The sequence below is a fragment of the Phascolarctos cinereus genome, unplaced genomic scaffold (assembly GCF_003287225.1).
Source record: "Phascolarctos cinereus isolate Bilbo 61053 unplaced genomic scaffold, phaCin_HiC Scaffold_5;HRSCAF=322, whole genome shotgun sequence".
NCBI lineage: Eukaryota > Metazoa > Chordata > Mammalia > Diprotodontia > Phascolarctidae > Phascolarctos > Phascolarctos cinereus.
In genome coordinates this window covers 253,038,538-253,282,930 of record NW_027555958.1, presented here as the reverse complement: position 1 = coordinate 253,282,930, position 244,393 = coordinate 253,038,538, and the positions used below count along the sequence as shown (strand labels likewise).

Genomic DNA, 244,393 nt, shown 5'->3' with positions numbered 1-244,393 from the left:
GCTATTTCCCAACTGATGTGTACTGCCTTCATTTCCAGCTCTTTGCTATAACAAAAGTTTCCATAAATGTTATGTACATATGGGCCTCTATCTTCTTTTTTTGATCTCTTTAGGGTATAGGCACAATAATGGCATCATAGAGTCAAAGGATGGGAGCAGATTAATGACTTCTGGGACATAGTTCCATTTGCTTTTGGTTGGATCGTTTCAAACTTTCACCAACAATGCTTTTAGTATTCCAGTCCCTCTGAATTGCTATTTTTTTCCTTGTTAATGACTTGGAGCTTTTTTTTGTTGTTGTTAATTTGGTGGTTGAAAGCTTGCCTTATGCTTGAGAACTGCCCATTCATATTCTTTTACTATTGGGGAAGAATTGTTGTTCTTATATATTTGTATCAAGACTATGAGCTCTTTGAGATCAGGGACTTTTTTTTGAGGGGGGCTTTCTTTGTATCTCCAGCACTTAGCACAGTGTCTGGAACATGATAGATATTTGATAAATGCTTGTTGACTGACTAGCAATTCTCAGTTTATCTTGGATGTCAGATTTGTATCAGAGAAATTTGATGCAAATACTTTTTCTCACTTACCTTTCCCTCCTAACCTTGACTTAACTGATACTGTTGGTTCAAAAGATTTTCTATTTTATGTAATTAACACTGCCCATTTTGTCTCCTATGATGCACTCGTCTTGTTTGGTCAAGAATTCTTCCCTTATCCATAGTTGCAAAAGGTTATCTCCTTCCCTGCTAGCCCTCTAATTTGTTTATGATATGACCCTTTATATTTCCATTGTGTATCCATTTGAAATTTATTGTGGTATAATGTAGGGGATGCTAGTCTAAACCTAATTTCTTCCAGATTGCTTTTCCCATCAGTTTTTATCAAATAGTCTAACCTTAATAGACCTTAATAGTTGCTGTCCTTGAGTGTATACGGTTATGTTCAATTGCTGCTTTGGGAGCTTGTGTAATTAATCTGTTCCACTGATCAACTTCTAGTTTTTAAAACTACTTTAACTTTTTTTAAAATTATTGCCTTATAGTTTGAGATTTGTTACTGCAACATACCTTTCCTTTCCCACTCCTTTTCATTATTTCCAGTGAGATTCTTGACCTTTTGTTTCTCCAGATGAATATTGTTATTATTTTGTCTAGTAGTTCTTTTAAATAAAATTTTATGGATTTTTGTTTTTGCTAGAATTTTTTCCAGTGTTCCTTCCTCATTCTCCTCTCAGAGCTCTCCTATATAAAACAATATTTAAAAAATAAAAATTAAAGGAGGAAGAGACAAAAAGCAAAAGCAATCCGTACATTGAAAATGTCTGAAAATATGTGTAATGTGCCACACCCATAGACCTCCCATCTTTGCAAAGGAATGGGTTAGGACATATTTTCTCATATCTTTTCTTGGGAGCCATACTTATTGCTTGTAATTTTACAAATTAACTTTTCATTATTTTGAGGTTGTTCTTTCCATTTACATTGTAGTCATGTATAATATTGTCTTGGCTTTGCTTATTTTGTTCTTTTTATTAGCTTATCTCTTTTTATGTTGTGAATTTTTATTTTTGCTTTGTCTGATAGCGTGATTGTAATTTTTGCTTTATTTTTTTATTCACCTGATACACAGAAAATTTTGTTCCCATCCCTCACTTTTTGGTGTATATTTTTACTTTTGTGGTGTGTTTCTTGTAAGCCACAGATTATGGAGTCTGGTTTTTTTACCTAATCTGTCACTTGTCATTTAATGGATTGTTTAAAACAATTTACATTTTAAAGTTATGAATGTTAGATTTATATTTTCCTCCATGTGTTTCTCACAGTTTTCCCCCTGAATTAGGATTTTTTTGTTCTCTTCACTTTGTTCTCTTCAGTTATTTTTACTTAATATATTTTAAAGCAACCTTATTCCCACTGGCTCTCTTCTCTGAACCCTCAAGTACCCCCATTCCCATTTGAAACCTGCTTCCCTAATTTGGGGGTTTTATTGAATTTATTACCTTTTCTTTTTATCTAGTTTTTCTAATTTTTTTCCAGTTAAGTAAAATCCCATTTCCTAATTCTCCAACTTATTTTGTTACTTTTTAAATTTTTTTCTGTACCTTTTCCTAAAAAGTATTTCTTTCCCTTGTTCTCTTCTTTAATTTTCTTGTTTATTCTAGACTTTTATTCTTTGATTCATGATCTTTATACTTATTCTTTCTTTAGTCTATATTCCAAATGAAATTAAAGCTTCTAAGATGCCTATTTTGAGTTCCTTCTTCTAAACAACTTCTAGCCTTGTGTATCTTAATCCCTCTCCATTTTTTTATGTTGTGTTTCACTCTTAAAAGTATGAATTCTTCAGGATTTAGAGAGAAGTACTACTCTATGGTATTCTGTGTCCTCGATTATGTGGTTCATTACTACCTTCTGCCCTCCTTATGATCATTTTTTTCTATTTGCCATGAAATCTTTCTGGGTCCATGCCCTTTCACTCTTCTGGATGCTAGTCACCCCCAGAAGTTCCAATTTCCCTTCTCCATAGTCAGGTTGCTTTCTGTGGAGATAACAAACCTTTATCGGAGGAAGTCGTCTCTCTAAGCACCAACTCCGTACAGGTTATGCCTATTTCTCTATAGCTCTTTTTCTTCCTGAGAGATTATAGAAGTTATTTTCCCGTCCCTATTGATTTATCTCCCTGTTTTCATCATATTCCCTTAACTCTCCCTTTCTGTCTCTTTCCCCTTTGATGGCATGTACCCCAGAGACTGGTCTTATTAGTTTTCTTAGCCTCCACCCAGGGAGTTCACTTTTCACCAGTGTAAGTATCTGCCTCAAGTGACTTCTGAGGAGGTACAACTGGCCCCAGGTTTATGCCAACCTCCTTTCCCTTAGGCTGCTGGGGCCTCACAGACTTACTAGTGTCCTGCCCTGGATTTTTCTGTTCTCTGGCCAGACACTGCTGAAATATGCATACCGCTACCTAAAATTTAGCAGAGCTTGCTTCTACTTTCCTATACCTCCACCTCTGGGGAAGGGAGAGAAAAGGCAAGAATTGATTCTGTTACTTGTTGCCAACAGAATGGTGGGATGAGGGCAGGGATTAGGGGAGATTGCAGCAACAGCAGCAGAGAGGAAATTGCTAAGTAGAACCCAGAGCACAAATTTCTTTTGTGTAGCCATGCCAGAGAGTTGGGGATTGGTGGGGTTGAGGGTGCTGTTGTAATTAAGCATTGGTCTTTTCTGCTGTTAATTCAAGTTGTTACCTCCTTAGCGTTCCTGGTGTGGTAGCCTGTGGACACAGCTGTAATTCTTATTTTAAAGTGATTTGAGAGATCATAAGGATCAGAGAAAATGTCTAGTCCTCCTGCCATACATTGGTCATATGACACAGACATCCCTCTGACTAATTCTTTAAAATAATCTTTTTTTTTGGGGAAGCAGTTGGGGGGCGGAGTTAAGTGACTTGCCTGAGGTCACACAGTCAGTGGTTGAGGCCATATTTCAGTTCAGGTCCTTCTGACTCCATGGACAGTATTCTATCCACTGTGCCATCTAGCTGCCTCTAAAGTAATCTTTTGATAATTTAATTGATATGGCACTGAATTTGAAATTAATTCAGGTAGTATTGCCATTTTTATTATATTAGCAACACACACCTCTCCAATTATTTGTCTTTATTTCTATAAAGAGTATGTTGTAGTTGTAATCACATAAATCCATTGTTTGCTTTGATTGGTGGACTCCCAGATATTTTATACATTTTGTAGTAATTTAAATGGATTTTTTTTTGTTTTCTTCCGCTGGGATTTATATAAATAAATGCATAAAATGATTTTGTGGGGGTTATTTTAATTTTATATTCTTACTGTTTATATTAATTTTTAAAGTTGAGTTTCTAGAATTCCTATCACATCTGTAAAAGATATTTTTCTTTTTTGCCTATGATTATTCCCTGAATTTCTTTTTTTTCTTACTGCTATAGCTAGCTTTCCTATAACTATGTCAAATAGTGATGACAGTGAATATCTCTGCTTTACCTCTCATCTTATTTGAAAGCTTTCTATCATTTTTCCATTGCAGATAATGCCAGCTCTTTAGAAAAATACTACTGACTTTATCAAGGGAAAGTCCTTTTATTCCTATGTTTGTTAGTGGGGTTTTTTTTAAAACATAAAAGGATAGTATAATTGTCAAAAGCTTTTTCTGCATCTTTTGATATGATAAATATAATTTTTATTGGTTTTGTCATTGGCATACTCTGCTTATAGTGTTCCTAAAATTGAACCAGCCTACATTGCTGGTATAAATCCAACCTGGTCATAGTGTGTAATCTTTTTAATATGTTCCTGTAGTTTCTATACTAATGTTTCAAAATTTATTAATGGATATTTATTAGTGATATTGGTCTGTAGTTTTCATCCTCTAATCTCTCCCTGGTTTGGATGTCATGATCATATTTGCCTTATAGGAGTTTGAGAGGATACCAACTTTCTGTATTATTACTTAGTCAACAATTTTTGTTAAATTGAAGTTAATTGCACTTTAAATATTTAGGAGAACTTGCTTGTTAAGCCATCTGGTTCTGGAGATTTTTTTTTTGGTAGATCATTTATGGCTTCAATTTCTGAAGTTAGATTATTTAAAATTTCAGTTACTTGTTCTATTAATCTGGGTATTTTATAGTTTTGCAAATATTTATTTCATCTATGTTTTCAGTTTTGTTAGCATGCAGTTGGTCAGAAATTTCCAATTTCCTTGATTTCCTCATCATTTGTTATAAATTCTCCTTTTTCATCTTTGATTTTGCCTTTGATTAGCAGTCCTTTTTAAATAAAATTATCTAATAATTTGCCTATTTTTTAAGCTTTTCAAAACAACAACAGACAGTTCCAGTTATATTTATCCATTAATTGTGGAGGGGTTTTTTTTAATACCCAGTTTTGAAGATTTTTGTTTTTGTGTTTAGAGTTTTTTGATTTCTTTTCTAATTTTTTTTTAGTTAACATGCTCAATTAATTGATCAGTTCTTTCTCTGTTTTGTTAATGAAAGTGTTTAGAAATACAAATTTTCCCCTAAGAACTGCTTTGGCATCATCCCAAAAGTTTTGGTATGTAGTGCCATTATTTTTTAAATGAAATTTTCTATTGTTTCTATGTTTTTTCTTTGACGCACCAATTCTCTACATTGTTTATTGTCTATTTACATTTGAATTCTTTGTTCAGAGGCCCTTAACTGATAATAATTTTTTATTATGTTATGGTCATTAAAAGATGTGCCTAATTTTTCTTGTATTTGTTTATGAGGTTTTTATGCCCTAGCACATAGTCATTGCCTGTAAAGATATTATGCACATCTTAATATATGTAAACTTCCTTAGTTTCCCATTTAATAGTCACCAAAAATCTATCTTATTTAACTTTACTGAAACTCTATTTAAGTCTTTCTTTCATTTTTATCTTTCCATTACGTTTGTTTAGGTCTGAAAGGGGCAATGGGGTTCTCCAGCTCCTATAGTTTTACCTCCTTTCTCCCTGTAATTAGATTAGATTTTCCTAAAATTATTTAAGTGCTATGCTATTTAGTGTATGTGTGTGATATAGATATACATATATATGCAATTTCTCTGCATAGCTCTTTTAATCATGTCTACGTTTTACTGCTGCCACGTCTGATATTATGCTTGCCAACCTTGCTTTTTAAAATTTGCTTGAGGCAAATCAATTCTTCTCTAACTCTTCATTTTAATTCTGTGTGAATCTATGTTTCAGATATGTTTTTAGTACACAGCGTATTGTTGACTTCTGCTTTTTAACCCATTCTTGCTATGTTCCTCCATTTTAGAGGTGAGTTCAATTTATTCACATTCACAGCTATAATTGATAATTGTGTTTCCATTTTTTCCTCTTACATTTTCATAGTCTTTGTCCTCTACACCTTTTTATAGTGAAGAAGAAAGTGGTGAAAGAAAAATAATGTGATCAGATTTCCTATAAATTGAAGTGGTCAGATCCTATTTCTCTTCTCTTCCTCTTTTCTCTGAGTCCATTTCCTGATCACTGACTTATACTCCGAAGTTAAAGTCAATTTACTTTTGACTATTTCCTCCCTAATTCTGCTCTGCTTCTTAAAATTGTCTTTCCCTAGGGAAAAAGCAAAACCATGTTATTCAATAAGGTTAAACTGTTTATATCCCTACATAGGAAGATGATACTTGTAACTCTTGAAAACTGTATCTTTATTATGACATTTAAAAGGGGTATGCATAGAGGGTGTGGGTATAAGTTGACTTTGATGTAATGATAAAATAAAGGGGTGAAAATAAGGATGGTACTGGGAGAAGAGGAAAGGGGGAAGCAGAATAGGGTAAATTACATCACATGAAGAGGCGCAAAGACCTATTACAGTAGAGGGAGAAAAGGGAGAGGAGGCAAGCCTTATTTGAACCTTACTCTCATTGGATTTGGCTCAGAGAGGGAATAACATACACCTTCGATTGGTTATAGAAATCTATCTTACCCTATAGGGAAGTAAAAGGAGAAAGGGGAAAGAAAAGAGAGGGGGTGCTTAGAAGAGAGGGAGGAAGTAGGGGAAAGGGGAAAGAAAAGAGATGGGGGCTGATATAAGGAAGGGCAGATTAAGAGGGGTGGTGGTCAGAAGCAAAACACTGGCAAGGAGGGAGAGGGTGAAAGGAGAGAGAAAAAGTATAAATGAAGGAAAATAGGATGGAGAGAAAGACACAGTCATCATAACTGTGAATGTGAATGGGATGAACTCTCCCATAAAACGGGAGTGCATAGCAGAGTGGATTAAAAACTATGATCCTACAACATGTTGTTTATAGGAAACACATCTGAAACAGAGAGATTCACACAGAGTAAAGATAAAAGGCTGGAGGAGAATATATTATGCTTTAGCTGAAGTAAAAAAGGCAGGTGTAGCAATCTTGATCTCAGACAAAGCAAAAGCAAAAATAGATCTAATTGAAAGAGATAAGGAAGGAAACTACATCTTGCTAAAAGGTACCATAGACAATTAAGTAATATCAATACTAAACACATATGCACCAAGTGGTATAGCATTCACATTCTTAGAGGAGAAGTTAAGTGAGTTACAGAAAGAAATAGACAGTAAAACTATACTAGTGGTAGACCTTAATCTCCTCCTCTCAAAACTAGGTAAATCTAACCATAAAATAAGCAAGAAAGAAGTTAAGGCAGTGAATAGCATTTTAGAAAAGTTAGCTATGATATAGACTTCTGGAGAAAACAGAATGGAGACAGAAAAGAATATACCTTTTTCTCAGCAGTGCATGGCATCTACACAGAAATTGACCATGTATTAGGGCACAAAACCCCACAATCCAATGCAGAAAGACTAATATTAAATGCATTCTTTTCAGATCATGATGCAATAAAAATTGCGTGTAATAAAGGGCCATGGAAAGACAGACTAAAAATTAATTGAAAACTAGGTAATCTAATCCTGAAGAATGAGTCAAACAACAAATCATAGAAACAATAACTTCATGAAAGAGAATGATGATAATGAGACAACATACCAAAACTTATGGGATGCAGCCAAAGCAGTTCTTAGGGAAATTTTATATCTCTAAATGCTTACATGAATAAAATAGAGAAAGAGATCAATGAATTGGGCATACAACTAAAAAAGCTAGAAAAAGAACAAATTAAAAATCCCTAATTAAATACCAAATTAGAAATTATGAAAATCAGGGCAGCTAGGTGGCACAGTGGATAGAGCACTGGCCCTAAGTCAGGAGGACCTGAGTTCAAATGCGGCCTCAGACATTTGACACTAGCTGTGTGACCCTGGGCAAGTCACTTAACCCCAATTACCTAAAAAAAAAAATTCTGAAAATCAAAGGAGAGATTAAAAAAACTGAAATTAAGAAAACTGTTGAATTAATAAAATTCTCTTTCCCTTCTCTCTCCAACTCTATGCATTTTTACTGGCTATGGCCCATGCCTGGAATGCTCTCCCTCCTTATCTCTGTCTTCTGGCTTCCACTGACTCTTTGTGACCCCCTTTGAGATTTTCTTGGCAGAGATACTGGAGTGGCTTGCCATTTCTTTCTCCAGTTCATTTTACAGATAAGAAACTGAGGCAGATAGGGTTAAGTGGCTTGCCCAGGGTCACATAGCTAATAAAATGCCAGATTTGAACTCGGGAAGATGAGTTTTCCTAACCTAACTACCTTCCTTGACTGTCTTCAAGTCCCAGCTAAAATCTAACCTCCTACAAGAAACCTTTCCTGATCTTTCTTAATGCTAGTGCCTTCCCTATGTTGAATCATTTCAATTTAACCTGTATATATCTTATTTGTGCATAGTTGTTTGCATGTTGTCTTTGAGCTCCTAGAAAGCAGGAACTATCTTTTGCCTTTTATTTATATCCCCAGTACTTTGCACAGTGCCTGGCACATGGTGGGTGCTTAATAAATATTTGTTGACTGATTTACAGACTGAATTTAATCTATGTTTTTTCTAGAATATTTGCATTTATGTTCAGCCTTTTCCCAGGTCAGATAAAAATGAGGTTCATGAGATGCTCTCTTTCCCTACCCCTCTGCTCCATGTTTTTATAATGTCCTTCTCAAGAACCCTAATTAGGAAAAATATCAAGTTTCTGCTCTTTAATCCTCATTTCATTCCTACTATACCTTTTCTATCTTCTCTTAAAAAAATATGAAATCAGGCCATCCTAGACCATATTTTTGTTTTTCTTTATTTCCACTGTGACTGTAGAAGCCAGTAGGATTCTTATGGAGCACTTGTCTCTTCTCCCCATGTTAGGAGCACTATTTGCAAAGCACTTTGCCGTGTGCCTAGGCACTTAATAAAGGGATTTCCTTTTCCCTTTAGAATGTAAGCATTCTATCATTTAGTCCACCCCATTGTTCAAATATAATTTGCCTTTCTAGGTTTTTCTTGTCTCCAATGTTTGATAGATTTTATACAGCTCTGGTCTTTTAATTCAAAATGTTTGAAAATCTATTTTTTTTACAAGTTCATTTTTTTTTAAAGATTATAAGATTAAGCTCAGTTTTGCAGGGTAAGTTATTCTTGGTTGTAAGCCTTTATCTTTTGCCTTTGGGAATATTTTATTCCAAGACTTTTTTCTCTTTTTTAGTAGTAGGTGCCAAGTCTTTTGTGGTCTTGACTATGGTTCCTTGGTAATTGAACTTTTTCTTTGACCTAGAAGCTCTGACTTTTGGCTGTGACATTCCTGAGCATTTTCTGGAGTTTCTTGCAGGACCTGGATTATTTTTAGTTTTACTTTCCCCTATGTTTCTAATTGATCTGGATAGTTTTCTTTTATTATTTCCTAACATGTGATGCCCAAGTTTTCCTTTGTTCCTAATTTTCAGGGAATCCAGTGATTCTTACATTATCTCTTATTACCCTGTGTTTCAGATCAGTTGACTTTATTGTAGAAACCTTACATTTTATTCTTTTTTTTAGTCTTTTGACTTTGTTCTAATTTTTTTGATTGTCTCAGGAAGCTACTGTGTTCTAATTTCTTTCTTCTTTTTCTAGGGTGTTCCCTACTTCCATGTGGCTTCTCACCTGCTATTGGGTTCTGTCCTATTCTTTTCTTTTCCCTTACATAACTCATTTCATTTTTTATTTCTTGATTTATTTCTTCCAGGTGCTTTTGTGGTCAAACCATTTTTAAAAAATTTTGCTTCCAACTTCTAGGACCGTATCCCAAAGAGATCATAAAAATGGGAAAAGGACCCACATGTACAAAAATATTTATAGCAGCTCTTCATGTGGTGGCAAATAATTGGACACTGAGGGGATGCCCAACTAGGGAATGGCTGAATAAGTTGTGGTGTATGAATGTAATGGAATACTATTGTGCTATAAAAAATGATGAGCAAGTGAACTTTAGAAAAACCTGGAAAGACTTGTATGAACTGATGTTGAGTGAAGTGAGCAGAACCAGGAGAACATTGTACACAGTAACAGCCACGTTGTGTGATGACTAATCTTGATAGATTTAACTCTTCTCAGCAATGCAAACATCTAAGACATCTCCAAAAGTCTCATGACAGAAAATGCTATCCATATCCAGAGAAAGAACTATGGAGTTTGAATGCAGATGGAAGCACACTATTTGCTCTTTTTTTTTTCATTTTGTTTCTTTCTTGTGGTTCTTCCTGTTGGTTCTAATTCTTTACAACATGACTAATGTGCAAATATGTTTAATAGGAATGTATATGTAGAGCTCATATAAGATTGTAGGCTTTCTTGGGGAGGGAGGTAGAGAGGGAGGGGGAGAAAATTAAAAACTCAAAAGGTTATGGAGGGATAGCTAGGTGGCACAGTGGATAGACCACCAGCCCTGGAGTCAGAAGGACCTGAGTTCAAATCCGGCCTCAGACACTCACTAGCTAGCTGTGTGACCCTAGGCAAGTCACTTAACCCCACTGCCTTGAAAAAAAATTTCTTCTTTTGCTTGGTGTTTTCTTTGTATTTTTCTTTAGCCTCACTTTTTTGAATTGGGAGGTTTATGCTTGGTTCAGACTGTGTTCTATCCTATATGCTTGAAATGGGGTGTCAGCCTCTGCTTTGTCCTGTCCCTTCTGTAGTCTGGATGCTACTGGTGTTAGCTAAGATTAAATTTCATCCTCTGTAAGAATTTCTAGCATTTGGGTCAACTTGGGTTTTAGCTTCAACCCCTTCACAATCTCCTTTCCTTGTACAATCTCGAACTGGAAATTGGCTCCATCCTTTTCTGTGGTTCCAACAGGTCAACAGATTGGGTATTTTTAATTATTCTGGTTGCAGGTCTCCTACAATATCCTGTGCTGTGCTTCTGGCTTGAGCTGTTTGGACCTTGCACTGCCTACCATGGCTCCCCTGGCACAGGCTACCTGGCCATTCTTGGCCTTTCTCCACTTAAAAGTGTTCACAGGAGGGGGCAGCTAGGTGGCAGCTAGGTGGCGCAGTGGAAGAGCACCAGTGGATAGAGCACCGGCCCTGAAGTCAGGAGGACCTGAATTCAAATCCGGCCTCAGACCAAACACTACACACTTAACTGGCTGTGTGATCCTGGGCAAGTCTACTTAACCCCAATTGCCTAAAATAAAATTTTTTTAAAAAAGTGTTCACAGGCTTCTGGCAGTCTTCTTGTGTAGCCCCAAACTATATTGGAGGAGCATAGGTAGATATTTTTCTTTGATTTTCTTATTAATTGTTCCTTTTGGTAAATTTTTAGAATTTTGTTTTGGAGAGATCTGGGTTTCTCTAAGTCATCATTTTAAATCCGAAGTCTCAGTTGCAAACTAATAATAACCACATAAAACGTTTTAAATCAGGAGTTCTTAACTTCAGGTTCTGCAACTTGATTTTTTTTTTTTAGGCAATTGGAATTAAGTGACTTGCCCAGGGTCACACAGCTAGTAAGTGTCAAGTGTTTGGTCTGAGACTGGATTTGAACTCAGGTCCTCCTGACTGCAAGGCCGGTGCTCTATCTGCTGCCCCACCTAGCTGCCCCTGCAACTTGATTTTTTAAAAAATTGTTTTGATAACTATTTCAGTACAGTCAGTTTTCTTTGTAATCCTACTGTATATTACCATTTAAAAACATTCTGAGAAAGGGTTCATAGACTTCATCAGACTGCCATAAGGTGTCAATGACACAAAAAAGTTAAGAACCTCTGCTCTTAAGTCACTATTAATAGAAATGCAAATCAAAACAATCTTGATGTTGCACCTCAAACTCAAGATGACAGTGTTGGAGGGGCTGTGAAAAGACAGGTGCACTAATGCATTGTTGGGGAAACTGTGACTTGGTCCAACTGTTCTAGAAAGCAATTTGTAATAATGCAAAAAGAGGATGTCCATGCCCTTTGACCCAGAAATTTCCCTGCCAGCTAAATACCCTTAGGAAATCAGTGATGAAAGGCAGGACCCCATATACACCAAAATATAATGGCATTTTATAGTAGCAAAGAATTGGAAACAAGATGCTGGAACAAATTGTGGAAAATGAATGTAATAGAATATTACTGCACTATAAGAAAATGAATATGAGGAGTATAGGAAGTATGGCTAGACATATGAACTGATACAATGTGAATAACCAAAACCAGCAAAACAATGTATACAATGGCTACAACACTGCAAAAGGAAAGGGGGGGGGGGAAAGCAGAAACTTAATGCTACAAAATGATAATGGCCAAACTTAGCACAAAGAAGAGATGTGAGAAGACACTTCCCCACTGCTGCTTTGCAGAGATGGAGGACCATGGGTGTAGAACACTAAACATGTTAAACTTTTTTTAGAATGTTTTATTAATATTGTTGAACTTTTTTTTCAAAAAAGAATATTCTTATAATAAATGGCTCTCTTAGAGGAATAAGGGGAGAAATACAATGGCAAATCTTGGTGCTGATAAATAATGAGCTATCAATAAAAAAATTAAAGGGAAAGTTTAAAAAAAAGAGGCAGCTAGGTGGCGCAGTGGATAGAGCACCAGCCCTGTAGTCAGGAGGACCTGAGTTCAAATCCAGTCTCAGACCAAACCGTTGACACTTACTAGCTGTGTGACCCTGGGCAAGTCACTTAACCCCAACTGCCTTGGGGGGAAAAACCCAAATAACAATCCCCCCTACCCCCCCCCACACACACACTTCAAGCCAGAACAGTAATTGTGTTACCTGGATGATAAATCAGTAGATCACAGTGGATCCAGAGGTCAATTGAAGATAACACCAAGTAGCCAGAAATAGAAACCTTGACTATCAAAATCAGAAAGGTGTCTCTAAGATATCTGAAAAATGATACCTGGAAACAAAAGCTTGCGATTTGTCTCTCAGGCTGAGATAGTATTTACCCTCACCTTTACCGTGCATTCCATGTTTTCTGGGACATTTGCTACCACTTCTCACAGAGTGGGACCACACTTTTTGGCCCAGAATGTAATAATCTCCAGGTCTTATTTATCTCTTAATTTTTACCCATGGGTTGACAACATTTGGGGAACATCTCCATTATCTCCCCATTTTGCATCATTACTTAAAACTTTTCCTGTGTAGTCAAGGTCCACTATCCCTCCACTGTCAAGCCCTCCTCAGCTTTCATTATGATGATTTGCCCAGACCATTAGGGGAAAAGGCAAATGTGAGGTTAAAGGAAACATCTTTTTTCCCAGGGGTAAGATATCTATATCTAATGCTTTCAGCATTGGGCTTAAGTTCCCAATGAAGCCAGGCTTGGGGCAAAAAACATTTTGGGATTTCGGTGAGCAATAAAACTCTCATCTCCTCCCCTTCCCTTCATTGAAGAGCTATCTCCTTTAGTAACTTAGCAATGATAAAGACAGACCACCTCGAAAGGAAGTCAGTTCATTTATCAAAGGCAGGAGATATTTCAGAAACCCATTCAGGTATTCAGTGAGGCCTGCTGCTACAGGGTAATAGGCTAAATGAAAGCACCAGGTGATAAAAGATCTGACCTACTCCTGCCAAAGCAGGTAAAGTAGGTTTCTGAATCTAAGGAAATGGAGGCAGAGCAGAGGCAAAGAAGTATATGTTTATTCAGCATAATCAGGGTAGTGGCAGCTGTGGTATGCCAACCAGGCATGCCAATGCCATACCACAAAAGTATCAATAGCAATGAGGAGAAAAGGAGAACCTTATATTTGTTAATGGGCTAATATAATCCGTTTACCAGTCTTGGACTGCACAGTTCTACAGGGCATAATATTCTGGTAGTGGAACAGGGTCTCAGAAAACTGATACCGTGAAGTTAAGCACAGCAGTCCATATTTTCTTATGGGATATGGATGCCTGCCCCCCCCACAACTGAAGCAAAGCTGTACCTAGTAAGGAACGGCAATGGCCCAGGTGAGGCTGTACACAGAATTATTCTATTCAGCTGAAGGATTTATGAATATTAGTGATCACTAACATAGCCCACCAAAATATAAAAATGATTGGTTACATTCACAAAGTTATGCCAATGGTCCTGCCCATTTGAAAAGGCTGATTAAGCATTTTAGGCTTCCTTGTTGGTTAGGATAGCCAATATGGTTGGCATGGACTGGCACTAAGTCTAGCACAATATTTCATTTAATTTCACTTCAGCTTTTCAGGGCTAGTGGTAGGAAATGAAGGGGGTGGTGTTTTTCTCCTCTTATAGGCTAATTCCTTGGAGACTGGAGGCTCCAGATATCCTACTTCTATCATTCATTCCACATGATGCACAGATGATAGAGACCAATGTTGGACCACCTTGATGATCAGAGTACCCCCATTGTTCCCTTTCTTGCCATTGCCATCTTTCCGTTCAGTGAACCATTAGCCCATCACCAAATGTTTTAGGCTAAATGCATGTAGATTCTAAGTGCAATCTTTCCACATCTCCCTCTGTCTTCTTATACCAAACCGGGCTTTTCATTCATACAATCTCTTAGCCCCTCAGTTCTCTCCCATGCTGTCACCTCTGCATCAGCCACACTCCTTTCCCTATTTTTCACATGTAAATCAATTCCTTTTGAGTCTCTTACCCCTATATTATATTGCCAGTTGTTCCCTGACAAGCCCCAGCCTTGGATCACTCCCACTGAAGGTGGAGAAAAATCACAAAATAATTCTGACTAGGTTTACTACAAATTTGTTACATAATTTCAACTGGGCCTTCACAGCTGCTAGGCAATCCTATACACATCCCAGATTAGCTCATTATCCTACTTATCACAGTCTCTTCCAAACCTCTTAATCTCTTCTCAAACCCCCCATAGCTTAACCCCACCTTCTCAGCTGAGAACCTTGCCTCATGTTTCACTGAAAAAATTAAGGCCATTCACCAAGAGGTCCCTCTTCTGTCTTCTTCATGTATCACTGATGCCTTTTGCTATTACCTCCTCTTTCATCCCTGTCTCACATGAAGATGTAACCCCTCTCCCAGCCAAGGCAGACTCCTCTACCTGAACAAGTCATCCTATCCCCATTCCATCTCCTCCAGAAATGTGCCCCCTCCATCATCCCTATTCTCTCACTTATCTTAAATCTCTCTCTTTTACTGCTTCCATACTGTCTATTAATGTATACATTCTCCCCCATCCTCAATAAAAACCCTTGCTTGATCTTTCCATCCCTGCTAGCTTTTGTGGCTCAACTCCAGTCTACACAAGGTGTCTCAGCTAATTGAAGCCAGGATGTCATGCATTTCTCAGGATAAAAACCTCTTCCTGTTAGCACAGATATTAACTATACAAGGGTGTAGGCAGCTTCCAGATTTTATTTATAATCAAAGGACACACATGCTATGATGGGGGTGGTAAACAACAAAAATGGGCACTGGCCACTTTGCCTGGATGTGGGGGGACATCTCTGTCTTTCCTATCTATTCCTCCCCTAAATGGACTGGAATTAGGATGGGTCTGACAGCAAATCCTATTGGAAAAAAATGTTTCTCAAGTTTAAAAATAGTATGCAATGAACTGGTGAGGACTCTGAGCTCAGCTGATTAATATGGTGAAGTTTCATTACATAATAAGGAAATATAAAAACATACCCCCTGGATAAAGCTCAGTATGGTTAGGTCAACCTTGTTATACATGGAGGCTATCTTCTTGCCTTTTTATTTTGGAGGGATCATCTTCCCACCCTGACACATATATATTATGGTATATATTTATAGGAATTCTGATAACTATTGCCCAACAGCAAGTCATGAAGTCTCGGGCAGGGGGTCAGGCACCAAGAGATCACACACCTTTTGATCCTGCTTCCCACACTTCCTCCCACATATCCTGTGCACAAGATGAAATAGCTGTTTCTCTGTCCCACTAGTCTCAGAAAGGCAAATTCAGAAACAGTCACTAAACTGATGAGCTCTGGGATAGTGTCTTATTCATCAGTCATTTTGGGGATCTGGCATCTCTTATGGCAGCCCAGGAGCCAAGTATTACAATCCTACTGCAAGATTCTTGGATAAATATAATCACAGATGTAATCCTCCTGATTATTGTCAAACAAAGTATAAAACAAAATATATGCTCACGAAAGCTGTTTGCAAATGTCATAGACGAGGTCCATATAGCAATGGGATTCCCTATAGGTGGTAAAGGTCTTTTTGAAGATGATTGTACTGATTGCATTGTACATGTTGCAGAGCCCTTTTTTTTAATTAGTATTTTATTTTTCTTCAATTGCATGTAAAAATGTTCAACAGTCTTTTTTTTTTAATTTTGGGGTTCCAGATTCTCTCTCTCCCTCCCCCCACCACACTGAAAAGGCATGCAATATGATATAGGTTGCCCATGTTACAGAGCCTTCTTAAATGAGATCTGATTACTCAAAAAAGATCAGCCTAACAATCCATATAAGAAAAACTAAGTGGATGAAAAATGCTTATTATCTAGAGGTAGCATGATGTAGCAGTGTTTGATTTAGAGTCAGAAGTCCCAGGTTTAAACAGTGGCCGTACCTGTATGACTTTGGGAAATCATGTAATTTCTCTTGTCTTCATTTTACTCATCTGTAATATGAGGAGGGTTGATGTCTAAGGTACCTTAACAGTGCTAAATTTGTGGTTCTGTGTATGAGGTTGGATGGCCAATCTACTGAGTTAGTTCATCAGTACATATTAGTTCAGGCACTGCAGATGGGCAGTTGACTGAACCAGGAAAAAGTAAGTGAGCTAGATTGCATTTGGCAAATTGTGCAATGCTTTCAAGGCTCCCTAGTGTAGAAACCCACCTTTGAAAATTTTTATTGATATCTTTCACTTTTATGTCACTTCATTTCCAAATATGTCATTCCCTTTTCCCCTGCCCAGTGAATTACTAATCAAAACTAACACATCAATCAAATCTGGCAATGTTTCATATCCTAGTCTTCCACCTCTGCGAAGAAGAGAAAGAGGTACATTTTCTTGTCTTTTCTGGGGTCAGACTTGATATAATTACATAGCATTCAGTTTCATTGTGGGGAGAAGGTCTTTTCCATTTACATTGTCATAGGTATTATTTTCCTGGTTCTGCTTAATTCATTTGAATCAGCTATATAAAAGAACCATCTTTTTAGCACAGATATTCTCCCAGCAGTACTTGTGAATGGTTGTGAATCCTGGACCACCACTATTTCTGAAGAATCAAAATTGCAGTGATTCAAAGGGCAATGAAAAAATGCAAGTAGGCTAGAACTTATTTTCAATAATAACTTACATACCAGAAATAATAAGAGGAATATCATATAGGAAATGTATGAGTGGATAAGGAGATAGGCCTTTTAAGGCAGGGTAAGGTAGGTATACTGCTAGAGTTACTGATAACTGTTTTCACTTAAATATTTTCATTTTGTGATTTATTTTTCATACTAGGTGTACCCTTTTTTGTATTTAAAGGAGTGGACTAGAGTCACACAAGATATGTAGGCATGGTTGGGTTTTGATCTATGTAGGTGAAAGCACCCACACTGACGAAATTACAGCTTCATAGAAGTACCAACATTATTTTGAATAAACATTAATTTTCAAAAACTTGCCCCATTTTAACATTCTGAAGGTTATATTCTCTTGTTTTGGTTTTTTTTTTTTTGGTTGGACTTGCCCAGGGTCACACAGCTAGTAAGTGTTATGTGTCTGACTCCGCATTTGAACTCAGGTCCTCCTGACTCCAGGGCCAGTGCTGTATCCACTGCGCCACCTAGCTGCTCCCTTGAAGATTGTATTTTCCATTGAAGAAGGTATCTCATTTTATAATGGAGATCAATGGGAAAACTGAATTCTTTTAACAAAAATTCACAGAAAAATGCTATTATTTACCAATCCCCCTCACCCACAGGCATGATTACAAGAGAGGGAGGCTTCATCAGTATTTCTATACCAGTCTTTGTCTCTCTTCTCTTGGATCTTTGCCACTTACTACCTGTGATACCTTGGGCAAATTATTCAATTTCTGTGGGCCTCAGTTTTCTCAACTCTTATAAGAGATTGGACTAGATGACTTAAAAGGTACCTTCCAACTGCAAATCTATGCTCCCATAATATGCTAATGGATAACCAGTGTCATTTGGAAAGGAAAAAAAATACATTCTACAAAGGCTAAAGATCTGTAATTTAGGGTGGGGTTACCCCTGTAGCTCTACCTTAAACTTTCTTCCCATTCTTGTTTTTCCCTCAATTCAAAGGCTGTTATCCTTTAGGTTATTTCCCATGGTTGCAGAATCCATTCTTACAGCTTCATTGGGGTGCAAGGGACTTCCTCCTAAAATGTAAAAACCTATCAATCAGTTGGCAATCATTTATCAGATTACTACTCTGGACTTGGGCACTAGGGATGAATGAAACAATCCTTAAACACAAGGAGTTTGCCTTCTTTCCCAATGAGTACTCTCCAATACCTTGGTGCTGTTGGTGTGGACTTCCAAGGACCTCAATTTGTCTTCTCACTCATCTCCCTTCCTAGTGGTAGCTTCCCTGGGCCTGATACCACCTTCCGCCAGAGAATGATCTTTGCAGGAGGTATGACAACTAATTAAATTTGAAAACTCAGTTTGTACTGCTCATTTGTCATTTAACAACTTGTTGCCTCTTATTTCATTTCCCCACATGTGACAGATTTCATTTATTCGATATGCATTATTTATTGTTTTCCCACATCATGACAGATTTGCAGCTGGAAGAAAACTTAGATCATATAATTCAGCCCCCTCATTTTACATGACGAAACTGAGGCTAAAGAGGTTGTAACTTACTTAAGGTAACCCAAAGGCAGAAATTAAATCCAGTACCCTTTCCCATAGTACATATATCTTGTTTTTCACAATGAGACTGTTGGTTTTTAATCTTTTCATCTTCTATAACTCTTAGTATGGTGCCATGGGCATTCAATAATTTTTTTTAATTCATCCATTTTAGATTCTATTTCCCGTAAGCCTTAGTATCTTTCTGAACTATCCTCCCCCTTTTCCTCATCTTATGTCCAAACTTCCTCTTCTCTGAGCCCCCAATGTACACATTGATTTTGTTTTCCTGTCTCTGCATCCCACCTATAAAAGTTACCCTATTGAGCTATTGGTAGGATTCTTGTTTCGCCTTCTGCCAGCCCCAAAGGAGACAGTCTCCATCTGGTGGCCATAGAAAAGCAATGACATGCAGGTTAGCCCTAGAAGTTCACTGTAGGATTCGACCATGGTTTGTTTTGTTTTGGGGGAAGGATGGTGGTGACTGTGGTGAAGAAACATAAGCAGAAGAAATTAGAAGGTACGTTGGAAAAGAGGATCCATGTGTGTGCATTCCCCAATCTTACCTCCATTTCTCCAATTCCTAATTCATACAAAAATTCATTCATTAGAAAGTATTTATTTAGCACCATAGTAAGAGCAATATTCTAAGGCCTCCACTTCCTAGGCAAGTTAAGCTAGTTTTCATTAAAAGGTACTGAAACTGTCCTCTAGATTTGATTGACTCAGGGTACTAAGACATAAGGCAGCTAAGTGGTGAAGTAGCTAGAGCTCTGTGCCTGGAATCGGGAAGATTCAACTTCAAATCTGGCTTAACATTTACTAGCTCTGTGACCCTGGGCCAGTCACTTAACCCTGTTTGCCTCAGTTTTCTCATCTGTAAAATGTGCTGGAGATGGAAATGGCAAACCACACCAGTATCTTTGCCAAGAAAACCCTAAATAGGGTTATGCAGAGTTGACAACAATTGAACAACACTAAGACTTGATCTATTCCTATTCCCTGGAAACAAAACAGCCAGGACTGTAGAGGCTGGAGCTCCCCGCTCAGTTGTTTGACCAAAGGCTAGCAGGATAAACACTGACACAGAAAGGCTATGCTCAACTGCATCAATGCTATATCCTGAACATCCCTTCACTGCTTTAAATGTCCTTTCCCTACCATGGCTAAATAAATCTCCTTTTGTTAACTTTTAGATGGATTTCATGCATGTTTCATTTGTTCAGATTTCAGAACTAAACTACCTGCCCAGCCCACAATAGTTATTGTGTGTTCAGAACTGTTAGGTGGTATGGGGGGGTAGGTGGGATACAAAATGATAAATAATCTAGTCCAATCTAGTCTCTACCCTTGAGGATCCTACAGTTTAGTTAACAGCAGATATACATAAAATATGTAAGGAATATAGTATTTGATGAAGTGATGGAATGAGTAGCATAGATTAAGTGCTTCTGCTGAGCTGAGAATAGATTCTACAATATTGCTGAGTATGAAAGAGATTGCTGAGGACAATACAGACATCTTTATTTACTCTACCTCCCTGAACACAACCCCATCCCCTGGCCCAAAGGGAAAAAAAAAAATGTTTAAAACTCCTATCTAGCTCTGACATGAGCTGAACTAGCTCTCTTCATGCTTCTATACCAACCCATTCCTTGCCTGTCTCTCATATGGAGAGAAGATACTAATCTCCCACTCTGGGAAGAAGTCCACTCTATCTCATTTTACCTTGAAGCTCCTTTGGGTCAACTAGATACCCTCCACTCTTGACTTTTAGTTGGCCATGGGTTGAGTTGCCTTATCCCAATTACTTTGACTCACTCTTCGAAAGCTTACAAAGAAGACATTTCTGTACATTTTAGAACTACCTTTGGCTCTCCCTTAGCTTTCCCATCTCCTTCTAAATCAACTTTTGCTTCCCATGTGCCCCCTCCCCTACTGGCACATTCCCATTCTTAAACACATTCTCTAGTATTTCTCCTTCCCAGTAGCATGTTCCCCAGTCTGTAAGGCCTCACTCTCAACATTCATTCAACCCTTCTCCAAAATAGGAAAAATACCTACTTCACCATGTCCCTGGAGGAAAAGTCTAAATGAAAAGAGAGTAGAAAGTTGCTTGCAGGTTTTCTCCAGTGATTTCTGGGCTTGTTTCCTTTCTACATCCACTGCTTAGCTGAAACTTTTCCTTTCTCCAGCTCCCACTGGCTTCTGAATGGCATCTCTAATCTTTTTCCTGACAGTGACTCCCAAGTAAAACAGGTGGTTGACTACACTCAGGGCCTAACAGTTCCCAGTGCAAGACAGGCATAGCCCCAGAATGCATCCAAGATTTTGCTCAAAAGCCTGATCTCAGTGTATGAGACAGAAGGAATACAATATTTGATGTAGTGGTAGAATAAGTGGAATAGGTAAGTACTTCTGCATGACATTTAGCTGCACTGAGCACAAACCCAATCTCAATGGATGATGTCAGACACGTGGTTTTTCTTACACTCAGTAGAATGTAAGCTGCTCGAGAACAAGATGTTTCATTTTTGTCTCTGTGACCCATGTCAAACACAGAGACTTTCAAAAAGCAGGTGCTCAAGAAATATTTGTTGATTTCCCAGTTTCAATGTGCTTCAAGAACTTTCCCCAAACCCATGGTTATGTGTTTTCCCGCTATTATCCTGGGAAGAGATAGGCCAGTTATGGGCACAGATGATTAAATTCTTATTGTACCCTAGTCCTCCTAAAGTCCTCGCTCTGCCTCTGTGCTTCACTTTGAGGGAAGATTCTTATACCACTTCCCTAATGCTTGCTTCTGTACCTCTTCACAGGAGAGAAAAAAGAAGACCCCTGATCTTCCTGTGCTCTCACCTTATTAAAGAAGGTGCTTGGGTGAACTTAATCTTACTCTGGTCCTGACTAAAAAAAAAATCCCAATATCCTCAGTGTGTTATATAAAATGAAGGCTAAGTACTCCTGAGTTCCCACAGGATATGGGGCCTTGGTGGAAAGCAGGGGCTAAGAATTAAGAGTTCAAGAGTGGGATGAAGAACTAGATTTAGGCTTCCCCCTTTTCCCCAGGTCAGAGAGACTGAGCCATACACCCTGTTCTCTCTCTAGTCTACATATTATATGTGTATCTCCTTATAGTTCAGTGAGGTCATCATTGAAGTACAGTAACAAGGCAGGTGTGTACAGCTCTGGGTCCATGTTAAGTCGGTAGAACTCTTCATCCTCATCTGCAATCCCATTTTGCTCCAGGGTCTTGTCCATATCGAGGTTGACACCATTAAATTTCCAAGTATAGCTGGCAGCATGAGCATTGTAGGGGAGATATCGGTGTAGGATTTCCCACATGGTCTCCAGTGCCCCCACCTAGATAAAGAGCCAAAGTTCTGGAAGAATCCCATAAAGGCAACCCCACCACAGCTAAGGCAAAGAAAAGTCTGAGGAGATACGCTAGAATTCTTAATGTGCAACAGATTTAGTGGCCTACAAGTCCTAGAATGCTACAGTCAGTCTCAAGAGACACATTCCAGACTATAGAAGCTTTTAGGCTTTATCTTCACAACTAAAACTTCTCTAGCAAAAAACTAATTTGGTAAACTACAAAACTCAGAAGCATCATTCCCCATTCCCAGAATCAAAGGATCGAGTTCCTAAAAGATCATCATCTAGTAGCTCAAGACAACTTTCTTGTCTATAGCACGACTACAACTTCCAGCATGCAAATGGAACCACAGTTCTCAACATTCTATTGCCTGAGTGGCCACTGAAAAGACCAGTCCTAGTTACCTTCAGCATACTGGAAGAATCTTAGGAATGTTTTGGAGAAGGTACCCTGCCCCAAATTCCCTAACCTTGGAAGATATGCAAGGGGGAAAAGAGCTCCAGGACAGCTGGCACTCAGCCAGCCTAGGGGGTCTGATGGGAGGATTCGATTTCTCTTCCCTATTGGGGGTGGGGGCTTCCTCCCGATCATTCCCACCCTCCCACCCCCTGGCTTCTCACCTCCAGCGTCTGCTCCTGAGAAGTGAGCATGTTGATGATGCGAATGAGCCGGGTCTTGTAGGAGAGCAGCCCCACTTCATACTCGGTCCGCCTCCACCACGGCTGGCCAAAGTCATTGGCCCAGTCCGAGCGGGGCAGCTGCGGAGGGATGTGCACGAAGCGCCCCCTGGGGGTGTAATACTTCCGGCAGCCAGTCAGCGGGTCTATGTGCGTTCGGATCTTCGGGGAAGTAAAGGCTCTGATCAACCCCTCCACGCCCTGTTCGGGAGGCTCTAAACCTCTCCTCACGACCCCACTCTCCCCAGCCAGGGGACCCTGGCACTCACCTCTCCGGTACTGGGGTCAAACCAGTGGCTTATGTCCTGTCCTGCTGCCTCCAGAATGGGCTTCATCAGCACGCTCCCTGCGGGGAGGAAGGGGGGGGGAATAGTAGCCCGATATCCCCTCCTTCCCCCCCCCCCGCCCCAGGAACATCCTCTCCCCCCGACCTCTCCACGCCTCACCTTTGTACTCCTTGGCCAGGGAGGTGAGGTTGTACACACTGCCCAGGTAGGTTACCCACAGGTCGTCGGCCGTGTTGTGTTTGGCCACTTCGGCCATATTGAAATAGCGTCGCTGAAAATACCGCGTGTTCGGACCGGCCACAAGCCCCCGGGTCGGCTTTTCAAACATTTCATCATTTTCTATATCCAGCATTGCTCCCCACTCCTGTGACCACCCCTTTCTTGGAGTCGGAAAACTATCCTCTACCTCCAGCACCCTCCTCTTAGGTGCACCCTCGGTGCTTCCACTATCCACCTCACTCCACCCCAGGGCTCCCCTTTTTCTCCGCTCCTCCCTTGGGGGAGGGGGAATGCTTTTTCCTGCTGACATGGGAACCATTGTCCTTTGCAGGCCACCGTCCACGGGAGTGGCAGGCCAGAATGAAAGAAAGACTCTTTGCCTTTCCGAGAAAGCTGGGAGGATAGGAAATGTTGCTGTGCAACACCGCTTCATGGGAACCGTAGTCCGGCTCCCTAACCCAAAAAATGGAGCTCCTGATTAATGGGGATAGGAAACAAGAAACACGAAATGAGTGGGACATACAAACAGAAGCTGTTTGCCACAGCATGTCCGTAGTAGACAGCAAGCCTAGGGACTAAGTACAAATCTCACGAAGTGGAGCAACAGGAGGTGAGGCAATTCTTGAGATGGGTTGACAGACAGGTCAAGATTAGTGGTTTTCTCGCGATACTTTGGGAGTACAAGGAGGATGGGCCAAGGCTCTGATGCCTGATTTATTCAGGCAGGTGGAGCTCTAGAGAAGCGGGAAGTTGCCAAGGAGACGCGAGGACTCGAGCTATTGGTTTGCGTGGTATCGCGACAAAAAAGAGGGCATGGAACTAAATCCTCTTAGAGACACGCCCTTCCCCCTCCCCTCCGTTTGCTCTAGTTCCCGCGAGATTTCAGGCTGAGCGCATTAAGTGCTTCTGGAGAAAGCAAGGAGGGGCCCCAGAGGAAGAGCCGCTGCCGGAGTCCGATGGCAGGAGCTGGGACGACCGTACTGCTTCGAGAGGAGAACGGCTGCTGCAGCCGACGCCAGAGCAGCTCCAGCGCTGGGGTCAGCAGCGGGGCAACCAGAATCGGGAGAGGGGGCAAAGCGAGGGGAGGACAGGCGTAGGGAGGAGGATAGGGCAAGAACTACAATCTCCCAGCAGTCCTTGGTGCAGCTTTTCCTCATTCCAGTGCTCTTGGGCTGTGGGGACTCTTGGGAGATGTAGTTCTGCTGGATCTTCCGGCTAGCTGAACGCTATGTCCTCCCTCCCCCCGGGCTACAGGACTCTGACGGGGAGCACGAAGACTCGGCGGTGGCTGCTCGTGCGCGCAGGCGCTTGGAGGGCCTGCTCAACAAGAACATGCGCATTCGCATGACAGACGGGCGCACCCTCGTGGGCTGCTTCCTGTGCACGGATCGTGACTGCAATGTCATCCTGGGCTCCGCGCAGGAGTTCCTCAAGCCCACGGGTCAGATCTCGTGCTCGTGACCCCGTGCCTGGGTTTCTTCTGGGCCAGTCAATAGGGTGTCCCTGGTAAACCTCGGGTCTTAATCCGACCCTTTCCCTCGACTGCCTGCCCGAACCCGGGCTCTTCCTCTCCAGAAGAGCGGCTGAGGCAGCCTGGGTACGGGGGGCAGTACCCTGATTTGGGAGGCCTGAGGTCTGGGTTCTGGTCTTGATTTTGTCACTTGACCGACTTGAGAAAAGAAAATCACTTTTCTAAGCCCCAGTTTATCTCCAGAAATGGAGATAAATCTGCACTACCTCCCTTAGTTGTAAGAAAAGTGTTTGGTGAACTCTAGAGAAAATGTTGGCTATGACTTTTATATGGGGTAGGTTTTAACCACATTTTACCAAGACTATAGGTGATGCCTAAGTCACACCAAGTTTGTTTTAGAGTCGGGGCTAAAAACTGGGTCTCCTGATTGCCAGCTAGGTGTAGCTTTGCACATTCCCTGACACTCCCCTCACATCCCCCCAATTTCTCTTTCAGATTCCTTCTCAGCTGGGGAGCCTCGTGTCCTGGGCCTGGCCATGGTTCCTGGGCACCACATTGTTTCTGTTGAAGTACAAAGGGAGAGCCTGACCTGCCCTCCCTATCTGTGACTCTTGGCCCTCAGCACCCACTATGAAATGCCAGCGGGGAAGCTGTGATTATATGTCTTGCCTTCGTCTTCTTCCCTCATTCATCTTCTGATTAAAGCCTGTGATCTATTGACCTTGTGCTACTTGGGTGGGGAGGGTGGCTGGGAGGCCAGCAACTTCCTGACCCTGATTCTGGGCCATGGAGAAGAAAACCAACTTATAGTTTTGAAGGACCCATACAGAAATGCTCATTACAAAGAATACATAGTCCGGGGAAACCAGAGCAATGAGATAAGCCTTTTTCCGACTCCCTCCCTTTACCACCCAAGAGGAATTGGCTGGGAAGAATAGAGAAAGTACTATTATGTAGTCCTGACTCTGCCACTAATTTGGTGTGGGATCATGGACAAGCTACAGCTTTTCTGGGCCTTAGTTTCTTCTGTAAAATGATGGAATTAACAACTTTGACTTTATTTTGGGCTTGAGCACCTAGGAGATGTGGCTGTACCAAGCTTCTTAAGAAAGAAGGGGAATGAATTTCTACTCTTCATTACAGGACCCTAAGTGAAGCTGGTCTCTTCACTCACTGACTCCACATTGTCTCAGCAGGAAAAGGGTGGGTTGATGGGGAAGGATGTAGGACAGGATCCTTGGAAGGGAAATTTCAGACAGTATGGTTGCCAAAAAGCCAGGTTGTGGAAGTCAGTTTGTCTAGAATAAAACCCAGGAACACACACCTGCCTTCTGTGGCTGCTCTGTTTGTTCCATTCTCCCATATGCATACACACATACCCCAAGGCCTTAAGGTGACCCAAATGGGAGGGTGTGGGGACCCTCCATCCTGTTCTGGATGTCTCATTGTTTCTAGCTCCGGCCTTCCTGAGTGGGGTTAGAGAATAGACGACACTCTTGGCTGGGACACCTGGGTCCCAAGGGGAGCAAGGGTTGGGAGCCAGAGGTGGAGTTCCCATCTACTAAGCCAGCAGTAAGGGAGGAAGGTTGAACCCCAGGAACTGGCTTGGAGGATCTGGCCAGGAAAACCTTACTGATAAGGGTGGAAGGTCTGTTTGGTAGCCCTTGATTTTCCCAGCTTCTGCAAACAGTAAAGGGAGTGGTTACTTGTCCACAAAAGTTCTTCCAGAGATCGATTCACGCCTGCTCAGAGCTAAAGTTGCCCGGTTTTATAGACCTTTAAGAAAGAAAGTGATGTTCCTAACTAAAGACTTCAGACGGATTGATTCATTAATCTTTTATTCATGAACCACCTAATGGCTCATCCTTTGTAACATTCAGCTTTCCTGCCCCATAGAGTAACTTGAATATAGGATTAACATTTGGGAGATTCGGTCCAGATATTCCAAAACTCAGAGTAAGAGCCCTAGCCCCTATGTTCAAATGTGCCATAGGATAGTTCAGCTGTACACATGGGAAGGGAAAGAGGCTGTCCAGAGATGGGGTTTTTCGTGTTTAGTCTGTTTTCCATTGGGACCAATCCAAACATTCCCTATCTCCCTTTAAGTCTGGTTCAGATGTGGAATTTATCTCTAGAGTTTTTAGTCCAGATGTAGGGACTGGATATCTGCTGCTCCTTAGACAACACAGGCCCCTAGAGGTTTAAGTTGGGAGTTAGGGTGGACCCTACGTGAATTGGGGAAAGGAGAGCCCTTTCAGACCCAGACCTTGCCAATAGCAGTAGGAAGGGATTGGGATGCTTGTGGGGCTCCTAGAGTTGGGGGATGAGAGAGTCCCACATCCTGGTAGATGGCCCGGCTATAGGGTACCAGGCAGTCAGCAAGGCGGAGACGGCAGTAGAGGCGGCGGTAACCAGCTAAGGCGAGAATCAGCAAAGGCATCAGGAGCAGGAAACCCACTACCAGCAACACTGTGAATCCTGGGTCCTGAAAGTGGGCAGTACAGGGGGCCGCCTGAGAGCGCAGGAACTAGGAACGAGGAAAAGTGGAATAAGGTGGGGGACCCAGACACCAGGATCTCTAAAATGAAGAACCATGTATTGGATTTCAGTATCCAGGGATAGGGGGTGGGAGGCTGCAATAAGAGATCAGATTTCTAAGGTTGGGGGTGGGATCCCTAAGATTATTCAGATTGGGGATAAAAATCAGTAGGTGGGAATATGAACCCAAAAGAACCCTCATTCTCCTTAACAGATCTCTGTTCTGAACGTAGGCATCTAGCCCAAGATCAACTAGCCAGGTGCTTCTTTCTCTAGAGTTGGGGGTTTTCTGGCTCAATTCTGTACCTTACTCCCCTGCCCCACTAAGCAAATGAAAAGTAAGGCAGAATCCAGGGGAAGACGGGAAAGAGGCTACAAGGACAGAGCTTGCAATTACCTTTGAGTGGCAGAGGAAGCCAAAGCCCAACATGACGATGGCTGGCAGCAGTACCGTTCCTAACACCACGCCCAGCAGCAGGAGGTTGCAGACCGCCACAAGCAGATTCTGGGCTGTGACCAGAACAGCACAGGCCCAGCAGTCCAGCGGGTCTCGAGGTTCAATGCCCCCACCCCCACTGTAAGGTGGTGGCTGATGAGCCCTAGGGCCTTCTGCCATCGCACCCAGACCTTGGCTGGGTGACTTGTGTGTCCGACCATTATATAGCAGTCATCCTCCCTTTCCTGCCCTCCCCCTGGCCCAACCCTCTCCTCCCTCACACTCCCACCTTACTTATCCTGGAATGTGGCTCTGGGATCAGTCCCCTCCACCCCCTCATTTTTAGGTTGCAGTCTGGAGCCCTGGACATTCCACAAATGTTTCTGGAAGATGTATATGTAGCGACTATCTGCTCAACTCCATTCCCCCCTACTCCATCCAGATTTCCTTCCCCCCACCCCCATCTCTGTTCCTGCCATGCCTCTCCCATCCACTATGTTACCACAAGACTAGACCCACCCCCACGCCATCCCACCCGCCTGCTTAGATTGTACACGAACACAATCCCATTATCAAAACGGTTTTTTCTGCATTTATTTTTAATATTAATATTTTCACACAAATTCACCGAAAGTAGGGGGTGGGGGATAGAGGCCTCTGCCCTGGGGCAGAGCAGCAGTGCAGTGAGGGGGGGGGCAAGGAGGGGTGGGAGGGCCCCCCTCAGCCAGAGGAGAAAAAAAGAAACAGCCAACAAAACTAAAACAAAATTCCAGATAGACAATCGCACAGAGATCATCACCCTCACTCCCCCAAAGGCTGTTTCATTTTAATGTCCGTGTTTTAAAAACTGGTGCCAGAGGGGGCATGGCCCAGAGGTCTTCCTTTTCCTCCATTCTTGTTCATTACATGTACAATACCAAATTTCTGTTTCCACACCTACTCCTACAGTACAGGAGCCACTCACTTGCCCTCTTGAAGGTCCAGGGAGGGAAGGGGGATGGGGGAGAAGGGGCCTGGCCCAAGAAAGTGCAGGAATCTGGGATTGGTGGGGGAGGAGGATGGGATTTGAGCACCATGATAATAAGGCCAGAGCCTAGGGGAAGATGGAGCATTGGGAAAAGAGACACAGTGGAACAGCTGGACATGAGGGGGGGAGGGCGGGCGGGCAGAAATGGACACAGGGAGATGGGAACACAGAGGAAGAGTAGGGCAGAGAGCAGTCTACTAAAACCCACTGCCCAGGAAGAGGGAGGATGGCACTGAAGGTGGTAATAAAGGGGGATAAGGGGAAGATCCTGTTTCCCCAAAACTGAATAAATAGAGAGCAGGACTGTTATAAATTAAAAATGAAAATAGAAAATATAAATCATAACCAAGTGAACAAATAGAAGAGACAGACACGCATGGCTAGGGTGGGTCACAGGGAGCAACCGAAGTACAAAAGGGAAATCCTAGAAGATGTGGGATGGGGATAAAGCCCATACAAAGAGTCATGTTAAAAACCTCACCCACTCTTGCCCTGCACATCCCCCACCCCCACCCCAGAGGACCATGACAGGAGTGAGGGAATCGGAACCCGTATCTGACCCCTCCATCATCATCCTCCCCAGAGCCCCAACACTCCTTTTATCTGTTACTACAAAGGCCAATGTTGGTGGGGGAAAGCAGGGGTCTGGCCAAGGCTGGATGGAGGGGTGGGGCTGGTGAGAAGAATCCTCTGGCCCCCACCCCTATCTTTTTTTAGAATTCTTTTTTTCCCTCATTTTTTTTTAACAAAAACAAAACAAAAACAAAAAAGACCCCCCCCAAACCTTTTCTGAATAAATTAAGTAAGGGAGGGGGAGCTGCCTGTGGGAGAGGGGTTCAGCCCTGCCCCCTCCCTCTCCAGGCTCTGGCTCCTCCCTCTCCCTGGGAAGGCCCCTACCCCAACCCCCAGGGTGTGGGGTGTGGGCTGTGCTGTGATGGCAGAAACTGGGCTGTGACATTTTCTCAGCCCTAGGAAGGGGTGTCCTGCCTCATCGGGAGTTGCTGGATCCAGCCTGTAGTGAAACAAAGATGAGGCAGCTGTTAGTGGGGAAAGGGCTGGAGACTTGTTTGGGAAGCTCCAGCCCAAATACCCACCAGGGTGAAGGCGTCATAGGCCTGGGCCAGCTCCTCTGTCCTGTACTGCTCTAGCACTACGACCCCTTGTAGGCCTCCGCTGCGTCTTCGAGCACAGCTCTCGCAGTGCACCAGGTATGTGTTTCGGCTCCCATTCTCACTTGTCACAAACAGGATGTTGAACACTTCCACCTGTGTGTGCAAGGAGGTGTGACGTGACAGTAGCCATGAAGAAGTTAAGGGAGATGGGAGGGAGGGGACCGAGGAGAGGGAGGAGGATCTACTCACATCACACTCGTTGCAATAATAGGCAGGCTCATCCTTGACTCGGCCCTGGTAAGCAATCTTCTTTCCAGCCCTCACCAGGCTCTCCCGCTGCACCTGGCAATGCTTCATGGACTGCAGCAGACAGAATCTAGGGGTAGGGTGACAAGAGGCATAGAAACAAGTCCTTCTTCTCCTTCAAAGCCCAACTCCAGTGCAAACTACTACATGAAATCATCCTTCTCTGACATGTTCCAGTTGCTCTCTTTAGAACTCTCCATGTTACTGTGGCCTGGGCCTCTTTGATAATGTTTACCACACAGAAAGTCAACTAACTACTTGAGCACAGCAAGGGTATTTGATTTACCCACACATGCCCCTGACCATTCCCGGCACACAGTGAGAACTCAGTCTGTTTGACAGTCCAACAAATAAGGTACAGCCAAGCACCAGATCCCCATCACAGCAAATCTGTCCCCTCCTCACTTGATCATCTTGAACAGGTCCGGATCACTGACTTTGACGGTTCGGGCAACGTTCCAGGACACATGGATCATGGGCACAATGGATTTGACATTCTTCACCTCATTCCATTCATAGCGCTCCAAGGCCAGCTGGTACTGATAGGCTAGGAGAAGGGGAAGGGGGTGACCCAGGGAGCCAGGCCCACTGAACTCCAGTTCTTCAGCTCCCTGGCCCCCCAGCTCTCACCTGTGAGAGGCCCCACATTCCAAGCAATGTTGTTGCACCAGCCTGTGGCCTGCACCCAGTGCACAGTGCCAGCATTAATCCACACCAGGTCCCCAGGCCGCTGCACGAAACGGTACACGGGGATGTTGGAGGCATAGAGGTCATCCAGGATTGGCCACCATGAGCCTGTCAGGTAGTCCACCCCGTGCCTGCAAGAGATCACAGACTGTTGGAGGAAAAGAGGTCCATCCCATTGCTGGGAATGGTAGGGCAGGGAAAGCCAAGGGAAAGATGGATGGGAGGAGCCAGGAGAGAAAGAGGGGAAAAGAGGTAGGCTCTCTGGCCCCATACTGCACCTGTCACAGAAGGCACTGATGGTCTCCCAGTAGTGCTCATGAACTGCAAACCATTCACAGTCTCCAGGACCAATGTTGATGTTGACAGAGCAGAAATTGTTGTTTTCCTGGTGGCCTTTAGGGGGCAGCAGAGGACAACAGTCACCCTGCTGGCTGTGAGCCAGGGCAATGGTACAGCCTCCTTCACCCCTCACAGGAGGAAGGCTCATTATTTCTACTTGATCATTAAGGATATTAAGCCAAGAGGCCACAGTATTCTCAGATTTAGAGCCGGAAAGGGCCTTGGAAAGCACTTCATCCAAACTCCTCATTTTACCGAGAAAACAGCACTGGAAGGGTCATGCAGGCTCCTTATAACTCTTAATTTTTGCACAGGCCTGGTCTATTCCCAGAGTTTTATCTCTTCAGTGACCCTCCCAGCATTGCTTCTAGTGCAGGACATAGCTCCCAACATGATGGCCTCAATGATCCCATTCCTCACTCTGAAGGAGTAGGGGAGGGGTGCCTTTCTCATCACTGCCTTTCCCAGGGTCCCCCCAACTAAATAAAGCAACCGTATATCAAATTCATATGCCACAAAACTAAGAGGAGGAGTTAATATTCCGGATGGTAAGAGAAAGGATCCAAAAATATCTATTAACAGGCTAAAACAATGACACGACTCTAAGGAAATTTAATTCAATATAGAAATATGCAAAAGTCTGATAGCTGAGATAAAAAAAAAATTGATTTCATAAGCACAAGATGGGGAATCCATGGCTAGATGACAAATTATCTGAAAAACATCTGGGGATTTTAGTTCATCAAATCAAAACTTAGAGCTAGAATGGACCTCCCAAATTCACTGAATCCAGCCCCCTCATTTTATAGGAGGAAACCAAAGTCACAAAAAGCTCTGTGACATGCCCAGGGTCCCAAGTACCTGAGGCAAGATTTGAACAGAAGTCATCCTGTGTCTAGACCTCTCTCCAAGACAGGCTGACACCTGCCTCCAGTGCACCACAAGTGTAATACCTATCAGCAACATGAAATGGCATGCCAGACAAAGGGCCCATGCTGACCACGTCTGGAGACTGCCTTCACTTATGGGCGTCACGTTTTGAGAAGAATACTGACAAACCTGAAAGTTCATGCTACATGAGGTCAAAGTGAAGGAAATGGGAATGTCAGATGTAGGGGGTCATGATAGCTATCTTCAGGTCTCTATAAAACTTAATTGGGGTGGCCCAAGAAACTATAACAAGCAATATGAGGACATTTCAAAGGCAACTGTAAGATTACTATCAGAAAAAGCTTCTAATAATTAGAGCTATCCAAAAAGGAAACTGACGGCCATGGAAAGAAATATGTTTTCCCTTAACTGGACATCTTGCCAGTAAAAGCTAGATAGTATGTCAGATGAGGCATTTTTGTCCACAAACAGAGTAGACAGGCTCTCAGGGCCTTTCACTTTTCTTCTTCAAATCCTTCAAAGATCTTAGGTTAGCCAACCCCACAAAGAACAAGGACTCTGGTCCTCCTACTGACTTCCCCAGACCAGGTTACCTGGTGTTCGACTGCCTGGAACCTTCATGTACAACTGGACTGTGTTCATGCCCAGGATTGTATGGCCCACATGGCTCAGCATATTTCCTGTTGATGTGACCCGCATGAAGGCAGGCAGCTTCAGCAGCTCTTGCAACTGGGGCTTCCACCTAGGGTTACACAAGAGGAAGAGACCATAGATAAGGCCCAGAAAGAACTCTTCGTAATGCTGGGTCAACAGCGTCAGACTGCAAAAGACTTAGTGTTTAGGGACCTCCACATCTACTCTTAACCTACATAATACTTTTGTTTTATAACCCTCGAATACTAATTTAGCACATATTATCGTATATTACAGTTATCTACGTGTGTCTTATAATCCTATTGCACTGTGAGTTTCACGAAGAACAAGACTCATCTAAACTTTGGACGGTCAGTTTTGGGGAGCAAACTGCTCTACTTATGTGAGCATGTCCCAAACATCTTAGTGCAGTTTAAAGCTTTACAAGAAAGGGAGAGGGAGGAAAAGAGGAAGACAGAGAAAGAGTGGAGGGAAAGAAAGAGGAGGAAGGGAAGGAGGGAGATTCAGAGGTTTCTAGCCTACTAAATGATATTCTCAGATGGGGAAGTTAAAGGTCTATGAAGAAACCATATGACACTGACCCCAACCCACTGCACTGCCCAAGGTCTGAAAAAATGAGGGTACAGAAAGAATAACATCTCAAGGACTCTCACAGTATTCAGTTTTTTTAAAATTACCTTCCTCCAAATGCAAACACTTTGGTCTGCTGCAGGTATTACAGTAAAGACAAGGATATTTCTAACCAGTCTTTGAAACCTATCAGCACCACTCTTCAACCACATTCCTACTCACCGCTTAGCATCTGACAGATCAATGTTGGTGCCAAATTTGATGATGTGATGAGTTTTTTGATCCGGGTTGTTGCTAGTGCAAAGGAGGTGGGAAGAAAAGGGGGGTAAATACTGATTAGTGTGAAGGATCGGGGAGGAAAGAGAGGGGAAAAAAGTAAACCTATCTTACAGAGCAACTGTAAGGCTCAACTGAGATAATCCAAATAAAAGTACTTTAATATAACTGGGTTTTTTTTTTGTCCAAGATCAATAAAGAAGCTTGTCAGTACCTGGGGGGTGTCTCAGTGGTGCTGTCCGGCTCCTCTGTCTCGTCTTCACTCTCTTTTTCCTCCTGTTCCACCCCCCCACCAAGGATGACAATCAAGCTCAGATCAGGCACTCCTTAAATCCCAGCCTCCAACTTGTTCCTGACCCCTCAATTCAATGTTCACTCCCAGCTCCCAACCCCAAAATTTAGTTCTTCTTTTGTCTTACTTCAGCCTTCCTCTCCTCCCATCCTTTTTAGGACCCACTTCTTTATTCTCCTCAGCCCCTTCCCCATATCTCTCTCCTTCTCCCTCCAGGTATCTCTTACCTGTAATGACTCCTGGAAGGATGAGGCTTGGTACTGTGCATACTTGGCAATTGTAGTGTGAGAACGACTACTCTCACAAGGCCAGATCTGTCGTGTGCCTGAGAGATCCCAGTTCTCATCTGATGGCTGCTGCACTTGGGTCCTTACCTCCACAGCATGTTCACCACTTGCCTCCACTAGGGTCTTTGTGGAAAACAGGCCCAAATCTGCATTGGGAAGGAATAGGGAGGAAACCAAGATGATGAGGTGGTAGGAGCAGCACAATGAGCAGCAGACACCTATGGACTCTCCCAAATGAAAGTGGACAGACCCAAGAGCCTCTAAAAAATGCAAAAAAAGTAGAACTGACTTTCAGTGACTCTAAATCCCTCCCCACCCCCATTCCATGCCCAAGATGTAATAATCCATATAAGCAGTGTGGTTTTGTTTTCTGGTCTGATCTTCTGATTTCATGGAGGATGTTCCAACTTACCACCTAAGAAAATTATATGGAACGCTAAGACATTAAGTGACTGCCCAGGGGCACACAAGCAATATGCTGTCAGAGGCAACATTTAAACCCAGGTCTTCCTGATTCCAAAGCTGGCTTAGCTCTCTACTACACCACAGTGTTTCTCAATGAGTAGAGAAGTAAAAGATAAAAGTCAGATCAGAGTTCTTGTGAGAAGTCCTGGTGAAAAATTTGGTGGGGATACATCCAAAATGTTTTTGTACCCTTTGGGGAACTTCCACAATCTCTACTCAACTCACGTCTGATTATTAAGGAAAATTAAGCCGCCTGCAGAGACAAAGAGATTGCTTTTTCCACTATTTTAAGCTACTTGGACAGAGAGAGATGACAAAAAAACCTGACTGCCAATTGAATGGAATGCATAACCACACCCATGCCAAAAAAGACCTGGCTGTGCAAAATAAGTGCCATCTCCCCCAACAACCACAGCTTGGGCAAGCTCACCCATACTAAATATCCCCCAACTAAGGCACCAGCAAGCTCAGCTCAGATGTACACATCCTAGAGGGTAAGATGGCCATTAGCTTTCCCCAACTTCTTCAAAAATCCCTAAGACTCTGTTTTCTCTCCCCATCTCCTTGGCCTAGCCTAGATCCTGCAAGGAGGACTCACTGAGCCGAAGAGAGCCAGCCAGGCCCCGGATCACTGTGATGGGATTTCTAGGATCTGTGCAGAACTGAAGCAGTACTGGGGAGAAGGCGTCCCGTTTGCTCTCCAACTGAAGACAGAAAGGGGGTAAACAAGAAGAGAATCAATACAATATGACTGTTCACAGGAAGCACCAAACAGGGATCCCTTAAGTTTAAACTCTATACACCCCTACCCTACCCCAAGCAAACTTCCTATTCACAATATTGAAGCCCAGCTAAGGCTCCCACCTTCCCTTTCATCACCCTCTGAAAGGTAACCCACAGGAATAAGAGAAATTTTCCCATTTTGGGTATCTTCAACAAAAGAGAAAGCGAAACACTACGGATCCCAGTAATCCCTGGAATTATGAGCCCTCCCTTTAGTTCTAACAGCAATTCTAAGTGTAGGCCCCTCTCTACCCTTTCACTCCACAGACACTTTCACAAGCACAGGGAAAGACGGAAACATACGTAGATGCTGGGTGTAGGGGGGTTGAGTTTTTCCCTTGGCAGCTTCTCTTCAGAGTTGATCTGAGGCTTTACAGACTGGGTAGGTGACAGGTAGGACTCTCGAAACTTCCCCTTCACCTTTGCATTCCTGTGTTAAGACAAGCAAAAAAGTGGTATGGTGAAAGGGTAAACCCAAAGTTATAGAAGCATCTGTCTGACAGAACTCTTCCTGATGTAGCCATTGAAGGAGAGACCACAATCCCATTTACATGCTGAGGACGATATCATACATGGATCTGTTACACACCAAAACCAATTAATACCACAGTGTGATAAAGTGGGAAGAACTTGGTAGCTATGGAACCACCACTGGAGTCCAGTTCTGAAAAACTAGGATAACGTGCAAGTCACCTGAGCCTTTGTTTCCCCGTATGTATAATGAGGCAATAATACATGAGCTATCACCCTCAGTCTGTTGTAAAACAAGCACTCTTTAACGTAAGTTATTGCAATTTCATGTTGGTTTGCAAATCTATACATCTTCTATGGGACTACTTCCATGCATCATTTCATAACATCCTGATTTCTCAATGTGTCATTTTAGGGATGTGAGGTTGTCTCTAAAGCATCAGAGCTGGTAACAAATATGAGTGAGCTAGATAGAGCTTGCCTGTTTCATACAACTGTACCTGGCATAGCCTAAAAGGGCCATTAGTGATCTCTTTTGTTTCTTCAACCTTACAATGGCTTATCCTTTCCCAGAAAAGCAGAGAACCCTTTTCCTGAAACCTAATCCTGATACCTTAATGCAAAGAAACCTGTCCCCTTACTCCCCCCAGAGCAAATCAGCAACACAAGAAGTTATTCTGCTCCTTCTCTGAAAGACGGGGCCAGGGAGAGACTTACTTGCTGGCCCGTACCACATCGGCAGCACAGTGCCCAATGGTAAGGTCAGCCATACTCAGCCGCCGTTCTTCCACCTCAGAGGCCATGAATGTCTCCTTGTCACCACTCTCCACCTTGATAAGCCGAATCTTTAGCTCCTTGGGGGGTCCCTCACTCAGGGACCGGAGCTTCAGCATGTCGGCTGGACTCACACTGGGTGGGCCTGAAGTCTCTTCCCGGGCTTTATGCCTTGTCTCACCCCCAGCGGCTGGTGTTGGTGTAGGGGCAGGCGAGGGTTGGAGTGGAGGAGGAACAGTTGTAGCGGGCGGCATAGAAGTAGGCAGCTTGACTTTAGCGGCCCCACCAACCTCAGGTTTGGCTTTCTCCCGCCCTTGGATTTCCTTGCTCTGCAGGTCCAGGTTTCCTAGCACCTGTCGGTTCTTCTCCTTGTGTGCCTTACCCTCCCGATGCCGACGTCCACCATCCTTGCATGCTCGCCGGTGCCGCCGATGTTCCTTCTCCTTCCTCTTGCCACTCCCAGGCCCAGCACCACTTTCTTCCTTGGGCCGTGGTAGAGGAGGTCGCTCCCCTCCACTTTCCACTGGCTCCCCTGTGCCCCTACCCACCCTTTCCACCAGTGTCTCACAAGCCCGACTGATCTCTTCTAGTACCTCTGACTCAGAGCGGGGTGGGGGGAGTATAACTCCTAGCCGTGGTGGTGGTGGAAGTGACTGGGTTGGGGGAGGCCCGGATGGCTCCTCACCCCCTCCTTGCTCCTGGGCCCAGGGCCCGCTTGAGGTAGAAAATTGAGATGATGAAGAGACCTGCAGCTGCAGGGGGCACAGGAGGTTCGTGGCTGCCGTTGCAGGTGGGGTAGGGATAGCACCTGATTGGGGTGGGGGAGAATACTGAGAGGGAGAGGGCACAGCCTGGGCAACCCCTGCCCCAGCCCCCTGATAAGAGTATTTCTGCCCATCCAGCACATTGGCCAGAGATTTCAGCAAATTGGCTGGACTGGCTTGTGTTGATGGTGGTGGTGGAGGTGGTGGTGGTGGCAGCGACTGAAGGGGCGGGGGGAATTTTGCTAGCGGTGGAGGTGGGGGCAACGCTGGTGGTGGCGTCTTCTCTTCCTTGTGGGGGAAAGAGGGCTGCAGTGGGGCAAAGGGCTCCTTCAGGGGCGGTGGGGCCCCCCCTCTGGCCTCTCGCTGCTGCTGTTGCTCTTCCTCCTTTTGGATAGATTCATCTAGCATCTTCATGATGTTGGCCAGCCCATCAGGCAGGATCTTAAACTCCGCTGGCTCCTCAAATTGGTCCTCCAGGGGTGTTGAAGGAAAGTCAAACAGTCGAGGGCCCTGGCTGGGAAGCTCCCCACCACCTCCAGGGGGTTGGGGCTGCTGGGCATTGCTCAGGGGCCCAGGAGGTGGTCCCCGCCCCACCTCTGTGGTCTTTGGGAAGGAGACCCTGGGCCGGGGGCTCTCCGGGTGCCTGAAGCTTCCTGAGGTATTTTGGTGGCAGGGTGGGGTGGTAGCTTGCGGAATTGGGAGTGGTAAAGGAGTGACAGGAGGGGCTGGAGGGCTCAGGGAAGGGCTTGGGGGATGGGTATCTAGGCCCCTGGAAAGGAATGGGGGAGGGGGGAAGGGCACAGGCCCCACTTGGCTGCTGTTGCTGTTGCTGGTGGTGATGGTGGTGGGGGTGGTGGGGTTGGTGTGCGAATCCTGAGTGCCCACGGGGAAATGGGGTGACAGAGTCCCCAAGAAGCCCTCGTGGTGGGGGAGGGGGAGTGGTAGTGGAGGAGGAGGTAGGGGAGGTGGAGTGGGGCAAGGGCCCTTGGCTCCAAAGAGGAGCTCCTCCAAAGGATCCCCTTCTTCCCGACCCATAGCTCCAGCCCCTCTGCCTGCTTGGCAGGCAGGGCCCTCCAGCCATGAGGATGGGGGTGCTGGGTGGAGAAGACGGGGGCAGGGTGGTGGGGTGGTGGTGGGGCCGGGCAGGAGGGGGGGGCCCGGTGGGAGAGGCAGGGGTGGGGCAGCGGCGGTGGGGGCAGGGGGGAAAGATTTCCGACTGCTATGTGCCGATGGCCCCAGGCGGCTCTGGTGGGAAGTGGCCTCTAGCCCTGGAGTTTGATAACAGTCAGAGCCCTGCAGAAAGAGAATGGGAGGAGGATGAGAACCAGGCTCCTGACTCTCAGAGACTCCCAGAGGTCTCTGCTCCCTCTCCTGCCTGATCTCCCTGCTCTGAGCATCTCTCTCACTTTCTGTCTTTTCAGCTCTTATACCACCAGCTTCCTAGAAATGAAAATGCTTTATTCTGCTTTTCTATTTTCTTTTTCTTTGTTAGGCAGTTGGGGTTAAGTGACTTGCCCAGGGTCACACAGCTAGTAAGTGTCAAGTGTTTGCTCTGAGGCTGGATTTAAACTCAGGTACTCCTGACTTCAGGGCCGGTGCTCTATCCACTGTACCACCTAGCTGCCCCCTGTTTTTCTATTTTCTTTACATTCATTCAGAGTTTTACTCTTCCCCCAGGTTCCATTTCCCTTCAATTGTGTCACTCACAAGGCCTGGGCTCTGTTCTGTGCCCCGGAGGCCGGTGCTGCTGCTGCTGGTGGTAGTGGTGCCGGGGACGCCAGGGGGCCGGGAAGGGGCATAAGGCACGCAGGCGGTGGTTGCTGCTGGTGAAACGCTGGAGTCCATCCGCGACCTCTGAACTCTGCTCTCTCTAAGGTCACTTCCAGGGGAGTGGGGGACAGGTGGGCAGCCATGGCTCTCTGCTCCTGGGGGATGGGGGCCCAGAGGGGCCGTAGGGACTGACCGGTGGCCAGGGGGATGCGAAGCATAGGAAGGGGTTGGGTATGGAAATGGGAGGGGAACCGAGTGCCGCTGCTCCTGTTGAGAGTAAAAAAGCACAACTTGTGAGGAGACACAACTTAGGCAGGAATAGGGTCATGACTGGAGCCACTGAGCATGAAAAAGAACAAAGAAATCATCATGTCAGAGACCTACAGTTAGGTAAATGGGGTCTTAGAAATACAGAAACTCACAGGATATCCAGAAATGATGGGATGCTAAAACTCATAAAATTCACACTGAATTGAGCTCAAAGTGAGAGACCATATAGAATGGAGCCCCCAAGACCAGGGTCTGACAGAACTCCAGCTACTAAGAGTAGTTGTGGATCAGGACGGTGAACAGATCGTTTACCTGACGTTCTGGAGGGGCAGAGCCCTTGCACTCAGTGCCCCAGGCCTCTCCATGCAGTGGGCTCCATAGCCCTGGCTTGGATAGCTGGAAGGGGGAACTTGTAGCTAGGCCTGGCAGTGGAGGAGGCAGTGGTGGTAACCCTGGAGGAGGACCAGTCTGGAGAGAATGGGAAGGAAATCAGGAGATTTAAGGGCCCAGACCAGAGGCTTCCCCCTAAGGCCCTGTAGTGCTCTGGACTATGTTCCTGTAGTCTTAATACTAAGGTGCCAATACCTGATCAGGGCCACAGCCCCTCCTACGTTTGCCTCCAGGGCTAAGGCTCTCATCAGCAGGGCCAGGAGGAGCTACTGGGGGCACAGGCTGTACCACAGGAGTTTCTGCTGCTCGTTTCACTGGGGGACCCCCACGTTTTGTCCCATAGCTTCGCTTGTGCTAGGAGAAGGGGAAGAGATCTTTCACCCACAACACTGTACAACAGGTCTGTTTTGCTTACCTCTACTCCACATTCAGCCAGATCCCATCCATTCCCTAAACAAGCTGTTATCTGTCTCCTACCTCAAGGTGTAGAAGGTTCCACACTTGTTCAAGGGGCGGCAGAACCTTGGCCCGATGCTGAGAAGAGCCTGTGTGAAAGTTCCAGATCTGGGCCTAATCACAAGAGGAAACCAGACAATGGAAAGAGACCAAGAAGGCAGAACCATAAACTCAAACCCTTCCCTTCACAACACCCCTCCACACCTTTTTGTGACTTCTGTGCTAATTCCTCTCCTCTCCTACCCACTTCTTTATCCCAAAAGCAGGCAACCCAGACCTCTCAAGCAATGAAAAAAACTTTCCCAACATAATCCCGTTCCTTGCTTCCAAAATGGACAAAGTGCCAAATTCAGCTGTCCCTCTCTCAACCCAACATCTTCTCTATATTCCTATTCTTGCCCTCAGCCATCTTCTTCCAGGCTCCACAAAACCCTCACCTGCTGAAGCCGGCCAATACGGAGCCCTAGCTCCGCATAGCCACCCCCATATCGGGCTGCACTGTGGTAACACCGCATGGCCTCCTCGCCATCTTGTTCTGATTCATAAAGCTGCCCCAATTGTTCCCACAGCCCTGGCTGGGCTGGGTCTCGAAGCAAGGCCTGAACCCAACCATGTAGGGATTCCAGCTTCCCATGCAGGGGTCGAGGATTGGGAGTCCTTGAGGGATGAAGAGAATATAAGTATCACTGTAAACCTAGGCTAAGTCCAATTATGTTGAACAGTCACTTTTCCCTCCTCCAAACTTCAATACTCTCTAAATCCAAGTTTGTCTTTTTCTTATCCAGCAATTTCCTCTCCCTTCCAGAACCCAAACATTGATTGATCTCATCTCTCCCCTTCTAGCCCCCCCTTTTTCCCAAATTATTTTAAAATTAATAAACATTAATTTTCTTTCCCTAACACTTTCCACCTCACCCCCTTCTAGCCACTGACACACTAGCTCACATTCCAACCCTCCACCTCCTTCCAAAGAACAGGCTCCACTCTCCAAAATTTACTCCCTTCTACACTTACCCAGGTGGGTAGTAGGACTTGCTGGGGTACCCAATACTACTGCCATGGGCCGGGGGCAGGTGAGCTGGGAGTTGGGGCTGCCCAATGCTGGCAGAACACCTGGTGGGGTCACATAAGTCAAAGGTTGGGGGGTGGGGTGGCTGGGGTGTCCCTTGTTTGGGAGAGAAAAAAAGAGGTCAAGTAACAACTGAGGCTTATCAAGGACAGAAAAAAAATTAACGAGGAAAAGGACTCCAGCCAAAAAAAGATAGAAAGAAAAGGTTGGTAACTAAAACACAGGTTCAGGATTGGGAGAAATGAGGCAAAGAGCTATGACAAAAGGAGAACGGAAGAGGAAAGAAAGACAACAGGTCCAGGGTAGGCAAAGCTGAATAAGGAATGAGAAGCATAGGGTCTCAAGCTTCTCTCACCTGCCCCCTGGCAGCCATGCCCGGGGAGGAGGGTGGGGAGGACAAGAACTCCAGGTCCCAGCACAGCTCAGGCCCCCAAGGGTGAAGGGTTCCCGCGCAGCTCGGGCCCCCGGAGGGTCCACTGCCCGATGCATCCAGCCTAGGGGGGAGGAGAATATATTTCTATCTAAAACTACACATATTCTCTGGAGATCTAGGAACATCCCATAAACACCCAAACTCAGCCTTCTTAACACTCACTCACCAGGTCAGTGGTGGCCCCGGGAGCCCCTAAGATCAGGCTGGCCCCCCACCCTTGCCAGCCAGCTGAAGCTCCTCAGAGGCAGTGTTCTAGCTTCTGCCTCTGCAACCAGAGCCCTCTGTCTGTTCTCGGGGTTTGTCCCAGGTAACTCTGTAGAGAAAGGTCGAGGAAAAGAAAGAAAGGGGAAGAAAGATAGGAGGGAAAAAGGGAAGAAAAAGAAGAGGAAGAGCTCGTATCAGGGAGCAGGGACAAGCAAGACCTGACTGCTGCCCTAAGCCCCTCCCTCCTCCCGCCCTTCCTCCGCCTCCCTACTTACAGAGTATTCCGACTCCAGGAATCTATCCAATCACGGGGTGCACTCCCTCCCCTGAGAGCCAATCATCGCCTTGGTTGTCTGTCTGCCTCAGTAACAGCCTGTCAGGGACCAATGAAAAGAGGTTAGCTTGATAGGGGGCACACATTGCAGCCAATGGGACTTGGGTCAGAGCAGAAAGGGGGGATGAGGGAGAAGAGCAGGGAAGCTGGTCCGACAAGCTTAGCTGGGGGGGGTGTATGGTGACCCCTACATGACCCCGTTTCTCCCACGAAAGGGTCCCTACCATTCAACACCCCCAAGTGTCTCTATCCTCGTCCTGAACTCCCCATGATTCCTGTATGACCCCCTGTACTCTTATTCAGACATGCGGATACACCAGAACGGATCAGGCAAAGAGATCGGGGCAAACCAATTAGATCCTCAGAAAAGAGGAACACAAACACATCAACACGGCGGAGCAAACCCTGACACCAATGGCATTGGCAGCATGAACCGCTCCCCCCCCCCAACGGAGAGCAGCCGGCTACCAGACAGAAACCCAGAAACACTCAGTATGTAACTCAACCTCCAACAAAAACAACCTGCCCCCAGCATCACTCCCAGAGTAGCAACAGTCTGGGCCCCAGACTTTCAAAGACTGTACACAACTATAATTCAAACTCTGGTTCCCAGATGTTCTCACCTTAATAACTGCTCTCCTAAGCCTTCAGACCCATTTCAAAAGCAGCCCTAAAACAGAGCTTTCCAAGAACCCAAAAATCCACTCCTCTTAAGACAACCGTAATCCTTTGCCCACTGACAACTAACACCTTAACCTTTTCCTTCCCATTGTCTGACCCAGCAACACCACAGACATTGAATAGTCATTCTCCAAATTTCTCTCCTCAATCCCAGAAACTGTCTGTCCCATTCCAATTCCCACAGCCTATTTATAAACTCTTCTTCTAGTCTCTTACCTCCTGACTCCTTTGCAATAATCCCTTAACTGACCCGACTTCCTAAATCTTTTCTTTTCTGTCCAGTATTCCCTCTTAATGAGCACAGACCTTACCCCTATCCTCCAAATCTGCTTTCCAATTCCATCCTAGGATAGTCACGCACCCAAGTCCCGCGTGGCCCCTCTTTCACAGCTCGAATATCCTCTGTGCCCTTCCCCAGTAAGGTCCACGCGCTCCCCACGGCCCACGTGGCCCCCACCCCCCAACACGAGGGGAGGGGGGGATTTCGGGGGTTGCCCGTGACGTGGCTACTTGCGCAGCGGAAGGGGTGGGGGGGAGAAAAAAGGGGGGGGTGCAGAGGGTGGACCGGTACTCGGTGACATCATCCTCCTCCTCTCACTCATGCCCGCCTACTTCCTTAAAGAAGCCGAAGGCTTATTTTACTTCCTCCTTTAAATCGGAGCAGTCTCACTTGGGTCTCCCAAGCAACAACCACTCAGCTTGGGGGGTGGGAGGCAGGGAGGGATGGCCGTCCACCCGTCCAGGCTCCCCGCCTCCAGACCTTTCCGGTCTTGTCTCATCACCGCCTTCAAAGGCAGGAGTCACCAAAGGGAAGGAAAGGGGCAGAGTGAGCTAGTTACTGCTGGGCAGGAAGCTGTGGGAGAGTTCAGGGCAAAGGTCTGGGGGCGGCTGGAAAGTTCATCTTTATGCATATACCCGCACAGCAGGGAAATTTCCAACCCAGTCCAGAGACCAGCAGGGACTTCTGGTGAATTCAGCCTCCCCCTCCCCTCACACAGAGAAGGCAAAAGAGCCTTCTTTAACTCTGCACCACAGCACTAGAACCTTCATCTCTACAGAGTAAGGCAGCCCGAAGGAAGAGCAGACTTAATTCTAAGCGTGAGACGATATCCTTTATTTATCAGCTGAGACCCCGCTCAACATCTTAGTTTCTAAATCTAAGAGGATGCTCAGCCTTGGCCCAGTGGAATGAGTGAGAAAGACTTAGGGTCAAATTCCACTTCTGACTCCCATTTGTGGTGGGACCCTGGGCAAATCCCTTAACCTCGCTGAGCCCCAGTTTCCTCATCTGTAAAATGAGAATAATAATACCTTCCTACCAAAGCGATCATGGGGCTCAAATGTGATAATGTTTGAAAACCTTAAAAGCCCTCACTTTCCTTAACTTAAATGAAAGGATTAGACTAGACTGCCTCTTAAGGCTCCCTTCCAGCTCTAGTTTCTATTATATAAATGTAAGTAAGCTACTACTACTACAATCCACAAAACGAATTATAGCTCACTGAAGCCGATATATGCAAAAGGATTTATGTTAAAGAGCTAACTAAACATATGCAAAGTATTATAGACTCTTTCTGAGGCTCCTCCTTCCTTGAATAAACAGAAACTGGTAACTTTCTCTCCTACTTTCTCTCCCATCTGCTACATACACTTGAGTTAACCACTGGGGGAGTCCCAGGAGTAAGAGAACCAGGGAAAGGGAAGCAGAGCCCCTGCCTGGGAAGTGGGACCTAGAAATGCTATGCTAGCTACCAGGAAATGTAGCTTCCCCTTTTTTGATGATGACACTTCTCCTCAGCCACTTCCCCTTTCCCACTGGTGCCTGACTCAGCTCTCCCCTAATAGGCAACATGTTTCACCAGTCATCTCTCTCATACTCCCACACTGCTATTTCTCTCAGAGATTCAGCCCTATCGACTCAGGTCACAGATTTCCAGCTCCTCCTCTTTACCCCCACCTCGACTCCTATTCTTTTACTGGGACTTGGGCCCTGTTCTCCATTTCTTCCTCTCTTCAGATACCCTCCCTGCTATGTCTGATTCAAACTTAGGGTGGGGGGAGTCTGAGTCACTAAGAAAGCCTCCCCCACATTCCCACTGACTCAGCCCCCACACCTCCCCACAGACACACATACACAAAGTCAGAGACAGACACAACCTCTCTGCCTACACACTCTCTCACAACTTAGCACCATGGAAAATCCCCTTCTCTTACTCCTCACAGAAGATCCCTCCCACTCACCTGCTAGGCTAGCTGACATATACACCCAAACCATTTCCTTCACAAAAGCATACAACTGTGCCTCAACAATATACTTTCACCCCTACTTTCTCCTTTGGGACAAAGAAATGTCTTCCCTACTTCTTATTATACAAGTGTGATATACCTTGGAGTCTTGCCCCTCTCCCCATAATCAATCAGTTACCCCATCTTCTTGATGCTACCTCCACAATGTGTCTCACATCCATTACCTTAATTCTACATTCAGTCACCACCCTAGTTCAGGTCCTCAACACCTTTTTTAGATTATTTCAAAAGTCTTCTAATTGGCCTTCCTACTTTCAGTCTCAGCTGTAATCTAGACACAGTGACCAAATAATCTTCCTAAAAGTACAAATCTGACCATATTACTCTACCACTCAAATATCTTCCTACTAAGATAAAATACAAAGTTCTCATATTGGCCTTTAAAGGCCTCCCCAGCATGGCTATTAGCCATTATTTTCCAGTCTCATTTCATTACTTCCTTCCATATAACCTCTGGCCTTGCCTGTTAGCAAAAGCTATTTCCTGGGTCTGAAATGTACTCCCTTCAAACCTCCACCTAGAAGAATCTCTAACTTCCTTCAAAAATAGGCCCATGTTCCATCTCTTTCTACCACAAGACATTTCCTGATATCTGCTCCAAGCCCTTAGTTGCTAGTTGCTCTCTATTACTTTGTATATTGTATATTTTTTCCCAGGGGGATGTAAACTTCTTTTTTGTTGTTTGTATTGGTGTTGCCTAGTGTGCGCGCGCACGCGCACACACACACACACACACACACACACAGAGTAGGTCTTTTAATAAATGCTCGATGAACTGAATTTTGGGAGAAGAACCCGGCTACTACTGTGACTTTGATGAAAGCTACATACAGCCACTCTCTACAAGTCAATACTAGGTCTTCTAGAGTATCTAGAAAATATTTTATTCTGCCGCCAATTGGGTTATGACTATCTGAACCTAGCCAGGTAGCTTCTTGGGCCATAGACTCCAAGGTCCAACAGGTATATACTTCAGTTTGGTAATACCTAACATAACTAATAGTCATCTAAAACCTATGGCCACCTGCTCATCATAAGAAGATATGAGGCATATCTTTCAGGGATAAAGGCACTTATCTCTTTGTTGGGCACCCTAATAGTCAGGAGACTCCAGACCAAATTAAGAGAAAGTCACAAAGGGGCAGCTCTCAAAGAGTTAATTCTTTCCTAGGTTAGGCCCTGCCCTCTTCATCCGGGTTTTCCCAGCCTAGCCTGGCTCCACCCCTCCATCCGGGCATTGGACTTTAATACTTTAACTCCCCCCTCCCCGAATGGAGACAATATCAGACATGCCAATATAACCTCAACCACTCTGTTTATGCAGATTGAGAAAGAGTCCCCAACACTACAAGACTAACTCAACCCCACAGGGTGTACACACATACACACTCATTACCCAGAGCACACACATATACAAACTCATTCAGCACCCAGACAAGTAGAAACAGAACCCTATAAAGACAAGGTTTTATAGGACAGTATATACATACACATGTAAGCAAGTATAAAAACTCACCAAAGTACCTAATCTCAGGCCACCTGCCCCATCCAACTTGATTTGCTTTCATACTTTCTCAGCCTCTCATAGTCCCTCATTGCTATGTTAAAGCATGGTAAGGGTGGCAAGGGTTAAGCATTATGCCGGGGGGGTAGGGTGGGAGAGAAGGAAGACTGGATTGGGGGGGGGGTTATAGGAATGGCCCCTTAGGGCTCTTCTGTGACTCAACCCAACCAGACCAGGATTTATTTAAAGGGCTGGTCACCAAGATTCCCTTTCCAGTCTGCCCCACCCCTCATGATGTAGGGGGAGGGGGAACCTGAGTGACTGAATCTGGAGTATAAAACTGCGACCAAGTGCTGGCCCAGGCAAGCTGTGGGTGGCACAGTATGTCTCTGACTCTATCTGACTGGTATCTGTGTTGGCCCATGTTTCTAACACTGTCTGTCTCTGTTTCTACATGCACCTGCATATGTCAGGTGCTATGCTAGGAGTCAAGACTCCCTAAACACATTTGTTTTCTATTCATCACTCCCTCTTTCCCCCTTGTTTGTGGGATTGTCTCTGCCTGTCTTATTCTGTGTATTCTCTCACTTTCTCCTTCAATCTGCACATGCCTGACCTATTTTGCTGCACTCTCATCTCACATCCATTTGCATGTCAGTTTGTGGTAGAAGTACATTTATCTCTGTATGCAAGGCAAAGTATATGTCTGACACAAAGACTGCCTATTCTCATTTCTAGCCTGTATATTAATGATGACACCTTATGGGAATCATAGAAGGCTTGCTGCCTTACTGTATTTTAATTCGGGATGTCTATTTACCCCTACCATAAATCTCTAAAACTCAACCCAAGCCTCTACTCTCTTTTCCCACCACTGACTTCAGTTGGCTTAGGCCCCCACCACTGACCTCCATGCCCTAAGTCCATTTACTTTAGTAGTAAAGTCCAGTCTACTTTAGCTCTATCTCCCTCAAGCTGCTATGGTACAATGGAAAGAGTAGCTCTGGAGTCTGAAAACCTTACTACCTATGTGAACCTGGGAAAGCCACTCAACTAACTTGGCAGGGCCTGAGATTCCTTGATATAAAATGAGGGAGTTAGACTAGATGACCTCTAAACTTCCTGAATATACAGGATCTGTCTGTCCTCTATGTTTCACCCCACCTTACTGCTTCAGTACAATGTCAGCTCTGGAAAAGCAGATACTCTTTTCATTCTTGTCTTTATCCCCAGGGCTACCACAATACCTACAGGGCATATAGTGTGTGTTTTAAAAATGCTGGTTGAAATTTCATTGCCCCTCGTGCTAGCTCTCAGCTCTCCTTCACTCCTTCAAAACAGGAATATGGTTGTCTCAAGGATCAGAGGCAGAATTTGATGGGAAACTTTGGAGATGAAGCTGATACAGTTATCAAACAGAGCTAGATATGCTGTCTTTCCCTCCTTCCTACTCCTGAGGAAAAACAGAAGACTAGGAGCTGGTTTTTAAGTATTATAATAAGTGAGAAGAGAGAGGCAGGGACAATAAAATAAAGCCTCAAGACAGAGCTATGAGAGTGAGGAAGACGGTGATAGTATATTACCTTAACTTAAATGAAAGGAAGGGAAGACTTGGCTAAGGAAGTTCTAGGAGTAGGGTGGAGAAGGGAGTTCTTTAAAAAGAAAAGACAGGATAAATGAGAATGGAGGGAGGTATTCCTGAAGTTGTCAGAGTAACAGTAAAGTTGTTCATGGCAAGAATCCTATTATCTCCCCTCCTTGTCTACCCTAAATGTATCTACCTCTTTAAAACTCTATTCAGTCCTCTCCTCACCCAAAGTCAACTGGATAGAGCAAAAGGGTTAATATACTCCCCTCCCATGCACCTTCAGCTTTCACATCTTCCATATACCATCCATTTTGCCAGCTTTAACAGAATGGAGATTAAGCCATACCATTCAAGGGAAGTAGATGTGGAGGGTTATTCAATGTCTATGAGAGTAGGCTGAATTAGCTCAGGAGGCAAGCCAGGAAGTATACATATATACATCAAGTGAACCTCATAGGAGGGGATACAGGGAAGCAATAAACCAGAAAGACTGAACCATTCTTGTTATATATAGTGGAAGCCATCACAGGCAGGTGGACCTCCTGATTACATTGACCTCCAGATTACATCAACCTGAGGGAGAGCGGCAGAATTTTGGATTAAGGGATGGAGATAGTGCACATACACCGACATATATAAACAAATATATATATATATATATATTACACACACACACACACACACACACATATATATATAGATATGTGTGTGTATGATGTATGTATGTGTATATGAAGAAGAAACCCATGGGGGTAAGACTTACCAACTGGAGCTCAGCACACCCCTCTCTCATTGGCACCAGTGCCCCTGTAGATGGGATATAGCAGGCAGGGGAAGGGATGGGTAGCACTATGGAGCTGTCATGGTTTTTTTTTTTTGGGGGGGGGAACCTGTAGAAGAGAAAAAGATGTTAGGAATGGAAAGTCCCAACCAGAAAGCCTCCCTTTGTCCACTTTCCCCAACCACTCACAGAACCTGACTGGGGTGAACGAACAGGAAGAATCTGTTTCCATGGCAACTAGAAAAAGCCATTCCTCTGCTCACATACCCCCTCCCCCCACCAGGTCTGTCCTAGGTTGGTGGGGCCTCTTCCCATTTCCTAGGACCAGCCTGCTTATTCAGTCTGACATCCCTCCCTAAATAAGAATACTAGCTGACAGGGGAAGGGATGGGTGACAACAGGGCCCTGATTATAACGTCCTCAGATAGCACCTAGTTTCAGAGGAAAATCTAAGTCCAATTCCATCCCCAAGCCCTTCTTCCCAGGGCTCTATCCTCCTCTAATCAACCTAACTTCACACTCCAAGAAGCCCAAACTGGGATGCCCCTGGGTTTTGCCCCTCCCCCAGCTACTGCCTCCACCCAGTCTTATCTAGCAACCAGATGGCCAACTCCACCCTCTGGACTCTGCCCCCTCCCCTCCCCTCTTCTTCCCCCAAGGCCAGGCAGGTCCCAGCTAAAACAGAGGTGGCTGGACAGGCTGAACAGGACCAGAAGGGGAGGAGCCAAGGACTCCCCTTCCTGACTGGTATATAGAGGGGGGCCTCTGGCCCTATATAGGTCCCTGCTCAAGAATTGTAAGGGGAAAACAAGGGTGAAGGATTCCCCTTCAAGGTCATATGCTGTTTCTTCATCACTTCCTTCCTCTACTAAATGAACAGGAAAGGTGACAGAGGGCTCTCTTCTACAAAGTGTCTCATCCATCAGGGGTCCTATCCCTCCAACACTCATTCCCTTCCCAGGAATGATATTCAAGCCATGCTCCATCTCAACTCCTTCAAGAATTCAGATCTACAACCATCCCAAAGTCTCACAGGATCAGTTCTCTACACTTCTCGTATTAGAAACCTATCTCTATGTCCTGCCCATTCTTGCTCCTTCCTCCAGAGACCCAGGCCTCTGGCCCCCCCAGTCTCCATGATGCAATCTGTTGTAAACCACAGTGGCTGCTGATGACACTCCTTCCTAAGGAGTTGTTATTCCTAACCCACCAATAGTCCTTTCCATGATGAGTAGGCTGCGGATATAGGACAAGCAAACTTCTTTGCTGATAAAGGGGGTTTGTAGGGGCCCGGGCGGTCCCCCTCGAAGGGAGGTAGTGCCACTTAGAGGGGCAAACAGGATATAAGGAAGAGAGCAAAGCTAAGAGGGTCAGGTTGGAGTTGAAGTGAAAGTCTAGGAAAAGGGGAAGGGTCAGCAAATATTAATAACTCACAAAATTTGCAAAGGACTTTTCCTCAATCCTGTAAAGTTGGTAGTGCAAATATGACTATCCTCATGAGGAAACTGAGGCACTGAGAGGTTAAGCGATTTGCCTATGATCACACAGCAAGTGTTGGAAGGCAGGATTCAAACCCAGGTCTCCACATACCAAGTATTGCACTCTCAAACCTCTACCCCACTCCAGCCTTAATCCCTCATTAGCCCTGGCCCAGAGCTGGAGGCTGTAATTCATCTGCCCAACAGCTGGGTTGGGGGAGGGGGGGTAGCAGGGAATGGGTGGGGGGAGACAAGGGGGAGGGGCTGGCTCTCTAGTGCCTAGCCCCAGAACAACAAAAGGGGAAGGCAAGGAGCTCCTTTAACTTCCCTAGGTAGTGCCCCCAGGAGAGAAGCAGACTTTCTACTTTTTTCCTATGCTCTTTTCCTCAAACTCCTGCTCTCTGTCATTCAAGTTTCCAGTGATCATCACCAGGGGCCCTACACTCTGTCCCTGAAATGAGGGGAATACAGGATTAGGATACAGAGTACGGGAAGAAATCCCAAACTACCACCCCCCACTAGACTGGGCTTGCTGCCAGAGCTGCAGGGGGGCCCCCTTCCTCAGGCCCCTGTTTCTACCAAAGCATTCTTCTTCTCTACCTTGCTAGCCAATCTCCTTTCACCAGGTCCCCCAAATATAACCCCCCTTCAACCCCAGACTGACTCCCTTAGGACCATGATTACTGTATCCTACCACTGTTCCCTTCAATCAATGAAAGGTGGAAGTCACTAACTACACTGATGTCCCTTTTAAATCACCACTAACCCTAGACATTTGGGGCCATTCCCCTTCCTAGCGTATTTAAAAGGACATCGTAGTGCAACAACCTCCATACACATTCATGTTAACAGAGCCCCCCCACCCCCGGCCATGACTTTCTGAGAACCAGCCCCCAGAGCCACAGACAGCCCCCATCCACCCCCTCCCCGATTCCGGTTCCCTCCCCTCCCCCAGTGGCTGCCAGGAGAAAGGGGTTCAGGGTTGGAGGGGCTAGGAACTGGGGAAAATGAGGAAAGGGCTAAGGGCTTCTTCCACAGGGAGGACAGATGGACACCTGGGGGAACATCAGAGGTAGAGGAGGCAGAACCTAGAGAGGGAGGGAGATATTGGTAGAAGGAAGCTGGGGAAGAGACCGGGAACCTGGGCGACAGTCGGGTAGAGGTGAAGTGGGGGAGGGGGAGGTTTAAGCACAAGAAGATCAATGGGGGGGAGAGAAGGGGGAGTCTACACGGAGAGGCAGAGACACCAGAGGCAGACAAGAGGAAGACAGGGCAAAATAGAGAGATAAAAGGAGAGACTGGGGGGGGGAGACAGAAAAAGGTGGGGGAGGGAAAAAGGGTCAATGGGGAGAGAGAGAGAAATAAAGCAAGAATCCGATGGGAACCATAGGTGGTGGTTCGGGGAGCCGGGCCGGGGGTTACCTGCTGGGTGTCTGTCCCCCGGCGGTGCCCCCGAGTCCGGGAAGGGAGGGGGGAGCAGCGGAAGGGGGGGGAAGCGGGGACTGGGGGGGGGGGGAGACGATCCCTCCTCTGCCTCCTGGGCCTGTCCCCGGCTCTTGCGGCCTCTGCCTCCCTCCCTCCTCCTCCCAGTCCCTGAGTCCCGGAGTCAAACAAAGAACTGTAGCAGGCTCTCCCCAACCCCCTCCCTCCCTCCCTCCTCCTCCTCCTCCTCCTCCTCCTCCCCCCTCTCCCTCCCTCCCCACCAGGCTCCCTCCTCCTCCCTTCCGGTCTCTTCCTTCAGCAACCCGCCCCCCCCACGCCCCTTTAGCTGTTCCCTCTCCACCCACCCCCCAACCTTTTATACACCCTTCAGTCCCCGTCCCCCCCCCTAATGAAAAAATATGGAAGGAAGTCCCCTTGCAGAATTAAAAGGCTCTACAAAACAACATGGGCGAGAGATCCCCTGAAAAACTGAGAGCTACAATACAATTGCCTTCCCTTTCTAGTGAAATAGCCCGAGTTGTTTCTTCCCCAAGAGGGCAAAAGCCTAAAAAGGGGGAGCAGTAAGACTGTAACTAAACCTCCTATCAAATGAAGAGACCAGAGTTGTTGAAGCTTACCATCACCACCAAATTAACACAAGCTCTCCACCTCCCTCCTCCCACCCCGGCCCCCAATTCCCAAGCTGCCGGGGAATGGGAAGCTGGTCTGTCCACCAGAATAATGGCATGAGCCAATTTTAAACCTGCCCCTCCCCCACTTTTCAGCCCAGGATGCAAATAAATACCTGCCCAACAGCAGCCTCCAGCTGTCAAAGTCCTCTCAGTCCCTCTCCCCATAAAAGTGAAATGTGTAAACTGATCTCCTCTCAAAATTAAAGGCATGAGTTTTGGGTCTTATACATTATTCCTCCACCCACTCCCATAGAGACTATGGGGGGAGGTGTTGTTAGTGACGGGGAAGTAGAGGAGTATGTAACCCCCACAATTATCTTTTTTTTAAGGAGTAATCTCCCACCACCACACACAACTCATGCTGTCTCCCACGTCACTCCCTCAGGAGGCAACAGAAAGGGGAAAGAGGAGGGGAATGGCAGACTCGTGGGAGGAAAGAGTCTAGGTAAGTGGGGTAGAATTTCACATCCCATATGGATGAACCAAGGCTGGGGCTACTCACCACACCCTATACTTCCCCCCCCCAAAAAAAAATCCAGTCCAGGATTTCCCACCTGCAGGATAATAGGATAGGGAGGGGAAAGAGGTGGCAACGGATCTCAACTGGACTCTGGGTGGGGGAGGAGGCCACAGTGCCTAGCAACCACCCCCAGGCACGTGCACTAATGACGTCATCTCTGCCACCTCTGACACCAACCTCTGACCCCTAGCTACATGGGGGAAGAAGGGGGTGAGCAAGCATCAGGAGAAATAACCTTAGGAATTCTGGGAAGCCAAGCAGGCTTCATTCCTAGGTCTTAAACCTCAATTCCCCTTATTTCTCTGAAGGATCTTGGTTTTCCCGCTTTAGAAGCTGAATTTTCTCCCTAATCCCGCAGGAGATCTATCCCTGGCAGGAAACAGGTAGATGAGTGAAAAGCCGGGAGGAGGGGTCAGTCTGGCAGTGTGCACACACAGGGTCTCTTCCCCACCAGTGAAGGGCTTCCACAGCCCCATCACTGTCCTGGCTGTCCCCAGCATCCTAACACTCCCCCTCCTCCTCCATTCCAGGGCGGAGTCTCCAGAGTTGAAATCAGGACAAGGCAAGAGGGAGAGTTATATAATCAAGAGAGGCAGAGAAAAGAAAAGGGACAGACACCAAGAAACAAACAGAATGACACAGATTCAGAAAGCCAACTACTTGAAGAGGCATTAGAAAAGGAGAGCCTGAAATGTAAAAAAAAAAAGTATGGGGAAAAAAAACAAACTAAAGACTTTATACAAAGGAGTAAGATTGTAGGAAAGGGCAGGGACGATGGGGGGAGGGGTGCACAGACCAGACTGAGTATTCTTACAGGTTCTTGCCTTCCAAGTGGGCTACAGGAAATCTAGCTCACAGCTTCCAATCTGTATGTCCTACTTTCCAACTTCCTTTCCCTCAGACCTCATCCCCACTCCAGATTCTGCCAGTGAAAACCAGGGAGATTCTAATCGCCCCCGGGGAAGGAAGCCAAGGCTTCTTGAGGCCCAGAGGAAGGAATAGCCGCAAGACTCCTTACTTAACAGATGGAGCAGGAAACCACAGCTCCACCCAGTACCACCTGGGATCGGAGGGTGCCAGCTGGGGTGGGAACCCAGGTAGCCTAGCCTGTTCCTTCTCCCAATCCCGACAACTTCAGAGTAGGGATTACTGACTTGCAGCCAAAGTCTCCAGTAGACATTCCGAACTGGAGCCCCAGGGAGTGTTTGCTAGGAAGCCCAGTTCTTGCGGGGCATCAAACGGGAAAGAAGCGGTAGTAAAGCCCCAGAAGGTCTGCAAAGACACACAGCAGGGCCGGGATATCGGTCAATTCGCCGCGCAGGCGCAAGAGGGTAACGAGACGCGTGCGGGCGGGGGGGGGAGAGAAGATGTGAGCGTGTGGGAGTGCACGTGCAGGTCTGAAGCAGCTGCTCAGAGCTCCCTCTAATCCCCAGCCCCCTCAGCTCTTTCTCTACCCCATCCCTTCTTCCCCCACCCCCACATCCTCAGGCCGCAACCCCCTTTCAAGCCATTGGCGGCCTGCTGGTGACGTCATCAGCATGCCCTTAAGTGGATTGGGTGGCTGGGACAGTACGAGAATCCGGCTCCCGACTCTGCCTCCAGTTACTCTAGCAACAAGGCAAGCCGTAGTGGAGGAGGAGTAAGACGTGGGCACGGTCCAGAGACGGGAGTCCCGCCGTGGCCCCGCCCCCCAGGGAAGGGGTAGTTTGCTCCTCCTAACCAAAACACATGGGGACGTAGGCCTTTAGGAGGAGCACGTTAGTTTCTCCCAGTTTCCATGCCTTCGGTTCTCTCTATAGGGTCCTAGCCTCTACTCTTTCTCCCCTACCTCCAAACCACCTCCACCACAGGCCACCCTTGATCGGAAGCTGTTCCTGTTTGCTAGCAAGCAGCCTGCCTTTCGCACGCCCCGGCGCACAGCGCTCCTCGTTGTTACAAGTGGAGGACGGCGTTACGTCCCCTTTGACTCACTTCATCACCTCCACCCTCCCATCTTTTTACTGTTCAGGAGGGGCTCGGCTCGCACTGATGTGAAGTCCCCCGAGCGCCTTGAGCCCACACTTTTAGAGCCCAGAGAGCAGTCGGCAGCTGCCCCAGCCGCCAGCCAGCCCCACCTCCCAGAAACAGGAACGCGCACCGCCCTCGCCCCCTGGTGGCTGAACTGGGGAAGTTCCACCCCCGGCATGGGGCGGGGGCGAGAAGGCCAAGATGTAGGAGCTGGTTTAGAACAGGAGGGGGGGGCACTACCTCCTCCCGATCGGACCCCAAAGACTCCAACCGACACACCCTGACCAGTCCACTTTTTCCCTTTCATGACCTCCCCACAACCACTGCACTGAGGCCGCGCCCCGCCCCCTCTCCGGGACACGCACTCAAACACCGAGAACTAAGCGACTTTTCAGCCCTCTCCTTGGTGCGGCCTCCCTAGACCCCGGGAGACCGGCGCTGTGACCCGGCCACATGTCGTACTTGCCTGTACCCTCCCGAGGGGTACAGGTGCCCGGAGCCCCGCGGCTCCTTTCCCGGGATCCGGCAGTGCGGTCCGCCCCGCCCCCCTGCGTGGAGACGGTTTCCCGCTCTCTAGGCGCCCGCTAAGCTCCCCGTTACCTGGTTCTGGGGGTTCCAGGTGTCCCGGCTCCCCGTGGACCCCCAGGGGGTCGGGAGGCCCCCCCCACCCCGGCCCGGGCTGGGGGGGCCGCTCCGCCCCGTGGCGCAGTTGGATTTTCCAACACAAACACCCGCCCCTGCCCGCCCACGGCCCCGCCCCAGCCCCATCCCGGTCCCGGCCTGAGCCCCTATGCCCAGCGCTCCCGGCTCGGGCCCCGCCCCTTCCCTGCCTTGTGTCCGCCCCTCCCCTGCCTCGTACCTACCGCGTCCAAACTCGGTCTCCGCCTCCTCCACCTCAATCCCCGCCCCTTCCTGCTCTGGCCCCCCCTCCCACAGCCTCGCTATGGTTCTGGGCCCCGCCCCGCTCCTTTTAATCCTGTCTCCTCCTTTCTCCAAGTCTCGACTAGCTCACCTTCGCTTAACCCTAACCCGGCTATCTCTATGTATGTGTTAATACAATCCCTTCTTTTCCCCATGGCATTCCGTTACTGAAGGACCCAGAAACAAATTTAAAACATGTTTATTGAATAAAGAGATAACTTCAGCTCCTCCTCTCTTTCCATAAATAAGCCTCGTGCTCCAGAGTTTTCCGGGGCAAGGAAACCAAGGGAATGAGGCCCCACGCTATGCTGGGCTCTAGGCACACTAGCCCTGGAGGGTCTCTAGCCCCTCCTTTCCCAGATTCGGAAGTTAAGCTTCAGACACCCAAATTCCTCACTTCAGGTGATCAGGATTCCCAAGTGCTCTCAGAGTTTCCCCTTAGCTGTCTAAACTCATCAGCAGTGCAGTTCCTCTCTTGACCCAGTGGTCAGGTGGCATGCTTCCAGCTCGAAGGTCAATGCCAATTACAAAGGAAGCTCGGTCAGCACAGCCTGCCCGGTTGGGATAGTAATAGCAGGGGCAGGAATACATGCCTGGGGAAGAAAAGAAAGACCAAATAAGTGCCTTGGGACCTGTGTTGGGGGCAGAGTTAAGCCAATTTGGGGAGAACTGATGGTAGGGACAAAGGCCATTCATTATAGGAAATATTGGTGAGAGTAGTTGGCAGGAAAATTTAGTGGAAATTTACAAGAGAGCTTGCATTCATACCCTTGGCACTCTTCTTTCGGCTTTCAGTAGGTTTGAAGTGTATGGTAGGGATAGGACAGACAAGTTGCATGGGCTCTGCCTCTGCCAAGCATGAATTCTTCCGATCCCAACCTGCACCTTCCAAGAACAGGCCACGAACCCAAACACCATCCTAGATAGAAATCAGAGAAACTTCAGTACTGAAACCAGCCCTCTTAACCTCACTTGCCCAGCTCCCCACAATCCCCTTGGCAACTGATTTCTTCCTTCGCACCCTAATGAATTCTAATTCCAATTCCCTCTTCCCCTCAAACCCAAGGATATCTGGCACCTACCTTGGGTGGATACACTAAGTTGTTGTCATCCACAGTGGAAACAATGAACTCCCAAGAGAGGCTGTCAATGGAGACCTGGAGTTCAAAGAGAGGAGGATCCATGATCCCTGTACTCCCAGTAATTGAGTCTATATTCATTCCCAACTCTTCCCAACATGACCTCTCTCCTTCCCACACCCCTGACCCCACACTAACAGCCCCTTCTGATGGTGGGGAGCCCATGTCCCTGACCCCTTTAATGGATCTCACGTTATTCTGACGGGCAGCAGCTTGCAGTACAGCAGTCAGGAAGCCTGTGGGAAATGTAAACCCAGACAACCAGAAAAGCACGGGAGGTCGGGCTCTGCTAGCCCATGTTGCAAACTGTTCTACTCGAAGAGCAAGGTCCCGAGTCCAAGATGCTAGAGGCTTTTGAGAAGGATAGGCCTGTGGAAGAAGGCAAGTGGTTTAAACGCAGGCAGTCAATCCCAATCCAACTCTATTGCTCAACTATAATTGGGTGTAGAGCTCCTGGACACAAATTTCAACAAGTAGGGTGGACCTTCTCCTCACCTTCTCCCAGAGCTGGGGGACATGTGCATCAAAAATGCTATTGAAAATCTTCTCCAGGCTGGTGGACATGACAACAAGACCATGAATACCCTTTTCCAGCTCTGTCAGTGAGGTCCTGAGGAGAAGTGTTATTAGACAGTCAATGCAGAATAGGAGTTCTTAACCTGGAATCTGTGAACTTTTTAATATGTTGATAACTGTATTTCAATATAGTTTCCTTTGTAATCCTATGTATTTTATTTAATACATTTTTAAATTTTTTATTTATTTAGTTATCTTTTTGGTGAGGTGATCTGGGTTAAGCAACTTGCCCAGGGTCACACAGCTATTAAGCATTAAGTGTCTGAGGCTGGATTTGAAGTCAGGTCCTCCTAACTCCAAGGCCAGAGCTCTATTCACTGCACCACCTAGCTGCCCCTATTTAATACATTTTTTAAAAACCTGAAAACAGGTCCATAGGCTTTATATACATAACACACAAAAAAAGGTCCTATCCCTTTTATTCTCAAGGGTGCAAGAAATTTTTCTCTTCTTACAGAATGGTATCCATAAGCGTGTTGTATCTCTGGATCTCTTGTAGCAGGACCACATTGAGTGGGGAGGGGTCCAGTGCCAGAAGATTTCGGGTCCCTTCATAGTCAATTGTCTCAGGTATCTTCTGTTTCACATCAGCTGCCAGCTCAAGGACCTACAGGAGGCAGGAATTAGGTAGGGTTCAACAGACTTTTCCAATGCAAAGATAGAAAAGAAACGTCCTCAACCCCCACACACATATCACTTCTGTTGTCTATCCTTACCTTGTCCTCCCGGCTCTGGGCCCCAGTTCCAGTGGGTGTGATTTGGGGCTGCAGGGAGAGCAGGGTCTCAAAGAGAGTGCGTGCTTCAGTGATCTGAGATGCTACATCTGCATTAGGGTGCTGGCCAAAGGCTTCAGGAGGGTCCATGCTTGGAAGCATGCTGATGTATTCTTTATAAGAAGCCAGGTTCCCATCCTTAGGGATGCAATAGGTATCCAGTATGGAAAGTCTGGAGGGGGTGGGAGCAGCACAAGGATTACAACTCCATTTTTAGGCATATATGAGACTACTAAGCCTAAGTAAGCTTTTACCCTTTTTGCTCTCACAGCCCTCATTCCTCATTTCTTTGTTGTTCTTTGTGACCCCATTTGGGATTTTCTTGGCAAAAATCCTGGAGTGGTTTGCCATTTCCTTCCCCAACTCATTTTACAGAAAAGGAAAACTGAAGCAAACAGGGTTAAGGGACTTCCCCAAAGTCATATAGCTAGTCAGTATCTGAGGCCAGATTTGAACTCCAGAAGATATATCTTCCTGTCTCCAGCCCCAGCCCTCTATCTACTGTGCCAACTAGCTGTCCCATTTACATTTATTTACATAAATAAATCCTATTTACATTCATATCACTTATCATCCATACAATCTGACGCTTAGAATTATAGAAGTTAAGAACCAGAAGGCACCTCAGGTCACCTAACCCAGCCCCCTTCATTTTACAGAGGATGAAACCAGGGTCTAAGAGGCAACATGACTTTAAGGTCCCCACAGGTGGAATCAATTTGAACCTAGGTCTTCTAACTCCAAAATCAGCACTCTTTTCCCTTTCTCAGGGGACTACCAAAGTCTGCCCCTAATGCTCCATCTTGCATTCTGGTCAGACTCATCCTCTGGCCCTGTTCAAAACTTTGTGGTCTATCTTCAACACTGGCCCTGCATCAATATCTCTCTGCTCCCAATCTCTGTTCTCTCTGCCACAACCAAATCCTCACCGGAAGAAGGGAGTATTTAAGCTCTGTTCACAGAAATAATCATTGACATAGGTGGTGAGGAGGCGTCGGTCCCAGTCATCAGTAACATGTCCTCCATAGTTGACACCAGCAATCAGATACTTGAGGGCATCCCATGGTGTCTCCTCATACTCGTCAAGGTACAAGCTCAAAAGATTCTCAGATACCTGTAAGGTTGAAACCAACCACATCTCAACCCACAGTTATAGTGACAGAAAGGGATTTTATTATAGGGCCTTTGGCAACCAAAATTCTATTAGAGGAGGGAAGGTGTGGGGGATCTGAATGAGGGTGAGGAGTAGGGGAAGCAGGGGGCAGGGAGAGAGGTTGGCCCTGACCTCAAAATCAGAGTCGTTGAAGCCATAAATGATGTTCCAGCCAAGCTGCAGAAACTTCTTACGCTCGAGCAATACCGAGTGGAAGAAGCAAAGGGCAAACAGTAGCTTCTTATATTTGTTTGGCTTGCTGCATCGAGAAAACTGTGTTTCTGTCATCAATTGGTATAGCCGCTTCATGTTGGCTTTCAGGCCCTGAAAGGAAGCAAGGCCTAAGCTTGGGGTCAGAGTACAGGGAGTCCCAGAGTGAAGGGAAAGGTAGTTTGGAGCACCCTGGCTCTCTGTACTTCTTACATCCATTCTCACCAGGCCTCACACTTTGATGCTCTCTCTCATCCAGACAATAAGGACATGCCAGTGAACTGTTGTACCATTGTACCAGGTTCTGAGGGGTAAAACCCCCCAAGATAAATAAGAGGTTGTCTTTGACCTCAAAGTACTTACAATCTCCTGGGAGAAATAGGGCATGTACACAAATGATAATATGATAAATAAAGAGATCTACAAAGTGCTATGAGGCTTTTGCTTTCCCATGAAATCATTTATAGCTTAGTTCATATACCCAGATCTACTTCCTTGAACATGACTTTAAGAGGAAGATCCAATCCACACAGAAGGATTGGACAGAGAAAAATACTAATAAGTGAGAGGTCAGAAATAGGGCAGACTTGGTTCCCAGAGGTGCACGCTTGAGGTCCCTCTGAAGAACCATGTATATTGTGAAACCACCTTCATATGGAGAAAAAGACTGATGAAAAGTTAGAAACAGAGACCAGTGGGAAACAGACACATAATAAGCCTAGAGAAGCAAAGATGCTGACCTAAATGAAGATTAAAAATCTTAAGTAGGAGTGATGAGGAGCATGCTTCCAAATCCCTCGTGACTTTTTTTTTTTGGTGGGGGCGATGGCAGTGATCTTAAATGGAAGAGCTCAGATTGTCAAGGATGCAGAGGGCAGGGATCTTTTGAAATTCTCTGAGAAGTTGTATTTTTAGTCACTCCCTTGAGTTCACTCGATCAACAACCATTTGTTAAATGTCTGCTATGTGCTAGCCACTGTGATAAGAGCTGAGGACTGTGGTTCCATCATTTCAGTTGTGTCTGACTCTTCTTAACCCCATTTGGGGTTTTCTTGGCAAAGATACTGGTTGTCATTCCTTCTCCAGATCATTTTACAAATGAGGAAACTGAGGCAAGCAGGATTAAGTGACTTGCCCAGGGTCATACAGCTAGTAAGTGTCTGAGGCCAGATTTGAACTCTGGAAGATCGGTCTTCCTGACTTCAAGTCCAGCACTCCATCCACTGCACCACATAGCTGCCCAAGTGCTAAGGATACAAATAATAAAAAAAAAGAGAGAGAGAAACATTCCCTAATTTAAAGCAGCTTACATTTTATCTAGAATTGGATTGTAAAACACTAATTCCACTAGCTTCCAGAATTTAACAAATCAAACAAGATAAACAAGAAAATTATAGATTTTAACAAAATGTTTGAAAAACTAGATTTTTAAAAACCTATAGAGACTTTTGAATGGCAGACATTTTTGAGAACATATGCCTTCTCAGGCTGTCATGGAACTTGTACAAAAATTGTTAAGACACAAAAAACTGGATCAACAAATCCAGAAATATTTAAAACATCCTTTTCAGATTGAAAAAAAATCTAGAGTATAGAGAGTTCCCTCTATAGATACAGATTGGCAACTCTTCCCTAATTTACAGTCTTTGAGAGGTGGCTGAAGCCCTAAAAGGTTAGGGATTTGCCAGTTACACAGCACAGCAGTGCCAAAGGCAAGATCTGAACCCATGTGTTTTTGCCTACAAGACTGTCATTGACTGTGTCTCTTGACAATACTATAATGCAACCATAAATTATAGTCAATAAAGGAAATATGGAGAAAAAAAGATGCTACCTTAAATGGAGGCTAAAATTACCCCCCCCAACATCTCAGGTAATGAGTTGCTCAAAAACCAAATCATAGAAGCAATAAAAAATTACATTAAAAGAGAATAATAAGGCAACCAAGTAAAATATATGGGATGCATCCCAAAGCAGTCCTTAAAAGAAAGTGTGTATATACCTGAACACTTATGTCAACAGAATAAAAAAAGAAATTGATGAATGTGAATTGAGCATATGAAGTTTTAACAACAAATGAACAATCCTAAATCAACTGCAAAAAAGAGAATTTGAAAACTGAAGGTGTAATACACAGAATTTTATCTATTGATAAAAATCATGTCATTTTATTATTAATATGATTTAATATGCTAATTGTTTTCCCAATGTTGAACCATCCTGGCCTTCCTGATATAAATACAACTTAGATGTGGTGCTTCATCCCCCCTCCCCCATCTCATCCCCCCAAAGAAAAGTTCATTAGCAGGACACTGATCATCACTGAGATTTCAGCAGCTTTGGTACTCAGCTCTTTTTAGATGCTCAGTCAGTACCCTCTGCCCCTCTGACTGGAGTGCTGGAGGGCAGGGCAAAACATTCCTCTCAAAGCTCCCATTTAAAGAGGGCCTGAAAGTCTAGTTAACTTTTCATTTTGCACCATCTGTACTGCTTGGGCTCACTGCTGGCTTTTCATTTTCCTTTTACATGTTGTTTCCCTCTCTTAGATCAATAAGCTCCTTTGGGGCAGGGAAATTTCTTTTTACATGTTATTATCCCCTATGCTTAGCACAATGTCTGGCACTTATTAGGTACTTAAAGTTTTTTGAATTGTGCTGTAACTTTTTTGCCAGTGTTTAATATTTATGCAACCATGTTCATTAGCTATATTGACCTATATAGATACTTCTCTCTGCTTTTCTCCTTCCTGGTGTGGGAATTAGGACAAAATCTGTCTCATCGAGTTTCATAGAGTATCTTTGTTTCTGGAAATCATTTAGGAAATATAGAGATCACATGTTCTTTAAATGTTTCATAGAATTAATTTGTAAATCTGCTTGAATCTTGAGTTTTGGGGGTCTAAATTTCTTTTTTAAAAAGGACCTGTGATTTCATCGGTCTCCTGGTAAAGAAACTTTTTTTTTTAAACCAGTGAAGATTGGCAACTCCTTTGTAATTTATACAATATAGCCTTAGGTAATTTATATAGCCTTATGGGGGGAGTGGTCATCACTCCGTGGGACTGAGATGTGACATGATTTGCCTATGGTCACATAGCTTAGTATGTGTCAGAGGGACGAATCAAACCTAGATCTTCCTGACTCAAAAGCCAGCCCTTTCATTATCCCAGAGGTCTCTAAGGCAAAATGTTCAAGATGACAGAATCTTTGGTGTGTGGGAATAAAATATTATAACTTCTATTTCTAACCTAAAAATAAGCAAAAACAATTAAGTTTTACTAATATTTAACATATGAATTGACAATGGAGCCCTCATTCAGTCCATATGGCAGACAGCTCTACCTGTCCCATACTGTAGGCAAGGTATCCTAAAGGAGGAGTGGCAGTTCTACAAGGTAGCAGGGTTTAACAATGTCGCCTTTATTTGTTTTTTAGCTTTCAGTATCTTCTCTTGTACTACAACTTATATGTGCCCAGTTAAGTGGATTTACAGAATATGTTATCTAGTTTTAGCCAAACTAGCCCTCACAAAATGGACAAGTAGCCATAGACATATTCACACACAACCCATACCCTATACACACCTATACTAGTAGCTTCAAAAGATGAATGCAAAGAATTTGCCAATTGAAGATAATACTAATAATGAAGGCAAAAATGAACAAGAAAAATGATAGAATGGACCTTTCTTTTACTCCTTGTACCAGCTCTTTGTTAACCATTACAAAGTAAAAAAAAATGTCAGCTCTGACAAGTAGTCAGCTAAAAAATTTTTTAAAAATTATCAAAATGATTACTTGAAATATGGATTTATGTCCATATCATTAATGGTGAATCTTATCCTAAACATATCTTATGCCATGAGATATTAGCTAGTTAAGATCATATGACGCCATCGTGATTAGAGAGTCATTTTAAAATTAAGCAATAAATAAAAACTTCTACAGGTTTTGTTGTTGTGTTGTTGTTTTTGCTTTTTGGTGAGGCAATAGGGGTTAAGTGACTTGCCCAGGGTCACACAGCTTGTAAGTGTTAAGTGTCTGAGGCAGAATTTGGACTCAGGGCCTCCTGACTCCAAGTCCAGAGCTCTATTCACTGTGCTACCTAGCTACCCTTACAGTATTTTTTATAAGTAGTTTTATAAGTAGGATTCTCAATCCAGTACTTTACAAAATTTCACTGATCAATGATAAATATTTAGAGGCCTCTTTTGAGGTTTCTTACCTAAGAAGAGCAAACCCTCCCTCTTCCCTCCCTCTTTCCCTCCCCCCCCCAGCCCCTGCCCCGGTAAAAAAATCCACGTAGCATTGGAGAAATACTTGTCTTCCTACTGTGGTATGACAGCTGAAATAATATAAGGAAAAAATATGACAACAAACTAAAATGCATTTCTTTATCAGCCAAAACTGTTGAAAGAAGCAAAAAACAGCATTGCTGAAGCTCTGATGAAATAAGCATTAGAACAGATTATACCATGTGGGGTGGTTTCCTATGCAGTTGGATGAAAGTACAGATGTTTCTAACACTTTTCAAACTATAGCATTTGCTAGATTCTGTTTTAATAATGAAATAATAGTGTTGTTTAATTTTGTGACCATTAAAAGAAGGAATAATGTGCCATTCTCAACAGTAACTGACTTTAAAAAAAAAGTTTAGTGGGAAAATTGATGATAATGTAGACACTGATGGAGCAGCTACTATAGAATAAAAGGATACTCAAGTAAGGTCCAGAGAGCACCACATGTGAAATTCATTTACTGCATCATTTGTAGCCAAGCCATTGGAACAAAGAAGTTGGAGCCAGAGATGGAAAAAGTGTAACAGGATATCATTGATATGGTTAAGTTATAATAACAAGACCTTTAAATGGCAGAATATTTATAAGATGAGGAATGACCATGAAAATCTTTTGTACCACACAGAGGTTTCTGAGCTGGTTAGATTATGGCAAAGTACATTAACAGAAATGCTGATCCTTAAAGATGCTCTGCATTTTTCTTTACAAAGTTTTCCCACCAATTTTTGTCAAATAGTGAGTCCTTGGTTCCAGTAATTGGGGTCTTTGGTTTTATCAAACATTATGCTACTGTGTTAATTTGCTTCTGTATGCTGTGGACCTAATGTGTTCCACTGATCAACCTTTTCTTTTTAACCAGTAGTAAACTGATTTAGTGACTATACTTAGTTTAAGATCTGGTACTGATAGATACCTCCCACCTTCTTTCCATCTTTTTTTATTATTATTCTTGAGATTATTGATCATCCATTCCTCCTTTCAAATTTGTTTCTAACTGTATGCACTCAGTAAATAATTTAGGTAGTATTATAATTTTTATTACACTGATTTGACCTACACATGAGCAATTAATATTTCTTTAATTATTTAGGTCTGTAGACAATCTTTCTAATATGTTGTTGCAGCTGATTTACTAATATTTTATTCAAAATTCCTGTTTCAATGTTCTTTGTAGATACTGGTCTACAGTTTTCTTTATCTGTTTTTCTCCCCCAGCTTAGGTATTCAGACCATATTTATATCATAGAAATGTCCTATTATTGCAAAGAGCTTATGTAATATTGAAATTAATTGTTCTTTGGATATTTGATAGAATTCACTTATAAATCCATCTGATCCTGTTTTTTTTTTTAATTTTCCCTTTGGGTACCCATTTATGGCTTAGTCAATTTCTTTTTCTGATATTAGCTTATTTGAATGGTTTATTTCTTTTTTTTTGTTATTCTAGGTATTTTATATTTTCCCAAATATTCATCTAGTTCTTCTAAGTAATGAGTTTTGTTAGCACATAATCAGGCAAAATAGTTTCTGATAATTTCCTTTTCTTCTTTTTTCTTCAATTATTTTGAATTCTAGTTTTCCATTTGTATGTGAACAATTTGGTTTTCCCCTTTTTAAAAATTAGATTAGCTAACCATTTATATGTTTTGTTAGTTTTTTTTTAAAAAAAAGCTCCTAGTTTTATCAGCTCAATACTCTTTTGCTTCCACTTCTATTAATCTCTTCTTTAATTTCCATAACTTCAACTTCATACTTAGTTGGAGATTTTTGATTTGTTGCTATTCAAGTTCTTTTGATACATGCCAGATTCAAGGATTTGGCCTCTTTTTTGTTGATGAAATTATTTAGAGATAAACATTTTCCCTTCAGAACTTCTTTAGCTGCATCCCATAAATTTTGTTATGTTGCCTTATTGTCATTTTCTTTGATGAAATATTCTGTTGTTTCTATGCTTTATTCTCTGATTGGCTAGCTCTTTAGAATTGTTAATTAGCTTCCAATTACTTTTAAGTTCTTTAAAGGGCCTTCATTGAATATAATTTTATGCACCATAATCAGTAAATGATGTGCTAAATATTTCTGTATTTCTACATATTTTGGCGAGGTCTTTATGTTCTAAAACACGGTCAATTTTTGTGAAGGTATAGTTAAGAAATAAACTCCTTCCTATTCCTATTAGGTAATCACTAAAAAGATCTATTGTTGCTAATTTTTCAAAAATTCAGGCACTTCTTTCTTGTTTATATTTTGGTTAGATTTGTATGCATCCAAAAGGGATATATTGAGGTCATGCATAATTTTGTAGTTTTACTATTTCTCCTCCAATTAGATTAACTTTTCCTTTATGTATTTAGATGCTATGCTATTTGGTATTTGTATATTAAGTATTGATATAGATTGGTTTTTCCATACATAATCAATTTATGCATAATTCTAGCACTTAGCACAGTGCCTGAGACACAGTAGGCACTTAATAAAAATTTATTGAATTAAATGATGTAGTATCCCTGATTATCTTTTTTACCATGTCTATATTTACTTTAGCTTTATCTGAAATTATTATTCCTACCCTTTCTTTTTTTAAGTTCAGCTGAAGCATTTTTGCTCTAGACTCTCATTTTAATTTTAGGTGAATCTTTACGTTTCAAGTGTGTTTGTTGTAAGCAACATATTGTTGGATTCTATTCTCTAATCAATTCTGCTAGCCTCTTTTTTAAAAAGTGGGTGAGTTCATCACATTCACATTTGTGGTAATGATAGTTAACTTTCTATTTCTTTCCATTCTGCTCTCTTGTAATTTTTTTCTCTATTCCCCCCTTTTACAAATAAGAAGGTGGTAACGTTTGTGATCTATAAATGATGTAGTTCTTTCTGTTCTTTTCCCTTCTTCTCTTCCAAGTGACCTGCCTTAAGTCAAAATGCAGAATGGGAATGAGTTAGGCCTTCTGACCCATATAGTTCAGCATTCTTTCTTCCAACACCATGGTTCTCCCTCTATAGACTACACATTCTAAAAGTCTAGTAACAACATGGGAGACATCCCACCATGATATCCAATGGGAGTAGTGGAGTTAATTGAAGAGGGTTGTTTTGTTTGTTTGTTTGTCTGTTTAAGAGAAGGGAAACTTGTCCATGTTTTAAGCACAATGGGGAACTGGCCTAGGAGGACCCAGTTCTTGGAGCTTGTGCAGATTTGCCCTTCCTGATGGGTTATACAGGGAATGCACAATATTTCCGTTCCTCGTTTCAACCCAACACTTACAGGTCTTCCTCTGGCCATGAGTGACTGAGGGGCTGGTGTGGGGTAATGAGGAGTTTTCTTTTTTCTTTTTTTTTTCTTTCCTTTTTTTGCTGAGGCAATCAGGGTTAAGTGACTTGCCCAGGGTCACACAGCTAGTATGTGTCAAGTGTCTGAGGTCCTCCTGACTCCAAGGCCAGAGCTCTATCCACTGCGCCAGCTAGCTGCCCAATGAGGAGTTTTCTAATTGGTTCTTAGAGATAAGGACTGCTGCTGATGGAGGACCAATCTGGCCCTCCCTCAACCCCTCTGGCTGCTGTACTCCTTCTTGGCAGTTTTCTATAGAGCTAATGAGTGGGGAGATGGGGGTGGGTAGCTGTAGTTCTAGTGCCTTATCTCCCCACCCAGTCACCATGTGTCCCTGAGGACATGGTGCCCATTTCTATCGTATTTATTATTTGTTGATCTTAAGTGAATGAGTACCTGGACACAGAATGAACCATGTTACTATCTTGTGAGCTTGGAAAGGCCAAAAGAGCCATCTGAGGTCCTCTCAGCAACCAGAGTCAGGACAGCAGGAGCTGAGTCCAGTGAGAAGCCAGCCCTGAGGAGCAACCTGTTTGACCCAGCTCAGCAGTAGATTGACCCAGCTGCTGAGATGTTGAATCTTGTAAGAAGGTAGCTAGGTCAGTTGGACAAAGAGACACACTCTTCCACCTGCTATGCTATACCTACAAGTGAACCTGATATGGACTCTAAAAAGGGAAAAAAGGACTCCCAGGACCAGGAGGTACCCCTTGGTAACATGTGTTACCCACATAGGAGCCTCAGTATCTTTGTGCTTCAAATTTGAGCCCACTCTCCCCAGGGACTAAGTGGTCCAGAAGGGAGAGAGTGCCCCTAGCTTGGGGAAAGGGGATTTTTTTGTTTGTTATATTCTGTCCTTGTTTTACCTACTCGGTAAATCCCCTTGTAAAAGCTATCAACTAGTTAATTGATGTGGGGGAGGGGAAGTATGCCAGATGGGGGCTCACAGGCAACAAAAGAAACCCCTCGGGTTTACCCATATAACTCTTAGGAGAGAAGAAGCAGTCCTCTGCGGACCGAATCTAACTAAGGGAGCAGAAGAATGAGCCCAGAGGAAGTATTAGAAAGACAAAAAGGAAAAAAACATTGACAGTGTTTAAGATAAATAGGAATATGTTTGTGAATCATGGTCCCTTGGGAGGTGGGAAAAAGATTGGGTCAAAAGATTTTGAGAGCAAGGGACTGTCTAGCTTTGTCTATCTGTATCCCCAGAGCTTAGTATAGTGCTTAGCATATAGTAAGTACTTAAATGCTTTCCATTCATTCATTCATATTAGCTATAGGGGGAGGAAAAAGAATGCCTATTCTTCTGGAAAGGAAAGACAGTCAGTAGTCATGCAAATTCTGAACAACCCCTTCCGATCCCAACCCTCCCACCTCAGCCCCCACTCCCCAGCCTCCTCCAACACACACAAAACATACTTTGGGTGGCTCGGTGGTCATCTTGATGCTGACTTGCAGGATGGAGATAGGGAATTCAGGGTGGGGGCTGGAACTGAGCCACAAGCGAAAAGCTGAGTGAGGCTTCTCCACTTGCAGTTGTTCCACAAGTTTATCCAGCTGTGGCATCCAAGAAAGTGACAGGTGGCAGTTGGCCAGGAACACCCAGTGCCCTGTAGACCAGATCCCAGGTTCAGATCTCTCTTTCAGTGGATCCTCCCTCCTGTTTCTATATTTCCCACTTAGTAGAGTTAAAATACTTGGACCATCAGACCAGTTTCAGCCTAGGAGGGAAGGGTCTAAGGATGCTAATAACATGGGACATGACAGAGGTAAGGACTGGGTGTGGTTCAAGAATTCTGAGATGGAAAAGGCTAGAGGAGAGCTTGGCAACTAGAGGATATGGCACTGACCCAGTTGTACACCATCACGGATGAGTCGAGCAGCAATGGGAGCCTGGCCCTGACCCAGAGACAAGGCATGGAAACGCTGGCCCATGCCTATCTGCTCTGCCAGCTGTAGCAGAGCACTGGTAGGGTCCACTCCCGGGGACAGGATAAAGATGAGTGGCGTACGTGGTGTTGAATCCTCCATTACCTACCCAGAATACAAAGTGGAGCTTCAGGTAATGGTCAGGTTAAGGAGGGAATGCAGAGTACCATCTAATCCAGGAAGAGGAAAGGAGGGAGAGAGATTGGAACCACTGACCAACTTCATGTTTAACACCGGAGGCTCAACGAATCGAGAACCTAGGTTGGAGACGATGAAAGATGTAACACAGAAAGCCACTCGGTCCTGGCGAAGGGATCGAACGATCAGCATCCGCTGCATCTCGTTGCAGGCATTTTCCCACTCACCTGAGGGGATCAGGGGAGAACAGTGCAGAGCTTAGGAGGGTGAGAATGGGACAGCAGCTAAAGCAGGAATGTTCACACCAGAACCATGGGGCCAGACACACAAGAAATAAAGGTCAGGTGAGAAGAGAAGGAGGAGAGCAGGAAGGAGACCAAGGGTCATGCTTCCCTTACCAGGCAGCATCGCCTTCTCGGGTGCCGAATTGGTATACCACAGGTTCCAGTCACGAGGATACTGCTCAAAGGAGTTCATGAGCCCGTGGAAGTTAGCCAATTTGTCCAGCTCAGTGATGTTGTCCCAGTTGGCATCGGCCAACCAGCTGGTGCAAGGATTGTCCATCTGACCTTCCCTATCCAAGACCTGAGAGAAAGATGGAAAAGGAGAAAGACTGTGGAGACATAGTTAACAAAAAGTCAAGAAGGTAATTTCTCAGGGTTGGGATAAAATATCCCAGCATTTGTTGAAACATCTTCCCCTAGAATCCCTAAGGAGTTAACAGTTCTTTAGCTGGGGAATATAAGGTTCCAGAACCCTCTAGTGGTGCATGGGGACAGCACAGTTCAGAATAAGCACCAGAAGGCCAAGCACCCTCTGGTGGTCACCCAAGGACAGTTCCTGCTTTGTCTGGAGCCCTCAAGCCTTGGTCAAGGCTCTAAGTTCTATTAAGGGTAGACATTGTCACTTTTGTATTTGTATCCCCAGTAGACACTTAGTAACTACCTGGTCAACTGAACTGAATCAATTCTAGTAACTGACATTTAGGGGAGGAACTACCTCAAAGAAGTGGATGTCCTGGTTAAGTAAGTTGCTTAACCAACAATATCTAAGACCACGAGTTGTAGAGCTGGTAACTGATCTTCAGTAGACAGAGTCTGCTCGCCATCAGCTGCCTATACTAATGAGGCCACAAGTCCAGTCCAAACCCTGACCCTCACACACACAGACACACACACAAAACCAACAAGCATTTATATAGTGCCTTAAGGCTTACAAAACACCTTGCCCACATTACCTCATTTGAACTTCACAAAAATCCTATGAGGTAAGTTTACAGGTAGCTTTATTTTCATTTTTACTGATAAGGAAATGCAGGCTTAAATGGCTTGTCTAGGGTCACACAACTTGTTAGTGACAGAGTCAGGATTTGAACTCTGGTCTTTCCTGATTTCCAACATTAGCACTCTTTTCATTGCACTAAGCTACAACTAAAAGCTATGCAGATGAACAGGGTGTTGGGCCAGCATAGACACATGGGAATCCTTGAGTCTCAGCCCCACTTCTTATCTGGCTGGTTAAAACAGACAGAAGATATAAGCGAACAGAGGTGTATCCCAATCTCCCAATGACAAGATGAGGGTACCTGAGTTCCTGCCATGGCAGCCGCTGCCTAATGAATCTTGTGCCAAGTGTTCACTCGTTCTTCACCCACACAAAGCCCCACCACCCTCTGAGCATTTTCCCTCTAGCCAAGCCTCTAAGGCCGTGGCCCTAATACCTCCTACCCTAGATACCCTGCATTGGCCCCACACTCTGCCTACGTGTCTGTCATACTCACCACACCTCCTCGTAGAAAAAAGTTGTACTCATCCATGTTGAGCTTCCCAGAAGTCTCTAGGATTTTGGCACACATTTGAAAGCTGAAGAGCAACTTGTGACGCTCAAAGAGGGTCCGAGAGGTATATCTGTAGAGAAACAGGGAGGGGAGTTTGAAGCTGAAGATGGAGAGGAAAAGAGACTAAATCAGAATGGTGGGTGGGTGAAAGTTCAAAGTAAATACCTGTCCAAGTAAGATCTCGAAATTTCCAAGTGGGTTAGTACCTTTAAAACATCTAGTAGAGCCCTGTCATTTCACAGATGAGGACATTTGCCCAAGATCATTCCACTAGCTAATGGAAGTGTTGGGACTTAGAACCCAGTTTCCCTGACTCCCAATCCAGGGAGTAAGTATCCTTACAGGATATGTGTAATAAAACAGGTGTCAAGGGGCCGCTAGGTGGCGCAGTGGATAGAGCACTGGCCCTGGAGTCAGGAGGACCTGAGTTCAAATGCGGCCTCAGACACATAACACTCACTAGCTGTGTGATTCTGGGCAAGTCACTTAACCCCAATTGCCTCACCAAAAACAAGACAAAACAAAAAACAAACAAACAACAACAACAACAACAACAAAAAACCAACAGGTATCAGGGAGAGAGATCTAGCAGACCTATAGACAGCATAGGTGTGGTATTCATTAAGGTAGTCAATGCGGTCCTCAAGTTTGTTGCTTCTGTGGCTCTTGTCAATGCTGAGGATGAAAAGGCTGATGTAGGCATCCAAGGAGAACTGGTACATTGGGTCAATCCGACCCATGTCATTGAGCACAAAGAATAGCACTGAAGCACGCTGGGCACAGGGACGATATGCCTATAAAGAAGGAAGGGTCAAGGTCACAAAGGAAGGAGGTGAGAGAGAGGAAGTGCCCCTATAGGAGGGGGTGGCCGAAGTGGGAGGGGCAAGTACTGAAGGCAAATATGATCCTGATATGCAAGGGGTATGCCAGGGAGCCCTAGAATCATACAGTATTAAAGTTAGAAAAGATCCTCCTAGAGATCCTTTAAGATCCTCCAATCCAGCCCTCACATTTTACAGGTGGGAAACTTGAATCTGAGAGAAAGGAAGTGATTTGTGCAAGATCAGACAAATAGTTGTAAAGCCTGGCCTGGAGTCTTGGCCTCCTGCCTTTTCTCCTACCACTCTCTGGGCACTTGGCAAACCTCACGGGCGATGTCGATATTGATCTCTGTGGTCTCACTGGTATCTAGCTGCTCGGTCACTTCAATGGCCGTCATCTTAGAAGTCTGCAGAGTGTTGACCAGCTGTACGTCGTCCAACAGGGACCCTGTGGCTTCATTCAGCAGCCTGCAGAGGAGATCAAAGAGCACGTGGGAGAAGGCGGAGAAAGGACCTGACGGGCAGTGGTGATCTAGCCCTTTGGGCCCCACTCGCCTCCCTCAGCCACAGTCTCCCAACAGCCTCTGGAATGATCAGCTCTCCTCGCAGCAGGCAGCTAGCTCCTACCCCTGGAGCTGATGAGAGCTACCTTCTTCCTTTTTGTTTTTTAAAAAGGCAATTGGGTTTAAGTGACTTGCCCAGGGTCACACAGCTAGTAAATGTCAAGTATCTGGTCTGAGACCTGATTTGAACTCAGGTCCTCCTGGATCCAGGGCTGGTGCTCTATCCACTGTGCCCCCAGCTGCCCCAAGAGAGCTACCTTCTAGTAGGAATCTACAGTCAGGGACTGGAGAGAGGAAGAAGTGAGGGAGAAGAGACTGAAACACTCAGCCGTTCTGTGAGGTGTCTGGGTCATCCTTCTGGGGAGGGTCTCTTGCATCAGGATGGTTCTAGGAGTCTCACCTGAGGATCTCTCTCTTTCTCTCTCTTTTTTTTTTTTGCTAGGCAATGGGGTTAAGTGATGTGCCCAGAGTCACACAGCTAGTACGTGTTATGTGTCTGAGGTCAGATTTGAACTCGAGTCCTCCTGAATCCAGGGCCGGTGCTCTATTCACTGCACCACCTAGCTGCCCCTCACCTGAGGATCTCATCCTCCAGTTCTTTGATTTTCTTCTTGCCTGCAGCTATGTTGATAACCAAGGAATCCTTCTGCTCCTCAAGCTCAGGTCGCTCCTTCCGCACCACAATGCCCAGCAGCTGGGCTTCAAGGCCCTGAGGGCACATAGATTCAGGGCAGGTACCCCATTAAACCCCTTCCTCCATAGACTCTCCATTCCACTTTTCATCTCTTTATGGGTATCACCCCTAGTCTCCCACACTCTTCCCAAAAAATCCAGGCAAGACACTGCCTTCTTCTACACCCAACCCTTACCTGTTCCTTGACAGCAAAATTGACAATGGTAGTTTTGGCTGAGGTCTCTGGACTGTAGTGGGGGTTAGACATTTTGGTGGTGATATAGAAGCGAAAATCAGGGTTGTAGTCCACCTCTTTGTCTCCTAGGCGCATCAGCAGCCTGCCCCCTAAACCCGTAGCAAGGTTAAGCCTGGGCTCCAGCTTCCACTGTGACTGACCCTCTCCCCGATGGCCCACAAAAGAACAGGATAGAGAACCTCCTGCTTGAGGCTTCATATCCAGGCCCTAAACCCCAACCATGACCAACTAAAGAGATACAAGTTAAGTACAGAAGACAGTAAGGAAATCAGCTTCCTCTCCCTCTTGGTCCCAACCTCGCCACTCCACCCATTATCTTGGGCCTAACCAATTCGGGTGACAGACTTGTTGAGGACAGGAGAGAGTGTGGGATCCAGGTACTCCTGTACATTCTGCAAGAGAACTGGATTCCCATTCTGGATGGCCCCTTCTAGGACACGAAGGTAATCCCTCATCTGTAGGTCAATGATCTTCAAGCCCTGAAAATAAGGAAGAGGTGAGGGAAAGGTGCTCCATCACAAAAGGCAGAAGACAGACTAAGGGACAGGGCCACAGGAAAGGGAATGAAGTTTGGCCAAGTAGGAAATTATTTCATTTAGAGCAGAGATGTCGAATTCCCAAACCAGATTAAAATATAATTGGGAAATGTTTAACAAAATCAATAAAAATACTATACAAGATAGATAATGCTAATTTGTGGTGGAGGTTTTTTTTTCATTTCTATTTGAGTTTGACACCACTGATTTAGAGGGCTTAAATAGTTGAGGTCAGCCAGGAGGGGAAGGGACATGGGCAGGCCCTACCCATCTACCTGGTTGCCCTCCATGTTCTTGATCCACTTCAGGGCCTGACCCTGGGGGTCAATCATCAATGCCCACCTGGAGAAGGAAGACAGGCTCAATTTACCTGAGTTGAAGCAAGCCGGCCCCTGAAAGAGCTTCTGGAACTCCTCCTTACCTCGCCAATCCCCCTTACCTGTTGCCACGAGTGACAATAATGCCATTCTCAGTGGAGAAATTATCAGAAGGCAACCCTTGGATGTTCCAGTCTCGGACCTTGGTGGGGTTAGAGAGGAAGCTGTCGAAGGTAAATCCAGGTGAGCAGGGGACTTGCAGCTCTCGGATCTGTGCAAAGGAGACCCTGATATCTCAATTACTAGATCCAAATTCACGGCCCCCCATATTCTTCTCTGCCTCCTTATGTTCCCCATTCTCCCTTAAATTTATATCCCCGTCCTCAAAGTTGGAGCTCAAAAATGTCAATCAATCATGTTTAGAACCTATATTCCCCAAAACATCCTGCTCACCTTTCTGACCCAGATATGGGAAACAATCTCATCACGATAATTGGTCAGGAATGGACCCATGTAGGACAGGAAGGCAGCTGCCAAAAGACAGTCTCCTACAAGATAGCCCAGGTCCTCTTCAAGGCCCTTAGGAGAATATGGGAAAGCATTAAAGGCATGAAAGCATTCCGCTCTACAAACTGTCTAGTCAGAAGACTACAAGACCCTCCTCAACATTTTTTTTTAATAATAAAGTGTTTACTTGCAGAAAATGTTGTCAACTATTATTTCCCCACCCTGAGTTGTCAAAAAGAACAAGAAAAAAGATTATAATTATTTAGTGTTTCCCCATCTTCTCAAATCCTTGTGAATTGTAGCCTTTATTCAGTTACTCTAAAACTATTCAACTACACACAGTATTATATAATACTCACCAACACTAGTTTATAAATTCCCCTCCATATTTTTACATTTATATTCTGAAAGTTCTGTCTCTCTTACTAGACTGAAAGCCCCCTGAAGGCAAAGACAATAAGCTCTTCTTCCTTTCAAATTTTCTTAAGGTACTTTGGATCGCTCATCATATGATACTGTGTATCATAGTTATTAGTTTTAATTATTGGTATTATCCTCCTGTCTTAGATTTTAAGCTCCTTCAGAAGAGACATGTCTTGTCTGAACTTTGAATCTCCTTCACCACCAAGCCACAATGTTCTGCATTGAGTAGGTGCTTAATAAATGGGATTTTGCTGCCTTTCTACTTAAAAGCATTTGTTAAGCACCTACTGTGTGCCAGGTACTGAGTTAGGCACTATGAATAGGAAAGCCAAAACCAAACATTTCTCGCCCTTAAGGAACATACATTCTGTTTTATAGTTACATTTATTTTAGCATGCTTTATCCCCTCTAGAAAGCTTCTGGAGGGCAAGCATTATGTAATTTTTCATCTCTGTATCTCCAGAATCAAGAGCTTTGCAAAGAGTGGGTGTCCAATAAAGGTTTGTTGAAATGAATTGGATGGGATGTCTATTTTTTCTACTCATTTCAGCCGTTAGTCTAGAGTACTCTGTCCATGGAACGTGCTTTCGTACATCTTGATTAGCACATCCTTCCACAAACCTAAGACAGGTTTCTAAACGTGTGAGTGTTCTTGTCCAACTCTTCACCCAAGGGAAATGAGGGTTCTCCCTCCCTACTCCCATTTTCTTACTCCAACTTGAGGATTCTCCTAAGCTCAAAACTCCAGCCAGAGTCATGAGAGTCCCTGTGGTCACTGGTCAAGGACCACCTTACCTGTACAGTTTCCTCCCATCGGGCTTTCTCGCCTGCCAGCCCAGACACCAACATCCCGGCCCGTTCCAGTTTCACCTCCATCTCCTCTGACTTCTTCCGGAGCTCTTCTTTCTGCGTCAGTTTCTCATCATACTGTTTCTTTAGCATCTCCAGCTTTTCAGCCACCTGGGGGAGGCACAGCAGACATCTAAACATGAGCCATGATGATGTGAAGCATGATCCCAGATCCCTCAAGATTCTTTTCTTTGTGTGTGTGTGTGTGTGTGTGTGTGTGTATGTGTGCGTGTGTGTGTGTGTGTGTGTGTGTGTGTGTGTGTGTGAAGATGGGGAGATTAACCTTAAAGGGAAAAAGCCTCTAGTGATCCAGCTACTATCAACAGTCTTTTGAAGTTCTATGAGAAGTTGCATTGTGATTTGCACCCTTAAGTTCACTCATTCAGTCAATCAACAAACATAATTACCTATTATGTTTCAGACGAAGTACTAGGCAGTCGAGCTACATGTCAATATAAAAACATTTCTAGCCCTTAAGGAACTTACATTCTATTTATATCACATTCTGAATATTTTACTATATACTGAATATACAAAGTAATTAAAGGGGAAGGGGAAAGGAAGAGAATAAGCATTTATGTAGCATCAGCTATGTGCCAGGTACTATGCTAAGCCCTTTACAAATATTATCTTATTTGATAATGAGGTAGGTGCTATTACTATCCCCATTTTACAGGTGAGGAAATTGAAGCCAAAAGAGGTCAGATGATTTGCCCAGAGTCACATTCTGAGGCTGAATTTGCACTGAGATCTTCCTGACTCCAGGCCCAGTGCTCTAACCACTGTATCACTTAGAGCTGGAGTGAGGAGAAGGGAGGACTTGAGACTAACTCTGAGGTCACAAACCTGGGAGACTACAGGAATGGTTCAATAAGAAAGGTTGGGAGAGGAGTAATTTGGGGGAGGGAGAGTTAATGAGTTCTGTTTTAGACATGTTGAGTTTGAGATGTCTCTAGGACATCCAGTTTGAAATAAATGTTCAATAGGCACCTAGTGATGTGGAACTAAAGCTCAGGGTAGATACTGGGATTGGATACATAGATCTGTATGTGACTTTCATAGAGATGATAATTCAACCTGTGGGAGCTGATGAAGTCACCAAGAATGTACAGAGAGAAAAGTGAAAAGGGCCCAGGAAATAGGGCCTTAGTGGACATCTACAATTAAGGAGCATAATATGGATGATGAAGCAGCAAAGGAGAGTGAGAAGAAGTGGTGAGACAAGCAGGAAGAGAAACAGGAAACATAGGGTCACAAAAACATAGAGGAGAGAGAATCTACGAGAAGAGGTAGAGGGTGGTCAATAGTGTCAAATGCAGCAGAGAGGTCAAGAAAGATGAAGATTGAGAAAACACTGTCAGTTTTGTCCATTAAGAGATTGTTGGTGGGTTGCTTGCTGTGGGGGAGGAGATGGGATAGAATTTGAAACTCAAAACTTTAAAAAATGTTAAAAATTGTTTTAACATGTAATTGGGAAAAATATTACTTAAAATGTAAAAAAAAAAGATTGTTAGTGAGCAGTCTCAGCTGAGTGAGATTGTTGAGACAGTCTGAAAAGGTTTGGGGAGTATGAAGAGAGGAAGTGAAGGTAGTAAGTACAGAGAGCTTTCTCCAAGAGTTTGGTCAAAGGAGGAAAGATATGAGACAATGCCTTAAGTGGAGGGAGGGTGTTGTCTAGTGAAGATTTTTTTAGGATGGGAGAGACTGGCCATATTTAAATGCAGCAGGTAAGGAATGAATAGATCAAAAGAGATTTAAGATTAGAGGAGCAGGAGGGCATGTGATTGCAGAAGAAATTTGCTGGAGAAGGCAGCAAGGGATAGAATCAAAGGCACATGTTGATAGGCTGATCTTGACAAGGAGAAGGGCCACCTCAATATAAAAGACTGGGGAATGGAGAATACAAACGGAGATAATGTCAAGGGATTTAGAGATGAAGAAAAAAGGTGAAGGAGTTCATCATGAATGGCCTGAATTTTTTTCATCCTTTCTTTTCATTTCCACCTAAATGACCCAATTGAGCCCATCAGCAGAGACCGATCAGAATGCCAGGGGAGATCATCATACTCCCAGTAGTTCAGGTATCCAGGATAGGAAAGAAGACCTTTGAGACAGTGTGGTATCCTCAAAAATACAATGGCTTTGGATTCAGAATCACCAAGCCCATGAATAGCCCTGTGGCCTCTGGCAATCACTTCACCTCTGCGCTTTAATTTCATCATCTATAAAATGAGTTGTACTACATGAGGTCGAAGGTCCTTGCCAGTGCCAATCATTCCATGATCTACATTTGTCAAGATCAGAAGTCAATGCATCTGACTGCCAGCATTGGTTAGGAGTCTCCTAATTAAGTGTAAATAACTCCTAAGGCGGTTCCCAGCTCTTAGGTTCACATTTTGATGTAATTATAATTATCTATTGGATTACCCATGGGTAACTCCTGAATTAATCCCTGGAAACCCCACCAATGGAGATCCCTTCTTGACTCTCCTTAGCATCCCGATGCTCAGTGTGCTGGGACAACCTAGATCAGAGATGGATCCACACTAGGAATGTGGGGGCAGAGGCAGGGATAGAGCGTGGTAGGCCATGGGGCAAATGGGGATTAGATGGGGAGAAACAGACTTTGTGGGGTAAGGTGAGGAGAGGTGTAGTGAAAGCCTGACCTCCCGAAGCTTCTCCTGGGCTTCAGCTAGTGCTGCTTGCTTCTCCTGTAGCTGGGCCAGGGCGGCATTCATTCGTGCCCTCTTAGGTTCCACCACTCGATAGAGACGCCCATACAGCTGAGGGAAGCAAGCAGGTTGGAGAACATCCCTGCTTACATACCCACTGCTCATTCTTCTTCTTCCACTGTCTACTTCTCCCATTTCTCTCTTCCCCCAACCCTTTCCAACACTTTCTTCTCCTTCTAGCCTTTCTTTTTCCCCTCCTCTTCCCCAGCCTTGACTTTACCTCCATGGCTCGGACCCACATACAGAGAGATTTGGCAGCAAGAGAGACTCGGCCAATGATGTCAGGCTGAAAGTCAGGCTGGGCACAAAATGCTCCAATCTTCTTCAGCACTTTATCTGAGATGTTGTCTTTGTCAAAGTTGATCAACGACTTGATGAAATTCTGTTCCCCTTTGGGATGAAGGAATCTTGGCCAGAGGATCTGGTCCAATGCATTTTCCTCCTCTCACCCCTAAAGCCTGACATGGTGACCTTTGCCCTGGGATCAGTACCTCTATCACTCTCACTGCTCTTCTTCCTCTTCCCCCTGCCCCCACTCCATATCTAATCAGTTTTCTAGTCTCATAGTTTCTACCTTTGTAACATCTCTCCTATATGTTCCCTTCTCTCCAACACTGACACCACTCTGGTGCGGGCCCTGGTCACCTCACACCTGAACTACCCTAACAGCCTGCTGTTTTGTCTCTTTGCCTCAAATCTCTCTCCGCTATTTTCCGTCTTCTACTCAGATATCAAATTGATCTTCCTAAAGCACAATGATCATGTCATCTCCCTATTCAATCCATTCCAGTGGTTCCCCTACTTCTTCTGGTATCAAATATAGAATCCTCTGTTTGGTTATTAAAGCCCTCCATAATCTGGCCTTCTCCTACCTTTCCAATCTTCTTACACTTTTTTTACTCTACAATACTCTGCACTCTGGTGGCACTGGCCTCCTTGCTTCTCCTGGCACAAAACGCCCCATTTTCACTGGCTGTCCCCTATGCCTGGTACTCTTATCTTCATCATCTCTGCTTCCTAGCTTCCCTTCAAGTCTCAGCTAGCTAAAGTCCTACCTTTTCTAAGAAGCCTTTCCTGATCCCCCTTAATCCTAGGGCCTTCCCTCTGTTGATTATCTCCAATTTTTCCTATGTATAGCTTATTTGTACATAGCTGTTAACATGTTGTCTCCCATGCCTGGAGCATAGTAAGTAGACAATAAATGCTAGTTGACTGATAGACCTTTACCACGGGATCATCTTTCTGTTCTTACTCAGGCAACCCACACTCCAAACCATGCTTTCAGCAACCTTTGGCCTTCCCCTTTACCTAGCTGCCTTTTGGCCTCTGCCCAGGTAGGCTCATTTCCACGAAGGATCATAACAGCTTGCATCACTGTTTCCACTTGGGTGGGTGGCCGTCCATATGATTTGATCTCTCCAATGTCCTTCTTATTCAGGGATTCTAAAGCCTAAGAAATAAAGATCAGCTCATCAGGCAGGGTTTATTGGGTAGGACCTAGCTGAGGGCTCCACCACTCACACTCACTCAAGGACTAGACTTGGGGCAGTGCTGCTGAGGTCTGTAACAGGGAGTATTAGCAACAGCCACCCTTTGCCCCACCTCCACCCCAAGTTTTTTTTTTTCCCTCCCAAACACATTCCTGGGTACCCTCATGGCCTCCTCCAGTGCAGGCAATGCCTCTTCCAGGTCCTTCTGGGCATTTTCTGCCAGTGCTTTGCATTTGACTTCCTCCACTGCAATCTTCTCACTATTAGCTGTCACAGCCTAGGGGTAGGGTAAAAAGCAAGGCTCTTGGCTCTGTCCCCTTCTCCAAGCTGTTAAGGTAGTTAGGCAGGCAAAGAATTTGAGAGAATGTGCAACAAAGGAGGAATTGCCCTGTCTCCCACCTGGCCTCTTCCATGGACACAAACACATAGCTTGCCAAACACATAGCTTGCCTCTGTCTTCTTTGCATTTGTTCTTTCCTAAGGTACCCCAAACGGGTTGGAATTGGGATGCCATCCCAAGATGAAAGCATCCAGGCAACTCTGTGAGTTTCAAAAGGTATGAGGGAGGCCATCAAAGCAGATAGTAAGGGGACTCTCCATCACACGGTGCAGACCTTTAATTGATGAGTTCCCTTCCCACCTATCCCCACCAAACGTCCACAAGGACCATTAAAACCAGGCCCATGTTCCAAGGAATGGCTCCTATTATAGGCCAAGTCATCCATATTACAAATTCCTGAAGAGGATTCAAGAGCGAAGCCTATGCAAACCCAGGAAATAGTGTTCCTTTTCATCAGGATGCCCTAGGAATAAGACTTCTCCAACCAAAAGCAATACTTCCTTTCACTGGACTCTTATTGTACTCTACACCTCTCCTATGCACTTATAATATTAATTTGAATACGACTGATTATTTATTGGCTTATCCTACCTTTCCTACTTAAAGGAACTGAGATCATACCTTACTTATCTCCGCAGTCAGGTAAATAGCAGCTCTAAACATGCACACCTAGCACCCTAAGCTGAATTGGAGGGGCAGGGGCAGAGGCAATTGCCCCTTCCAAACCTTCTGCTGCTCATCAGCTTCTCGCTTCTGCTGTACAATGATAACCAGGTATTCTTCACACTGTTTCTGGAACTCTGCCACCTTTTGCTTGGCCTCTTCAAGCTCTAATGACATCACTTGCACCTTCTCCCGAGTTTCATCAATCTTAAACAGCCCAGTTCGAAGCTTATTAGCTTGGTCTAATAGTTCCCGCTTCTTCTCTGCCAGCAATCTAAGGAGCAGAGGAGGGTATGGTCTTAGGAGGGAGCTTGTGCCCCTGAAAGGATCTAGTGACAAGCTAAGGTTGGGATCCCAGAGAAAAAGGGACCAGGAAGCTGGTATTTCTTGCCCTCAGCCAATAGGAATTTCAGAGAGGTGGTTGGATCCAAAACACTATTTTCCCACCAGACCATCAAACCACTTTGGGGTATCCTAATGATACTCTTACTGTGTAATAATTTTCTGGGTTTCCTCAGTCCCCTCTACTAATTTTGGGATGCCAGGTGGCAAAAGCAGACATAGTATTAAATATGGTTAATAAAGGCATGAGATTGCCTGGGAGTGCATGTATCTATTTTATTCAATAGCATCCATCATTCATTCTCAAAACCTTCCTGTCCTGACTCTTCCTTCTCCATTTATAGCCAGCCATCAACTCCCATCAATTCTTTGTTGGGTATGTTGCTTGAATTTGTAACTTTCTTTCCATTCCTGTTGCCATCTCATCAATTCAGATTCATACCTGGATTATCATGTTATGACTGCATTACTACCACAGCCTCCCAATTTATGCTTTTCAGTCTATCCTGAGCACCACTGGATTAATTTTCTTAGAATACTATTTTCATCCTGAACATTCTTGCTCAAAATTTTTTTTTAAATCCCTCCATTAACTACAGCCTGAAATCCTTAGCATGATATTCCAAGGTCCTACACAATTGGAAACAGAATCATAGCGTATTAGAGATACTGGGACCTTATAGGTCTAAGGGTATTCTTAGGTCATCCAATCCAACTTTTACAGATGAAGAAACTGGGGCCAGAGTGGTGAAGTGACTACAGATAGCGCCATGAAGCTTCTGCTTTACCCCGGCTGTTCTAATCAACTCTCCCTTTGTTCATTCTATAGCCTTGCCCATAATACCCTTCCTTCTCCTTTCTACCTTCTAAGTCCTACCCATCCTACCCACTTCCTCTATGAAACCTACCTCCCATGACCACTCCAACCCACAGTGATCTCACCTTCTTCTGAACTCTTACAGCACACTTACCTGTCTGAATGAATTACTTGGCATTTAATTAGTTTTTCCAAGTCCATACCTAAGTCCAAAAGCCATGCCTTCTCTGAGAGGTGCATGAGGCTGTTTTATGAACAAAAGTACTAAAGCACCAAGAGTACTAAAACTAGAATTACATTTAGATATGTCTGGAATGGAATTTGTTAAGCTTTTTCTATGCTAAGTACTAGGAATATTAATAGAAAAGCAAGACAATCACTCTCAAGGAGTTTGGTCTAATTAGGGGAGACAACACATCTAGGAGGATTCAGCTGTAAGGTAGATGAAAAGGCCTGGAGGTCTTTAAGGTAAAGAGGCAAGGTGGATGACATGTATGTGTGTATGTATGTACCCGGAAAATGAGCAGCTGTTTCATTATTAGCCTGGGAATGTTTAGAGAAAGAAGGAGAAGGAAGAACTTTTTTTTTTTTTAGGATTTCCATCTTTTATTCAAAGGCCTCCTCCCTTCAGGCCTAAAGCTTCCTGTCTGGGTCAATGCAGGATGAGAAGGGGATGCTGTTCCCAGGCTATCCCATACTCACAACCATGGGGGGAGAGGAAGGTCAGGCCTTGGGACGACCTTTTCTTCAAAGGGAAGAATAAGGGCTATAGCCTGGGTCTCCTCTGAAACAAGCCACAACAGATGGACACAGGGATACGGCTCATTTCTACCCTTGGGGCTAGACAGGCCCACAACCCACAAACCCTGGACCATGCATGCTCTTGACCAGAGCAGTCCCACATATAGGCACAATGTACAATGTACACACATGTGTAAACAGGGACTTGAGAAGGAAAAACTTAAGGTATCATAAATTGTCTTCAAGTACTGGGATTTGTCCTTCTCCTTCACTGAACTGGGAACACTGGGGTAGAATTTGAAAAGAGGCAAATCTTAATTTCATGTAAGCAAAAAAACCTTAACAACTAGGGAGTCCAAGAATGGAATAGAGGGCCTCAGGAGGTGGTAGGCTTATGATTATTGAAGGTCTTCAAGTAGAGACTAGTAGGGAAGAAGCCAGGGTAGAGTCAGAAGGTGGGTAGGGCAGGCATCAAGGAAGCTGGGGGGAAATCAAGTTACCATCCCAGTGAGGCAGCTGGGGGGGAGGGGCTGAGAACATTGTTAATGTCCTATAACCTGTGAAGGTACAGATTGGACTAGGTGACCTCTAAGAGACTTCCTAGCTCTGTGAATCTGAAATACTATATACTATCTTTTATTCATTAAAAAAAAAACTTTTCACATTTATTAACTACCTCAAGTTCAGAGTCCTTATTTAATACTTTTCTCCATATCAAGCACAGTATTTACTGTCCTATCACTGATAGTACTGATCTAATAAATGTTAAATGAATGGGATAACAACTCATTTCTGTAGCACTTCATGGTTTAAAATATACTTTCCTCATGATGTAGGTAATGCAAACAGATTCTTCACTATATAGATAAGAAAACAGTTTCAGAGGGGTTAGGTGATTTGCCCAACGTCACATGGCTATTAAGTGTCAGAGCCGTTACATAACATAGATACAACATATTTAGCTGGAGATAAGAGTTAGATAGGCAGACAGTTGGATATGGAGGTGGAAAGCAGCTGGGTAAATTCTGACTTTCAAAGGTGTCTCATGGTCAGAAAGAGACTATGAAACATAGGTCTAGAGAATGGAAACAATGCTGGAGTGGGGTCAAGACTGAGGAACACATTAGAAGATTAGGAGGCTGACAAAAAATGCTATCCACTTCCAGAGAGAAAACTGATGAATTCTTTGAGTGCAGACTGAAGCATACTTTTTTCACTCTCTATTTTTCTTGTTTTTGTTTTTTTGGAATGTGGCTAATATGGAAACATGTTTCTCATGACTTCACTTGTATAATGAGTATCATATAATTTCTTTTTCAATGGGTAGGGGAGGTGCTGGAGGAAGGGGAGAGAATTTGGAACTCAAATTTTTTTAAATGAATGTTAAAAATAAATTGATAAACAAATGAATGAATGAATTTTTAAAAGATTATGAGTCTTGATCTCTTTCTTTCTGTCACGAGCTAAAGAACTGAACCACCCCCACCTCCTTCCTCAATTCACCGTGGTCCACCAAACCCCAAGCTCTCTGGCCCCTCTGTTCCTCAGTACTTTTCACATCTCTGACAATTTCCTGTCTCACATATACAGATCTTTTTAACTGCCCCATGTCTTCATACTTTTTGTATCCAGAAACGAGCTCCAGGTAGTTGGTGGGGGTGACATAGTTGTGTCTTCGAAGCTCCAACAGCATCTTCTGGGAGTAGCAGGCCACTGACCAGTGCATAGTAACGAAAATCTTGGCCACCTTCCTGTGGATCTAAGGGCAGTAGGGGCAAGATGTAAGGGGGGGACGGGAAGGACGGGAAGACTCAAGGAGGAAGGAAGAGCTCAGACAACAGGGGCTAGAATTGGAGGAAGGGACAGCGGTCAGGGATGCTATTGTAAGTAAAAGAGTTCTCACATTTTCCTCAGTCCCAAGGTCCACACCCATGAGGGACTTCTCAGCCACCTCCAGCAGGGCCTCACGGGGCCACTCAGAGAACCAGTTGATAGTTGTACAATTCACCAGGGCTGGGTATTGTCTGATCCAGTTCCTAGGGGTAAGGGGAAGTATAACCCAACTAAAAGGTCCAACCCTGGCTTCCCCAACCCCTGGTTATTCTCCTAGTCCCTGGCTTTACACATATACCTACATGTAGCCATTTCCCTGAGGTAACCAGGTATATATCCAATCTTTAGGCTTCTAGTTCTCTTTCCCAGTCTTTGCTTATTTCGGGGACCACGCTCTCTTAAGTCACCCCTCCCATGCCAACCTCAGCTCCAGACCTTCACTCAACTCTCTCCTTTCCAGCTTCTGGTGCTCCTAAGAATCTAATGATACTGAAAGGGGATGAAGCCTATTTGAGGGAAAGAGATGTGCCAGAAGAGTCAGGGACAAGACAAGCGGGTCTCAAGAGAAAGCAGGGAAAGTCCTCAAAGAGAGGATATGAGACTCACAGAAAGGACGTGAATGGGACTCACCTGAAGGGATCCCCCACAGGGCTGAGGCAAAGCACAATATGCAGATTATTCCTCACACGTTCAATGAGGTAGGCAAAGAGACTATCTGAGGTCTCAGGCACCTGATCCTGCTTTGCCTGGTCTATGATCTGTTTCTGGATCTAGGGGAGAAGCCATGATAGAGTCAGAAGGGCAGGCACCAAGGAAGCCGGGGAAGAAAGCAAAGTGGTGCAGACTCCAGTGAGGCAGCAGGGTAGCCCAGCAAAGTCTCTTTCAGGAAAAGGGTAGAGAAAGAACAGCCTGGCCACCTAACCGCACCAGGTAAAGAAATGATGGCCCTGCTGGGGCTTTATTTATTGTAGGGTCAGGCGTATGTGAGGGAGGTGGGTTTGGCTGGTAGGAAATGGGGAATAGGTTAACACCTCCTCAAACTCATCACTTTTGTAGAGGTTGGGGACCTCGCCCGAACTGAGAATGTTATTAATGTCCTCCAGGAATGACTCATCAGCAATTTGTGTGTCCACAAAAAGAAAGGAGGTGGCCTTCATTTCTACCCCAGCCTGGTAGTAGAGACGCTTGATATCTATGCATGGGAAGGAAGCAAAATGGAGAGATTACAACACACCATTCTCAGTCTTCCACCATGACCTACCTCTATGGTGACAGAGAATCTAGTAATAGAGAGGGCCCCAAATCACAGGTCAGTAGAGGACAGAAAAAGCGACAGATTTACCTTTATTTTTTTCTGGGACCCAGAATTGTAGCCACTCCTCCCAGCAGCTTCTGGTTCTCTTTACTCTGCCCTTACCTAACTCGGGTTTCCCCAGTTTCCAACAATGCTCACTCCAGCCCCTACTTCCCCTCAAGAAACCAGGCAACCTCAAGCTCAAGGTCTTTCTTATTCCCAAGACTCAACTCCCAAGCAGCCTCACCATCTCGGAACTCCTGCTTTCGGTAATACTTGGTAACTTCAATTTGGAAGGTAATGTAGTCGCAGATAGAGGATGCCAAACGGGCGAGGCTCTGGCGCCCACTGCCTCCAATTCCCACCAATAGCATGTTACCTCGAGGCTGTCCGATGACCCGCACGATCCGTGTGACTGTGAGGATGTTGAAAGAGATTTTACATAGCAGGACCACACATTCAATAACTGTTAAATTCTCAGTATCTCATCCTAGAAAAAGGGGTGCCTGAATCTGGTGTAGATACCACCAAGAGAATTAGGTAGGGCAAGACTTAAGCTCTCAGGGCAAAGAAGGTCACCTGCTTAAATATGAAAGGGCCCATTGTCCAGATGCCATATTACTGTGTGTATAATTTTCAGAGACTCAGGTTCCTACCATTCTCTCCTCATCCAGAGCAATACAGCAGCTAGTTTCCAGCCCCTTCAAAAATACTTTTTTGATCAGCTGGGGAGTTTACTATGATCACTAGTTCCCACAGAGCAACCCAGGGCAAGGAAGAGGTTAGAAGTTTATGGACTCTAGTTAGGGGGATGAAAAGAAGGAAACCCCCTTTCCCTTCACTGATAAGGATGGAAAGGGGGAAAGCTCACTGTGTTCAATGGCCTCGCGGAACAGCACCAGCTGTATTTGCACAACCCCAGGGGACAAGTTGTACTCATCCAATGCAGTCTCCATGGCTGTCTTTAGTAATGTCAGATCAAGTAGGTCTTCATATACCTTGGGCTCCCTCATGAAGTCCCCTAAGCAAAGGGAAAGCAGGACCTCAGTGCCTGGTCCTCCCCTCCTCCCCCCTCCCCTCAGCTACCACTCCAGGACTGAAGGGTATAGAATATAGTCCCTAGCTTTCACTCTGATCCTTGTGTCCCCTCAAAATTCCAGCACCCACAGACTTCAAACTCACCAAAGATGGGTGGGCGCTTGTTAGGACAAAGGTTATGGTAGGTGAGGTCAAAGAAAGTTCCAAGTTTTTCATTCAGGATGCTCACAAAGGCCTCAGTGTCTGTTGTATCCACCAGTCGGTCAGAGAACACTCTGTTGGGAAGGAGTCAGAAGATGGGGGGGTGGGTTAAGAATAAGATAGAAATGGGGGATAATTCAATTACAGGGCACTGTGCTAGGTGCTGCAGATACAAAAATTAAAAATATCCTTAAGGAGTTTATAATCTAGTAAGGAGAGATGAAATGTACATAAATAACTATTAGAAATTAAGTGCATGGAAAAGGCTGTGTGGCCTGAGAGATATAAAGAGGCATTACTTCTAACTAGGGGGGAGGATCAGGGGAGGCTTCCTAGAGGAAGTGGCACCTGACCTGAGCCTTGAAGGAAAGAAACAATTTCAATAGACAGAGATAGGACAGGGGTTTCCATTCCAGGCACTGGGGATGTCTTGTGCAAAAGCATAAAAGCAGAGGAGGGTGGAACAAAGACCAGGGAACAGTAAGATATGGAGAGTAGAGTAGGAATGGGGAAAGGTATAAGGGTGTAGACACATTAGGAAATAGGGATTTAGAGAAGGACACAGATGATGTGATAGAAAGAACAAGGCTAGAATTGGGGGCCAGGGCTAGAGCTGAGGAAGACTTGGGCTGGATTTAGGTATGGAATATCTCACCTGAAACACTCATGTATCCAGAGTCGGGTGATGCTGGCCTTGGTATCATGGAAGGCCTTGTCGGCTCTAAGCATGCCCTGGAATACCTATTGGGGGGATGGGGATATATGGATCAAACATTTACTAAGTGCTAGCTATATGCCAGTCATTGTGCTAAGCACTTTTAACATATTATTTCATTTGATCCTCACAATGACCCTGGGAGGTAGATCCTGTTATTATCCCCATTTTATAGTTGAGGGCAGACAAAGGTTAAATGACTTGACCAGGGTCACACAGCTAGTACGTGTCTGAGGCCAGGTTTGAGCTCAGGTCTTCCTGATCTGTGGACCAGTGCTCAATACACTGCACCACCTAGCTGCCTCAAAATGGCCAATTGGGATGGACAGGGAGTTGGTTTAAGATTTGCAAAGCATTTTACAAATATTATCTCACCTAGCTGCTTCTAGGGATAAATAGTGGATCAGGAAGGGAAAAGGGATGAGATAAACTGAGTTCAGTCCTCTAGAGCGCAGTGGAAGAGGAGATCTTTGGGTTGGGTTGGTCTACTTTAGTGGGTCTGATGCGAATGTTGAACAGGCAGAGCCACATTTTAAGAGGGGTAGGCTGATTTTCACCTTAGAAATATCTCGAAGGTTGAAGAGGTAGTGAATCTTAGCAGGCGTGGGAAGGAAACGTTGTACCACAGTGTTGTAAACTTCTAAGGTGGCTTCAGTCACCACATTTCCAATGGGCTTTACCTCTTCCTCAAAGTCCTGAAGCTTCTGATTGATCATGGCACCAAAGATATGGAGAATCTGGGATTCCTAAAGACACAGGATATTAATCCCTTGGGTCATCCTTTCCCCAGCTGTCTGATCTTGTTCCCAGTCTTTCTGTTCCTACCTTCCCCAGCCTTCCTAGGATCCCCCATCTCATCATCACAGAATAGTGGATTTACGCATTTTTGGATTTGGAGTGAGGAGACCTGGTTTCCAAAGCTGGCTCTGCTACATGTTACCTGGTGACCTTGGGCATATCGCTCAAAATGATGGGGTAACACCAGATGGCTTTTCCAATCCCTTCCAGCTCTCTATTTCTGAACCTATCTATGATCACTGGTGCTAAAGGGTGGTTCAAAGGGACCACTCCCTTCTCTTGGGACTACAAATCCCTGTCTACAACAGTTCCCAGCATGAAGCCCTTAAGGGTAGCTTCAGGGCACTATACAGTCCATCAGGCAAACAGTCCAAACCCTCCTATACTATAAGTCCCAGCCCGCAACTCATGCTTTCTCAGTTGCTTTTTGGCCTGGCTTTCATTCTCCACTAACAACAGGGCTCAAGGGTCTCCTCCTGCCAGCTGCTTCCAACAGGCTGTAACAATCTAGCACTTCATCTTTTCCTTCCCCCCTCAGGTCTGTTCCCCTCCCGTCCCTCATCCCACGACTCCAAAAACTCCCTCACTGTGGGGAAAGTCATGTTGATGAGATGGAATCTACTCTGAAGCCTTGAGGAGATGACTGTCCTTCCGCCCCCTGGAGGTCCCATGGCAGCCATCAGGAACATGTCCTGGTATAGGAAAGATGAAGGCAGAGGGAGGGTGTGTGAGAGAGACAGACTTTGGGAATGGGGAAGGAAGGAAAGAAGAAAAGGAAAGGGAAAAAAAGGGTGGTAGGGGAGGAGGTCAGAGAGGGACAGGAAGGGAAGAGACGGACTGGGAATGGGAAAGAGTAATGAAATATGAAGAGAGAACAAAATGAAGAAAGGGGAGCTAGTATATAAATATTTGAACCTGGATGCTAGAGAGAGCTAGGATGAAGACAATTTTCCTATGTTGAGTGAGGGAAGAAAAAGGAAGTTGATATGAAAATGTGTTTAATATGAGTGTATATGTAGAGCCTATATCAGATTGCATGCTGTCTTGGGGGGGGAGGAAAGGGAGAGGGAGAAAATTTAGAACTCAAAATCTTTTGGAAATGAATGTTGAAAACTAAAAATTAATTAATTAACTTCAAAAAATAAGAAAAAGGAAGTTGAATCTCAATACTATGGAAGAAAAGGAGGAATAGAAAGTCAGATGCCTGGGTTTTCGAATAGAAGGAGGTCCATTCTTCATTTGTGTTTAGTTAGCAAGTGGATAATTCTACCTGTTACCTTGGAGTTGACCACCCAGGTGATGGGAGGTAGCTAACAGGGCAAAAGAAGGGTCAAAGCAGGAGATAAAGGACCCTTGGATAACTGGCAGGAATAGGGAAGACAATTCTGGGAGGAGAATAGTGATTGGAGAAATAGATTAGAGTGACTGAACCGGGAAGACAGTGAAAGCTGATGATTAGGGTTCCTTGGTCTCTGAGGGGAGAAAGTTAATAGCTTAAGGGGCAGACACTTAGGTCCCAGAAAGGAATATTCTGACGGCAGGACACTCAGGCATGGGAGAGGAACAGGAGCTAAGGAGCTTAACAGTGGAGTTCTGGGGATGGAGCAGAGACTGGAGGGATGGGGGAGAGTGGGAGGCATCAGCATCAAGGTTCTAGGATACTCACTCTGATATGTTTAATGGTCTGTTTTCCCCGGTCATACCAGAAGCCATAATCAATCCAGAGACGTATTAGCTCCAAGGGTGGCTGAGAGCCAAATGTGTCCTTGGCTGGCATGTTCAGGTCATCCATGAAGGTGATCATGCTCTTGCCTCCAAATGGTACATATACACCCTTTGTTCGCTTCTCCACACGGCTTTCAATGATGCTTTGCACGTTGTTGGATGTGGTCTGTGGGAAAAGCTTGGGATAGAGGACTGGGGTGCCAAAGAGAAGAGAACTAGGGTATTGGTGCGGAGGAGATGCAAGGGCTGATAGGTCTAAGTGTCCAAGGAAAATAAGAGCTTGGAGATCTCGAGGACCTTTCTAACATGAATTCTTTTCTTAATTAGACTGTAAGTTTGAGGGCAGTGACTGTGTAATTTTTCATTTCTGTACTCCCAGTATTTAGCAGAATGGCTCAAATATACTAAGCAATTAGTAAATGTCTGTTGAATTAAATTGGATTGCCTGGGTTTTCCACTAACCTGAGCAGACATGTTGACAGTGAGCACAGCCCACTGGCTGGTGGGCAGGGCCTGCAGGACGCTTTGAGCGATGGATGTCTTGCCTGTGCCCACAGGACCAACTAGCAGGATCGGGTTTTGACTGGCTACGAGGGTACTCACCAAGTAGTTGTATCGGACAGTGTCCACAGTGGGCACCATGATCTTATAGAAGGGGGCACTGGAAAAGAGGAAATTAGTTTGAGACTCTGATTCCACTTCTCTCTTTGTTTTACTCATTTCCAGGCCCTAGACCCTACATCACTAATCTCACCCCCAAGCAGAGCCCCAGAATTATGTCTTCACTCTAGAGAGCCCATTTTGTGTTTTAAGATGTGCCTCCTTGGAACCACCACTCTTCCCTAGTCCTTGATCTTTGCTGTTAGTCAACACATTTTCTCTCTAGGTCTTGCCCTTCCCACCCTATCCCATAGCCTGCCCTTACTTTGGGGGATATCGCCAACTCTTGGGCAACTTTTCCTCAAATGTCATCCAATTCTTCATCTTGGGGTCCACAAAGTACTCAAACACTGTGTCCTAGTAACCAAAGAGAGGCTATCTGTCAGGTCTAAAACCCTTTCGCCAGCTTTCCCATGTTCAGTTTTAGGGCTCATATTCTAATTCAAAGACTATGGGATCAAAGAAAGACAAAGCTTAAAGTTAGGAACTGGGAGGTCAGACACTTGCTTCTCAAGCAGTCTTATAAGTGAGGCATATGTGAAGGGTCTAGGTGGGGTGCAGAGAAGGGAGAACCGAATGTTTTGAAACAGGCATTTGAGTCCTTGGGTTTGTTGACCTTGTTGGGAAAGGATCCCTCAAGCTCCCGAAGGAAACTGTCTATCTTCTTTCGGCTTTCCTCATCCACAGATGCACACACTGACCAAATAAGACTGAATATAAAGTTCATCTCCACCATTGCGGTATAGTTGTCACCATCAGCTGGGTTTACCTAGGAGGAAGGAAATGGTGTTTGAAACATGGGGGATTATCAGGTGACCTGCCTAACTTAACAACCTCTGAAAGAAGAGAATGTCACACAGATACAGAGGTTTACTTCCTTTCCAGGTTCTCTTTGTAAAACCATACAGCTGTGAGTTCAGACTGATGCATCTAACACTTCTTGCAACTGAGAAGATGCTCTGATACCAGGACCTTAGCCCTGAGTCCCTGTCCAATGAACATGCCGTGTCCTTTGTACGTAGATAGGATTCTTTTAACCCACAATAATACAATCCACATTTCTATGTTATTTTAAGGTTCACAAAGTGTTCTTCACAACAATCTTGTAAAGTAGGAAGTGTAAATAGTAATATTTCTATTTTATAAAGAGGAAACAGAGGATCAGAGTGGTGATTAGAACATGGTCAAGTAGCTATGAAGCCAGGTTTTGAACCCAGGTTTCCAGAGTCTCTTAACACTAAACCATTCAGCCACTAGAACAGTGTTTGTGTGATTTGCTGGAAAAGGAGAATGCGCTGTCATTCACACATTCTCACTCAGATTCCCTTTTAACCAACATTTGTGAGATAGCTAACCAGGCAGGACTGGGGGTATAGTCAATGGTCAAGGGACAGAACTAAGGTGATAAGAGGAAAATTCTCAACTTTGTCTTCTATGTACTGTTCTCTAGCCAACTAAGTAACCAGCCAGACAATGGATATGTAGAGATGTGTGTATATTTATATAGATATGCATGTATATCAATGTAGATATACATGTATATCTAAGCTAACCAAGCCAGAAAATGGATATGTATGTATATATATATAAGTAAGCTGTCTAGTGGATGGATGAGAGAAAATATTAGGCAGAATGGAGAACATATTGCTTCATCTATCTATAATCCTGGATTTATTTCATCTTGCCTGAAACTTTACTCATTCCCTAAAATACACTCACTTCCCTAGCTCAGGAAGCTCCAAATGACTCTTCATTATCCCGAGTATCTAGGGGCTCACGAAAGCATAGTAATGAGTAGAGCCTTCCACACAATTGACCCGAGTGAATTTCTCAGCCAATACTGGGAAGGTGGCAGCATAGGATTGGGGGAAATCATATGCCCACTTCCAATCTGTTGCCAAGGCCTGTCAATTCCATCTTTGCAACATCCCTCAAATACTCCTCCCTTCCCTCTGATACTGCTACCATCCTGACAATGGCCCTTATCACCTCAAAAGTGAGGTCAAGTCTTTTTTGGCCAGCAACCCTGAGGGTCTTCTCTCACAGTTTGATTTGATTTTTTTTTTTTATTAAAGGGGTCATCCCTTGACTCACTGAATGGGTGTTGCTTCACTCAAAATGAGAACCTGAAAAGACCTTAGCTTAAAGGACCAAGGTCTCCCACTGCATCCTGGGCCATCTCCAGTCCTCCTGACTGATATCTGGCCACTGGATCCAGATGGCTCTGGAGGAAAAAGTGAGGCTGGTGACTTTGCACAGCCCTTCTTCACTCAAATCAAAGTCAACTACAAGTCATGTCATCATCTCCGTGATGTCATGGTCCTCTTTGAGAACAAAGGAAAAACTACAACCTGTGAGTAGTCTGAGCTGCCTGAATGGGGACCCAGATGGCCAATTCCAGTTGGGAAACACAGCTCATCCTCTCCTTTCCTCTCCTCTCCCCTTACCTGAGGGTGTTCTGCCCAAAGGAAGGTAAATTTTGGTGGTAGAAAGCTACCTAGCTAACTTTGGGTTTACTGGCTAGATTTCTTTCCCAAAAAAACAAGCCTTAAACCCAATTCATATCTGATCTCCTAGTTTTGACAACAATAGGTCCCTGCCCAAGCACCACTTAATGGTTATTTTGGGGGCCCTCCAGGCCCAGAGTAAATGTAAACAGTAACTGTTTTTAGAACATACGTAGGTGCTTAATAAGTGATTACTGACTCACTGACTGAGTTCTCTGGAGGAATCCTTTGAGAAAGAATAACTGCTAACACCTTGCATACCATAGCCCGAGGGAACTGCAACACCCACTTGGGAATGTTTATGATATTTTTATATCATAATAATGTTTATGATATGAAAGGAAAAAGCTGCTGCCACTAAGGATCTTACTAAAATTCAGGAACTCCCAGAATATCCACTGTAGAGACTGGGGAAGGGGAGGAGTAGAAAATAACTAGCTTCCAAAGCTATGACTAATGAAACATATTGGCCTTGAGGGAAGCATGTGGTTAACGGCAGAAAGATTCCCTCCCCATCACGAACAACCACAGATCATATAGGGAGAGAGGCAAATGGGGACCATATATCCTGTGTAATGAGTGTCTGGTACATACTCAGATCACCTGAGATAGTGTCTGTCTGGCACATGTGCTGATATCGTTTGTCAAGATGGTACCGTCCATGTGGAAGACACTAGCGACCTGCTTTTGGGAGAAGCATGAGGACTAGAGAATGTAAAGACATTTTCTGTTGACCAACCATGTGGTTGAGAGGAACCATTTTCATTGGTTGTGTAGCTATAATTGTCAGTATCTTCAAAATGGCCAGCGAAGGAGTTAGCATCTTCCCTTTCAGTAGTACCCTTTTTTTTTGGGGGGGGGATGACACCAATATGGCCCTGCTGGGGAGGAGGAAGGAAGCCATAAGATCCTCCACCTAAACCATACAGTAGCACTATTACTGTGAGTAAAGGAGTCACCTCAATGTCTGAAACATGAATTTAGCAAAAACCCAAGCTGGTGCTAATTCAACTCAGACCATTTTGAAGATACAGACAGTTCTGGTTACACCACCAATGGAAATAAAGCTTCTCCCAACCAGGTGGTAGACAAATATAAAATGTTTAGACATGCTGCAGTCCACACAATTCTCTTGGAATTAGGCATCTTGGAATGGCATCTTCCTTATGGATGATACCATCTTAGCAAATCTGATGATATCTTGCATACATAAGATGGACACCCTCTCAAGTGGTCTTGGCAAGTGCCAGATCCTCATTAAACTGATACCCAAAGCCCAACAACATTCACAATAAATTCCTTAGTCTGGCTTCCTCATCTCCCATTACAGACTCTCCTTTTAACATCTTCCTTTCATGATTTCATTACTTCAGCCAAACAAATCTCACTATCCTCTATACTTGACTTTGTTCACTCCTGTCTTTCTGTTTTTATAAAGGCCATTTTTTTCCACCAGGAATGCCTTTCCCTCCTCTCTCTGTCTACCAAAGACCTCTCCCTTACCTTCCAAATTTAGCTCCAAACTAGACCTCCCCACCCAAGGAAACTTTCCCTGACAAACCTTTACTAGAGTAAGGCATGGTGGATAGGGGAATCTGCCTTCTTACCCCATTCTCTGGTGTGGCTAGAGCCGAGAAGAGTTTGCAGAGGGAAATGATGCTACTGTATTCAGGGACAGCAACCAATTCTTGGCAGTTTTCCTTCTTAAAGGTCAGCATTTTGTTGACAAATTTGTCAAACATCCGCTGGAGTGGCTCTACCTCACCCTAGAGGTGGAGGAAATAAGTAAGAGATTCTGGTTTTGCTCATTCCTACTTCTTTTGTATGACCCTTTCCACCTCCCAAGTCTTCTTTCTTTGCCTCAGTTTTTTCCATACCTTTGGTCTCTTCTCTAGCCAGGACTGAACATAAGGTTTCCATCCCAGGTCATGGTAATCAGTATATACCATTCCACAGCGAGACACAGTGGCTGGCGAGGCCACAGCCAAGTTCTCTACTTCAAACAGTAGAGACACCTAAGGGTGTAACAAATCATCATGATAGCCTATCCTCAGCTTTCTTGCCTCTAATATCAGGGTTCAATACATATTATTTTAAAATCTAAGTATCCTGCCTCTAAGTACAAGCCATTGTTTCTTGGGACCTATGGATTCTACCTCCAAGTTTCTACTTATTTCCATGAAATTTCTATTCCTGTGTCCTAAGCATTTCACCCCACCTACATACCTGCTCAGGCATGGAGATACGCTCTCCATTGATAAGGGTCAGCACCTTATTGTCATCCATTACAGAGTTCATGCTCTCAATCCATAATGTATCCACAGGACCATCAAAAAGGATCCACTTCTCATCTGGCTTTTCATCTTGGTATAAGAGAGAAGATGGGAATCTTTTACCTAGTATTCAACTCCCCTCAAGGGAGCATACAAGCATATGCTTCCCTGGCCCCAAGTATGTCCCTTCCATTCTGTTTCCAGATCCAGGTAGGAAGCCCCCAAACCACTCCCCTCTAGAGACTAGAGTACTGAGCTCCCAGCTTCCTCCATTACCAGCACAGGCAGTCCGCATAACGCTGGACAAGACACCATCTGTCCACTCATTACTGTTGAGGTCATATTCACCGTACAGCTCTCCTAGAGATACTGCCTTAGGGTTCAAAGGAAATTCCTAAAAAATCAGGAGGATTTGAGGGGAAAATAGAGTTGGTTTAAAGAGTAAATATTTTTTCAGGTATTCTTTCATTTTCAACTCACCTATTAGACATATTATCTCTGTCTCTTGGCTTCCTTGAAGTCCTATCTAAAATCCTAACATCTATAAGGAAACTTTTCCTGATCTCTTTTAATTCTGGTGCCTTCTTCCCTCTGTGGATTATTTCCACTTTATCCTGTATATAGCTTATTTGTACATCATTGTTTGCATGTTATCTCCCCTATTACATTGTGAGCTCCTTGATGGCACTGAATGTCTTTTGCCTTTCTTTGTGTCCCCGTTGTTTACCACAGTGCCTAATACATAGTAGGAACTTATTGACTTTTGTTTAAGTTTATTGACTGAATGACTGATCCCCAAGCATCCTAATTCCTAGCCCTCAGCTCTCCCTACATAGCCCTTGCTCCCATCCTGAGACCTGAGCATAGCTACTCCCCTCAAGGTTCCACTGTCCTAGATATCAGCCCTTCGTCCCACTCCCCCAGTTCCATACCCTAACAATGTTGAAGTTGGGTTCTCCAGCTCGGCAGAGGGAGGACAAAGATGCTTGCAGAACACGCCAGGTGACTGTCTTGGCACTGCCTGTGCAGCCCACAATCATGCAGGAATGACGTGAATTCTTGGTTTCATACAACTGGATAACCTTGGTCATTGTGAATGGTGTGTTCTGTAGCCCCATCTCCCAAAGTTCAAGCTCAATTGTCTCACGAAGCTGAGGAAAAGCAAAAAAAAATGAGATGTGTGGGAAATCAGGACTATGACCATTAAATCATGACAGGTCCACTAAGGCTTAGGCCACCATATCTTAGATACAAAGTGAAGCTATTGCCATCAGGAAAGTGTTTTCCTCTAGTTCTTGTTCAGGTGTGTGTGTGGGGGGGGCAGGGAGGGCTATTCATACCCAGGAAGGTGTGATAAGGCAGAATACCTTGCCATAGTCAATGACAGGAAGCTCAATGTTGGGGAAAAGGTCCTGCACAATTGCATTAAACAATGGCACATCCACTGAGGTTAGCTTGGCGATGTTCATGTCTCTCATGGAAAGCAGTAACACCTAGAGGAGGAGGGCAGATGGAGAATTATGCTTAGAAAGCAAAAACTTGAGATCTCATTAAATCCTACTATCTAAAGGTCAGGGTGATCTCTGTAATGAGTATGGACTCAGGGAACACCACAGAGATTGAGTAGAAGCCAAGTTAAGGTTGTTAGGGCAATAAGGAAGTAGAAGGTAGCCCATGGTCAGTGGAGCTAAAGAGAAGGATAGAGTGAGTAATCCTGCAGAGAGGAAGTCACAGATACTCCTGAGGGAGGGGTTAGGGTCAATACTGTGTAAGGTAACATTTAAGCGCCATCTGTATGCAGGGCTCACTTCTTCATCAGCTAGATCAGGCTGCAGTCGACGCTTCTTGCCAGCGAATCGCAAGAGAGAGGTGAGGGCTCGAAGACCAAAGTCATAGTGGTCCTGCTTGGAAAGCTGCTGCACAGCCAGTGAGTAAAGTGTATACACTTTCTTAGCCAGGGTCTGGATGGGGGAAGGGAGTGGAGAGAGACAGCCAGAAGATGTGACACATTGGTATGTTCCATCTCCTATGACACAAGGAGAGATAATGGTATAGGGGAGCAGGGGTGGGGAACCTGCGGCCTCGAGGCCACATGTGACCTTCTAGGTCCTCAAGGGTGGCCCTCTAACTGAATCCAAACTTGTGAAGTTCTCCAGTCCTGGAACTTTTAATTGAGGAGGAACTTATTGGCAGAGTACTGAGGGAAAGGGCCAGGTCAGGCCTGTTAAACATTCTTGGTATCACTAGGGGGTAGAGTTCTCCTCCTTGTTCCAAGTACATATAGTAGGCATGAGCCCCAAAACATCATGGGATGGGGTGACCACAAAGCCCAGACATCCTAGGGAGTGGTGCTGCCAGGGAATGAGAGTTGAAAGGGAGGTGAGGACCACAAGAGTACAAGATCAAGGGTGCTGTTAGAGGACAGATACCTTGCAGTTGCCAAAACCTTCCCCAAACAGAATGATCTCTGCAATGAGAGTGGAATCAGGCACCACCATGGATATGGGGCGGAACATGGATTTCAGGTTGTCAGGAAGCTCTGTACGACCCGCATAGCCTGAAACCGAGCAGGTCCCAGTCCAGCCTCAGCTATTACCCCAGTCCTAACCACATAACCACCCAAAATGTACTCCCTTCTCCAGCTCATACATGATTTCATCTGTTTCCATCCATCTTTTGTTCTCAGTATGATTTCTGTGCCTCCCATGTCCCTACTTCTTCCTCCACTTTTGCCAGTGACCCCTATCTTTAACCGTGATCCCAAGCCTTTATCTTATAATCCAGTTACTCATTTTTCATCTCTATCTACAATCCTAACCTCTTTTCAATCCCAACCATCTGTCTCTTCTAGTCCTTAAATCCTTTCCTATTTCTGCTCTTTCCCAGAGCCTTCTTCAAGAACTATCCCTAGTGTACACTTTTGATGGGCCCTGTGTTTTGGAGCACCCAATACGACCCAATATAACCACTGCAACATGGGTTGTGGTGGGGACAGCTAGGTGGCACACTGGATAAAGCACCAGCCCTGAAGTCAGGAGGACCTGAGTTCAAATCCAGCCTCAGACCAACCACTTGACACTTACTAGTTGTGTGACCCTGGGCAAGTCACTTAACCCCAATTGCCTAAAAAAAAAAATAATGCACACACACAAAACAAAACAAAACAAAAACAGATGGGTTGTGGCTTAGGAGAACAGCTACTGGTGGAAGGTATAGCTTGTTAGTTTGTACTAAAAACATCTGCGAATATATGTGTGTGTATACACACATGCATAATGTACACACATACATATACATGTACATGGGCATGTGTATATACACATGTACATCTTTAATTAAGCCAACAAACCCTTCACCACTACCAAGGCAAAATGAGACTATCCTCTTTCCCCAGCAGGTTGCATGTTTTCTCCTCTAAGGCTGCCTTTGATATTCCTTTAAACTGACTCCACCTGGACAGAAATGTTGGCTTGCTTATAAGACGGGGAGGGAGTGTGTGCTCAGAGATGGGGGAAATACAGTGTGCTTTGTCCAGGTCTTTGAATTTTTAGGGGGATAATCCTACCTTCTCTCTACCACTAAACCCTCTAAGAGAAGCACTGTGCAATTCCTAGCCCCCCTCTCCCCTTTTCTTGACCAGAATTCATAGTAATGAAGATCCCACAGGACCATATTGACTTCCCCTCTCACCAAGATTCATAGTAATGAAGATCCCACAGGACCAGATTGACTTCCCCTCTCACCAGGATTCATAGTAATGAAGATCCCACAGGACCAGATTGACTTCCCCTCTCCCCAAGATTCATAGTAATGAAGATCCCACAGGACCAGACTGACTTCCCCTCTCACCAGGATTCATAGTAATGAAGATCCCACAGGACCAGACGAGATTGATTTCGAAACCTTCAAAGAGGAATCGGGTGAGGCCTGCTGCCAAGGCCGAGAGGATGGAGAGGATCTGTTGGGCCACCACGGACAGCACCTCTATGTTTATTCGATTAAATTCATCAAAGCAGCCCCAAGCTCCTGTCTATAGGGAGGGAGAGGAATCAAGTGGATTAGGGAGTTTCAGAATCCTCAGAAACAAAGAGAAGCTAGTGGAGGAAAAAGAATTAAGATCAAGAGAACAGAAGTCCTATTCTGGGGGAGAAGAGCCTAAAAAAAGGATCAAGAGGGAGAAACAGTTAGAAAAAGAAGGACATAAGAAAAGGAAGTAATCAGAGTGGGACAAATCCTCCACTGGTTTAAAATATTCCCAGTTTATTATCCTCAGTGGATAGGGCTTCCTGGGGACCAGAGTCTTTGAGGACAAAACTTCTGAGTGAGAATCCAATCCTGGGAAACTCTAATACTGGAAATAACCCAAGAGATACATTCTGGGGCAGATGATATAACAAAGGAACATTTGAGAGTGAAGGGGAATTCTCTAGGGGAAAAAAGGGATTAGAAGCCTTCTGAGTAAGGAGTAGGACAGAACATAGAATGTGGGCATGGACTGATGTTCAGGACCAAACTAGGCAAAATGGTTAAGCTACTCTTTTTAGCTGAGAAGAAAAGAGTCAAAATCAGCAAGTGGAATGTTTAAAACCAGTTTTGCCTACATCACCATCTTTGCTTAGGGATGGCCCTGGACAGGAGATATCTGAGGATTGAGTTGAGGAGAGTTAAAGCTGAACAAAAGTCTGGGTAGATTTCCCAGCCCAGAAGGTTTCTGCAGCAGGTAACTCTAACCTGGGCCAGCCCTGAGTACATTCGACCCATGGACTTGTAGTCAAGACCTTCTGAACAGTTGACCACGATGACATACATGCCCAGGGCTTTGCCCAGGTCTTTGGTTGTCTCTGTCTTACCAGTGCCAGCTGGGCCTTTGGGCGAGCCCCCACGGTGCAGATGCAGGGCTGTTGTCAGAGTCATGTAGCACCTGTGGGTCAGGTTTGGGAATGAGATCAAGCCCTCTCTCACCACCCAGTGCCTTGCCCCATCCCCGATGGCATACCTGTCTGTCAGAGGAGTGATGACAAGCCGACCAGAGTTACCTAAGTACTCATAGCCATACTGGAACTGTGTATTGGTCTGTCGTATTATACAGTCATCAAGGTCCTGGGGGAGTAGGGATTGGTTTAAGAGGCAGTTATAAAATGAAGTGGAGGAAGAGGTTCAGAAGTGGGCTTAAAGGGGATTAGGAATAGGGTTAGACCGGGAGGAAGGGCTAAAGGTGAGAATACACGAGATGAGGAAGAGGTTATGATGAAAAGATTAGAGATTACAAATTACTTCTAAAGACTAGGGCTAATTTAGGAGATTTATGATAAAAGTTAAAGGGGAAATTTAAGTTAAGAATTGGGTTAGAGAACTAGAACATGATTATAATATAAAAAGTCAGTAAGAAATTTGGGGATGATGAAGTTGGAACCACAGCACCTTTTCCCAGTAGAAGCGGAGTTGACTGAGCCACTCAAAGGCATTGACATCCATAAGACCACTCTTATAAAGCTTCTCTATCACATCACGGGCATGAATCTCTATGGTTACCAAGGCCACAATCTTAAGTCGGAGGACCTTGGTCAAGTTTCCCCGGATAGCCTCTGAGTACTTGTTCAGTATTGATACCTGCAGGTATCAGGCAATGTGTTGGGACGAAGCAAGGGACAGGAAGGACAGGGCAACTAAATCTAAGCTGAAACACTCTTCCATGTAAATCCCACATCCATCTCAACTCCAATCTTGCTCAAGACCCCAGGACAAAGAGTTTGTGTATCCCAGGCAAAGTTTGAAAATACACCCCTCGGAAATCTAAGTAATATAGAAAAAATATATCTATATACAGATATATTGAGATATCTATATGCATACATATATTTCTAAAAAGAAAATGACATCCCTTTATGTGTTACTGTCTACTAGGGTAGTCTTTGAGCTCTTGTTATACATGACACATGCAACCTGACATCACAAAATGAATAACTATACACTGTGGCATTCAACTATGTGCATTTATAAAAGGCAATATTAAAAAGTACTTTTGCTTCCCTACTGCATCTTGCATCCTAAATAGTTACCTCTATTTCTAACTCTGATCATGAACCCAACCTCAATCTCAACTCTAATTTTTAACATCTGACTTTCAATTTCACTATCAAATACAATCCCAGCCCATCCTGAACTTTCATCAGCATTCTATCCACTAATCAAACTGCCAAATTCTAACCCACCCACCCCCAGCCAAATTCTTCTCTGATGCCAGTCCCAATTTCCCATTTCCCAATTCTAACTCCAGGTCCACTCTGTGCTTGGAAAGTTCCCTACCTGCTTCTTTCTCATGACTTTGAGGACTTTCTTGTCTGAGCGCTCTTTAGCTATCTGCAGACACTTGGTAACATCAGTGGTCCACTGGATCTGACTGGAAGTGATGACCATCTGGAAATCATTGGGACAGGAGGGAAGGGTCAGAAACCCTAAACTCCTGTTTCCTGACAACCCACCCAGCCTAGCTCTAAACCTATCTCTCTTATGGTATAGTGGGATTGTACTTGGGTCACTGAATCCCCACTAATAAATGCTAACTGATTAAATGGACTAAATTCTAATCCTGGCTCTATCACTGTCATAACCTTAGGCAAGCTATTTCTCCTTCCTGGGCCTCAGTTTTCTCCTATTTGGGATGAGGTCAGAGGCCTATCTCCTCATCTGAATTCTCACCCCTTCACCCCTCCATTCCCAGTGGGCCTGAATGTTAAACTGGATTCACCTGGCCAGGCCACTCTTTCACCCACTTGTCTCGCTTGGTAAGGAACTTTTTGAGGGCAATGCGGCTGTTCCGGAGCAGTTCCCTCAGGGTGTTTCGCATGGTACGTTCGACGTCACAGAGCCAAGCCTAGGCAAGGGAGTGAACAGAAGATGGGGTTCAGGTGCATAAGAAGGGGATGAGGAGGAGAAGGAGGGGAAAGTATGCCTAGGTCTTAGGAAGGCAATAGAAGCTGGGGGCAAGGGGAGGGGAGACAGAACCAGAGCTTGAAGACAAGGCCCCATGGGCAAGAGGAACCTGAACAGGAAGAGAAAACAGTATGCCTGGATCTGTGAGGGAAATGGAGGGTGGGAGAGAAGGGTGTTTATGTCTTGAAAAAACCCCAGGAACTGAAGTAGAGCCTAAGTGCTGGGGGACCCATGAAGAGAAGCCATCCATATCTTGTCCCAGTTGTTAGAATAATGCTACTTCCTTTTCCAGAGTTGCTCCGCCTCTAAAAAGCCAAGTGAAGGGCCGAGCAGGGGGGCAGCTGGATGGCGCAGTGGATAGAGCCCCAGCCCTGGATTCAGGAGGACCTGAGTTCAAATCCGACCTCAGACACATAACACATGCTAGCTGTGTGACCCTGGGCAAGTCACTTAACCCCATTGCCTAGCCAAAAGAAAAAAAAAGAATGGAAGGGCCGAGCAGGAAGAGGAATCAGATTGGTCTCAAGGCCTTTCCTTACTTACCTCAACAGGCCCTTCCAAAAGTATGCTGTGGAGAAAATCAATATATTCTCCATCACCTGAGAACATTCCTACGGCTTCCCACTTGCTGCTGACTCCACCCATCTGTGAAAAAGAGAGGCCATCATCTACATCTCCTTTACTCCTAAAACCAGGCTACCCTTGAGGGCATCTGGGCATCTGCAAGCTCTCTGCTGCCTCATCCCTAAGCCCCAAAGTGTCCTCATCCATCCTGGAAAGTCCCGTCCATCCATGTTAACAACATCATGAATATCTCCTATTCTTCCAGAAAGGAGTTGACTTTCTGCCTTGGTGCCTCCCTACCCCCATCGTCATTTGGCCACCAATGCTGACCTTCTGCATGCGTAGTGACTTAATATTGTCAAAGCATTTTTTGAGGTGAGGCTGCACAGCTTCAGGATTTCGGGACTGGCCCAATATCTCCAGCAGGTCATCATTGGACAAAAAGTAGAAGCGTGGGAAGACATGGCGCTTAGTCTCTAGGTACATGTCCAAAGACTTCTGGATATCTTCTAAGCCTGTGTTCATCTCCACCAGTTTGTCTAGCAGGCCTGGAGGGAGGATCAGTCAGTAGTCTCTGCTTTATATTGTGGATACAGACAGCCCTAACTCTTTCCACTTTGGCGAAGGCCTTCACTGTTGAGAGTTCAGGTGCTACCTCTCCCAAATCTTTGAAGACAATGGATGCCACGGTAATTGGAAGCTATAGCACCCACTCTCTAGGATACCACTTCTCACCCTTCCCTCTCCCCACCCTGCCCCAATTTCTTCAGGACTACATTAGTCCTTGGAATAACTCTCATTCAACCAAAACGCCTTGGGTCATCCCAAGGCCTGTCTTTCCCTAGGCCTACAAGGAGGAGTCTGTACCCTGCAATCTTCTTTTCCATCCTCATTCTCACACATCAGAGATGAAACAGGACTATAATCTGCATGGTCCCTTAAAGGTCCTCAAAACTGTAACAAATAAGCTGCTGAGATAGCAGAGCTGGTGTTAAAATGTCACCCTCAAATTGGTTGTTTCATCTCTTTTATCTTCCTTCATTGTCTGAAAAAGGTGCAGGTAGGTATGAGCTGGAATAAACTAACCCTGGGATTAAATTCTGAGATGTGTTGAGAGGCAGAATGTTCAATCAGCTACAGTCTCTGAGAGGCTGTTTGAATTGCTGAAGATTATAGAGAGATGGCTGAAGAATTTCATACATTCAACAAAAGAAATTATTTATAGGCCATGTACTTAAAAATACTAAAGCATATGTTGTTATTCAGACATTTTAGTCGTGTCTAACTCTTTGTGATCCTATTTGGAGTTTTCTTGGTAAAGTTAGTGGAGGAATAGTCATTTCCTTCTCCATTTTACAGATGAGAAAACTGAGGCAAACAGGGTTAAGTGACTTGCCCAGGGTTGGTGCCTGAGAAACTGCAAAGTATAGATGGCCACTACTCCACCTTTAAACATGGCATATCCGAATTGGGGGGTGGGGCAGCTAGGTGGCGCAGGAGATACAGCACTGGCCCTGGAGTCAGGAGGACTTGAGTTCAGATCTGGCCTCAGATGTATAACACACACTAGCTGTGTGACTCTGGGCAAGTCACTTAACCCCAACTGCCTCACCAAAAGAAAAAAAAGAATCAGGGACTGTCAACTACTGGTCCTGTGGAGACAGAAGGCCTATAGGGTCCATACCTGGATAGTGGGTGCTATGAAGGGCATTGTTGTCTTTGGTCATCCGGTCCATGATTGTTTTCCAACTTTGGTTGATTTGGTCAAAATCAGCTGATTCCTGGGGCAGTTGCTTACGGATGTCTTCTCCTAGAAAAATGTTCTAGGGGAACCAGGAATGGAATGAATCATATTCCCATCCCCATTGCTTCTTCTTTTCTTTTTTAAATTAATTTATTTTGAATTATCAACAATTGCTTCCATAAGCTTTTGAGTTTAAAATTTTTCTCCCCTTCCCTCCCCACCTCCCTCCCCAAGACAGTGCACAATCTGATATAGGCTACATATATACATTGCTACTAAACATTTTCACATTCGTGATGTTGTAAGTAAGAATTAGAACCAATAGGAGGAACCACCAGAAAGAGGGAGCAAAACACAACAGAAGAAAAAAAATAGCAAATAGTATGCTTTGATCTGCATTCAAACTCCATAGTTCTTTCTTTGGATGTGGATAGCATTTTCCATCATGAGGCCTTTGGAGATGTCTTAGATCCTTGCATTGCTGAGAAGGGCTAAGTCTATCAAAGTTAGTCATTGCACAACGTGGCTGTTATTATGTACAATGTTCTCTTGGCTCTGCTCACTTCACTCAACATCAGACCATATAAGCCTTTCCAGGTTTTTCTGAAGTCAGCCTGTCCATCATTTCTTATAACACAATAGTACTCATTACATTCATATGCCACAACTCGTTCAGCCATTCCCCAATTGATGGGCATACTCTCAACCCCAATGCTTCTTAAATCTCTGCTCAGGTTTGAAAGGGAGGGAAGAACAGAAGACAGTTGGGAGGGCTAAAGTCCATTTCTGTAAGGGGCAGAAAATCATGTATCTAAGCTTATGATTTGGCGCATGGAGGGGAATGAAAATAAGGAGGGGAATGGGAATGAGGATGATGAGGAGAGTCAGGGAGGGGACCTTGGGGAAATGCCAATGCTTAAGAATGGCTTGGGGATAGGAGTTCCAAGAGAGGAAAAGAAATGGGAATGAATGCTTGGTTTCTGACCTCTAGGTACAGCCACTGGCGCTGGACAGTGAGCACCATCTCAATGACCTCTAGGATGAGAGAAAGGCAACGTTCCCAGACATCCACTTCTTTTTCAAATGCTTTGACAAAACGTGATGCTTTCATGGTGGACAGAGACACCTGGTTATCCTCCAATGCCTGGAATACTTCTTCTGTGCCTCTGGGATGGAAAGAGACATATATGCCCCTTTTCTGTTTGTCACATCTTGGTCCCAACACACCAACCCTGGTCCCTGGTTGCTAGCTTTTAATACCTTCTTCTAAGGCCCTACTTTAGTCTCTAGCTTCTGGCACTACCCTACCTGAGCCTATGGTGGCCCTTGTCTTTGTAGGGCACTATGTCCAGCTGGATCACATCCCAGGTCTTGGCAATGTTTTGTAATGCCTACATGGAGAAAAATGGAAGACTTAAAAACTTAGTTTCCAAGTTGCTAAGAAGAACAATGACCGAGAGGACAAACCAAGGAATAAGAAACTAGATGCCTGGGTTTCTAGGAGGGGAAGGAGACAGAATAGCTGGGGAGGCAGTAGTAGGAAGTGAAGGGAGGGGGAGAGCTGTCAAATATCCAGGTTCCATACCACTTCTATAGCCAGCTCTTTGGTGGCTGAAGCAGAGATTTCCCCGATCTTTTCCACATGTTGATCCATCCCAAGCTCCATAATCTGTTCCAAGGTAAAGCTTTCTGATTCTTGATCAAACACCCTCTGTATCTCATCCTTCACCTGGTCCCAATGCCTACAGATACAGGTAGGGAGTTCTGAGCAAAGGGCTCAGAGCCACAGACAACAAAGCATTCCCCTGGGAAGTTTTTAGGATTGCTCACATTCCCACCTTCCAAGGGATAAAAAACTTTTTATTAATATATATATATATATACATATATATATATATATATACACATATATATATATATGTGTATATATATATATATATTCATTCAACAAATATTGATTCAACGGTGACCATATATACAGAACTATGTTAGGTTCTGTGAAAGACAGTAAGCTGGAGTAGACTCAGTTTCTGCCCTCAAGGAACTTACAGTCTAATGGAGGGGTTAAAAAAGGGGAAAAAACCACATAAGTACAATACAAGGCAGAATAAAGTGTCATTTTTTGTGATATAAGCAAAGTACTATGGGAATTTAGAAGAGAGAGAGGTTACTTCTGGCTGGAATGATTTTAGGGAGGTATCATAGAAGAGGCAGCATTAAATCTGGACCTTGAAGGCTGAAGAGGATTCCATGGCTAAAGGTGGGGACAGAGGACATTCCAAATAGAGAGAATAAAAATGTATGATATCAGGAGAGTAGAAGCTGTGTGACCTTGGGCAAGTCACTTAACCCCATTGCCTAACCAAAAAAAAAAAAAAAAGAAAAAAACCAGGAGAGTAGAAAAGCACATTTGAGAAATGATGAGTAGATCATCATTTGGCTGAACAAAACAGGGGAGTAGTGAGAAATATAGGAGCAGAAGCAGGCTGGGGACAGACAACAGAAGACTTTGGATGCCAAGCCAAGGAGTCTGGGTTTCATTCAGCAGATAACAGGGAACCACTAAACATTGTTGAGCAAGGGAGTGACATGACTTACATATTCATGGTATATTGGAAAGAACCTAAAAATTAGTATCAGAAGACCTAGTTCTAGGCTCAGTTCTACTCCTTAATGGTTGAGTGATCTTAGATGAGTCATTTAACTGCCCTAAGCCTCAGCATTCTCATCCATGAAATGGGAATGCCAATATTCCTACTTATCTCAAAGAACTTTTTTGAAGATAAAATGAGATGTTTGTGAAAGTGCTTTAAAAACTATAAAAGTGGCATACAAATACAACAATGGTATTATTCTTATTCATTTAAAAATGTGAACATTTAGTGAGTGCCCACTAGTCAGTCAGTACACTTATCATGTTCCAGGCACTATGCTAAGCAATGGGGATACAAAGAGGCAAAATACAGTGTCTGCCCTTGAGGAACTCACAGTCTAATAGAGGAGACAACATGCATAACAACTATGTACGAAAAAGCCATATATAGCTTAAAAGGGAAATAATCAATACAGGGGAGGTATTAGATACAAGGCACTGTGTACTAAATGCTGGGGATACAAAGACAGTCCCTACCAACATGGATATAGATAGATAAACAAAAGGCAATTGGAGAAGGGAGAAAGATTAATAACTAGGAAGATCAGGGAAGGCTTCCTGGATGAGAAGGAGGCTTCACCTTCCTTTAAGACTCAAGTCCCTAACCAGCCTTGAAGGACGCTAAGGCCGAGGTGAGAAGAGAGCATGTTCCAAGTGTAGCGGATGACAGCCTGTCCAAAGGCAGAAAGTTGGGAGATGGAAAATGCCAAATTCTGGAAACAGTGAGTAGACCAAAGTACCTAGAACATAGAATTAATGAAGGAGAGGAATGTGACATAATCTTGGGAGGGTAAATTGGGGCCTGATTACGGAGGGTTTAAGTGCCATAATGAGGATACTGTATTTCATTCTAGAGGTGATGAGGAGCCCCTAAAAGTTTTTGAGCAGAGAAGGGACATGGTCTCTTGCACCTTAGGGAGATCATTGTAGCAGCTATGTGGAAGATGGACTAGAGGAACGAGAAACAGAGAGATTAGGTGGCTATTGGAATAGTCCAGGCAAGAGGTAATGAAGGCTTATATAAGGGCAGAGGCCATGAGAATCAAGAGGAGACTGATGTGAGAGATGCTATGGACATGCTATCAACAAGACTTGGCAACTAACTGGATGGAGGTGAAGGAGAGGAAAGAGTCAAAGGTGTGAACCTGGGAAGGTGATGGTCCCCTCAAAAAAAATTGAGAAGTTTGGAGGAAAAGTGGATTTGGTGGGGAAGGTGATGAATATCATTTTTGGACATGTTTAATCTGAGATGCCAGTAGGACATCCAGCTAAAAATGTCTAGCAGGCAGTTGGTAATGCATAACTAGAATTCAGGGAAAAGATTGTGATTTAAGAGAGAGATCTGGGAGTCATCTCCTCGAAGATGATAATTGGGCCCATGAGAACAAATGAGCTAAGTGATGCTTTAGGAAGATTAATTTGGTGATAGCAGACAGAATGGACTGGTGAGGGGAAGAAAGTAGCAGCAGAGAGATCAATTAGGAGGCTACTATTTACTTTAAAATTACAATATAATAATAATAGCATCCTACATACCAGAGGTATCAAACATATCACCCACAACACTCCTAAGTGGGCCTGAACCAGATTACTTTGTCCATGAAACCTTTCCTGGTCCAAAGAAAGAAACTTTCCCTTCAGACCTCACTTTGTTTTGCAGCCTAGGTTCAATACTGAGGTCTTCTCAACTATCTAAGTAACTATATACTAATGCTCCCAATCCATGCTTTCAACCCAAATAGGGTTTCCTCTGGTAACATTAGAATTTGTCTTATATCTAGGTCAAGAAAGAAAGGATGGAGGAAGGGAAAGGGAAAGGGAAAGGGAAGGGAAAGGGAAAGGGAAAGGGGAAGGGAAAGGGAAAGGGAAAGGGAAAGGGAAAGGGGAAGGGGAAGGGAAAGGGAGAAGGAGAGGGAGAGGGAGAGGGAAAGGGAGAGGGAGAGGGAGAGGGAGAGGGAAAAGGAAAGGGAGAGGGAAAGGGAAGGGAAGGGAAGGGAAGGGAAGGGAAGGGAAGGGAAGGGAAGGGAAGGGAAGGGAAGGGAAGGGAAGGGGAAGGGGAAGGGAAGGGGAAGGGGAAGGGGAGGGGGAGGGGAGGGAAGAGAGGAAGGAAGGAAAGGAAAAGGAAGGAAAAAAAAGTGCCCTCAGCCACCTATGCAAGCACTCAAGATAACAAGACATCAAACGTAGGACAGGCTTTATTTAACCCAATGGCAAATGCAAAAGATTCATTTTGTTGTTGTACGGTCGTTTCAGTTGTGTCTGACTCTTCACGGCTCCACTTGGAGTTTTCTTGGCGCAGATACTACAGTGGTTTGCCATTTCCTTCTCCAGCTTATTTTACGGATGAGAAAACTGAGGCAAATGGGGTTGGGTAACTTGCCCTGGGTCACACAGCCAGTTTAAGTGTCTGAGGTCAAATTTAAACTCAGGAAAATGAGTCTTCTTGACTCCAGCCCAGTGTTCTACCCATTGCACCACCTAGCACTACCTATCTATAGTTTGCTTTGCATATATCTGTTTGCATGTTGTCTCCCCAATTAGACTGAAAGCTCTTTGAGTCCAGGGACTATCTTTTGCCTCTTTTTGTATCCCCAGAGCCTAACAGCCCAAAAGACTCATGCCTGAGCCCATAAACAGTCAAGAAAAATGTCTGTGTGGTGGGAAGGTCTGTGTTGCCCCCTGTTAGCTTTCTATATCTATAGAAAATGGGAAAGTTTTTCTATTTCTTGATGAGTTCTCCTGGTCTCCTTTTAAATGATGATCCAAGGGCCAGCCAAAATATATGAACTTCATCAACTTTTTGATCCAAGAATCAGTAATAAAACCCATGGCTTCAAATGTCTATTTTATCTCATACAAATCACTACAGATTGGTTGTAGGTGACGGGTATATGTTGGCATGATGCTTTGTGTATAAATTTGTGGTACCAGTGGGACCTTGGGTGAAAATATCCAATATATGGTTGGAAATAAGGTGCTAAAGCTCAATAGAGAGGTCTGGGCTAGAGAAATAGATTGGCAGTAAACTGCATAAGAGGTGACATTTGAAGTTAAGGTCCAGAGGACAAAAAACACCTACAGAGAGAGAGGACAGAAAGAGGGCCAATGACAACACACTGGAAAATGCCCATATTAAATGGCAGGGAAATAATCTAATAAAGAAGGATCACAAAGGTTGTGCCATGTATTAACATTTCCCTTGATATTTTTTCAAATAAAATTATTTCAATAAGAAAGGGAAAGAAAGTATGAAAGAAAAGAAGAAAATGAGAAAAGAAAAGAAAAGGATAGAGGACTCAAGAGTATCAAATGTTTCAGAAGTCAAAAGAATGAGGACTCAGAAATAGACACTGGAGGTGGTGATTAGGACATCATAAGTGATCTTTTAGAAAGCTCTTTTGTAACGCAGGCTGAAAAGGGGAGAAAAAGAAAAAGAAAGGATGGTAAGGAAGTGAAGACAGCATCTGTGGACCACTCCTCCAAATGTCCAAATTGTAAAAGGAAGCCTGAAAGAAACTGCCCCATCTTCCGATCCCTGTGGTGATCTGAGGAGCCATGGGAAATAATTTACAAGGGGAGGATGGCAGGGAAAATCCTGAGATACTGGCATAGCAATCTTTTTTTGGGGGGAGAGGTACAAAATCCTCACAAGAAGAATAAAAAGATATCTATTTTTTGCACTTTCTTTCTCTGTCTTCCTCTTTCATCTTTCTAATTCAGATCTCCAGAAGCAAGATGGCTGGCAGTGCAAGGAACAGAGACAAAACTGGGGCTTTGGGAGCCAACTGGGAACTGAAGAAAAAATGCTTTGCCACCAGCAATGTCAGTCAGAATCAGCTGCAGTGCCTGGGGGGACCTGCTGTGAATCTTGCAGTTGGTGAACTGCCGAAAATTTCCTTTTCCCCCACTTCCTTTTAATATATGAATCTGAAATAGGGAATAATAAAGACACCTCCCCAATTCCTTTTTATTAACCACAGTTGTACATACTCCATAAATGTTCCCATTGCACCAAAGACCTAGTAGAAAGTTGGCATGACAGAGAGAATTTATATTGTCTTTTGCATTTTAATTATAAGTTATTAAAGTTCTATGGTCACAGCCTACTAAGTATCTGAACCTATGGGTGCTGAAGGAAATACCTCTAAGGGGGTGAGGGAGGCACAGAAATAAGCTATAATTATAATAGCTAATGTCACATTTTCATATTTAACTAAATTGGAACATGAAAATCCAAGAAAAAATGCTGCATGCAGCACACAGAAAGCCACCTGAACTCATTCTGTCTGTCAGTGTCTGTCAAAAGACATTTAGCTAGTGAACAGGCATGGTGGACCTAGAGAAATAATCTGCTTAAGTATCCCCTAGCAGGTAACTTATTGCACTCAGAACTAATTCAAATCCCTCGACTAGATTCTTACCACAGACATGAAACAATACTTCAAGTGAATATCATACCACGCTGTATTTAATTTACCACTAGCCTCCTGGATATTCCACAAACAAGACACTGCAGTGTCTCAGCTCTGGGCATTATCTCTGGCTGTCTGCCATGCCTAAATACTCTCCCTCCTTTGCTCTAACTACTGACTTCCTTGGCTTCTTTTTTTTCCCCTTTGGCTTCTTTTAAGTCCCAACTAATATCACACCATCTACAGGAAGCCTTCTCTAATCCCTCTTAATTCCAATGCCTTCCTTGTTAATAATTCCATATTTATCCTGTAATATAGCTTGTTTTGAATATATGTTTGCAAGTTGTCTCCCCCATTTGACTGAAAGTTCCTTGAGGCCAGGGACCGTCTTTTGCCTCTTTTTGTATCCCCGGAGCCTACCATAGTATGTGGCACTTAATAAATATTCACTGATTGATGTCACCTGTTGGGGAAAAGTGATAAGAGAAAAAAAGCAGAGTAAATGGAATAGCAGGGTTAAGTGAAGGTTTTTATTCAATATGAGGAGACGAGCATATTTTTAGACAGAAGAAACAGAGAGAGTAGAGAGAAAGAACTATTAAGAGAGGGGAACTAGGTCCCAGAGGAGGCTGGGAAGGGCTAGGATCAGGGGCTCAGGTGGAAACAACCTTACCTTTCTCTGAGAGCTGGGTTGCGCAGGTCTGAAATGAGGGGCATTGCACGCTTGAACTGCTCAATTTTTGACCGAGTTGTCTCAATGATTTCCCAGTTTCGGTCCTGAGCAGAAACAAAAGTAATCAAGCATATAAGACTATCCTCTTGAGACAGGGGACCCAAGTCCTCTCTTTTATCTCATATTCTTCTTTATATCCCTTACAAAGGCAATCCTGCCTTTCTTCCACCACCTCTCCCCTCCACAAACCTTATACTCCTTGCCCAGCTTGGTGAGGCGGCGATACAGCCCATGAGCCATGCTTTCCATGGCCTCTGTCTGTAGTGTCAGGAACCGGCCCGTCTTCCACTGGTTCCAGTTTTCTTCCCAATCCCGAGTGATCTCCCAGACCTGCTGCAGCGCATCAAGCTCCTATTGGGGTAAAGAGAAAGAGAGATATAAGAAATGTAGCTTTCTCTGTGGTCCCCTTTTGCTCTTCCAATGACTTCCTTTTTCCCTTTCAAGTATAAGAACATCCTCTCCATTTCCCTTTCTCTCTTCCTGTTTTCTCATAAGCTCTTCTTTAACCCAGCCTTTCTCTACTTGGCCTCTCAAAATGAATTCTGTCCCTATTTCCACATTTCTTCTGCCTCATTTCCACAGTGGTCTCAGCTAGAATCCTACCTTTTCCAGACTCTGCAGGTCCTTGGAAGCAGGCTGTTCAATCTTGAAGATGCTCAGGTTGGAATGAAGGATGTCTTCTTCATTCCTCATGGAAGCCAATGTTGCCCGCACAGCTGCAATTTGTTCCAGGGCCACCGAAAAGCCCACATTGCTAGTAAATGGACCTGTGAGGAAGGGAGAGAGGTGCTAGGTTCAAGGATCTGCAGCCTTCCTCACCCAAATGATAGGCTCTCCTGAGAGCACAGTGGCTGTTTGTGAGAGAAGAAACCTCATACAACTGTCACCAAATGGAGAAGTGATTAAGAAATGTGTTTATACCTGCTTCAGTAAAGATGATGGTTAGAAAACAGGAAGAATCACCAGAGGAAATTATATAAGACAGGAACAGGTAGGATACAATATTTAGGCATGGGGGAGTGTGTGCAGAAAAAGACTGTAAGCTTTTCTCCTTTCTTTAAAGTTCTCCTTATTTTACCCTGCATCTCCAACAGAGTCTCAGATTTGAGCATCTCCCTCTCCCTCCACAATCCCCCTGCTCTTGCTTCATAATCTTGGATCCCCTTCTAGGACCCAAGTGTTCGATTTCTCAGTTTGATCTTCTTCCACTTCTCCCAGGGTTTGAACCAAAATTTCAGACTAAAACTGTGGATCCTCAGGACCCTGAGGCACCTTTGACATCGAAATCCTCCAGAAGGGACCGGGCTTTCTTTTTGAAGTCATCCGCCGAGTGAATGAGGCCTGTCTTGAACTTCTCTTTATGCCGTTTCAACATTTGCTCACTATCCAATAAGACTTGCTGGAAGGAAACCCATTTGCCATTCAAGCAATCCAGGCTTTCTAGCACCTGTGGACGATACAAAAGCAGGGATGACTCCTCATCAGTAAGCCTCTGTTTTGTTTTATTTAACCCACTCACTCAGTGCCACTAAATGCTCTTCCCATTTCAAAGACTCAAAGAATCTGAGAGTTGGGAGAGTACAACCTAATCCAATCTCCACCTGAAAAAGAATACTCTTTATATAGCATATCTAACAAAGGTGATTCAAACTTTGCTTGAAGGACTCCAGTAAGAGGGAACCCACTATTTCATGGCAGCCCATTCCGCTTTTGGAAAGCTCCAATTGTTAAGAAGTTTTTCCTTATATCAAGCCTAAATCTGTCTCTTTGTGACTTCTCATTGTTCTGCCCTGGGGCCAAGAACAGTGTAATTATTCTTCCATGTGACTACCTCAAAATACTTCAAAAGAGCCCTCTGCCCCTTCCCAAATCATCTTCTCAAAGCTAATCATTCCCAGTTCCTTAGGCCAAGCCTCACATGACATGGACTGTCACTGATATCATGAGAGACTGGACCAGAGCCAACACAAAGCTGAGAGCTTCATGTATGAGGGTAACAGAAGATTGTACAATGAATGAGCCTAGCTAGTCCTTATGAACATAAGCATGGAACTCAGCTGATGCAATTGCCATGTGGCCTTTGGAACATGTATTCAGTAGCTGGATTGAATCTGCAAACCACATGAATAAGGAACCCCTTTGGGCTGTGGCTAAGGGATGGGGTTGGCAAGGAGTACATTTGAAAGGGACTAGCTGACCTTGTACCTCCTCTTCAGGTGACTCCTTCCTGACTATTTGTGTTCCAGTGAGAGAAGAAAGACAATTGTATAAAAGGCAGAAATTGTGGGCCCTCCCCATCCAAGGGCAACATACAGTGAGTACTCTAGCCTCACTCTCCAGAGAAGGGCCAGCAACATCACCCTTGAAGGGTCCTAAGAGTACCCTTAGGTACCTCTTTTCTAATGCTTTCGGCTCAAGTTTCCATTCTGGTGTGGTTCCACCCCACTGTTAGCTACCAATGACTCCCAGCTCTATTTAACTAATTAACACCAATTAGCTTTCCTAAAAGAATATTTACTTCAAAGACATAGTGAGGACATGTAACCTTACTCCTAACCAAGCTGGGTGGGGGAGGATCAGCCTTGTGCTGCTTGCTGCCTGTGGAATATCATTCTGGGTTAGTGAACAAGAAAATTTCCCCAAATCTACAGAGAGGTAAGTTGGAAATCAGGGAAATACTAAAGTGCCTGTTCATATCCCTTGAATACTTATCTACTGGAGAGTGGATGGATAAATGGTCAAAGGATAAGAACAGGAAGCTTTCAAAGGAAGAAATTCAAGCTAACAACAACTATATAGGGAAAAAATGTCCTCAATCACCAACACCTTAGCTCAGAGAAATGCTAATTAAAGCAACTTTGAGGTTCCACCTCATACCTATAAGCTTGGAATAGATGACAAAAGAGTAAAATGACCATTGTTGGAAGTACTATGGGAAAACAGGCACACCAGGGCACTGTTGGTGGAGTCTAGCCATTCTGGAAAGTAATTTGAAACTCTGCCCAGAAAGTGACCAAACTGCCCATACCCTTTGATCTAACTATCCTACTAGGCCTGTACTCCCACCTGAATCAAAGAAAAAGGAAAAGGATCTATATATATATGTGTATATATGTGTGTATATATATATACACACACAAATATATTTATAGCAGCTCTTTCTGTGGTAGCCAAAAATTGGAAATTAAGTGGGTATCCTCCTATGGGGCAATGGCTAAACAAATTGTGACATATGAACGTAATGGAATGTTATTGTGCCATAAAGAAATGACTAAATGGACAATTTCAGAGGAAACCAGGAAGGTCTTTATGAACTGATGAAAGAGAAAAGTGAGCAGAACCTCAGAGAATGATTCATACAATGATAACATTACCAATCAACTTTAAAAGGGTCTAGAAATCTTCAAAACAATGACAAACCACAGGTCCAAAACAATGGAGATCAAACATCCTACTCACCTCCTGAGAGAGGTGATGAGCTTAAGATGCATAAAGAGACATAGATTTTCAGACACAGCTAATATGGACAGCTCGGTGGCATTGTAGATAGAATGTTGGGCCTGGAGTCAGGAAGACCTGAGTTAAAATGTGGCTTCAAACACTTACTAGCTGTGTGATCTTAGGCAAATAAATTAACCTCTTTTTTTCCCCTCAGTTTCTTCAACTGTAAAATGGGGATAATAATAGTGCATACCTCCTGGGGTTGTTGTGAGGATCAAATGAGATAATAATTATAACATAGTTGGTGCTATAAACATTAGCTATTATGATTATTATGTGAGATTTTGTTTTACTGGACAATGCAGCTATGGTATTAAAGAACTTGTTTTTTCAGGTTTATTTTTAAATTTGTTCAGTGGGTGGAGGGGAGTAGTGAGAGGGACAGATTAATTAAAAACTACTTGTTACTTGAAAGTTTAAAAAACAAACTATAAAAAGAGAAAGGCAATTAGGAAATTATTAAATAGATCCATTTTATGCTTCTGTTACGAGACTAATTTTCTATTTAAGCAACACTCCCTTTTCTGTTTAAAGCCATGAATGCCCTATTAGTATATGAAAATGTGTTAGAATTCTCATTTTATATCTGAATTCCACAGCAGGGATCCAAGTTCAGTCAAAACCAGTGTATATTAAAAACCAAAAATAAGGCCAAAAAAAAAAAAAGAGCTAACTAGGTGATCTGGGCCTGGGACACTGAGAGATACTCTTCATGAATCTTAAGGGAACACCACTGCTGGAAACTTACATTGTCTGGTACTTGAACCTCATATTTTTCCAAAATGGCGAACTGCTCATGAATGGGAGGTATCTGGCTTTCCATACTGGCCAAATCATGCTGAAGAGTCTCCAAGAGCTGAAGGCTAACCCCGAGTTCCTCCAGGGTCTGAGGTGGGCGGCTGATTCTGAGAAAGGTGGAGAGAAGAGACTGAGTAATTGGAATGCAGAGGGCCCTTCTAACCCCCCAGTCCTTTTCCATGAGGCTCCCTATCCATCCCGTCAGACTCGACTCTTACTTCTCAGAATTTTCACTCAGATAATTGTGCAGGTCCATAAGCCGCCCAGCAGCCATCTCTTTAAGCAGGGTGGTGAACTTGTTCTGCCATTCATTACAGTGTTGTACCAAAGAGAACTTGAGATGGGAACAGTCCAGAAGCACAAACTGGATGTTAAGGACTGTATCTTCCTTTTGCACATTATTGGCAACCTCCGTATATCTGTGGGAACCCAAAGCCACTGTTAGGGCCCTGCCTCCCAATGCCCCCCTCCCTTTTCTTTTTCCCCTTTTCTTTTCTCTGCTCTCACCTCTGCCTCTCTTCCTTTGGTTTCTCCTCACTGCCCTTCTCCAACTCTCTTCTTGCCCCTGCTAACTGTTATCCCCACTATGTTTCTTTTCCCAGTCCTGTTATCTTTCTAGTCCTCTCATTTATACTTTTTCTATATTTTTCCTCTGTCTTTCATTTCTTCTTGCTTTCCCTCGTTTTTTCTCACCTTTATTCTTCTGTTCCCTCTGAGTCTCTTTCTAGTCACTTTCTCCCACCTCCCCATCCCTTTCATTTTCCTCTCTCCATCCCCTTTCTTATTGTTCTCATTTGTTCTCTCTCTCTCTCTCTCTCTCTCTCTCTCTCTCTCTCTCTCTCTCTCTCTCTCTCTCTCTCTCTCTCTCTCTTTCTCTCTCCCTCCCTCCCTCCCTCTCTCTCTGCTTTTTAAGGCCTACGGTAAGAAGAAATGGGAAGGAGGTGGAGGCAAAGTGGCTGAGAAGATACTGTTATCATTTACCTAGGCTATAGCTTCATGCTCACCTACTTCCCACACCCTGGATCAGGCACTATCTCCCTTATCCTTTTCCTTCCTGCATGAAATTCAAAATGTATCTCCCAGGCCTCACTGCCACAATCACTATTGCAATGACAATGGCCCCCTCTAGGGTTTAGATTAGGGCTAAAGAACAGTTGCTGTCTCCAGGCAACCACAGACCTCTGCCAGGGAAATCAGAGTAACAGATTTCAAATGAGGTGTTTCTCTTCTGAGACAATGGAGACAGGGGCATCAGAGAGGAGGGAGTGGGGACAAGAGCAGAAACAGAGAAATATCAGGCAGAGAAAGACACACCGTGAGCTAGTAACAGAACTAGGAGTTTTTCTTATCTCTAATTTTTCTTCTCTGAAGCCAGTCCAGAAGTACTGTCCTATTTGGAACCCAAAGTTTTAAAAACAAATGTTAAAAAATTGTTTTCCAATGCAACTGGGAAATAAGATATACAGGCAATGCAGTATAGAAATCTATCCTGACCTACAGGAAAATAGAAGAGGAAGGGCATAAGAGAAGATGAGGGGGAGATAGAAGGGAGGGCAGATTAGGGGAAAGGGTATTCAGAATGCATGCTGTCTGGGGGTTGGGAGAGGGACAAGATGGGGAGAAAATTTGGAACTCAAAATCTTGTGGAAGTGAATGTTGAAAACTAAAAATAAATTAATTAATTAATTTTTTAAAAAAGCAAAATTTAAAAAGTTCTGTCTTTCAGACTTTCACCCATTAAACTTCAGTCACTTTACTCCTAAATTTGCAGGCCTTTGATCCAACCCTTCTCCTACATAATAGATTCTCTTCTGTCCAGATTCCCAATTCCCTGACAGAATACTATAGAAATCTTTATTACTATCTCCTCGTCCCCAAATCTTTCCAAGTCCTTACTCCTTTCTGGTAATTAAGGGATCCAATCCCCCACTTCCTTGTTCCCCTCTAAAGCTCTCCCCTATTTCAGAACTCATATCTTGGCCCCTGGGCTCTCTTCTCAAGCTCTGGCTCTTTTAAAGACTCAGGTATTTTCATACTCTACACTCACCGAGCAATGTCAGCATCAAAGGAGGAGACAGGTGGATTGAGGCGCTGGTAACGTCGGATGAAGGAGTCCTTGTTGATCTCCCAAATTTCCCTGTATGTGTCCCAGGTCTTGAGGTAGTTCTGGAGCAAGCTTGCATTGGTGGTCATTCCCCCACTGATTTGTGACTGAATCTTCTTGATGTCCTCATCTCGCTCTATTGAGGAAGAGGAGGAATGCTGAGGGCTAACAACGAACACTAGAGGTTACTTAGATTGAAACCGGGCAAATTAGGCCAGAAAGTTCCATTAGGCACATATGACTGGTTTGAGGATATCTTAGCTTAGATTCCGCCATCTGTAACAGTCAATTCTCTATCGGGTAAGTCAGTCTTATATTACCTCCTTTCTGTTAGCTCCTAGCAAAATCATTTAAAAAAATCAACCTCTGTCTCCTTGGAGAATTAAGGGGATGATCCTTCTATCCCCATAGGATGATAATCCTATATGTCTTCTGCTCTTTATGGCCAAATGCATTGAAAAGGCTATCTATAACAGGTGTCTCTGATTTCTCTCCTCTCATTCACTTCTTAACCCTTTGCATTCTGGTTTCTGCCCCCGTGATTTCACTTTCCAAAGTTATCAATGATCTCTTAATTGCCAAGTGTAATAGCTTTTTCTCAGTTGTCATTCTTCTTGACCTCTTGGTTGTCTTTGACACAATGAATCACCCTCTTCTCCTTTATATTCTCTTCTCTCTAGGTTTTCAGGACACCGCTCTCTCCTGATTCTCTTTCTGCCTATTTCCAGTCTCCTTTGCTGGATCTCCAGCAGCCAGTAGAGAATCGGATAGAGCGCCAGGCCTGCAGTCGGAAGACCTGAGTTCAAATCTGGCCACTTACTAGTTGTGTGACCCTGGGCAAGTCACTTAACCCTGTTTGCCTCAGTTTCTTCATCTGTTAAATGAGCTGGAGAAGAAAATGGCAAACCAGTCCAGTATTTTTGCCAAGAAACCCCCCAAATGAGGTAATGAAGAGCCAGATATGACTAAACAACAACACCCAGATCAGGCCCTCTAATCATAAAAGTACCATAGGGTTCTATCCTGGGCTTTCTTTTCTTCTCCCTATGTGCTGCTTCACTTGGAGATCTCATCCTCTCTCAGGCATTTAATGACTATCTCTATGCTAACGATTCTCAAATCTACCTATCCTACCCCAGTTTCTCTGCTGACCTCCAATCTCACATCTCAGCTGCCTTTCAGATATCTCAAACTAGATTTCCAGTAGACATCTTGAACTCAACATGTCCAAAATTTAACTAATCTTTCCCCCCAAACCCTTCCCCCCTCTTACCTTGCTTATTACTATATAGCGCAACACCATCCTCCCAGTTTCTGTGGCTCACAACCTAAGAGTCATCTTGGATTCCTCACTATCTCTTACCCCCTATATTCAATAGGCTGCCAAGCCTGAAATTTCACCCAAATACACCCCCATCTCTCCTCTGATTCTGTCACACTCTGGTGCCGGCCCTCATCACCTTGTGCCTTGATTATATTGCAATAGCCTGCTGGTGAATCTGCCTGCTTTGAGTATCTCTTGACTCCGATCCATTCTCCATTCAGCCACCAAAGTAATTTCCTAAAACACAGGTCCAACCATGTCACCCTCCCCCATTCAATAAACTCCAGTGTCTCCCTAATTGCCTCCAAATCAAATATAAAATAGCATTTGGCATCCAAAGCCCTTTAAAATCTAGCTCCCTCCTGCCTTTCCAGTTTTCTTACACTTTACTCTGTCACATACTCTTCAATCTGGTGACACTGGCAAACCATTTGCCCCTCAAATAAGATATTCCATCTCTTGGATCCAGACATTTTCTATAGCTGCCCCCATGCATGGAATGCTCTCTCTCCTCATCTCCACCTCCTGGCCTCCTGGGCTTCCTTTGAGTCCCAGCCAAAATCCCACCTTCTACAGGAAACCTTTCCCAACCTCCCTTAATTCTAATTAATTACTATTTTTCCTGTATATAGCTTGTTGGCACATTTTTGCTTATTATCTCCTCCATTAGACTGTGAGCTCCTTAAAAGCAGAGGCTGTCTTTGGCCTCTTTTTGTATTCTCAGTGCTTAGCACAATACCTGACATGTAGTAAGTGCATAATAAATGTTTATTCACTGACTAATTGGAAAAGGGTATTCCCATATCTAGGCTAGAAAAATCTGTAGACAGGTTCCAGCAGTCTCCAGGTAGTAGCAGCAGTAGGATGATGGGAGGGCCCATAATGCCTACAGCCAGCATTAAAGAATAAAGAAAAAACACAGGGGAGGCTGGATATGTGGTGCTGAACCACGGAAACAAATAACCTCAGAGCTGGAAGGCCCCTCAGAAGTTATCTAGTCCAACCCATACACGACCAAGAATTTCCTTAATAACATACCCCAAATGGTCATCTAGCTCGTGCTTGAAGATCTCCACTACCTCCTGAAGCAGGCCATTCCACTTTTGTATAGCCCTAATTGTTAGAAAGGTTTTCCTTTAAATCAAACTTAAATCTGCCTCTTTGCAACTTCTACCTATTATTACTGGTACATCAATCAACACAAGTATTTATCAAGTGTTTACCATGTGCTGGGCACTGGATACAAAGACATGAGTGGCTGGAAAGGGAGGATAGGACTTTGATAGAGAAGAGCTTTCTATGCCAAGCAGAAGAGATTATCTATAATCTGATTTGATTATCTATAGATTAGAGGAAGCCACGAGAGTTTACTAAGGAGAGTGACATGGCCACAGCTGCACTTAAGGATAATAATTTTGGAAGCTTCATGAAGGAGGAATTGCAGTGAGAACTAGTGAGTTGAGGTGGTGTGGTACCATGGAAAAATTGTCACTGCCTTTGATATTAGAGGATTTGGCTCAAATATTTCCTTTTGACCTTGTAAAGTCACTTCTCTGGCCCTTGGTTTCCTCATCCATAAAATAAAGGGGTTAAATATATGGCCTCTGAGGTCCCTTCCAGATCTAGCTCTATGGTCCTATTCCTCTGGACCCTCTCTAGCTGATCAATGGTCTTCCTCAAATGTGATGCCCCAAACCGAACATAATCATTCCACACGTGGTCTGACCCAAGCATACTACAAGCAAGACTAGTACCTCTCAAGTCCTGGATATGATTCCTCTAAATTTAGCCTACGATCACATGAACTTTTTTGACTGTTAAAACACATTGTTGATTCAAATTGAGCACCATGGCAGCAAGGTGATACGGTTAAGAGTGGCTGGACCTGGTGTCAATTGTCCCGAGTTCAAATCTGGCCTCAAACACTTACCAACTGTGTGACCTAATCACTTAACCTTGGTCTGCCTCACTTTCAGAAAAAATAAAAACAAAAACAGTACTTGCCCTCAAAGAACTCGCAGTCTAATGGGGAAAACAACAGGCAAACAACTATGTCCAAACTAGATAGATAAATAGATAGATAGATAGACAAATAGACAGATACAGACAGACACACAGACAGATAGCTAACTCTATAGATATAGATCCATTTCGCACAGCTAGGTGGCAAAGTGGATAGAGTACCAGGCCTGGAGTCAAGAGGATTCATCTTCCTGAGTTCAAATCTGGCCTCAGACACTTGCTACTGGGTAACCCTAGACAAGTCACTTCACCTTGTTCAAGTCAGTTTTCTCAGCTGGAGAAAAAAATGGCAAACCACTCCAGTACCTTTGCCAAGAAAACCCCAAATGGGGTCACAAAGAGTCAGACATAACTGAAACAACTGAGCAGCAACAAAAATAGATGTATTCATGTAATGTACGTATGGAAACCTTCCTACCAATTATATATTGTTTATATTCTTATTTATATAATTTATGATATAAACTATACAAAAGTGGAATGGCCTGCTTCATGAGGAAGAGGGACCAGTTCCCCCTCCCTGGAGATCTTCAAGCAAAAGCTAAATGGTCATTTAGGTACGTCCTTAAGGAGATTCTACATCTATTTACAGATTTATATCTATCTATATCTCTCTATATATCTTTACATGTATACAGAAGTGTATATGTATATACATATATATGTATATACACACACATACACATAGTTACAGGGTAAAATGGAAATAATTAACAGACGAAAGCTATTAGCATTTAAGGAAGATGGAGAAAAGCTTCTTGTAGAAGGTGGGGCTTTAGATGAGACTTAAAAGAAGTTAAGGAAGCCAGTAGTCAGGTGGAGAGATAAGGAGGAAGAGAATTTCAGGCATGGACAACGGTCAAAGAAAATGCCTGGAGTGGGGCGATGATGTGAGGAACAGCAGGGGAGCGTAAGGTGTAAGAAGCCTAAAAAGGTAAGAAGGGGCCAGATTATGAAGCTTTTTCTGTCCTCTACCACCAGTTCTAGAGTGGTCATGTTCCCTCAAGTTTCCATCATATCCATCCTCATAATCAGTTCGTCCTTGTTTGTGAGAATCAAGACCAGAAGGGCAATTCCCTTAATATCATCAAGGCAAGTCAAGAAATTATTAGCCACCTACTTCTGGATTATGGGTGGATATTTTCAATCCTCTATTAGTAGTCTATTATTCCATCATGCTACACTTGTGATCTGTTTCCTAAACTCCTCAACTATTTCCTCTTTGTGTCAAAGTATACAGTAGATCTATAGTATACACGGTAGGTCTATAGTAGATTCCACAGGAGATATGATATTATATTATGTCCCTCCCCTTCACTCCTTCCTTTTGCCAATCTTGCTTCTTTTGACCAAAGTGTACTGCTCTCTTAGAGAGCCTATGATTTTGTGATACCTATGAGATCACATTTGCCTTTACATTAAATTCAACATGTCCAGATCTGAATTCATTATTTTCCCTTTCCAACCTTCTCTCTTCCTAATTTCCCCATTAATGACAAGGGCATCACTTCCCAATGATCCAGGCTTGCAACCATGTGTCATCCTTTACTCTTCAGGCTCTCTCAGCCCCACCCACATCCCTTGCCAAGCCTTGTCGATTCCTTCTTTGAAACATCTCTCATATATGTCCCCTTCTCTCTTCAGACACTGCCACCAACCTAGTATAGGTCCTCATTCCCTCACACTTGGACAATTGCAATAGCCTGCTGGTTGGTCTCTCTGCCTTAAGTTTCTCCCCAGTCCATCCTCCATCTTCCTAAGTATGAGAGTAAACTACAGTGGCATGCTATTACCTCCAGGATTAAATATAAAATACCCTCCATAGATTTTAAAATGTTTCATAACCTGGCCCCTTCCTATCTATGCAGTCTTCCTACATCTTACTCCCTTCCAGTATGAGCCAATCACTCCATCTCTTCATTCTGTGAATTTTCCCTGGCTGTCCATCTATAATGCTGTCCTTCTTCATCTCTGCCACATGGCTTTCTTGGCTTCCTTCAAGTCCCAGCTAAAATCCCACCTTCTACAAAAAGCCTTTCCTAGTCTTCTTGAATTTCAATGCCTTCCCTCTGAGATTATCTCCAATTTACCGTGTTTATATCTGTTTGTATAAAGTTGTTTACATGCTGTCTCTTCCATTAGATTGTGAGCTCCTTGAGAGGAGGAACTATTTTTGCCTTTCTTTAGACTTCCAAGAACTTTACCACAGTGTCCAGCATGTGCTTAATAAATGCTTGCTATCTTGACTTTTTGTTAAGACCTTTATGTTATCTTGTTTATTATTCATACTTTGTGCATTTGTGAATAGGCTTTAACTGAACAGGATTTTGCTGTTGGCTTCTTTCTTGAATTCTGTCTCCTATTAATTCTGGGGTAGATCTACTTCTATTCTTCCTATATTATAGCTACTTTCTAAGGTATGTAACTTGGTGGATATATGACAATTTTTTCTCTCTTCTTTCCTTTTCAGGCTCCAAGAACATGAATTTTTATCAATCCTTTTGAAGTCTATTCTGTCCCTGGCCAGGAGCCCATCCTTCCTCTATTTTAAGTAGTGGTCAAGAAATCCAAGTCCCATTCTTAAACACTATATTTTTAAGTAGCAGTACATTTCCTACTATTTCAAGAGTTGGCCTCCTTCCCACCTGTAGTGCTATCTTTATACACATCTTTCTTCTTTTATAGGTCACCCTCCCCCCTCCACTCTATATCTTGCCCCCAGTGCATTTCTGGTATGGCTGACTCACCCACTACCACGTAGATGGGGTCATGATTGGACTTTCGATTGACAAGAATTTCAGGGAGGTGGTGGAAGACAGAGATCGTGTCAATGAGATGGCTGGCAATACTGTTGACCACACTGGACAGGGTTTGCAAAGTGGGTGAGAACTCCACCTATATTGGGCAGAGGATAGAAGATATTCAGCAACTGGTTGTAGTAGGAGGAAAGCATTTGGGAGAGAGGGAAAAGAGACAGAGAAGAAAGCCCATAAACCCTGAAATAACACCGCGGCTAGAGGGCAGTTGGGGTGTCAGGAGTTGAGAATAAGGTGTCAAAAGTGGGGGGAGGGAGGAAGAAGGAATGTCTCCCATCCTTGTGAAACCCCTACCTGAGCTACACCTCCAGGCCCATCATTCTGCAATATGACAAGGACTCGGAAAAGTGGGTTGGGGGTGGACTTGCCATCTCCATTGATAGCTTTAGACAATTCTAGCAGTGACCATTTGACATTGAGACGCAGAGCTTCTTCCATCATGCGATCCAACCGCATCGTGTACAGCAGCCACTGCTGCTGAATCTGGTAGAAAGAGGTTGGGCAAAGGGAACACCTCAAGAGGATGTAGCCAGAGTCCCAGGAGGAGAGAGCTAGGAGCTCAGCCCAAGAGGTTAACAATGTCTAGAATTGGGGAAGACACTCTTGAGATGCTGAGAGTGATGGAGCTAAGAGAGAAATGAGCCTGAGGCTATAAAAAGGATATTGGAATTGCAGGAATCGGAAAAGAAGGGGAGGTAATAACAGGAAAGGGCAGGGCTGAGTGTTAAGCAGCTCAAGGGGGCTGGGGTTTGCCCTGCTATAGAGCACTAGATCTCCTACCTCGGGGCCATCGTTCTTGAAGACCTCATAGGTTTCAGTCATGATATTCACCACCTCCTCATGTAGGGACATCAGTTTTTGCTTGACTACATTTCGGTGCTCCTTTTGATCCTCCTCAAACTCTAGATCCTGGTAAACCTTCTTGCCAGTAATTCGAACCAAGAGAGTCTCAGATATTTCCTGTGCCCTCCAGCCAATTGTCAGTGTGGCTGCTTTAAAATCATTCACAATCATCTGCACCTGGTTCACATGACCATGAGGGTTTGAGTTCTAGGTGAATGCTCCTAACCCTACCCACAACTTTAAGCTGACTTTTGTGACACAATTCTACCGAAAGGAAATGTACTCTATTTCTCAAGGGTGAAAATAACATTTCTCTAGGATTCAGGTGTCTGTCTTACCACCCAGTCCTATCCCATGACCAGGGCACTGATTCTCTCAGTCTCCCATCTCAACTGACAGTTCTTCTAGGACCCAGTCTCAACACCCTCTCTGGGTCTCCCTACTCCTGGACCAAGACCCACCTTGCTGGCATGTATACGACACTCATTGATGAATAAAGTGCTTGCTCCCTTCAGGATCCAATGTAGCTTCTTAAGTCCAGGATGGATCTTCTTGTCTAAGAAACGGATTCGTTCTTTGAACAGGGCCCTCTCATCTGGGGACAGCATTGCGATAATCCTGTTTTTGGGAACAGGGGCCAGGGAACAAACAGAGAAAATGAATCAGGAGGAACAGAGTTCTAGAGATTTCCCAGGGTACTTTAAGGTGGGAATCAAGAGTGTTTGTGAAACAACAAACACTCCAATGAAGTCTCTACTCTCCCAGCTCCCCTCAACCTAGCTAGGTAAAGAAAAGCCTTCAAAAACAGGGAAGGGGTTCAGCTCTGCCATGATGCCCTCATTCTAAAGATTATGAAGGAATTCAGGATCAATATGAAAACAAAATCGGTCCACTTAATGCCATTTTACTCATTGAGAGACTGACCCCTATGCCAAGTCCCAGTCGGGAGTCTTGTCTAGCTTTGCCCTCCATGTGAACTGAGTTTTCTCCAGGATTGATCTCAAAAAGTTATAGCCTAGCCCCATGGCATTCAGTGAGTCAGTTTGATTTTGCCCTTCAACCAAAGCTCGTGGGACCAAATTTCAAGGACAGAATTTGAGAGTTCTGGACCCTAGGGAAGAACTAAGGTTTTGGAAGGACAAAGTATCAGGAATGAACATAATTAATCCAGGGCAGAACAAAGAGTCAAAGAGACAGAATGAGGATTGGAGACCAACCTGTTGTAATCTCGGGCAACAAGCAACAAATTTTCACGCAGGATTCGCAAGTCCTCAGCACGCTCAGCTACATTCACCACATAATGAGGAGTCTCAAACAGCAGCCGCTCCCAAAAATGAATCTCCACAAAGAGTTTCAGCAGGGTCCTAAAGTGAGAGGATGATAGGAACAGGGAGAGAGGAGACCCAGAGTTGACAAGACTCCCTAAGTGGGTTGGGATCAAGAATGAGGCAAAAAGTACAGAACTAAAGGGAAGGAAGAAGGGCAGTTAGGTGGTGCTGTGGATAGAGCACCAGCCCTGGAGTCGAGAGGCCCTGAGTTCAGATCTGACCTCAGGCACATAACACTCACTAGCTGTGTGACCCTGGGCAAGTCGCTTACCCCCAACTGCCTCACTAAAAAGCAAAAAAAAAAAAAAATTTTTTTTAAAGAGTGGGAAGAAACATGGAGGCAAGACCAGTTTAATGAAGCCTGTTTAAATTTATGTTCAAAAACCTTGTTTAAATATTTTCTAAAATATCCCATTCTGTTATAAAGGTCTTTTAAGAAAACAGTTCTGGAAACTGCATTTGAGACAAAAATTGCTGATGAGAAAGAAGAACTAAAATTTAAAGTTATCTTCTGACTAGGGAAAAAAAACCCCACGGAATAGTTTAGGTTTTTTGCAGCATGACATCGCACATAACTATTTCTTTCTCTTTTTCTTCAACCACATATGGAGAAGGGAAACAGGAATCTTAAGTGTCAGGAAGACAGACTAAAGCTTTTCTATAACCAGCCTAGGTGGAATGAATGACACACCTGTGCTGTGACAGAGAATGAATGGCCAGTCACTGATAAATGAGAAGTTCAGAAGAGGACAATATACCATGAGAGGTTTTGGATTAATAATCCAAGAGTTGCTTAAAGACAAAGATTTATAAGAAATATACTAAATTGCACCTAAATATTTATTTCTTTAAAAATTTTTTATCTTTGGGGCAGCTAGGTGGCGCAGTGGATAGAGTACCTGCCCTGAGGTCAGGAGGACCTGAGTTCAAATCTGGCCTCAGACCAAACACTTGACACTTACTAGCTGTGTGACCCTGGGCAACTCACTTAACCCCAGTTGCCTAAAAAAAAAAAAGTTTTAAAAAAATTTCTGATCTTTGAAATGGCAACTAACAGCTGGTTATTGTTATTTAAATTACCTGCTTTAATAAAGTACTATTATTTATACTTGCAGTGGATGCTGAATTGGCCTATAGGCGTCATCCCCATGGTGCATCCTTAGAATTAACATCCTGATTCCTCTGGACCAGGTGGGAGCTTTGGGCCCTGCTTCTGGTCATGCAGAAGCACCCAGCCAAAAGGATTCTGCATTTTGGTAAGGGGTGGGGGGTACTTTTTAAGTTAAAAGAACAGACAAGTTCTGGTTTAGGAGCTTTTCTTTTAACCCACCAGTTGAATCATGTCTAATTTCAAGACTTCCAGTGAAGGAGTGGGAAGGACTGACCATTCTCAACTCCAACATGATGACGATTTCACCCCTTAATGGCAAAGAAAATGGTGCAATACTCTAACCTCTCTGGGCCTGTCAGCAGTTTCTCAAGGTTAAATAATTAAAGCATAGAGAACTCATGGTCAGAAACATAAAGTATGTGGTGGGATGAGGTATTTATCATAGAGCCTCATCTAAATCCAAAGTAAATATGTGAATTACATTTTAGATCATTCATGTGACGAAATCAGTTTTGTGTGCTTGACAAGAGGTGAAAAACTCATTAAAACTTGAACTGGTAAAGTTAAAAGTCTGAAGTCAAAGCAAATGTTATATGTGGTAAATAGATGAAGAAAATCACGGAAACAAATACCACAAGTATAGCTATGAAATTTCCAAATTAAAAAAAATTACTAGATCGCATATACCTTTCACAGCTACGGGTAGAAGATGAATCCCTATTTATTACAAGAGATAGAGGCAATTAAAAAAGATAAAACAGATAGTTTTGATTACACGAAGTTAAAAAGTTTGTGACAAATATGGATAAGAAAGAAAGCAGATGACTGGGAAAAAAAATGTCTGCGTATCTAAGGAGGGTTTGACATCCAAGATATAGACAACTAACAGAAATACATAAGAACGAAATCTATTCCCCAAAAGCAAAATGGTTAAAAGATATGAACAGTTTTCCAAAGAAGAACGGCAAACTATTAACAACCATATGAAAGACTGTTCCAAATCACTAGCAATAAGAGAAATTAAAATCAAAATAACTAAATATAATTAATAACAATAATAATAAAAACTCTAAAATCACCTCACACTCAACAAACTGGCAAAGCTAACAAAAGAGAGGAATATTGTTGGAGAGTGTTATTGAGAAACAGGTATACTAATGCATTGTTGGTAGATCTGTACTTAGTATAATGATTCCTGCAAGTCATTTAGAATGATGCCATTAAAATAACTAAAAGGTCCAAAATCCTTGACTCCGAGATTCTACTGCTAGGGTTATACCCCAAGAAAGTCACTGACAGAAAGGTTCCATACACACCAAAATATTTATAGCAGCACTTTTTGTGGTAGCAAAAAAAAAAATGGAAACAAAGTGAATGACTACCAAATGGAGACTGGCTAAACCTCCGTAATTAATTCACTTTCCCACTCATCACAGAGACTCTTCTAAACTTTTTCATCCCCCCTCAAATGTCTTATCACCTTCCCCCCTTCCCTATCCTCTCAGCTAAGAACCTCCATATTTCACTGGAAAAAATTGAGGCCATTTTCCAAGAGCTCCCTCTTTTCCCATCCTCATCTCACATCTTGATGCCTTTTGCCACAATCTCCTTCTCCACCCGTTTCATGTGATGATGGCCTTTCTTCTTGCCAAGGCAAACCCCTCTACCTGCCCAAGTTATTCCATTCCATCTCATCTCCTCCAGCAGACTGGCTCCTTTTATCTTCATACTCTCATTTATCTTTGGTCTCCCCATGTCTACTGGCTGCTTCCTCACTGTCTACACACATGCCCACGGCTCATCTCTCTTGTCCTCATAAAATCTTCACTTGATTCATCCATCCAAGCTATCATCCCCCATCTGTCCTCCCTTTTGTGTTTAAACTCTTTGGGGCCATCTACAGACACGAAGTACCTCCATTTCCTTTCCTCTTGCTCTCTTCTTGATGCTTCTAGCCTGGCTTCCAACCTCGTCATGCGGGTGAATTGCTCTCTCCAAAGTTACTAACAAGTTCCTAATTGCCAAATCTAATGGCCTCGTCCTTCTTGACTTCTCTGCGTTTTTTGACACTGTTGACCATCCTCTTCTCCTTAATATTCTCTTCTAGGTTTTCAGGCCACTATTCTCTCCTGGTTCTTCTATCTATCTGATCACTCTTTTTCAAGTCTCTTTCGCTGGATCTTCCCTTAGGTCAAGTCCGCTAACCATGGTTCTCTCCTGGGTCCTCTTCTCTTCTCCCTCTACTATTTTGCTTGGTGATCTCATTGGCTCTCATGGATTCAATTATCACCTATATGCTGATGATTCTCAAACCTACTTATCCAGCCCTAACCTTTCTGCTGACCTCCAGTCTCACATCACCAACTGTCTACTGGATGCCTTGAAATGGATGTCCTATAGAGAGACACCAATCTCTCCAAAAGTGAACTCTTTATTTTTCCTCCCAAAACCTTCCATTCTGACTCTCCCCTATTACTGTTGAAGGTACCACCATCTTCCCAATCCCTCAGGCTCACAATATAGTGTCATCCTTGACTCCTCACTCTCTTTCATCCCTCATATCCTATCCATTGCCAAGGTCTGTTCATTTTAATATCTCTTCCCTATGCCCCTTTCTCTCCTCTAACACAGCTATCACTCTGATACAGGCCCTCAGCACCTGACATGTGAACTATTGCATTAACCTACTGGTCTTCCTGCCACAAGAAGTCTCATCCCTCTTCAGTTCATCCTCTACTTCTCTGTTAAAGGAATTTTTGCCTTCCTCCTTCCCCTATCTTTCCAATATTCTTATACCTTATAAGTCACACATGCTCTGAAATCCAGTTGCAATGGCCTCTTTGCTGTTTCTTGTCCAAGACACTCCATTAATTGGTTCCAGGCATTTTCACTGGCTGTCTCTTATGCCTGAAATGCTCTGCCTACTCCTCTCTACTTCCTGGCTTCCCTGGCTTGCTTCAAATCCCAGCTAAAATCTCACCTTCTACAGGAAGCCCTTCCTGCTCCCTCTTAATGATAATGCCTTCAGTCTGTTGATTATTTCCAATATATCCTGTACATAGCTTGTTTGCATGCTGTCTCCCCCATTAGACCATGAGTTCCTTAAAAGCAAGGATATCTTTCACATTTCTTCTTTTTCCCAACTTAGCACACATCATGGGTGCTTAATAAATGTTCACTGACTGAGGAACTGACTATAAGCATGTAATGCTTATTTTTTCGTACAGCATAATAAACACAGACAATCATGAACAGACACAAAGTGAAAGTCGCAGAGCCAGGAAAACAGCATACACAATAACTACAACTATGTAAATGCAAAGAACAATCACAAACGAAATAATTGAAATGGAACATTGAGAAATTATAAAGAGCAAGATTGTCCCCAAAGAAAAGATATAAGAAAAGACATCTCCCATCTCCCCCTATCCTTTGCAGATGTCAAAATCCATAGGTGTGTAATACTGCTTACAATATCAGATATTTTTTATGTATTGATCAGTTTTGCTGATTTTTTCCCCTTTTCTTTCCTTAAAAAAATAATTTGTTATAAGGGAGTCAGGAGAACCTGAGTTCAAATCCAGCCTCAGACACATAGCACTTACTAGCTGTGTGAAACCTGGGCAAGTCACTTAACCCCTATTGCCCAACACCCCCCCAAAAAAAAAATGAAAAAAAAAGAAAAAATTAATAGATCAAACCATAATGCTAACAAAAACAACAAAAACACAACAGATGAAAGAAAAACTTTTGATGAAATACACATATTTCTATTAAAACATTAAAAACCACAGATATAAACAAACATTTTCTTAGTAATACAGTCAATAGTATCCATCTAAAACCAAAAATTAGCGCCATTTGTAATGAAGAAACACCAGAGACCTCTCCAGTGAGATCCAGGGTAAAGTAAACATATCCATTGTCACCACTATAGCTAATACAGTTCTAAAACTGAGAGCTTTTGTAGCAAAAATTTGAAATTGAAATAGAAAGAACAAGCATAGGCTTTCTTTAAGAAACAAAAGTATTACTTTTTGCTGATAGGATGGTTTACTTAGAAAACCTCAGAGATTCTAATAGAAACAAATTGTGACTTTAGTTAAATAAAAAATAGTTAAAATAGGATATAAAAATAAAACCACAAAAATTACCACCTTTTTTGTATATTGCCAACAAAACCTAGCAGGCAGAGATGGAAAAAAATTTCCATTCAAAATAACCAAGGAATATATAAAATACCTGCAAATCCACCTATGAATACAAATATAAACTACTTTACAAAAATGAAGTTAGATATATGAAATGGAAGGACTGGCCAATAAGGGCCTACTCTTCAGAGCACGCTCAGATTTGCTCTTCCTCGTGGTTTATAGTTCATGTGCATGCAATTCCCAGCTTGCTTCCAATCCAACCACATAGGGAGGCTTGGTGATCTTACTTCAGACCACGAGTCCCTGGGTGAGGCTAGTCCTGTACGGTGACAAGGAGACTTCTGATGACTGATGAAACTGAGTTTCCATAAAAAAAAGGATCAACAGGCCCCTCCTTCAGCTCTTTTTACTCTTTTTTTTTTTTCCCTAATGGTGAATGAGGCAAGAATCGCTCTGAGCTGCTGGGTGGGGAAGTTAAGGAGGGAAGAAAGGAAGAAGCAGCTTCGCTGTCTCCCACCTAGCTGCCATGTGTCCATGAACGCATCTCATTTGTTTGTTTTGTGTGTAATCTTTCCTGATCTTAGGTATTCAGAGGTATTAGGTATTCACGTATTCAGAGATAGAACTGACCCTGTAAACCCTGAATGGTTGGAAAAACCATCTGAGATCCCTCAGCAACTAGAGTCAGAAACTGAGTCCAGAGGCCAACAACAGAGGAAGCTCCCACAAACGGATGGGTATGGAAAGTCAGTCTTCTGAGGACAGTGGCAGCTTTAGAGTATGTGACTCCTCATAACAAAGAGAAATCCTGGCTATGGACTAATAAAGTCACTTATCCACCAAGGCCAGAGAGTGAAACCTAAGGGAAACCTCACGAGGATTCCATTGAAAGAAAAAAGGACTTGTAGGTTCAGGATTTGGGAGGTACACCTTGGTCATACATGCTCTTGACACATGCACCTCATACTCTTCCCAGGGATCTTGGGTTTGCAAGGGCAGGATGTGCCCCCAAGGTTGGGGGGAATGTTTTATAACTACTATTGTTTAAACTTTCTCAGTAAAAACCTTTTTCTAGCAGCTATTAGAGTTCTACTGCTTGAATGATATTGGAGGCCACATAAGATAAGGGTGCATGAGTGTCACTACTAGAAACAGCCTTCAAAGTCATTCCTAGAACCTTGAGGGGAGAAGTAGTCAACTAACTGCCTTCTAGACAATCGCAGTGGCAGTTAGGGAAATAGCCCTAGAGTGGATGTCACATTGGGAGTTTCAAAAAGGATCATTTCAGTCCCCCGCCTAGAAACTAGAATCCAGATCAGGGGACACAGCCACCTAAGATGCACAATAGAAGTGTGCAAAGAGGAACACTTTTATGAAGCAGTGTATTGCTAAATGTTTAACAACTGACTCTTAAAAAAAAAAGATGCATAACATACTTCTAAGTTTAATATGCATTACAAACATTTTGTCCATCATTTCTAAGTCTAGACAATCTACAAAGCAATAAATCGAGCCCTGATTTGTAGGTCTTGCCAGTTTCCGAGATGTGATTGCTCACACTGAAAAAATTAATCATTGAAGCTGGTAAGATCTTGGCTCCAGCATATCCCTGCTTTATAAGTTACTTTTTTGTAACTACACATATTTTTTAATGCCAGAAAATTTTACTCTCCACAGTATATCAGCATTTATTTTATGATAAGTCAAGCTGCATGTGTTACAGTGAAGAATCAAAGCATCTGGTGATCATTAACATGAAGGAAATAAATTTCAGATTTTGCTTCATGCACAGAGTCTTGACCTGACTCTGTGAAAAGGCTTCCTCCTCTGAGGTAAAGAATATCTCTAAAGGATTCACACTTCTCTGTGAACTAAATGAGACTAAACTAGAAACAACAGCTCCCTCTAGTGCTCAGAAGAAAAAAAAAAGGTAGACAGGGCAGACAAAGATAAATCTTCTGATAGTGTTTTCTAAAATAACAGCACATTGCTATGGTGCTTTATGTATTCTAAAAGGCTTTCCTCACAACAGCTCACAAAAGCCCCTGTGAAGTAGGCTTGTGCAAGTATTATCATCAGCAGGAAACCATATCTTCCCCTAATAAGTGTCAGAGCTGAGACCCAAAGTCGGCACTCTTCTCATTCTATATCATGTATTTCTGATGTAGGATACCCTAAGCAATTTTAAACAATAACTCCCAAAGAATTCAGGAATAGAATACTTAAGGGGAGAGGCAGCTAAGGGGTGCAGTGGGTGGAGCACCAGACCTAGAGTCAGGAGGACCTGAATCCAAATCCAGCCTCAGACACTTGATATATACTAGCTGTGTGACCCTGGGCAAGTCACTTAACCCCAACTGTCTCACTAAAAAAAAAAAAAAGAATACTTAAGGGGAATAATAACAGGTCCCCTTCATCATATAGGAAAGGAAATAAGCAGATTGGAGAAGGAATATGTTGTGTAGAAAATGGGTTATTATCTATAATAGATATCTGGGGAAAAAGTGGTATCGTGGGAACCTTACGAAATTAATTGTCCTGTAACTTACAGCCCAGTACCTCATATTCTATGCTTTCATGGCCTGGATTCAATCTTGAAGGCTTCTCAAAAGTCACCCTCTGACTCATGCCCCCACCCAGCTTTCTCCCATAGGAATATAAAAATATAGCTCATGTTTAGGGCTTGACAGATATAGGTAAAATGGCCCCAAGCTCTCATGTACTCAATCTAATAAGACAACCTTTATTCTATCCCACAGGCAATACAAAACGTACAAAGGACTCACAGGTGACCACAGTCTAATAACTCTCCTCTCTCCAGTGAATCTCACCTTCCCTCCAGGAACCTGTAAAGTACTCTAGACTCAGTCCTGGTTTGGGTTTCTCCTAGGAAAGAAATGAACTCGGGGTTGCAAAGGAGTCAACACCTCCAGTTCTAATGAATACCACACTTCTTCTAGGGACCTCTAGAGTATTAGCCTAAGGTCTTGGGAGGTCTCCTAAAATGGAATCTTATACTGAGGGTTTCTTGAGAGACAAGCCCTTCCCCATCAATCTTGCACAGTTCGGTTAACTCATTGGTGAGTTAAGGAGGTGGAGAGCAAGGCAGGAAACAAAGGTGAGGTTTGCTTCTCCGAACTGTGGGTCAGTCCCTTGTGTGTCCTCTAGTCCTAAGCTACATACTGACTTCTCTTCTCACTAAGAGGCTTGATTCAGGAACAGAGCACTGTCTAAATTTCTCCCTCCTCTCTCTAGGAGGCTGCGTCCAGTCATTGCTGGTGTCACTGCCCAGAACCATGTGTTTCCTTCTCTAAGGAAGGCTTGTCTACCCTACTGGATTGCAGTCTTCACTTGGGTTATGTGGTTCCCTCTGCTCCTGGGGCCATGTGGGTGAAAGGCTCTGCCTATCATTAGCTCTCCATAGCTACGCATTCTACAACCTCTGGCTTCTTTCTTTTCTTATTCCTTGACCATGTTTTCCAATATATGTTTCGCCATCTCCCTCTCCACCTATCTTTGCATTGAAATCACTGAGTATTAAGGTATTTAACGGTATGTATAGTACCAATTTTTTCACTGAAATTATTTACCTCCTACAAATGACATTAGCACATAAGTTGCAATTATCTCCATGGCACTCTTTTTTCACTTATGCTCACAATGAATATAAGGTAAAATATTCAAGTGTCCCATGAAATGTTTCTTGTTTTTGACCTCTCCTGTTTTATTGTTGGGGCAGCTAGGTGGAACCACTGAAGATAGAGTGTTGGGCCTGAAGTCAGGAAGGAACATCTTCCTGAGTTCAAATATGATCTCAGAAACTTACTAGCTGCATGACCCTGAACAAGTCACTTAACCCTGTTTAATTCTGTTTCTTCCTCTATAAAAATAAGCTGGAGAAGGAAATGGCAAACCACTTTAAGTATCTTTGCCAAGAAAATCCCAGATAGGGTCATGAAAAGTCACACATGACTGAAAAGACTGAACAACAACACAGCTCTATTGTTAACAAACTTTCCTTCATACTAGGCATCTTCTTTTGACACTCCCTCTTGAACTCCCAGAAACCTGATTTTCTCCAAATGATACCTCATACCTGGCCATCCTCTACCATGCTAATTGCTCCTTTTCTCATGCCCATGCCACACCAGACCAGTAGGAGAAGTCAGTATACTGTTTACTTTCCACTTCCATTTTCTAGACTGTTCATGTGTCATCATCAGCAAACTCTTCTCTCATCTATACTATTCTATTTACTTTGGCCCATAATTTTGTTGCCATGGTCTACCCCCTTCCTGTCCTTCCAATCTTGTCACACTATACCATGCAGCTCAGAGAAGATTTACAAGAATACACATTACTCCCCTCCATGCACTTTCAAGTCCAGTCACATTGGTCTACAATGGTGAGCAAATTATATGGACCAAGAAATCATTTTGATATGGTTTTATTTCATGGCAGGGTTATGTGAGTATTCTTGCTGATATTAGGCTAACTCAGAACATGTGACTTTGACCAGATGAAACCAGATTCAACAGGTTTCCCCATCTGGAATTAGTTCTCCGTGGACTGTGCCCTGGATTTCAAACCACACAGATGTATTTTATTGCTCACTTTTCTTGCATTTTTAATTCAATGATTCAATTGGGAAATGGCTGAACTAGTTGTGATTGGGATGGAATACTGTGTTATAAGAAATGATGAGCAGGATGCTCTCAGAAAAATCTGGAAAGACTTATACGAACTAATGCATGGTTAAGTGGACAGAACCAGGAGAACATTGTACACAGTAACAGCAACATTGTTCCACGAAGAACTATGAATAACTTAGCTATTCTCAGAAATACAACGATCCCAGATAATTCCAAAAGACTCACAAATGAAAAATGTTATCCACCTCCAGAGAAAAAACTGATGGAATCTGAGTGCAGACTGAAGCATACATTTTTTTTAAACTTTATTTTTCTTGTTTGGGTTTTTTGGGTCTGTTTGCTTTCACAACATATATGAAAATGTTTTGCATGACTGCACATGTATAACCTGTATCAAATTACTTGCCATCTCAGGGAGGGACCAGGGAAGGGGGGAAGGGGGAAAATTTGGAACTCAAAATTTTGAAAAACAAATGTTAAAAATTGTTTTTACATGTAATTAGGAAAAAATAAAATATTAAAAATGTTTTTAAAAGATATAAGAAGTCATAAGGTTTGCTGCATGTCAATAAATTTAATTATTTTACTTTGTTCTAGTTAATTTAAATACCACAGTACTTTCTGTCTCTCACACACAATACTTAATCTCCCATCTCTGTGTCTTTGCACATTCCCCATGCCTGGAATTCATTTTTCCCTCACCTTTGATCCTTAGAATTCATTTTTTCCTTCAAGATTCAGTTCGATTACCATCTTCTCCATGAAACTTTTCCTGATCCCCACAGCTGCTCACACCCCACTCTGAAATTACCTGGTATTTATTGTGTACATATTGTGAATATACTTACTGTATATACATATCTCCCACAATTTTGTTTTTGGCTTTGTATTCACAGCATCTAGCCCAGCACCTGGTACAGAGTAGGCATTTAATAAATACTTGTTTTTCACTGACTGATTGGGCAGGTAGGTTTATAGGAAAAATTAGACTATCATCAAAGCGTATAATGACATTGGCCGATGAGATCCCGGGACATATTCTTTAGGAAGATGATAATGCTTGTCTCACGTATAGCAAAAAAGATACATCCTCACTGAAAATATGTTCACATTAGAATTTAGGTAGAAGAAACCAAAAGACAATAATGGGTCACAGTATTGAGACTCTCATGTACCACTCACTGATCTGATTTAAAAAAAAAATGATCAGCCATCCAACAGGTTATAGATTCCTCCCCCTAATATTATAGTCAGAGATAGAAAAAAGTCTCACCTATGGCTCCACTCTAGTTTTCATGAATGTGCCTAACAATCTCTAACAGAACCTACATGACTCTGGAATCCTCCTGAGTCTGTTTGGAAAGCTCCTGCCGGAGACACACTGTTTCTGTCCTCTCCTTTTCTCCTCTGGCTACCTTCAGACACAGATACCCACCGAACTCCTAGCGGTCTTGCCTTTCACCCTATGGATGCCTGAAAGGGGATCAGAAGTCAACTACCATTCAAAATGAACCCCATTCGTGACATGCTCTGCTATAGGGAGGCCTGGCTGTTCCTTAGCAGTGCCATGGGGTTCTCTCTGTCCCTACATCTCCAGGTGAAACAGTAGCCAAAGCATCATGAGCTATGACACAGTCCATCATTTAAAGTACCACATTCAGCATAATATGTTACAGTAACCCCCTGTAATTTTAGCTCTGGGTTACTTCTTCTCAATTCTCTCTATAGCTTAGCTGTAGGCAAAAAAGGAAAACTGCAAAGGAAGAGTCCATCCTTGCATTAAGCACCACAATACTAAAAATGCCCAAAGGGCATTTGGAAAGCGGTCCTCCATTTATTATCTCCTTAATAAAATCAGATTGCAGGTCCCAAAGAGCTTAAGATTGGTATTGATTATATGACCACCTGAAATTTAGAGATCAGCACTAAAAGTGATTGTATTAAATACGTAGTAGTCATGACATAGATCAAAACCAATAGTTGTGGAGATGGCCAACCAAATTAACTCATCTCCAGTTTCGATCTAGGAACCCTCAAGAGGGCCACCATCCACCATCCAGAATGAATATCCTACATATAATATTTCATTTGAATATTAACACAATTCTTGTGAGGTAGATAGGTATTATTATCAATATTCCACAGGAGAGGTCTCCATCTCTATTCCTATTTTATGGAATAGGAAACTGAACTTCTAAAAAGTTACAAGATTTGGTCAAGGCACTTAACTAGCAAAAGACAAGAGCCTTTTAAAACTTTAAGTCTAGAAATCTAGAAGTACAATCATCTTTGGATGCATTTCCTGAAACCAGCTGTTTACTTAATTAGTGGTCCATCTCTACAGGAATAAACTCTACATTTCTGAAAGAAGGGGTACTCTGGTGAGACTCTAACAAAAGCAGAAGGTCTGCTGGGACTAAAAGATGGACACACTGAAGTAACACTTCTTACTAATATCTTATCATACATCTGCACCTCTAATTGGAGGGTGGAGCCATAAACTTCTCCATTTAAAGAGAGGAGAATAGGATAGACCTCTCATTTCCCTCCCAGCAGCCCTCACTTTGGATTTCTTTGGCTTCTCCACCATACCCCACTTTCCCCAATTCCCTTCAGAGCTTTCTTTTGTGTGTGGTCTTCCTCCATTAGATTGTAAGCTCCCTGAGGACAAGGACTATCTTTCCTATTTGTATCCCCAGTTCTAAGTACAGTGCCTGGCATACAGTAAATACTTAACAAATGTTTATTGACTGAATTATTGACACTGAAATGTAAGGGAGAAAGCCTTCAAACACAAAATAGACATTTCCAGTCTGGAAGATAAACCAGATCTTCCAAAATGAATTTGCTCCCTAAGCATAGATCACATTCAAACCTTAAGATTACCTAAGGAGAGAGGCAGCTAGGTGGTACAGTGGATAGAGTTCTAGCCTTGGAGTCAGGAGGACCTGAGTTCAAATCCAGTCTCAGACACACAACACTTACTAGCTGTGTGACCCTGGACAAGTCACTTAACCCTGACTGCCTCACCAAAAAAAAAAAAAAGAAGAAGAAGAAGAGAGATTACCAAAGGAGTAAGGGAGGTGAAATTGACTGAACTGAACCCTAAGGCAACAAAGATTGGGTAACTTGTTAAAATAAGCTTTTTAGCTGGAAAAATTGTCTAGTAAGAGAGTTAGGACTTCCACCCCATCTCTAGCCTGGAGGTGGAAGGAGAAGCTTTGTAGTGCTAAAAAGAGTATGGCAGCAAACAGAGTGAGGTCCTGGGCATCCAAACTGCTGATTCCCACAGAAGAGCAAGGCCAGCAGATTGACCACTTCCAGGATTGGCTTGGCCTCTCCCTTTACCACATCTGCACATAAAAGTCAAGGCAGGACAACTCAAAGCCATGAAGGGATTTGTGGTAGCTCCACTACCAAAGACCAAATGCCCAAGACCACCACCACCATGGGTTTCTGAGCGTCTTGGTTTACTGACCTGACAACCCTCAGTTGCCTCTGCCACCAATGGATGTCCCTATGCCACCTGATATAGAAGATGTAGAATGTGATTGCGTTTGATTCCCAGCTAACAAGCTATGTGACTGTGGACAAGTTATTTTTTTCCAAATCTTAGTTTACTCACCTGTAAAATGGTATTGAGGATACTGATATGACCTCAAAGACCCAGGAATCAGGGTTGTTATTTAATAAACCATAAAGTACTATACATAAACGTGGACATTTTCTCAATCATTCACACTTTTCCAAAATAAGAATTATACATAAGAAATAAAGCTACAAAAGCTGTCTCCATAGGCTAAGACTTAGACTAAGAAACCTAAAGCAGGAGTGCTGAGGGAACCAGAGTGAAATGTAATTTGCGGTCATGAAGAGCTGGACATGACTGAAAAATGACTAAATAATAATAATAAAAAGTTGGTTTTTTTAATGGAGAGAGAAAATTCTGGAAAGATGGCAGAGTAGTTCAGAAAATTCCAAGTTCTCCAGATTTCCTCCACAAACAAGACAAAATAGCACCTCAGGAAAAACAGAGAGGGGCAAAAAAAGAGTAGGGGCAGAACAGTGGTCCTCCTGGGACAACCAGAGAAGATCCCAGGATGGAGGTTCAGCAGAATGAAATTTAAATACCTCCAGGCTAGCTCCACTGAACCAGCAAGTGGCAAGTCCTGGGGGCAGCTGGACTGGGAAGTAGCCTTGACCTCAGCCATAGGAATTTTCACCTTCCAGACAGTGTGAGAAGTTGGGCTCTGAACGGGGAAAGACTGAGGAAGCCTCTGCTAACAAGGGACCCAGGATTAGCTGTGCTGCCGAGCTGCCGCCCTGTGTGATAAAGAACCAGCACACACCTGGTAAGTGCAGAAGCTGTGGGGCAGGGATGCTGCTGGCTGTGGGCACTTACAGGAGAGTTGGGTTCTTGGTCTCAGTTCCAAGCCAAAGGGTAGAACTGAAGGTTATAGCCACTGGAGGGTCCTCAGGGAGCAAGAGCATTGCCAGCATAGTGTGCCATAGGGGCCTACTAGCTGTAGCTTGGAAGGGGAAAGGAATACAGAAGTTGGGTCCAGGACAAAGCTCAAAAATAACAGTAAGAAGGACCTGAGCCCAGAGGCGCCATCCCCCATACCCCGGGATTAGAGGTGATTATAATAACAAGCTGCTAAAAATTAATAAAAAAAAAAAAAGAGCAGGCAAAGGAGAAAGAACCCAACCACAGACAGTTACTATGGCAATTGAGAAGACAGGGGTTTGTCTTCAAAGGAGGATACTGAAATAAAAAAAGCCTCTTCTACCCCAAAGAGTCACATGAAGTGGTCACCTGCCCAAAAAGATTTCATAGAAGAACTTTAAGAAGACTTTAAAAATCAAATAAGAGAGATTGAAGAAATAAAACTTTTAAAAAGTAAGAACAATCCAAGAAAAACAAGAAGACTATGAAAAGAAAGCCAACCAACTGGAAAAGGAGATCCAGAATCTTAAGAAAGAAAACAACTCCTTGAAAATTAGAATTGCAAGGGGTAGCTAGGTGGTGCACTGGATAGAGCACCGGCCCTGAAGCCAGGAGGACCTGAGTTCAAATCCAGCCTCAGACCAAACACTTGACACTTACTAGCTGTGTGACCCTGGGCAAATCACTTAACCCCGATTGCCTAAAAATAAATAAATATACATACACACACACACACACACACACACACACATATATATATAATATATATATATATATATATATATATATATAATATATATATGTAAGAAAATTAGAATTGCACAAGAGGAAGCCAGCAAAGTTATAAGAGACCAAGAAATAACAAAACAAAATATAAAGAATGAAAAAAAAGAAGAAAATGTGAAACATAAACAACTTCTCTGGACAACAGATCAAGAAAAGAAAACCTAAGAATAATTGGACTATCTGAAAGCTATGATCAAAAAAGAATCTTGATACAATAATACAAGAAATAATTAAAGAAAATTGTCCCAAAGCGTTAGAACAAGAAGTGAAAGTAGAAACACAAAAAAATTCACTAATCACCACCTGAAAGAGATCTTAGGAGGAAAACTTACAGGAATATCAATGTCAAATTCTGAAACCCCTAGGTTATGGAGAAAATATTACAAGTAACAAGAAGTAACAAGAAAAAAATAATTCAAATACGATGGAGCTGCAATTAGAATTACATAAGATCTAGCAACAGCTACACTAAAAAAACCCACAAATCTTAGAACACTATACCTATCGAAGAGCCAAAGAACTGGGGTTGTGGCCAAAAATATCATACCCAGAAAAGTTAAGTATAATCCTGAATGAAAAAAAAATGGACATTCAATGAACTGACAGGATTTCAGTATTTTGTTGCAGAAAGACCAGAACTTAATAGAAGATTTGACATACAAGATCCAGGAGAAATATAAGGTAAACATCAAAGACTAATTACAAGGGATTCAATAAGACAAATTGTTTACTTTTTATGCATGGAAATGTAAACCATATGTCTAAGATTGTTATTAGTAATTGGGTAGATTCTTTCCAAAGAAAGAGTGGGGTAGAGATAAGTGTGATGTGAAATCTGAAAAGCCAAAAAAAAAATGTAAGAAAAGGTAAAAAAGAGTAATTATTTCATACAAATGAGGTACAAGAGGAAGAGCGGATACAGAGTAATTAGATGGTGGAGGAAGGCTGATAGTTCTGGAAACCTACTCTCATTGGGAATGAGTTAAAGAGGGAACAGCATATGTATCTAGAATGGTATAAAAGTCTTCTAAATTCAGAAAGAAACAAGAGGGCAAGGGGATAGGTGGGGGAAAGGAGAAGGGGGAGAGTCTTGGGGGGTGGTAAGTCAAGCAATACAAGGTCAAGGTAGTGGGTGGAAGTAAAGCAGAAGAGGGAGGAGGGATAGGAATAGGGTAAGGAGGATAGTGAGTGAAAATAGAAAGGAAGAAGGGGCAGCTAGATGGCACAGTGAATAGAGCACTGGCCCCTGAAGTCAGGAGGACCTGAGTTCAAATCCAGCCTCAGACCAAACACTTCATACTTACTAGCTGTGTGACCCTGGGCAAGTCACTTAACCCCAATTGCCAAAAAGGACAAAAAAGAAAACAGGAAGGAGGAAAATATATAAGTAATTATAGCTTAGAATGTGAATGGGATGAATTTACCCATAAGATGGAAACTGATAGCAGATTAAAAATTTGAATCCAACAATATGTTGCTTTCAGAAAATGCTATAAAATGAGAGATACATACAAACATAAAATAAAGGTCAGGAGTAGAATTTATTATGTAAAAAGCAAGGATAGTAATTATGATCTCAAAGTTAAAGCTAAAATAGATTTAATCAAAAGAAAAAAATAGGAAACTACACTATGTCTCAACCATATTAACCAATAATTTTAGACCATATAAAATAACTAGACAGTATAAAAAAAATGAGAGTATACCTGCCAAAACAGATACAGAAATATAAACACAAAACATCTAAACAAAGTTAGATCTAAATAATTGACGTAATATTTATTGCGCATGGGTAGGTAAAGCTAATATAATTTTTTAAATGACAATTTAACCTAATTAATCTATTTATGCAATGCCATCCCAATTAAATTACTTAAAAAAATTATCTTAGTCAGAAAAATATCACAGGGTTCATTTGGAAGAGCAGAGAGTCAGGAACTTCAAGGAAACCATGGGAAAAAGACCTGAAGGAACTAGATTCAGTAGTATCAGACCTCAAACCATATTACAAGGTAAGAGCAGTGTTGAAGCGCTAAAATGGATAAAATTTAAATTAAAATTTTCCTGTATAAATAAAACCTAAGTAGCCAAGAATAGAGGCAATGCAAAAAAAAAATCGGTTAAAAACCTCTCCTAGACAATCTCTCATATAGAATGTGATTGGGTTGGAAATTTGGACTTATGAAGGAAGATGCCACCTATCTTCAAAGAAACAGATGACAAATGGAACTAAGCATAATATGGTCTTACATGTATGCATTTGAGGGTATATGTGTATATATGTGTGTTTATGGACATCTATGTTATATGTACACATATACATATATATAAATATAAACATATCTTACACTTAATTGTAGCCTTCTTGGTGGGGGTGGGGGGAGGAAGGAGAAAAAAATAAAGTAAAAAGTAAACAGCAGAGGACAAAAGAATACCTACAAGGAAGCAAAGAAAACATGGATAGCTTTGAAAATAATGTATAGTATTTATTATACAGGTTTTCTTGAAATGGAAATTTATTGCTTTGTATTGAATCCTTTCATGTTCTGCTGTGTACATAGCAATTTTTTTTTTGCTTTTCTTATTTTGTATTTAAATTTAAAATAAATTTAAAAACTAAAAAAAAAATGGGGCAGCAAGGTGGCACAGTGGATAAAACCCTGGCCCTAGAGTTAGGAGGACCTGAGTTCAAATCTGGCCCAAGACACTTACTAGCTATATGACTCCTGGGCAGGGGTTTCAAGCTTGTTCCTCCATCATCACTTATATTTAAGTTCCGCTTTTACCCTTTTCTCCTTATGAACTTTTAGAAGGAAATCTCGTAACAGTCCTTCCATTATTGTTGTTCTTAACCCCATAAATGTCCTTTTCTTTCTAGTTTTTTCCCTTCTTTTTCCTGGGGTCATTATTTCATTATCTATGTCTTCCTCAGCACCCATATTTGTTTACCTTTCTTATGATTCTCCTATCTGTGGTGTTTGAAGAACAAATACTAAATTCACATCTTGATTTTTTTTTTTAGGCAATTAGGAAACTGAAAAACAACAACTTAAAAAAAAAACTCTGCTCTTCTAAGAAGATGAGACAGAAGAATTCATGATCAAACAGGAGATAGAGAACATTATGAAAAGCAAAATGGATCATTTTGATTACATTAAATTGAAAAGTTTTTGCACAAACAAAGCCAATGCAACTAAGATTAGAAGGAAGATAGAAAATTGGGAAAGAATTTTTACAACCAGTCTCTCTGATAAAGGCCTCATTTCTAAAATATATAGAGAATTAAGATAAATTTATAAGAACACAAGCCATTCCCCAATTGATAAATGGTCAAAGGATATGAACAGACAGTTCTCAGATGAAGAAATTAAAGCCATCTATAGTCATATGAAAAAATGTTCTAAATCATTATTGATTAGAGAAATGCAAATCAAAACAACTCTGAGGTACCACATCACACCTATCAGATTGGCCAACATGACAAAACAGGAAAATGATAAATGTTGGAGAAGATGTGGGAAAATTGGAACACTAATGCATTGTTGGTGGAGTTGTGAAATGATCCAACCATTTTGGAGAACAATTTGGAACTATGCCCAAAGGGCTATAAAAATGTGCATACCCTTTAGCAATAGCACTTCTAGGGCTATATCCCAAAGAGATCAAACAAATGGGAAAAGGACCCACATGTACAAAAACATTTATAGCAGCTCTTTTTGTGGTGGCAAAGAATTGGAAATTGAGAGGATGCCCATCAATTGGGGAATGGCTGAGCAAGTTGTGGTATACAAATGTAATGGAATACTACTGTGCTATAAGAAATGATGAACAGGTTGACTTCAGAAAAACCTGGAAAGACTTATATGGTCTGATGCTGAGTGAAGTGAGCAGAACCAAGAGGACTTCGTACACAATAGCAGCCACATTATGCAATGACTAAGATTGTTAAACTGAACCTTTCTCAACATTATGAGGACCTAAGACATCTCCAGAGGCCTCGGGATGGAAAATGCTGTCCACATCCAAAGAAAGAACTATGGAAGTTGAATCGCTATCATTTTTTTTCCTTTCTGTTGAGTTTTGTTTCCTTTTTCTGATGGTTCCTCCTATTGGTTTTAATTTTTACTTACAACTTCACTAATGTGAAAATATGTTTAATAGGAATGTAAACGTATAGCCTATATCAGATTGTGTGCCATCTTAGGGAGGGTAGAGGGGAGGAAGGGGGAGAAAAATTTTAAACTCAAAAGCATATGGAAGTGATTGTTGATAAATCAAAATAAATTAATAAAATTTAAAAAATTTTAAAAAAAGAAGATAAGACAGAGGTATAGGAAAGCTTAAGTTCGCTCTGCCTGAGGCAGCAGCTCAGTGAGAAAACTAAGGAACTGAGGGAGCTACCACAGAGCACTAGTAGGTATGAGGGGCTCTGCTAGACCTGAGGGAAAGAGGACTGGCATTAATGTAAGGTCCATTGGGTCTCCCTAGAAGTCATTTGGATCAAACACTTAGGCTGGTGAAATGCTTCTTTACAGCAAGGAAGTAGCTGAGAAAGCTCTGAGGTTCCGCCTTCAGGGAATTTACCACCAAAGGGAGTCAGAAAGTGAAAGACAGAGGAAAATAAGGAAAAAAGACTGGAATTGCCAAAGATCTCAGAAGAAAGAAAACTCCATTAAAAATGAGCACCAGCTGATACACCAACAGGAAAGGCATTAATAACAGAAGGGAAGATAGCCTCCAGGAGTCCAAACATCTCTGAATAAATACTAGAAGAAAAGGAAAATGAATCAGCACCTGATGAGGTACAGGACCCTATGGAAAGAGCTTGACAATCACAGCAGGTTGTTCCTGGATGGTTAGGGAGAAAAACAAGGATGGTAAAAGCAGAATTTATAGCCTGAACAGTAGAAATAACTGGCAAAATAGAAATTCCTGAATATAAGGTGTAAGTCTCTTCAAAGAAGCAAAAGTAAGAACTAACTAGATTTGCAGATACACAGAAGTGAAAGACAGTCTAGAAAAAGAAGCAAAAAACCCCCCCAAAACCAACCATTAATATTAAAAGAACACGTGATCTCTATATAAGCAAAACATATTGATCCAGAAGACAAGATGCACAGAGACAATTTAAGGATTATTGGGCTTCTAGAAGAACATGGCAAGTCTTGGATTAACACCATAATCCAAGAACTGCCCAGGTCTGCTGAACAGAAAGCAAAGTGAGCTAGATGGTAACAATCAAAGAATCTACAGACAGCCTCCAGGAAAAAAACAAAAACAAAAAACCCTATGCTATAAACTCCAAGATACATACTAGTTAAATTTAACAATTCTAATGACAAACAACAAATTCTGAAAATGATCAGGAGAAAGACCTTCAAATATGAAGGGGAAAAAAAATCTGAAAAACACAAGACTATTCTGCACTCACCAGAAACCCAAGGGAGGAATGGAATAACATGTTCTAAAAAGCAAAGGAAATCAAGATGCAACCTCAGGTGATACATCCTGCAAACTTGAGCCTAGCCATCAATGAAAAAAGATGGATATTTGATAAAAGAGAAGCATTTGAAGCATTCCTATTTAAAAAGAAAATCAAGAAGTTGGGGCAGCTAGGTGGCGCAATGGATAGAGGACTAGTCCTGAAGTCAAGAGGACCTGAGTTCAGATCTGGCCTCAGATCAAACAGTTGGCACTTACTAGCTGTGTGACCCTGGGCAAATCACTTAATCCCAATTGCCTAAAAAAAAAAAATCAAGATGTGAATTTAGTATTTGTTTTTCAAACACCACAGACAGAAGAAGCATAAGAAAGATAAACAAATATGGGTGCTGAGGAAGACAGAGATCATGAAATAAATGACCCCAGGAAAAAAAGGGAAAAAACTAGAAAGAAAAGGACATTTATGGGGTTAAGAACAACAATGGAAGGACTGTTAAGAGATTTCTTTCTAAAAGTTCATAAGGAGAAAAGGGTAAAAGCAGAACTTAAATATAAGCTTGAAAAATCATGTAATAAACCCTCACAGCCCCCTACCTACAGGTGAATCAATGTTTTTGGTAGGACTAACCTATACAAAAGAAGAGAAAGGAGGGAGAAGATGGAGGGGAATGTATGATGTACCCTAATCAAGTCAATGGTAAACAATGATAACCCCTGTCATCTCTCAGGAAGAAGAGGGGCTACAAGAAAAGAGGCATGATGGCAAAGAGGGAGATTGAAATGAGGAAAGAAAGATAGAAATCTCAATTCAGTAGTGGGAGGGGATCTCACTGAAATATGTTTCCAGAGTTGGGGAGGAGGGTGGTGTGCAGAAAACAGGAGATGGGGACATTACAATGGGTATAATCTTCAGGACTTTGGTGCTTAGACAGACCACTATATCTGAAAGAGTCTTAAGCTTCCATGGATAGCATTACACCTGAGGAGAAGGGTAATTAAGAGTTTCTTGGAGGAACAAACATCTAGGGACATCTAGGTGGCGCAGTAGGTAGAGCACCAGCCCTGGAGTCAGAAGGATATGAGTTTAAATCTGATGTCAGACACATAACACTTACTAACTGTGTGACCCTGGCCAGGCAAGTCTCTTAACCCCATTGCCTAGATTAAAGACAGAGAGAGAGAGAGAGAGAGAGAGAGAGAGAGAGAGAGAGAGAGAGAGAGAGAGAAACAAAATCTAGATGGGCAAAAGAGCATGGACAAAGAGTGAAGATTTCTCCCCAAAAGTACATTTCAGTGTCTTTAAACAGTTATAACTAAAAATGAGATAGGGTCTTTTTAAAAGAAGGCAGTCTATATCAAAGAACAGATGGATCTGAAATGTTTTCTATGGAAACAGCTGAAAATAAATTTTATTTTTCACAATACCCAGCTAAATTATTGATTCACCTAGAAAGGTGAAACTCCATATAGATGTAGCTAAATCCAAGGCAACTAGTTCAGTTCAAGCAACTGACTAGTTCTGGATGGCCTGCAGATGCTGTGGGGCTATGGGGTTTTAAAAATGAGTTAGGAAAAGGGAACTAGATGGTAACAATTCAGAGTGAGCAAACCCCAGTCATTTTTGGATGTTCCAATTATGAGGTTAGACAAATCTAAACACAGGGACTGGCAGAATTCTTTTGGAGTCAAGCTGCACTGATGGATTTATTATCAATCACTCTATATCTGTCTCTCTCTCTCTCTCCTGAGCATCACCAGTTGCCATGTGGGTATTTCAAACTGGAGGTCTTGGAATCACCTCTAACTCAACATGTCCAAGACAGAATTCATTACATTTCCCCCCAAACACGCTCCTCTTTCCAGCTTCCCTATTACTGGTTAGGACACTATCATCCTCCCATTCACCCACGACCTCCATCTCAATGTTATCCCCAACTGACTCTCACTCAGCCCAGGCAGCTGCCAAATCTTACTTCTTTCTCCACAGCATCTCTCATTTATGTCTCCTTCTCTCTATTCACACAACCTAGTTCAGGCCTTCGTCCTATCTTGCAGGACAACTGCAATAGCCTTTAACTGTTGATCTCACCTCTCCCTTCCCCAGTCCAGCTCCAATCCACAGCTGCCAAAGTGATTTTCCTAAAGCATGGTCCCAACTATGTGACTCTCTTTCGATAAACTCCAGCAGCTCACTATTACATCTAGGAACAAACCCAGCCCTTTTCTATCTTCATAGTCTTCTCAAGTTTACTCCCCTACATACATTCAATGCTAGCCCTACTGACCTACTGGCCATTCCTTATGCATACTGCTCCATCTCTCATCGCTGTGACTTTGCACTGGTTGCCACTCAGACCTGGAATGCTCTTCCTCCAGACCTTCACTTCTTAGAATCCCTGACTTCCTTTAAGAATCAGCTCAAGGGGGCAGCTGGGTGGTACAGTGGATAGAGCACTGGCCCTGCAGTCAGGAAGACCTGAGTTCAAATCCAGCCTCAGACATATAGGGCTTACTAGCTGTGTGACTCTACACAAGTCACTTAGCCCCAATTGCTTCACCAAAAAAAAAAAAAAATCAGCTCAAATCCCACTTTCCACAAGAGGCCTTTCCCAAGCCCCCTGGATGTTAATGCCTTCTCCTCTAAGCTCACCTTCCATCCACTCTGTATGTACTTTGTATGTTCCATACACATTGTTTTTCTTTTATATGTAAGCTCTTTGAGGTTGGGGACTAGTTTTGCTTTTTTTCTTTGTTTCCTTAGGGTTTAGCACAGTGCCTGGCACATAGTAAGGGCTTACTAAATGCTTGCTTGATTGGATAAAGGGGACACAAGCCTGGAAAGAGACACAGAACAAAAGCATTTTATTCGCTTGCTGACTTTGTCAGTTCTTTTGGTTCTAAATCCTGGTGGGTTTATATAAAATGTCCCTTATGTCGTATATTTATTTGACTGTTATTGTTCACAGTTTTTTAAAACCAAGAAAAACAATGATTATAAATCGACAAGGAGGGGTTTGTTCAGAGACTTCCATTCAGAAGTCTCAGGGGAAGCATGCACCACGTGGTTTAGACCAGGGAACAGAAACACAAGGTGGCAGTAATATCTTAAGCATCAGCTCTTTTTTGAGGGAGTTGATATAATCCTTTTAAAAAGTGAAAGAGTAAAATTTGAGTTATAAAGGTAAAAGCAAATATCGTAGAGCATGGAGTATAGAACCACAGATACAGATGCGAATGGGGACCAACGCACAAACGACAGAACTGTGAGAAGGGTCAGGGAAGAGGGGTAGAGAGGATGGACCCCATACTTGTCAAAGTTGACATCCAGCATTCCTGGCTTCTCTGTGCTGATCCCTAGCAGCGGGGTGTCCAGCCGTCGAATGCTGTCTTTTTCCACAGTCTGTGTCCAGTCTTGAAAAGTCTTTCGAACCAGTTCATCCATGGCTTGGGTCAGCTGCTGGTACATGTGGACACTTTCCTCCCCAGTACCGATATGGGGCAGGAAATGGGCAGATGAGAGGCACTAAACAGAGGGGTGGGGAAAAGCTTATAAGTAGGACATATTTGTCACATCTTCTAGTGCCTAATCTGGCCCAACCTGGGGGTTGGAAAGCTTAGTTGAAAGACTGAAAATGCTATCTACCTCCAGAGAAAATACGATATAACTTCAGAACTGATGAATACTTGAGTGCAACTAAAGTATAATTTTCTCACTTTATTCTTCTTGCCTTTTTTTTTTGCAACATGGTTAATATGGAAATATGTTTTGCATGATTTCACATGTATAATGGGTGTCATATTGTTTATCTTCTTAGTGGGTAGAAGAGGGGCTAGAGGAAAGGACAGAATTTGGAATTCAAAATTTTTTTAAAAGCATGTTAAAAATAAAAACTAATTTTTTATAAATGAAAATGTACAATAAAGAAAGAAATGATCTGATCAGTAGAGTGTAAAAAAAAAAAGATAAGAGGGCAGCTAGGTGGCACAGTGGATAGAACACCAGCCCTTAAGTCAGGAGGACCTGAGTTCAAATCCGGCCTCAGACCAAACACTTGACACTTACTAGCTGTGTGACCCTGGGCAAGTCACTTAACCCCAACTGCCTAAAAAAAGGAGAAAGATCAGAGAAGATGTTACAGAGAAGAGAAAACATTACATTGAAAGAAAAGTAGATAACAAAAAAAAAAAAGACAGCGAGATTAAGGGGCCTACTAGAAGAGAAATACAGAAGGTATGGAATGGGAGCCAAGCACAGAAGTTGAGGGATGGAAGGGTAAGACCAGCAGACACTAAGCGGACACTAGAACACTTACATTCATGGCACGATCAAGGCGACGACGCAGGGTGCGCACCCAAAAGGCATAACCAGAATACTGGCCCATATATGGAGGTATATAAGGCAATTTCTTGCTCAGTTCCTGGTTCACCAGAGCCAGCTCCCCATTGAACATCATGTACAGGTCCACTGCCTTCTTGTCAAATGTTCGCTTTATAGCCTAAGAAAGAGATAGAAGGAGCTTCCTCCTGGGTGCTGATGTCCGGGGAGGGCTCCCCCACCTTTGGCAATTCCAGAGTGGGGGAGTCACGCTATGGAGGATGTTGCTAGATGTTTACACCCTTCTTGGGGGATCCTGAGAGCAGTGCTGAGGTGTTGGTGATTTGGTGTGAGGTGGACATGAGATAAAAATGGGTTGGGGTAGTCCCTGGGTGAAGGAGGGAACAAGTGGATTTAAAGACATAGTGGGGGCCCTCAAGGATTCAGGAAGCAGTAGGCACCTCACGCCTTGCAAGCCTATGAAAGGTGTCCAGCAGCAATACTCCATGTTCCACATCTCGAACTGTCTCGAAGGCTGTGGAAATCAGATTCTGGGTCATCACCTCCAGATCTTTGATTCCTGCCCGGAACCTATACCAGTTGAAAATGATACATGTTGAGATGAATAAGCCCTCATTCCTGGGCTCAGCCCAACCCCACCTCAGATCCTTGAACTCTCCCTACAAAATCATAGAATCTTAAGAGTTAGAAGGGACCTCAGAGGCTGCATCATCCTACCCCTATTCTTTACTAAAAAATTGATTCTTTCTAGCTTGCCCAGACTGGACATGCAGGGACTACCCATGGCCCTGGTCCCACATTGATTGGCATGGTGGCTCTGACCTATTTTTTAAGGAGTTCATCACTCCTTGGGCAATCTGGTGCATCTACCTAACGAATTCTCACCCACACTTCTTGGAGCTCATTAGACAGATAGATAGGTAGACAGACAGACAGACAGATGTTTTGGTGAGGGAATTGGGGTTAAGTGACTTGCCCAGAGTCACACAGCTAGTGAGTGTTATGTGTCTGAGGTCAGATTTGAACTCAGGTCCTCCTGACTCCAAGGCCGATGCTCTATCTACTGCGCCACCTCGCTGCCCCCAAGGAGCTCATTATATTAATGCCAGACTTTGTACAGATACCCAGTTGGCTTAGTCAATCACAGTTAGGAACTCCTAGACTCAAAGAGATCTGCCAGGTTCCATCAGCCTTCCTGACAGCAGGCATCACAGGCATAAGTCACCACACCCGGCCCAACCCATTCCTGCCCAAGAATCTCTTCTACAATAACTCTTGTCTAGCTTTTGATGAAAAGTAAAGCAGAAACCCACTACCTACCAAAGTAGCCATTCCACTTTTGGACAGCTCTTTCCATTACAAAGTTGTTTTTGTTTTGGCTCCTACAAGAAGCCTACATCTGCCTAAAACTTCAACTCATTGCTCCTAGAAGGGTTGGGCACCTCTGGAACTAAAGAGAATAAATCAAATTCCTTTTTCACATGACAAGGCTATAAGTTCTTGAAGATAGCAATCACATTCCCCTACAAAGTTTTCTCTTCCGGGCCAAATACTGCAGTTCTTTCAATCAATTCTCATATGACAAGTTTCTCCAGTCTTAACACTATTCCCCTCTTCTATACACACTATAGTTTGTCTATTTCCTTCCTAAAATGCGGTGCCCCAAACTTAACAGAGTTCAGTTATATGTGACAGTCTAACCATTGCAGAGGATGGTGAAATCATTATTTCCCTATCTCTGGACGCTACACCTCCTTTAATGCAGTCTAGAATGGCATTAGGTTATTTCATTGCCATGTCACACTATTGCTTTGAAGTGACCCCATAACGCTGCCATATCCTTCTCACCAGAACTATTAAACAGTCATATCTTCCTTATCTTGTACTTGTGAAACTGACTTTTTGAACCCAAGAATAGGATTTTGTGTTTCTCATTAAATTAAATTTCATCTTATTCAATTCAGGCCATCAATCTAACTATCAAGATCTTGATGGGGGCAGCTAGGTGGTGCAGTGGATAGAGCACCAGCCCTGAAGTCAGGAGGACCTGAGTTCAAATCCCATCTCAGACCAGCCACTTGCCACTTACTAGCTGTGTGACCCTGGGCAAGTCACTTAACCCCAATTGCCTCGCCAAAAAAAAATATATATATATATCTTGATGATTCTGACTCTGGCAACTACCTCATCCTCCCAGTTCTATACTACTTGGAAAGTTGACAAGCCATTGATTAAAAAGTTGAGTTAACATAGGACCAAGGACACATTCCTTAGAACACCCCACTAGAGATGTCATGACAAGTAACATCAGCCTAGAATGACTACTCTTAGTTGGATCCAGCCCAAACCAGTTCCAATCTCACCTATCACCTAGCCAATAGCTAACATGAGAAACTCTGGCAAATGCTTTATTGAAACATAAAATATACTATAACATGTTCCTAATCTAATGGTCTTGTTATCCTGAGGACATGAAGTTAATGTAGCATGTCCTGGTCTTGAAAAACAGGCTTTCAGTGATCACTGCATTCCTTTCTAAGTATTTACAAACTGCTTCTTTAATTATGTGCTCTAGAATTTTCCCATTCAAGTTCACTGGTTTGTTTTACCCTCTTTTTTGAAAATTGGCCCATCTGCCCCTCTCCTATCCTGCGGCACCTCTCCCATTCTCCAACACCTTTCAAAGATCACTGATGGCAGTTCAACAATCACTCATGCCAATCCCTTTCAGTAAGATAGGATGTAGTTTTTCCAGGTGTCGTGAACTCATTGGTTTCCCCTTGGGTTTTCTCTACCTGCTAATTATTGGCTTATTTTTCTCCCCAGTCCAAAGCTCACTCTTAAAGATATGCATCAGACAAGTCCCTTCACCCTCGCTGATTCTGTTACCTTCTGCTCTTCTATTCACTGTTCTCTTTCTACTCAGTCCTCCCTCTGTCCCCTTCTTCAGCTTCACCCTCTGGTGCTCCCTACCTATTATAGTCTTCATGCCAAGATGTGTTCTTGACATCCAGGATGCCCCCACGAACAGCCCGTAGCATGTGCAGATTCTTGTGGAAGATGTCCTCAATCTCCAACAAATTACGTGCTATTTGGGGCCCTTCAGCGCCAAAGAAACAAGGCATATCCTCCTGCTTGCCATCCTCCCAACGAGCAAAGTGGTACTGGCAGTCACAAACCTAGAAGAGATTCCACATTTGGTCTCCTTCTTCCCCCTTCTTAGCCTAGGAGTTCCCAGCTAGAAGCTTGGGGATTTTGCTACACATGATCATACTGCATCTAGTAAATAGGGTCAGTAAGAGCCATAGGCTACTGGGACGGAATTAAGGATAAAGAGCTAGGCCTAGGATATTGGGCCAATGATAATGATGATTTTAAGAGCTTAAGGGAAAGAAGGAACATCAGGATGATGGAAAACCTATAGCTGGGTTGAAGAGGGAAGGAGTGAAGTCACTCTGCAGTACCTAGCACACAGCAGTCACTTAATAAGTGCTTGTTGCTTTATTAGTCCCTACTCCCCTGTCTCTTCAGGCTCCTGACCAAGGACTCTGCCATTGGCTTTGGTTCCCCACCTTAACCAAAGTCTCCACACCTCAATCAGGTCCCTGCAACGCTGCATAAAGGCATCAACCTGGGCAAATATGCTAGTCTGGTCCAGGACCCAGCCCTGGGAGGAGAACCTGAGTTGGGAAGTAGAAAACACAAGTATCCTAGTTTTAGATCCACTGGCAGGAGGTACAATGCTAGATTAGTACTAGATTCACAGGAGTCTACAGCAGAGAGGTTAACTTTAAGGGCTTACAGTGGGAAGAACCAGAGACAGGGAATGACGCATCTAGGTTCTAGGCATGATAAACAGTCAAAACTCTGGGGTCCATTTATGGAGGGAAGGGGAGAGAAGGGAAGTTTCTGGGCATAGATGTGGGTTACTAGAGAGACTGGGAATAGGGAATAAGATACTTGGGTCCAAAGAGAAGGACTAAGTAGTGACATGAAATTTGTGACTATGAGAACTCAAAGGTAAGGACTTGGTCCAGGAGGCAGATTCTGCTATCTTTGGGGCTAGGGAGGGGTCGGGGAAAGGCGACATAACCTACTTGGTATGTAATTGTACAGCCATCATGTAGTGGTCTTTCCAGGCCTGACAGCAGTCTATGCAGCTGTTTAGACTATCTTTGCTAGAGTTGACATAGCCTTCAAATATTCGGTCCAGGGAAATGTCATGGCAACACAAACGAATGATCTCGTTGCTCATCTGCAAGGACAAACTGATTTAACCCATCAAACTATAGTCTCTCCATCCCCACCCAATCATCCCAGTCCTTTCTTGGAGTCGCTCTAACCACATCCCCAAGTCCTCCTTGACTCATGGTTTCCTTTGCCTCCAATGGTAACCCAATCCCAGCTAGGTACTGCATATCTGGTTTATGAACCTTCATACTTTGGTTTAGGTGGCCCCTTGGCTCTAACCACCTCACAAAGACTCTAGCCTCCTAACTGATGTCCCTCATTCTAGACTCTCCCCTCCATTTCTTTTTCTTTTTCTTGCTTTTGGTGAGGCAATTAGGGTTAAATGACTTGCCCAGGGTCACACAGCTAGTAAGTGTAAAGTGTCTGAGGCCAGATTTGAACTCAGGTCCTCTTGACTCCAAGGCCGAAGCTCTATCCACCGTGCAATCCAGATGCCCCTCCCCTCCATTTCTAATCCGTCCTTCATGCAAAGATCAAAATGGTCTTTTCTAAGGCTGATGTTGATCTGGTACACAAAAACCTTGGATGGCTCTCTACTGCCTTTAGGATAAAGCCCAGAACACAAGGACCTTCAGAATCTACCTCCCTTCCTAGCCTCATTCCATATGACTTCCATTTACATATTCTGTGTTCCCATTAAACTGAGTACTACTAAGCCATTCCCCAAATTTCTCCATCTCTGTGCCTCCATGTATTGGTATTAGCCATTCCCTCAGCCCTGGTGCACAATCCCTTCTCATTGCCATCTTTCAAAGTCTTTACCTTCTTTCAAGGCTCAGCTCGGGTGCCACCTCTTGTGTGTAACCTTTCTTGATTTCACCCCCTAACCCACATGTTAATGGCCTCTCCTGCTTCAAATGTGCCTAGAGGGCTGAGTTCTCCCTGGCGTGTACCTCATAACGCCCTGCCTTGTGCTGTACTTCTCTGTGGACACATTGCATCTCCCAGTAGAATGGAAGCACCTGGAGAGTATTTTGTTATACCCAATGCTCTGCAGATGGCAGTCACTTAATGCAATTAATTGTATTGAATTTATTTAAATGAACTCCCAAATTCACCCCTACACACACACACACACACACACACACACACACACACACACACACACACACACACACACACACACACACACACACACACACACACCCCCTGTTAGCCTCATCCACAGCCACTGCTCAGCTGGCTCCTTTATAACTTATTGCTGCCTCACTCTAGGGATTCTACAACTTTGAGGGAAATAGTCTTGTTCAGGCCTTGTCCATCTTTCATTTTTAAATCCTTCTTGCTTTAGTGGATAGGACAGAATCATTATTCTCAGGAAATGCTAAGTATATGTTTGTTGAATTAAATCCCAGTTTAGAGAGAAAGAAGATAGCAGGTCCCCCATAATCCTAATCCTTCCTACCAGAACTTCCAGTCTCAAAATCCTCCTTCCAAGGGGCAGCTAGGTGGTGCAGTGGATAGAGCTCTGGCCTTGGAGTCAGGAGGACCTGAGTTCAAATCCAACCTTAGACACTTGACATTTACTAGCTATGTGACCCTGGGCAAGTCACTTAACCCCACTTGCCTCACCCAAAAGAAAAAAAAAATCCTCCTTCCTAAGACTCCATTCTCCAGACACAAAGAATTGAGCTCAGGTACTTACCTCCTTAGGGCCTGAGGCACAGAATAATTTTGGAAAACTTAAACATTCTGCTTGGCCTCATGCTTTTCAAATACCTCATTTGATCCTCACAACAACCCTGAGAAGCAGGTAATATCATTATTCCCATTTTACAGTTCAGGATGCTGAGGCAGACAGGTTAAATGGACTTGTCTTGGGTCACAAAGCTAGTAAGTGTCTGAGGCTGGATTTGAACTCAGGTCTTCTTGATGCCAGACTCAGCACTCTATCTATTACACCACCTAATATGACATGTAAGCCCAAGAAACCTGGAAATAGCAGCACCTCCCTCCACCCAGATTATGGCCCTGCTTCCAATCTGAGCCCACAGCCGTTACCAAGGAGAATAACTCTTGTGAAGAAGGTACAAGCTGCAGGTGCTGTGACTCCCACTTCTTCAGAAGATACCACTGCTAAAGATGCAGAAAAAGTTCTGGCCACCAAATCCTTGCCATTGTCAAATGGTTCATCATCAGAAATGAATATGGTTTTACCAAGAGAAATGATACATCATGATCTGCTTTGCCACTGTACCCTGTGGACCGGTGGGGCTTTCTATGTGACTTATAGCTAAAACCTCCTATATGTACTGTTTTTTACCCCTACTAAAATGCAAGCTTCTCAGGAGTAGGGATTGTCTTGCTTTTCTGACTACCCTTCAGTGCCCTTGAGGTCCCCTCTGACCCCTAGATCATCTTTGGCTTAGTGAAGTTAGTGAACGAGTCCCAGAAAAACTCGGGAAACAATAAACCCATCCTCATCACACAGACCTTTCGGAAGAGGGAGGTGAGCCTTTCACGAGAATTATAGAAAGGGGAGTTGACCCAGATAACACGGATGAGATTGAGCAGTAAAGGGAATTTGCTAGGGATGTCCTTAGGCCGCAGAAGTGCCAATTCCTGATAGGGCTCCTTCAGGATTGACAAGAATGTCAGATTTGACTGTGCTTGCTGAGAACCATCCTACAAGTGAAAAAATGCTGAGTTAGTCATCAAAGAACACATTAGAACTGGGGCTCTTCACCTCACTGGGTCCTCATCCTAACCTGCCATCTCCACGATTATCCTCCTCAATCTACCTAACCTGGCATCAATTATTCCACAATGCTATCTCTCCTCAGAATTTCTGCCCATTGCTTGTATTTTCCCTAGTTTATATGTTACTCTAAGAGTATTATATCTTTTTTCATAAGTATGTACCCTATAATCTCCATTACAGCAAGTAGCCTAAGGAGAGGCTGTGTTTCCGTTTCCTCTCTGTTCCAGACTCTGCACACAGCAGTCTCAATACCAACTATCCAGTCCCCAATACAGTTTGCCCAACAGCCTCTCTCTCTGTCTCTTGCTGTCTCTGTCTGTCTCTCATATATATCTGTGTGTGTGTATGTGTGTGTGTGTAGACACACACACACCATGCAATAGAGCCACCAACACTCAACCTCTCTTCCCTTGAGATTCACTTCATTCTTCTATGTCATTTGGCTCATAAATGTAGGCAAAGAGGAAGCAAAACTATCATTTTTTGCAGATGATATCGTCTACTTAGAGAACCCTAGAGATTCAACTAAAAAAATTAATTGAAACAATAAACAAAAAGACAGATTAAAAATGAAACTCACAAAAATCATAATACATATACAGATGTAGATATCAGTAGTTGGAGGGATCCACCTACCAAAATGTAGTGAGAATAACTTGTTTTAAGCTTCCATTTTGTGAATGAATGATTGTTACGTAAGTTATTTTTCGGTAATAAGGACTTGAGTCGGGCACATGTGTACCCCAGATTTGGTAACCAATTGGTAATTAATGATAGGAGGGTCTCTCAGATTTGGTAAAGAACTACTACTAATGACCTGTGTCCTCCAAATCTAGTCAACAGCTGAGAAACACTTGTTACTGATGTTATCTTTGGTTGGTAGTTTGTTTCATCATAACTTCAGGTAATCAATCACCAACCAAAACTTGGTCGTAACCAGCTAATGCCCATAGCCAGAACTTTAAGAAACCCACCAGAGACCCCCAATCTTCAGACTGATCTTAGGTCATAACTGAGGCTGGCTCTTGCGTCCCCCTGTTCCCTTCACTTAAGACTAAAGCATCCCCTATGTTCACTTGAAGGCATTATTTATTTACTAATGAAGATTTGTCGACTTGTCAGTCAACCACCTTGGAGGAAGACACATGGCCTTCAGCTGGGCAGAGAGACAACCTTGTTACAGAGTACTGATATAACATATGCTTACTGGGAAGCCCTGGGAAATTAGGTTGATGCTTTGTTCCTAATGGGGTTGATGTTTATATTGTCTAACAGATAATATAAACTAATTTTCCTACACATTTGATTAATAAAGTTTGATTACTAGCATATGCATCTAATTAGTGTTTTCACAGCACTAGTTAGCATAAGTAACAGTAAATTGATTTTGCATGTTCATCATGAATTACACAAGACAAACTCAGGATTTATATAACTATAACTATACAAAATGCTATTAACAGAAATAAAGATAGACTTAATTGGAGAGATATTAATTGCATATAGCTGGGCCTTGCTACTATAATAAAAATAATCTAGACAATATTGTCTAAATTAATTTACTTATTTAATGCCATAATAATCAAACTAAAGTGTTACTTTGTACAGTTAGAAAAAAAAACTATAACAAAGTTCATCGGGAGGAGCAAAAGAACAAGAATCTCAAGGGAAATGAAAAAAGTGGGAAGGAAAGGGGACAAGCTGTATCAAATCTCAAACTATACTATAAAGCAGTAATCATTGCAACTCTTTATTTAACTACTTTAACTACTTTAAATTTAACTACTTTAAAAATAGAAAAGTTGATCCATGAAATACATTAGTTACTCAAGTCCCGGAAACAATTGATCACAGTAGCAAAGTATTCAAAAACCTCAAGGATAGCAACTAATGGAGTCAGGAATCACTATTCAACAAAAACTACTAGGAAAGTTGGAAAATAGCATGGCAGAAATTAGGCTTAGACCAGCATCTCACACCACAGACCATAATGAGCTCCAAATGGATACATTGTGAAGTTACATCATTAAGACATTAGAAGAGAATAGAAGGAGAAACTTTTCACAACTATGGATAGACTGCTTGACTAAACAAGGAATAGAGAGAATCACAGAAGATAAAATTAACAACTGCGATTACATATAACTGAAAAGCTTTTAAACAAATAAAATTAATGCAGCTAAGTCAGAAGGGAAATAGTAAACAGGGGAAAAACCTTTGCATAGTTTCTCTGCTCAAAGTTCAATATCCAGGATATATAGGAACTGACTAAAATACATAAGAACAAGAGCTATTCCCCATTAAACAAGTGGTCAAAGGATATAAACAGGCAGTTCTCAAAAGAAGAAAAGCAAACTATCAACAACCATCAACAAACAACTATCAACAAAAATACTTTGAGTCATTATTAGAGAAACGAACATTTTAAAATTCTAAGATTTCACTTCACACTCAACAGCTGGCAAAGATAATTTTTAAATGAAAGTGATAATTGCTGGAGAGGATATGAGAGAACACGACCACTACTAATACATTGTTCATGGAGTTGTGAGTTGGTTTTCCAGCCAGTCTGAAAACCATTTGGAACTATACCCCAAAAGTCACTAAACTGTGACCCATTGAGCACATATCCCAAAAAGATAAAAGGAAGAGGGAGAGAACCCAGATGTACAAAAATATTCATAGCAGCACTTTTGATATAACAAAGAACGAGAAACTAAAGGGATGTCCACCAATTGGGGAATGCCTGAACAAATTATGGCAAATGAATGTTACAACACCCTAAGAAATTATCAAAGGAAGGCTTTCCACAAACTATTCCCAAAAACTGAGAAAGTACCCTACCAGAATCCTTTTATGAGACAAATATAGTGCTAATACCTAAACAAGGGAAAGATAAAACACAGAGGAAAACTATAGACCAAAATTATTAATGAATATTGACTCAAAATTTTTAAACAAAATCTTGTCACATATCATTTATTAGGACCACAGAGATTTATACCAGGGATGCATGGATGGTTGAATCGGTAAAAAAAAAATTGTATCAAATTTCACTTTTAAGGTATGTGAACAACTAATAAATATTTGTGTCTTGACCATTTAGATAAGTGGTCAAAGGAAACAGTTCTCAAAGGAGAATTGCAAAGTATTCACAACCAAATGTAAGAATGCTCCAAATGACTATTAATAAGAGAAAAATAAATCAAAATGGTAATAGCGTTGGAGGGGTTGTGGAATGATGAGCACATTAATACACTGTTGGTGGAGCTGTGAAATTATACAACTATTTTGAAAACAATTTGGAATTGTGCAAATAAAGCAGCAAAAAGTTCCATACCCTTTGAATTAGAGATTCCATGACTGGGCCTAAGGAAGGCATCAATAAGAAAAAAGTCTTCACATACGCCAAAATATTTACACCAGCACTTTTGTAATACAAAAGAATTGGAAACAAAGGAGAAGCCCAACAACTGGGGAATGGCTATGCAAAGTGTGGTACAGGAATATAATGGAATGTTACTGTGCTGTAAAAAACAATACATGTGATGAACACAGAAAGCATAGAATGCATAGAAAGATCTATACGAACTGATGCAAAGTGAAGAAAGCTAAGCAAAGAAAACAATATACACAATGACTTTTCAGTCATTTTTCAATTCTGACTCTGTGACCTCATTTGGAGTTTTCTTGGCAAAGATACTGCAGTGGTCTGTCATTTCTTTCTCCAGCTCATTTTATGCTAACTGAGGCAAACAGAGTTAAGTGACTTGCCCAGGGTCACATAGTAAGTGTCTGAGGCCAGATCTGAACTCAGGAAGATGAGTGTTTCTGACTCCAAGTCTAGCACCCTATGCACTATAGTGCCAACTAGCCTCTCTATACAATGACTACAAAGAACAACCATGCATAAAAAAAACCAAAAGTAAATGTAACAAGAGGAAGCTAGGTGGCACAATGGTTAGAGCTCTGGCCTTGGAGTCAGGAGGACCTGAGTTCAAATACGGCCTCAAACACTTGACATTTACTAGCTGTGTGACCCTGGCCAAAGTCACTTAACCCCATTGCCTCACCAAAAAAAAAAAAGTAAAAGTAACAAAATTACAAAGATGTAGAATAGTTTGAATGAAGAGATATTCTAACCTATTCCCTTCATGGAAATGGGAAGTCCACAGGTATTATACATATTACACATGTTTTCAGATTTTTCAATACTTGTTACATAGGATGGCTCTCTGGAAGAGGGAAGTGGAGGGATACTGGAGACAACTATGATGACATTAAGAAGAAAGAAAAGACATCGGTAAAACCATTTTTAAAAAGTAAAAAAAAAGGAGGCTCTCAAAGACATTTGGGAAGATTTGCACGAATTGATCCAGTAAAGTAAGCAGAACCAGGAAAAATATTAATATGATGACTACAACACTGTAAAGAAAAACAATTCTGAAAAACTGAAGAACTCCAATCAACACAATGACCAGTTATGATTCCAGAGGTTCAAGAATGAAGCATGCTTCCCACCTCTTGATAAAAAAGTGGCGTACTAGAACTACAGAATGAAATGTACATTTTTTTAAATCTAGCCAATGTTCTACATGACTACATAAACTTGTTACAAGGTGTTGTTGAATCATTTCAGTTGTATCTGACTTCTCTTTGGGGGTTTTCTTGGCAAAGATACTAAGGTGTTTGCCATTTCCTTCTCCAGCTCCTTTTAAAGATGAGGAATTAAGGCAAACAAGGTTAAGTGACTTGCCCAGGATCACACAGCAATTAAGTCTCTTGAGGCCACATTTGAACTCAGGTCCTGACTCCACGGCCAGCACTCTATCCACTGCACCACTTAACCGACCATTACAAGATGTGGGGGGAGGGTTTTGGAGAGGTAAAATAGTGGAGGAGAGGAGAGTTAGTGATAGTTATGTCAAAAAAGGAGAAAAGATCAGTACTGAAGCATTTTTTAAATGCACAGAACAGAAGGAGATTCAGAGGGAATCAAAGACAGTATTTGGAACTGACATGCTTAATGTAGTATATACATATGAAAAACAAGCTTTGGGTAATGTGATTTATGGTTTGTATGTAATATTCCTTTTCTGTGCTTCTCTATATATGGAAATGTTCAAAACTAGTGGTCTTTGTTCACTTCATAATAAAAAAGAATAGTCTATGGAAAAGACTACTCAATTCTTTTTTCAAAGAAATGAGCTATTATTGGACAGAACCAGGAGAACATTGTACACAGTAACAGCCACATTGTGCAATGACTAACTTTGATAGACTTAGCTCTTCTCAGCAATGCAAGGATCTAAGTCATCTCCAAAGGTCTCATGATGGAAAATGCTATTCACATCAAAGAAAGAACTATGGAGTTTAAATGAAAATTGAAGCATACTATTTGCTCTCTTTTGTTGTTATTGTTGTTGTTTTGTCTCTTCTTTCTTGTGGTTCCTCCCATTGGTCCTAATTCTTCTTCACAACATGACAAATGTGAATTTTTTTGTTTTTTTTTTTTAATTTTTAAAAAATGAGCTATAAAAGAGAAATGGGCAGGAATCACAAATTCACACAGATCAGCCAGTCTGTTTTTTGTGAATCTCAACACAGTTGATCATTTGCAAGTTCCTGATACAGGGGGAGAAGGAAATAATACCTAGAAATTGATCACTGTACTTCCCTTTGAAGGGAAGGAGCCAATTTTAAAAATCAGAAACCCTAATAAGCAGAGAAAGTTTGCCACTGGGCAAACTGAAAAGCTTGTTGAAGTTGGGAAAGGATACTATAGACTTAAATCTCTGGTAAAAAATAAATCAATCTAAGGTAGAGATTTTCTCAGGAAAGAATCTGTATGCCCCTGGGCACACAGAACTAGTCATACAACTGCATCACAATGGCATTGGCAAAGCAACTAAGATGGGAAAAAATGGGTAATCTGATGGAAAACACCAAAGGCCCAGCTTTTATATATTTATGTGGAATCTGAGGACAGCAAATTCTGAACTCAACTTTAACGATAACCTTTCAGCACAAAGGATGTGTGTTGACTTTGTCATATGGGAGGGTGGCCTACTACAGAAGGTGGTAGAAAAAAGGAAATAGAGAAGGTCTGCCTGGAAAAAGTGGGAAAATGTCTATGAAACTATAGTGAAACAACAGCACATCTCGTGGCTGTTAAGGGAGGAAATAAACAACTTCATTATGAGCAGTTGCTAAAAAAATAATTGAAATTAAATTTAAATACAATTTTTAAAAAACAAATGCAAAAGCCTAAAATTGAGGAATAGACCAACTTTGCAAAGAGTTGTCAAACTAAGTGTAATAATGGAGATATCCCATGCTGAGTCTGCACTCTGGTCAATTCCAGCAAAACATGTGCCACTATGATGGTAAGTTTGTTGCTTTGGGATGATGCAGTAAATCTGGGGTGGTCCCATGGTTCACCAACTGAGTTGAACCAAGAGGACTGGCCGCTAAGCCAGGAAGAATGACCCACTAAAAAGATTTTAAAGGAGGATGACTTCGTCCTCTGGCTGCATCTCTCTTTCTATCAGCTATTCATATCAGGACTATTCAAATCCAGTCTCAGATGTTTACTAGCTTCATGACCCTGGCAAGTCATTTAACTTCTATCTGCCTCAGTTTCCTCAACTGTAAAATGGGGATCTTTATACCACTTGCTTCACAGGGTTATTGTAAGGATCAAATGAGAAGATATTTGTAAAACAGCTTAGCACAATGCCTGGAACACAGTTGGCACTTAATAAATATTTATTTTCTTCTCATTTCCCTCCTATTTAAGTTTTACTCTACAGGGGTGGTGAAGGTAGATACTGCCCATGCCACCATGTAGCACCATGGCATCTAAAGCACATGTCCTGCCTAGGGGAGTCTTAAGCCTGGGTTTGGGGTTGCCTCTCTGTTTCATTTCTTCTTTGAGCATAGGTGACTGAGTAATGATCCCAAGGTGGACATTTCCAGACTGGGCCACATCTTTGTGAAGTCAAGCAGTCCAGCAATCCTGGATATCTCAATAAGAACTAATGTAACGGTATTTCTGGGAAGGACTGGACTGACTGCCTTGTGAGGGAGCCTAAATTGTTTTTTTAAAATAGGATTTTTATTTCTTCCCAGGGAAACGAGAGAGGACTTTTACCATGGGATCAGGACATGAGGGCAGTGTTTTTCAATACAGTAGGGATTTTTGAAATCTTCCTGGAGGGGAATAGAGGAGGAAGGTTGCAAAAAGAATAAATACAATGGCAGACAGTAATTACAATTATTGCCGTTGCTGTATGTCCTTCATTCACGAAAAGGACCATGATATCAGGGAGGTAATGCCATGACATGCAAATGACTTGGATTTAAGTGAGGGAGGGCTGTTTAAAGTCACCAGCCTCACTTTCTCCTCCAGAGCTATCTGGGTCCAGTGGCCAGATATGGATCAGGACAACTGGAGAAGGCCCAGGATGCCATGGAGGACCTTGGCCTTTTCAAGCTAAGCTTCTAAGACAACACAGAAGAGAGTGACTGAATCTCAGCTTCTTGGAGAAACCGTTGCAATGCTGGTAAATCCAGGAACCTTTGGGTTTTCCTCCATCTTCTATAGAGAGAGAGTAGGAGAGGAAGCAGAACCCTGAGCTGGCCACATGTGACTTTCACTGGGCAACCATGGCAACCAGAGTAGTTTCAGCACAAAAGAGAGTGACTACTAACAACAAGAGAATTCCTCTCTCCACCTCTGGCCTACCTGGACAGAACACAAGGACCTTGAAGGAGCTTGTTCAGACAGAGCAGAGCTGAAGTGAAATATGAAATACCAATTTAGCAGTCCCACAAACTGCTTCAGGTTGGAGGTTTAAGTATCTATATCCCAAAAGAGTCTAACAGCAGCTATAAGCTTTCTACTGTGGTGGTAACCCAACAAAGCCTACTGGTATGGGACTCTATCCTCACTGATGGGGATCAACACCCTGCCTGCGCTTGCACGATGAGTGGGAAGGAGTTAGAGAGAGCACAAGAGAGGAGAGTTTCCAGTCTCTTTCAATTCTAGTCTCTTCGGGCTCTGCAGTTGTTTCTAGCACTTCTGGCTTTCAGATGCAAGAAGGAAGATGGACAATGCCAAGCCCACTCCAGGTGGCTGAAAAAAAAAAAAAGACTCTGAGAAGAAGCAGACATAAGAGGAGCTGGCAGCCCCATCATGCCCCCATCAGTTTGCTACACCAGAAACTTCAGGAAATTTTCCCTTGAGTGAGATCTGAGACTCTCTGTCTTGGTTGAGCTTCAACTCCCAGTGAGAGAGCTCCTTCACTCTGTACTGTCTGGTATATATTCTCTTATATATGTACACTTTCTCTCATTTATATTTTGTTATCAAGTGGGATAAATGGGTTTCTTTGCTATTTCCTATCCTGTTCATCATGGAACTAGTATTTGGTGGGGAGGTAGTCAAATCTTGGATATAAAGCTTAGGGGTCCTACTTTTCCCATTAATGAATAGTGACCCTTCCACCCCAGAACTGCACCCTCAAAAAAAATTGGCCAGAAAATTGCAAGCAATACTAAAAGAGGCCACTGGCACGACCAACACGAGTACAAGCAAAAAAGCTCAACCTCCCAGGGCAACCAGTGACATATGTCAGAGACACATGTAGCCCACAAGACTTTGTGTCTAGAGACACCTTACAGGAGGAGTCTTTGAGAAAACCCCAGAGAGGCCAGAAAGCCTCGGGGCAAGGACCCTGGAGCCCTGGGGAGCCTCAGAGACCATGGAGGTGTGGCAGTGATCAGAGTAGTATGAGTTGGCACTCTGTCCTGGGACACTACACAGGGCCCTGAAGATGCAGCAACCTGAAGCACATATCACATGGTGTGCCTAATCGTGGGATACAGAGGGGAGCACAGGAACCCAGAGGGTCCAGGTAGAATGCAACAGGGCCAATCATTCCACCCCAAAGTGTCACAGAAGGCAGACCCTGGTCTTGGCACAAAGCCTCAGTTCAGTAACTAAAGCTAGAAAAATATGCAAAACAAACAAAAAAAACCCCAGCATTTTAAAAAGTTTCTTATAGAGAGGCAGCTAGGTGGTGCAGTGGTTAGAGCATGAGCCCTGAAGTCAGGAGGACCTGAGTTCAAATCAGGCCTCAGATCAAACACTTGACACTTCCTAGCTGTGTGACCATGGGCAAGTCACTTAACCCCAACTGCCTTTAAAAAAAAAATGTATTATTGACCTAGAGACTGCCCCAAAAGGAGAGAATAATTTTATAATAACTGCAAACAGTGACTCTAAGGAAAAAATATTTTTCTTAAGGACTACCTAGAAGAAATGAAGCAAACAATTTTTTAAAAAAGCAAATTAAAAGCACTGGAGGAAAGAACTGGAAGCAGAACAAGTAGCTTAGAACAGAAAGTGGTAAACCTTATTTATCCAAGTTAGACTCCCTGAAAACTAAAATAAACCAGACAAATCAATGACCCCATGAGACAGCAAAAAATATCAGAACAAAAATCAAAAGAAAAAATAGAAGAAAATAGAAGATACCTGATATCAACAAAATGACCTACAAAACAAATCAAGGAGAGATAACTTAAGATTCATGGAACTTCTGGAAACCATGACAAAAAAGCCTAGACACTACATTTACAAAAAATGAAAACTGCCCAGATAGGGCAAAGTGAAGACAGAAATAATCCACTTGTTTCAGAAAACAAATTCACATTGTCAGGCAAAATTGCTGAGTCAAATGGTTCTGCTCAATTGTTTTTCTTTGTTACAAGTCAGGATAGGGGTGTAACAGCCAGAAATGAATATGATGTAAAAACAAAATAAAAATGTAAAATAAAAAAATAAAACTATATAACTACAGGATACTAAGTCTGAATCTCTGAATCTATTCCCAGTGAGCTGTGAAAATAGAAGTCACAGAAAGGGCAGAAATTCTGAGCTAGGTATAGAGAACAGATTAAAAATTTTGAGAAATATTCCATTTCACCCCCTACATTAATTTCAGACCTGGCTAGTGAGGGGTTAATCAAAGCTATATTTGTGATGCTGCTCCCTAGAAGAATCTGAAGCCTACCCATTTGCAGGGTAAGAGCCCTTGGGTCACCAAGATGCCAATTGTCGCACTGAGAAGATAAGAGAGTCTACCTTTCAGGAGTTCCTTCTGTCCTACTCCACATCTCAAAATTGCTCTACATTTTCATCCATCCTATCCTCTTTTATTTCTATCTCTGAGGAAATAATGGTCCTCCTCCTTCTCCACCTGTGTCCTTTACTAATGGTTTCTTTTTTTCTATTTTAATTTTTCCAATTACAATTAAATTTTTCTATTATTCATTTTTTAAAATGTTGAGTTCCAGATTCTCTCCCTCCCTCCTCCTTGAGAAGGAAAGCAATTTGATATAGGTTAGACAATACTTGTATCCTTGATATCATTTCCTTCTAGGAGGGAATAAATTATTCCCTCTTTCTCTCTTCTTCAAGTCCTCTCAGTCGATGAATTATTTTCCCAATGACAAAAATCATGTTCAGGTCTAACCCAAACTTTAAAATCCTTCCCATGATCCTACCTCCACAAAATCTCTCACTTCCATTCAATGCCTCCTGTCCATCTGCACAAATGACACCCTAGATCAGATTCTCAACTTCTCTCACTTGGCCTACTGTTAACAGCCTCCTAATCCCTCCCCTCTGCAATGAATTCATCCTCCCCACAGCTGCTGAAGTCATCTCTCTAAGGCACAGGCCTGACCATGTTGACACCCTGCTCAAAACCCTTCAAAAGCTCCCTTGCTGCCTCTAGAATAAAATAGAAAAACTCTTGAACTTGGAATTGAAAGGCCTCTACACTCTTATCCCAACCTGCCTTTCCAGCCTGATTTCATATTAATCCATTTCTCATGTGTCTGTGTTCCTGTCAGACCAGACTAACCTAGTCCCAAATTGAACATTCCGCCTCTCCATAAATTCTCATGGCCTGACCCTCGTACCTGGAATCCATCTTTGCTTTTCAGTATCTGTCCTCATTCATGGCTTGGCTTAGGCACCATCTCTTTCACCAAACCTTAAGTTCTTAATTCTGCATCGTCTAGGCTGATTTATGCACATGTTGCATCCCTCAGTATAATACATGCTTCCTGAGGGTAAGCTCATTTTTTTCTTTTCATCCCCAGCATATCCTCCAAATACAGAACTGTGCACATAGTAGGTACTTATTTTAAATGAGTATTTAATTGAACTGAATCTATGCTGTTGAATTGTGGCTTACTCTCCTTAGACTCTATTATCTCCACTTCCATGGAATGTCCCATTCCCCTTTACTACCTGCTGCAGGTCCAACCCCCAGTCACTTTGACCTATTCCCAAACCTGGATCTGTCGGGCCAACTTCAGAAAAGGACTCAAATAAGAAGACTTGGCAAGACGTAGGATTGACTCAATGTGCTTTACTCCTTTCTTGACCAGTTGCGCACTGATTCCAGACAAGTCCATGCACCGGTTGAGCCAAAACTCGATTTCCTCCAGAGGGCCCAAGTTTTCACCGGTATCTACTGCTTCCTGGGCACTGAGCACCTCTTTTATCTGTCGGGTCCAGTGCACCATGGAAGCTAAAAGAGAGAGTAGACTGTAAGGGGGGACACCAGTAGCCTTGACTCAACGTCTTCCCTATTTCTACTACCTTTCTCTTCCTCCCTAATTTCAGTCATTTCAGTGATGTCTGAGTCTTCACGACCTTGTTTGGGATTTTCTTGGCAAAGATACTGGAGTGGATAGTCATTTCCTTCTCCATTTTACAGATAAGGGAACTGAGGCAAACAGGGTTAAGTGACTTGCCCAGGGTCACAAAGCTACTAAGTGTCTGAGGCCAGATTTGAACTCTCTCCAGGCTGGGCACTCTATCCAGTGCACCACCTAGATCCTTCTAATATCATCCCCAAACTCCCTCCAAGAATGGCCCTCACTCTCTTCTTTACACTCCCTTGTCACCAACCACCCCATATTTCTGTCTTTTCCCATTTCTTGGACTCTCCAGGGTCCGCACACACACACACATATATATATACACAGCATCCAAATGAAGCAGTTATTTACCCTCTAATCGTTGCACCAGCTCTTTGTCCTTCACTACCACTTCTGGATTCATATTTATGGCTTCCAAGGGGATGTAAAGGACAGTGTGTCCCTCCAGCTTATGCCGAGTATCTGAGGAGTGATTACAGTGGTTCACAGGATGGAACAAAACTTTCTTGGCCTCAGTTCCCATCTCACGTTGGAGGTGGAGGGGAAGAGAAGATGGCTAGATGCAAACTATTATTGCACAAAAAGCATAAGAAGGTAAGACTTCCAGTGAGCGTATTTTAAGATTCTACTAAAGGGACAGCAAGGAGAGGAGGCCTGGGGAAAGGGAAGCTTCAGAGAAATGATTAGTAATGTTTTTCCTCATGGGATAAGGTCAAAGAAGTGCATTAATGCCTCCTATTCTCCCTGGCACAAGGGTATTGAGCTGTACTCTATTCCCACTTTGCAGGGTTTTATTGTTGTTCAATTGTTTTTCAGTTGTGACCTCATTTGGGGTTTTCTTGGCAAAGATATGGAGTGGCTTGCCATTTCCTTCTCCAGCTCATTTTTACAGATAAGGAAAACTGAGGCAAACAGGGTGAAGTGACTTACCCAGGCTCACACAGCTATTAAGTGTCTAAGGCTGGATTTTAATTCAGATCTTCCTGACTCCAGGCTCAGTACTCTATCCACTGAGCCACCTGGCTCTCTCTCAAGAGGCAGTCAACAAAATAAGGCATTTGCAATGGCAGGATGCAGGCAGCTCAGGGGATGTGCTCTATGCTCCACTCCAAACTAAACCCAAGGCAGCTGTTCTTCTTACCCCTTTCATGATATTAAGTCCCCTTCATGCAGGCAACACTTTGGGGTCTACAAAAATTTTATGTAGTCCACAGTGCTAATGGTACCATCCCCGTTTTATAGATAAGGAAGCTACTTACACTATTGGCAAGAAGGGTAATCCAAGTCCTCAGGCATGGGGCAGCTATGTGGCACAGTGGATGAAGCTCGGGTTTTGGAGTCAGGAGGACCTGAGTTCAAACTCGGCCTGACCCTGAGCAAGTCACTTAACCCCGATTGCCTCACCAAAAAAAAAAAAAAAAAGCAAGTCCTCAGGTATCTCCACCTCTCCCACCCCATCCCTCACCTGTCAAGCAGGCCAAGAATTTGTGAAGATGGGAGGAGAAATGGTTGCGGATGCTCTCAGGCCAGGTGGTGTTGCTAAAAAGCTGTGGGGCATAGATGCCATTGAGCAGACGAAGTAGAGCTGGGATGTAGGAACCTCGCACTGTCCCAAACTGCACAGTCATCTCAAAGTTCTCACAGGTGATGGGGACCAGCAACTGTCGAATGAAGTACATGATCTGGTTCTGATTCTGCAGGAGTAGAAGCAGGTTAGACCTCGGCCCCCACACACGACCCACATCACCAGCTAATGGCCTACACATGTGTGACCTACTGCTGTCCCACTGGAATTTTCACAGTGGGACTAAGGGATTAGGCCAAATTTCCAGAATTCATGGAGAAGACATGGGTGGTAGACTAGCTTTAGACGGGAAGATCTTCAACTAAAGAGAAAGCATAAAAAAAGGAAGAGCCAGAGACAATATGGTGGCCATACAATAGAAGAGGAAATATTTTTATATAATAATACTTATTATCATTACTATGTAGTACTTTAACATTTACAAGATACTTTTCCTGACAACTTTGTGAAGTGGGGGTAGTGCAAATATTATTATTTACATTTTACAAGTGAGGAAACTGAGGCTTTGAAAAGTTTAATGACTTTTGTAGGGTGATGGAGCTAGTAAGTGTCAGAGATTCAAACCCAGGTCTTCCCCTCAAGTTTGGCACCATTTCCATTTTCTATATGATCATCAATAACCATTGATGAAGACATGACTGCAACTCATAATGGATGAAATGAGGCTGTGAGGGGCACTGAGCCGTGGTCATGGAATAATAAAGAAGAAAGGTAAGTAAAGATTCTGAGAGCAGCCGATTTAGACAAGCCACCACCTCTCTCTGAGCCTCAGTTTTCCTCATCTATAAACGTGGGGTTTGAACCAGCTGATTCTGAAGTCCCATCTGGCTCTGACAGCCTACAATTCCATGAGGTACCTGAATGGGCATCCCCAGTTCCAGCTTAAGCCCTGCGCAGGAGTCAATGAAAACAGTGAGAATGGGCTCTCCAGGCTCCAGTATAAAATGCTCCAGGATCTGATCATGTTCCTCCATCCAGGGGGCCTCCGCTAGGCCTGTCAACACCATTCGGCATCGGAAGAATTTCTTCTGCCAAAGGAGAAGGACAAAGAGGCCTAAGATGACCCTTTAAGCCACAAATGGGTTGGGAAAGTTTGTGCTATAGAGATAAAAGGAACTATACTGATTTGGACTGGGAAAAAAAAAAGTAAAGAAAAAGCAGATTTCAAGTCTTCGAAAGCCAATTGTGAAGCAGGACATATTTAGGACAGACAAAAAGTTACTTTCTATCTATAAGAGTAATGACAAACTGGAACAAGAAGAAGACTTCCAGAGATTTTTCATTCATGTCTACAGATACAAAAATTCAACATAATAAGAGTTATCATTTATAGAGCAGTCTGGGGTTTGCAAAGTGCTTTACGTTGTTCTTCACAACAACTCTTGACTTTCGGGGGCAATTATTAGCCCCACTTTACAGATGAGGGAACCGAGGCAAGTAGGGGGTTAAGTGATTTGCCCAGGGTCACACAGCTAGTAAGCATCTGAGGCCCAATTTAGACTCGAGTGCTCCTGACTCTAGGCCTAACACTTTCCACTGAGTCACCTAGCCATCAAAAGTTATAACAAGCAACTTTTATTATAAAAGAGGTAGTTAAAATATGGGAATGTACTCTAGACTGTCTACCTAGATGAGTAAAAAAAAAAGCTTCCATACTGAGTGGATTAGCATTTTTTTCACTTTTTTTCTTGCTTTTGTTTGCAACATGGATAATGTTGAAATGTGTTTTGCATGACTATAAATAGGTATCACATTGCTTATCTTCTCAATGGGTGGGGAGAGGAAGAGAATTTTAGAACTCAAAATTTTTAAACGAATGTAAAAATTTTTTTAATTTAGCTTTTCACATTTTACATTTTAAAAATGTAATTTAAAAAATAAAGAATTTGGTTCCTGAAAGCGTGGGCATGAGGGGGAAGCTCTCATAATGGGTAGCAGGAATTAATCACACTAAGGGGAACACTAGCGCCTTGACTTAATATTATCCTGTCTCTTTTCATTAGACTGTGAGTTCTTTGAGGGCAGGGACTGTCTTTTTCCTTTTCCCTCCCTCACCAGAGGATTCTTGGAAAATGACAGTATGAAGGGTAGGGAAGACAAATAGGATGACGCCAAAGAATAATCCAGACCACTGTTAAAAGATACAAAAAAAAAGTCTAGTTTATAGAGCACTATAGACCAAGGGTTCTGAAATGGGGTGTCCACACACCCTTCCCATAAGTCATCTATAGAGAGATTTCACTGGGTCTTTTTCTAATAAAAGGGTCCACAGGCTCTATCACATGGCCAAAGGAGTCCATGATACTGAAAAAAAAAAAGGCTATAAACCCTGCTATGAATGAAAGGAAGCAAAATAGGAGGTAGAGCATATTGAACTCAGTGTTTTCCTGTCCCTTCCCATTAAAACTGTGAGCTCCCTGAGAGCAAGGTCTGTTTCCTTTCTTTGTGTCCCCAGCTCTTAGCACAGTGACTGGCATATAGTAAGTGCTAATAAATGCTTGTCTCCTTCTTTCCTTAGCCCATAAAATGAAATAATATATCAACTACCTACCTCACAGAATCATTGTGATGCTTAAGTGATAACATAAACATAAACACAAAATGCTTTGCCAATTTTAAAACCGTATTTTGTTGTTCCTAGAAATTCCTTTGCAATTCCTAGAAATGCGAAGGTGGGTCTAAATTGTGATGTTGCTTGGAAGCAGCAAGAAGTAATCTTTGTTAATCCTCTCAGTTGTTTAGAATACAATGTTTAAATTGTCTAGCCTTAGAAAACTGGAAATCGAGGAGATGCCCGTTAGTTGGAGAATGGCTGAACAAGCTGTGGTGTATGATTGTGATGGAATGTTATTGTGCTATAAGAAATGACAAGCATGATGATTTCAGAAAAACCTGGACTTACATGAACTGATGCAAAGTGAAATGAGCAGAACCAGGAGAACATTGTACATAACAACAATATTGTACAATGAAGAACTCTGAATAACTTAGCTATTTTCAGCAACACAATGACCCAAGACAATCCCAAAGGACTCATGATGACACATGTATCCGCCTGTGTTGAAAGAAATGACGTTGTCTGAATACAGACTGAAGCATACTATTTTTCACTTTCTTTTTTTTTCTTTGAGTCATCGTGTACAAAATGAATAATATGGAAATGTTTTATATGATTGCACATGTATAACCTATATCAGAGTGCTTACTGTCCCAGAGAGGGGAAGAGGGAGAAGGGAGAATGGGAGGGATAGAATTTGGAACTCAAAACCTTTTTCATGTTAAAAATTGTTTTAACATGTCATTGGAGAAAAAAATACTTTTTTTAAATTGTCTAGCCTTAGAAAGGGGAAAAGAGAAGAGTGATAAGGAAAGAAGGAATGAAAAAACCCAAGTATGAATGTAATGGAATGTTACTGTGCCATAAGAAATGATGAAACAGATATTTTCAGAGAAAACTGGGAATACCTTTACAAACTGATTAAGTGAAGAAAGCAGAAATGAGAGAAGTTTATATGATAATAACGCAGAGAAAAACAACTTCAAAAGATTTTAGAAGTCCGATCAGTGCAGTGATAGACTAAGAGTCCAAAACACTGAAGATAAAACATCGCACTAGGAGATGAATCTAAAATGCAGAGATTCAATTTTTTGGATATGGCTAATGTGGGAAATTATATTGTTTGTAAAAAGGTTGGCTTGTTTCTTTTTTAATTTGTTCATTGGGGGAAGGTACAGTGAGAGACATAAATTATGAATTACTGTAAAAATATATATTTTTTAAAACAACTTAAGGAATTAGGACATTCAGGTGACATTAAGAGATCAGATGATCTCTAATATTTCTGAAAAAATTTCTCTTAGTCCACCTGATGCAAAAAAGAAAAAAATAAGAGATAGCAACAGAGGATACCTATTCCTTACTTAGAATTCCCCACTACCAGATGGGTCACAATTATTTCACCAAACTGAACTTGTGGATACTAGGAAGGGAGAGAGAGATTAGAGAGAATTCAATAAGGACTCAATATTCTTTCATAGACCTTTCAACTTTTGATCTCACAACCAGCATTCCTGAATCTTGTTTCATTTCTGTAGGGAGACTAGTGGGTCAGAAATTCCCATAAAGCAAACAAAATGGTGAGACACCAGAAAGGGATGAGGCCCATCTTCAGGAACACATATCTGGCATTCTCTTTTTCTTCCAATTGACTCTGAGGTAGGGACCTCCAGATGATCCCATGGGAAGACGGGGCAGCTACTTAGAGTCAGAGAGAGCCATTTAGATGAAACTAATATTCCTTATTTGTGATGTGGGCATTTTTGGCACCTGACTTTGAGACCAGGGAGTGCTGAATAGTGGTAGCTGAAGGTCTGGTGGTAACCAGGATCACAAAAATTACATGAAATACCTGGAAATTATTGTAAATGGCACTGGACTGGCAAGCCCAGGCAAGGGAGACTAATCTCCTTCCCCACACCACTCCTTCCCTTGTTTATAATCTGGGTTGTGTTTCCAGACCTAGATCTCTCTCCCCTTATTCCCTCTCCACACTAAGTGGGTGAGCGTGGTTCAGGGACTGTCCAGCCATAGCTGAAAACCAGAAGGATAAGCAAGAGGATTTCTTTGAGATTGTTGAAGTCAGAGGGTTCCACTTAAGAGCACTTAACATTTTCAATAAACCATGTGGCTATGATAGAAATAGACTAAATGCCTATGTCCTATGAATGTGCACACCGCTAACTGCGAAAGGAGATTCTAGGTGTGGGGTAGAGCCATAAAAATCCACATTTTGAGCAGTATTTAATAACATTCCCTAGTCCAAATTCCAAAGAGCAGTTTTCAAACTGCTCAACCATGCACAAAAACATCATTTGAGCTCTTGTTGCAGTGACAGACCAGGAGTCCAAAGGACTGAAGATGAAACATCCCACTTACTTCCTGACAGATGGGTGCTAAACTTAAATTACCCAAATCCTGGTGTTGAGACATTATCAGTTGGAAATAAAGCTAGAAGTCAGTCAAGGATATCATCTGGCTTTTGCCTCGGGCATCCCTAAGCATAAGGCTACTGAGGAGAGATGGGAGCCAACCCAAGGAAGGTAGAATTGCTGAAGTGAGGCTAAAAGATTCCTAAAATGAAGTACTGGTGAACATTTAATAAATAAGAAAGGGTTCCCAACAAGTGACACTTATTGCAATCGTTCTGTTTCCTCAGATGGATGGAGGAATGTTGAACTCAATGGGATTCTTCAACTTACCACATCTACCAGGTCCTCATACAGGAACTCTTCTACTATTTCTTCATGGTCATCAATACTTGTGTCTGAGGGAAACCAAAGAGGCATGAGGAGACATCCTCCTCTTCTATTTCCCAATTAACACTGGAGTTCCAGGCATCCAAGTTCTCAGCCTCCATTAATCCAAGAGCCTAGTTCCATGGGCCCAAGAAGTGCTGTCTTACGAATCATTTCTGCTCCCAAAACCCCAAGCACTGAGCACCCAGTCCCATCTCACTCAAATCTACTCTCTCTTGGCTATCAGTCTCAAAGGTTTCTACTTCTCTCCCTTGATTGTTCTGAGAAAACCAAATGAAGCTTATTAAGTTCCTGCTCTCCAAACACACACACACACACACACACACACACACACACTTCTTCTCTTCTCTCTCTCTCTCTCTCTCTCTCTCTCTCTCTCTCTCTCTCTCTCTCACTAGGCAGAGATATAAACTACCTGTCCAAAGGCAAGGAAGGGTCAGAAGTGTTCAACTGGACAGGAAATTACTTTCCAGGCTGGTGAAAGTAACTAAAAGACATGACAAGCTGTACTAGGCAGCTGATGTTAAGATATACAATTAAGTGATGTAACTCTTGAGAATCAGTACTGTATTACAGAAACAATAATGTGGAACAGGGATGGGGAATGATGGGAGGGAGACAGAAACCCCCTCAAAAGGGAACTGAAATTGCACATGGAGTGAAGAGAAGTAAAAGAGTGTTTTACCCTTTGTTCTGTAAACTAGGCTAGATCCCTCCATATCTAACGAGGCTAGGGAAACAAGGTCAGTTCTAACACTGCTTTGGAGGTTTCTATCCTTTCATATCTGGTAGTTTAGGATACCTTCAGTCTAACCTTTACTCCTCCTACCCCCCCTTCCTTGGATTGGTTCCTATATCTCCCCAGCAGAGTTACACCTAAAGACACCTGAGGCAGGTGTCTTCCTGACTGCTTCCTTCACTTAAGGCCTCCAGTTTTATTTATTCCTGAAATTGTGAACCCTAGGGACCTGGGACACTTTAAGCTGCTTTCATTTAAGCAAACAGAAGGAGAATGCAAATGATATTCTTGCATATTTTTAAAGTCCCCAACCCTGAGACAAAATACTTATCTGGACTTAGCCTATTGCCCATGGCCACACTGACTCACATTCTCAGTTACACATTTTAGTGCATTTAGTGCATTTTAGCACTTCGAAGTCTATCCAGGAACTCCAAATTCAGTAATGTGGTACTCTGCTAGTCACTATTTGCTGCCTCCCAAGTCCAGGAAAGAAGTCAGGAGGTAATCTCTGACAGCTCCCATCTCCCTTCTCTTCTCCCCTCTAAGCTGATGGTGTGGCTTTCTCTGCTGCCTCTTGCCCCTATCCCTAAGTCCCTGCCAAGGTGGGGATTGGAAGGTAGCAGAGCCTGGAACAAAAAGAGGCAGCTCAAAATCTCAGGATGGGGGTGGGGGGAGAGGAGTAAAGGGGAGGGGAAATGAACAAAGCAGGCTGGGTTTCCATGGTAACAGGTTTAATGGGAAAAAAAGAAACACTATTTGTTTTGCCACCAAGGATGGAAATGGAAAAAAAAAATGAGAAAAGGAAAAAAATCCCAGGCTGTCTTCAGTGGGGAAGATGGGCCTAGGAATTAGAGGAGCTGGGAACCTCCCTCCACACACACACACACACACACACACACACACACACACACACACACACACAAAACGATATAGCCAGTGAGTTCTTAAAACAATAATGGGAAAACTAAGGGAGAGAGGTTCCAAGAAGGAGGCTTCCCAAGAGGGAAAGGATTCTGAAGAGGTCAGGACCCACTTACTCAATGTTCAGGCCTTCATTTAGTTCTTGCTTTTCCTCAAACCCAAAAGGTTTTGTTCCTGTTCCCCAGCTGTTGTCTCTAAACTCAAACACTCTACCTTCAAGTAGCTATCTCTCATGCTGCCTGGCAGCCCCTAGTTCTCTTAGTAATATTCTCTCCTAAAGATCCAATGTGGCCCTCCCAAATAGGTAAAGATACCCATCATCATGGAAGGTTCCTCCTTGAGAGGCTCCGGTTCTGGGACTGACGCTGTCCAGGAACTTTGAACAGACTGGACTGATGACCTGGAAGTTAATCGACGCTTCTTTTCACTGCTTAATTTGGATGACATGATGTAGACAAGACCTGGAGAGATGCTACAAGTTAGAAGTGGCTTGCTGAGTCCTTCCTCAAAACTCAGTTTTCCAACACAGTTCTGTTGTTAACAAATAAAAACTAAGCCACTATGACAATCTTTGCATACAATAGGATTTTGGCTAGGGAATATCAATCAGTTCAAAATATTTTGTGCCATGCCGCCTCCTTTTCTCGAAGATACTCACTTCCTCCAGAGAGGTTAAAGGTTAAAATTAGCCTCGACTGTACATCTATTGAAGACCCTATGACCTGTTAAAGAGATGGGTTAGGAAGCTAGTAGACTCTCCTTTCTATGAATTCCATATGCTTGACCAGAGGTACTGAGAATGTGGGATGTCCAGGAAAGAGCAACCAGTTGGATAATACAGTTGCCTATGACTTTTCCACTTGATTTGCCAGGGTTGAGAAAAATGGGATGGCAGGGAGAAAAAGGAAGGGAAATCAGGAGTTGCCCACTCCTTTTAATCAGTTCCCTCTGTATCAAATAACTGAGTTAAAAACTTGAGACATTTTCTCTTCCCATCTTTAGCTATCTATAGACTCACTTTCTGCCCCAAGTTGTTTCCTTTAAGGGTAAAGATGATGAGATAATTGTCTCCACTCTAAAGTCTCCAGTTCTAAGCAAAATGAACAAAGAAAGGCTAAAGGACTCTGAGTTAGTGAATTATCTCTTTAGTTTATACCTCCTATTTGTGAACATTCCTTAGCTGGCCAGATACTCATAATAAATGAGGAAGAGAATGATATCTGCCCTGAAAATAGACTCAAAGGCTATTAAAAACAGGAAGACGGATGAAGGTTAGTCATCAAGGTCTTTCTAACAAACTATAGTAAAAGACAGATATTGAAATGGTCATAGCATCTTCTCCCTTAGAGTGAGAGAGGCTCTTCTTAGGTCTCTCCATAATCCCTCTGAGTTTTCAGTGGAAGGGAAATACTATGGCATCAGTGGGGTAACAACAAATTTAAAACGATTGGGATTCTCTTTCTCCTCCTGAATCTGTCTATACCACCTTCCTTACTTGGCTTCAGTACTTCAGGCATCACAGAGCCACCTGTTGCTTTCCTTACTCCTTCCTCAAGGGGCTCCATGGGCACTGATCCTAGGTTTTGAACTTCTGATTTGGAAGATTGGTGCAGTGCTCCAAGAGGAAGCAATCTGTTAAATCTATGTATGGATAAAAACCAACTTCCACTTCAAGCCAGCTACCTAGTATTAGACCTCCTCCAAGATTTTGGATCCAATTACTAGTCCCCACATAGAGATTACCCCTCTCTTTATAAGTGCTTCACTCCATTCCCTACTGAAGACCTGACTTGCCCAGGGTCACACAGCTAGTAAATGTCTGAGGCCAGATTTGAAGGTAGGAAGATGAATATTCCTGATCCCTAGCCCAACACTCTATTCAGCGAGCCACCTAAGTCGTCCTGATCTACATCTTACCACTGGACCCAGATGGCTCGGGATGAGAAAGTGAGGTTGATGACTTTATACAGCCCTGCCTCACTTAAATCTAATCCACTTGCAAGTCATGGCATCACCTTCCTGATGTCATGGTCCTCTTCGAGAACGAAGCACAAGCAACTGAAGCCCTAAGACCAGAGATTATGGCCGCAAAATGCTTTGCAAATCCAGGTCAATGGCCATTTTTGTTGTTCTTATGACCTAAGAATAATGTTCTTTCTTCAAAACGGACCACTTCAAGAAGGAAGGTCATTCTCCCTTTAAAACCCTTTAAATACACCGTCCCCCCCCACAACCCACCCCTGCCACCTCGCCCCCTTTAGCACATCCTACTTCCCCCATCCCCCTTCGGAATTCGCACAACCGGAATGAACTCAGTTCGGACAAGTGCCCCCCAACTCCTGCCCACAGTTACCTTCACCCTTTGAAAACTATTTCCCCTTCCCTCCCCTTCACCGGCAGACAGTGTAGCTCCGATTTGGAGTTAGACCCGCGTGGCCACGACAGGCTCGCGCACCCCACGCGTCGCCATGGCAACCCCCCCCCCGCTGGGAGGCTGGAGTGAGTTGGCCCGGGGAAGGGGGCGGGGCCACAGAGCGAGCTCTCAACGACCCGGGAGCAAGAAGAAAGAAGGGGGCGGAGTCGTCACCTCCCCTCCCGCCTCCCCCCGCTATAGTTCCCCCTACGCCCCCCCCCTTAGGCTCTGGGGCTGTGCGGGCAATTGTTGACAGGAGGGAAGTATACGGGTCCCCGAGAAACAATGAAATTCTCTCCCTCCACCCCCTGGAGTTTGTAGGAACGAGTGTGGGGAACACGGGCGCCTGCCCACGGGGCTGGCTGCTCCCCTAGGCGAAGCTGACTGCAGATGGCGCCTAGACTCCTGGGGACCTGCAAGGCTGCAAGACTCAAATCTTGCCTCGTTTCCCCTGCCCGGGATTTCCAAGCGGCCCGGGCTCCCTCCGGGTCTGAAGGAAAACTCGGAGCCGAAGTTCGTCAACCGGTTCCCTTCTCTTCCTCTCTACCTTTTTTTTCCGGACGGGAGTCTAAGATTCAGGGAGCATGGGGAGGTTGGGGAGGGGGAAAGAAGAGGGGCAACTGGATTCCCGGGATGGAATACGGGTTGGATTTAGAGCTTGGGGGCTCAGTTTGGAAGGAATGGCTATATGGGGCTGGAAAACCAAAGTGCGTGTTATGGGGGGAGGGGGAGGGAAGACTGGACTCTAGTGGAAAGGTTGTGAAAGGAGCCTTTACCCTCTTTCCCCCGCCGGGACAACATTTGGATTTGGAGATGGGGAGCAACTCCGCTAAGGACCTCCCCCCCAGGGGTGACTCTTAGAAGAGCATTATGCACACTAGAAACAAGGAGAGGAGGGGTAGAGGTGCAGTTGATTGTTTTTATTTGCTTTTGGGGGGGGCAAAGCCCTAGGGGAAATCACTGGCAGGAGGTTGGAGGTAGTAAGGGGCTCAGGGAGGGAGGAAAGGAGGAGAGGTGTCTATGCTTCTCCCTTCTCTGGCTTCCCATCAATAGTACCTAATTAAGACAAAGACTGCTGTAAGCCCACTGATTACATTTCCATGAGGAGCTGAGCTGATGACATTTTCTTTGCTAGATGGGAGGGGGGGGTTAGCGGGGAGCTGGCACCTTAGCTTCCCCCTTCTCTGGTGCCAGCGTCGTGGGGGCTGCTCTTCACACCTGGCAGACTCTCAGATTCTCATTATGCCAAAGTCTGCCATGGTGTAAAGCAACCGACCCAGGCAAAACCCAGAGTGGGAGGAAACTGCGTTTTTGTGGTATGCCTCACCCTATTTGAGATCATGCTTCTTAAGTATCTTGGACCTTGTTGGTTCCCTCCTTAGCAGAGGAACTCTTCTCCTACTTAATGAAGAAAATAAATATGGGCAAGTTCTGTATGCTTCTCACATTCAACATGTCATCTGTCTATGAGCACCGTAAAACATCTACTCCACAACTCAAATCCTTTATACATCATCTCCCATTCTCTTTTCTTTAGACCCAGTCTCTGAAAAAGGGATAGTACCTATTCTTAGGAAGGCCAACTTGTGCCTTTGATCTCATCTTCCTATCTCCTAGAGATAGGACTTGGGGTCTCTGAACTTTTAAAAAAATATTTTGATAACAAATCCAATATAATTTCCTTTGTAATCCCACTTATTTTGTGCATTTAAAAACATTATTCAGGTCCATAGACTTCACCAGACTCCCAAACACACACAAAAAAGGTTAAAAATCTGTATTCTAGAGCTTTCACCTTTCATTATGCCCCACTCTCCAATCTTCAACCACTCCTTATCAACTGGCTCCTTCCTTAATGCCTTCAAACATAATCAGGGTTTTTTTTCCAACCTTAAAAAAAGTTCCTTTGATCATCTCTGTATTTGTTCTTCCTTTCACAACCATACTCTTACTTCGTATATTGCCCCAAGATAAGCTCAAAATCAGTTTATAAAAGGGTGATATCATAAGCAAATTAGTGGGGTGAGTAAGAAATTACCTGAATAGAAGAGTTCTTGATCAAATAAGAGACAGAGAGGATCACAGGAGGTAAAATGGATAATTTTGATTACATAAAACTAAAAAGTTTTTGCACAAACTAAACCAATGCAGCAAAAACTGAAGAAAAGCAGGAAATTGGAGGAAAATCATTGCAGCACGTTTTTTTTAATAGGGAATTGAGTTAAATTTACAAGAATAAAAGCCATTCCTCAATTGATAAATGGTAGTTTTCAGAAGAAGAAATCAAAGTTTTCAATAACCAACAAGATCAAAGAAAGAGGAAAAGGACCCATATGTACAAAAATTAGCAGCTCTTTTTTTGTGGTGGCAAAGAATTGGAAATTGAAGGGGTGTCTGTTAAGTAGGGAATGGAGTACTTTTGTACTATAAGAATTGATGAAGGGAATGGTTTCAGAAAAACCTGAGAATGATGAGGTCTAGAGGTGCTGGAACCCCAAGATTGAAAAACTTGGGTCCTTTCCGGAAGAATTCAACCCAAGCCTTCTTTTAGCCAAGACAAGACTTATTAAAGATCCACCGTATTAGCCATATTCTTAAGGAATCTGAGCATCTGTGAGGTATTGGCTAGATTGTAAAAATCTGAGCATCTTAATGGAGACAAGATGGACCTTATAAACAGAAAGGCTATGGGAGGAATCTAGTTGTGGCCAAGTAATCTATGAGAACTCCAGGGACCTGGACCACATAGCCAAGGGAGAATGGAGCCTAGATAGGATTAAGGGTGGGAAGTGGCCTGGGGCAATTGGGAGGTAACAGAATTGGGAGATTTGGCCAGGTGGGAAAGTCCAGGGTTTTTCATTTTTGGGGTCCAGATCCCAAAAACATGGTCTGTTCCTTTCAGGGGTTCAGATCCCATCCTCATCAGTTTGCCATTTTCTTCTTCAGCTCATTTTATAAATGAGGGAATTGAGTCAAATAGGGTGAAGTAACTTGCCCAGGGTCACATATTTTTGAGGCTGGTGTTTTGAGTATTTCGAGGCCAGATTTGAACTCTGGTCTTCCTGACTCCAGGCCAGATGATTTATCCACTGCCCAACTAGCTGCCCTCTATATACATAGGTCCTGAATCTATACCTCCAGCCCTAATTTCTCTTCTGAATTCCAGTCCCATATTACCATGTTGCCTGCTGATATTGCCTGCTGGCACTCCTTGTGGGTGTCCTCAAACTCAGCGTGTCCAAAATGGAGCTCAATGTCTTCCCCCCCCCCAAGCCTCCTCTTCCAAACTCCCTTAGTCAATTATAATACCATCTTTCAAATCATCCAGCTTCAAAGCTAGAGGCAGCTTTGACTCTGGTCTCATTACTACTTATGCTGATTCTTACTTCTATAGCATCTCTCCCATTTTATCTCTTCATTTAAAGTCACATAGCCTAATTCATAGAATCATAGATTTAGAAGGCATCTAGTCAAACTCCTTTATTTTATAGATGAAAGCATTGAAGACCAGAGAGGGTAAGGAACTTGTCCAAGGTCACAAGGGTAACATACAGAAGAATGAAATTAAAACCCCAGTCCTTGCATTCCAAAAGCATTACTCTTACCACTGTACCATTCTGCCTTTTAATCAGGCCCACTTCTCTGGACTACTGTAATAGCCTTTCAATGGGTCTCCCATCCATCTTCCGAAGAGCTGCCAAATTAAAATTGCTAAAACCTGATTTAGATCAGGGTTGCCCTCCTGCTCAAAAACTTTCGTTGGTTCCTGGTCACTTCTATGATAGGACAAGGGTTCCTCATTTCCCCACTACAAAGATTAATTTTCCCGAAAGGCAACAAAGCTGCCCTGGTGATCTAACTGGCCGCTGCATCCTTTGACACAGATTCCTGGTCACCTAAAATAATAAAAATTCCTCCCACTTAGAGTTAGACTCCTCCCCTCCCCCAACTTGGTAGTCGGTGAGGGAGTCACCACACCCTTCACTGATGACAAAACCTGTTTCCATGTGGGAGGAATGGAGGCCTCATCAATGGAAATTAAGTACCACTGTATCCTTGTTACAAGTCCATGTGTTAGGGCAAAGTAAATCCCCTTTTTGTTTATGGATGCCATTGTCAGGATTGCTCCAACAGTCTCCAAGATAAAACCTATAGGCTGGCATTTAAAGCCTTCTAAAACCTGACTTCCACTTACTTTTCCAGACTTATTTCCTACTATTTCCTTTTAAGCACTCTACATTCCAACCAAACTAATTGCTCCTCAAATTAGACATCCCATTTCCTGCTTAATGCTATCTCTTACACCTGGAATGTCTTCCTTCCTCAACTCCTTTTCTAATTCCTTGATTTCTTTAAAATTTGACTCAGACGCCAACTCCTATAGGAATTCTTTTCTGATCCCCCCAGTTGCTAGTGCTCTATTTCTATATACATTGCATCCTTCAATATAATATAAGCTTCCTGAAGGTATGGAACTGTTTTGGTTTTTATCTTTGTATGCCCAGGTTCTAGTACACAGTAAGCAATAATTCTCAAAACCTCTTCATATCATGCCTCATTCTCTCTTTATTCCAGTCTCTGAAGAGTGGCCCTCCCCTTCTACATGTACACTTGATGCTATCCATTCCCATCTTTTCTTGCAGACTGTTCTCATCAATACCCCTTCTCTCCAATCTACTAGTTCCTTCCTTGCTGCCTGCAAACTGTCATCCTTAAAAAAAATCTTCAGTAGATGCTACCGCAGTCTATCATACTATATTTCTCCTCTTTCACAGCCAAACTCCTAGGAGGAAAAAAAAAGTAGGTATACTCATGACTTCTACTTTCTCTTCTATCACTTGCTTCTCAACCCTTTGCAATCTGGCTTCTGATCTCATTCAACTGAAATTGTTCTCTCTAAAGTTACCAGTGAGTTTTTAATTGCTAAATTTGATGGCCTTCTTTCAACAATCATCCTTCTTGATACTGTTAATAACCTTCTTCTCTCTGGTGACATTGTTTCCTCTTTGTTCACCTTGGTTACCTGTGTGACCATCCCTTCTCAATTTCCTTTGCTGGATATTCATCCATATCACACCTCCTACCTATAGATGTACCCCACTCGGCTCTGTCCTGGGTCTATTCTCTCTCTCATTCTTTTAATTGTTGGCATGATCAGTTCCCATGGGTTAAATTTTCATCTCTGTGTAGATTTCTCCCAGACTTCTATATCCTGTCCTCATCTCCTGAGCTCGAATCAGGACATTTTGTACTAGATGTCGTGTAGAGTTCTCAAACTCAACATATCCGCAACAGAACTTATTATCTTTTCCCTAAAACCCACCCTATTACTCTCAGGGGTATCACTATCCTTCCAGTCACCCAGATTTGCCACCATGCTATCAGCCTTGATTCTTTACTGTCATTCACCGCACATACCCAATCAGTTGTTGTTTCTACTTTCCCAACATTTTTCTACTCAAACAGCCTGTACCCTAGTTCCGGCTTGCATCTGCTCTCACTTGGAGTTTTAGTAGCCTTCTAATTGGTCTCCATGATTCATTTTACCAGTGCCTAGAATGCCTCTCTCTTTCACCTCCACTTCCTGGAAATCCCACTATTTCTTTCAAAATCTTAAATGCGACTGTCTACATGAAGCCTTTCCTGATTCCCCCACCCAGTTACTAGTTTCTCCTCCCCAATTTCCTTGTACTTATTTTACATATGCTTATACGTGGTGACCCAAAGCTCTTAGTAGTGAAGTTTTAAGCTATTAAAATGTATTAAAGCACTAAGACTTTTTTTTTGCCATTGGGGTTAAGTGACTTGCCCAAGGTCACACAGCTAGTAAGAGTGTCTGAGGCCAGATTTGCACTCAGGTCCTCCTGACTCCAGGGCTGGTGCTCTATCTACTGTGCCACTTAGCTACCCCAAGCACTAAGACTTTTGATACACACCATATATGTGTATATTGTCTCCCCAGATAGAATCTGAGCTCCTAGAAGGTAGAAACTGTTTCATTTTTTCTCTTTATCCCTATCATTAAGTACAGTATCTGGCATACAGTAGATGCTTAATAAAAGTTCATTGATTAATTGATTAAATAATTGCATTAATTGAATTGAATTCCTCATACAGTCCGTGCTTCTACACAGACTTTTCATCTCTGTGGGTTTCCGAGGCCCAGGAAGTTTCCACAGAGTTGAAGGAGAATTTGTGAGACTCCCCAGTGGAAGTGAGACTTCATGGATCCTCTCTAGACAAAGAAACAACACCAGAAACTATCCTGTCCCAAGTATATGCTGAGACAGAATGATATATAAGAGGAAAGCAATGAGATTTGTATGCTGCGTATCTAGAGTTGGTTTTCACACTCCCAGGCTTCCTTGAGAAAGGAGTGGCTCAGCCTGTGGCTGCAGGTGCTATTACGACTGCTGCTTCAGTCAAAGACTCAAACAGCCAATGAATAAGTAAGAGTATTGGAGAGCAGGTCTGTAGGAGAGACCTTAATCCTAGAGCAGGGAAGGAGATAGGGGAGTCCCAAAAAAGAGCATACTAAGTTGTTGAGACTAACAACTCCTGTGATTCCCATTGGGCTGGTGAGCTGGAGGATGAGACTGATTTCCATTACTTACTGTCTCTTTGAATTCCTTTGTCCCCAATCTCAAGATAGAGTATGGACACACCATTTCATTACTCTTTTCCACAGGCAGGTGAATGCCTCTGGGCAAATTGGATGGGGTTTAGGGAGGGGCTGGAGGAGAATGTATATCAAGCAAGCATTTGATTGGTCTCCTTTAACTTTATGCTATATACAGTAAATTATGTGATCATAATATGCTAACCCATGAATGTGGGGGATCATGAGCTTAGGGAGGGGAACCCCATCTAGGTAGGATGTGCAAGCACTGTCTATATAAAGGATATAGATTTAATATTTTAAATAATATTCCATTTCATCCCCTAGATTTAATTCCAGACCCATTTAGAAGGGTTGAATCAAACCACCATTGAAGGCCTGGGATTTGAGAGGAGAAAAGTCCCCAAGGTGGGAAGAGGGAGGAGCAATCTAGATATTTGTAGGCTAAGCACCCTCTGGTGGCCAGTGGGAATACTACAAGCTTTTAGCCTGCTATGCCATTTAAATACCAGAAAAATTGACAAGGTACTAGGCTAGTGGTTCAAATAGAGCGTCACCTACTGTGCAACTCAAATATTACACTCCCTTGCTGGATAATTAATACAGTGAACTGACTATCTTCCTGGGGGCATATTAAGGAAAGCAGCATTTGAGCCACCCAATCAAATCTGGATTGTTGACACAAGTGATATATACTTATAATCTGGACATTATTTTCAACAGTGACATTCGCTGCCTCCTCCACAATATCTCCGCCCTAAGTATGACTTTGATCTCTAGATTTATACTCTCAGATACAGGCTATAGGAAATGGTGGTGGAGAAAGAGGGGATTGTTACCATTAAAGAGGGTTTGGCCTCACCCCAGAGCCACCTCTACAAGCCAAAAAAAGGTGAAAAATTGGAGGGTGGAACCTTCTGGGACTCCAGTTACCTGACTGGTAATGGGTAAGAGAAGAGGATCTGGCAAATATCTCTAGCCTGTGGGCAGGGGAAAAGGTCCATGAGGGGAAAGTGAACTTACAGGGGTGGGAAGAGTAGAAGGGAGAGGAAGTTGAGTCATGAAGAGTCTCAAGCTGGGTGAGCTGGACATCTGGTTCCCTAATGGAAATAAAGACTGGCTGAGTCCTGAGCTCCATTTGCCTGGCTCTCTTCTGGCATTGCCTAAGCTTCCCAGCCCCTCCCCCCCCCACACACACATTATGCTAACTAGCTAATCAGACATCTCTCTTTGTTAATTACCATGCAATCCATTAAAAGCTGCAGAAGCTCATCAGTAGAGATGGGAGTGGGTTGGAGACAGTGAGAGAGGAAACAGAGGAGAGGAAGTTGGGGCGCAAAGTGGAGGGGGGTTGAGGGAAGGGAAAGGGATGGAAAGAAAGAAGGAAATGGGAAACAGAGATAGGTATAGAAAGAAGGGGAAGTAGGAAGGACGAGAAGGAAAGGAAGAGAGAGATGAGGAAGGGAGGGAACTCCATAACTGGAATAGGGGATCATCTCCCCAAGTTAATGGGACAGGTAAGATAGGTGACAACTGGAAGAGTGGGGACCCCTGGGTCCCAAGATGGGGAGCCAAGGGCTGGAAGATCGCATGGGTGAGAGCATTAGGAGGGAAGAAACTCCCTTTCGGGGATCCCCTACTCTGGTATGCCCCGCTAGCCTTAGGCTCTTGTCTCCTCCCCTAGCTCTCACTCCCCTCCAGGACCATCATTCCCACAGATTCCACACCCCCACACCCCCTGCTATTTAATAAGATCTGTACTCTCATTGTCAATATTTGACTTCTCAGAGTCATCTCCCCGCCAAGAAGAGAGGTGGCCCCCTCCCTACCCCACCCCGCCTCTATGTCCCCCCCACCAACCCTTCCTCAGACTTGTTGACTTAATGAAATTATATTAAAGTCCTAAGCAACTGGAAAAGACCCGTTGTTATGGTGAAGCAAGTGGGCAGGACGCCTGGGTTCCTGAGGGGAATAGAGGCTGGGGAGGGGAAAAGCCGAAGCTTGGGGGTAAGATGCCTGGATCCCTAAAATAGAATGGGAAAGTTGGGGAGGGATAAAGGTTAGAGGGCTGGATGCCTGGATCTCCAAGTGAAGGAGAGGGTGGGGAAGGGCTGGAGAGAGATGAAGTTGAGGAATGGGATGCCTACATCCTATTCGCAGAATAACTACCAGGGAGGGAGAGGTCAGTGGGGCAGGCGGGGTGGACACCACAGGGAGGAGGCCAGGGATCTTCCTCGTGCCAGCAGCCTTCATGATGACTATGCCTTCGGCTGGTCCGTGGGAACCAAAATAGATTCTTCTGCTGCCGCCCTGACTCATCTCTCTCTTCCCCCTACCCCCCACCAGTAACCCCCACAGGTGATTTGTAGCTTATGTCCCAGGGTAGAGGGGGCCAGGACTGAGTCATCCCATGGTACTGAAACCTCAGGGGCCCCAGGAAAGGGGGAAAAGGCCTGAGACTAGAAAACTAAGCATTACCCCCATCCTTCCCCCTCCCCAGGCCTTCCCATTTACCCCTACAAACCCCACTCCCCTTAGGACCAGTCCCCTGGTCCCCTCCTGGTGGTGGGAATAGAGAGACATTTGGCGGCAAGTGATTGATGAAAGAAGAAGGTGGCTGCTGGGTGCCCAGGCTGTTTGCTGAGCACACAAATTCCTCCCTACTCACCAGCTGCTGTCCCCCAAAGATTGTATGCCTCATAGCCACTGATGGGAAAACTTGGTGGGGGGGGGGTCCTCTGATGCCTGGGTCATTGCCTGGGATTTGGGCAGAAGGGAGAAAAAGCCAAATAACTGGGGGAGGGAGTAAAGGGAGGGGCAAAGACAAGTGCTTAGATCCCCCATAGGGACTATTGGTCTGGAGGAAATATGAGATTTTGGCTCCTCTCCTTGGAACCCATGTCTGTTCACTTACTGCATCTCCCCAGCTGCCTTTAACTGGCCATATTGAATTCCTACCTAAATTGTTAACCTAGCTCCTGCCCCCAACCCACTCCTCAGTTCATATTAGCTATGCTACCTATGTGACCTTGGGCAAGTCACTGAGGGACTGAACAAAATTATCTCTAAGGTACCATCCAGCTCGAAATTCTCTGATCCTAAGATTCCAGTAACATATAAAAACAGGAATATATGCAACACATATGTCATATATATGCAACACATATGTGTGCATATGTGGGTATACATTTGTATACACACACACACACACACATATATATATAAAACAATCAGACCAACTACCTCTAGACAGTAGAGCCATCAGTAGAAGCAAGTAAATGCTGATGCCAGAGATTTACTCATTTCCCCTTGGGAAAACTCTTTTCCTAGTATGAATTAAACCCCACTTGTTGTATCTTTTTAACCCTTCTTCTATTACCTTGCCCCAGTCCCTCTTCCATCTGCATGGATTTCCACCTATTAGGGCTAACTGACAAGATTTACTACCTTCACTCTAGTCAACTAATTGGTCAATCAACAAGGACTTATTAAATGTTTGCTCTGTGCCAGACACTTTGTTATCTCATTGGGATTGAGAAGAATGGCAAAAATAGGGTGCTGCTCTTAAGGAGTTCATATTCCAGTGGAGGGGACAACATGCAAATAAATATGGAAGGTCATCTTGGAAGCTGCTAAATGGTTCAATGGATAGAGCATTGGTCCTGGAGCCAGGAAAACCTAAATTCAAATATGGCCTCAGATACTTGCTAGCTATGTGACCCCAGGCAAGTCATTTAACCTCTGTTTGCCTTCACACATTGGAGAAAGAAATGGCAAGCCACTCCAGTATCTTCGCCAAAAAAATGCCATGGACAATACTGGTGTGTTGTAGTCCACACGGTTATGAAGAGTCAGATACAACTGAACAGTCTGGGAGGGAAGGGCTAGGTAAGGGGGTGGTCCCCAGAAAAAGCCTTCTGCAAAAGATGTGATTTAAGCTAAGTCTCAAAGGAAGTCAAGGCAGCTAGGAATAAGACAAGAGCAAGGAAAGCATTCCAGGTCTTGGGGACAGCCGGTACAAATGTCCTAGGGTCATGTGTGAGGAAGGGCAAGTAGGCCAGTGTGGTTGGATCCAAGAGTTTCCCAGTGTTAAGAATGGGAAGGTGGAAAGTCCAGATTGTGGCCACCAATGTTCTGGAAAAAGCACTGAACTTGAAGTCAGACTATCTGGGTTTTCTTCTCTACTCCCCCATCTGCATTACCTTGCCAAGTCCTTTGCCTCCCTTGGCCTCAGTTTACATCATCCATAGAATGATAGTTTTTGACCAGATGATCTCTAAGGTCCTCCACCTCTGACATCCTTTATTCTTTGAAATCTATTACATCATACCTACTCAACCTGGATCTCCACCTCCTCCCCTTTCTTTTCTACCCTTATGCTCAAGTCTATCCCTCCCTCCTTTTATTCCTTTCCTATCTCTTTCCTGGGCGCAGCTAGGTAGATAGAGACTGGGCTTGGAATCAGGAAGACTCATCTTTATGAGTTCAAATCTGGCCTCATACACTTACTAGCTATGTAACCCTGGTCAAGTCACTTAACCCTATTTGCCTCAGTTTCCTCATCTGTAAAATGAGCTGGAGAAGGAAATGGCAAACCACTCTAGTATCTTTGCCAAAACCTCAGACAGGGTCACAAGAGTCAGACACAACTGAAACAACTTAACAATAACAAAATTTCTTCCCTTTCCTTTCTATTCTTATTCTCAAGTCTATATAGCCCCCTCCTATTGTTACTGTCCTGTCTCTTCCCCTTTAAATTTCCTATCATCTGGTGTGCCTACTCCCCAGGCACATTCCTCAGGATCTGATCAGGGCAGGAAGATGGAAAGATAAAATGTGAAATATCACATTCATCTTCCCATATTATGCCATCCATATTACTCTCTAATTCAATAGAATTATTGAGCTTCTTTGTGCCCAGCAATGGGCTTAGAGAAACAAAGAAAATAAGTGAATTTTAAAAAGCAATTCCTGCCTTATAGAAATAGCTGGAAGGCAGATACTCCCCTTTCCCTGTCACATACAGGGGACTCTCAGGACTGCTTCTAAATACAAGGGGGAGCATACAGGAGAGAAGACAACAGACATCAGGCTATCCACTGTCCTTGTAAGACTCCATCTTATCCACCCAGGCCCAGCAGGGAAGCCCATTTACCAAAGACCCAGCATGAGACAGAGATGCTAAAATGGTGACATAGGAAGGTAAAGGAAAAAGAGGCCTGCAAGTTATTTTATAACATGGCCCCCGGAGAGATATAACTTCAACTTAAGAAAAAAAAGATGAAGGAAACAATACTTCAAGGAGAATAAGAGAGAAGGCAATTCGGAGCCTCCACAAGGGCCTATTACCAAATCTTTAGATTCACATGAACTCAGATTCAATCTTGGAAGCTTCTTAATAATTGATACTGTTTAGATTGCGCCCCTACTCACAGTACCCTGGGAACATCGAAATTTGATTCATTTCAAGATCTCATCTAGATCTCTTCAGTTATCTTTCAAGCTCCTAGATAAGAAAGTATGAAACATACAATAAGCTTATTATACAACAAAGAATATTTGTTGTTCAGTCATTTCAGTTATGTCTTACTCATTGTGACCCTATTTGAGGTTTTCTTGGCACAAATATTGGAGTGGTTTGCCATTTCTTTCTTCAGCTGATTTTATAGATGATGAAACAGAGGCAAATAGTGTGAAGTGACTTGCCCAGAGTCACACTGCTATTAAGTATCTGTGGCCAGATTTGAACTCAGGTCCTCCTGTCTCCAGGCCCAGCATTCTATCCACCTATCTGCTCCAACAAAGAATATAGAAAGCCTCTTAACTGTCAAGAAAACTTTCTGTTTTGTCAGGACCCATCTCCCCCAGGGATCTATGTAGTTGCTCCAGGGTTATAGTACTACCCTGGGATTGAGATCCCCCCAAATAGAGAAAGAACTCAACTCCACTAAAGAGTCTATCCCTCTCCCCCAGATCTGCATAGTCCACTTGACTCATAGTACCAATGAAGGATGAGATCCAGATTTGCTTCTCTACATCATAGTTCTCTATGTCACTACTCCTTAGTTCTGGTTCCTTAAGCCCTCAGCTTGAGCCACGTACTCCCTGCTTAGAAAAAGATCTCCTTTGCTTGTCTAGGGACTTCTTAGTCACTCTGCCACAGTCAGTCCAAGTTTTCCATCGTGGTCCAGGTACTCCTTTCCTTTCCACTAATGCCTCTCCACCTGACATCAGATGCTTCGGCGGACTTTCCCATCACTGCTGCTTCTGTGAGATCCTCAAAGCCACCTACTTGTTCGTGCTGCTACTGCCTCTACTGCTTCTTATTCAGGTCAATGTCATAGCTGTTTTTGGAATGAGAACTCCAAGGCCAATATGCCTCAGAGCTAGTTTGTACTCTTCCAAGTCTTTTATTAAGAAGGCTAACAATACTGACCTGTGCATGATCTCCAAGGCAGCTAAACTGCTCACCCACCTGTCTCAAGCCCAGGTAGAGCAACCGAATTCTAGTTATCCTTCAATGTGCCCCACACACAACCAGCACCTCCAAATGAGTTATTTTTTAAAATCAAAAGCATTTGATTAGACTATCAAAGGAAGTAACAAGGATAAATCTCCCCTTCTCCCAATACACAAGACTTCTACCAGCACAGGTAAAAGAAGGAACATGTGTAGCACAAATAACTCATGCTACATCCCCTGAACCCCCCGCCCCACCACACACACACACACACACACACACACACACACACACACACACACACACCATACACACGCACCCCTAAGTGTTTTATAGGCTGGGGATAAACACTCGCTGTCTCTGCGATTCACCTTTTTAATTCCTATAACCCCAACTCCTGATAATTAGGGCCATATTTTCATTTCAAATTATTTGAGACTGGAGTGGGGGCAGGGGGATGTCTCCAGTCATCCTGAACTGTATCTTGCCACTGGACCCAGATGGCTCTGGAGAAGAAAGTATGTCTGGTGACTCTGCACAGCCCTGCCTCACTTAAATCCAATTCACTTGCACGTCATGGCATCACTTCCCTGATCTCATAGTACTCTTCAAGAACAAAGGACAGATAACAGCTTGAGACTGGTGAAGCTTCAAGAAAGCACTAGAAACACCAAAGGTACAAAGATGGCGGCCACCACAGTCAATCCTCCTACAATGGCCAACACCCACCTGCCCCTTAAAGTTGGATAGATGAAACGTATTCAATGACTCATTAGACTGTGTGTGTAAGGAAACTGAGGACTCTTTTGGGGGAGAATATGACAGATGTGATACTGATGTTCCTTGGTTGGAGGCATGAACCAGAGATTGCATGTGAGAGTCTCTCTAAAAGTATACCTGGATTCTTGTGTTGAGAGAGATGACCTGACATGAGTGTTATATTTGGAGAACATTGTACTTCTGTTTTTGCTGTATCTTTGAAGTAAATATCCATTTGGGTTTGGTTTTTTTTTTTAGGCAATTGGGGTGAAGTGACTTGCCCAGGGTCACACAGCTAGTAAGTGTCAAGTGTTTGGTCTGAGGCCGGATTTGAACTCAGATACTCCTGACTTCAGGGCTGTGCTCTATCCACTGTGCCACCTAGCTGCCCCAATATCCGTTTGTAAAGCTAATTGCTATCATTGGTTAAATGGAACTGGAGTGTTACACGCTGGTGGTTGACAGTGGGAGGTCACACCGGAATGGGGACTTGAGCCCGTAGCATTAAGAGAAATATACTCCAACCCCTCAGGGGTACCCTTAGAATTCTGAGAGGGAAATGAAGCTGGCCTAGCTCTGGAAGAGGGAAGAGCACTTGCTACACATGGGGGCTGATCCAAGATATATTTGGGCGTTCTCTGCATTTTCTGGAACCTGCTAGAAAGATATTCTACCTGGGACTGTTCTTATTGGATGCCTTAGTTGTACAAGACCCACTAAACAAAATTACTATTTTTTCCCTTGTTCTAGACTATGATTGGAATCCTGGTTTGCGGTATGTTTCCTTTATAAATCCAGTTCTTTCTGAGATAACCTTAGCACAGTTGATTATTTAAGTATTGAGACCTTTTGTATTACTGCATGTATTACGAGTAGGGAAGTTGATTTGAGTGCTGTGGATTTTGTGTTCTTAGAGTACTGGTGCAAAGCAATGCAGTTAAAACCAATTAGAGGATTCATTAAAAGAGTTGGATGGAGCTTAAGAAGCAAGGCTATCGAGAGCATTTTAAACTTCTTAAATATTTTAAACTTTGGGGAAGTTGTGAAGTGTTCACTAAGAGATATGATAAGGTTGACGGCAGACTGTTTTTTAAAGTTTTCTAAGGATGTGGATTCTTCTGCAAGTGTACCTAATTGATCTTAAGGAGAAAAGAAAGTGGCCAAAGTATAATCAGTTGCTAGGAAAGGAAATCCATTTATGAAAGATTTCCAGGCTTCAGAGAGTAATCTAATTGAGACCTCAGATTACTTCTAGTTCCGTATTCTTATTTGTAGGCTACAGAAACCAGGCAAGACACAACCTCTGATCACCCAGGCTCAAGCGCCATACATACAAAAAACCTACTGAAAGATGGAACAACAGACAAGCAGAAGCCAGAGGTCAAGAGATGGAGGTCATGACCATGTGATACAAGGACAACAACCAAATGGGACCAAATCATTTGTGACCTGGAGAGACACTTGGCGTGATTTGTGAATCCAAGGGAAATGCCACATTGGTATAGGAGAGGCTCAAGTCCCAAGAACCAGAGTCAGGAAACAGAGATGGAGCCACAGCTCAAAGATGCTAAGCTCAACCTTAATGCCAGTTGTGTGGGTTCCTTTCACCTGGAAGCAAATGAAATTATATGGATAGGACATTAAAGACTTCAAATGTGAAGGACATTGCTGCACTGGTCAGTGGATTCCCATGTGACCATTGTGTTCCAGTCCTTCTATGAGAGATACTTTAAAAAAAAATCCATTAGGAAAGAAGGAAACAAGCCTTTACTTGTTGCTGTTGTTCAGCTGTTTCAGTCATGTCTAACTCTTCATGACCCCAATTGGGGTTTTCTTAGCAAAGATATTGGAGTGATTTGCCATTTCCTTCTCGAGCTCATTTTACAGATAAGGAAACTGAGGCAAACAGGGTGAAGTGACTTGCCTAGGGTCACACAGCTAGTGTCTGAGGCCAGATTTGAACTTAGGAAGATGAGGTTCATCGTTCTATCCACCATGCCACCTACATGCCTAGGTGCCATTTATTAAATGCTTACAGTATTCCAGGAACTATGCTAAGTACTCCACACTTATTTTCTCACTTAACCCTCAAAACAACCCTGAGAAATAGGTGCTATTGTTATCCCCATTTTACAGTTAAGGAAACTGAGGCAGGCAGAAGTTAAGTGAATTGCCCTGGGTCACACAGTTAGTACATGTCTGAGACCAGATTTGAATTCCAGTCTTCCTAACTTCAGGCCCAATGTTCTATCTGCTGCACCACCTAAAGGACTTGGGCTACATTTGAGTGGACTTGAATCTAGTGGTCTATATACACCACCTATAATGGTAGCACAAAAGAGGATCCATATATGCGTGGGGTATCAGACTTTGAAGAGCCAAACTAATATGGATGAGTTCATCATGCTCAGATGACCTGGATTGCTTGCTAAGCAGTAAGTGGTTTTCAATTTTGCACTTACACAGTGATACTACAAGATTCAGATAGCAGAAGACAAGAAGACAATTCTGAAACTGCAAAGCTTCTGCAAAGACATTAAAGCACCTAAGATAAGAGAAGCAGTTGAGAGGCAGCTAGGTGGGGCAGTAGATAGAGCACCAGCCCTGAAGTCAGGAGGACCTGAGTTCAAATCTGACTTCAGACATGTAACATTTACTAGCTGTGTGACCCTGGGCAAGTCACTTAACACCAATTGCCTGAAAGAGAGAGAGAGAGAGAGAGAGAGAGAGAGAGAGAGAAGCAGTTGAATGGGAAAAAAAAATCTTTGTATCAGATTTCTCTGATAAGGGTTTGGGATCCAAAATATATAAACAATTAATACATATATACAATACAATAAAATAGCAGTTGGATTCCATCAGTTGGAGCGAAAGTATCAAAGCATCTCAGAAGAACCTCCCACATTTGCCAAGGAGATATTTTATAAAACTTGCTAACATAATAACAAAATTCATTTGGAAAGACAAAAGATCCAGAATATGATATTTTAGATATTTCTAGAGAAATGATGAAAAGAAGGAGGGATGAAGGGGAAGTAACACTTTCAGACTTAAAACTATATTATAAAGCAGTAGTCATCAAAACCATCTGGTTGTGGTTAAAAATAGAGAGATAAATCAACGGCATAGACTAGACAAGGGAAAATCGGAAACAATAAAACTCATAATGCAATGTTTGATGAAGTGGAAAACACAAATTACCTAGGAAAAAATTCCTTATTTGATAAAAACTGCTGGGAAAACTGGAAAATAGTCTAGCAGAAAGTTGGCTTAGACCAATACCTTATGCTACATTCCACAATACATTCTAAATAGATACATGACCTTGATATTAAAGATCATATTACAAAAAAAATTAGAAGAGCAGATCTCATAGCTGTGGCCAGAAAACATATTCTTAATCAAACAAGGGACAGAGGCAAATTACAAAAGATAAAATTTGATTTATCTGAAACTGAAAAGCTTCTGCACAGACAAAATGAATACCCCTAGCATAAGAAAGGAAGTGGTCGAACAGGAAAAAACAATCTTTGCATCCAATTTCTGATAAGAGTTTGGTATCTAAGATACAGATATAATGTGCATGTGTGTGTGTGTGTATGTATAAACACATATATTATATATACATACATGTATGCACATATATATTATATATGTATGTGTATGTGTGTATACATACGTATATATTATGCACATACACATATGACTAATTTCCATTCCCCAATAGATAAATGGTCAAAAGATAAGAATAAACAGTTCTCAAAAGAAGAACTGCAAAGTATCGATCACATGAAGAGAATCACATGAAAGAATGCTCCAAATCATTCCTAATAAGAAAAATGCAAACCAAAACAACCTTGAAGTTTCACTTCACACCCTATAAACTGGCAAAAATGACAGAAACTGCAATAATCAATGTTGAAGAGTTGGCGGAATGATAGGTACATTAATACATTGTTGGTGGAATTGTGTAATACTACAACCATTTTGGAAAGCTGTTTGAAATTAGGCAATTAAAGTGACCAAAACATCTATACCCTTTGAACCAGAGACTCCTTAGAGTAGAAACTAGGCCTATGTCCACAAAGAAATCTTCATTTAGAAAGAAGTCCTCATATACATCAAAATATTTATAGTAGCACTTTTTGTGATAGCAAAGAATTGAAAAGGCATTGTCTAAACAAATTGTAGTACATGAATGTAATATAATATTACTGAGCTGCAAGAAATTGTATGTGTGATGAATATAGAGAAGCAAGATCATATGAACTGATACAGAGTGAAGTAATCAGAACCAAGAAAACAATATTCATGATTACAACAATGTAAATGGAAAAAACAACACAACAAAAAAATTAAAAGTAGATGTAACAAAATTATAAAGATCAAGACTGACTCAAATAAAGAGGTATCCCAGCTTACCCCTTTCTAGAGGTGGAAGGTTCCCAACGCATACATTTCAAGACTTTTTTAATGTATTGATCAGTTTATGCTGACTTTTTTTTTTTTTGGTCTTTAAAAAGTACTATTTGTTACATAGATGGCTCTCTGGGAAGGCAAGGGGAGGAATACTGGAAGTAACTATGATGATGTAAAATATAGGGGGCTACTTACTAGCTGTGTGACCCTGGGCAAGTCACTTAACCCCAATTGCCTCACAAAAAAAAAGAAAAGAAAAAACACAATAAAATATTGGGGGGAACTAAGTGGCACAGTGGATACAGCACCGGCCCTGGAGTCAGGAGGACCTGAGTTCAAATCCGACCTCAGACCAAACACTTGATACTTACTAGCTGTGTGACCCTGGGAAAGTCACTTAACCCCAATTGCCATATATATATGACATCAACAAAAATTTAATTTAAAAAAAAGTACTACCACTTTTCAACAGCTAATGAAAAAGGTAGTTGGTGACATGAACTATCTGGAAGTATGAGTGTACCTAGATGATATCACTGATAGTAGAAGAACCTGAAGAAAGACTGAGATAATTAAATATTAAACCAGGTGGAAGAAGATGGTCTAAAGTTGCAGAGCTTCTCTCAAGTAACATTGTATTGCAGGAAGGAATGAGCATTGATCCAGAGAATATAGAAGCATTCCTCAGCTGGCCATGTCTAGAGAACCTGTGAAAATTGAGGATTTTTCTAGGATTCAGTGGCTACTATTACAGATTTGCAAAAAATTATGATGCTATTGCTAAACCTTTTAGCCACCTCAGTCAAAGATATGTCAAGTCAACAACTAGCATTTATTAAGGCTTATACTATATGCTACACACTGGGCCTGAGTGTTGGGGAAGCAGAGAAAAGTAAAAATAGTCCCTACCTTTAAGGACATCACATTCTAATGGGGGAGTCAATATGTAAACAACTCTGTCCATGTGAGATATATTCAGAGTAAATTGGAGGTAATCTGAGAGAGAGGGCATGAGCATTGAGTAAAAACAGTCATGGCCTCATGCAAAGTTGAGATTTGAAGGTGCCAAAGAAACCAGGAAATAGAGACCGGGAAGGAAGAGTATTGCAGCCATTGACAGACAATGTGAAAAGGCATGAAAAATAGAAGAAAATCTAGGTATCTCAGAGGAAAAATAACTGATCTGGAAAACAGATCAGGGAGAGATCATTGAAGAGTTACTGAACTGCCTGAAAACCATGACAAAAAAAAAAGCCTAGATTTCAAGAAATCTTTAAAAAAAAAAACTCCTCAGATCTCTTAGAGCCAAAGAGCAAAATGAAAATAGAAAGAATCCATTTCACATCTCCTTAACGAAATCCCAAAATGAAAATTACCAGGAACAACGAGCCAAAATCCAGAGCTTCCAGGTGAAAAAAAGAAAAAAAAAATACCACATGCAGGCAAAAAGAAAGAATTCACAGACCAAAAAGGCGTAGTCAGGATCACACCCTATTTATCAGCCACCCTCACAAAAAAATCAGAGCTTGGAATGCAATATTCCAGAAGGCAAAGGGTCTAGGCATACAGCCAAAAATAACCGACCCAGGAAAACTCGTTAGTCAGTCTTACTACTCATCTCTAACAGGCAGCATTCCATTTGGCCCTAGTTAAAATATAACTCAGTAGATTACTGTCTACCCGTGGAAATAGGATCTATACATATAGTCTTTGAATTTCTAGATGACAGTCCATTTAAAAACTGAGAACTCTGCTTCATTTTGGACAATTGTGAGCTCTCAGAAATCCTTTACTGGTGAATGCAGTAGGTTTCTTGGTGGAGAAATGCTTCTAGGCTTCAGGCTAACATCAGTGTGTAGCATAAAGGGTTTGCTCAGGACTGAGTAAGCCAATATGAAGCAAATCTTTAAGTGTCTCTTTCGTTGCCCGTCCCAACTGTCTCCAATGACTTTCCAATGGGTTTAAACCAAACTGACCTTTATTGTCTTTCTTCTTGGTGGTTTTTTCCAGGCACTTCTAACCCTCAAATCTCTTCCCACTCCTGTCCATCCTCCACTTAGCTGCAAAAGTGATCTTCCTGATAGAACTTTGGCCTTGGAGTCAGGAGGACCTGAGTTCAAATCTAGCCTCAGACACTTGACACTTACTAGCTGTGTGACCGTGGGCAAGTCACTTAACTCCAACTGCCTCACCAAAAATAATAATAATGACAATAATAATAATAACAAAAGTGATCTTCCTAAAGCACAGGTCTGATCATGTAAGCCCTCTACTCAATAAACTCCTGTGACTCCCTGTCACCTACAGGATCAAATATAAAATATTCTGTTTGGCTTTTAAGAACCTTTACAACCTGACTCCTTCCTACCTTGCCAGTGTTCTTATACTTTGTTTCCCTCCACATACTCTTCAATCCTGTGACACCAGCCACCTTGCTGTTCTTCACTTATGACACTCAATCTCTTGACTTTGTTTTCTTTTTCAATCTTTTTTTAATTTTTTTTTATTTTTAGGCAATTGGGGTTAAGTGATTTGCTCAGGGTCACACAGCTAGTAAGTGTCAAGTGTTTGGTCTGAGGTCAGATTTGAACTCAGGTCCTCCTGACTTCAGGGCCAGTGCTCTATCCATTGCACCACCTAGCTGCACCTCTTGGCTTTGTTTTTTTAAATGAATTTGATTTTCTTCAATCAATAAAAATCCTAAGTCTAGGCATTTGAGTCAAAAGAAAACTTTTTAACCTAGTGACAAATAAATTTTACTTCCTCCAAATGACAGTGGATGTGTAGGAGAAGTGTGTATGTAAATCCTGCTCAGTGTGTCCAAAGGAAAGTGCTGCCCATTTGTGCTGCCTATTTGGAGAAGATAAGCACCAGCAAACCATTGGAGCCTGTGTACTTCTGGAGACTTCTTGTCTCTAAAAGGAAACAAAAAGAATATGTTCCGTATCCTCATGGTAACTAACCATTTCATTTCTTATATATGGGCATCCCCAACTAGAAACCAGAAAGCTACTACAGTTGCTAAGGTGTTACAAGACAAATACTTCTCATTACTTCTAGAAGTAACTGACAGCTTCACTTGGTATGCACAGGCATACCTAACTACAATCTAGAAAACTACTGCATTTGACAAGATGTTATAAGAAAAATACTCCTTGGTATATTACTTCCAGCCAAGGTAGTGACGTTGAAAGTGAACTGCTTAAGGAAAGGATGATCATGGCAGGAATCAAACAGTCTAGAACCACATCTTGCCACCCCCAGGGAGACACACAATCTGAATATTTCCATTGCATTCTTCTCAACATGAAAACTAGAAGTCAGAGTGAAAATCTCAGTGGAGTCGGAACATGTCATTTTCAACGTATGCATATGTTGTTGCCATTAATGATGATTCAGATTTTACTCTATATTTGCTAATGTTTGAAGGGAAGCTATATTTGTCTATTGACTTGTGCTTCGGAGTTTAGCAAGATGGAGAGACTCATAAATAGTGTGTATCTCAGTTAAGAAATAGTGAAAGGAGGCTTATTGGTTAGCCATGGCCTCAGGTCAGAAAAGTCCTGATAGGAATGAGCAGCTGGACAATGGCGGAGTCCGTTGTGAAGACCCCTAAAGCAGTGACAGAATTCTGCTAAGAAATCTTGGTGTGAAAGGAACACACAAGATAAATCTATGAAAAACTCATCCCACCAGAATCTTGGAGAGTTTGAGCACCTTACAGGTTTACAAAGTAGCCCCAAAGAGTGGTCAGGACCCTACAAATGCAATACACCAAAAACATCTATTACCTAATAGGGACTTGGTCAGAATCTCTGATGAGCCAGTAGATAGTAATGACAGAAAGCCAACTCTTCAAACTCTAAGAAGAGCTTGACCACCTATTGATAGAGCAAGATAATAGCCTAACACATGATGATTCTTATGAGGATGAAATTGAGTGTGGGTACCCACCAATGAGTCAGGGAACTCAAATAGTTATGTCTTTTCCACAGGGGAGCTCCTCTTCAGTGATGAGGAAGAGCTGAACCCTAAACCAACCCTGAGATAACATGATATCCCAGTTTTAGGGGCTCTTAGGCGTGGGCAGGCCAGACCCCTCATAGCCCACTCCTGAGATCCCATTGTTAAATTTTGAGTATGAGCATTTATTCTTTAGAAATCTGCTATAAATCTAAACTTGATTTGTTATTTTGTTGATTGTCTATACTTAAGAAAATGTTAATAATGCATATTAAACTTAAAAGTGTATGCTCATATTTTTTTTCCGTCAGAGAGCTGGGTTGTTAAACATTTCCCAGCACATCCCTGTATTGCTTTATAAACATTGCTTGAGCTCGGGAGGAGTGCAGAAGAAGGCTCAGGGAATGAAGTCATCACCAGACTGGAGTCCTGGTGACTATATGCTAATAATAATAAAAATAATAATAAATTAGCATTTACATAGCACCTTAAGGTTTGCAAAATATTTTACAACCATTATTTCATTTGAGTCTCACAGCAGCTCTGCTCCTAGGAGCTCTGTAGGAGCCAGCAATAGCCAGCCTGAAACACTGAAGATATGCATATTAGCAAAAACGTGGATATCATGATTCAGGTATGGCCAAACCCAACCAAACTTCCCAGTGTTTCTGCATTCATTAGGACCAAATCCTATTCATAGCCCTGGTAGAGTACTACAACCTGGAACTCAGTGCATTATGACTTTTCTTGCCTACTGAGAAGGAGCTTACAGGATAATAGAATACATTGCTAATGGAAACTTGAGGGTGTACACAGAACCCTTCACTCCAGGGGCAAGACAGATGCAGAGTTCCATTCTGGAGAACCTCCAGTACCAAAGGAATGGAAGGATCATTTGAAGAAGAAATTCAGGAGAAAAGTTAGGTTGAGAACTATATAAGTAGACATAATAGGAAGTGATAGACCATGTGGTCCCTCTCAAGGACCCCTGACATTTTCCCAAGATTTTTTTCTCAGTCATGAAGGAATTAGGGAACTCTCTGAAAAGAGCTATTAATCTCGGTAGCATCACAGAGTACCATGGTCCACACACCCCACCCATAGTGAAGAAGAAGAGGGAGAAAATTAAGATGTGTGTGAATCAATGAATGAGAAAGCTAACGTGGTTCAATACACTATGCCACGAGTGCAGGAAGCTTTAAATGGTCTGTTTGGTATTCAGTTCTCTGTGTTGGACCTATTCAACAAGTACTATCAGATGCCCATAACAAGGGAAGATCGGGAGAAATCAGTCTTCATTTGTCTAGAAGTCAATCAACAAACTTTTAAGAGGAGCCAGGCACTGTGCTAAGTGCTGGAAATCTACAGTATGAGTGGCAGTCCTACAACCCTGAGGTCCCTGCCATTTTCCACTGGATCATGTAAAAGACAGTAGATGGAAAGTCCTGAAGAAGGGGTAACAAAACCTCCTTCTTTGAAGCAGAAGTATGGGAGAATATTAGGACAGAATATTATAGATATCGTTAGGCAATGTCTCTATAGCAGAAGATTTTGTTTAATCATTTTTCTTTGTCACAAGAGAGGCTCTTTCTGGAGGAGGAGACAGAAAAACAAAAGGCACCAATAACATATATTTTTAAAAGTATTGGGTGACATGAACTACTTATAGGTTTTAGTTTATCTGAATGAGCTCATGGCATTTTCAGAGATGTCTGAAAAGCAAGAAGGGAGACTGCAGAAGGCCTTAGGTCTACTAGAGGCTGCTGACCTAAAGCTGTCATTTGACAAGGACCAGTCTCACCAAGCCTCTGTCAAGTAGTATCTCAGCAGGGAGTGAGTCCTGGGGTGCTAACCCTAAGAAGATAGAAGCACTTGTCACCTTGCTGTGTCTGAAGAGTTATCAGGAGATTAAGGTATTTCTGGGGTTTGGAGGTTATTATCAGAGATTCAAGAAGAATATGCCATCATTGCAAAGCCTGTCAAAACCTGTGGATATATGTATTCAAGGAACCAGAAACAGGACTAAAAGAAGCAGTCTGGACTGGATCCTATGGCACCTTTAAGAGATCCCTGGGAAAAGACTCTGGACCAGAACTTTAAGGACTTAGCTGACAGAGGATTATAAGAAAATGTCGGCCTGCTAGGACACAGAGGAACCCAGATCCCCCTGACAACACTCTATCAGGGCTTAGAGATGTACCACTCTCATAAATAATTGGAAAAAAAACCCTCCTAGACTCCCCCATCCAGTCTAGGAATTCACAAAAGCACTTGGAAGTATAGTGGATAGAGTGCTGGGCTTGGAATTAGGAAGACCTGAGTTCGAATCTGGCTTCAGACACTTACTAGCTTTGTAGCCCTGGGCAGATCACTTAATCTCTGTTTGCCTCTGTTTCCTCAATTATAAAATGGGGATGATAATAATAGCACCTACCTTGCAGGGTTGTTGTGAAGGTCAAGTGAGATAATATTTATAAAAAGCACTTTGCACAGTGCCTGCCACAGAATAGATGCTTCATAAGTGCGTATTCCCTTCCTAAAAGGATCCTGTGCTAGGCAAGCCACAGAGGCAGACTGAACAGAGGGCAAAGCACATGCAGCCACATCTGAAGCTGATGAGGAAATCTCAGTACTCCCTGATTGATCTCCATAGCAACCACTGACTCCATCAGCTCTTTATCTGGAAGTGCATAGCATGTTTCAGTGTAAGTCCTTTGGAACTGACCTCACTTTCAGCTTACAACCTCTCTCCTCCACCCCTTCTCCCCACTCCATCTCAATATAGAAATAAGTTAAACTCAAAAGAAAAATAGAATGGGACATGAACAAAGGGTCTTTGCAGAAAGAGATTTAAGAGGGAGGGCAGGATAGGTAAAAGAAAACATAAGTAAAACAGTCTTGGATGTTGGAGGGAGGAATGTGAAGGGAGAATTAGAGAAAAAGGAAGAAAGAGGAAAAACCTAAGATGCTCCCCAATTCTTTTAAAAGGAGAAGAGACAAGCTGCAATAGAGAGGAAACAGGCCATTTCACTTAAAAGATCACAAGTTACCAGGCAAATCCTTTTCTTCTACTACCTTATTTTTATTTGTAAAGAGGAAGTTGGTAACAGAGAGAGGAAAAAGCACAAGAGGACAGAATGGAGGAAAATACATAATTAATAGTCACAATTATGAATGTGAATGGCATGAACTCACCCATAAAATGGAAGAAGATAGAAAAATGGATCAGAAATCAGAAACCCACAAGAAGTTGTTTACAAGAAACAGGAACACAGGGGCAGTTAGGTGGCGCAGTGGATAGAGCACCAGCTCTGGGGTCAAGAGGACCTGAGTTCAAATCCGGCCTCTGACACATAATATGCACTAGCTGTGCGACCCTGGGCAAGTCACCTAACCCCATTGCCTAGCCAAAAAAAGTCAAATATGCAACAAAATTATCATGTAAATTTCTTTTGGGGAAGCTAGATGGTGCAGTGGATAGAGCCCCGGCCCTGAAGTCAGGAGGACCTGAGTTCAAATCCGGCCTCAGACCAAACACTTGACACTTACTAGCTGTGTGACCCTGGGCAAGTCACTTAACCCCAAAAGCCTAAAAAGTGGAAAGAAAGAAAGAAAGAAAGAAAGAAAGAAAGAAAGAAAGAAAGAAAGAAAGAAAGAAAGAAAGAAAGAAAGAAAGAAAGAAAGAAAGAAGCAGGAACACAATGATTTACATACAGTTAAAATGAGGGACTGGAGCAAAATCTATTATACTTCACTTGAATTTTAAAAAAGCAAGGACAACGATTATCATTTCAGAAAAGGTTACAGTAAATGTAGAAAAAAAAGATAAGCAGGGAAATTACATGAATCAATATCAATGCATAATATATGCATCTAATAATATGCATCTAAATAATTAAAGGAAAAGTTAATCAAATTGGAGGGAGAAATAAAAATAGTAAGGGATCTCAATGTCCACCTTTCAGACCCAGACAAATCTAGCTAAAAGATAAATAAGAAAGAAGATCCTAAATAGAACTTAAGAAAATTTAGATATGCTAGACATTTGAGGTAATAAAATTGTAATAGAAAATAATTTACTTACTACTCAGCTATACATACCTTTACAAAAATTGACCATGTGTTGAAGTATAGAGACCTCACCAAAAATGTAGAAAAGCAGAAAAGGTAAGCACGTTATTTATTGCTCATAATGCAAAAAAAATTACATAAAATAAAATAAAGGACCCTTAAAGAAAAAAAAAGTTTAAAGTAATTAGAGACTACATATAATTCTAAGGAACTGGTAGGTCAAAGAACAAATTATTTAAGTGACTGAAAATTTCATAAAAGAAAATGACAATAATGAAACAGTATGCTGAAACTTATGGAATAGAGAGCTAAGGCAGTTCTGAGGGGAAATTTTATGGCTAAATATTTTTTATCAACAAAAGAGAAATTAATGAAGAGCATACAATGAAAAAAAATTTGAAGGCAGCTATGTGGTGCAGTGAATAGAGTTCTAGCCTTGGAGTCAGGAGGACCTGAGTTCAAATCCAGACTCAGACACTTGACACTTACTAGCTGTGTGACCCTGGGCAAGTCACTTAACCCTGACTGTCTCAAAGAAAAGAAAAGAAAAGAAAAGAAAAGAAAAGAAAAGAAAAGAAAAGAAAAGAAAAGAAAAGAAAAGAAAAGGGGAAAAAACAGAATGTATCAATTAACAAAAAATATTGAACAAATCAAAAATCTCTAAATAAGTAACAAAGTAAAAAGTATGAAAACTAAAGAAGAAATTAATTCAGTTGGATGCAAAAAGACCATTGAATTAATAAATAAAATTAGAAGCTGTTTTTTAAAAAACTAATACATTGGATAGAGCACCAGCCCTGAAGTCAGGAGGATCTGAGTTTAAATCTGGCCTCAGACACTTGACACTTCCTAGCTGTGTGACCCTAGGCAAGTCACTCAACCCCATTGCCTAGCAAAAAAAGAAAAAAACTAATAAAATAGATAAACAGCTAACCAGATTAAAAGAGATAGAGGAAATAAATTGTTTTAGTTGAAAATGAAAAAGGAGAACTTAACAACAAATTATAAAGAAAATAAAGGAAATTATTAGAAGCTATTTTGGCCAATTATGTGATAACAAAAATAACTTGGTAGGTGTGGGATGAATACTTACAAAATACTCAGATTAACAAAAGATAAATAGACTACTTAAGCTTATATCAGGGGGGAAAATTGAACAAACCATAAATGAACACTCAAAGGAAAAATTTCAGGACAAGATGGATTCACAAGCGAATTCTATCAAACATTCAAAAACCAATCAATTTCAATAATACATAAACTGCTTGCCAAAATGAGAAAAGAAAATACTTTTCTAATTTCTTTCCAAGATATAACTACAGTCTTGATATCTAAACTAGGAAAAAAACAAAGAGAAACAAAATCAAGAACACTATCCCTAATGAACATTATTTTAAATAAATTATTAGGAAATAGGCTGTAATAACATATTAGAAAGATTATACACTGTGATCAGGTTGGGTTTATGCCAGTAATGAAGAATTGGTTCAATATAAACAAGACTGTATGTGTGTATGTGTGCATATATATATATATATATATATATATATATATATATGTATATATATATATATATACACATACATACATATATAATTAACTGTTAATAATATAAATGATTACATGAATAGATGTTAAAAATAGATGCTTTTAACAAAATCCAGTATCTATTTCTATTAAAAACTTTAGAAGTCATAGAAATAAATGGACATTTCCTTAATATAATAAACAATTGTTGTTCATGGGAAAATGAACCCCTCAGGTCAGAAAGTGTCCAGTACATAAGAGTGGAGGACAGCTACAAGTAGTTCCATTATTAATGAAGTATCTGAGCCAAAGCAGAAAGGAAGCTCAGCTGCTGGTGCATCTGGAAACAAAAGGAAAGTCCAATGCCATAAAGATCAATATTGCATAGGAACCTGGAATGTAAAATCTATGAACCAAAGTAAGCTGGATGTGGTCAAATAAAAGATAAAAAGATTAAATATTGATATTTTGGGTGACAGTGAACTTAAATAGACAGGAATGGGTGAGTTTGATTCAGATGATCACTACATATACTACTGTAGGCAAGAATCCCTTAGAAGAAATGGTGTAGCCCTCAAAGTCAATAAAAGGATGAGAAAGGCAGTACCGCAGTATAATCCCAAAAATAACCTAATGACATCTGTTCAAATCCAAGGCAAACTGTTCAACATCAAAATAATTCAAGTCTATGCTCCAACCACTGATGCCAAAGAGGACAGAGTTGATCAGTTCTATGAAGACCTACAATATTTTCTTTAAGTAACACGAAAAAAAAAATGTCACATTCATCGTAAGAGATTGGAATGCTGAAGGAGGAAATCAAAAGATAATTAGAATAACAGGCAAGTTTGGCCCTGTAGTACAAAATGAAGTAGGGCAGATATGAATAGAGTTTTGTCAAAATAACTTGCTAATCATAACAACCATTCTTTTTCAACAACCCAAAAGGCAACTCTGCACATGAACATCACCAGATGGTCAATATAGAAATCAGACTGATTATATACTTTGAAGCCAAAGGTGGAGAAGCTCTATACCAGGAGTGGGGAACCTGCAGCCTCAAGGCCACATGTGGCCTTCTAGGCCCTTGGGTGAGGCCTTTTGACTGAGTCCAAGTTTTACAGAACAAACCCTTTTATTAAGGGGATTTGTTCTGTGAAGTTTGGACTGAGTCAAAGGGCTGCCCTTGAGGACCTAGAGGGCCACATGTGGCCTCAAGGACACAGGTTCCCCACCCCTGCTTTATAGAGTCAGCTAAAACAAGACTGTAGCTCAGATCACGACCTTCTTATTGCAAAATTCAGACTTAAATTGAAGAAAGTAGGGAAAACTCTCAGACCATACAGGCATGAGCTAGATAGCATCCTTTATGAATACAAAGTGGAAGTAATGAATAGATTTAAAGGATTAAATGTGGTAGATAGAGTGCATGAAAAACTGTTGTCAGAGGTTTACAATATTATATAGGAAGCAACAATAAAAAACATTCCAAAGAAAAAGAAGAGCAAGAAAGAAAAATGGCTATCTGATGAGGCTTTACAAATAATTGAGGAAAGAAGAAAAGGGAAAGGGAAAGGAGAAAGAGAAAGATATACCCAACTGAATGCAGAATTCTAGAGAATAGCAAGGAGAGACCAGAAGGTTTTCTTAAATGAACAATGCAAAGAAATAGAAGAAAACAATAGAATGGGAAAGACAAGAGATCTCTTCAAGAAAATTAGAGCTATCAAGGGAAAATTTCACAAAAAAATAGGCATGATATAAGACAAAAATGGTACAGATTTAACAGAAGTAGAAACGACTAAGAAGAGGTGGCAAGAATACAAAAAAAAAAACCCCAAAAAACTATTCAAGGAAGATCTTAACATCACCAATAACCACGAAGTGTGGTTACTGGTCTAGAGACAGACATCCTGGAGTATGAAGCCAAGTGGGCCTTAGGAAGCATTGCTAACAGTGAGGCTAGTGGAAGTGTTGGAATTCCAGGTGAGCTATTTAAAACTCTAAAAGATGATGCTATTAAATTGTTACACTCAATATGGCAGCAAATTTGAAAAACACAGCAGTGGCCACTGGGTTGAAAAAGATCAGTTTATGTCTCAATCCTAAAAAAGGACCATCCCAAGGAATGTTCAAATCACCTAACAATTGCACTCATTTCACAAGCCAGCAAGGTTATGCTTAAGATTCTGCAAGCTAGGGTTCAGCAATACGTGAACCGAGAATTACCAGAAGAACAATCTGGTTTTCAAAGAGGCAGAGGAACTAGAGACCAAATTGCTGACATTCACTAGATTATGAAGAAAGCAAGGGAGCTCCAGAAAAACATCTACTTCTGCTTCATTAACTACACTAAAGCCTTTGACTGTGTGCATCACAACAAAATGTGGCAAGTCCTCAAAGAGATAGGAGTACCAGAGCATCTTACTTGTCTCCTGAGGCACCTGTATTCAGGCCAAGAAGTACCAATTAGAACCGAACATGGAATAACTGATTGGTTTAAGATTAGAAAAGGAATACAATAAGGCTGTCACCTTATTTATTTAACTTCTATGTAGAGTATATTATGGGAAATGCCAGGCTAGATGAATCAAAAGCTGGAATTAAGGTTGCTAGGAGAAATATCAACAATCTCATATATGTAGATGATACCACTCTGGTGGTAGAAAGTGAATAGGTATTAAGAAGCCTTTTGATGAGGGTAAAAGAGAAGAGTGTAAAAGGTGACTTGAAGCTTCACATAAAAAAAAAAAACAAACTAAGATCTTGACAACTGGTCCCATCACTTTCTGGAGGGAGAGGGAGAAGAAACGAAAGCAATGTCAGATTTTATATTCTTGGTCTCAAAGAACACCACAGACAGCAACTACAGCCATGAAATTGAAAGACGCTTGCTCCTTGGAAGGAAAGCTATGGCAAATCTGGACAGCACATGCTAAAAAAGTGAGATATCACCTTGCCAACAAAGTTGTCTGTATAGTCAAAGCTATGGTTTTTCCAGTAGCAATGTGTGGCTGTGAGTTGGACTATAAGCAAAGCTGAGTGTGGCAGAATTGATGCTTTTTAACTGTGGTGCTAGAGAAGACTTTTTAAATTTTTTTTTTATTATTTTTAGGCAATTGGGGTTAAGTGACTTGCCCAGCATCACATAGCTAGTAAGTGTCAAGCGTCTGGTCTGAGGTCAGATTTGAACTCACGTCCTCCTGACTTCAGGGCTGATGCTCTATCCACTGCACCACCTAGCTGCCCCCTAGAGAAGACTTTTGAGAGTCTGTTGGACAGCAAGGAGATCAAATCAATTAATACTTACAGAAATTAATTCAGGCTATTCACTGGAAGGTCGAATACTGAAGCTTAAGTCCTTTGGCCACATAATGAGAAGATGGGACTCTTTGGAAAAGACCCTGATTTTGGGAAAGATTTAAAGGAAAAGGAAAAGGGAACATCAGAGGATGAGACAAATCGTGTCATGGAAAAAACAAACATGGACTTGGACAAACAGAGGATAGAAGATCCTGACTGCTATGGTCCGTGAGGTCACAAAGAATCAGACATTATTGAACAACTGGACAATAATGACATTCTATGTAATGGAGAAAACTTAGAGGTCCTCCCAATAACATCTGGAGTAAAGCAAGGATGCCTATTATCACCATTATTATTATATGCTAGAAATCCTAGCTATAGCAATAATACAAGAAATATACATGAGGAAACTGAGGCCCATAGAAGTTACATGATTTCCCAGGGTTATACAACTAGCAAATGTCTAAAGTGGAACATGAACCTACATCTTTCTGATTCATCTCAGACACGATGTGTCTAAAACTTTTCTAAATCTTGCCATTTCAATGCCGACAATATTTCTTACATCCACCCCCTACTCTCTACTCACACAGCTGCCACCTTAGTTGACACCCTAATCACCTCTTACCCAGAGATCTGCAATAACCCCCTAATTGGTTTCCCTGCCTCAAGATTCTCACCACTTCAGTCCATCCTCCACACAAAATCACTTTTCTTAAGTATAGATCTGACCATGTCATTCTCCTACTCAATGAACTGCTCTGGCTTCCTATTGCCTCTAAAATAAAATATGATGTCCTCTGTTTAGGTTTCGATGTCCTTCACAGACTGCCTCAATCCATCTTTCCAACCTCATTGTATACTACTCCACCTCCCAAACTTTGCAGCTTTTACACTGGCCATCCCCCAGGCCTGGAATGCAGTCCTTTCTCACTTCTACTTCATATAATATTTCTCTTTCTTCAAGCCATAGTTTATTAACACTTTCTACCTGAAATCTTTCCAGATCCCCTTAATTGCTGGTGCCCTTCCTCTCAAACTGCCTTGTATTTAACTGCTTTGTATTTATTGGCATTTATTTTCTTTTCATTTGTAGTGAGTACTCCTACCTCACTTTCTCAGTGAGGCCAGATACATTTCCCCTTCAGGATACTAGGGGGACTTCTAAGAGATTGAGATGACTCTTCTCTAATGCCACCAACTCAAGCCCACAATCTGGTATGTCTCCCCCACTGTTAGCATCAGTGAGTAGCACACTAGTTCCATTTAACCAATTAACATTAATTAGCTTTTACAAAGGGATATTGACAAATTTTTCCCCCCAACACCTGGGTGGTGGACTTCTCCTTATACTTCTTTGGTCTCTGAAGAAAGTGGGCTCAGATTTAACATAGTTTCTATGCAGCATTAGTCCCAACAATTTCGTGTTTTAATGTGGCATCACTGCTGTTGAGCCCTGTCTTGGATAATGCTGGTCTTGAAGGTATCCCCTCCTTCTAAACTTCAGAGCTAGATTGGCTGGATGAAGCTCTGAGACAGACTCCACTGCTGGACCTCAGATGCCTCGGTCTCCTGATCTCTCAAAGTTCACCAGCTTGTAGCCATCTTCACCTAAAACAGAAGAACAAAGAGACAAGGTCCCTATTCAAAGAGGCTCCTATTCACCACAAGGTTAGCAGAAACAGAAATAATTACACAATGTCTATGCATGCTCCAAAGTTCACATGGGAATTGCATCAGCTGAGCACTCTGTACATGCTTGTAATAACTGGGCTTATTTTCCAGTCCTCCCTGCATTTGCCACGGGCTCTGAGTTTCATGATTACTCAGAGTGAGTGGCTTTCAGTCCCCTATTACACACAAGGGAAGAGAGTTCTTTGTGAGTGGGAAGAATTTCATTAATTGTCTTTGTATCTCTACGTAGCATGTTCCCTGACACATAGTAGGCACGTAATAAATGCTTGTTGATCATTTCACTGAAGGGTCCACATTCCACTGTGCCAGGCTACCTCCCAGAGAAGAAGAAGGATAGGTGCATCTGTAGAGGGAAAGGAATAGGTTGAAGTGTTAATGGGGGAGAAATCAGGTTTGGATGAATAAGAGGGGGCTCAGTTTACAAAATAGCTCCAGGGATGGTCAGGGCTCTATGAAAATAATAACCACCTGTTCACCAGGAGATGATCAGACTCACTAGCAAAAAGGAAGACAGCAACATGGAAGGATTGAGAAACCAAGCTGTAGGAAAGAACCATTGACCAGATGCAGGTACACAGTTTGCATCCTAGAGTAGTACATAGTTAGGATACAAGTCAAAATCTTGAGGAAGAGAACTCTGAGTTTGTTTATACCACTGGAAAACTGGGAAGGCTGCCAGAAATGCCTCGATCTGAGGAAAATACTTGCATGAACAGGCTAGGTTTGAAGATAATGCTGTTCCACTCCAGATTCAAAGCTCTCAAGAGGTCCTGTACAAAGTCTGATCTTTTGGGGTAAGCTCAATTCGCCCTAGACCATCCAAAGGCCTATATTAAAACTACTGGCCACTGAAGTCAAGGATACCCTAAGGATGAGGGGAACTAGTCTTCAAAAATGGCAGCGAATCATACCAGAGAAGCCCATACTAGCTAGTGACCAGGCTGTTATTCAAATGCTCCAGAGGTGACCATCAAAGACGCAACATAACATTTGCCCATACTTACTAATGCCGGTCAGTGTACCATTTTTGGGAAAAGACGGTACCTTTGATAATTTTCAGGAGCTACAGATTTCTTAACTGCTGAGAGAAATAACAATATGCAGGTAAATCTTTCTCCCTCCCTCACCAAATAATCTTCTGGCTAGTTGTGGCCATATGGAAGAGAGGAAACAGAGACACTGGGTTATTTCAGGATCTGGAGAGAGGCCTGTGCATCTATACAGCCCCTACCGGGAACTATGTGAATGGAAAAGCCAGCACCAGATGGAGATGTTGAAATGGCAATTGAGCCAGATGGGGAGAGGCCTGTAGGCCACTGCATCACATGGCTTCTGGAGAGACAGAGCTTCAGTGAGAGAACAAAGCAAAGGAAACAGGGCCTCTATTGGAGGAACACACCAAAGAACTGGTACACAAAGAAAAGCCAATGTATCAGGGAACCGTATGCATTGAGGAGCAACAAGGCTTACAGCCAGGATGGACCTTGTCCTTCCCTGATACTAGATAGATTGGTACAAAAGGGAGGAACATTGACCTAGTCTGTCAATGGTACTGTTAAGTTGGGCTGATCATATAGGTCATAGTATCATAGGGTCTTAAATTTAGAGTTGGAAGGGACCTTAGAGGTTATCTTGCCCAACCTCTTAATTTTTTTTTTTTTTGCAGTTGAGGAAACAGGACCAGAGAAGTTAAGTCCCTTGCCCACAGGTAGTAAGTGACAGAATTTAGGTTTAGGTCTTGAACTCAAGAGCTGTGCCTCCAGAGCTTTCTTTCCACATTTCATTCGAGGTGAACTCACTAACATCCCCAAGTTATTTTCCAATGGGGAATATTAGGAGAGTTTTCTTGATTGTCCATGGGGCTGGGTATAAACCTTTTCTGTATTTTTGTTACACAAATAAAATATTTCTTATCTTCTATATCTTATTAGTCTAAGTGTTGGAGGTGAGGTGAAAACCAATTTTAAGTTTCCCTAGGTCGGGGTAAGGTGCTTTTTAAAAATCACCAATATTGCAACAGATCCTTCAACTAGCCAATGGCTAGCTGCCTTATAATTCCATTAAACTGAGTGAAGGGTTACTTCACATCCACTTCATTTTACTTCTTTTACATTGGCCCATCACATTCTGAAAGAGGTGAACCCTTCACGAACCTGCACATGGGCCATAACCAGTTTAAAATCCTTTACAAGCTGTGAATTCTCCTGGTTCTGCTCACTTCATTCAGCACCATTTCACGTAAGTCTTTCCAGGTTTTTCTGAAACCTGCCTTGCTCATCATTTCTTATAGCGCAATAGTATTCCATTACATTCATATACTACAACTTGTTCAGCCATTCCCCAGTTGATGGACATCCCCATAATTTCCAGTTCTTTGCCCTCACAAAAAGAGCCACTATAAATATTTTAGTACATGTGAGTCCTTTTCCCTTTTTCTTTGATCTCTTCGGGATACAGACCCAGCAGTGGTATTGCTGGATCAAAGGACTTGCCCTTTGGGCATAGTTCCAGATTCTTCTCCAGAACAGTTGGATCAGTTCATAACTCCACTAACAATGCATTAGTGTCCCAATTTTCCCACATCCCCTTCAACATCTAACATTTTCCTTTCCTGTCATACTAGCCAATTTGATAGATGTGAGGTGAGTTGTTTTAATTTGCACTTCTGTAATCAATAGTGATTTAGAGCATTTTTCATATGACTATAGATAGTTTTGATTTCTTCATCTGAAAACTGACTGCTCATATCCTTTGACCATTTATCAATTGGGGAATGACTTATATTCTTATAAATTTGATTCAGTTCTCTATATATTTTGGAAATGAGGCCTTTATCAGAGACACTGGCTGTAAAAATTGTTTCCCAGCTTTCTGCTTTCCTTCTAATCTTGGTTGCATTGGTTTTGTTTGTGGAAAAAAATTAATTTAATGTAATAAAAATTATCCATTTTGCATTTCATAATGTTCTTTATCTCTTGTTTGATCATTAATTCTTTCCTTCTCCATAGAACTGACAGGTAAATTATTCCTTGCTCTCCTAATTTCCTTATAGTATCACCCTTTACATCTAAATCATCTACCCATCTCATCCTTACCTTGGTACAGGGTGTGAGATGTTGGTCTATGCCTAGTTTCTGCCATACTATTTTCCAGCTTTCCCACAAGTTTTTGTCAAGTAGTGAGTTCTTATTGAAGAAGCTGTATTCCAATTTTCCCACATCTTCTCCAACATTTATCATTGTCCTGTTTTGTCATGTTAGCTAATCTAATAGGTGCGATATGGTACTTCAGAGTCATTTTGATTTGTATTTCTCTAATCAATAGTGATTTAGAACATTTTTTATGTGACTATAGATAGCTTTAGTTTCTTCCTCCAAAAACTTACTGTTCATATCCTTCGACCATTTATCAATTGGGAAATGACTTGTATTCTTATAAATTTCACTCATTCTCTATGCGTTTTAGAAATGAGACCTTTATAGGGGTAGTGAAGTGGTACAGTGGATAGAGTACCAGCCCTGAAGTCAGGAGTTCCTGAGTTCAAATCCGGCCTCAGACCAAACACTTGGCACTTACTAGCTATGTGACCCTGGGCAAGTCACTTAACCCCAATTGCCAAAAAAAAAAAAAATGAGGCCTTTATCAGAGACACTGGTTGTAAAAATTCTTTCCCAGTTTTTTGCTTCCCTCCTAATCTTGGATGCATTGGCTTTGTTTGTATAAAAACTTTTCAATTTAATGTAATCAAAATTATCCATTTTGCATTTTATAATGTTCTTTATCTCGTTTGGTCATGAATTCTTCCCTTCTCCATACATCTGACAGGTAAACTATTCCTTGCTCTCCTCATTTGCTTATGGTATCACTCTTTATGTCTAAATCATGTATTCATTTCATCCTTATCTTGGTATAGGGTGTGAGATGCTGGTCTGTGCCTAGTTTCTTCCATACTATTTTCTAGTTTTCCCAGAAGTTTTTGTCAAGTAGATAGTTCTTATTACAGAAGCTAAAGTCTTTGGGTTGATCAAACAGTACATTACTATAGTCATTTACTACTGTGTCTTGCACCTAACCTATTCCACTGATCCATCAATCTATTTCTTTTTTTTATTTTTTAATGTTATTTTATTAATTTATTTTGATTTATCAATAATCACTTCCATATGTTTTTGAGTTTAAAATTTTTCTCCCCCCAAAAAAATAATAAAAATAAAAATAAAATTTTTCTCCCCCTTCCTCCCCACCACCCTCCCCAAGACAGCAAACAATCTGATATAGGCTATACATTTACGTTCCTATTAAACATTTTCACATTAGTGATGTTGTAAGTAAAAATTAAAACCAACAGGAGGAACCATCAGAAAGAGGAAACAAAACTCAACGGAAGAGAAAAAAATAGCAATTCAACTTCCATAGTTCTTTCTTTGGATATAGATAGCATTTTCCATCACGAGGCCTCTGGAGGTGTCTTAGATCCTTGTATTGCTGGGAAGAGTTAAGTTTATCAATACTAGTCATTGCACAACGTGACTGTTATTGTGTACAATGCACCACTCTATTTCTTAGCCAGTATCAAACAGTTTTATTGATTGCCACTTTATAATACAGTTTTAGATCTGTTACAGCTAGGCCACCTTCCCTTTCATTTTTTCATTAATTCTTTTCATTAATTCCCTTGATATTCTTGACCTTTTGTTCTTCCAGATGAATTTTGTTGTTATTTTTTCTTGCTCTATAAAATAATTTTTGGTAGTTTGATTGGTATGGCACGGAATATGTAAATTAATTTAGGTAGAATTGTCATTTCTGTTATATTAGCTTGGCCTATGTATGGGCAATTGATATTTTCCCAATTGTTTAGATCTGACTTTATTTGTATGAAAATTTAATTTAATTTTTAAAATATTCTATTTCCTCTTTCAAGGCTCCAAACCATGTAGCTTGTAGCTCAGTTTAATTAAACTGAGATGGACAACTGAAAGATGTCCATCTTTCAAGGTATCACATTACTGGATTGATAGTTAACCAAGGTTTAATTGCCTTTCTGATAGTTAGTGAAGTCATCAGTAAGCCAGGTCCTTGGAGGAAAGGTCATTGGGCTGGCAGAGGAGGCAGCCCATGTGGTCCAGGACTAGAGCCTCAGCCTCTAAGTCACAACCTAGAATCATCTGAAGTACTTTTACTACTACTCCAACCCAGGATATCAAAGTTCAGTCTTACTAGCACCCCCATGGGCTAGAAGTGTGTCTTGAAACCTCCCAAGTTCCTTGAGGGTAAAAGCTTACCTGCCCTCCAACCCTCAATGAAGAAAGTCACCCCACCCCAAGTTCAAAAGTTTCTTATTACTAGGGGTGGGTTCTCAGTTCTCATCAATTTTCCTAGAAAGGCAACATGATGTGGTAGATAGAGCACTGGATTTGGAGTCAAGAAGACCTAAGTTCAGATCTTACCTCAGATACTTATTGTTTGACCTTGAAAGTCACTTAGCTAGACCTCATTTTCTCATCTATAAGATGAAGAGGCTAGACTTAATGATCTCTAAGGCCTCTTCAATTCTAAAACTATAATCCTATGATCCTTTGCCAGGGATTCAACTTTCCTAGGGTAATCAGACATAGATACTATCCCACTGGTACCTTTATTCTTCCTCTCAACTTCCTTAAATATCCAGAGGGCTAATCTCACTGGGTTAGCCCCCTCTCTGTCCTATTGAGAGGACTCAACATATGTGGCCAAAAGCATGGCAGCCACAGTGTGCCAGATTCCCGTATCAGGCCACCCAATCACCTGGGGCTTTCCCTTCCTCATAGTTCTTCCTCCACTTCAACCATGACATTATGCATAAGACTTCCCGAACCAATCTTGTGGCTATACCAAATATTCAGGGCCAAACCTGACTCAGACTGACCCAATGGTTCAGGTTCAGGATTAGAACAAAATGAGACACTTGTAGATCATGTAACATTTAACAAAAAAGTTTATTCATGAAAAAGATATTCAGCAAGAATATTAATGAGCTGGGCTTGAGAAGCTTTTACGCCTTAGGCCAGTGGTGTCAAATTTAGATAGAAATACATAAAGGCCACATGCTGTCTTAGAAAACCATATTTTTAAATTCTCTGTGTTCTTGCATTTTTATTTATTTTGTTAAATATTTCTCACTTATATTTTAACCTATTTTGGGAAGCACTTATAGTTCGATAACTCTGCCTTAGATCACCAGGAATAATCCCCTTACAAGGACAGCTCCATTGCCTTTTAAAGGAAAAACTAGCCTATGAGCCAGCAGGGATTTCCTAGTCTTGCTGCCATGGATCCCAACTACATTGGTAATAGATATTGGTCCTACTACACCACTTTTGGGGAAACCTAGACGTTAGTCACACCTAAGCTTTATTCAAATTTCCTTGAACTGTGGGGTCAGGGGTGAAAGTCAAAGAGAGATAATGCCCCTCTTGGTTCAGGCCCCCAGAATCAAATTCAGCCCTTGTGAGCCTAGAGTCCTCAGGTGGCCCTAGGCTGTGGGTTGGTTACACATTAATGACTATTCTTTGGGCCTAGCCATTGAACCAATTTTAAATCCATTTAATTGTATATCCACAAGAACATTACAGACATTATCCAATTCCTGCAGAGAATGGGCTCCTTCCTCTGCTCTGCCTCTTAGGACCCCTATTTTCCTTTAAAGTCTAGCACAAGTGCTGTTTCCCATAAGTAACTTTACTATTCCTCCTCATTGCCTATTCCCTGCCCCCAACCCCTGAAAATTACCTTGTATTTATATTGTATATATTTATACGTTGTATCCCAAGGGGTTGTTTGTTTTTGTCTTTGTATCCCAAGATCTGGAATAATGACTAGCACATAATAGATGCTTATTAATGATGATAATAATAATTAATATTTATGTTATGGAAGTTGCCACATGACCAGATCACCTAAGATGGCTTCATCCATGTGAAAGACACAGGAGAACCAGCACATGTGTGGATATTTGGTGTTGTTGGCCAATTATCTTATGACTGTAGATTTTTCCCCCTTTGGCCATGTAGCTGGAAAGATGTTTATCTTTAAACTACCGACTGAGCGTGGTCTGGGCTTTTCCTGAATTTGTACCTAAGGTTAAAGGACTCCTTCAACCACAGTGACACCATGGGCTAAGTGGGGAGGGCTTCCTCCTCCTCCTTAGGCCCTGTGGCCCTGAGAAATTCTGACCTGAAATTTGGCCTTATTCAGTTCATTCTTTTCAGTTGTAGGTGCAGGGAGCAGAGTTTCTGCTCTGGGAACTGTTGCACTGAGGATCCAAGTTTCCAAAATTCCAGATGTAGTGTTGCAGCCAGCCTAGCAGAGATGCCCTGAGGAGCAAGGTGTGGGGACAATAGCTCAAGGGTCTTTGGACTTGATCTTGGTGGTACTAAAGTTCAGTTGGAACTGAGCTAAACTCAGAAACTAAGGAGGATTATGTCCTCCAGGTGTTGGGTGGAAATGTTTGTGTGCTTGTGTGTTTGTTCTTTGAAGTAAATATATCTTGGTCAAAGTTAATCCTATGTTAAGTGGTTCATGGAACTGGGTTGCTACTCACAGGGCCCCTAAAATGGGGGGTAGGTGAGGCAACAATCTGTAGGGCTGGAGTCGATGACAAGAAGAGACAATCCCCAACTTCCTAAGGTACTGGAGAAGAGAGAGAAGGGAAATGTAACACACCTGGCCCTAACAGAATGGGACCAGAATAAAACATGTTACATGTAGAGGCTTGCCTGGGACAAAAACACATTTACAGGGATTCCTAAAGAGATTCTGCTCAGAACTTTAAACTATGGAAACCTAGTTTGAGAAATTGACAAAAAAAATTATGTTGTAATTGTGCAGTCAATTTTTTCCTGCTGTTTGTTTCCTCACAAATCAGTACCATTGATGGAACTTTGCAGACTTTACGTTTACTAATTCCTTGAGTGTTCACATACCAGTAGTTGCTGTATTACTAAGTCCTGTATAAGTATTGAAATTGAGTCTAATATGAGAAACATGGAGTTTGCATCACTAGTATGCTGCTACCAGAAACTTTTATTAAGCATCTATTATGTGATAGGCCCTGTGCTAAGCACTAGGGACACAAAATGAGGCAAAAGACAGTCTCTGCCCTCTAAGAGCCTACAGTCTAATGGGGGAAACAGCAAGCAATCAAATATATGCAAACAAGCTATATATAGGATAAATAGCAAACAATTAACAGAGGGAAGGCACTAGAAATTAAGAGGGGTTGGTGCAGGCTTCCAATAGAAGATGAGATTTTAGGTAGCACTTGAAAGAAGCCAGTAGACCAATATGAGGAGAGACAGCATTCTTGGCAAGGAAAACAGCCAAAGAAAATATCGGAGCTGAGAGATGGTGTTGCCTTGTCACGGAACAGCAAAGAGACCAGTGTCCCCGGATGGAAGAATACCAGGCAGGTTAAGAGGGGGAGAAGGAATGCTAGGTTATGGAAGGCTTTGAACACCAAATAGGATTTTTCATTTGATCCTGGAGGTGATAGAGAACCATCGGAGTTTATTCAGAAAACTTCTCTAGTTGAGAAGTTTTCATCTTTTTTTTTCTGTTTGTTAGCATCTCTTTAAGAAATGCGCTTTCAAAAAAAAAAGAAAAAAGAAATGTGCTTTCACAGCCACATCGTGCAATGACTGACTTTGATAGACTTAGCTCTTCACAGCAATGCAATGGTCTAAGACAACTCCAAAAGACTCACAATAGAAATTGCTATCCATATCCAGAGAAAGAACTATGAATTCTGAATGCAGATGGAAGCATACTATTTGCTCTCCTTTTCCTTTGTTGTTTCATTTTATTGCTTCATTCTCATGGTTCCTCCCATTAGTTCTAATTATTCTTACATCATGATTAATGGGAAATATGCTTAATATGAATGTATAAGAAAAGCCTATATCAGATTGCATGCCGCCATCTTGGGTGGGTGAGGAAAGAGTGGGAGGGGGAGAAAATTTAAAACTCAAAAGTTTTAAAACTCAAAAGGAAGTAAATGTTGAAAACAAAAAGTAAATTAATTAATTATCAAAAAAAAAAAGTACTTTCAAAGTCTCTTCCTTGGTCCAAATGAATACAGGTTGGAAGTCTATATACTATATAATATTTTTATGATTTATTTTTTTATTTTTCAAATGACAAGTATTTTTTTATTAAGCTGTCCCTCCCATTACCCTTCTCTCCCACTGTGCAAATTTAAAAACAAAAACCTGAGAAACAAATTGCTGAGTAAACATATGCAAAGGGCAGCTAGGTAGCACAGTGGATAGAATGCTGGACCTGAAGTCAGGACGACTCATCTTCCTGACTTCAAATCTGACCTCAAACACTCACTAGCTATGTGACCCTGGGCAAGTCATTTTACTCTGTTTGCCTCAGTTTCCTCATCTGTAAAAATGATCTGGAGAAGGAAATGGCAAACCACTGCAGTACCTTTGCCAAGAAAACCCCAAAGGGGGTCATGAAGAGTTGGACATGACTGAAAATGATGAACAACAACAAAAACATATACATAGAGAACCAAATTCACCCATTAGTCAAGTCTGAAAAACATGTATCTCTGCATTTTAAGTTCATCACCTCTCTGTCTGAAGGTGAGTAGTGTGTTTCATAATCACTCTTTTGGACTTGTGCTTTAGTATTGTATTGATCAGAGTTCTAAAGCCTTTCAAAGTGGTTTTTCTCTATAAATGCTGCTGTCATTGTACACATATTTCTCCTAGATTTGCTCACTTTACATCAGCTCATAGAGGTCTTCCTAATTTCCTCTGGAAATGTCTGTTTCGTCACTTCTTCATGGTACAATAAAATTTCATTATATTCATATATCACATTTGTTTAGCCATTCCCCAACGAGAGGACATCCTCTGCCTTAGTTTCCCATTTTAGATTACTATAAAAAGAATTATAAATATTTTTGCATATATGGATACTTTTCTCCTTTCTTTGATTTCTTTGGGGGTATAAGCAAGGTAGTAGTATAGCTGAGTCAAATGGTATGCACAGTTTGATAATTTTCTGGGTAGAGTTCCAAATTGCTTTCAAGAGTGGCTGGACCAATTGACAGTTCCTCCAACAGAGCTCTAGAGTGCCTGTTTTCCCACAGCCCTTCCAACACTGGGAAATCATTTTCCTCTGTTGTCATCTACGCCCGTCTGATAGGTTCAAGGTAGAACCTCAAAGTTACTTTAATTTGAATTTTTCTTATTATTAATTATTTACAGCATTTTTTCACATAATCTGTTTTTCACATAATTTTTTCACATAGATAAAATATAACCTAGATTTCTTCTTTTGAAAGCTGCCTGCTCATATTCTTGGACCACTTATCTATTGGGGAATGGCTCTTAGTCTTATAACTTTGAATCAGTTCTATATAAGTAAATAGATATGCAGTTGATTAAAAAAAGAAATATATGTAAATATATACATACATACATACACACACACACACACACATATTTACAGGTGTGTGCTGAAGCCAGCTTGTACCAGTTTAAACTTAAGCAACACATACCTATAAATATGCTGTCTTTTCAGAGAGCCTGTTGTTTAAACATTTATCAGCAACATCCCTGCAACTATGTGTGTATATGTATATATATAAAATAAGACCATTATCAGAGAAATTTCTTGCAAAGATTTTTCCCTGGTATCTGTTTCCTTTGTAATTTTTACTACATTAGATTTGTTTGTGCAAACACTTTTAAATTTTATATTAAAATTTTCTCTCAATCATTTGTTTAGTCATAAATTCTTTTCTTTCCCGTATATCAGAAAGGTGGTACCTTCCTTGCTCCTCTTATTTGTTTATGATGTCACATTTTATTATCTAGGTCATGGATCCACTTGAAGTTTATCTTGGTGTATGGAATAAGGTGTTGTTCTAAACTTAATTTCTGTCAGACTGGTCTTTGGGTTTCCAAACACTATGATACTGTATTTGTTTGCTCGTGTATATTGCATACCTTAATCAGGTCCACTGATCTACTTCTCTTTTTAAAAAACTAGTACCAAATTGTTTTACTGATCTGTAGTACGGTTTGAGATCTAGTACTGATAGATTTCTTTCCTTCCCATTTTTTCATTATTATCCTTGAGATTCTTGACCTTCTTTCCTTCATATTATTATTTTTCTAGCTCCACAAAATATTCTTTTGAAAGTTTGTGTACAACATTGAATAAGTAAATTATTTTGGGTGATATCATCATTTTTATTATATTGATTCAACCCACCTATGAGCAATTAATGTTTCTCTAATTATATAGGCCTGTCTGCAAAGAACGTTTTGCAGTTCGATTCACATAATCTCTAGGCAAATCTTGGTAGATACATTCCTAAGTATTTGATAGCTTGTGTGGTTATTCTGCATGGACTATCTCATTCTAGACCTTTTTCCTGGATCTTATTGGTTTATGTACATTTAGCTTATATCCTGTAGTTTTAGTGGTTGTTAATTATTTCATTTAATTTTTAGTTGACTTTCTAGAGTTCTCTAAGCACATCATCATATTATCTGCAAAAGGCAATACTTTTGTTTTCTCTTTTTCTATGCTTATTCTCTAGTGGGGGAAGTCTAGTGAGAAAACAAGAAATGGCTTGTCCCAGCCCACCTCGCCAGTTTCAGAATTAATCAAATTGAGCCTTCTTGGTGACAGCCTGTCTTTGCAATTTTACAGTAGTCATGTAACTTAAGTACTATGCTCATGAACTGGGAGAAATGTGGTGCTGCTTGCTTGTTGGGTCTCCAGAACAGCAAAACCCACAAGCATTCCCAGGCTATACAACATACCTCTCCTCACTTGTGCAGTCTGAATATATCCTCATCCTCAGGTGTTGCTGCCCCTCAGCATATCAGTCTCTGAAGCCTGGCATCCACCCAAATCATGAACTCAGTTGGCTTTTCTCCTTCACACTGAATAGGAGAATGGATGAAAGTGACATATACATCCTGCGGAGCCTCACCATCACCTAATTGACTCTCTAAGCTTTGCACACATTCTTGACGTGTGAAGTCAGGCTGCCCGGGCTTTCTGGCCCTGCACCAGTCTATATGCTTTTCCCCTGAGATTTTCCATCAATATATTCCTCTTCTGTAGGTGAGAGCCCTGACACTTTTGCAATGAGTCATTCAGAGCAGTGATCCAAGCTTCCCAAGGAACTTCCCCAGAAGGACATGACTGTATTCCTGGGATATTCACTACAAGCTTCCCAAGGTACTTCCCCAGAGAGACATGACTGTATTCCTGAGATATTCATTCTAACAGGCCTATGAGATCCCTCTATAATGATAAGTCTACACGCAGTCTCTCCCACAGGTGGTATTTTCCAGCCCCACTCTGGGGAACCTACCTTCTGCCTTCCTCAAAGATGAATTGTCTTTTTCTAATTTAATTACGCCCTTCAATCTCCTTGACAGCATGACCCCTTTGCTCATTAAAGCCCCTACTCTCTGATCAACTCCTTCTCCAGAGGAGGGGGAATGGAGATTAGTTCAATGGTACTATCTCCTACTTTCAGCGTATCTAGTACTTTTTAATGATCCAGCTGTAGTTCAGGCAAATTCACCAAGTGTTGAATGAAGTCTAATCTTGCAACTTCCCAGTTCCTTGATGTGTATTTTTTATTTTTTTATTTTGGAAGCAATGGGGGTCACACAGCTAGTAAGTATCAAATGTCTAAGGCTGGATTTGAACTCAGGTGCTCTATCCATTGTGCCACCTAGTTGCCCCTAAGTCTTTTTTTAAATTTTCATTTTATTCTTTTTTCAAATTTACAAAATCTCTCTCACTTCCCTCACCCCCAAGTGAACAATTAAAAAAAGAAAACCCCCATAACAAATAAGCACAGTAAAACAAAATATATGCTTACATTAACCATGTCCAAAAATACATCTCATTCTGCATTTTAAATCTATCATTTCCCTAAAAGAAGGTGGGTCATTATAGGTCTTCTATAACCAGGGTTTGCAATTGTGCTGATCAATGTGTGTGTGTATGTGTGTGTGGGGGTGTGTGTGTGTGTGTGTGTGTGTGTGTGTGTGAGAGAGAGAGAGAGAGAGAGAGAGAGAGAGAGAGAGAGAGAGAGAGAGAGAGAATTAGGTGAACTAGGTTTCCCTATCTCACCCAGGCTCACCTTACTGCTGAGAGGCATGGGAGTTTTGACCTTCACTGTTTCAGACCTGCGTTAGTTTCTTCTTAAGCTACCTAGTATCCAACCTGCCTCTTCCCTTCAGGTGGCTAACCATATTGGTGCCATACATAGTGTGGACACCCACTGAGCTTTAGCCCACTACAACTCAGAACTCCCAAGTTCAAGTGATCTACCAGCCTCATTACAGGCATAAGTTACCACACTCAGAATGATTAAAGCTCTAAAGGCTTTCAAACTTGTTTTTCTTTACAATTTGTCATTGTATAAATGGCTCTCCTAATTCTTCTCCCTTCACCCGTCTTCAGTCAATTCATAAAAACCTTCCAAATTTCCTCCAAAACTGTCAATTTTATAATTTCTCATTGAGCAATTATGTTCCATTACATTCATGTATCATAATTTATTCAACCATTTCCCAATAGGACAGCCCCTTAATTTCCATTCTACTACCCAAAAAAAGGCTGCTATAAGTATTTTTACATATATATATACACACACATATATATCCTTTACTTCTTTCTTTGATTTCTTAAGAATATAAGCCTGGGGGCAGCTAAGTGGAGTAGTGGATAGAGCTCTGGCCTTGAAGTCAAGAGCACCTGAGTTCAAATCCAGCCTCAGACACATAACACTCACTAGCTGTGTGACCCTGGGCAAGTCACTTAACCCCAATTGCCTCACCAAAAAAAAAAAAGGCAAAAAAAAATTAAGAAAAAATAGAATATAAGCCTGGTAGTGATATCACTGGGACAAAGACATACACAGTTTAGTAACTCTAAGGACAGAGTTCCAAATTGCTTTCCACAATGGCTAGAACAATTCACTACTCCACCAACAGTGCATCAATATGCCTGTTTTTTCTACAGTTCTCCCCTCCAACTATTGTCATTTTTCTCATTTGTCATTTTTGCCAATCTGATGGCTATGAGATCTAACCCTTTAATTTTCATTTCTCTAATAACTAATGACTTGGAGAATTTTTACATGATTTTTGATAGCTTGGATTTCTTCCTTTGAAGAGTATGTATTTACATCCTTTGAACATTTGTCTATTGGGGAACAGCTCTTAATCTTGCAATTTGAATCACTTCCTTACATTTATCTTAGATATAAGACCTTTTTCAGAGAAACTTTCTGCAAAACAAGATTTTCCCAGTTAACTATTTCCCTTCTAATATTAACCAAATTCGTTTGGTTTATGCAAAAAAAAAAATAATTTTATGTAATCAAAATTGTCCATTTTATCTACTGTGATCTTCTTTCTCCCTTGTTGGGTCACGAACTTTTCCCTTGTCCATAGAGCAGAAAAGTGATTTTCCTTGCTCTTCTAATTCGCTTATGATGTCACCTTTTATGTGTAAATCATATGTCTATTTTGCGTTTTTTCTTGGCATGTGATGGAAAGAGTGCTCTCTACCTAATTTCTGCCAGATTGCTTTCTAGTTTTCTAGCAGTTTTTTTTTCTTAATTTAAGGAATATTTTCATTTTTATTATATTGACTCAACCTACCCATGAACAATTAATATTTCTCCAGTTATTGAGATCTATATTTCTTCATGGAGCGCTTAATAGTTCTATTTATATGGTTTCTGGGTTTGTTTTGGTAGATAGACACCAAATATGTATTTTGAATGAAATCTTTTGTTCTACCAGATGAGTTTTGTTGGTGATATACAAGAATGGTAGTGATTTATGTGGACTTATCTTATATCTTACATCTTGCTGAATTTATTGTTTCAATTAACCTTTTAGTTGATTCTCTAGGATTATCTAAATAAATTATCACATCATCCGCAAAAAGGAATAATTCAATTTTCTTGCCTTTGCTTATTCTTTTGAATTCTCCATTTTGATTTTTGCTATAGCTGGCATTGTGTCAAGGAGTAATGATGATAATGGGCCTTTTTGCTTTATCTTTGATCTTATTAGAAAAGTCTCTAATCTTCTTCTTTATTTATATAATATTTGCTCTTGTTTTTAGACAGATGCTACATATTATATTAAGGAAAATTCTATCTACTCCTATGCTTTCTGAAGTTTTTAACAGAAATGGGTTTGGATGTTATGAAAAGTCTGTTCAGCATCTGTTGATATAATCATATAGTCTTTGTTATTTACGTTATTAACATGGCTTATTCTATTTATAGTCTTCCTCACATTGAACTAGCCCTGTTTTTCTAATTGAAATCCAATCTAGCCATAGTGTGTAATCTTTCTAATATGTATCTATCTAATCTATCTAATACATATCTGTCTCAGTGCTTATTGGGGATATTGATATATAGTTTTTCTACTTTGTCTCTCCATAGTTTAGATATCAATACCAAATTTGTATCATAAAAAGAGATTATTATAGTACATGTAATATTGGAATTAATTGTTCTTTGAATATGTGAAAGAATTCACTTTTAAAGCCATCTAGTCCTAGATCTTTTTTTCTTTTCCTTTATGACTTGTTCAGTTTCTTTCTCTGAGTAATCAATTTTCTTTTTTGTTCATTTTAGTATTTTTATTTTTGTAATTATTATCCATTTCCTCTAAGTTAACAATTCTGCTAAACTTCGGGATAGGGACTTCTTTCTTTTGTATTTGTATAGTACTTAGTACATAATAAATACTTGTAATGCTTTTAATCCAGTCATTCATTCCTCTCCTAGCTCTCATTCTTTTTGAAGGATGAAATTCATCTTAAGGTACCAAGAAGTTATTAGGGGCAGTTAGGTGGCACACTTGGAGTCAGGAACACCTGAGTTCAAATCTGGCCTCAGACACTTGATGCTTACTAGCTGTGTGACCCTGGGCAAGTCACTTAACCCCAATTGCCTCACCAAAAACAAAACAAACAAACAAAACAAAAAGGCTTTTTAAAAAAAAGAAGAAATTATTAGCCACTCTACTTTTGGTAGAGAGAAAACTCTAGGTGATATTTAGATAATTGAAATCCCCCCATTACTATGAGATAATGACTCTGCGCCAGGCTTGGGATCCATTTGCTGAACTTCTCATCTATTTCCTCTTTCTGTCCAAGTGGTCTATAGTACACGCCAACTAAAATATCACTTCTATTTCTGCTTCCATTGATCTTCGCCCTAATACTCTGGCACAAATCACTATGTTCCTTTCTTTCCTCACGTGAGTATATTTTCTTAAAATTCGGTATTAGCATGTCACCTTCCCCTGCCCCTTTTCCCAATCTGATCTTTTTAAATAAGGACATAATCTAGTTATGAGATTTACCCAACCAAATCTCAGTGATTTGACCTATGAGGTCAAATTTACCTCCTTGCATTAGATAAGCTCTCTAGTTCATCTCATTGCATGTACTTGTGTAGAGACATTTGAAGCCATGGGTTTTATTGCCTCATCTTTCTCGGATGCCTCCTATGAACTTCTGGGTGTCCCTGATGCTATTCTTCCCGTACCGTACCTGCTATCTAGTATAACTACCTTGGTATAAACACATGGACAGCTTTCTCTTTTTCCTTTCTCCTAGAACCACTTCCAGAATCAAATACAAAATCCTCTGTTTGGCTTTTAAAGCCCTTTATAACTGTGCCCTCTCCCATCTCTCCAGGTTTCTTTGCCTTCTATGGAGAAATTCTATAATCCAATGACTCTGGCTTCCTTGCAGTTCTCGAAGAAGACACTCAATCTCCTGATTCTGTGGATTTTCACTAGCTGGCCCCCAGTAACAACCTCTCTCCCTCCTCAACTCTACCTCCTGACTTCCCTGGCTCCCTTCAAGTTTCAGCTAAAGTCCCACCTTCTGCAAGAAGCATTTCCTATTCCATCCTCCTCAATCTTAGTACCTTCCCTCTGAGATGATCTCCAGTTTATCCTGTGTATAACTTATTGCACCTACTTGTATATTGTCTCTCCCCCATTAGATTTTGAACTTCCTTAGGGCAGGAACTATTTTTGCCTTTCTTTGTATCTTCAGTTTTTAGCAGGTGCCTAGCTTAAGTAGGTGCTTAAAAAATGCTCCTGGACTTGACTTTTTGACTAAAGCCCTTTTGATTAGATTTGCAAAACTACAGGCAAATACAGTCTTACCCTGTCTTGGTAGATGCCCCCCATCGTTGACCAAAACCCTGTCATTCCTATATTTTAAGCCATGCCCCAGAAATCCAAATGCCATTGTCTGACACTATCTTCTTAACAAGCTATTTACTTTCCAAATCTCCTTTTCTCTCCTAAATGTTTTGTGGTACTTTTGATGGGAAGCAGTGATAAAAACACTAACAGCTAAATAGTATGGCAAATACAGTGCTAGGCCTGGAATCAGAAAGATCTGAATTCAAATCCAGCCTCAGACACACACTAGCTAAGTGACCCCGGGAGAGTCATTTAACTCTGTTTTCCTCAGTTTTATGATCTGGAAAAGGAAATGGCAAACTCCAGTATCTTTGCCAAGAAAATCCCAAATGGGGCCAGATACAGTCAAAACAACTAAAGAACAACAGTGTAAAGAAAACATTACCTATGACCCTAAAGTCTTCAGTTTTTGCTCAAGACTTCATAATCTTTGACAATACTTTCTACATTCCTTCTGGCAGGATCATTTGTTCCCTTGTGAATCACCAAAAGTGGATAGCAGGCATCCATTTTTACCATTTGTTGGAAGTTCTCTGTCATATTTTGGACACGTTCCATGAACACAAATATTGCTATCAGATCAACAAATAGTTGTCTCACTTCCCCCTCAGTAGGAAGTCACCAACCGCCACCACTCTTCTCTTTTCCTCGGGCCTATTGGATGATCTCTAAGATCCTAATCACCTCATAGTGCCTAGGAATCCACATGATCATTTCTTGGAAGACAAACAGGTTCCTCTTCAGGAAAAGCCTCAAATGTGTTTTTAAAGGCAGCAGAGTACAGTGGAAAGAACGCTGGCTTTGGAGTCAAAAGGACCTGCCTTGGGTTCAGATCCTGATTCTGCTACTTCCTACTTATGTGACTTTGAGCAGGAGTGGTCACTGAGCAGGGAAGAACTGCTTTAAGGGAGAGACAACTTATATTCTTGCTCTCATTTTCCTCTCTCCACAACATATGGCACAGAACTTTCTTTCTGGGACTTCTCATAAGCAGGAAAGAGAAGAAACTCCTCCTACTACTCCCCCTCTTCCTCTTCTTCCTTTCCCCCCTTCAACCCTCTCTTCCTCCATCTCTTCCTTCTTTTCACCCTCCTCCCTTTCTTTCTCCTCTTCCTCCCCTTCCTTCTTTTCCTTCTCCTCCCTTTCTTCCTCCTCCTCTTCTCCTTCTCCTTCTTCCTTCTCCTCCTCCTCTTCTTCTCCCTCTTTCTCCTCTTCACCCGCTCCTTCCTTCCTCCCTCCCTCCTCCTCTTTCCTCCACTTCTCCTTTCTTTTTCTCTTCCTACCTCTCCTCCTCCTCTACCCCATCCTCCTTCTCCTTCATCTCTCCCTTCTCCCTTTCTTTCTCCTCCACCTCTGCCTTATCCCTCCTCCTTTTCTCTTTCTATTCTCCTCCTCCTTCTTCTCCTTCTCCATCCTCCTCCTCCTCCTCCTCTCCTTGCCCAGGATCTCTTACAGCTGCTTATACTGTATACACAGCATATATGCTCAGTTAGAGCATATGCTGCCTAGGTGAACCTAAGCCTTGGCCTCTGGTCCCTAGCCACTTCTTCTGCCTTGTTCTTCTCCTTAAGCTTGAGGGATGGTCTTTTGGGGAATGTCTGTCTCAGTGGTTTGAGAGCTCCTGAGTTCCTCAGTCAGTGCTAGCTGAGCATAGGATTTGCCTCCTTCAGCTGCTATGATACCCTCTTGAAGAAGATGAGCCCAAGCCCTGACCTGGCTTAGCAGAAGACTTTTGACCTTGAGGAAACTATTCAGAGCTGAGTTGAAGGTGAAATGGCTATTTAATAGCCTTACTAGGTGCCTCATGTTTTAGTGTCTTCCATATCAAACAGAGTCTAATAGGAGATAATCAATCAACATGTATTTTTGTTAAGAGCCTGCTATGTACCTGGCACTGTGCTAGGGTTGGGAATGCAAGTACAAAGAATGAAACTATCCCTATTCTTTATTTTGTTTTTAAATTTATTTCAAACTAAATACAAAAGAAAAAAAGAAAAAAATGCCATGTACACAGCAGAACATGAGAGGATTCAATATAAAGCAATAAATTTTCATTTCAAGAAAACATACTGAATACTACACATTGTTTTCAAAGCTATCCAGCTTTTCTTTTTTTCTTTGTAGATTTTCTTTTGTTCTCTGCTGTGCACATTTTACTTTATTTTTCCCCCTCCCTAAGACCCCCCAAAGAAGGCCACAATTAAGCACAGATATATATATATATATATATATATATATATATATATATATATATTTTATTTGTTTATACACACATTTATACACATATACACATCTACACTCATACACATATGTGTAAGACTGTATTGCGCTTATTTCCACTTGTCATCTGTGTTTCTGAAGATGGATAGCCTCTTCCTTCATAAGTCCAAGTCTTTCCATGTTTTTCTAAATCATTCAGCTCATCATTTCCTACACCACAGCAATTCCAACCCAATCATGTTCTAACTGAGAGATTGGCTATGAAAGGTTTTTTTTCCCCCTAATTTTCTGCATTCCTCCTTATTGGCTGCATGAGTTTTATTTATGTGAGAAAATTTTAATTTAAAATCATCAAAATCATCCATTTTACACTTCAACAATGCTCTCACCTAATAATATGGTTTAAGGTCTGATGCTGCTGAATGTGTGTCTTTACATCTTTTCCCCTAGATTTCTTTGAAGTTCCTGACCTTTTGTTCTTCCAAATCAAGTTTATTATTATTTTTTCTAACTCAGTAAAATAATTTTTTAGTAATTTAATTGGGATGGCATTATTTAAATAGATAAGTTAGGTAGAATGGTCATGTTTTTTGGTTATTATACTGGTTTTACCTGCCCACGAACAATAAATATTACTTCAGTTGTTTAGGTCTAACTTTATTTGTATAAAAAATGTTTTATGTTTATATTTGTATAATTCTTATGTCTGTTCTAGCAGGTATTCTCATGTATTTTATACTGTCTGGTTATTTTAAATGGTCTAAAACAATATTGAATAATATGGCTGACACACAGTATAGTTTCCCTATTTTTCTCTTTTGATAAAATCTATTTTAATTTTAACCTTGTCTGAGGTCATGATTACTACCCTTACTTTTTTTACATAATAAATTTTACTCCTAACCTTTATTTTATGTTTGTGTGTATCTCTTATTTTTATAGCATTTCCTGAAAGCAACATATTGTTGAATTCAAATTTTTAATGTATTATTGGTTTCTATTTTATGGGTAAATTCATCCCATTCACATTCTAAGCTATAATTACATACATACATATTTTCCTCCTTCCTATTTTTTTTTTTTAGGCAATTGGGTTAGGTGACTTGCCCAGGGTCACACAGCTAGTAAGTATGAAGTGTTTGGTTTGAGGCTGGATTTGAACTCAAGTCCTCCTGACTTCAGGGCCAGTGCTCTATCCACTGGGCCACCTAGCTGCTCCTTCTTCCTTCCTATTTTCACTCACTATCCTTATCCTATTCCTATCCCTCCTCCCTCCTCTGCTTTACTTCTACCCACTACCTTGTCCTCCTATTGTTTAACCTAGCACCCCGCAAGACCTTCTTCCTTATCCTTTTCCCCCACTGTATCCCCTTACCCTCTTGTTTCTTTCTGAATTTAGAAGACTTTTATACCTTTCTAGATACATATGTTGTTCCCTCTTAAACCCATTCCCGTTAATCTACATACCCTTTATACCCCCCATCCTGTTTCCTCACCCTTTTATTTCTTTCTAAATTTAGAAGACTTTTATACCCTTCTAAATGTATATGCTGTTCTCTCTTCCACCCATATCTGATGTGGGTAGGGTTCCAACACTACCAGCCCTCCCGCCCCACTTGATTTCTCTGTATCAGTTCTTCCTCTCATGCCTCATTTGTATGAGATAATTATTCTTTTTACCTTTTCCTACACAGTTTCGCTTTTTAGAATCACATCATATTCAGCTCTACACCAATGTTTCTTTCAAATTACCCATTTATTGGGGCAGCTAGGTGACGCAGTGGATAGAGCATAGGACCTGAGTTCAAATATACCCTCAGACACTTGACACTTACTAGCTGTGTGACCCTGGGCAAGTCACTTAACCCCATTGCCTAGCAAAAACAAACAAACAAACAAAAAAACCCCCAAAATTATCCATTTATTAATGACAGTCTTAGGCCTACAATTTACATTTCCATCTATAAAAAGTGAACAGTTTGTCCTTATTGAGTCCCTTGTAATTGGTCTTTGATGTTTACCTTATATTTCTCCTGGATCTCGTATGTCAAATTTTCTGTTAAGTTCTGGTCTTTTTGTGACAAAATCCTGAAAGGCTGTCAATTCATTGAATATCCATTTTTTCATTCAGGATTACACTTAACTTTTCTGGGTATGATATTTTTGGCTGCAATCCCAGTTCTTTTGTTCTTTGATATATAGTGTTCCAAGACCTGCAGTCTTTTAGCGTAGCCACTGCTAGGCCTTGTGCAATTCTAACTGTGGATCCACCACATTTTCATTGCTATTTTTTTTCTTGCTGCCCATAATATTTTCTCCTTAACCTGAGGGTTTCAGAATTTGGCTATGATATTCTTGTAGGTGTTCATCCTAGGATCTTTTTCAGGTGGTGATCAGTGAATTTTTTCTATTTCTACTTTCCCCTTCTTGTTCTAAAACTTCAGGGCAATTTTCTTTAATTATTTCTTGTACTATTGTATCAAGATTCTTTTTTTGATCACAGCTTTCAGGTAGTCCAGTTACTCTTATATTTTCTCTTCTTGATCCATTCTCCAGCTCAGTTGTTTTTCTTATGAGGTGTTTCACGTTCTCTTTTATTTTTCATCCTTTTTATTTTATTTTATTATTTCTTGATCTCTTATATAATGTCATTGGCTTCCCTTGCCCAATTCTAGTTTTCAAGGAGTTTTTTTCTTCTTTAAGGTTCTAGATCTCCTTTTCCAGTTGGTTGACTTTCTTTTCACATAATCTTGGTTTTCTTGGATTGTTCTTTTTTTTTTTAATTTTTCTTCACTATCTCTTATTTGATTTTTGAAGTCTTTTTTGAGCTCTTCCAAGAATTCTTTTTGGGCAGGTGACCATTTGATGCTACCCTTTGGGGTAGGAGAGGCTCCTCTGAAGACAAACTCCAGTCTTCTCTATTCTCATAGTAACTGTGCATGGTTAGGTTCTTTCTCCTTTGCCTGGTCATTTTTGTTTTTGTCTTGTTTTTAGCACCTTGTTATTATAATCACCTCTGATCCTTGGATGTAGGGGATGGTGCCTCTGGTCTCAGGGCCTTCTTACTGTTATTTTTTGAGCTTTGTCCAGGGCCCATCATCTGCACTCCTTTCACCCTCCGAGCCACAGCTAGGGCTCCCCAGCTCACTATGCTGGAAATGCTCTTAATCCCTGAGGACCCTCTGGTGGCTGTAACCTTCAGTTCTTCCCTCTGGCCTGGAACTAAAACCACGAACTCAGCTCTCCTATAAGTGCCCACAGCCAGCAGTGTCCCTGCCCTGTTGCTTCTGCACTCTCCGGTCATGTGCTAGTTCCTTCTCATTAAGGACCACGTCTCAGCAGCACAGCTGGACTGGCATCCTTCAGCAGCAGAAGCTCTTTCAGTCTACCCCTGCTCAGATGTCTGACATCCCCCCACACACACACACACACATGCACACGCACACACACGCACACACTGTCTGTGAGGTGACAGTTCCTGTGGCTGAGTCTGAGGCTACCTCCCAATCCAACTGCCCCTAGGGCTTGTAGCTTCAGCAGAGATCAGCTGGAGGTGTTTGCATCTTATTTAGGTAGAACCTCCGTCCTGGGGTCTTTCTTCTGATCGTCTCCAATTGTCCCGGGAGAATCACTGTTCTGCTCCAACTCTTGTTTATTTTTGCCAATGAGGGATTTGTTCACCCTGAGGCACTGTTTTGTCTTGTTTGTGGAGGAAATCTGGAGAGCTTGGCATTTTCTGACCTACTCTGCCATCTTCCCAGAATCCTCTTCCAATCCCTATTCTCAATGAGCTTACATTCAAATGAAGGAGATGTTCAGCCCTGTCAGAGTCTTCATGACCCAGTGGACCACAGCATGCTAATGCTGTACATGAGGTTTTTTTGGTAAAGATACTGGAGTGGTTTGCCATTTCCTTTTCCAGTGAATTAGGGCAACCCCTGTTTGTGAAGTGACTTGCCCAGGATCACACAGCCAGTAAGTGTGTGAGGCCACATTTGAATTCAGATCTTCCTGACTCCAGGCCCGGTGCTCTATCCACTGTGCCACCTAGCTTCCAGACAAGTCCGTAGATTAAAAACATATGGTATAAATATAAAGCAAATAAATACAAATATAATAACTATAAATTAGTAGTTAAATACAAGGTAGTTTTGGAAGGAGTGTACTAACACTTGGGCGGAATCAGGCAAGGGTTCATGAAAATGGTGCTTAAGCTCCTTCTTAGAAGAAGAGAGAGAGTGGATAGAGTACTAAGATCGGAGTCAGGAAGACCTGAGATCAAATCCTGCTTCACATGCTGGCTAGCTGTGTGACTCTGGACAAATCACTTAACCATTGCCTCAGTTTCTTCTCTTGGTGTGAAAATCAAATGAGATAATATATATAATGTGCTTTACAAAACTTTAAAGCACAGTGATTTGCTAGTAGTTATTATTAGGCAGAGGTAAGGAGGGAATAGATTTCAGGCATGTGGGATGGCCAGTGCAAAGACGTGAAAATACAGTGTCGTGTGTGAGGAACAGGGGGAAAGCCAATGTGAGGGAAAGGGGGTAATGATTTCCAATTAGACTGTAAAGAAAGGCTGGGGCCAGGTTGTATAGGACTTTAAAAGTTAAACAGCAGAGTTTCTATTTTGTCCTAGATGTAACTGGGAGTCACTGAAATTTATTTGAATTGGAAAATTCATAGTCAGATCTGCATTTAAGGAAAATTCATTTAGCAGTAGAAATCAGGAGAAAGTAGTGCATTCAGGTGGAAAGGTCTTATCAACAGTGTCAAATGCAGCAGAGAGATCAAGAAAGATGAGGACTGAGAAAAGGCCATTAAATATAGCAATTAAGAGATAGTGGTCAACTTTGGTGATATCATTTCAGTTGAGTGATGAGGTTGGAAACCAGATTGCAAAGGGTTGAGGAAAGAAAGGAGAAGTGAAGGCAGTGAGTGTAAATAGATTCAAGGAATTCGGCTGAGAAAGAGAGGAGAGATATAAGATCATAGCTTGAAAGGATGGTAGCACCTAGTGAAGGTTTTTGGTTTTTGGTTGGAAAAAAAAAGGGTAAAAGTACTTGGCCATATTTTAAGGGGGGTAGGAAAGGAACCAGTAGATGGAGATGAAAGAGTCTAAAAAAGAGCAGGGATAATTGAGGATGCAATCTGCTGTAGAAGATGGGAAGCTATGGGAAGAAGTTGGCCATGGCAAAAAAGGTCACTTCTTTGTTAGGGACTGGTGGGGGGGGAAGCACAGAAGGTGATGTCCAGGGGTTTTAAGATGAAGACAATGGGAGTCATTATCAATGTGTACTTATGAATCTTTTGTGCTTTAAGCATTTCTTTTAAGTGGAAGAAAGAAATAGCTGTCCTACACCTGATATACATTATACATTGAGTACCTTTCTGCTCCTTTTTGAAGATCTTGATCCTACTAGATATGAGCCAGTCTTAAGCTTTAAGTGATTTTTCTCCATGGTTCTGGACTAGGGTCGTAAAGAGCCAGAAAGTGCAAGAAAAAGAATCTGACCCATTTCTTTAGAGGTTAGGCTCTCCCAGGACTGAATATAGCCTTCACATAATAACAGAGCTGGTGCCCTTTAGTGAGAGAGAGTAGCCTCATCCTCCCTAGGTCCAGCACAGTCTGTTGTTATATTCATGTGACATTCTTTCACTCTCCAACATTCTGACATTCTTCCTTGCCTCTTTAGATTCTTTTTCTTCTTGGTTTTCACCAAGTTCTTCCTTACCTTTAAGGAACACTTCATTGTTTCTGATAACCTGGAAAATAGAGAGTCATTCCTCAAGCCTGTTTACTTCCTCTTTCAGGAAGAAGACTAGCATGTACTTTGAACAGTGGCATAAACAGCAAGGGACGAGAGCATCCCGGAGGAGGGGTTAGTCAATATTATCAAAGAAGATGAGTACTAAGAAAAGGCAATTGGATTTATCAAATGTAAAAAAATGTGTTATAGAATCTCTGATAAACATTCAAAATCTAGAGGGAATTAACTGAAATCTATCATCTATAAGAGCTATTCTTTAATAGACAAGTAGTCAAAAGGATATAAACAGTTTTTAAAAGAAATATCAACTATCAATAATCACAGAAGAAAGTCTTCAAAATTACTAATAATTAGAGAAATGCAAATTTGAACAATTCTGAGGTATCATCTCATCCATAAAAGTGACAAAGATAGGAAAAAAAGGAAAAAGTCAATGTTGGAGGGACTATGAGAAGACATGCATACTAATTCAACTGATATATTATTCATTCTAGAATACAATTTGAAATTACATTAGAAATGTTACTAAATTGTTCACCCCACGTGATTCAGCAATACCATTACTGAATTTATACCCCCAAGGAAGTCAACAAGAGAAAAGTCCTTTATGTGCCAAAAATGTTTCTACCAGCCCTCTTTGTAATTTAGAGGGTAGAGGGGTGGGAGGAGAGGGAAAGAGGAAACGTATGTCCAGAGATGGGAGAATAGTTGAACAAACTGTAGTATATTAATGTAATGGAATGTTATTGTGCCATAAAGAAGGATGAAATATAGAATTCAGAGAAACATGGGAAGACATGAATAAACTGATATAAGTGGAGGAAATAGAATCAAAAGAACAATATTACCCAACTAGAACATTTCAAATTAGAACAAAGCTAAGAGGGAGACAGAGGCAAAAATTCAAACCCAGGTCTTCCTGACCTAAAACCCAATAATCTCACTAATGTGCCATGTCACCACCTCCATAAAGCAATGAAATTCAGGTAAAATGGACAATCTTGGTTCCAAATGAATAAAGTTGAAGCATACATCCTTTCTGTTTGCAAACTACAAAAGTCACAATTAACATCCTGCTAGTGCAGTCACCATATATATTAAATGATTTTGCTTAACTATTTTGTACAGAGAGGTGCTACTGGGGCAGGGAAAGTCGTTTGTTGAAAAGTGCCTATTGTGTCAAAACAAAATGTATCCTCTGGAAAAAATGTTATCACCTAAAATGTCTTGCCACCCTGTGACCTGCTCCTGAGGCAAAGCCCCCCAGAGAACTCCAAGGGGCTGACCTAGTAATTTGTGTGTGTGAATTCCTGTGGCTATGTACCCTCTAATTGTATTTCTGCCTTTCCATGTGTCTTTATGGGTGTTACCTAGGGACATTTATCTCTGCAAGTAAATTCAGAGATTTGTGTATTTATCACTCAGATATGTGTGTTATAGGTTGTCTGAGTGGTATCTTTGTATCCTAGTGGAAAAACAAGGAGTGTGTACACATTTGTGTTTCTGTGTCTGTATTACAGAATGTATAAAATGTTTGGCCAACGGTGTCACCCAAGTCTGCAAGTCTGTGTGTGCATGTGTGTGTACATATATGTGTATACATACATATACACATACGTGTGTGTGGATATGTTGGGAGGCAGGAGGAAAGGGGGGAGGTGCCATTATGGCTGTGCATCTATCCCCAGGTTTCTCTCTTTTGCTTTCTTATTGGGGTGGTATCTGTGGTGTGTATTTATCCCACCTTTCCCTTGCCTCTCTTTATCACCTCTTGCCTTTATTCTTGTCAGTCTAAGTCCCCTCAAATAGCCCAGCCCCTGTCCTGGACCCCTCCTTTCCATGAAGGCCCTGTTGCTGGGCTCCAGGTTGCCGTAGTGACAGTTGCCAAGTCCCTGAGGCTGATAGCCAGCGATTGGGGCTGGGGTGGTAGGCTCCATCAGAGTGGGAGGCTTCCCATTGTATAAAGAAGGGGATGTTGCCATGGTAACATTCCCCCCCCCCCATGAATCAGGGTCCATCCCCTCAGAATCGCTTTCCTCAAGCAGCTAAAGTCGGGGGGGTGGGGGGGAACGCTCAGGATTGGCAAAGGGCTGCCTTAGAGGGTAGGATGCTTTGATCCAGAGTTAATTCAAGAAGCAAACTTAGGTATCTGACCTGCCCCACCCTCTCCAGTCACCAACTGTCCCCTCACAGCCCCTGTGTCCCTCGGGCACTAGGGCATATAGGAGTACCATCTCCCTGACCTCATCCCTTTCTTGATCTGGAGGGTGGAGAGGGGGGATTTTAGGATGAAGTGCAAGAGTCCCACTGGACAGAGAAGAGGGAAGAAAGCCACAACATCCAGGCAGATGGGAAATAGGGAGGGAACTTGGAATCATGGGAGGGATGGAGAGGGTAGAGGTCATGACCCCTGCCAGTCTGCTTTAGTGATGCCCCTGATGGCTACTATTGTATGGGAGAATAGAGGCAGAACTTCAGGGGCTAGGTGCCTGGTCTCCTTAGAGGGATGGAGGCTGGGAGGAAGGGCGTAGAAAAGCCAGAAGCTGAAGGGCCAGACCCCTGGACTCTTGATCATCGTACACAATTGGCTAGCTCCCCAGAGGTCATCCAGTCCCACCCCATGCCTTTAGAAAGCCCTTCATCTTCCAGGATAACCACTCTCTCTTTCTTTCTCTCTCTCTCTCTCTCTCTCTCTCTCTCTCTCTCACTCACTCACACACACACACACACACACACACACACACACACACACACACACACCCCACTTATTAATATGAGACCCAGTAGGATTGAATCTCTCCAAAATCTGAAACACCTAGAGAGGTCCTGGAGGTCATTTATGAGGGACACACTTATATATACACCACATTTTGATCTTTGTCTATTTCTCTTGACTCCATATCCCTTTTTTTGGAATGTGCCTTTCACTCTACATTTTCCAGTATGACTTTAAAATCTTTCACACAGGTGGCAACGTGTAAGTCCTCTAAGCCATTTTAAGATGTTTCAAATAGTGGCTCCCATAGCAACCTCAGACCTTTTCCCCACCTTTAGATGGAGAAAAGCAGGTTCTACTTTTATATCATATTCTAATGCAGCATTGTCATGCTCCTCAGGCACACCACAATTCACTTTTTTTTAAACCCTTCTCCCTTTTTCATTTCCCTTTGAATTCTTCACCCC

At 42.4% G+C, this 244,393-nt stretch overlaps 5 protein-coding genes across 9 annotated transcripts; 1 reads left to right on the top strand and 4 right to left on the bottom strand.

Annotated features, from left to right (window-relative positions):
• Positions 1–19,313: 19,313 nt before the first annotated feature.
• Positions 19,314–23,705, bottom strand: CYB5D1 (cytochrome b5 domain containing 1). Its single transcript, XM_020966558.2, has 4 exons — positions 23,213–23,705; positions 23,036–23,112; positions 22,710–22,928; positions 19,314–22,073 (listed from the first exon to the last, which is right to left on the bottom strand). Exons 1-4 carry the CDS (start codon positions 23,703–23,705, stop codon positions 21,843–21,845), a joined length of 1,020 nt encoding a protein of 339 aa, XP_020822217.1. The 3' UTR covers positions 19,314–21,842.
• A 48-nt stretch (positions 23,706–23,753) lies between these two features.
• NAA38 (N-alpha-acetyltransferase 38, NatC auxiliary subunit) lies at positions 23,754–25,460 on the top strand. The gene is given in 4 exon segments (XM_020966561.2): positions 23,754–23,882; positions 24,142–24,309; positions 24,527–24,713; positions 25,239–25,460. Coding segments are annotated over 4 exon segments (597 nt in total). The 3' UTR covers positions 25,352–25,460.
• A 1,104-nt stretch (positions 25,461–26,564) lies between these two features.
• TMEM88 (transmembrane protein 88) lies at positions 26,565–27,921 on the bottom strand. The gene is made up of 2 exons (XM_020966559.2): positions 27,679–27,921; positions 26,565–27,270 (listed from the first exon to the last, which is right to left on the bottom strand). Exons 1-2 carry the CDS (start codon positions 27,895–27,897, stop codon positions 26,998–27,000), a joined length of 492 nt encoding a protein of 163 aa, XP_020822218.1. The 5' UTR covers positions 27,898–27,921; the 3' UTR covers positions 26,565–26,997.
• Positions 27,922–28,286: 365 nt separating this feature from the next.
• On the bottom strand, positions 28,287–56,060 carry KDM6B (lysine demethylase 6B). Of its 5 annotated transcripts, none has more exons than XM_020966479.2 (24): positions 55,922–56,060; positions 49,185–49,311; positions 42,283–42,380; positions 41,970–42,116; positions 41,726–41,891; positions 41,316–41,414; positions 40,739–40,958; positions 40,323–40,415; positions 40,041–40,199; positions 39,768–39,923; positions 39,123–39,452; positions 36,595–38,708; positions 35,710–35,836; positions 35,222–35,327; positions 34,099–34,304; positions 33,794–33,855; positions 33,526–33,597; positions 32,673–32,821; positions 31,128–31,242; positions 30,793–30,980; positions 30,568–30,709; positions 30,106–30,232; positions 29,839–30,009; positions 28,287–29,756 (listed from the first exon to the last, which is right to left on the bottom strand). In XM_020966479.2, exons 5-24 carry the CDS (start codon positions 41,857–41,859, stop codon positions 29,733–29,735), a joined length of 4,794 nt encoding a protein of 1,597 aa, XP_020822138.1. In that variant the 5' UTR covers positions 41,860–41,891; positions 41,970–42,116; positions 42,283–42,380; positions 49,185–49,311; positions 55,922–56,060; the 3' UTR covers positions 28,287–29,732. The 5 variants fall into 5 exon arrangements, with proteins under 5 accessions (XP_020822138.1, XP_020822137.1, XP_078011773.1 ...); XM_020966478.2 differs by having other exon boundaries at positions 41,726–41,864; positions 55,922–56,059; XM_078155647.1 differs by lacking the exon at positions 55,922–56,060 and adding an exon at positions 52,103–52,121 and having other exon boundaries at positions 41,726–41,864.
• A 365-nt stretch (positions 56,061–56,425) lies between these two features.
• DNAH2 (dynein axonemal heavy chain 2) lies at positions 56,426–181,151 on the bottom strand. Its single transcript, XM_020966713.2, has 87 exons — positions 181,011–181,151; positions 178,977–179,041; positions 174,575–174,745; positions 173,598–173,826; positions 172,484–172,594; positions 171,761–171,999; positions 160,123–160,314; positions 157,536–157,693; positions 157,031–157,118; positions 156,412–156,617; positions 153,879–154,008; positions 153,416–153,598; positions 152,411–152,625; positions 128,400–128,546; positions 127,644–127,800; positions 127,120–127,359; positions 126,634–126,822; positions 126,271–126,418; positions 120,121–120,313; positions 118,292–118,492; positions 118,024–118,180; positions 115,047–115,221; positions 114,378–114,541; positions 113,964–114,125; positions 113,715–113,818; positions 107,562–107,718; positions 107,285–107,367; positions 106,962–107,142; positions 105,917–106,055; positions 104,563–104,780; positions 104,212–104,313; positions 103,484–103,609; positions 103,042–103,152; positions 102,157–102,345; positions 101,732–101,835; positions 101,467–101,656; positions 100,585–100,765; positions 99,165–99,292; positions 98,544–98,696; positions 98,103–98,228; positions 97,668–97,886; positions 97,012–97,129; positions 96,689–96,825; positions 96,340–96,477; positions 96,070–96,228; positions 92,572–92,724; positions 92,221–92,312; positions 91,758–91,956; positions 91,237–91,461; positions 90,158–90,262; positions 89,330–89,518; positions 88,713–88,798; positions 88,001–88,131; positions 87,690–87,839; positions 87,066–87,233; positions 86,556–86,716; positions 86,155–86,294; positions 85,595–85,727; positions 85,311–85,450; positions 81,855–82,065; positions 80,949–81,065; positions 80,607–80,748; positions 79,519–79,688; positions 79,233–79,349; positions 76,513–76,677; positions 75,241–75,366; positions 74,910–75,058; positions 74,746–74,812; positions 74,263–74,413; positions 73,875–74,023; positions 73,581–73,714; positions 72,766–72,910; positions 72,216–72,415; positions 71,565–71,691; positions 70,183–70,369; positions 69,863–70,011; positions 69,568–69,751; positions 69,137–69,327; positions 60,016–60,207; positions 59,660–59,844; positions 58,674–58,902; positions 58,413–58,564; positions 57,877–57,991; positions 57,574–57,750; positions 57,325–57,399; positions 57,011–57,161; positions 56,426–56,835 (listed from the first exon to the last, which is right to left on the bottom strand). The coding sequence occupies exons 1-87, from the start codon at positions 181,141–181,143 to the stop codon at positions 56,681–56,683; spliced, it is 13,500 nt and encodes a 4,499-aa protein (XP_020822372.1). The 5' UTR covers positions 181,144–181,151; the 3' UTR covers positions 56,426–56,680.
• Between the last annotated feature and the right edge of the window lie 63,242 nt (positions 181,152–244,393).

What these genes read in the sequence shown, in the direction of transcription:
- CYB5D1 (XM_020966558.2), bottom strand. Translation starts at nt 23,705, where the DNA reads ATGAAGCGGTGTTGCACAGCAACATTTCCTATCCTCCCAGCTTTCTCG. An exon ending in TTGACCCCAGTACCGGAGAG is followed by an intron (nt 22,929 to 23,035) that starts GTGAGTGCCAGG and finishes ACTTCCCCGAAG; the next exon opens with ATCCGAACGCACATAGACCC. An exon ending in CTCAGGAGCAGACGCTGGAG is followed by an intron (nt 22,074 to 22,709) that starts GTGAGAAGCCAG and finishes CTCTTTATCTAG; the next exon opens with GTGGGGGCACTGGAGACCAT.
- TMEM88 (XM_020966559.2), bottom strand. Translation starts at nt 27,897, where the DNA reads ATGGCAGAAGGCCCTAGGGCTCATCAGCCACCACCTTACAGTGGGGGT. An exon ending in GCTTCCTCTGCCACTCAAAG is followed by an intron (nt 27,271 to 27,678) that starts GTAATTGCAAGC and finishes CCTCGTTCCTAG; the next exon opens with TTCCTGCGCTCTCAGGCGGC.
- KDM6B (XM_020966479.2), bottom strand. Translation starts at nt 41,859, where the DNA reads ATGCATCGGGCAGTGGACCCTCCGGGGGCCCGAGCTGCGCGGGAACCC. An exon ending in CTGCCCCTCCAGAACGTCAG is followed by an intron (nt 39,453 to 39,767) that starts GTAAACGATCTG and finishes TACTCTCAACAG; the next exon opens with GAGCAGCGGCACTCGGTTCC. An exon ending in ACCACTGAGACACCCCCCAG is followed by an intron (nt 33,598 to 33,793) that starts GTACTGACAAGC and finishes CCTTTGCACTAG; the next exon opens with CAACAACCCGGATCAAAAAA.
- DNAH2 (XM_020966713.2), bottom strand. Translation starts at nt 181,143, where the DNA reads ATGTCATCCAAATTAAGCAGTGAAAAGAAGCGTCGATTAACTTCCAGG. An exon ending in TTTTGGAAGGGCCTGTTGAG is followed by an intron (nt 103,610 to 104,211) that starts GTAAGTAAGGAA and finishes TCCCTTGCCTAG; the next exon opens with GCTTGGCTCTGTGACGTCGA. An exon ending in TGAAAGAGTGGCCTGGCCAG is followed by an intron (nt 103,153 to 103,483) that starts GTGAATCCAGTT and finishes AATGATTTCCAG; the next exon opens with ATGGTCATCACTTCCAGTCA.